This window comes from Crinia signifera, chromosome 2, assembly GCF_055691185.1.
Source record: "Crinia signifera chromosome 2, ASM5569118v1, whole genome shotgun sequence".
In the NCBI taxonomy this organism is placed as follows: Eukaryota; Metazoa; Chordata; class Amphibia; order Anura; family Myobatrachidae; genus Crinia; species Crinia signifera.
Genome location: NC_139218.1, coordinates 226734794 through 226966350, shown reverse-complemented (window position 1 = coordinate 226966350; position 231557 = coordinate 226734794). Strand labels below are relative to the sequence as shown.

The following is a 231557-nucleotide window of genomic DNA, read 5'->3' as shown; positions in this document are numbered from 1 at the left end:
GGTTTGGTTATAAGACCAACTACGTTTTGACCAGAACAACAAAGCACGGAATGTTAAAGCAACATGACCCACTCACTTCTCGTGAAAGTAACCTGTATGATCTTTGATGATTTGAAATAATTTGCTTACTGTTGGGTTTGATTCTATTCCAATGGGTATAGATAGTAAATTTTATTTTTTTAGATAGCAGCACACTAACAGTTTGGTTTACAGTTCAATTGAAACCAGACGACTATGGGGGTTATTCTGGTTGATTTGCAAGGCTGTGAATGCTGGACCACCTGCCCCCATCGCAGCGTGTGTTCACAAGCACTGGCCGTGAATGTATGGTTAACATAAACATCCATTCGCAGGCTGAGGGGGAACACCCACATCATTTGATGGTCGGCGACCATCAAATGATGGCAATGGTGCATGCATATAAAAGTAACTTTCAAGTCCCTTACATGTGCGTGGACGCTCAGGAGGACTGGGTGGGCCACTCCCCACACCATTGGGGCATTTGCATGAGAATGCCCAGCATTCTGAAGGGAATGCCCATGAAACACTGGGCAATTCCATATGTAAATGGCCAAGCCCCACGCCGCCTGCCCACACATTTGTGTGCGTATACACAGTGAACACCCTGTTCTGCAAATGTGTGGGGTTTACCCCCAAATCCATAACCAGCTCCAGACCAGTACTGGAAAATAAGGATGTCAATCCCAGGAATCGGGATTGAAAAATGCTCAATCCCTGGATTCCCGGGATTTACATCTCTAAGCAGTTTAGGCAGGTAGCCCCCCCTGGCCGCCTCACACATTCATTTACTTACATGGGAGGGTGGCCGGGAGCAGGGCAGACATGAGCGGGCGGATGGTTGCGGCAACAGCAGCAGCAGCAGAGACGCCCCGGAGGGTGGGCGGCCGCAGCTGCAACAGGACTGGTGAGGGCTGAGGGATCACTCTGGAGCGGATATGGGCGGTGCGGCCTACGCAGCGTGAGGGTCAGAGGTCACGCTGCCCTTGTTGGACTGCCTATACCCGCTTCAGACTGCAGGTCGGGAATCGGGAACTCCTGGGCAGTGTTTCAGCACTCGCTCAGACGCTGCCCGCCATCAGATATGCGCATGCGCATCTAATCCCGATTCAAATCCCAGCGTTTTTTAGGCCAAATCCCGGGATCCCGCTGATCCCGATCCCAGGATTGGCCACCCTACTGGAAAATGAGTAGGGAAAAGTGTGTTTCCTCTACTGTCCAATAATCGGCAATCATGTTGCTATTGTTTTTATTTCTTAACCACTTTCAGTCTGGTTCTTTAGCATATTAGTGGAAGCACAACACTGGTGCATATGGGGGGAAAAAACAGTTTGGTCCGGTTTTTGTGAATGGATGGCTGTTTGCGATGCATTCACAATTTTGGAACACCGGTTATTCTTTCTGTCTGGGCGCTGACTTTTTGTTCGCAGACAGTGGCTTTTTCTCTAATTAGTGATCCGTGTGGAATTAGACCCATTGTAGAGTTTTACAGCAGAAAATGTTTTATTCTGTTAGTACAATTTGTTTTTTTTTTCTCTGATATTCTCTGGGTTTGTGTTTTAAATGATGACTTTCTGATTCCTTCAGGCAATTTACTGTTTATTTCTTGTGAAAAGTTTTTCTTATGGGGCCTACAAACGGAGCAATTTCAGCCCATTTTCTAAGCGATCTGACTATCGCTTAGAAAATGACCCTACATCGCTCCGTGTGTAGAGGCCATAGCGCCATGCAACGCTATCACCAGGTGACTAATATCCAGTATGCTGGATGAATCTAGTCAGATCACCAGTCAGAGCGTTCTCAATGGAGAACATTGACAGATTGCTGGCTGTGCTGTGTGCTGAGTGATCGCTCAACACAGTCGCCCCATGGGTGGGTCCCATAAGTCTTCTCACTAGCTTCTTGGCATACAATGGCCGCTGGTCATAATAATTTGGACACAGTTTTCAATTGTCCTCACTGATTATGTGCAAACTATTTCTTTGACTTCCAATTACACTTTTACATTACTATCCTAACTATTAGGACAAGAACAAATGTAATACGTTTATAAACACGCTAATAGGTACATACCTTCCATTATTGCAGACAATATACTTTGCAGACCTGGCACTGAGAAACGCCATAATTACATTACATAAGCTAAAAATATTCATGTTGTATCATATTTTTATTTATTTTTTATAAAATTCCAATACTATATTTTATATATCACCATAAGTTACATATTCATAAATGCCCCAGAAAGACAGTGGCTTATTTCCACGGAATACATACAGATGATCAGCGGATGGGGTGCCAATGCTGGCATCCTGATAGAGGTGACTATACTTTCCTTCCCACTCACAGTTTCTCTTCCCACATCCTTCCCGCAAACCTGTCACATTGTCACATTTCCGGTGTTTGCATCTTGGATTCAAGTGTTAGTCTTGGGATGTTAACTGCATCCCATTTCCACAGTTATCATGTTACAGGTTAAGATGCATACACACTGTACAAATTTTTTGTCCAATTTCGTTGAAAAGACATTGACGACCAATTTCCCTTTTAACCCAGTGTCCTAGACGAAAGATGTTGACTAAAGACGACCGATCTAGCTACAGTTTATAGGCTCTTTTTGAAAGGTATCCAAATTGAGCTGCATGCACAGTTGACGAACAACCTTGATGAACAACTGGTGGGTATGCACATCATAATTCTTCGTGTTCACACTGAAAGATATTTTGACCAATTTCGTTCAGAATGGCCGAAATGAACGAAATTGAACGAAATTGGTCAAATAAATTGTACAGTGTGTAAGCACCTTTATGAAAGAAATGTTCTATGTGACTTCCTTCCCATTTGCCACCACCTAGATTTGCAGGAACATGTCTTCAGTAGCAGCAGCCAGAACACATCTCTATAGATTTATGGATCAATATTTTAAAGATCTTGAATTAAGTCACATGGCGATGATTGTGGACTAAGCAAGCCAGTAATTCCCTGATATTTTGGAAAACCGCCCGAACAGGAAGGCTTGCAGGGTGGAAAAAAAGACACTTTAAAAAAATAAAAATGTTTTTTTATTTATTTTATTGAAAAACCATAGAAAAAAAATAATGCAGGGTCTACTTCCCTTTTACTTAAGATAGATCAGTTTATAAATTAAGACGGACAGATCTGCTTTAACGGTTTTTGTTTTCCTTTTGGTTATATATTTTATTACTGGCAACTTAAGTATATTTTTGCAGCAGAAGGTGCTATAGTCTAATAAACGTGCAGCAGAATACACTCAATATTGTCAGTACAACCTTACTATTGTATGTGAGGTTCTTTACATTTCCAATAGGTATTTTTTCTCCTGTTCAGCTATATCTGGAGAATCAGACAGAAAAGATTCATGAGCAGTTTCAAGGTCTTGGAGTATCTGGAAAAGTTGTGTCGCACTGTCTTTCCTTTCTGGATCTAAAATGATAAGAAATACACAACTTTAAAAAAAAAAAGATCTGTACGCTGGACAACAGACTGTGGTCGTTCAGGGAAATCTGTGCGATTTATCCAAGGTATTATTTTGGTACTCTTGACCTAGCACGGCGCCCATCGCGGGCATTGAATGCACAAAAAATCGGGTGCTAAGCGATGCCCGCGATTTCCCATAGGGAACAATGTTAAATGTCTCAATTGACCCGATTTTTCAGTTCAATGCCTCAATTGACCCGATTTTTCCATAGGAAACAATGTTAAATGGCCCACAGAGGCCAAATAGGCACCCTAAAGTGTGAAATGGCCCACACAATTGTTAACGCCACCCCACGATCAACGTGAACCCGAAGCGTGGCGAGCGCAGCGGTATGCGTCCTACGACCTTTTTATACCCCCACTATCCACGTCGGCGTGGAGTTGAGAATAGAATAGTGTGGCGAGCGCAGCGAGCCACCGAGCCCGAAGCGTGGCAAGCGGACGCGGATACCTGTGAAGCCCGCGAAGGGACGCGTTTACCTGTGAAGGTATCCGCGTCCGCTCGCCACGCTTCGGGCTCGCTGCGCTCGCCACACTATTCTATTCTCAACTCCACGCCGACGTGGATAGTGGGGGTATGAAAAGGTCGTAGGACGCGTACCGCCGCCCCTCGCGGGCTCGCTGCGTTCGCCACGCTTTGGGTTCACGTTAATCGTGGGGTGGCGTTAACAATTGTGGGGGCCATTTCACACTTCAGGGTGGCTATTTGGCCTCTGTGGGCCATTTAACATTGTTTCCTATGGAAAAATCGGGTCAATTGAGGCATTGAACAGTAAAATCGGGTCAATTGAGAAATTTAACATTGATCCCTATGGGAAATCGCGGGCATCGCGTCGGTCGCGTCGCACCCGATTTTTAGTGCATTCAATGCCCGCGATTTTTTTACCTGCGATGCCCACGAACAAAATCGTGGGCGCCGTGCTAGGTAAAGAGTACCATTATTTTTAGCCATTTTTCAGCATTTGGGAGCAAATGGTTAATTGTTATTTGATTCCATACATTACTGGATTTTTGTTCCCACAGATTGTACAGGTATGTCTCTAGGTGTATGGGTACACAGCAGACAATATATCGGTCCATTGCAGATTGAATAATATATCAGGCATATCATCTAATGCAGGTATGGCCAAACTGACCCTCCACCTGTTGTAAAACTATACATCCCAGCATGCCTTGCCATAGTTTTAGCATTCCCCAATAGCAAAACTGTGGCAAGGCATGATGGGACTTGTAGTTTCACAACAGCTGGAGGGCTCATAGTTTGGCCATGCCTGCTCTATTGTGTACCTGTGATTGCGCACTCCAGTGGGTCATCAGTGATGGTATCACATCTCATATTCTGCTCATCAGATGTGATGACCTGACAAGAATGGGTGTGGATCAGTTGGTCACCAGCAAGTTGTTAGACAACCATTAGGTCGACATGCGTTAGGTCGCTATGTGTCTAGGTCAATAAAGTTGACAGGGTCATTAGGTTGAAATGGGTTAGGCCGACAGTCAAAAGGTCGACATTGGGTTTTTCACGTTTTTTTTGTCCCGAATGTCGTCACAGTCGACATGGACACACAGTTCAAGTACACCGCTGCACTTGCCATGCTTCGGGCTCGGTGCCTTGCTACGCTTGGCGCACTATTTTCTTCTCCCACCACGCCCTAGTTGATGGTAGGGCACGAAATACCGCCTGTCGGCTCAAAAAACTGTGATAAACTCAATGTCGACCTTTTGACTGTCGGCCTAACCCATGTCAACCTAATGACCCAGTCGACCTAAATGCATGTCGATCTAATGACTGTCTAATAACATGCTGGTGACCCAATGACCTTATTCCGAATTCGAAATGCGGCCGTTAAAAATGACTTTGCGCAGCCTGAATCACAGGTTTTTTATTATGTATTAACAGTTTCTTATATAGCGCACACATATTCCGCAGCTCTTACAGAGAATATTTGAACATTCACATCAGTCCCTGCCCCAGTGGAGCTTACAGTCTATATTCCCTACCACATGTACATACACACACACAGACATTCTAGGATTCATTTTGTTGGGAGCCAATTAGCCTACAAGTATATTTTTGGATTGTGGGAGGAAACCCACGCAAGTACGGGGATAATATACAAACTCTGCACAGTTAGAGCCATGGTGGGAATCGAACCCTTGTCCTCAGTTTTGTGTGGCAGTAATGCTAACCATTACACCATCCATGCTGCCCCAAATGATTAGCATTACTGATTCACAGCACTGCATACCTGCCTACCTGACCCTCTCCATGCGGAGAGCAGTGGCGTAGCTACAGGGGTCGCAGATGCGACCGGGCCCCTGAGCCAGGGGGCCCAACCCCCGCCACTGTCCGGCCGTCCTGGAAGAGGGAAGCGAACAGGACGCACCCGTTCCCAGTGCTGCTTTGCGGGCCCGCGTGCGTCGCGCTGACGTCACGCGTCACATAGAACATAGAAGTTCCCCTTCCTATTGGCTGCCTGCGGCTGGGGACGGGACACGGTGGCCGTATCTGAGCTGTGATTGGCTGCAGCGGCTCCGGATCCCCCTGATGCTGCAAATAGAGCGGTGTCCGGTGTGTTAGAGGAAGGACAGTCGCCGCAGCCGCGCTGCGTATTCGCGTGTGTGCCGCCGCCACCGCCTACACGTAAGTCTCCTGCTCTGTTGTAGTATCGGCTCCAACCTCCCCCTCCCTCTCCCTCCGCTTCCGCCCATCACACAGCACGTCGGCGCCCGACACAGCCTGGGCTGAGCCAGCTGATGCAGCATAGCGGAGTGGAGTAGGCTGCCAGGAGCAGGACCGCCCGGCGCCCTGTATCGGACTACAGTGAGTCCTGTCAGGCTTTTGAGTTTATGTGAAAAATTGCTAAAACTGCTGGGATGTGTAGTTCCACTGTTACAGTGGAACTACACGTCCCAGCATGCCCTGTCACAGTTTTAGAAATCCATTATCTAAAATCTGTGGCAGGGCATGCTGGGACGTGTAGTTCCACAACAGCACTGACTCCAGTCCTGTCAGGCTTGTCAGCTTTTATTTTCTTGGGGTGCCTGCCTGGTGTCTGGCCATGCACTGACAAAGGCTGTATGTAGGGGGGCCCCAAGCTGACCTTTCGCACCAGGGCCCATGAACCCTTAGCTACGCCCCTGGCGGAGAGGGTCACAGTGCTGCATACTTGTCCATGCAGGAGAAAATGCTCTGTTCCTGTGCTTCCCTGGTAATGTATGATTGCCATCACCTGTGGTGAAACACCTTTACCTAGCTCCCCACAGGTTTTGGCAATCATACATTACCAGGGAAGTCCAGAAACACAGCATTTTCTCCTGCATGGACAAGTATGCAGCACTGACACCATGGGTTTGATTCCCACCATGGGTCTAAAGGTGCCCATACACGTTACAATTATTGTATACAATATTGTATACAATATCGCATCTCGGTTTTGCGATTAGATCAGATCTAGTGCAAAAAGTGTGTGCTGCACATACTTTTTGTACTAGATCTCATCTCATCGCAAAGCCAAGATGCAATGAGATGCGATATTGTATACAATAATTGTAACGTGTATGGGCACCTTAACTCAGGGTTGCCTACCTGACCCTCTCTTTCAGTGAGAAACTGTTCTGTTCCTGGGCTTCCCTGGTAATGTATGATTGCCATCACCTGTGGGGAGCTAGGTCATTGATAAGAAAGGTGTTTCACCACAGGTGATGGTAATCTTAAATTCCCAGGGAAGTCCAGGAACAGAGCATTTTCTGGTACTTGTGTATTAGGACGGCGCCCACTTTACCTATGTACGCTAACTTAGTGAAATTGCATCGCATAACGTTCTATTACCATGCAATGCGATTTTACCCTTCCCGCTCCGTGATATTCCCACCCCCTGGCACATCTGGAAGAAATTCACTCTGAGGTGATTTTGTGAGGAGATAAGACGTGTATTCCAGAGCTACAGTGATTTCCAGTTGTTTCTGTGAATTTAGCTTGAATTTGATCGATTTCCACTGTTTCCTTGCGATGGCAGCATCTTCTGTGACCCTGTTCACGCTCCCGCAGATTGAGGAGGACGCTTTTCGCTTTTTACAGGAGCGTCACCTGCTGCCAGTGACTTTTTCAAGGATCCTTGAAAAAGTGCGCAGGACGCACGAAACGCGTTGGACCCACGAGGAGGACACTATACTTGCTCCCAATTCTGCCCTGAAACTCTGCTCGGCGGCCGCAGCGAACTTCCGGTAACCACTTCCGACTTCCGGCCGTCACGGACGTGCAGAGACCTAGCCGCAACAACATCAAGCGGTAGTCCTGAAACTGCTCCCTGCCACACAGAGACATGGACGCACAGCACACAGCCGCAACAACATCAGGCAGCAGCTCCGTTACTGCACTCTGACACACGGAGTCACCACCGCACCCGAACCACGTAAGGGTCAGGTATAGGGACAGTACCAGTTAATCCAACTTCTTATATGTCTTCCCCAAAAGGGTGTAAACATTGTTACTAACGATAATTCAATTATAGGTACCATTCCAAGTACATAATCATTCACTTTATTTTAAATTTTTTTGTGCTTTTTACCAATTCCCATAACATTAAATGACATTATTATATGTCCAATCAGAACCAATATCTCATCGCATCGTATACAATACAATAATGACATGCGATGCGATTTCACTACCCTGAATAGCCCACAACGCAAATACCGTAGTGGGCGCCATGATAATACACAAGTACCCATTTTCTCCCTGAAGGAGAGGGTCAGATAGGCAACCCTGCTCTAACTGCATACCTCCCAACATGACCCTCTCCAGGATGCTCATGCTCTTTTCCTCGACTTCCTTGGTAATGTATGATCACCATCACCTGTGTAGAAACACCTTTCTTCTCAATTAGCCTGTTTAAAACAGGTGATGGCAGTTATTCAATCAGAGGGAAGTCCAGAAACAGAGCATTGTGTCCCTCCTGGAGAGGGTCATGTTCGGAGGTATGTAACGGTGTGGAGTTTGTATATTCTCCCCATACTTGCATGGGTTTCCTCCAGGTACTCCAGTTTCCTCCCACAATCCAAAAATATGCGTACACCGCTTAACAGTCCAGATTGTTACATTAAAATATTTGAGGTACTAATTAAGTCACCTGTTCTGAAGTATTTCTATCCTTAAAATCTGGACTGTCAGTGAGCTTTGAGGACCATGGTTGGGAACTCCTTTTTTAAAAATTATTTACAGTTTCTTATATAGTGCAGCAAATTCCATTGGAACAGTGATAAAACAAAGTGGGTAGTAACAAACCGACAGAGGTAGGAGGGCTATATCATAGGTTCTCAAACGCTGTCCTCAGGACCCAAAACAGTGCATGTTTTCCAGGTCTACTTAAAGAACCACAAGTGAAATAATTAAATCCACCTGTGTAAAGCTTATCCAAGGTATCCCATGCAGCCTTGCATACCTCGCCAACTGCTGCCAGGGAGCCGGTGGCTGGACTGCATATGATACATTGTATGTGGTCCTATAGCATTTAATGTATCATATGCAACCCCCAACAAGTGCTGCCAGATCCGATAAATATTATGTGCAGCACTTGCGATCTCCGGATTCCATCTGATGTGCACGGGATGGCACGCACACTTTGGGCACTTTTCATCTGACTTCTCGGCTTGATTCATCGTAATTGGGTGAAAAGAGCCCAAATGGTATGAGTGTATGGGCACCTTCACAGGAGTAGCTGATAATGACAACATGCTAATGTATAATGTACAGTAATTAATATCATACCTGAACTTAAGTCACTCTTGCCGATATTATCATGTTTTGTCAGTTCCAAGTATTTTCCCCTGCAGATGTAATAATGCCATGTTGTTAGATATTATTCACATTACCATCTTTACACACTGGGCGGTATTCAATGAGGCTGATTCGCCAGGTTTTTATGGCGATTTTGTGCTGTAAGGCGAATTTCTGACTAAAACGGTGAATCACCCTCTATTCAATGACCAGATGGCGAATACATTTCAAGGTTTTTTCGCCATGATTCACCGAGTAGCAATCACTATCTTGTGGAAGGTGAACTTTTAAAATAAAGTGTTTTGTTTTTTTACAATTTGTGTCAAAAAATCAGGAATGGGCATGCTATTTTTATTCATGTGTTGTAAGCACATGAATATATATTTATTTAAAAAAAAATATTTTTTTTTTTTTACACAGACCAGCCAGCAGGGGGCCGGAGCCGAGCCGCTCATTAGATATTCATATATTCACTTCACCCGATCATTACATATTTATGATCGGGTGTAGTGAATATACGCGGTCCCCTGCTGGCACCCCCGGGGGACAGCCTGTGCTGCCTGGAACCCGGGGAGCCAACCTCCCCCCCACAAACGTTGTGGGGCAGGCAGGGAGACTTCCATCTCCCTGCCTGCCACCGTCCTCAGGCTCCCTGCGTTCGCCGCAGGAGCTCATATTCACCGGTCAGGGGCAGCGAGCCCCTGACTCGTTGAATACCGGAGCCGGCGAGGCTCCGGAACGTGGCGAATGTGCAGCGAATCCTAAACAGGATTCGCTGCACGTCGCCGGTATTCACATTGAATACCGCCCACTGTATTTTCCGAAAACCTGGCGACCATCAAATGATTTCTCCAGTGCTCGCAGTTCAGAGACACCTATATGGTGTCTCTAAACTGAGGGCACCCTGTGCGAGGACAAGGCGGGCAGCTGACATCCAGTCATGTCAGCTGCACGCCCGCCGCACCCGCGTCACGGCCTCATTAGCCTGAGAATGTACAGCATACTTATGGGAACGCCCATGAAATGCTGGGCTTTCCCATATGCTAAGAGGGCTGCCCGACACCCTCATGCCCACTGTGTAGGGTGCTTGCACCCAGCAAACAGATTGTGCATGCACCCTGCATCTGCACATGAGCAGAAATGCATTTGCGCATGCACAGATGCACACCATCGGTTCTCCGCGTGAACGCACAGAGGGCCGAATAAATCAGAATAAGGTTCTATATCATCAATGGCTGTCATATTCCTGGAAGTGGTCACTGAATGATATCGTTTGTAACATCGTTTAGTGCAGGGGTGGCCAAACCGGTCCTCGAGATCTACCAACGGTCCACGTTTTTCAGGTTACCTAGCTGGTGCACAGCTGTAGTCATTACTAACTGTCACATTTTAAAACCTGCTGCATTCATTCCTACAATAGATCCAGAGGTTGCCTGGAAAACATGCACCGTTGGTAGATCTTGAGGACAGGTTTGGCCACCCCTGGTTTAGTGTGTATGCATTATATTGTTTGTCAGGGAGATCCAGGAATTTCAAGGAAAACCATGAGGAACATCGCACCATTCGCAGTGTCGGCTAATGCAGGGTTTCTTAAACTCGGTCCTCAGGACTCCACACAGCTCACATTTTCCAGGTCACACGGCAGGTGTAGACACATTGCTCTGCTCCTGCACTTCCCTCTTAATGTATGTCACCTGTGTAGAAACACCTTTCTTCTCAATTACCCTTTTCAACACAGATGGAGGTAATCATACATTAAGAAGAAAGTCCAGAAGCAGAGCACTGTATTCCTCCTGGACATGAGGGTCATGTTGGGAGGTATGGGGTTACCACCTCATCCCTTTAATTCTGGATTAATTACACGGATTCTGTGGCTGATTAAAACCAGGTGAAATGGAGTCTTGAATTCAGCCAGCCACAGAACCTTTGTAATTAATGTGTCTAGAATTAAAGGGATAAGGTGGTAAACCTACTTACAAAGCATACTTGTCTACCTGACCCTCTCCATGAGGGAGAAAATGCCCTGTTCCTGGACTTCATTGGTAATGTATGATTGCCATCACCTGTGGTGAAACACCTTTCTTATCAATTACCTAGCTCCCCACAGGTGATGCCAATCATACATTACCAGGGAAGCCCAGGAACAGAGCATTTTCTCCCTCATGGAGAGGGTCAGTCCCGGGCCCCAATATTTCTGTGGCTGCCCTGCTTATACTTAAAGAAGAGTGGCTGTGAGCGACGCTGACATTTTTAGCGGATATCTTGAGGATCTCTCACAGAAACGTTGGCTGTGTTATTTTAGTAAATGGCAGTTGACCATGAATATTGCTGGTACTATTTGGCTATTAGTGCTTTGAATGCACAGAACCAGACTTTGGATAACAAATCCCTATGGATGGAAATAGGCACAATACACAAGTTATGGCATAAATACTACTTTTACTAAATTTCATTTTAACTCTACATGTACACAACACAGTATATGTATATCAGCATTTCGAATATTTAGTACTTACTTCATCAGTTCTCTCACTCCAATCAGATGCTTGAAAATGAGCTGAGCCTCAAGATCAGGATTCAAGAGATCATTCCAATCCTGTAATGTGACTTCATGCCGGGTTTTGTCACAACCAGCAACTGTTTCACAGACAGGGCAAATATATTATACAATGCTGTGTTTTGTAATTTTATTTAATCAATAAAAAGTAATTAAATTATTTTAATAAAAGACAACTGTAACTGGTGTGTCCTACTTCTATTATTTCTAAAGCCCCGAACACACGGGGGGAATATATCGCCGAGCAACATATCGCTCGCGATGAGCGATATATCGCTCAGTGTCCCATTTGCATCAGCGACCAGAGATGGTCCGAGATGAAAAAGAAACTGCCGGGGGAGCCCGGCACTGGAAATCAGCTGGTCGCAGGAGCATGTTCCTGCGACCAGCGATCACTACGGTGGAGAAAACAGGAGCGCGCACCTGGCGATATATCGCCGGTGCACACTCCCATCGCGGGCAATATGGTCACTCAGCGACCATATTGCCTGTGATATTACACAAAATCGTCCCCGTGTGTACACAGCCTAAGGTGCAATAAAAAGATTGTACTGGGTCATTTTAATCAGACTTGAACGGGACAAGTTCCATTGTAACAGTGTAGAGACACCTTCATTAGTCCCACAAGTTGCCTGCCCGCTCACAGCCTGATCTCACCCTTTGTGTTTGTCTAATGTAAATATTAAGGAAAGGATAAAAAAAAATAATAAAGGAAAGCTGATGCTCTGCAACATATACATAAGAGCTATGTCATGTTTCAGCAGACAGATATTGGCAGGTTTTCAATGCGGCTGGCGAGGGGGTTAAACAGCGAGGATTGCAGAAAACCAGCGATCCTCGCTGTTTAACCCCCTTACTAGCCGCTCACCCTATTCAACGATCTGGGGAAATCCCTGACGGCGAGGATTCCCCCAAACAGCGAGACCCGCAGCTAATGCAGCGAACCTGCTGTATTTAGCTGTGAGTCTCGCTGCTTCTGGAGCCGTATACGCCAATTCTCCCTCGCTCAAAAAACAGAGCGAGGGGGAATTGGCGTATGAAGGGGGGGTGTTGAATACTACAGGGTGAGTGGTGACAGCGAGCAGGAAGCCCTGCTCGCTGTCGCCGCTCGCCCACGGCATTGAATACCTGCCATTGTTTAATCTTCCAGAGTTCTGTCAAAACGATCAAATTGTGATAATCTCTTCATATTGGCATGGCCAAGTGATAGAGGAATGTGTGATCTCTTTGGGCGAAAAAAGGTCCTACATATAGATGTGGTATCATAGGAAGACCTTGTGAGTACACTAAAAGGTTTAGACCAGGCATTCCCAACCACGGTCCAACAGTGCAGGTTTTCTAGATATCCAGGCTTGAGCACAGGTGACTTAATTAGTATCTGAGGGATTCTGATTAAACCATCTGTGCTGAAGCCTGGATATCACTAAAACCTGCACTGTTGGTGTGCCTTGAGGACCGTGGTTGGGAATACCTGGTTTAGACCAGCATTATTCATTACTTTTACTTCATGAATAGCAAATGTTTCCATAGGTGTAATACCTCCTTTGTCCTTCTGGTGGCAGCAGCTCCATTTCTCCCCTTTGAACACCCCAGGATGATAAGAACACAGCATATCCGTGTTGTTCACACAGACCTTTCGCAGTGCTGACAGCCATTGGTTCAGTTCATTAACGCACTAAATGCAATTATATATTAAAAAGAACATTTATAATTTTAGGATCAGTGATATTATTGCATGCAGTACATTAACAAACGTTTCACTATTGCAGCAGGGACTGACTACCACACTGGGTAGGCAAAGTCAAATGCACGTCCAGTTAAAAGTCAGGAACGATATAAAAATTGGTAAATGTATATGCTTACCTGAATTGGCCACTCTGAAGATACAAAGGTGGTTCTCATGCTGATGTGGTGTGCAGTTACCACATCAGAGCTCAGCCAATCAGAGAACGGGCAGTCATTTGACAGGAATTTTTTAAATCTAATACCCGCCACTGCACGTCCCGTAGCGCTGCTGATATCTGTGATCACACCGCCCGGCCAGGTCAGCACTCGCCGGCGCCACCAGCTAAGCGTTCAGGTACCTGCTGCCCGCCCCACTGCTCCCCCTGATGAGGATCACCGCCTGCCCCCTACTCCCCGACATGTGATAAATCGCAAGCGATTTATCACATGTAAAATTTGGCTCATCAAGTGCCAAATTGTATGTGAGCCGCCCGGGGAGCTCCCGGGCGGCTCACAGGAGAATTGGGTCGACTTGTCCTAAGGACAAGTCGGCCTAATGTATGGGGGCCTTTAGTCTACTGTGTTTTAATAGTCGATCATTAATCGCAATATCAAGCAGTTTTTATAGCTAGAAAATACATTAAGGCTAACTGGATACCCGACTTTATTTGTTTAATCCATCTTTTGAGATATTTATGGATAATGTTGACAGTACCTTACACTGCAAATATAATGACTCCAGGCTGCCAGTTTCATCTGTGTAAATAATTTGCATTACATTGGAATTGCCAAAACATTTCTCTTCTACTTTCTCCAAGGCTCGGATCCTGGACAGAGGTATAAAGGAACTTTTCTGGAACGTAAAACGACCACATATAAATTACCATAACATACTATGTGGGTACTGCTTGCAATACTTACCCTCCATTAAAAAAGTAAACATAAGACTAATACAAATGGGGGTATTTATTAAAGCTTGGAGAACCAATCATCTTCTAGCTGTAATTTTTCAAAGACAGTCTGCAAATGTAAGGTAGAAGCTGTTTGGCTGGAACTTTACTTAATCTCTCACATGTTGTATTTCTTTAAGCTCTGCTAAATAAAGAATCAATCCAGATGAGATGGTCCAACACTGGTTGCATGACCATCTAAAAATAAAAATATAGGTTTTTTTGTCAGTTATAACCCTATACTCCAATAGCTTAAAACCACACATTTTTCTTACACTCTTTTCCTTTTAGATTTTATATTGTAGCACTGCTGGCCAGTGCGTCACTATGGCGGTGTGGCTGGTGTGGGCCACAACCCAAATGTAACAATCAGAGGGGATGACAGGAAAATGCTGGCTCCTCTGCAGTGACAGCAGCTGGGTGCTGCAGTGTCCAGAACTCGGCTCCTGTCAAATTAGTGGAGCCAATAGTGTAGGTACTAATATATGGGGGATGCCCAGAATCTCAAGGGATGCTGTGCACACCCTTGGAGTGATGCAATCAGGATTTCCCATAAGGCCATGCCATTTTATGTCATACCATGCCACCTTTCAGTCACCGATGCGCAGTAGGGTATACGGAGTGTGCACCAGGTGTCACCAGACCCAATCACATCTACTGGCACTCTTATGCCTCTATACAGAACGTATCTGCTCTTCCCAATGTCACTACTCTACTATCAAACTCACCTCTCTTTAGATTTTCTGTGTCGCCCTCCAATATGCTTTTCATTTTACGCATGTCCACTCTACCACTGATCCTCCTCTTTCTTTACCGCTCTCCCCCTCACAGCCTTCTCAGAATCTCTCCTTTCCCATACCCATCTTATTTGCACTTCCCTCTCTGGCTCAAGGCCTCTCTCCTTGCGCCCCACAATCTCACATTCTCTTTTTGCTGCCAGGCTTGGTTCTGTTGTGGATTTAGCTGAATTTGGATGTGTCTGGCTAGCGACTGCATGGAGCTGATTTCATTTTGGCTCCTAATGACAGCTGTAAGTACCAGCATGTGAGCTACACCTAAGTGCTACTCCAACACCTGGACCCAACTGCCTGGCAGGATACTTTTAAACACATCATATATACTGAGAGCTACGATTCAGTAAGTATATAACACTATTGGATTATGCCATTATCCCTCCAACACATGAATATACTATAAAGCAATGCACATCTAATATGCTAAAGTCTACTTCAGGACAGTGAAAAACTCTACCATACTTCAGCTCTTTCCAATTATTTTCCTATTACAGATATCTGGGTTGAATCCATTCATGATATGATAACAACCTCTTTTTACATTCCAGGAATTCATTCATCACAGGCTACTTCTGCAACATAAGAATAAGTGGAAGGAACAGAGCACAGCATTGTATTCTGGAATAGTTCGGATGGAATGTAGAGTATAATACTACTGGACAGTTCCTCATGATAGAATACATTCACATACTGCAGTTTGCAAAAAATAATAATAGATAACAAATGAAAAAGAATGTTACAAAATATATATATATCAGTTTTTCACACTTTGTATTACCTTGGAAAACTGAGTCTTTGCAAAACTTAATGCATCAACCGTTAACGAGAGGAAAAGCTTTTTAAAAGATGAAGACAACAAGTATCCTTTGCATTTTGTTTTGTAGACCATTAATTGTCCTTCTTTTACTGTGAGACTCTGTAGATTCAGTGCTTTCTGTAGGTCCAGTTCTGTAACAGAGTCATTTTTATAACAAATATTAATCTGAGGCTTCATCCTCAATTTCTGTTAATATGATAATTATTTAGGGATTTAACCCCTTTTGCTACAAAGAGTCTCATGCAGTTTGTCTTATCACCCACTTAATGGTCTAAGGGGTGTTCCTGTTTGAAAGAAAAGAGCCTCTTCTTTCAACTGATGTGCCCCCTTAGTAGTCATTGACAATCAGTTAGAAAGTGACTTATATCAGAACACATGGAGGGGAAAATAGAGAAACATACAAGTGACCAGGGCCAGTTTAAGGCTTCTCAGCAACATAGGCAAACCTTTAACCTACTACAACCCCCCCCCCCCCCCAACCCACACTGCCACTAATCCTTACTTGCCAGGCACTGAAGTGAAAGTGTGGAAGGAGCATCTTAAGCCCCGTACACACAGTGCTATGTTAGCCATTATCGCCGGGGATATGGTCGCTGAGTGACCATATCCCAATGTGTACGGGGCATCTGTCACCGGGAGAATGCTCCCGCGACCAGCCCTAGGGTGGTTGCTGACCAGCGGCTGCCCCCGGCAATCAGCTGTTTCCCCCGGCAGTGTCTGCTCTTCATCAGTGACCATCTCTGGTCGCTGATGAAAAAGGTACACTGAGAAATATATTGCCCAATGTGTACAGAGCTTTAGAAGTTCCACAGCCACCACCTGCATAAATTACAACAACAATGTCTTCCTTATAGACATGCTTATTTCAGTAATTGGTAGGCTCATGGCACCTCCCAGATCCCGCTGTCTAAGCAGTTGTCTAAAGCTGCCTAAAGGTAGAGCCGGCCCTGATAGGGACTGTTAATGAACTATTCCGGCATTACGCAAAAACTACTGGATGAATTTGAATGGGGTTTTCACTATTGTATAGCTTAGCGACCTACAAAGAAACAGGCATGTATTATCTCAATGGGCCTCATTTTAGTTCACTCTTTCTGACAAAATCCTTCTTAGATGGACAAAACCATGTGCACTGCAGGGGGACAGATGTAAAATGTGCAGAGAGAATTAGATTTGGGTGAGTTATTTTGTTTCTGTGCAGGGTAAATACTGGCTGCTTTATTTTTACACTGCAATATAGATCTCACTTTGAAGTAAAACCCCACCCAAATCTAATTCTCTTTGCACAAGTTACATCTGCCTCACCTGCAGTGCACATGGTTTTGTCCATCTAAGAAGAAATTTGTCAGAAAGAGTGAACCAAAATAAGGCCCATTGTGACATTAGGGAGAGGAGCAGTAGGAAAAAACAGATACTGTACATGACCCTCAGCGTGTGTGGTGTGCTTTGTAAAATTTGCTCCGCTGAGCAATAACAGACATCCATGCGAGCAAAGCTGCAGGCAACCAATACTTATAGATATAAATTGTGATGAAAATAAATATTTTTAAGTACAATTTTTTGTGAATTTTTTTTTCTTTCATTTTCTTGAAGTTCCAATTATAAAATTGAATGTTTATGAGATGTTTCCTTTTAAGGTGTAACAATGAGCAAAAAGAATAATCTAGTATTTTTGGAAAATACAAAGTGTTCTACAAAAAATCAAGGAAAAAAAATGAAACAAGATAAAAACATTTTTTTTTAACATATTAATGCTGAAATGTGACAAGTGCAAATGTCCGAAAATGGCCTCAGCACAAGGATGGTTATTTTACCCAAGCTCTGTCTGAGGATACACAAGCCTCACTTGGGATACTCATAGGGCAGTATTCAATGCGGTCAGCGAGAGGGTCAAAGGGCGGGGATCGCCGTTTAACACCTGCACCGGCAGCTCACTCTATTCTACGTTCCGGGGGAATCTTCGCTGTCAGAGGACAGCAAGGATTTCCCCAAACAGTGAGGCTCGTGGCTAATGCAGGGAGCCTCGCTGTTTTAGCGGCCGCACACGCCGTTTTCCCCTCGCTACAAAAACAGCTCACAAAAATCATTGAATACACCCCATAATGGGCTTGAGGCACGGTTGAAAAAAATTGGGCATAAAAAACTATGTAAGTTCATTATAAAAAAGGGAACCATGGTGTTTGTGAATGTGTGTTTTGTTTGTGTGTGTAGATAGATTTATCGCTAGATATAGATAGCACTCTCATCCAGGGTACATGGACCAGAATCCTGAATTGGCTACACTGCATGACAAAAGCTGGTGTGTCAGGATCAGACTCACAAAATTCAGCCGTCTGCATGATACAGAATCAACATTCATGAGCATGTCCCATTTCACAGCCCAGCAGAACCAGGTGGGAGCCATCCTGTCCCCAAATGCAGATGTAAGCAGCACTACTGGGACAGATCCAATTAACTCTGCAGTAGCGAAAGTGCCACAGAGTTCCATTGGAAAATCAGCTGTCAGAATCCGATCCCACTTTGAACCACACAGATGCTGCTGTACATGCAGGTACAACTTCAGGGCTTGCTACTGGCCACCATCTACCCTATACTAGGTGTGCCTGGAAACGGCTTTTGCCCAATTCTTTGTTTGTGCCCAATTCATAGCCCTCACTGAGCTTTGCCTCCTCAGTCATAGGTGTAGATGTGATTGAAGTTGTCACACCTTGATAAAGCCAGGCTTCTGGCGAAACGCATTGGTGAATCAAGAGTACAATTCCCACCCTTCTAATCTTCCATCCCCCGAATGTCCCCTCTTCTCCCAATATCTCCATCAGCATTGGTGAAACCGAGATCACCTCCACCGACCAAACGCGCTGCCTCGGTGTCATCATTGACTCCTCCCTCTCTTTCACCCCCCACATTCGTGCTCTCTCACAGTCTTGCCGCTTTCACCTACACAACATCTCACGCATCAGACCATTCCTCTCCACTGACGCGACCAAAATTCTCATTCACTCTCTTGTCATCTCCCGCCTTGTCTACTGCAACATCCTTCTTTCTGGGCTACCTCTCACCCGCCTCGCACCTCTCCAATCCATTCTTAACGCTGCTGCTAGGCTCATCTTCCTCTCCCGCCGCTCTACCTCCGCCTCCCCCCTCTGTCTATCTCTTCACTGGCTCCCCATACCTTTCCGAGTTCTCTTTAAACTCCTCACCACCACCTACAAGGCTCTCTCCTCCTCCACAGCTCCCTACCTCTCTTCACTGATCTCTATCCACACTCCCTCCCGTCCTCTTCGCTCCATCGCTGACCGCCGACTGACCTCTCACCTAATCACCTCCTCCCACTCCCGTGTCCAAGACTTCTCTCGCGCTGCCCCCCTGCACTGGAACAACCTCCCGCCACCCATCAGGCTTTCTGATTCCCTTACCTCCTTCAAGCGCTCCCTCAAAACCCACTTTTTTCGACTAGCCTATCCCTCCTCCTAACCTCTTTTGATCCTCCCATCCTGCCTCCGTTCCTACTTATCCTATTGTATTTCGTTCGTCCACCCACCTATTTTTAGTATGTTAACTCTTATAAGTAGGGTCCTCCTTCCTCACGTACTCACCCTACCTCATTACCTCACCTGTGCTCCTGTCCTGTTCTTCCCTTCCTCTACTTCATCTTCAGTCTCCTCGACAATTTCCACACCTACTTCTGAACTGATGCTGATTTTAGTTCTACCAGCTATACCCCTATTTATACTGTATTTTTCAACACACCCTGTACGTTACCTTGTAATTAGTTTTTTTTGTTTGCTATGTACGGCGCAGCGGACACTTTGCGGCGCCTTATAAATAAACGTACTACTACTACTACTACCCAGTTCCCAACTTGGCCACTACCCCACTATTTGGATCTGGACCAGTCTCCAGATTCAGAGTCTTTCTATGACCAGCGGCCACCATTTGGTTTTTCCCATCCAGGGCTTATTTACGCCAGACCCCAGACAGAGGTGAAACACAAAATGGGAGAGTGCTTCTCCATAAAATACCTTCCGCGGGCCTTTCTGGACATATTGGATATAAACAACCAGTTGTTAATAAGGAGACATCATAGGAATGGACTCACTAATCAATGGACTCTACAAATATGGTACCGTATAACCTGGACTAAATTTAATTACTCCTCTATTTTACTGCCCCTTTTTAATATGGTACTGTATGTCATGTTTTTTAATAAATTCTCTTTACCCAATTGGCACTAACATTATAATTATTTCTTTGTTAATTGTATTGTTTAGCAGAGTGTACCCCCCCCCCCCCCCCAATTTGGTTTGAAAAATGACAGGTAGGACCTGATTGGCTGGTTGTTTATCACTCTCCACTTTATAATTTTTTTTTTTAAGCTTGGTACATCTGGCCCTAAGATATAAAAATCAGATTGCAGTGAAATAAACTCGGGGCCACTGTACCTTCCTTCTCTTCAATGTCTATAAGTTTGATAATGAATTCCTTCAGCTGCGACACTCCCTGTTGAATGGTTGGCTGTAGTGGAGCCATCCAGGATTCCTTAGCTCTGCTAGCTGGAGCATCCATGTTACCGACATTCTGTACAGCCTAAAATGAGAATATATCAAATGGTTGTGAATTATCAGGCTGACAATACAGTCAGGTATTATTAGCACAAGGCTTTTATCAAGTAGATTGCTGATGGAGATCTGTATAGACAGCAAGGGGACTTCTAGCACATTATGGGCGGGATGTATTAATATACATCGCCACCCCTCGCCACCCAGCCGCCGCGATGCTACCGCATATGTACTAACATATGCGGCTAGCATCAGGGTGCGGTGACGGAGACCCCCGCGATACCTGTAATGTGGTGTGTGGGGGTCTCCGTCACATCCCGGCGGCTGTCAGTGTCCCCGACGTCTCCTCCTCCCCCTGCAACCGGATGTCCTCCCGGCTGGGACACCTGCTGTGGGAGGAGGAGATCGACGGAGGACGGGAGGAAGGGTCGCTCGGACGGCGGGCAGCGATAGAAGCCCATAGGCTTCTATAGGGTATCGCCGCCCAGAGGTGGCGATACCCTGTCCGTCGGAGATGGGGCGGACAAGAAATGGTACATAGGAAAATGCGGTAAACCCCCCCGTTTTACCGCATTTTCCCTTTAGTACATCCCGCCCTATGGCCATTAACTTCTGCTGACATATAGTCAGGCAATACCTGTATAATATAGGCACCCAGGTCTGGCATATAATAACTTGTGCACATATTGGGCCAAATGTAATTGGGTGTGAGAATCAGAAAGTGAGAGATTTTGGGAGAGTTTTCCCCCATTTTTTTTTTTACAGCGGCAATCATTTACATGGCAAAATCAACCTGGTTATGCAATGTGAATGATTGCCGCTGTAAAAAAAAACTGAAAAAAAATGAAGGCTGTCAGATCCAATGTTTGTTAAAGAGAGATCTGAGCCTAAACATATATGTTTAAAATGTGTTTTTTGCTGCGTCGGTCTGTGTCTGCATATCATGTTCTTCCACAAGTCCTATCTAAGTCCTCAAGGACTGAAGAGTAAATTAACTAAAGCTACTAAAATAAAAAAAAATATGTATCAACCAATCAGATTATGTCTATCATTTATCTATTGCATCTCAGAAAATGATAGACAGAAACTGATTGGTTGCTATGGGTAACATCACTCCTTTTCTTTTTCAGAAGTAAATGTACCCTTAGCAAGTGGGAGTATAGTGAGAAATAAGGTTATCTGGTAGGGCAGCTGTAATGGGACAGTGGGCCCAATGAAATATATGTATGATATATTAAGCCCTATATATATAAGCTGAGCTACCTTAGCTAAGAGGAGCAGTGTCCGGCTTGTGCGGGCATCCGCATGCTTCTCCCTGAGATGGAAGAGCTTAGGTGACATGATGGCAGGCGAGAAAAACCGAAGACACAAGAAACTGGTCACCGCAATGAACTTCACATTCTGCAAAACAAGAAGCCCAGAACAAATACAGACTGGTTAACATTACATTCAGTATCACAGAATGCTCTGGGTGCAATACTGCTTTTAATTTCTCTCATTTCTATTGTATGTGTGCCAGACCGTTTTCTTCTCTCCACATGGGGTCTGATTCAGGCCTGGACGATGGGCTGTGAATTGCTGTCCTGCGGATTATCGTACAACCGTACATGCGCAACAGGGACGTGCAGTCAGGAGAGGCAGTGCTTGTCCTGTAATTTTGTTAAAGAATACAAATAATATACCTATGACACATATTCTGTGTCATAAGTATTTTATTTATATTATTTTAGTGTGCATCCCAAACAGCTGTAAGGGGATCAAGCGCTGGGGGGGCGGGGCTAAGCTGTGGACTAAAAAAGGCCATCGACGGGGGCTGCTCCATAGTCCTCCGTCCAGACTCCCCTGTGCCCATAGTCCCTTACTCCCAGCCTCCCTGCACCTCGACTCCCCAAGTCCCCTGCTCCAGACTCCCCTTTCCCCCTTCTCCTGTGTCCCGTGGGAGTGGGTATGTCTGCGGCAACGACGATGGTGGGGGGGATGCTATTGGCTGTGGGTCAGCAGCAGACAGTGCAGGGTTAGGGTGGCATTCGCGGTGAGTGGCAGTGCCTATCTGTACACTGCCACCACCACAAGGTACACTGTGCGCATGCGCAAATCTTCTGTACAAATGGATCTAGCAATGGCTAGCCTTCACTGTCTGTCTGTGGGGTCACCCTGCAGCCGTTTGGGGGCAGTAACGCAGCATTTTCTGAAACTGCCCCAGAAAATGCAGATGTTCCCTGGCCATTGGGAGGAGGGCAGCTGGCATCATCAGTCTTGACTAACTCAGCGCTTGCGAGCATGGGGGAATCCATTCAATGGGGAGTGATTATGAATGGATTTCCCTCTGTGTGTATGGCTGCAAACACATTCGCAGCTGAGCACATGGGCAGGATTTCACTCCTACAAGGTCTGAATTGGGCCCATGGTACAACAAGAAACAGTAAAAAATATAGAAGAACCCATGCTTTAATGGGGGAAATGTAATTGGGGGTAAGGTTTAGTGAGCCAAAAAAGTCACAGACCTTGTGCCCGGTATTAGATTACCACAGGCATGCATGCTCCCAATACCCACAGTATCCAACTTAAAAAAATTGTTGCAGGGTTTTCAGCTGTGAAAACCCTTACGGTACGTTAAAAAATATTCTTAACTCCCTCAGGTCTTCATGGATCGCAGTCAGTGGCGGAACTGCCGGAGGCAATGGAGTCACCTGCCGCCGGGCGTCTGCCCGGAGGGGGCACATCTCCATTGCCTCCTGCTCCACTGTACTCACAGCCCTGCATCCCTCCCTCTCGAAGTAGAGGAGCAGGAGGGACCCATCTTCTGCCGGCGGCGATTACCTCTGCTGCTGCAGCCTTAGGGTGGTCGGGGCAGCACACAGCAATCTGCAGTGCACTACTGGGTAAAAAAATCCCAGGAGGCACTGCAGTGGGGTCAGAGGAACATGTGCTGAGCTGTGATTGAAGGAGAGCCCAGCACATGCTCCTCTGTCTTTCTAGACATATTCAACAGCAGCAGGAAATGGATCCCCCCAGCCAGCCAGCACACAGCACCCAATGCAACTTTCAACAGCCACTACCCTGCAGGCACAGGAGGAAACTCCTCACTGTGAGCAGCTACAACCAGCCACAGCCAGGAGCACCTTCCCCATCACTTCCCCTGCTATGGCTCACACAGGTCAGTGACATTACACATGTAGTGGAGCTTATACAGAGCAGGGGAGGAGCAGGGAGTGGGCTACAGCCTGTCTCCTAACCCTAGCCTCCCCTCCTGCAGCCTTATCCTAACCTCTCCCCTCCTGCAGCCTTATCCTAACCTCTCCCCTCCTGCAGCCTTACACTAACCTCCCCCCCAACCCTAGCCTCCCCTCCTGCAGCCTTATCCTAACCTCTCCCCTCCTGCAGCCTTACCCTAACCTATCCCCTAACCTCTCCCCTCCTGCAGCCTTATCCTAACCTCTCCCCTGATGCAGCCTTACCCTAACCTATCCCCTAACCTCTCCCTTGATGCAGCCTTACCCTAACCTCTCCCCTAACCTCTCCCCTCCTGCAGCCTTATCCTAACCTCTCCACTGATGTAGCCCTACCCTAACCTATCCCCTAACCTCTCCCCTGCAGCCTTATCCTAACCTCTCCCCTCCTGCAGCCTTATCCTAACCTCTCCCCTAACCCTAGCCTCCCCTCCTACAGCCTTATCCTAACCTCTCCCCTCCTGCAGCCTTACTCTAACCTCTTCCCCAACCCTAGCCTCCCCTCCTGCAGCCTTATCCTAACCTCTCCCCTGATGCAGCCTTACCCTAACCTATCCCCTAACCCAGTGGTTCCCAAACTGTGCGCCTAGGCTCCCTGGGGTGCCTTGGAGCACTTTCAGGGGTGCCTCAGGTTGGTGGTCCAGAACCAATTCAAGTTATTTATGGCCAATGAAATGGGTAAAATCAGTGCTTGTGGCTTCCAATTAAGAATATGTGGGTAAACAGAAGTGAATCATGTATCTCACCACATAAGTGGACCTAAGGAAAACATTAAAATCACAACAAATTTAATATTTTTCCTGAAATTAGTAACCAACTTTTGGCCAAGGGTTGCCGTGAAAAATATTCTGATACTTTAGGGTTCCTTGATTCAAAAAGTTTGGGAACCACTGCCCTAACCTCTCCCCTGATGCAGCCTTACCCTAACCTCTCCCCTAACCTCTCCCCTCCTGCAGCCTTATCCTAACCTCTCCCCTGATGTAGCCTTACCCTAACCTATCCCCTAACCTCTCCCCTCCTGCAGCCTTACCCTAACCACTCTCCTAACCCTAGCCTCCCCTCCTGCAGCCTTATCCTAACCTCTCCCCTCCTGCACCCTTACCCTAACCTATCCCCTCCTGCAGCCTTATCCTAACCTCTCCCCTGATGCAGCCTTACCCTAACCTATCCCCTAACCCTAGCCTCCCCTACTGCAGCCTTACCCTAACCTCTCCCCTAACCCTAGCCTCCCCTCCAGCAGCCTTACCCTAACCTATCCTCTAACCTCTCCCCTCCTGCAGCCTTACCCTAACCTCTCCCCTCCAGCAGCCTTACCCTAGCCTATCCCCTAACCTCTACTCTCACAGCCATACTTTGTGGTACTTGCGGCACTGGCATCATCAATTCACATATCTATCTATCTACCTATCGGACGGGGGGCACCAACATTTATCTTGCCTCCGGGCAACTGGGACAAACTTATGCCACTGATCGCAGTGGTCTCCCCTCCAGATCTGTATTGGTCAGGGGGCTGCTGGGAGTATCAGAGACTGCTGGGAGATGTAGTTCTCCCAGTAGCTCCCTTCGCAGGTAGGGGGTCACACACAGATCACAAAAATGCGCCAGGGAGTCACGCACTCACAGATACTTACACACACCAAGAAAAAAAGGGGGGTGTGGATCCGCACAGACTAGAACATAATTATTATATATTCATATGAAAAACATTGAGAAAACCAATATACTGGACTGCTCATATAGAATTAAGGTAGTCTTGGATTGGTGGTGCGCCCAACACATTCAGTATTTGTAACTGAGTGAAGGGGGTGTTTGCAAGAAGCAAACCAAAAGACAAATGTGCCTTTTTGGGCGCACTCTTTATACAAATTCGATATGGTTACTGCATTAAAACATAACTTTTAATAGGCTTCTTACACTAAAATATTGAGAGCATCCGTCAATTTTTGATCAGTCATTTAATATATATTCAATTGACTGTCACTCAAAAAATCACATATAACATGTTATATGTGATTTTTTGAGTGACAGTCAATTGAATATATATTAAATGACTGATCAAAAATTGACGGATGCTCTCAATATTTTAATGTAAGAAGTCTATTAAAAGTTATGTTTTAATGCAGTAACCATATCGAATTTGTATAAAGAGTGCGCCCAAAAAGGCACATTTGTCTTTTGGTTTGCTTCTTGCAAACACCCCCCTTCACTCACTTACACACACCAACAGACACTCAGACATCAGACACATTACTGCAGTCCAAGTCCCAATGCTGGAATAGGATATTCATACCGCTTTAGAAGGAGACTAATTACAAACTAATTAAGGTAATTGGTAACTTCCAATTGCTTAATTAGTCCTGTAATTGAATAGCCCACAATCAATTGTATTCCCCGCTTACTGACATGGAATGATATTCAATAGGAACATTTGAGCTCATTCTATTGAGATTTGCTTTTTGCAGACAATACTGGATGCAGAAAGTATTATTGATACATACCATGTGTTTATTTTCAGGGAAGCGCTCTTCCACCCGCCTATAGAGTTGCCGGAAAGTAGCCCGTATTGCCACTGGGCATATCTTCACTGACCTGGCTATTGCTATAAGGAGGTCGGTCAGGTACAACTGGAGATGCTGAGCACTCTGAAGAATTATTTCACTTTCAGTCTGGATCCGATGTAATCCGGAGCACCTGAGAACATTCGTGCACTATGTATTATTCTTCTTACGCATGTACAATACATAACGTTTGTCTGTCAATTTGTAGGCTTTGTATATATTAGCAAAATCCCAGCTTGCAATTTGTTTGAGATACACTATATTTAGTTCATAGCATTCCAAACAGGCAGCTAAGAAAGCCTGAACCAGCAGCTGGCAGCAGCATCAAAATGGCTGCTGGAGGAGGGATGCTGCGCAGGACCAGCTGAAGCAGATTCTCCCATGGGCATTTGCTTTGCAGAGACAGTCTCCCTTCATGCCACGCTCATTGCCGCCCACCTCCCCCACCCGACATTCACAAAAATTTTGGAAGCTGCAGGGGCGGACATATGGAAATGCAACAGGGCACGTCTGATATAATTAGACGCCTCCTGTCTGAATGTGTGATCCTCTGCTGTGTCCAAGAAAGCAGCATCGGATCTCTCTGTAACACCATTGGCCATCTGTGTAGCCCTGCGGTTGCGCAGACTGGTCGTCACAGCTCTGTTGCTGAGTCCAAGAAATCTCCATAGGAAAATGGAGACCCTGGTCTTGGCATTCCCACAAAATGGAGGAGACAGGTTGGGAAATGAAAACCTCCTCATCCCCAAATGGCTTCAGACTGTCAATCACCTGATGTCTGCAGCCTTAATGCATCTGAGAGGCAGAACCTGTACTGCATATGTGCAGTACAAGTCATGCTTATTCGCAACCCTTCCCATTTCCCTTATCTTGATGGGACCTGAACAAGGCCCTAATAGCAAAAACATTTGATCCCTTTTCAGTTACAAACATTTTGCTTGATGGGGGTCCAATATTTAACTTCTAGGTGGAGATACTTAATTGCAGTAAATAGATGACATTCCTTTTTATCTCATCTAGACCAATTTAGTCATTACATGCAAACATATATAAAAATAATGTTACAGTTGTAAGGCAGGACTGTCATCAGATAAATCAATGTTCTGCCACTGAAAATACAACACAGAACATACATTCATTCGGATGTGAAGCTCAAAAGCAATAATTTGAGGTACGTGCTCCTTTCCTCACTCTAATATACTGGAAGTGTATTTAAGTTTTTGATATGAGTCCAAAAATTTCATGTCATGTGCTTCCGTTTTTATTGTGCGTGTTTGAAAAACAGAAACACAGGAAAGTCACATATCTGACCTCTGGTCAAGCTTAACACATTAGTGACCATTACATCACTCCATGTACTTAATCCTCTCTGTTTGTGGTTCTGCAGTAGGTTGAAATCTTGCCAAGTGCCTAACTATTTTCATATACAATCTTCTCTGCGTGCAACTTTTTCCCATAAAATGCCTGTTATTTGCAAAACAGGTCGAATAGTATGCACTCAAGCAGCTTCTGCCTATTAAAATGACATGGTACATTCTGTAAGTGACTGCAGCTGTATCTGCATATTAAATGCTACTCTATAATGTTTTACTGGAACAGAAGACATTGCACATAAAGGGGGAAATTTACCAATATGAAAAACCTAGTTTTTCGTATTGGTATTTTCCCTACGGTTGCATACGACTGTTTAAGTCGTATGCAAACTCGTGTTCCGGAGGGTCAGTTACAAAGCAGTCAGATACGACTGCTTTGTAACCCTCCGATGGTGTAACCATCCATATTAGCGGCCGTATATACGGCTGCTAATACGAATTATTTCTAGCAGTCTGCACGGATCAGTCAGATCCGTGCAGGCTGCAAGGTGTAAAAAAAAATAGAAAAATAAATAAATTAAAAAAAAAAACGGCGTGGGGTCCCCCCCACAGCCATAACCAGCACCAGGCTGAAGGAGCCGGGGCCGGTAATTAAAAATCAGGGAACCCGACAAATAGGGGCTCCCCGATTTTTAACAACCAGCCCCAGGCTCCAGGTCCGGGGCTGGTTCCCAAAATACGGGGGACAAAATGACTAGGGGTCCCCCGTATTTCAAGAACCAGTCCCAGGCACAACCAGCCAGCAGGGTAATGCCACAGCCGGGGGGAGACTTTTTATGCAAGTCCCCCCGGCCAAAGCATTCATCCCTGTGACCGGTCAGCCTGGCCAGGGGCCCTGGGGGAGTGGGGACCCCCCCAATGAAGGGGTCCCCCCCTCCAGGACTTACCTGACCAGGCTGAAGCCTGGTACTGTCCCCGATGCCCCTGGGCGGTGGGCATCGGGCTGATTATCGTGTAAAAAAAAAGATGAACCTATTGTTTTTTACTGTGGCACTACAAGTGCCAGCAAGCCTCCCCAGCAAGCTGGGACTTGGAGAACCACAAGTCCCAGCCTGCTGGGCATTAAAGGGCCCGCTGGCACTTGTAGTTCCACAGTTAAAAAAATAGTGCACAAAACACACTGACACACTTTTAAAATAAAACTTTATTACATACAAAGCCCACACATACTAATAATTACCTATCTTCTTTCCGTAGGTATCCCTGGTCCTGTGTCGTCGTCTTCTGGTCCTGTGTCGTCTTCTTCCTCCATGTCGACCGTCGCTGTCGCCATCCGGATCCGACGAAATCCATTTGGGAAGCTGTGGAAGGAAACCATACTCACCTGTCCCAGCGCGACGTAGTCCAGGTAAGTGTCTTGGCAAAAAAACAAACCGAACACCCCGAAACCAGCCGGACACGGAGACGCACGGTGTTTGTTTACATCGTGCGGCTCCGCCTCCCGAATGCCGCTATTGGCCGCCTAGCGGCCAATCAGGAGCCGCTAGGCCGCAAGGCGGCCAATAGCGGCATTCGGGAGGCGGAGCCGCACGATGTACACAAACACCGTGCGGCTCCCTGCTGTCCGGCTGGATTCGGGGTGTTCGGTTTGTTTTTTTGCCAAGACACTTACCTGGACTACGTCGCGCTGGGACAGGTGAGTATGGTTTCCTTCCACAGCTTCCCAAATGGATTTCGTCGGATCCGGACGGTGACAGCGACGGTCGACATGGAGGAAGAAGACGAAACAGGACCAGAAGATGACGACACAGGACCAGGGATACCTACGGATTAGTATGTGTGAGCTTTGTATATAATAAAGTTTTATTTTAAAAGTGTGTCAGTGTGTCAGTGTGTTTTGTGCACTATTTTTTTAACTGTGGAACTACAAGTGCCAGCGGGCCCTTTAATGCCCAGCAGGCTGGGACTTGTGGTTCTCCAAGTCCCAGCTTGCTGGCACTTGTAGTGCCACAGTAAAAAAACAATAGTTTCATCTTTTTTTTTACACGATAATCAGCCCGATGCCCACCGCCCAGGGGCATCGGGGACAGTACCAGGCTTCAGCCTGGTCAGGTAAGTCCTGGAGGGGGGGGACCCCTTCATTGGGGGGGTCCCCACTCCCCCAGGGCCCCTGGCCAGGCTGACCGGTCACAGGGATGAATGCTTTGGCCGGGGGGACTTGCATAAAAAGTCTCCCCCCGGCTGTGGCATTACCCTGCTGGCTGGTTGTGCCTGGGACTGGTTCTTGAAATACGGGGGACCCCTAGTCAATTTGTCCCCCGTATTTTGGGAACCAGCCTCGGACCTGGAGCCTGGGGCTGGTTGTTAAAAATCGGGGAGCCCCTATTTGTCGGGTTCCCTGATTTTTAATTACCGGCCCCGGTTACTTCAGCCTGGTGCTGGTTTCGGCTGTGGGGGGGGACCCCACGCCGTTTTTTTTTTAAATTTATTTATTTTTCTATTTTTTTTCACTGAAGCCTGCACGGATCTGACTGATCCGTGCAGGCTAAAACGCAAATAGAACAGGAAAATGGTGTTCTATTTTCCTGTCGTATTTGCGTGGGTGTTTCACACCACTTAGCAGCCGTATTGTCAGTACGGCTGCTTAGTAAATCAGGAATGGTGATTTCTGTCGTATCCTATCGATGGTGTAGGACATTCGTATTTGTAAATACAAATACGAATGTTCCATCTTTAGGACTACGAATTGTTGTATTTTTGGGATTGTAAATCCCAAAAATACAAATTCGTAAAAAAAAGGTGTATTTCTGCCTACGAATACACCTTTTTTCTACGAATCCATTTTGGTAAATGTCCCCCAAAGATGCTTGGTGCTACTGATTCAAGCTATGGCATGGAGAGACTAGAAGGCTTCTGGCAAGGGTTTCAATTCAAAACAATCCACACCAGGGCCCCAATCACGAAAATGTATAAAGAAAATACATTGGTTTGTTTGTGTGTCTGTCTGTCTGTCTGGGTAACCAATCGTATCTGGTCTGGTGGAGTCTAGGCGGTCATGCAGTGATTTCATAATGGTAACAATTACCTATATCAGAACTTTGCTGCTGCCCTTGCCCTGTCTCATACTCCTCCAGTAACCTGGAAACACACCAGCAGTAGTCGATATTACCAGAAAAGCTACTCACAATAAGGTTAGTGACTCATACCTCCCAACTTTGTGGAGCCTGAAATCGGAACTCCCTATCTGCTCCTACCTCCAAACTCTGTCTTCACAACTACCTCTCTCCATATCCAGCAAGTTTGAAACAGATAATTTTGCTTTCACTTTCTGTTAATGAGTAATATGGTCCGTCGAGTGGCCTCTAGTGGTTACTGGCGGTACTTCACCTCCACAGTCTTTATGAAATGTAGCCAATAGGCTACAGCGGCTAGCACCAGTGGCGTAACAATAGCCCCGCAGACCCCGCCGTCGCGGGGAGGCTCTGAGTAAATGTGGGCACCGGGGGTCTGCGGATGCGCTGCACTGTTGCCGGGACCAGCCTGCCTTACCCCTCTGCTTGCTGCCACCGCCCGTACCCGCATATCTACTTGTCTGCGGTCTCGGCTCCTGTTAATGAAAAATAGCCCACAAAAAATGTCCACCCTCTTACAGCAGACACTTTTTGAGGAGGCTAGAGGAGGCTGCGTCCTCCTCTAGCCTCCTCAAAAACGGATTGCTGTTAGGAGAAGCCATTTTGTGATGGTCATTATCATTTGCAGGAGCACCGGGACTGCAGACAAGTAGATCTGCGGGTCCTAGCCACAGACCCGGCGGCGTAAGGCAGTGCTCCAGAAATGGAGGGATATCTGTTGTGGCCCCTCCATAGTACATTGTCATGATACTTAGTATTTGTGGGTATCCCCCAAAGGTGTGTTTTCAGGGGAGGGGGGAATATGGAATGATAAACAGACCAATATGTGACTACGTGTTCCTACACATACAAATAATTTGTAATAGTATTAGAAATGACATTACCCAGCTTCTTTAATCTCAACTTTACCAGGATCCAGTTCAATATACTTTTTTTCTTCAAAGATACGATTTATTGTTGGTCCGACAACGCTATGTAGATATTGTGTTCCAGCCACCTAAATAACAAACATCCTTTGGTTTAAATTAAGATAAAAGGCAGACAGCGGGGTTAATTCGGCAGCAATTGTGGAAATCGCTATTTGCCATTTTCCGCACTTCTGCGGATGTTAGTGTATGCATTTACTGATTCAGGCCCAATATGTAACTTAAATAAACTAATTCCTGATTTTTATTATGCTAAGTGGGAGACATAATTTCATATATACTGGCTCATAACTTTGTACTTCAAATCGGGACCTGCAGCCAAAAAGGGGCAGAGCCATGGGAGGGAGGGCATGGCCTTGGGTGGAGGGGAGGGGTCTAGTGCCTGCGACCACTTGTTGTAATTTTAGGGGTATGCCCAGTGCTATCTGTGCAGCCCCCAGCTCCCCTCCCTGCATTGCTATCTCCATGCAGTATGTTTACTGACAAATTTTCCGAGCAACAAAACAAAGGACAGGATATATGTCACTTTCAGCTTTTATCACACAATAAATCAGAGCATTTCCTAATTAGTTTGATGTTACGTGAAACAGGATTGCCTGGCCAGACTGATTCAGACTTCACATTTCTTTATCAAAACAGTGCTTTACTGCCAAACATAACTGTGTTCTGGAAACATCCCAAACACATGACAAAGTTTTTCAGTAACAAAACTGCCTTATATCCGTACTTACAGGCTTCTATATTGATAAACATACTGTAAATGTAATAAGGTTATATACTTATTGGGTTAGTAAAAAAGAAACAGATGCCATATAATGTAATAATTGTGGAAGTCTAGGTACACACACGCCATTTTGTGATAGTATGGCCGCCATTTTGGTTCGCAGAGTTGCGCAAATAAAGTTTCCATACCCGAGTATGCGTGACAATGTGGACCGGAAGAGTAGACATACTATCACATATAAATTCATAATAACACACTTACACGAAATGAAATATAGTTAAAAGGTTTAGAACGCCACACATAGCTTAGTTAGCCCTGCACACAAGAAAACAGGAATGTCCTGTCTGTATGGGTGCACCTATATCATTTAAAATTTGTACTTTTATTAGATATGTTTTAAAAATACTGCGAAATGTTAAAAAATAGGGAGAAATAGACAAACAACACTCAAAGTAGGAAATCACAAGTAATAAAATAAGGTGGCAGGCAGGCTGCTCTCACTAAATTCACTTCTATAATGAGGATGGATTAACATGTGTAAGTATATGGTGTTTGGTGTGTTTTCACATATAGTGTTTTCACCGTAAAGTATCCACACAAGAGGTATGATCCCTGTTCCTGTTGGATATACAGGGAACAGGTACTGAGACAATCACCCTGTTACCCAGAAATCAGCTGGGAAAATATTGGGTGTGAGGTACAAAATATATATGTTGTCATAGAATCCTTGGCGGGCCCGCACAAGGAGATTCCTGTTATAGATCTCAAGGACTCGGCTATAGATAGATGTTAATCTGCTCTGTTCTCAGGATCTATCAGGCTAATGCGGAGTGGTGTTCACCGCAGAGCTCTGAGATCACTGATATCAGGCAGGACACGTCTTTTAGCCGGTCTGCTCAGTGTTACAAATTCATTAGGCTGCCCGTATGTTAATGGTGCCTGAAATCAGAGCTCAATGGCTGAGCACTTTAACAAAAGCGGGTTCTAGCCAGTACTGGTACCTCTTATATGACACTACCCTTATAAGGGCTGTGAGATATAGTGGATAGTATACACAGGTAATCAAAATAACATCCTAACAATGAAAAATAATAAAGAGTGAGGAGAGCTGGCTCTGCCTGCACACCGCTAGCCGGCACGCGCTTCGCAGAACAGCTTTTTCAAGGCCTTGAAAAAGCTGTTCTGCGAAGCGCGTGCCGGCTAGCGGTGTGCAGGCAGAGCCAGCTCTCCTCACTCTTTATTATTTTTCATTGTTAGGATGTTATTTTGATTACCTGTGTATACTATCCACTATATCTCACAGCCCTTATAAGGGTAGTGTCATATAAGAGGTACCAGTACTGGCTAGAACCCGCTTTTGTTAAAGTGCTCAGCCATTGAGCTCTGATTTCAGGCACCATTAACATACGGGCAGCCTAATGAATTTGTAACACTGAGCAGACCGGCTAAAAGACGTGTCCTGCCTGATATCAGTGATCTCAGAGCTCTGCGGTGAACACCACTCCGCATTAGCCTGATAGATCCTGAGAACAGAGCAGATTAACATCTATCTATAGCCGAGTCCTTGAGATCTATAACAGGAATCTCCTTGTGCGGGCCCGCCAAGGATTCTATGACAACATATATATTTTGTACCTCACACCCAATATTTTCCCAGCTGATTTCTGGGTAACAGGGTGATTGTCTCAGTACCTGTTCCCTGTATATCCAACAGGAACAGGGATCATACCTCTTGTGTGGATACTTTACGGTGAAAACACTATATGTGAAAACACACCAAACACCATATACTTACACATGTTAATCCATCCTCATTATAGAAGTGAATTTAGTGAGAGCAGCCTGCCTGCCACCTTATTTTATTACTTGTGATTTCCTACTTTGAGTGTTGTTTGTCTATTTCTCCCTATTTTTTAACATTTCGCAGTATTTTTAAAACATATCTAATAAAAGTACAAATTTTAAATGATATAGGTGCACCCATACAGACAGGACATTCCTGTTTTCTTCTCGTTCTTTGATACTTCTTACTGTCCTGGGGTAGCACACCTCCTCTTCAGCCATTATTATATTAAACTGAATTTTGTATAGCATCATAGGGGGTCATCCATAACATCATATATATAGTCTTGTGCGACTAATCCCTCTCCTTTTGTTCTATTAGCCCTGCACACACCTGTCTATATCGTGTTTAGTACCGTTCCGTTCAGCTCATTATGCGAAGTATTCCGGTCATTGCGAATATTTCGCAATGTACACTGTCCGATAGTTATGGACATAATCCATATCCCAGAGACAGTTTCTGTTGTAAGTAGTTAACAAAGGAAACTAGATAAAACCGGTTCTTATCCTTGCTGACGCCGAAACCACCGAACAAAGGACTCTTAAAGTTCACTCCCCTGCACCTGGTCAGACCAGGTACAGCGTCTAACCTCCAATCACAGTGGACCGGACATATGATCTCTGACCAATGAGAATGGCCTTTGACCTCACCTTTCTGACCCTATAAGATAGGCGACCCGGAGCAGGCTCGGTCACTTCGGCACAACTAACTTCCCTGGACCTCCCTACCGGACTATCGCTCATTCCTGAACGATAGTGAGCTCTGACCGGACGGCGCTTCGCATACTAGAGTGAGACGGGTAACGGTTGCATTTCACGGTATTTATCCTTGTAGTATTGTTGGCTGATTGTGTTTTGTATTATTGCATTCTTTCCCCTTAGCAGAGTTTGTTAGTTATTCATTGTTAGTATATTGTATCACTTGTTATACCTGTTTATTCTTATTTCTGTAACCCCCTTTTGTCCATTAGGGACTTTAATACAACCTTTTATATGGAGTTCTAACCTCCTTACTTCTATTAAGTGGTCGTGTCTGGTTATTCGCATAATAGCGATAAGGTACATTGCGGACTCTGTCCTTTAAAGTATATTCGCAGAATTAGAGACAAAGTCCTGCGAAGGGATCTCTTATCAAGGTATTGGTTCTTAAGTGTATAACATACAATTAAAAGGTACGCTACGCTGCGCTACGTTTTGTTCGCACGTAGCTAGGTATAAAGGGTAAGCAGGTTACGGACACATTACGTAATCTGCGCTTTTCACATATTGTATCTCTGGTAATAATCAAATCGTCATTAACAATTGAGGGCTCGTCCGTCCGCTCCACAGTCCAGAACTCAGTACCAGGCGTGCGGATCGACCTATACCAGCAAAAGGGTGGAAGTATTTATTTGTTTCCATTGCTGGATAGGCCGAGTCCACGGCGGTGCGGGGTTCGGGAAGTGCTAGCGCTGAACCCGGAGTACAATAGGTGAAAGCCACCACGTGTTTTAAAGCATACCATACCTAAGTGTTTAGTAAACTGTACTTCTGCCTGCCACAAGTAGTTTAACGGGGTATAGTGTCTTGGGCTGCTTGTTTATTATAGTATATGTACCACGTGCGATAAGGTTCGCACACGTAGAATCTGTGTTTATTATAGTACATAGAGGATCCCCTCTGTGCAAAACTATAATTATTCATTGTTAGTTACCGCAAAAACAGGGACTACGCCACGTGGCGACAAGTCCTGGGCCTTTTGCAGTAACGTAAAGCGTCTATTGTGTATCACGCAAGGTGCGCGCGCACGTGCCCACATCGGGAAAGTTTCGCATCTTTGTACGTGGTTTACGGATTAAGTACGGGATTTATTTCGCATCTTGATACGTAACTCTCGGACAGAGTTAAGGGATTTATTCCACATTTAGGCGCAATTACTGCGTATAGCGAAACCCGAGCGCAACCTTGCAAATACACTATAGAACACGTGGGTGGCCGATTCATCGGCGGCCTGTGAACAACGCACGTACACACGTGGCTGTTCATTGGTACTGCACACGCAGCACACATAGGAACTAAAAGGTGAACAGTATTAAACCACTAGCTTTATTTAAGCAGTATAGTAATATACTGCAAATGAGGCGGTGATTAATAAAAGAAAATAAGTTTTTTTCTTTTTGTTCATTTTTTTCATAAGCAAGCAACTCAAGCATTATTTTAATAGATTCCTATAGCTTATTATAAGGGATTTATACCTGCATAAGAATCTAGTGAAAAGCTACCGGCCTGGGAAAATTTTCTGTACAGAAATATTTCAAAAATAAGCATAAGACCAAGGTGTAACTAGCGCCCAGTGTGAAACATAACTGAGGAGGACGGGTGTGTGACGACACGACTCAGCGCAGTGTAGTCCAGTGTAGGACAGTCCAGTTAGGACCGGGTTCACGTGACGACGTGCCCATAGGAACTGCCCCTTCAGTGGAATTAATTCCGCTAGGAGGGTACAAGAAGATATATCGGAACGCACTTGTTTCCGATTAGCTACTTTAGAAATCCGATTTTTGGGGGTATAGGAAAGCAAGTTTGTTATACCCTGGAAAAATTGTGCCGCATCAAGCAAGTTGGCTAGAAGTTCGCTGCTAGTTGAAAGACTTGGTGATTGAGTAACATTACCTCGCATTGTGGGCTCTTCGCTTGATTGCGTTGAAGTGTCGCTGTGTGGAGAAGTGAGTGGTTGGGGAGCTCTCAGATAAGTAATAACCCACCGATTATCTATTAAGCTGTGAACGTTTATTCCTGTAACTATGGGTAATAACGGGTCACGCTGTGATAACGTGCAGGATAGGGAGGAAGCAAGCCGGCCAAGAGGATCGGCTGCTTTTATTATGTGCAGGAAGCACGGTGAACTCGCAGTTGTTTACCAAAATAAATGGAGAAAAATGACACAAGGCAGCAAGCTAGAATTTCCCAGTGTTGGTAGCTTCGATCCAGAAATCTTATCGGCAGTAAAAGATGAAATATGCCTACTCTCCAGTCGTAAGGAGAGAGTGAAGCATATAAATATTCTTAAATTGTGGCAGAAGGAAGGACAGGAACAATGGGGAACCAGAGGTCTGGCAATACCTGATGCAATCAGCCACAATAAAAATGCAAATGCAACCGCTGCCACACTAGAATCAGCTCCCCCACCCCCATATGTGCCGAAGGGGTTAATGTCTCATAAGAAAGACCTAAGTAATCATGTACCTGTTACTAACTTGTATCCTGTTTTATCCCCTTACAAGGAAACCCGAGAGGAAAACGAGCAGCTGTTGGCACTGGCCGTCTCTCATGCAATTAATATGATTGAGGGAAAAGCTCAACCCGCTGTTGAGGCCCCAGCACAGGAGGAGGAGACGGCTGATGCCAACAGCATAGTATTGGACTCAGGTAATGATGCACCACACAGCACAGACACAAATGACTCCCAAGCAGGTCCCAGTAATGCGGATGTGGTACAAACATACCCTGTACGCACACTGGAGGTTCCCTATGGTAAGGCAGACAGAGAGGGTGTGATACCTACCAGAAAGATGACCATGCTAAACCCATGGACACGGTTAGAGCTGCGGTCCATCATTACAGATTTCCCTGATCCTAGGAAAAATCTGGCTCTGTGCCGGAAATTTGTAAGGGATCTGGGAAACTCTGATGAGCCCACCAACAAGGATTGGAGAATCATGTTGAGGGCCTGTCTCCCCACTCACATTGACATCCCGAAATTCATTCAGGATAGTGGATTGAAAGTGGACAAGGAGATAAATGATGAGATCAACCAGGAAAATATACGCCTGATTAACTTACAGTTAGGAGTGTATTTTCCTGCAGCAGTGGAATATAGCAAGATATTCACTATCAAACAACAAGATGGTGAAGTAGCTAGCGAATATTTCAACCGGGGTTTGATGGCGGTATCAAAGTACACTGGTGTCTCCGAGCCTAAGGACGACCCCCACCTGAGGGAGCTGATTGTCTCTGTGCTGGTGGAAGGGCTCAGCGAAAACCTGAGAACCAGAGTCCAAACTTCTTTCCCAAATTGGCGTGGAATGACAGTGGATGCCCTACGGGAATCTGCTGTGGACCACGACCGCAACATTAAAAAGCGCAAGGAACTGCAAACTGAAAAACTGATGATGGTTAGCATCCAAGCCCTTACTAATGCCCCAAACAAAGTTGCATACCAACAACGAAACACCAGGGACACAGGCAGAAAGCCCATTATTTGCTACAACTGCAATAAGGAGGGACATATGGCAGCACAATGTAGGTCAGGAAACCCAAGGAGTTACCAAACACATAGGCGAGAATGGGAATCTCACAAAGGTGAGACACGGAGATACCCAGCCCCTAGACAATGGGAGGAGACAGACAGGTCACGCAACATGCCTCCTCCCCATCTGATGGCTGACACTGTGCTAAGGGCAACCCAGGTCAGACCATAGGAAACAGGTCATACCTGTATCCTACAGCCAGTTAGACTAACACAACACCTTGGAGAGGAACCTCAGGTGAAGGTTGATATAGCTGGAGTAAGACAAACCTTTTTGGTTGATACAGGGGCGGCCAGATCTGTTCTCAACACTCCTCTTCACTTGGGTTTCACTAACCAATCAGTAGCGGCAATTGGGGTAACAGGAAAAATACAACATTACCCACTGACGAAACCAGCGGAGGTTACAATCGGGCCTCTGCATACCAAACACTCTTTTCTGTTGGCTGCAGCGGCCCCGACTAACCTCCTGGGTAGAGATTTACTTTGCAAAATGGGATGTGTCATCTATTGCACCCCCGATGGGGTATTTCTGGACACTCCTAGAAATCTTACACAAGAAGTGCAAGATATGCTGGATAGTCCTCAGAGGCTAATGTTGTGTTCCACTGTTGTAGAATCAAATCCATCTAGGGTAGCTGAAATTACAGCACAAATACCGAGTTCCCTTTGGACTAAAGATGGACAGGATGCTGGGCTGATGGCAAATGTAGCTCCAGTAGAAATCCGCTTAAAAGAAGGCAGGATAGCCCCAAAAATACCGCAATACCCTTTAAAACCTGAAGTTGAGCTAGGAATATTTCCAGTGATCCAACGATTGCTCCAACAGGAAATCCTAGTTAGAACTTCCAGCACGGCCAATAGTCCCATTTTTCCTGTGAAAAAGAGCGGGGGGAGGGGCTACAGACTAGTGCAGGATTTGAGAGGGGTAAACAAGGTAGTTGAGAGCCAATTCCCCGTAGTGCCAAACCCAGCTGTCATCCTCATGCAAATCCCACCTCACTGTACCCATTTCACAGTCATTGACTTGTGTTCAGCATTCTTCTCCGTCCCTTTGCATCCTGACAGCCAGTATCTGTTCGCCTTTACTTACAGAGGAGTACAGTATACCTGGACACGACTCCCCCAAGGGTTCATAGACAGCCCCAGCATCTTCTCCCAGGCCTTGCATGATTGTCTGCAATCCTTTCAACCCATGAGCGGTTCGATACTGATACAATATGTCGACGACTTATTGTTGTGTTCTGAGTCACTGGAGTCATCAGTGGATGACACTAGACAGCTACTGATGCATCTCTCAGAGACAGGACATAAAGTATCAAAGGATAAACTGCAATTATGCCAGATCAGGGTTAAGTATCTGGGTCACTGCCTTACCCAAGGGCTGAGACACCTCACCGACGACAGAATCCAAGCGATTCAGAACATGGTACTGCCACAGACCCAACATCAGATCCGTACGTTCTTAGGCATGTGTGGATACTGTCGCAATTGGATCCCAGGATTCTCTATTCTGGCATTACCACTGCAAGAGATGGTTTCCTCAACTAAGCCTGATCGGGTCTCTCATACTGAGGAATCTGAGCTGGCTTTCGAGGAACTAAAGGTGAGCCTAACAAAGGCCCCAGCACTGGGAATGCCAGATTATGGGAAACCCTTTGAACTGTACGGAACTGAATCAGGTGGGTGTGCGGCAGGAGTGCTTGTACAAAAACATGGTGATGCCAACCGACCAATAGCGTACTACAGTGGCCAGCTGGACACAGTAGCACGCTCACTCCCAACTTGCTTACGAAGTGTGGCTGCAATAGCACAACTAGTAAGTAAGAGTGAGGACGTAGTGCTGGGACACGATTTAACTGTTCATGCTCCCCATGCTGTCTCTGCTCTCCTAAATTCTGCCCAAACACGTCATGTGTCCTCGGCACGGTTCACTAAGTGGGAACTGGCGCTGATGGCCCCAGTAAATATTACCATCAAAAGATGCAACACACTAAACCCAGCCACATTTCTTCCTCATGTGCCCTCCAAGGCACAAAGGGTGGAGGGTGATGGAAATGTTGCTGAATATGGTAAAGCAGAGTTTAGTGAGAGTGAGGACAAACATGATTGCATGACCTACCTGAATCAGACCTTCACAGCACGTCCTGACATAAGCGACAGCCCATTAAGTGAGGTAGACATAACCTTATTCACAGATGGTAGCTGTCATAGACAGACGGAGACAGGAGAGCTTTGCACAGGCTACGCGGTAGTAGATGGAGAAGGTATTGTGGAAGCTGAACCCTTAGGACCACCTCACTCAGCGCAAGTAGCGGAACTGGTGGCACTGACCAGAGCATGTGAACTGGCTAAAGGGAAATCAGTGAACATATATACCGACTCCAGATATGCTTTCGGAGTAGTCCATGATTTTGGAGCCCTATGGCGCCTCCGAAATTTCATGACAGCGGCTGGCACACCAGTGGCGCATGCGACGTACATTAGGAGACTTCTGGGAGCTATCCAGCTTCCAGACAGAGTGGCTGTTATCAAGTGCAAAGCTCACACATCAGAGAAAGACCCGGTGTCACTTGGTAACAGCCGCGCTGATGAGGCAGCGAAAAGGGCCGCATGCCCTGTAAATATTTTCACCCATCCCACCAACCTTTGTACACTGAACATGGTATCCACATCCAAACTGATAGACATGCAGAATTTGTGTTCCCCACAGGAAAGAGCAGTATGGAAGTCGAAGGGATGTGGCCAAGAGTCCACCGGACTTTGGAGAGATGGACAGGGGAAACCAGTGGCCCCCAGAGCATACCTTCCTAGTCTAGCCGAGGCGGCCCATGGGCTGACACATCTTGGGAAGGAAGGTATGTGCAAGCTGGTAAAGGCCTACTGGTGTGCACCAGGGTTCGCTTCTCAAGCAGGTAGAGTGGCAATGTCATGCCTCACCTGTTTGAGGAAGAACGTTGGAAAAGCCATCCCAACAGAGCCATCCCACATCCCTCCTACAGAAGGCCCTTTCCAGGTAATACAAATCGACTTCATACAGTTACCACCCTGTAGAAATTTGAAATATGTATTGGTTTGTGTTGACATGTTTTCCAGCTGGGTGGAGGCTTTTCCCGCTGCCTCCAACACTGCTACCTTTACAGCAAAGAAAATATGTCAGGAGTTTGTCTGTAGATATGGTATCCCAAAGGTCATTGAGAGTGACAGAGGCACTCATTTCACAGGAGAGGTCTTCCAAATCATGTGTAAACTCCTGGGGATTAATAGTAAACTTCATACTCCATATCGTCCCCAAGCGAGCGCCAAAGTTGAGAGAATGAATGGTACTATTAAGAACAAATTGGGTAAAGTTATGGCTGAAACAGGGTTGTTATGGCCAGAGGCACTGCCTATTGTGTTGTATAGCATTAGGACCACTCCCAGGACTCCGCTCAACCTGTCCCCCTTCGAGATACTGTTTGGTCGGCAGCCACACATCATGATAGACCCACAGGATGATCTAAAATGTAATAATGAGCTAACTGTACAGTATATCCTAAAGCTAAACAAACAGCTAAGGGAGCAACAAAAGCAGCTGAATTTTCTGAACCCTGATATGCCTACCGAAAATTGTCATAATCTTAAACCAGGAGACTTTGTTATGATCCGAAATTTCTTACGCTCAGGTTGTTTGATAGACCGTTGGGAAGGACCGTACCAAGTTTTGTTGACCAGCACTACATCGATTAAAGTCGCAGAGAGAGAGACTTGGATACATTCGTCCCACTGCAAGAAAGCCAGTAACCCAGAATCCCAGTGTGCAGAGAGCGAGAGAGAAGAAGTGTCGCTAGAAGCATTGTTTCGGGAACACTGAGAAGCAGCCAAGGTCGAGCAACCTGAGTGAACAAAGGTCTAAGAGCAGAGCAAAATAAAAGTCTCCTGGGTAGAGATGATGGAAGGACTCCAAGCAAAAGGTTCACAGTTATGCATATATGTCTTTGTTTTCTTTCTGTGTTCTTTCTTTCATCCAAAAATACTTGGTGGCTGCCACATTCTAGAGCGATCGGAGCGGAGTCCTGACAGTGTAATAATGGACCCAGATATGGGTGAGGTAGAATCCCTAAACCAGCTTGACACTTTGCCCATGACAGGAGAAGATAAAAGGTATGAGGAAAACGTAGTTCAAGGGCTATGTGATGATTTATTGTCTGGTGAGTACTGTGTCTGTAGGTATTGTCAACCTAAAATGGAAGAAGGATGCATCCAGCGATGTCAGTCGACCAGTAAGGCAACTACCGGCCAACATCCTTTGAGTGATTACCACTCATTAGTGGGTAAGGTTTTAAACCAAACAGAATGCTGGGTGTGTTCTCAAGTATTACATAAAAGGAGTAGTGTAGGCCTAGTCCCATACCCGCTTAATATTTCAGAGATAAGCGTATTAAACAAGGGGAGGCCATTGGATAAGAGATACCTGTATACCAGGTCCCCTAGTCTTAGATTACACCCATACCAAGTGGATAAATCCCTGGTATGTATGAACTTCTCAAGTTCCAGAACAATTGGTACTTGGGAAGTGACATGGCAAAACCAGACAATAACTTACTCCCAGCGTCCAGATGGAGAGCCCATAGATAAAGAATTATTGTTAAAAATCCGAACCAGTGGAAGACACTATAAATATGTTTACACGGTGAAGAAAAGTAAAATGATGGCCGGCAGAGTATCAGCCGGCTACTGTAATATGACCCTACAGCCAGAAACATGTGAGGAACGAGTCAGGGAGCAGGGGACGGGGATGTTCTTATGGATAATGTGTGACAAGATAATGAAATACTCTGTCCCTTATTTTCTCCCTGACAATGTTTATTATATTTGTGGTAGAAGGGCGTACAAATGGCTCTCCATGAACTACGTTGGTATTTGTTATCTAGGCAGAGTGTTACCGGAAGTGATGACCCTCACACACGATGAGATGATAAACGTACACAGAGGTATTTCTCCTCCTTACACTCATACCCATTATGACCAAATCCATAAAAGGGATTTAACAATAAGAAAAGAACCCCTAGCTTCTGAAATGATACACGAGTCGTTCGGTATCCAATTCCTCATTGCATTAGATATCACCCATACCGCCAGAGGAGTTATCAATTTTAAGTATATACAAGCATTAGCAAGCTTGGTAGATAACATCACTGAGATTTATGATGACACCTTTAGATACACTGGGAAGGAGTTACAAGCGTATAAAAGAGAGCTAGTTCAACATCGAATGGTGTTGAACTATCTGACAGCGATGACAGGAGGATATTGTGTCACCCTCTCTACACAGTTTGGGGTGAAATGTTGTACTTATATCACCAACAATACTGAAGACCCAGAAGAAATCATCGATCACCGGATGGATGAGATTCTTCAGCTTAAATGGGAATTTAGAAGGGAACATAATATCAGCCTGGCAGAAATAGGTAACAAAGTTAGCGAATGGACCTCCTGGTTGAATCCAATGCACTGGTTCTCTGGTTTAGGAGAATGGGCGCAGGGGATCATAGCTAGCATAGGAAAACTCCTTCTCTGTATCGGTGGTGCCATCATAGTCTTTGTGCTATTGTTCAAATGTTTAAAGGTGGTGACCCGGGGAAAGGCAAAACGTACCGAAATCATGAGTGTAAGAACGAGAGATACAGAGGAAGACCAGGGTTTGGTATATGACCCTAAAATCGAAACCACCTCCCTTTAAAGAAACCATATTTGTGAACGTGTATATGTTGTAACCGCCCCTGTTTTTATTTTTATCCCAACATTGTACATTATCCTTCGTGACCCTGAGTAGATTGTTCGATAAATGCGGCCCATCGTTTATCCATGATCCTGGATCGGCCGAGAGCAGATGGTTTACTCCCCTTATATGTTTATTTCATGTATCCCAATTTCTCTGTTTGGATTATGAATTTCTGTATTGTCGTGTGAAATGTTTTGTAATGTAACAGTTTTATATTTACTGTTAAAGGGTGGACTGTGGAAGTCTAGGTACACACACGCCATTTTGTGATAGTATGGCCGCCATTTTGGTTCGCAGAGTTGCGCAAATAAAGTTTCCATACCCGAGTATGCGTGACAATGTGGACCGGAAGAGTAGACATACTATCACATATAAATTCATAATAACACACTTACACGAAATGAAATATAGTTAAAAGGTTTAGAACGCCACACATAGCTTAGTTAGCCCTGCACACACCTGTCTATAGGCCCTTATTCAGATTGAAGCGGTACGGCCCGCATGCGGCCGTACCGCCGATGTTTTCTCTCTGCACATGCGCAGAGGTCACTCTGCGCATGTGCAGGGGAAATCTCCGTTTAAAAAAATTAGACGCCGCAAAGGGGGCGTATAGGGGCGTGAGGGGCTTCAGTCCCTCATTTCCCTATGTATACGCCCCGCGTTTCATGGGCGTTCCCATGCAAACGCGGGGCGTACGCATGGTAATGAGGGCATGACGCCACTCATGGGGGCGGAAAGCTGACGTCGGCGGATGTCAGCTTTCAGCCCCCATACAAGCTACCACACGGACGATTGTCCGTGTGGTCTCAGCTTGCGGGAGCTGCCGCGGCGTGCGGCCCTGCCTTCGATGGTCGTCGACCATCGAATGCAGGGGGCAGCTCCCACCATGGTGGAGGCGTACGCCTCCACCATTTTCGTGCGGATCGCCAGCCGTCCGTGTACGGACGGCCGTGGCGATCCGTAGCGTGGGCGGGGATTCGTCTGGTGCGGTCGGAGCCGCATATGCGGCTCGACCGCACCAACCAGAATAAGGGCCTATATCGTGTTTAGTACCGTTCCGTTCAGCTCATTATGCGAAGTATTCCGGTCATTGCGAATATTTCGCAATGTACACTGTCCGATAGTTATGGACATAATCCATATCCCAGAGACAGTTTCTGTTGTAAGTAGTTAACAAAGGAAACTAGATAAAACCGGTTCTTATCCTTGCTGACGCCGAAACCACCGAACAAAGGACTCTTAAAGTTCACTCCCCTGCACCTGGTCAGACCAGGTACAGCGTCTAACCTCCAATCACAGTGGACCGGACATATGATCTCTGACCAATGAGAATGGCCTTTGACCTCACCTTTCTGACCCTATAAGATAGGCGACCCGGAGCAGGCTCGGTCACTTCGGCACAACTAACTTCCCTGGACCTCCCTACCGGACTATCGCTCATTCCTGAACGATAGTGAGCTCTGACCGGACGGCGCTTCGCATACTAGAGTGAGACGGGTAACGGTTGCATTTCACGGTATTTATCCTTGTAGTATTGTTGGCTGATTGTGTTTTGTATTATTGCATTCTTTCCCCTTAGCAGAGTTTGTTAGTTATTCATTGTTAGTATATTGTATCACTTGTTATACCTGTTTATTCTTATTTCTGTAACCCCCTTTTGTCCATTAGGGACTTTAATACAACCTTTTATATGGAGTTCTAACCTCCTTACTTCTATTAAGTGGTCGTGTCTGGTTATTCGCATAATAGCGATAAGGTACATTGCGGACTCTGTCCTTTAAAGTATATTCGCAGAATTAGAGACAAAGTCCTGCGAAGGGATCTCTTATCAAGGTATTGGTTCTTAAGTGTATAACATACAATTAAAAGGTACGCTACGCTGCGCTACGTTTTGTTCGCACGTAGCTAGGTATAAAGGGTAAGCAGGTTACGGACACATTACGTAATCTGCGCTTTTCACATATTGTATCTCTGGTAATAATCAAATCGTCATTAACATAATATTCACAGGGAATCTAAGTACAGAAGAACTGACCTAAAATATATTATTTACCTTAAGGAATGATTCCATTGATTTTGAAGCCAAGGAGTTGCTTCTGAATAATGTATTTGGCTCATCTGTGGTAATACAAACATTCATTTTAAAATGGAATACATTCATTTTAAAATTCAAATATCAAATATGAACAGATGAATATTATATATATATATATATATATATATAGGTCTATCTATAGATCTATCTATAGATCTATAGATAGATCTATATATATATAGGTCTATCTATAGATCTATCTATAGATCTATAGATAGATCTATATATATATATATATATATATATATATATAAAAAAAGTCCAGGAGGGAGCAGCACAACCTTAACACCTTGTAGAGCCGGTGCCATCCAATTCCCCTCAGGGACACCAAACAAACGACCAGGAGGCGGCACTCGATCAAAGGAGCAGTCAGGAGACAAATATCTCGTAATCAACGTTTCGAACTTTTAATTCAGTTCTTCATCAGGATATAAAAACATTAACACACAGTAAGCATATTTATACATACCACCATAAGTGCATACCGAATCAGCAGACTCCTTCCGTCCCGCCATAGACGTGACGTCATCAACGCCCGCCGCGCCTCAACAGCGCGTCAGTGCGTCAGCGTCATCACGTTGAGCGGGGCGTCGGAGCCGGCAACAGGTTGTTATAGCAACCATAATACAAAAGACGCGTATAAGCGAAAATACAATTAGAGATTGCCGTGCAGCTAAAAAAAGCATTGAAGTGCATCCAATTGTGGATAAGTGACATGATCATATAAAAAAACAAAAAACACATCTAGAAAATACATAAAAAAAGAAGAAGGTATATACAGTAGAGAATACATACTTCATGTAGATGTCATAGAGGCAAGTATCAAATCAGTTAATAGATCGCGTAATATAACGTTGATCATTAATCATAGCCAAGTGACACCATACATAAAACAACACTTTACATCAGCTAGAATGCCCTTTAATCACACTAATCGGATATGGCATACATTGAAATCCGGGAGCAAAACAGAAACTAAATATTATTGAATAGGTGTAGGATGCAAAGTGAAACCTCGCAAATACACGTCATTCTAAATCACAAAAAGCAATGAAGACCCCTGTGTTCATTGAGCCCGTTGGGGGCAATGGTATTTAAACGTTGGATCCATTGTGCCTCGCATTGTAATAGCTTAAGAGAGCGGTTACCTCGTCGCAAGGATGCAGGAATATGGTCAATGACCATGTATCGGAGCATGGGTATTGTATGTCTGGCTTCCAGAAAGTGTCGGGCGACCGGCTGGTCGCTCGACCCCTTTTCTAATGCCATTTTAATGGAGTGTCTATGTCCTGCCATGCGTTCCCTAAGGGTACGATCTGTTTTCCCAATATAATTAAGGGAGCATGGACAAGAAATCATATATACAATAAAGCGGGTGGTACATGTGACTCTGTGCCTCAAAAAGAAACGTTTACCACTAAAGGGATGACAAAAGGAATCACCAGTGATCAAAGCTCTGCATGTAATGCAGTTGAGACACCTGAAACAGCCAGGGCGTGTGCCCAGAAATTGTTCGCTGCCAGATGTTTGAAGTTTGGCTATGTCAATCTTGACCACCATGTCACGTACACTCCTGCCACGAGTGTAACATGGCATGATGGCTGTGTCAGACAATTTAAGTGAATTATCCATCTGTATAAGGGGCCAGAGTTTCTTGGTGGTGGCACTGACATCAGTGCTGGCCACATTAAAGTGGTTAACCCATGGCAAACGTTTCCTCTCTGAGGTTTTTTGATTGTAAATCAAAAGTGATTCCCTATCTTTAGATAGTGCTTTAAGTTTGGCCTCTTGCAGCAGATCCGCACCATAGCCCCTCTCCAAGAATTTGAGGACCATGATGTCAATCTGCTGCTCAGCCAAAGACTCCGTGCTACAAATCCGTTTGGCACGGAGGAACTGGGAATACGGTAAGCTGAATTTGCATGTGTTAGGATGGCAACTGGTGGCATGCAAGATTGTATTACGGTCCGTTGGTTTAGTAAAGACCGAGGTCACCACTTCACCCTCACATATGGTCAATGAGACATCCAAAAAATTGACTGTCTCAGTATCCATAGTATAAGTGAATTTGACAGGACTACAGGTACCATTGTGTTCATTAATAACTTTAACAAATGCATCCTTGGGACCACTCCAAATGATAAACAGATCATCGATATAGCGTGAATAAAAAAAGATATTACACGCTATATCGGGATTACAAAAGAATACATCGCGTTCTACTCCAATCATGAACGCGTTGGCGTACGAGGGGGCAAAATTGCTCCCCATCGCACAACCAACGAGTTGCAGATGGAAGGATTTGTCATACATAAAATAATTATGTGTGAGGACCAATTCCAACAATGCAAGTATAAAATCCACGTCAGGGCCCACATAGTGGGTATTACCACTCAACAAATTCCTGACAGCCGCTAGACCAGCCCCATTCGGGATAATGGTATATAGGCTGGTAATGTCTACACTGCATAAATAACTCCCTGTGGGTACCAAAGGCATACCTCTAAGTCTATTTAGGAAGGCAGTGGTGTCAAGCAAATGGCCTTCAGAGGCTCTTATGTACGGCTGCATTAAAGCATCAATGTATGTAGATACATTCTGGAAAAGGGAGCCCCGGGCGCTGATAATGGGGCGTCCGGGAGGGGTGGTAAGGCATTTATGTATCTTCGGCAGAGTGTAGAGTAGCGGAACTACTGGATCTGTGACCAGCAGTGCCGCACTCAGCTCTGCCGAGATAGTACCATCGGATACAGCATTATCAAGTACATTTTTCAATTTTTGAGCAAACTCGATAGTGGGATCGCGGGCAATGGGTCTATAAACTGTGGTATCGGACAATTGTCTGGATACCTCACGTTTATAGTCCTCCAAATTCTGGATTGCTATAACAACCTGTTGCCGGCTCCGACGCCCCGCTCAACGTGATGACGCTGACGCACTGACGCGCTGTTGAGGCGCGGCGGGCGTTGATGACGTCACGTCTATGGCGGGACGGAAGGAGTCTGCTGATTCGGTATGCACTTATGGTGGTATGTATAAATATGCTTACTGTGTGTTAATGTTTTTATATCCTGATGAAGAACTGAATTAAAAGTTCGAAACGTTGATTACGAGATATTTGTCTCCTGACTGCTCCTTTGATCGAGTGCCGCCTCCTGGTCGTTTATATATATATATATATATATACATATAAATATACATACAAAAACTGTGTGAAGTAGCACTCACGTTAAGTGTCAATCATCAGCTGGTGCTTTCTTTCATGGTCCCAGTCAGGCAGGCACATGTATATAACAGTCCACAGGTAGCACTCAGCAAATAAATGGATCAAGATGCAGTAGTTTTAAAGATCAACGTTGCAAATAGATTTCAAATTAAAATAGGATCCTGAAGATGAATAAAGTCTATTCGATACGTTGATTTTTAAAAACTACTGCATCTTGATCCATTTATTTGCTGAGTGCTACCTGTGAACTGCTACATAATATATATATATATATATATATATATATATATATATAATCTGGTTGCGATAAAGCGGCACTGGAAGTCTTGTGAAATCTTTTAATGCTGGTTCAAAAGATACACGATGTCCGACGTTTCGGGGATCAACCGTCCCCTTTTTCAAGGTGTGTGACACACCTTGAAAAAGGGGACGGTTGATCCCCGAAACGTCGGACATCGTGTATGTTTTGAACCAGCATTAAAAGATTTCACAAGACTTCCAGTGCCGCTTTATCGCAACCAGATTGTATCCACTTACTAAAGGAGGGCACGGAAGCAGCTGCAGCCATAGCAGGAGTGCCGGACCATCAACAAGTATATATATATATATATAGAAAGGATAGTGGCCCCGATAATGCGCTGAGGAGAGCAGCACCTCTATAGTACCCTGCTGTTAGTAAAGTTACGGGTAGAGAAGAGATAGATAAAAAGAATAGGAGTGCGCTAAATGTACCACTTCGTGGCTATACATACAATAAATAAACAGTAATTTTCATAAAAAACAGGTAAGCATTTATTGACGGTTTATCCAACAGTAAAAAAAATTTGCATTTGTTCGGAGTTTTTTTCAGAAAGATGCCATATAAATTGTAGATCCGCGGCCCAACGCGTTTCGTCCCTTCTCTGTATCTCTGTATCACGGGGTCTCCTGGAGACCCCGTGATACCTGGTTTAGACTTTTTAAGAAACTGCATTTATTGTGAACAGAGAGATATCCCACTATATATATGTGTGAATGCACTATTGATGTTGGAGACCACCTCTTCATCCCAATGGCTGTATAGACACACCCGCTAGAACCTGCTAGAACCTGAAGAATACCACAGTATTATTGATTCCTCAGTTGATCTATGCAAATTCTTCAGCTGATCAATGCAAATTCATCTTCCGGTCATATAAAAAAAGACCACATTCATTTTGAGACGGTAGAAACCTTTCATTGTGGACAGAGCATTTTTAGCCTGAGAAATTTATTTACCATAATAGGCAATTCCTATAAAAGCATAAAGAGATAAAATATTTATTATCCCACCTACTGACTGCGTAGGAGATTTCTCCTTATTAGATTGATTCATTTGCCCCTGATGAAGTCCTAAGGGACGAAACGCATTGGGCCGCGGATCTACAATTTATATGGCATCTTTCTGAAAAAATCTCCGAACAAATGCAAAATTTTTTTACTGTTGGATAAACCGTCAATAAATGCTTACCTGTTTTTTATGAAAATTACTGTTTATTTATTGTATGTATAGCCACGAAGTGGTACATTTAGCGCACCCCTATTCTTTATATATATATATATATATATATATATATATATATATATATATATAATCCAAGGGTTTCTCCGGGGAGAAAATAGGCACTCTCCTAAGTAAAGTCATAAACTTGTTGTAATCCAAGTATTTTGATTTATTAGTCATCCAATAAGTTGGTACAATATATTGAGCTCAATGATACTCCGACGTTTCGGTCCAATATAGGCGGACCTTTATCAAGGAGCATGAGTCAGCATCCATGGTGTCCTCCTGCAGTAGGAGGTTTTCCAACATACTTCATGTTGCCCCATCGATGATTATGTGTACTTTGCTGACTCATGCTCCTTGATAAAGGTCCGCCTATATTGGACCGAAACGTCGGAGTATCATTGAGCACAATATATTGTACCAACTTATTGGATGACTAATAAATCAAAATACTTGGATTACAACAAGTTTATGACTTTACTTAGGAGAGTGCCTATTTTCTCCCCGGAGAAACCCTTGGATTGTACTAAGGTGTTCATACTTGAAATGAACTCCCTTTAGGCACCCCGCCCGCTGCTACTATTACACACCCCGTGCGAGTGCGGTCTTCCACAGAATCTATATATATATATATATATACACACACACACACACCCTTTTTATGTATATAGATTTAAATGCAAAGAAGCATGGATCATAACTTTCCACTATACTTTTTTGGAAACACAAATTATGCTTTTATGGAACCACTGTTACTATAAGAAACACATTTGCTTTTTGTAGTCTGTAACCGCTTTGATAGAACACTCCGAAGATGTCATCTGCATTTCAAAGTTTAACTAAACTCTCAAAACAAAGGTCCTGAAAGTATGCAATATATGCTCCTATTCATACAAGATAAAAATACACACACTTAAGATAATATTATAATGATCAGAACTTCATTTTGTGTAATTTTAGATAGCAGACTGCTTTGTGAGCAATAAGTACAGGTTGAGTGTCCCGTATCCAAAATGCTCGGGACCAGGAGAATTTTGGATAACGGATTATTCCGTATTTCGGAATATTTTAATATTTCTATGATGTATTTTGAAGTATCTTGCATTTATGCTGTATAAACACATAATATACACACAAATATATTTTATTACCACATAAAATACACACAAACATATTTTAATTGTTCAAAAAACAAGGTTTCAAAATGTGAAACAAAATGTGTGTACTATCTCAGCACTGAATTTGAATGCCAAGCAATCATTGTCTTGCACATATATAGTGCCAGTTACATATCATGTCCCCAGTGATGCTGTTACATATGTCCCCAGTGAGTTTTTAGCAAAAAAAAATTTTTTTTTCACTTTCTGGAATGTCCGTATTTCGGAATAATTCGGATAACGGATATTCGGATACGGGATACTCGACCTGTACTAGAACCATAGCCCAGGTTCAGGTACTGCTGCTTTAAAATCAGTTAGCGTCTACTACATCTAGGGGTGTGCAGCATATACGGAAAAGAGAACAACGCCTTACGCTGACACTTTGGGACCACCCCTTTCATTCATTCAACCATGTCCACTAAACTCATTTCCATTTTTATTAAATTGGGAGGAAGACATCAGGAAATGTGTCTTCGTAGTAAGGTGCAAATTGCATACCGCTTAGAGAAAATGTAACATTAGTGGCATTATGGACAATTAGACATAATTTGGAACAATTTTAGTACAAGCAACTGCAAGTGCCTAGAATCCCTATACAATATGTAAATAATTGATGCTTGTGAATAAGGAGAAAACTTACTGCTTGACTATTTATAGGACTGTCAAAGCGTTTATTCAGCAAAACAGATGTGGCCACCTACACCTATAATCAAATCGCACCAACTACTGTAGCCCTGTTTAGTGCTCCATGGACAGGAAAATGCTTAATATTATATTTAAAGAACACTATAAACATACTACAATGCAAAACTGAGGAAACAATAAAGCAAAAGGAAAAAAAGGCAAGTACTATATGGGTTATTTGTTCCATGCATCATTATGTTTAATCTGTTATGGTGCCCACACACGCACCGATTTCAGTGCTATGCGATTTTGGCTGTACAATGGTTCTTTACAATTTTTCTGCCAGAATTAATCATGACCCGATGCGATGGTTATTTTGCTGTCTGCGATGCGATGCTGTGCGATTTAAGCACATTTTTTCACTTGATTTTTCTGAACTTTATTTTGTTCTAGTTCACATGTTTTAAACCTGCAATAAAGTTGTTGATAACAATTTGTATGTTGAAAAAAAGTAGTCTGAGGTACTTTATTTCCCCAAAAAAAAAGCATCGTTTAGCATTGGCTCGTATGCCTGTATAATGCTGAGCCCGATGCTATGCGATAATGTCCAAAAAAGTACCGGCTGCACATACTTTTTTGGACATCCAAAATCGGTCCCCGGGAACGCGCATAGCAAAGCATCTCGTCGCACACGCCGCCCGAAAACACCCCGATAATTGTACGCACGATGCGTTTTGTACAAAACGCATTCTATAATCGGTGCGTGTGTGGGCTGCATAACTTTATACAATTAAAAAAATATACGATTAAAAAAAACTGATCCTAATGACCTAGTACACTATAAGCCAAGTAATATGCAATATTGAGGAAAAAGGATGAGTGTATAATGATACGCCTGAATAATTTGTACACTTGGTCATATACATAATCAGCTTAACTCTTATCAAAAAGAACAAAAAAAAAAACTCTTCACAAACAAAAAAAATATCAAATGTCTTCGTCTTCTGAATAGTACAAAATGGTGGAACCTCCTGTGATTATCTTGCTCCTGAAATGGGTAAGACTAATGGTGGTATTCTATGCGGATTCCGACTGACAGAACATCCAAACAGTCGGAATCCCAGGCCATTTTAACTCAGCTAGACAGGCTGGTGAATGTCGGAAAGTGTGCGTGTCGGCGAAAACGGACATGGATTGTCAAAAAGCAGCCATGAATTTGACAATCTGTGGCCGTTTCTAAAAAAACAGATCCGACTTGTTTTAAAGTTGGAATTTGACTTCAATGCTGTCGGGAAACGGCAGTATTGAATAGGCAGCGGATGCTATTTCCCCTGTCAGAAATAGCGGACGGCATTGAATACCCCCCTAGTCCGGTCTTCAAAGTAAACCCTACTTACTTGTTTTGTCAAGCTCGAGCCTGAAGAGCAAATCCAGAAATTCCTTTGCCAGTCCTTGTCCTAAGAAGATCTTAACAAGGTTGGTGGCCACTTCCTGTCTGCATTCAGCAGATGTGGTCTCATCTATTAGAGTTATTAAATGTCCACTTTTTTCCTATAAGAATAAACAACATTTTCAAAATGTACAAGCTATTACAAGAGATAATATATATTTTCAGTTCTCATTTTTAAACCATAGTCAAAAGTTTAATGCCATTAAAGAGCAAATAAATAATGTCTCTTTAAATTGATCATTTTATGCTCATAAATGAACCAGATATTGGCCCTTATTCTGGTTGGTGCGGCCAGAGCCGCACACGGGGCTCCGGCCGCACAAACCAATCCCCGCCCACCCTACGGATCGCCACGGCCGTCCGTACACGGACGGCTGGCGATCCGCATAAAAATGGTGGAGGCTACGCCTCCACCATGGTGGGAGCTGCCCCCTGCATTCGATGGTCGTCGACCATCGAAGGCAGGTCCGCACGCCGCGGCAGCTCCCGCAAGCTGAGACCACACGGACAATCGTCCGTGTGGTAGCTTGTATGGGGGCTGAAAGCTGACATCCGGCGACGTCAGCTTTCCGCCCCCATGAGTTGCGTCATGGCCTCATTACCATGCATACGCCCCGCGTTTGCATGGGAACGCCCATGAAACGCGGGGCGTACACATAGGGAAATGAGGGCATGATGCCTCTCACGCCCCTATACGCCCCCTTTGCGGCGGACGAAATACGTCTGCGGCGAAGGGGGCTGCACATGCGCAGATTCACCTCTGCGCATGTGCAGAGTAAAAACATCGGCGGTACGGCCGCACGCGGGCCGTACCGATCCGATTACAATAAGGGCCATTGACAGGTTCAAAAGGTCAACAGGTAAAAAATAATAGTGCATAAGGTCGACGGGCACAAAAAGCAGACATGACCATGGTCAGCACACATTCTTTGTGTTAACTATTTCTATGTCGAACTTATGACCCCTTTTGTACCTGTCAAGCTTTTCTACTGACTACATTTCCATGATTGCATTAGAAAAGAGACATTTAAGGGAGACATGCCTAACATGTACAACTATATCAGAGGGCAATACTGAGTCTAAACTATCAAGCAACCTCTTTACTCTAAGGTCGGAAACTAGGACAAGGGGGCATGCATTCAGACTAGAGGAGAGAAGATTGCTTGGAAGGTAAGATTTTGTATGGTATGGGCGTTAAAGGTAGAAGAGGTGGTGATGGCAGACACATAGAACACATTTAAAAGAAGATTGATGAACATCTACTGGAACATAACATCCATGGGTACAACTAATCACTATTTAGACATAGTTGGAACAGATAGTAATTCTAAAATGGGGATATTACATCTAGTCTATCTGCATAAGGATGAACTTGATGGATGTCTTTTTTCAACCTCAACTACTATGTAACTATGACTCTCAGCACGCATATTTTTTGTGTTAAATTAATGGGGTAAAACTGATTACACTTTAGTACAGTAAAGTGTCCCCATCTGGGGGGGGGGGGGGGGGTAGAATATGGGAGAAGTGCTGATTTGGAACACCCTTTTGCTCAGTGATCTACTCTCGGCAGACAACCTCTCCATACACATTTTCTAAAATACTCTCCTTTATCCCTGGCACCTGGTACCGCATCCTTGTCACCTGCCTTCCTTAGATTTTTTTTTGTCTGGCACCCTGTCTGCGGTAACCACCTACTTGTCACTTGATACACTATCATACCATGATGCCTAGCATTGTCTCATTCTGTCTACTAAAACCATTTCATCTTTCATTGGCAACCTGTCCAATTTGATCCCCCCCTTTCCCCCCTAGAATGCAGTTCTTGGGGTCCCTCTTCTTTGTAACCACTACCTGGAATAATGCACACAGATATCCCATCCCATTCCCTTTGCTCTCTGACCCTTTCACCTGTACCAAGACTCTCTACTTTGGGACACTACACTCAGTAACTTCCTCCCACAACTTTTTCTCTGCTCTGGGAGAATATCCCATGACATATTAGTCTTGCTTCTGTTCAAACTGATTTTATTTCTGTATGGTAAATTTGTTCACTAAGACAGTGTCCAAATACAAAAAATTAAATAAAAGAAATCAGCTTTAAATTATCTAGAAACAAAAATAAAATTAAAATGATTAACATGAAAAAATTATACTTTCGAATAAAACAATGCATTTCCTGCTTGTTTTGTATTACCTTGTGAGATGCTTTAACCTCCTGACACAACAATTGCACCAGAGGTCTATAGTAATCTGATGGTAATACAGTCTCATCTCGGAGTCGCACTTGAAGTTGCAGGGAACCAAGATTTCCCCTAAATGGAGGAACACAAAGAACAGGCTGATCTGTTTATTATATGGGAGTGATCTACATTCTATTTGCATTATATAGTCATTGCTGCCCTGTCTATCTAGGTTTCGATTTGTGCTGTCACGGGAGCACGCATTGGGATCGCAAGGTAAAAAACCTGTGCGATCTGCATGCGATTTTGACTATATAGTAAATATATAGACTATATAGTATAGTAGCTTCGGGCGCGGTGGCTCGCTGCGCTCGCCACACTATATAAAATCAACTCCATGCGTAGTTGGATAGTAGGGGTATGAAAAAATGAGGTGCATTTAACATGGGAGCCCAGATAATACATAAGTACCGGGGGTTGCAATTAGGCCCACACTCCCCAAAAGGCCCCGTCACCATACTCTAGCAGCAGGGACCACTCACAGGAAGGAGATCATGTACATCTAGTGCCAAAGGTAGGCAGAATCACCAAGATCTAGGATGAAAATAGTTTCCATGACAGGAACCAGAGTCCCTAGGAAGCACTGGCCTTCAGAATGACTGTAGAAGTTGGTGATCTCTTCCCAACTGTGGGAATCGCACCATGGGCACTGCCGAGAACCGGGGTGCCACAGCCACTGAGACAAATTTAGGATTGCATCCATGAACGGGAGCTGTAATAGCGTGTGTTATGGAGTCAGAAGAGAGCAGCACTGAGTTGCTGGAGACTGGAGGATGCTTGGAAGAGTCAGAGATTGCCACCAGAGATTGCCAGTCATACATCGGACAGGTAAGAGACAGGATGCTTTACAGACTATTAAATTAATGCAGATTACAGAAGTGAATTAGATCCTTCTATTTACTCTAAATACATTTGAAAGCACGTACATGTGCTATAGCAAAAAACCTAATGTGCTCCCTCAGCAGTTTCTATACTAGCCATCAGATTCTAAAATTCTGACATGTTCTTGGTTGAACACATTTTTCAGGTGACTCATTAGTAAATGTATGTACGCTATTTCCAAAACTGGGTCACTGGAAAATAATGTGGTTTTAATCTTTAAAAATCACGTCACAATTGCGCTGGAACAAACCATTGTCACATATATACACAATTCAATATACCATTGTAAGTCATACTATAAAATAACAGCTTTTTGTGAAAATAGGCTATAAGTGTAGAACAACTGGTGTTGAACTCACTCTTCCACGTTTGCTTTGGACTTCCCAGGGCTTAGTCTGAACCATCCTTCTTCCTGTAAATCTTTTTGAAGCCCATTTAAGTTGATCACCACCTAAAAAAAAGAACAGTTATTTGTCAAAAACACAGGTGCCATTCTTGTCTTTAAAGTCAAGGTGAACTTCACTAAAGCAAGATTTGGGCAACCATGCAAGAAAGATGTAGGTTGCCTATTTCATTTATTACAACAGTGATAACAATATGTAACAAAGCGTACCTTTCACATGGTATTCCCCACCTCAGTGGTGTCCTCTGCTCAGCTGCTACCAGCCTAACACTGACAGTGGTGGACTGCTGATTAATAAGCCTGCAAGATGGCTGACTACACATGTATTGTGCTTCCACCATTGCCAGATTTTCCACCAGGCACGTGCCTAGGGAAAAGGCTCCCATTTGCATCAGAGCAGGTACTGATCAAGTCACAGGTAAGGAGTTACGCTGGGTGTCAGGGAACAGAAGGGTCGCTGGTGCAAGAGTGCTCGAATCATGCCTTGTAAATGATTGGATCTTTAATAAAACCTTTGAGTTTGGCCAGCACCCTGCACGGCCACCGCACTCTGAATCTATTACATCTGGTCATGATCTTACTTCTGGGGGGACCTCTGCATCTCTGGAGAGCAGCTTACCCTGTGCATCTACAGATGGACTAACATTATGGAGCCAATTTTTCAGCAATTATACTTTTGTCTGACAGAAATGAAGAGACAGCAGTGGGTGTCCCTCTTAGCAATCTCATGCCATCACTGTTCCATGCCTTCCACCTCATAGGTATCTAAAACCCTATCTGTCCCACGCCCACTCCATGCATCATGCACCATCATGCCCACTATAAACATCCTGTGCCTACTATCAGGGTTGCCATGAGCAACATTAGTGAGGTATCCGGACAGGCTGCAAGGCTGTATCACTGATACTTAATTATTTAAAGCTAAAATGTATAGTTCTACTGCACTGACCCAAGGAAGGAAGATAGGTGCATTGCCACCCTTTCTGGTGGTCAAGGAAGCCTGGATAATGCTCCTATTTAGTTCTTCCATTTGCCCAGCAGGCATAATAGGGGTGCAGCTTGTGTGTGGACGCTACAGTTATGGCCAATACACACGACATTCCAGTTATAGACAAAACACCTCATATTCCAGTTATAGACAACATACATCCTACTCTAGTAATGGACAGAACACAGCAGACTCCAGGTATGGCCAAAATGCTCCACACTTCATTCATGGACAGTATTCATCAGACTCCAGTTGTGGACAACACACACCATACTCCAGTTATGGACAACACAACCAACTTACCAGTTACAGACAGAATGCATCACACTCCAGTTATCTGTAGTGTAGAGTGTGTTGTCCATATCTGGAGCATGGGATGTGTTGTCCATAACTGTAGTGTAGGGTGTGTTGTCCATTTTGTGGTGCCGCATGTACACAGCATTGCCAATCCCCAGGGAAACCACCATGCACATATATGACATAAGTATGTTTATATGTGCTAAGCAGTCCATCTTTGCATAACATGGTCTGCGCAACAGCCCAGGGTGTTGCCATAAGGCTCGACCAAGCCATGGTCTGTCTCTGTTCTGCCCCTGAGGCAAGCTGGCTACAGCGCTCTGTAGTGGAGTACAGAGGCAATGCAGCCTCATTCTAAACATGTATTTTACCTCCGTGGTTCACATTTATAAACATCATATTTTGGGGTTTATTGGTGCTCTAAGTTTTGTATTTACCTCACTATTACAATTCTTTATGTATGGTCTCATAGGATCAGAAGAGTGAATACCTCTTTATACATGGAGTACTGATATAATACAGCATACAGTACATTCAGGGGAGGAAAGAAAATAGCATCATTACTGACAATAAATATGACTCCATTTTCTATAGCTATTATAGGAATATGAGAGGCCTACTCTATGCTGCTAAAGTACAAAAGCAGGAACAAAGTACTGAGACATCACTGGCTGCAGTGGCGCCGGAACGGGGGGGGCGAGGGGGCAGCTTGCCCCCCCCCAAATTACTGAGGCGCTAACAGGCCTGTAAGTGTGGCGGTACGGGGTAGTACGGCGTACCGCTAAGATATATTCTGCCGGTACCCCGTACCGCCATAAAACACTAATACGGAAATGCTACCACTGCGCATGCGCAGGATAGCGTGATAGCGGTCCCGGGAGTCTCCAAAGCCGCGGTAGTCTGACTGACTGCGGCGGCAGAAGAGGAGGAGGAGAACATGGCTGTGACGCCACGCAGCCTGACTCAGGACCGCGGAGGGGAGTCAGCCGTAGCATACTTTGGCAGCAGCCGCAACTGACTCCGGGAGGACGGCGGGACATGTGACAGGGCGCCCAGTGCTGGTAGGCTGGATGGATGCAAATTAATGTAAGTCTCCTCTTACGCTCCTCTGTCTCCTCCCAATGAAGGCTGGGGGCTGCAGCTGCTGCTCAGTCACAGAAGTCTTGTGGGGGCATATGTGTTGCACTGTGGGGTCATATATGGCACTGTGGGGGCATATCTGGCACTGGGGGCATACCTAACACTGTGGGTTCATATACTGTGGGGGCATACTTAGCACTGTGGGGGCATATGTGTGGCATGTAGGGGCATATGTGTAGCACTGTGGGGGCATATCTGGCACTGGGGGCATACCTAACACTGTGGGTTCATATACTGTGGGGGCATACTTAGCACTGTGGGGGCATATGTGTGGCATGTAGGGGCATATGTGTAGCACTGTGGGGGCATATCTGGCACTGGGGGCATACCTAACACTGTGGGTTCATATCTGGCACTGTGGGGCATACTTAGCACTGTGGGGGCATATGTGTGGCATGTAGGGGCATATGTGTAGCACTGTGGGGGCATATCTGGCACTGGGGGCATACCTAACACTGTGGGTTCATATCTGGCACTGTGGGGCATACTTAGCACTGTGGGGGCATATGTGTGGCATGTAGGGGCATATGTGTGGCACTGTGGGGGCATATCTAGCACTGGGGGCATACCTAGCACTGTGGGGGCATATCTGGCACTGTGGGGGCATACTTAGCACTGTGGGGGCATATGTGTGGCATGTAGGGGCATATGTGTGGCACTGTGGGGGCATATCTGGCACTGGGGGCGTCCACAGTGATTGGCGGGCGTGATGCGGGCCGTAGGGAGGGAGACTGGTCGCGTGGATCAGTGCATGGGCGGGAGCCGCGGGAGCATCCTACAACAGCCGCAGCAGCAGCCATCACGCTGTGCTGCCACAACTAAAACTTAAAGGTAAATGCTGCTCCTCTCACCCTCCCTTCCCCAGTGACTGACAGATCCAGGGGTTGTCATTTACCCCTGGATTCACACCCAAACAGGTTTATGTAATTATGTCTGATTATCATAATCAGACATAATCACATAAATCTGTTTGGGGGTGACACTGCCACTTTTTCCACTTTTTAGGAGTAAATGACAACCCCTGGATTAATGTCAGTCCTGGTGTCTCTGGCCACATGTATATGCCGCTGCCCGGTGTATAATGCCCACGTGTATATGCCGCTGCCCGGTGTATAATGCCCACGTGTATATGCCGCTGCCCTGTGTATAATGCCCATGCGTAAATGCCGCTGCCTTGTGTATAATGCCCACGCATATATGCCGCTGCCCTGTGTATAATGCCCATGCATATATGCCGCTGTCCTGTGTATAATGCCCACGTGTATATGCCGCTGCCAGTGTGTATAGTGCCCCGGGGTAACATATAGCAATTTAGGGGGCGCCAAAATGAGATTATATCTTGCCCCCCCCAACCTAAAAACGTTCCAGCGCCCCTGACTGGCTGCCAAATCATATTCCTATTTGTGATCATTTAAATAAATTGATGTGCCTCACTGAGCTCATTCTGTTCCACAGATAGGCACTTATATCACATGCCTCTCCCACTCTAGCTTTATAATTGCTGGGGGTGATTGCTGGTATTTATGTCGTTATAACCCAATGTAGGATGAGCACCATGCAACTACTTTACTGACAGACTATGCCACATTTCATATAGGGCAGCTTTTCCCTTCCCTTTCACTCATCCTCATGTTTCACAGACTTTCATTTCTACCATTACAGTAAATGGAACAAGGCCTGTTTGCTAATTTATTTACATAGAAATGCACACTAATAATAATTATGAGCTATCCCATGGCTAACATCCCATGGGATGTTATAAATAGTGGCAACAATCTGAATAATGTGAACAAGGGCAGTAGAAATGCCAAATAAATGTGATTAGCGGGCATAGCAGGATATAATAAACTCATAAAACATAACAAATATAAATTGTGAAAGTCAAACAATACTCAGAAAACACAATAAATGTAGCGGTAGAGGGAGGGCAGGTTGCTAAAATGTATAGCTGTACAAATGTAGAAAGATGGCTAAAGAACAGAAATGTAACAAATAATGAAAAAAAGAACAACACAAAATAAACTGTATAAAGGCTTGGAAGTCCTTGTGAAAAACAAATTGGTGAGGATGGTTTGGCAAAGCAGCAGCAATGATCCCAAAGCTTAAGGAATTGATGAGATTTGGAGATGAAATAAGAGGAATTGTCTCCTTTGCAGCCAAGTGCCAGAACTGGGTGCCACAACTGGGGAGAGAGGGAAGAGAGCAGGTGTGACATCAAAAAAACAATTCCTGCTCAGGGGCAGCCTGCATCTCCCAGGCCCCCAGACTGATGGAAACGGGGGTTTGGAGGCTCAGACTTTTTAACGGCCTCTGCATTGGGTGTCGAAAGGGTGACGCCACTGAGTCAAGTGCAACCTGATCGAGAAACAAGAATCTTCCTATGGGAGGCACCAAAAAATGTGCCTCCCACTGGGATTCACAATGAGGTACGACAAACTCAGTTAAGAGGAGGAAGTTGTGAAGAGATCATACCCATTTGTAAAGGTCTACAGTAACAGAGGGGGTCAAATTAATTCAGAGGGTGGGACTGAACCAAGCAGTTGTAAAAAAATCTCTCAGCTGGAGGTATTCAAACACATTAACTTCTAAAAATGATTGCATGTCACTGAAGGACATGCAGCTAGTGCCATCCAGCACATCAAACACAAACCGGACACCCCTAGGTACCCAGAGAGTAGAGAAAGACAAGGACAAAAGTATAATTTTTTAAAAATTTTATGTGGGTCATGCGCCGCAATTGCAGCAGCCACTGTTATTCATTTCTGTGTGGGTTTTGTGCTTCCCAGATCAGCACTCCAGGTTTTGGCTGATCCACCTTGCCTTGTTTCCATGCATACCTTAGTCTTTGGGTGTGGCTGCCTCCTAAGCCACTGGGTATATGGGTATGCTCCTAGTACTAAACTTTGCCATTTAAATTCCTGTGGTACTCTTATTATACTCCTTGTTCCTGGTGATTTTTATGTTCCCAGAGAGTCTCAGAGTTACTAGCAAACTACTGTCTGAGTTCAGTTTATTCCAGCCTGTGTATCTAGGACCTCAGAGCAGCAGCGGTGTCCTAGATTGCTCTAGCCTGTGTCTGAGTATTCCAGCAAGCACACCTGCTGGGTGTCCTGTGAGATCTAGAGATGGGCAAACCGTTTCATTAAGCTGAGCCGGGATCCGGCGGATCTCTCGACGGAGATGCACGGATCTTTTAGACGAGTCCTCGACTCACTTTAAAAAAAAAGGGGGGGGGGGAAATATACATGACCGAGTAAAAACACTGATCGATGGCTGGGTGCAGAATCGCCATCGATGGCAACCATCGATGGCGTCTGCACCGATGGCCATCCCTGGCAGCAGCAGCTAATCTTTCTATCACTTGTAGTCACAGCACTGTACTCAGTCTCCAGAGGTAGTACATCTCAGCTGCCACAGGTGGCAGCACTGAGATCAGGAAAATGCATTGTAATGGAAAACGAAACTGAAACGGATCACCTTTTTGGGAACGGCGGCTCGCTCGTTCTTGAATGGGATCCATTCAAAAGATCCGTTTTGTTCGCGAACGACCCATCTCTAGTGAGATCCTGCCTGTGTCAGAGAATCACTGCATCCAGTGTGTGAGATCTTGCCTGTGACCAGCTTCTGCCCAGAGTGTGAGTACAAGTGGCTTCCCCACACATTGTGGTGGAAGTCGGACCTTTCATTACAATCTGCCATTGGTATTCTCACAGCGTCAGCTGGAGCCATAGCTCTTGTCCTGAGACAGAGTCATGGAGGCATTTAGGGCACAGGCCTAATCACATGCTAACTTGCCTGGTTTCTTGTTTGTTTGTCTCACGGCAGATGCCAGAGATATTGGTCTAGCCTTGCGACAGTGTCGCTTATGTGGTTAGGTTGCAAACCTATCCGCAATACCTTGGTTATAGTTCTTGTTAGGTTTATTGCAATGGATTTGCATTATAGCTGTAAAGGCCGCAAATCCTGTATTTAGCTCCTGTTTGCAAGGTTGCATGCTCTAGTTTATGTTCATGTGCAGAGCCTAGTTTATCTTTGTGTTACCTAGTCAGTTTATCCTCTTACTAGTACCCTGACTCGGTTGGGACTTTGTGTCACCGCGAAAGACCAGGTGACATCCGAGTACAGGGAGGAGCTAGTCTGCCTGGAAAGGTGGCTATTAGTTGAAAATTCTAAGACCTGCGCAGGTGCCAGTAGACTCAGGGTATAGTAATGGAGTCAGGGTCCGGCTCAAGTGCTGCTGATTTGGCTCCACCACCTCAGCCAAAGAAGCACAATTCAGGCTGTAATCAACCCAGATTATCATAACAATGTGATTCAGAAATGTGCAGAAACCAATACAGTGCATGCATTAAAGAATCCTTTATGATGGTTTACTTATTCCAACTATAAGAATTATCTTACCTTTCCCAGGAAGTCATTTTTACTGACAAGATCCCAGTCCCAAACCTCAATTGTTAACTTTTCAGCAAAAGACTCATCCAAATCAAACTCAAACATTTCATTCCATCGGGGATAGCAAGACTTCTTCACTACCTGTTAAAACAGAGATCTTCTAATGACTAAACATTTATTAAAACAGATATCCTGTGTTAGGATTACATCAGTTCTCAGTAAAGGTAATTTTCAATAAATTTATCTTATCCTTATAAACACATTCATAGATACAAGGCCACATCCCATTGTTTGCACAACCCCAACAAAATCAATTTACACCTGAAATAGTTTCATTGCAAATATTTAAAAGTCTTTCCTACTTAAGGTGGGTACACACTAGATGATTTTCTTTATCAAAATGCACAACAATGATATATGGTAATGACATTTTCATGTATTTCATCCAGTGTGTACAGATGTAGCCCCTGCCATCCTTGACGGACAGGGGCCACACCGAACTGGGACACGCGTGAGTCTCACACGCACGCGCGTCCCAGTCTCTTGGTGGGGACGCTGCGTGTCCCTGCCCGGACACGCAGGCAGGGTTAGGGGGGCGCTCGGGCGGCGAGGGGTACCTGCGGCGACAGCAGGGGAGGTGGCGGGGACCGAAGGCAGGCCTCGTTAAACGTATAAATGCCAGCCCCTGCAAAGATGGGCCAAGCTTCATCTGTACGCACTATATTGTTAGCGATGTTCTCTGTCATCTGTACATGCAGCTCAATCTGAGGATATCGTCAACAACATCTATGTTCCTGAATGCTGCTACTTACTGTATCTTTTGCAAAATTGAACAATTTGTTCGCACTATGGGACTAATTCAGGTTGGATCACTATATAGAAAAAACGCAGTGAAGGAGAGAATAAACGGCCATTTGGATCACCCATTTGGATTGCACTTTTGAGCACCTCAGCACTCTTTGACCATACCAGCCCTAGATCTATAATAATTGCCTGCCTGAACACTCAGGATCTGTACCATCCATTTCCAGAATCTGGCACTTGTTTGCACATCTATCCCCACTGTGGTAATTCATGACTGCCTCCCAGGAGAGGGACAAGCCACCAGATTAAAAAGGTGCCTAGGACCACGCAAGGTCCATAAGACTATATGGAACACTTCATGACCAGGGCATTATAGGAACAGACGCTCTGCTCTTAATACAAGTGTACTACTTACACTATCCTCATATGGGTGAATGATAATTGCCATTTCTATGCTACATTTGTTTTCAACAAGTGATATTACATACACCAACATTTATCTATCTCTGGCCCCTTCTTTTATTTAAAAAGCTCCATAGATTCTATAGTGTTAAGCCCTAAACACACTAGAGGACATTGTAAAAGATATCGCTCAGGGAAAAAAAATTAAAAATAAAAATAAACGGGAGAAAAAAGCGATTAAAGATCTCATGAAAGATATATCATAATAAAAAAAAGATGGATGAAGGAGGGGGCCTGGTTATTCAGGAAAGGGTGGAATATTTGAATGAAACCTCAATACAGCTGAGTAACACAGAATTTTACTCTAAATTCCCCTTAATTCCAATTGCATGTTTCTTTTCTGATCTGAATTTCCTTCTGAAGGGGTTATATCCAAGGAGAAATTAAAATTCTAGTATATTGATCATCCCTCAGTACCTTTCTACTATCACCTTCCAAAAATTCACAAGTCCTTCACTGCAAATCAGGGTCGATCTATTATTTGAGGTATTGGGTCCCACTTTTATCCTTTTATGTTGATTCACACCTCCAACCATGTGCCTCTAGGTTAAGATCATACATCAAAGATACTACTCTCTTTCTCCAATTAATTGAGAATATAAAATGGAAAGAGTCATATGCATTTATGACTCTTGACATACAAAGTCTTTATACATATTCCTTATAAATTAGGCATAAAAGCATTTGAAGCCCAGTTAAGATCAGATGTGGGCTTTACTGAGAGACATGTCGTTCTATTGGACTCCATAACCTTCATTTTTAATAATTTCTTATTTCAAGGCACTCACAATCCCCAGGTGATGAGAGCAGCCATGGGGACAAGGTTTGTACCCAGCTATGCCAATCTGTACATAGGTCAATTCGAGGACCTACATGTGTGGGGGACCATGCTCGGTGCATTCCTGGCCTCGGCACATGCGCTCGGTGCATTCACGGCACATGCGCTCGGTGCATTCATTATTATTTTACATTGGCCATTATATATATTTTTTTTTATTTGAGATGGTAAATTTAAAACACAGCCACTTAATTTGTTTCTTTACTGTATTATAATAAATTTTATCTCACATCCATGCACACTTTTTTCACCCCATAAGAACTTTTTTGGGGGATAGAACCTTAGAAGCAAGGGGTGAGTCCATATTTACATCAAACTATACAAAAGTAGGGACCATTGCATATCTGCATTTTAATAGTGGACATCTGCCAACTTGGAAAATATACTCAAAGGCCAACTACTCCACGTATGCAGAAATTGTAACAAGACTAGATTTGAGAAACAAGCACAAAAAATGACACAATCCTTTATTGCTAGAGATTATCCTGTGTTGCTAGTAAACAATGCCTTGGCCAAAGTGACATCCACTCATATAGAGAATTTATTACAGGAAAAAAAATCAAATGAACACAGAAAAAAAAAAAGATAATGAACTCTCCTTTATATCAATAATCAATGTCAAGATATAAAATAAAACATATAGGGAGAAATTTTCTAAGCCCGGCCATAATAGGTGAGCACGAATGTTTACGAATGACATTGGCCGCATTCGGCAATATTTTCGACCTGAGAACTCAGTAAATTTATATAGCTGCGGAATCAGTTTAGCAGTGTTCTGATGATGGCATGTGCAGCAGAGGTCCTGTGATCGCATAGTAGTCTTGCAAACACCTCTGCTTATGTTCGGTGGGATGGATGGTTCAGCCACCACAGGAGAAGCTTATTATTTTACATGTGCTACTATGGAGATCTGGTGGGTTGGAGTTATGGGATAGCTTGGTGCAGATTCATAAATAAAATGTGAGTTGTTTCAAATTTAAAACAACATTTATTTGTAGAAAACATATAAAAATGATATAAAAATGATACATACAAAGTACACATGGACACTTCTATCCACCACTGGGTATAAATTCTTTACACAAATAAAATACCTCACCCTAATAGATGGCTGCGGTGGGCTTCACTTAAGCAATAAGTGGTGACCACTGCCCATGTGCTGCAGAACTGACCACAGTCAGCACATATGAACATACATGTGATTTTGTATGTAATATATGTGTTGGCTGTCTTTCCAAGGGATCAGAAGCCACCGCATTGTATATCGCTGACCTGCCAGCTGCCTATGCACAGGACACGGCACTCTGCTTGTTAATCATCTTCTGTAGGCCCGTATCCCAAAATCCCAAATAACATTTGCACATAGGAGTTGGGGTGGGTGGGGGGGGGGGGGGGACACACGGGTGGCTGCTGATCCCTGGGGATATATGTGCTGACACCCCCTAGAGTTGCAACTAGTGGAGGCTAGGGAGTCGCATGCCTTGGGTGCTTTATGTGATACCCATAGGCGCATGCGGGAAACCGTGGTCAGACGGAGTGAACCGTTACAGCTATAATCCTGGAGACAAAAATCCTAGTTGCTGTCTCGCAAACTCCCCCCCCCCCCCCCTACACACACACAGTCCTCCCTGCAATGTGTGGTCACAGCTGCATCCACCACTGCACCCTAATTTCCATGGTCCCCTCTATAACCAAATTTAGCTTAGCAATGCTCTGCCAGCAAGGAAATGACATGTCAGTATGGGCTATAGTAACTGTTCCAAGCTGTTCCAGCTCCTGGGACAAGGAAGTGTAGTGTACTGTATATATAACACTAACCTAAATTAGTTGTGGCTGTCTTCAGTACAGTATCAACATATTGAGGTGAAGTCTAACTCTTCCTCCTAGATATCGATAATATATTGACAAAAGTCTCCTGTCTTTGCACATAGCTATCATCTGATAATGGTGGAGATGCATAGGTAATAAAAATGTCTGTCTTGTGCAAACCAGACAAAACATTTACAAATGGTATTGCGTATGCACAGCAGTTAAGGAAACTCACCGAACTCTCTTGTATTTTGGCATTGTAGTGCACTCTGACGAAGGGATCTGAGGCTCCATTCCGATCTTTGCGTGCTAAGTCCCTGAAAGGCAACATTCAAAAAATAAAAATTAAATGCAATGTTTTCGCTTCTGGATATTAGATTTTAAGAAAAAATGAATAAAAAAAACACATGGTAATAAGACTGATGTATATATAATATATGTTGTGTAGGAATTGGATTTGAAGCAGAATATTGATGGCATTCACACATTTCAATATCATGTTAGTAGAAGATGTATCAACTGATGAGAATTATAGCTTGTTATCCCCATGAGAAACAAAAATCCTGTAAAATAAATAAATAAACATAATCCACAAAACCAAACCATTTTCTGTATTATAGCCAATGGTCTCAGTGGTGGCAGCCTCTTATTTTCACACCAGAGAAGCCCTCAACTTTACATTTCTCTATTGGTTCCAGCAACAGGCAGTAGTAAATGCAAATGAATGAAGCTCCAATTGTAAAAGAGATTTGGGGAGATCTGACTGCCTGTTTGAGTATGTTCATAAGCCTACCAAGCCTACACTAGGCAAATTCTCTAAGCGGAGAAGATGGCCGCTATCCTCCCCTTGAGGATCGAATGCCATATATTATATGCAGACTTTCTGCATACGGTATATCGCATGCGATGCCAGCCAAGCCTGCCTGGTGTGGGTGGTATACAACAGATCTCTCCGGCTGGCACAGGTTCCAATGCAGTGTGCACGGGACCGCGCATCGCATCGGACCTTATGTCAAATACATGAAATTTGGATGCCTTTTATGCAACTGATCCCCACAATCGCATAAAAAGTGACCAAACCATATGTATATTGCCCTAGTAGTGCTTCCGGGTTTTAAATCTACAGTGTCTAGATAGACAGACAGTAGGTCTACTCCAAACGTCGCCATGCAATAGGTCTACAGGGTCAAAAGCTCACCATGCAATAGGTCCACAGGGTCAAAAGGTCAACAGGGTAAAAATGTCGACATAATAAAGGTAGACACATGAAAAGGTAGACATGAGTTTTTCATGATCTGTTTGTTTACACCGGCTTGTTCTTACTTAACCATCCATGTCGACATGGAGGGAGAATATAAGAGTGTGCCGAGCGTAGCGAGGCACCCTGCCCGAAGCATGGCGAGCGCAGCAAGCCATGCAAGGGAAAGCATCACAGTAATTGAGGGTCTATGTCAACAGTTGTTGACATTGACACGAAAAAATAAATAAAAATTAATGTCTACATTTTCATATGTCTACCTTTTTATGTCTTTGACCCTGTCCACCTAGTGCATGTCTATCTATTGCATGTCGACCTTTTGACCCTGTAGACCTATTGCATGTCGATTTTTCTGGGTAGACCTACTGACTGTCTATCTAATAATCCGCAACCCCCTAGTGTATGGGCACATTTGCAAACATGCAAAACAAGTGTATTCACATATTGGGACTAAATTCATTACATATTGCTAAACTGATTTTGTTTAGTATGATAAAAATACAAAGGGGTGAATGTAATGACGCCTGTGTTTGGTGACCGTGCACGATCCCGGCTTAACTCAGAATTTTTAAAAGAGGCAATAACTTACACAGCAAATCCATGCCTTGTAAACGATTGCCTCTTTTAAAAAATGTCCAGTTCAGTCGGCATTCCGCACAATTACTGTTCATTACTAATCATTGGCAAAAGTACAGAATATTATGGTCACCTCCAGACACCAGTTCTGAAGGAGGCACTATTGAATCTGTGCACCAGCCACTTACATTGACCAGAGGAGCACTGCTCAGCATTAACCTCAGTGGAGGGGACGGGATAGACAGTGTGTTCGACTCCAGACATCATTGATGTTTTCCAGCTCCCTTCCAGACTGTTTATGGGCACAAATGGGCAGAAACACTAAGAGGAGTAATTGTTAAAAACTGCATTTCAAATGCAATCTGGTTGCAATTTTAGCACCAAGATCAAATCCTCGAATGCAATTTTATTGCTGCATGTAGTAAACGGCACCTGTAGGGTCAGTCACTTTGAAAGGAGCCCATCCCTGTGATGAGCTTGGAGGGCAGCTGGGGCGCATTTACTGTTCTGCTGACCACACATGTGCAGTGGCCATTGCATGGGAGTGGTTTGGGGGGAACCCTCTGCCAGCTACATCTCCAATGTGTAGCCCATAGGCTACAGCAGGCTACTGCCATCTGCAATTAGCGGTAGGTGTGGCAACCAATCTCCAGAAAGCAACGGATTCCAGAAGCTGGTAAATATGACAACGCCACATACCCCATAGAAACCTTGTGGGCAACGGCTGTCGGCTTTAATTGAGCGATGCCTCTGTAATATATTGGGACTATTTATCTGTTTCTGTAATATATTGGGACTAAATATTTAAAGCTACCACCTGAAAATGGGTGATTTTGGAGAATAAGCCACACATGTTTACTTATTTATAAATGGGCCCCTAATTCCTCAATAAATGTCCCTAATAAGTACAATTGCTCCCTGGGCCTAATCTATAATGCATGGGAAATTAAATTACATTCTGCCCGACAAATGCTCAGAGCTCAAAATTACAAAATAAAAATATTCACAGTATAATGAAATGGAAAGTTCAGGTCAATAACATTAAGAAATGTAATAGCTTTTAAGAATTATAAACATCCATGTAATTGACTTGGGAACAAAATTGAATTAAAGGTCTGATCTGACTTTTCTGCATTGTTTTCTGCGAGGTGCCAGACTATTTCCATGCCACCTATCAGCCACCTAGCATAGGATAATGCACAGTGCATTATCCTGCTGAAAGAGACCACTGCTCTCAAACAATACCACTGCCCTGAAGGGGTGTACGTGACAATGTTTAGGTAGGTGGTAAGTGTCATAGTAACCTTTACACAAATGTCAGCATCCAAGCTTACAAAGCACAACACTGCCCAGAGCATCACACTGCTTGCCTTCTTCCCACAATCCTTCTAGTGCCATTTCTTCTACAGGTAAATGGCATTCACGTGGTTCTGGACAGTGTCTAGATAGACAGTTAATAGGTCTAAAGCAAAAGGTCAACACATGTCAACAGTAGCTTTTCTGTGGGAATGGTCCAGTATGGCTAGCATTCGCTCTCCACATGGATCAATGATCATTGGAAACACATGACCTGTTTCACCAATTGTCCTTCCTTGGACCTCTTTTGGTGGGCACTAACCACTGCATTGTGGGAACACCACACAAGACTTGCCGATTTGGAAATGCTCGGACCCTGTCTAGCCATCCCAATTTGGATCTTGTCAAGGTCAGGCCGATTTTATAAAGGCCGATGAGTTATAATGTTGCTGGAACTTTATCACCAGCCAATCAGCTCCTGTAAATTTTTAAACTTAGCCTCTAACTTGACAGGAGCTTATTGACAAGAGCTGACTAGCCACTTTATCACTTCACCAAGCTTAATAAATCTGCCCCACAATACTGTGGGGCAGATTCTCTAAACTAAAAATGCGGTAAAACCCCTGTTATCTGGGTTTTTACCGCATTTTGGGATGCTCTAAGCAAAGAAAATCTGGCGATGCCCCATAGAAGCCTATGGGCTTCTAACGCGACCCCCCACCGACCCCCGCCGCCCCGCACTGACCCCCCCTCACCTGTGTCCGGGCAGCACAGAGCTGTGCTGCCCGGACCTGTGACCTCCTCCTCACTGCACTGTGATCCTCTTCCGGGTGCAGGGAGGAGGAGGAGAGACAGCCCCCCCTGCAGCAGCAGCTCCAGGCCAGGTAAGAGAGGGAGGGAGGAGCTGCAGGGACCCGCCGCTCATCGCCGGGTCACCACAAAAGACAGCTGTTAACGCAAGAGCTGTCCTTTGTCATAATTATCGCATATGTTAAATCATATGCGATAATTATGTTTGCGGTAGCCGGCGATGGGCGGCGGTAAGGGGGCGCGGATGTTAGAGCATCCCCCCCCCCCTGTATTTGGGAGATGTGCAATAAAATGCAGCCAATAGTAAAATGTGTTAAATGATCTTAGTAAAAGCATTAGGAATAAGAGGACCAAGTAGAAAAAAAACTCTATAATATCAGAAAATGTACAACAGGGGTTTCATGGTAATACAGAATGGGTACATAACTAATGGATAAATACATTCAGTAGCTAAAAGATAAAATGTCAGAGGCACTGCATATTAAATTATACATACAGTATGGGTCCCAGCAGTTTATGAATGCAATAAGAACACTTACTAAACAGCATTACAATTAGCTAGATATGACTCACTTTCTGGGAGTGCTATTTACTACATTGATGGAGTCTGACTAAAATGGTAGCACACTCTCATTTCATAGCAAATTACTTTTATCTTCTCTGCAGATAATGTGCATTGAAATGACCATAATACACTTCTGGTTGGTGACAGCCAGCATCTGTAATAAGTTGAGTCATACAAATGTATTACCCCTTGGAGATATTACTTTAGTTAATTAAGCATATAATTATCCTTTGAATATTTTCAGAACATGTCCAGAAAAATTCTGTTATGATGGAACATACATTATTTATATCATATGTGTACAGAACTGTACAATATATTGTTTATCTTTTTTATATAAAAGAGCAAAATCATAAAAAAAATTATTTTCTTAATTGTTTCAAAACTCAGAATCAATGAAGGATTGGCTGGTAAGTTACCTGGCTAGTAAAAGGCTAGTGCGTGGTAAGATTAAGGGGTAAATGTACTAGGATGGGAGCTCTATTTAAGATAGGATGTTGCCCATAGCAACCAATCAAATTCTATCTACAGTATTATCTTCTAGAAGGTGCAAAATAGAGTCCAATGTAATTGGTTTATAATTAATTATAAATAATTGTATAAGCACCGTAATAGGTACTTACAATGTTAAAAGCACCCCCACGCCACCCGTACAATGAATGCCAACCCGAAGCGTGGCGAGCGCAGCGAGCCCACGAGGAGCGGCAGTACGCGTCCTCCGACCTTTTCATACCCCCACTATCCACATCGGCGTGGAGTTGATTTTATATAGTGTGGCGAACGCAGCGAGCCACCGAGCCCAAAGCGTGGCGAGCGCAGCAAGCCACGCGAGGGGATGCGCATTACTTCACATGTATTCCGCGTCCCCTCGCTACGCTTCAGGCTCGGTGGCTAGCCACACTATATAAAATCAACTCCACGCCGACGTGGATAGTGGGGGTATGAAAAGGTCGGAGGACGCGTACCGCCGCCCCTCGCGGGCTCGCTGCGCTCGCCACGCTTCGGGTTGGCGTTGATAGTATGGGTGGCGTGGGGGTGATTTTAACATTGTAAGCATCTATTACAATGCTTATACAATTATTTATCTTATAGGGGTTGGCATTTAACATTGAAAACACCCATTAGGGTGCTTATACAATTTAAAGTCGTATACCATTGTATATGCCATACAATTCGATGGTATACAATTTAAAATTGTATAACATCGGCTAACAGCGCATCGCATCACATACCATCGTATACCTTATGGTATGCGATGCGATGGGCGCTGTGCTAGGAAACAAGTACCTAAAATTTTTTGCAAAAAAAAAATATATTCATCTCTGTCTCTCTGTTTGGGTTTTGAAAAAGTAACTACTATTATTTGACTTTCTTGCTGATGTTCATTACATTTACAATTTGCTAAATTCTATTCAATATTTATAGTCCAACATTTTGCAATAATGTGAAGTAATATAATGCATTTTACTTTCAAGTAACTTCTTAAAAAACCCCAATCATAATATTACTACATATTGGAAATGCTTGGAAACAAGAAGTATTTGAGATATGGGATATCTTCTTATTTTGGAATATTTGCATACCATAATGACATATCCTGGTGATGGGATCCAAGACTAAACACAGAATAAATGTATGTTTCATATACACCCAGTGCAGTATCCAATTGCAGGTGCTAATTTACTGCACAACACAAACAGGCTTTAAGTGATAACACGTGTGATCCGGGATAAGCTTCTGAACCCATGATTTAGTACTGAGAAATGGTTCTCTTTGGCATGCTTATAAATGTTGTTCAGGGGTAATTGGAAAGCCCCCAGGGGATCCATAAGCTGCAGTAATCATATTGCAGCTAATATGACACCCACATATCATGAAGGCAACTTTATACATTAAATGCCTTCTTTAATGGACAAAACCATGTGCACTGCAGGTGGGGCTGATGTGCAGAGAGTTATATGTGGGGGGAAGGGGGGGGGGGGTTCAAACTGATATCTAAATTGCAGTGTAATGCTGTGTACACACGGTCCGATTTCCTTTCCGATGTTGACGATGCAGATCGCAAGGGTTTTAACCCTTGCGATCCCGATCCGATCCCGATGCGCGTTCACGTATCGGAAGCCAGAAAGTCTTGGCTGCCTTGTCTATATAGTGCAGATCTGCACTATATAGTCAAGATAGGATGCAAATCGGATGTGCCTTAAGATCCTATCCACGATCCTATCTGATCAGATCGTGGATAGGATCTTAAGGCAGATCGTGGATAGGATCTTAAGGCACATCTCACGTGTGTACACACCATAAGAATAAAGCAGCCAGTATTTACTCTCTGCACATGTTACAGCGGAATGGGATCATTCGTCAGACTGCATTTAGGTCTACAGTCATTAGGTCGACCCCACTAGGTCGACTGGCAGGAAGGTCGACCTGACTTAAGGTCGACATGGACCAAGGTCGACATGACTTAAGGTCGAATTTGCATAAAGGTCGACATGAGGAAGGTCGACTGGTCATAAGGTCGACATGGGTTTTTCACTGTTTTTTGATCCGAATGTCGACACAGTCGACATGGACACAGTTGGCAATGAGAATCGGACCCTCGCATCGCTCGCTTCGCTCGCAATGCTTCGGGCACGGTTCCTCGCTGCGCTCGGCACACTATTTTATTCTCCCACCACGCCCTAGTGGATGGTAGGGCATGAAATACCGCCTGTCGGCACATGTCGGCTCAAAAAACAGTGAAAAACCCATGTCGACCTTATGACCAGTCGACCTTCCTCATGTCGACCTTTATGCAAATTCGACCTTAAGTCATGTCGACCTTGGCCCATGTCGACCTTAAGTCAGGTCGACCTTCCTGCCAGTCGACCTAGTGGGGTCGACCTAATGACTGTAGACCTAAATGCAGTCTGACGAATGACCGCATCCCGTTACAGCTACTACATCTGCAGTGCACATGGTTTTGTCCATTAAAGATGGGATTTACTTTTGCAAACCAACCAAAATGACCCCCAATTTCTTGTTATTTTGTACATGTAACAATTTTGTCTACACTGAATCATCAGATAACAAAAGGTATCTCTATCACAGTTGCAGTGAAAACGTTTTGGAATTCGGAATATTTTGGATATGGGATTTTTGGATATGGGAGGCTCAACCTGTATTAAAAGGAAATAAATCATTAACCCCTTCACGACATTTGACGTACATGTACGTCATGGTCGGGAAGTACTTCCCGACATTTGACGTACATGTACGTCATGACTTCAAACTGTCACTGCGTCTAGAGACGCAGTGACAGTTAGGTGATGTCTGCTGTCCCTGACAGCAGACATCCCCCCTCGCCGCCCAGGGGGGGCAGGGGTGCCCCCCCCGGTCGGCGATCGCTGTGATTGGCTGTTCAAATCTGAACAGTCAATCACAGCGTTTCCTGTGTTACCGGCGGCTAAGCCGCTCGGTAACACAGAAAACGGTGGTGATCGGTGCAGCACCGATCACCACCGAGCGGCAGCACCCCCCTCCCACCCGCCGGGCACTCACCCGGCAGCAGCAGCAGCTCCAGCGGCTCCACCGCTACGTCCGGAGCGCACGCTGCGCTCCCCTCCTCCCCCCTCCCCCCGCAGCAGCAGCAGCAGCAGCAGCAGCATCATGCTGCTGCTGGAAAAGTTAAAAATAAAATAAAATAAAAAAATGTGCAAATGTGTGTATATATATATATATATACACACACATATATATATATATATATATATATATATATATATATATGTGTGTGTATATATATGTATATATATGTATATATATATATATATATATACACACATATATATATATATATATATATATATATATATATGTGTGTGTGTGTGTGTGTGTGTGTGTGTGTGTGCGTATACCGCAACGATCACCAACGATCGCCAGCCCCCCCCCCCCTCCCACCCGGCAGCCCCCCTCCCTCCCACCCACCCGGCTGCCGCAGCGCCAGCACCCCTCCCACCCCCCCGCCAGCCGCAGCGCCAGCCCCCCTCCCAAAGCTGGTGACCAAAATGGGGTCACTTGTGGGGGGGTTCCACTGTATTGGTGCTTCGGGGGTCTTGCTAATGCGACATAGCACCCGCCATTCATTCCACCACCAAAAATCACTCCTTCCCTTCTGAGTCCTGCCATGCACCCAACTGGTATTTTTTGGTCACATGTGAGGCATTGCCGTACCCGGGAGAAATTGGGGCACAGATTTTGGGGTGCTTTGTCTCCTTCATTCCTTGTGAAAATTAAAAATTTTGAGCCAGAACTGCATTTTTGTGTAAAAAATTAAATTTTTTTACACAAAAATGCAGATCTGGCTCAAAATTTTTCATTTTCACAAGGAATGAAGGAGACAAAGCACCCCAAAATCTGTGCCCCAATTTCTCCCGGGTACGGCAATGCCTCACATGTGACCAAAAAATACCAGTTGGGTGCATGGCAGGACTCAGAAGGGAAGGAGTGATTTTTGGATTTTGCAGCACAGATTCTGGTTGAATGACCCCCGAAACACCCATACAGTGGAACCCCCCCACAAGTGACCCCATTTTGCAAACTACACCCCTCAGGGAATTCATCTAGGGGTATAGAGTACATTTCAAACCCCCCGGGGTTTCACCAATTTTGATACAACTGAGCTGTGAAAATGAAAAATTATTTTTTTTCATTTTCACTGCCCAGTTGTACCACAATTGGTGAAACCCCTGGGGGTTTGAAATGTACACTATACCCCTAGATGAATTCCCTGAGGGGTGTAGTTTGCAAAATGGGGTCACTTGTGGGGGGGTTCCTAACTTTTAGCATCTTATGGTGCCTAGAAACCTACATGGTGCCTAAAAAATAATCTCATAAAAAGGAGTCTCCAAAATCAAGTAGGTGCTCCTTCTATTATGAAGCCTGTGGTTTGGTCACCGTGCACACTAGGGCCACATATAGGATATTTATGAAAACCAAAGAATTGGGGGAATCAATTTTTAGTCACATTTCTCTAGTAAAATGTACTGTGTTCCTTAGAAAAATGTATTAAAATTGAAAATCCGAAAAAAAAATGAAATTTTGAAATTTCACCTACACTTTGTTTTAATTCCTGTGAAACACCTAAAGGGTTAACAAACTTCCAAAATGCTGTTTTGAATACTGTGAGGGGTGCAGTTTTTGAAATGGTATCATTTATGGGGGTGTCTCACATACAAGTCCCTCAAAGTCACATCAGAACTGAACTGGTCCCTAAAAAAATCAGTGTTTGAAATTTTCTTGAAAATTTGAGAATTTGCTAGTCATATTTGAAGCCTCCTAGTGTCCAAAAAAATTAAAAGGAAGTTGAAATAATGATTGCAACATAAAGTAGACATATGGTCTTTGTTAGTTATTAACTATTTTGAGTGGTATGATTATTTGTCTCACAAGCAGAAAATGTGACATTTTGCATATTGCTAAATTTTCCATTTTTTCACGATATTTTGGTATTTTTCACAAAAAAACACAGACTGTATCGACCCAAATTTACCACTAACTTGAAGTACAATGTGTCACGAGAAAACAATCTCAAAATCACTGGGATAAGTAAAAGCAAAAAAAAGTTATCCCCACTTAAGTGAGACATGTCAGATTTGAAAAAAAGGGCTCTGTCATGAAGGCACAAACTGGCTCTGTCATTAAGGGGTTAAACAATATTTTTTAACTCTAAATAAAAACTGTATTTCCTCTTACCTTGCCTCAAACACAGTGCACCGCATTTTACGAGACAAATCAGTGGTAAATATTTCAATTTTGAGATGGATTTCCCCTTGTACTTCTTCATCAGGGTCTATTTCTGTTAGATTTAACCAGCCATTATATCCTAGAAAAACATAAAACATCATTCATTAAAACTAAGAAAATTTCCAAAGATATTATATCTCATGCTATTGTATAACTTGTAATCAGTAAGAGGCAGAGCTCTAAATGGGCATCAAATAGAGATGAGAGCAAACCAAATTTGTACATAAAGCGACAATGCTTTTGCATGTAGCAGACACATTCTGGACAGCTATTTATTTACACTGAGATTTAGGACCTTATTCTGATTGACCATCAGACGCTGCCCCCCTCGTTTGCATGACCCCCCGCATGGCAGCGAAAGGATGATTTACATAATCATCCATTCACAGACGGGGAGAAATCATTCGATGGTCGCGACCATCAAATGGTTTCTCCTGCGCTCGCAGTTCAGAGACACCTATATAGTGACTTTAAACAGTGGGCGCCCTGTGCGAGGACAGGGTGGGCTGCTGACATCCGCTTATGTCAGCTGCCCGCCCCCCCGCATGTCCGTCACGGCCTCGTTAGCCTGAGAACGCCCAGCGTACTCATGGGAACACCCATGAAACACTGGGCATTCCCATATGCTAATGAGACTGCCCGACGCCCCGCCCTTCTCCGCCCCCCCACTCGCCGTGTAGGGTGCGTGCACCCGGTGAACCGAATGTTCGCCGTGGGTGCACGCACCCTGCATCTGCACATGCGTAGAAACGCGCCTGCGCATGCGCAGATGCAAAACATTGGTCCTCCGTGCGAATGTCCGGAGGACCGTACGGATCTGAATAAGGTCCTTAAGCCCCATACACACTAGGCAATATAGTATATATATATTTACTATATTGCCTAGTCTGTACATCGAATAACTTTAACGATGCACAACGATCATTAATGATCTCCTCCTTGTTCTGATGAGGGAGGTCCTCATTAGCTCTGGTCGCTCCTTTCCCAGCTGACAAGGATAAAATTGTATGCACTTGCCCATGTCGGCACCCCACTGGGTCCCTGCCTGCTGATGTCGGCGTTGGGTCGGGGGTGCCGTGAGTGGGGGGGGTCGGGGGTGCAGCGGGTGGGGGAGGGGTGGTCGGGGGTGCCACGGGTGGGGGAAAAACTGAAAGCAAATCAACACAGGAAAAAATCTCTGTAAACAGAAGCCTACCCTGTGTCAAATGACTGCTGCGGGTAACTGAGGTCTGAGTGTATACGCCGCCGCCGGGCGGGGACCTCGGTGTTACATCGGCAAGCTGTAAAGTCTTGGAGCAGCCAGCACAGGGCCTGAAGTCAGAGCAGGTTGAGTCACGTGGTACGGGGGCGGGGCCACATGCTGTGCTCCTTGCTGCAGTGACTCCAGCAAGCAGCAGAAGCTGGGAGAGAAGAAGCACTCCAGTTTGCGGCACAGCGGCAGAACTCCACGGTAGGGTAGGCAAAGTCTGCAGAGCTGGGCTATGACTGGGTGCAGGGGGAGCTGCGGGCCCTGGAAACAGCCCCATAGCAGCTGCACCCTCTGTAGTTCCGCCACTGAGTACAACCATGTCCACCACCATGTAACTGAACCTACAGATGGAGCAGGGCTTGTTATTGCTGGCGGAGCGCCAGGACCGTGTCCCTGGCGATCCGCCAGCAATCTGGCGCTCTGGCTGAATGAGACGCTCGTGCGTCTCCCACGCACGAGCGTCTCAATAGCCGGGCGGCGAGGCGGCGCGGCGGGTGCAGTCCTGCCCGTCTCCAGCTTCAGGGAGACGGGCAGGGCTGCGGGGGGCTGCGGGGGGGCGGTGTGGACCGGCGGGGACCCGGGGAAGCCGGCGGGGACCCGGGCAAAAGCTCCGTCGGAACGGGACGCGCGTGCACCTCGTGCACGCGCGTCCCCTTCCGACATACAGATGGCGCGGGGCGGGGGATGGCGGGTGGCGAGTCCTCCGCCATCCCCAGCAAAGACAAGCCCTATATAAGTGGCATTACCAGGGGGCATTATGAATATAAGTGTGAATATGCCCCACACACCTTGATGATTATTAATTAATGAGCATCAATGTGTGGGGCATATGTATAAAGGAGCTTCACGCTGTGGGGCATTTGTATAATGGAGCTTCACATTGTGGGGCATATGTATAATGGAGCATCACGGTGTGGCATATGTATAATGGAGCATCACGGTGTGGCATATGTATAATGGTGCATCACAGTGTGGGACATATAGATAATGGTGCATGACAGTGTGTGTGGTATATGTATAATGGAGCTTAATGTGGGGCATATGTATAGTGGGGCATGTGTGTCACCTGGCACTGTGGGGGCATGTGTGTCACCTGGCACTGTGGGGGCATGTGTGTCACCTGGCACTGTGGGGGCATATGGCACTGTGGGGGCATATGGCACTGTGGGGGCATATGTGTCATATGGCACTGTGGGGGCATATGTGTCATATGGCACTTTGGGGGCATATGTGTCATATGGCACTGTGGGGGCATATGTGTCATATGGCACTGTGGGGGCATATGTGTCACCTGGCACTGTGGGGGCATATGTGTTATTTGGCACTGTGGGGGCATATGTGTTATGTGTGTAGAATGTGTATTTCAGCTTATTTTCTGCGTCACAATGTGAATTTTGGCTTATTCTGTGTGTCACAATGTGAATTTGTACTCATTCCCTGTGTCACATTGTGAATTTCGGCTTATTCTCTGTGTCAGAAAGTGAATTTCGGCTTATTCTTTGTGTCAGAATGTGAATTTGTACTCATTACCTGTGTCACATTGTGAATTTTGGCTTATTCTCTGTGTCAGAATGTGAATTTTGGCTTATTCTCTGTGTCAGAATGTGAATTTCGGCTTATTCTCTGTGTCAGAATGTGAGAAACAATGTCAAACATCTCACTAACTTCATTTCCAATTAAGTTTAATATGTTAACTATGTTGTCTATGTTTTTTTTGGATGATCAGGTATCGTTACTGTTATTTTATTTTATGTGCGGCCCAAACCAAATTTTCATCTTCTAATGTGGCCCAGGGAAGGTGAAGGGTTGGACACCCCTGGTTTAGATATTAAGGGCAAGATGTACCAGCCAATCAGCTCCTACTTGTCATTTTTCAAACACAGCCTGTAACATGGCAGGTAGGAGCTAATTGGCTGGCGGTTTATCACTCTCCATTTTATCACTTTTCAAGCTTAGTACATCTTGCCCTAAGTGAATGTAAGTGGTAAATTTGCTAAAGCCTCTAAAAATGATAGCATTGAATCGATTGGAACCCCTTCCGATCTATTCATGACGAAAACTGCCCTCTTTTCGGCAAGACGGCAGTTTCGACATCAATTGAATATACCCCATTATCCTGTAGAAATACAGTATGTCAGGAGCTTTAGCTGTTTGTAGTGGGGTGGCTATGTAATTCTTTACATTTTTATCAGAGCTAAAGTAGAATTTTAGGTTAACATTGAAAAGGGAATTTTACTGTCATGGATAATATGTGAGAATTTCATGTAAAAATACATTAATAGAAAGCTCGTACCTTTCGGATATTCTGCCAAGATGTTACGTGTTAAACAGACCTTTCCAATGACATCATCCCGACTACAAAACAAACAAATAGCTTTTGTTATAAAGGAGGTTGACGAACACTCTTAATACTGCTGTTACCATACTGTTTCAGTTTTCTTTAGCTTCTGACTTGTGATTGTGCAAAAAACAAATCATCAATGGAATCATTTACCAGCAGTATATTTTTAATTACATGCGAGCACCTGACAAGAAAGGTGCATTCATTCGCCATTATTCAGTTTTGGTTTATGTATCATATTGTAGCTCTCTTTAAAAACAAATCAAATTAAAGCAGAAACAGTTTAATGTGTAATATTTATTTTAATTTTTTTTTCACTTATTTGTTAAATATTTTTTAACTACAAAGATATGTGAAGCAAATTCTTTTAAATAATTCTTGAAATGCTGTATGTTTAGTATATTACATATTCCAAATGTGGTATTCCTACACTGAGAGTATTTAGTTAGCCGACGGGAGGTGGATCGGCTAACTAAATGGTGTAGCGGAAACAACCTTGACCTCAACCCCCTCAAAACGGTGGAGATGGTGGTGGACTTCAGAAGGAAACAAAATGCCATGCACCCACTCATAATATCTGACAGATATCTGACAGAGTAGTGTCGAGGGTCGACTCCTTCAAATTCCTAGGAACAAAGATTTCCTGCGACCGAACAATGGGGTCCGAACATCATTACAACTGTCAAGAAGGCTCAGCAGCGGTTGTTCTTCCTGAGGCAACTCAACAAATTCAACATCCTGCAGGAGCTGCTGCTCATCTTCTACACTGCCATAGTAAAGTCTGTCCTTTGCTCCTCAGTCACAATCTGGTTCAGAGGAGCAAACAAGAATGACAGCCGAAGGTTGCAAAGAGTGTGAGGATGGCAGAAAGCATCATTGGGGCGGAGCTCCCCACTGTCCGGGAACTATACCTAGCCAGGGTCAATAAGTGTGCAGGAAAGATCTTGGTGGACAAGCTACACCCTGGCCACAACCTGTTTGAACCCCTTCCGTCAGGCAGACGTTTTAGGTCCATCCCAGCAAAGACGACAAGAACTACAAAAGGCTTCTTCCCAATAGCTGTCCACCAACTAAACAGTATTGAACATACCAAATACTAAATACTAACTCGAACTGTTCTAGATATATGTGAAATGTATGTGATGTATGTTTATGCCTCTCTTGCCACCCCCCTTGTGTTCCCTGCTTGATGCTGCACTGTTACCACAAAAAATTCCAAGCCTACGCAAGTATACCTGGCCAATAAAGATGATTCTGATTCTGATCTATGACAATGTTTGTGGGAGAGTACTTTGTCCTGCCATAAGCACTGCACTCTGTTCCTCCAGACTGTGGCAGTCTTTAAAATGTTTGTGGAATCCTACTCACCAGCATTTTAAAAATAAGGAATTTGTTGATCTCCAGGGGCAAAGGCAGGATTTTCAGAAGGGGGATTCTAGAGGGGCGGAGCAAAGCACGGAGATGGACACTTAGGTGACCCAGTATATGCCGGGTCAGTTAAAGAGACCAAATGTATATAAAAAATAATAAGAAGAATAAAAAAAAAATATATAAATACATACATATACATATATATATATATATACATACAGGGGCGTCAACAGCACTGTAGACCCCTGGGCATAGCAATGTATTGGGGCCCCTACCAATCCTCCAGCGGTAGGGGTGGTGGAAGCTTTGATGTCCCACGGGTGGTAGGGGGTATTATATCAACCGCTCAGCATGTAGGCCTGGATCAGTAATTTCCACTAATTACCTCTTTACTGCACAGATGGTGGGAGATGGGGTGGGAGATGGGGTGGGAGAAGGGGGCATTGGGCTGAATGAAGGGGTCCCAATATAATACCTTCCAGGGTGGTAGAGGATGTTTACTATGCAGAGGAGGGGTGTATAGTGGAGTGGGCTTATTATTCATAATTTTCTGGTGGGAGGACAGCTTGCTTGACTGCAGTTATCTCCAGTTCCCGGAAATAGATTTCTAAGATTTTAATGGAATTAAAAACTAGAGAATCCCACCTACCAAATGGTACTAGGGGATCAGAGTTCAGGAGGCAGAGCAATCTGCCAACGAGTATATAAAACTACATACCAGGTGTGTGGAGCTGGAGCAGTAACCAGCTGCTGGAAGGCTGATATCTCTGGTTCTGGGAACAGTAGAGACAAGCTGCTAGTGTCCATCAAAGGGGGAGAGTCCCAGCTTTTGGATTATACCCTCAGAAAAACTCTAAGTCTGACAGAACCTGAAATATCTGACTGGGAAAAGCAATTAACAGGCTTGGATGGGGACCACTGCTTTGAAGTCAGATCAGATATCTCCGGTTCCCAACAGCCGATTTTTAAAATTCTTGCACCCATGGAAAGGGCCCTTGGACTCCTGGGGCGTTTCTGGGTACTCAGAACCCCCCTCCCCCCTGCGTGTGCCACTGATCTCTGTTAAGCCCATCCAAATGAAATACATTTCATACATTTTGCCCCTGCTAAAAATGAACAAACTGAGTCACAGGGCCTGATGTACTAAGCTTGATAAGTGATAAAATAGAGAGTGATAAACAACCAATCAGCTCCGAACTTGGTACTTGTTTCCTATCTGGGCGCCCACGATTTCAATCGCGGGCATCGGGGGTAAAATCGGGGCCATCGCGGGCATCGCGGCCGATAAAAAATCGGGTGCGATGTACCAGACGCGATGCCCGCGATTTTCCCATAGAGAACAATGTTAAATGCCTCAATTTACCCGCGATGACCGCGATTTACCATAGGAAACAATGTTAAATGGATCAATTTCCCCAAATTATCATAGGGAACAATGGGAAATGGGGCAAAAACACCCCTGAACATAAAAATGTCCCCCCAAAAGTAGTTGACGCCACCCCGCCATCAACGTGAACCCGAAGCGTGGCGAGCGCAGCGAGCCCGCGAGGGGCGGCGGTACGCGTCCTCCGACCTTTTCATGCCCTACCACGCTTCGGGCTCGGTGGCTCGCTGCGCTCGCCACACTATTCTATTCTCACTCCACGCCCTAGTGGATAGTAGGGCATGAAAAGGTCGGAGGACGCGTACCGCCGCCCCTCGCGGGCTCGCTGCGCTCGCCACGCTTCGGGTTGGCGTGGATCGTGGGGTGGCGTTACAAATTTGGGGGGACATTTAAGGGTTAATAGTGCCTATTTGGGCTCTGTAGCCCATTTAACATTGATTCCTATGGCCACATCGGGTCCATTGAGGCATTTAACAGTAAAATCGCGTCGGTCGGGCCATTTAACATTGATTCCTATGGGAAATCGGGTGCATCGCGTCGTGGGCATCGCGGGTACATTTATGGCCGGCCGCGACGCGACCGACGCGATTTCCATGTTTAACATGGGTTTCAATGGGAAATCGCGGGCATCGTGTCGGTCGCGTCGCGGCCAGACATAAATGTACCCGCGATCACCACGACGGGCGCCCAGATAGGAAACAAGTACCCCGAACTTTTATGTCACAAGCTGTGTTTGAAAAATGATAGGTAGCTGATTGATTGGATGTTTATCACTTTCCATGTATCACTTTTCAAGGCTTAGTACATCTCCCCCATACTGTAGAGTGGTATTCAATTAGCCACGGAGTTCAATCCGCATCCGAGTGCATGGACTCGCATAGAGGATTCAGCACAATGTGTAAGGAGCATTATGGTGTTTTGCATGTTGTGAATGGGGCATAACGATATGTGGTATATTGTGTAAAGGGAATTACGCTGTGTGCATATTGCATAGGGGGCATTACTATGTGTGGCATTTTGTGTAAGAGAAATTACAATGTGTAGCATACTGTGTAAGAGGGATTACAATGTGTGGTATATTGTGTAAGGTGCATTATGATCTGTGGTATACTGTGTAAGGGGCCTTATGATGTGTGGCATTTTGTTTAATGGGCATTACGATGTGTGCCGAAACATACCCTTGCTCTAGGCACCATGTAACCTAGCTATTCCTCTAGTTGTTATCCTATGCATTTTCATTTATATAGCTGTATTATTTAAAAAAAATGTTTTCTTATTACAACTGTATTCATAGATTTTATCAGCGTAGAGTGATCAGTGGTCCTTCTTGACTATGTTTTGCACATGCACACTTAGAAACATTGATTTTCACTCAGGGTACACATTACAGCCAGGGGCTAACGAACAGGTTTTAGCATTTGTGTACAGTATAAGAGCTGCTCTCCTGCCATGAGTAAAATGATGCATTAACCTAAAGCTACTGTACAGTATATCCTTAATTGCCACTAATATTGGCAATAATTTAGTTAATGGGGCATATATGCAAATAGATTAATACCTATGGCCCTAAATCTTATGGAGAAAGTGTGACAGTTATACTGAACCTGTTTTAAAAAAACTTGATCAACAAACAACAGATGTAACCACTGTCTTCAATAGACAATAGAAATACATTCATTATTTATGTTAATTTAAAACGTCCATGGTGCTACAGGCAGCATCTATAGTGTTCTTTTTAAAAGACAGTCTTTTACATTACTTACCTGAGTGCATCTTCATCCATAACATAGAAAGATACTGAATGGAAATTAGGTGGAAGATGGACCTTATACTCTTCTCCCCAGAATGGTGACAAGGTTTTCCAAACAGTTGCTGTCCTAAGTACAGATTACATTATTCAGTCAACAAACAAACAAACAAAAGATTACTGTTCTTATTAGATATACTGGTACTAGTATTGTACTTAATATATTGGTACTATACTCAATTACATTGGTACTATACTCATTCATCACAATACTGTTCTTATTCAATATACTGGTACTAGTATTGTACTTAATACACTGGTACTATACTCATTCATCACAATACTGTTCTTATTCGATATACTGGTACTGGTATTGTACTTAATACATTGATACTATACTCATTCAACACAATACTGTCCTTATTCAATATACTGATACTGGCAGAGGCGTAACTCTGGGAGGCAATGGAGTTATCTGCCGCCGGGCTCCTGCTCCCAAGGAGGCACCTCTCCTCCCCTGCAAGTTGGAATCATTTCATTGAAAGCCATTGATATTACTTCTGTGGCTGTTTCCCCCTCCTAGGAGGACTATAGATGTCACAGTATCTTGTTTTTAAATAATATACATACACATACATGCAAGTATATATTTATAAAATGTGCTATGTGTTTGTGTGTGTGTGTGTGGGGGGGGGGGGGGGGCATCAATATTTATCTCGCCTCCAGGCAACTGGGACAAACTTACGCCACTGGGTACTGGTATTGTACTTAATACACTGGTACTGTACTTAGGGCCTAATTCTACTTTAGTTGTAGTTTTGCTAAACTTTCTCTAGTTTCTTAAGGTCTGTGCGTCTAAGCTCAGTGGTATATCAGGTACATCACTGTCTAGTGCGTAACCATGATATGTAGTGGATTGCTACAACATCCTCTGTCGGCCCGTGCCCCAACCCCCGGTCCCCCGTTGGACGCGGCATCAGCAAGTGTGTATGCACTTGCCACATGCCAAATCCTGCCGGCAGCGATGTTAGGCTGGGTACATATAGTCACATGGCATAGAACACACAGCTTTACCCTTATAGACAACCTACTGTACATGTTCTCCCTCCAATTCTCTCCAATACATTCAACTTCCTCCACACTTCCCAGTAATTGTTGAATCTGTGCAATGTAATCAATTATCGCACTGCTGATTGGGCCGATATTATATCACAGCACATCCTCTGAGGATGCAAATGTTGATAAATTGGCCACAAAGAGTTCACAACAATATCCTAAACCCCTGAGGATTCCTCAAAGAGCAATGATTGCTTCATTTCCTTCTCTGTACAGCTTCTGGCTACTGCTTATTCTAATGACCATACCATTGTGTGATCCAGCTCACATCAGTTTCACATTCACTAAGGTAAAAATATTAAGCACCTTTAAAATCCAAAATGTCAAATTTGCTGCTAAGAACCCCACAGGGATTTCTGTATTACCAGGCACAAGTAATATAGAGAAATTCGATGTTTTTCCTGCCTTTGAACTCTGTGAGACTGCAACATGTCTCTATATATAGCCTTCATGTTATGATCCACATGACAATCATATAAACATCTTCTGTTTCATTAATCCATAGTGGTCACAATGGAACAACATACTTTTATAGTAAAAGCCAAATGTTTGGCTTGAATGACATTAATACCGTCTAGGGCATTTGGCAAATACAAAGTCTCACTACAGTTATATATATATATATATATATATATACAGAGAGCCGTCGTCCGGGGGACAGAGCCCAAGCTGTGAACAGGAGAAGGAGATAGGGTATGTAGTACCTGATAATTGTCTCATCGTCTATCTTCACGATACAGTATGGATCGCTGCTGCCGGTGCTAAAAAACAAAGGACATAACCAGTCACAGGCTGTGCCTGCATACACATTACAGGGAATAAAGAGAGCATTAGTTCACATCTATTTATATTAACCCTTTAAGTGCCAACATCTCTGTGAGAGATGATCAAAATATCCGCTAAAAAATGCCAGAGTCGCTCACATTTGTTATATAAATTCAAATAAAACATGTTGTGTAAAAAAATATTAGATTTCCTTTAGGTAAACATTACAGGTCATTATGATGAATAACAATGTTTGCTTGGTAATTTTCACACCTATTTGGACAAGTCACTTGGCACTAAAAAGGTTAATGAATAATTTAGCAGAACATTCGGAAATAGCAGTCATCATTAATAAGCATTAATACAGTAATTGTTTTTTGGTTTTGATGGGGTAAACCAATTTCCCTTTTTTTTTTGGTGGGGTAAACCAATTTTCCCAACCAATTAAAAAAATGATAACTCAAACTCAGAGACTCATAAATATATGCTCCTGTTATAATATTTGAACATATTTTACCTAAAAGCAATCCCTAAATTACTATGAATTTTGTTTTAGAATGATATATCCCAGCAGCCCTTGTGCCCCCCAGAACCACCTCAGGACTCCCAGCAGCCCCCTCCCCAGTGTAAAGATGGTGAAGAGACCACTGGAGAGGTAAGCATCTTTTCTATGCACCATTCAGCGTTAAAAACTATGTATTCCCTTTTAATTTTATTTTTGGGGATTCTCCCAATAGTTGCAGTATCCAATAAACAAAATCCCAAACTGTGTTGGAGATATGCAAGGTTTTTACCCACGCTAAACTTTGCTCCCAATTGAATTCCCTAAAGGGTCTGTGTTATTTTCCCTGCTGGCCGCAGCAATGCTTTTTTTTAATAGCATTGCAAGAACACTGTATAACACAGAGCTCTTTGACATAACTTTTGCCAGTTGGTAAATGATACATTATGATTACACTTCCTCTTGGATGCCAGACACAGGAAACCAATTACATTGATATAGTAATTAAATTAATTCAGGTGGATTAGAAGTATAATTTATAGTAAAATAAACACTCTTAATGAAAGAATAGAACATCTGGTGAAAACAGAAAGATATGGGAGTGCAATTACAGGTCTTTGGGTTTACTGGACTATGAATAAACGAATGAAAGAAGAGAGGGCAGGTCAGAGGGGATTATGAAATGGGGTATGCACTGTCAGGGTAGGGGAGAAGAGTGACTGAAAAGGACAGCATGACTTCGGGGGAATAGGTAGAGAGGCGAGGTGAAAGGAAGTGATACATTGTATCAGTGATACAGCAGCTTCAAAAATGTAAGTAGAAAAATTATTCACCTTGGCACTCCCATTTCTCTACATACAAAAAGTGGACTGTTACCCCCTCCCCAAATACATGAAAACTGCAGTTAAATGATGTTTCATTATTATACTTTTAATAGTTTTTTTTAATTAATATAATTATAAATGTAATGACTATTTATTTGAAAAGAAAAAAAAAACTATTTTAAAGTGATAAAATAAGAAGATTGAATGTATATAAAGGAATATGACATGCCTGCTAGTATTCTAGTCTTTTTTTTCAAGATCAAAAGGCACAGTGGGGCTTTGCTTTCAGCAAAGCAATGCTCTGGGGCCCCTTCTGACCCATTCGTATATAGCAGACATGCATCACAGGCAGGTGTATGGTGCAGGTACTCATTGTATCCGGTAGCTTGCAATGGAGGGTAATGGAGGTCTCTCTTCAGTAGAAGGAGTCTGCACAGCATGCAGATCTTGAAGCTGGAGTCTGTGAGGGCTTATAGTGGGGCTAGCTCTGCGGCGCTACATAGGAACTCTCCCAGCGGTCATTGACAGGGCAAGCGCCATCCTTCTCTTCCTGTCACAGCGTCACTACATGGGATCACCTAAGCACGGGGGCACTAATGACAACTCTGTCACAGATTCTCCTCAGTGTTGGGAAAGGCGCGCTGATAAGGGACTCGCTGGGCATGCTGTCACTACTGGAGACAGCACATGGGGACAAAGGGGACACCCACACGCAGGGACGGTAAGCACAGCAGGACAAACGGCCTGGATGTGCTTACCCAATCCAGTGGGGGGGTGGGTGGAGGATCATCAACTATGAGCCCCTAGAATCCTTGGGCCCCAGGGCAACTGCCCATTAAGCCCAATGGGAAAGATGGCACTAGTGGGGGGGTTTACGCATGTACATTTGTGCAAATGGCTTTGCTCTGGACAGGGCGGTCCGGGAGCGGTAGCAGGGGAACGCCCAGCGTTTTATGGGTGTCCCCTTAAAAATGCTGGGAGTTCCCCTGGAAACACAGGTATGTTGATGCCTACATGGGGTGGGTGGCCGACCTTTATGACGTCAGCACCCGACCCCTTTACGGCCATCTCCGTCTGGGATAAAAGTAAGTATAGACTTACTTTTAGCCACGAACAGAGAAAAAATCATTTGACTATCATCGACCACTGAATGATTTTTCCCTCCAGACGACTGCATGTGAGGGGATGTGTTCACGTACAATTGGGGGGGGGGGGGGTTACCTGTTTGATAGGCTGTGAGTATATGCAGCTTAGAGATCAGATCTGAATCAGGCCTAGTGTACCTGATTAAGTTGATCGCAAGAGCCAAATCTTTCTCAAATGGGCAAAACCATGCTGCATTGTGTCACGCTGGGTGGAGGTTGAAGATCCGCCTCAGGCTGCAGTCCAGGGACGGGCGGCCCTTGTGGTGCGGGTAGAATCTAGAACCTACGCATAATCTCTGTAGCCGTCAGTATTGACTGGGCTCCTAGGCAAGGGCGCGGAGTCTAATTGTCCAGCGGTACTCGCCAGGGACCCCCACAGGTCGAGAGGTCTATCTTCAGATCATACATGCTGCACATATTATCCATCGGCTTTGCTTGCAGTTGTAAACAGATCGTATGTGCTTTTAAAGCATATGCGATCGCTCGTTCGATCGCTCTTACAATCAGGTCCTATGCAGATTGTTCTAATGTAAGCTTTAGAAGGGGAGGTTCGGCTCTGGCACCAGTGATCTAGGATATTTCTTGGTGAAAATACTTTTGTACTACTGTCATTTTTCTTTAAAGAAATATGTGTTGCAGAAGCCATGCATTACCAGTGACTCAGACGCTGAAGGACACTAACAGCATAGAGAAAATTTTCACAAAATTGAACTGGTTGTAAATGTCATAACTTGATGCTATTATATCATTAATTTGATATGAACTTCCTCACTAAACAACTCTTCTTTCTACTGAAAGGTTCCTTTGTGATATGCTGGAAACAAATAGATGTGGATTTACACAGTTTGAGATACGTGTCATTTTGATTTAGATTGTGTGCCAATGTTATCAGCTGGTGCAGATGGCCGTGTGGATAATCACGTTCTAAATTATTCCTCTAGAAGCATATGTTGTACAATTGCAGCAAATAAGGAAGATATCTGTGGCATTTGTACAGTAATTCATTTAATGTTAAACAAAAAAGACAAAACAACAACTAGTAAGTTCACATAACAAAATAAATGTTACAGACGTATATAGATAGCAATGATGTGTCAGGAATAAGAAAGTGACGTCTTATATACATACAGTATAAGTGGCGGGTGTGAATCCTCGACCGCTATTGGTCTACAGGCAAAAGGTTGACACCTCAAAAGGTTGACATGCATTAGGTTGACAAGGTCAAAGGGTTGACACAAGCAAAAGGTAGACATGGGAAAAAGTCAAAATTAGTTTTCCGTTTTTTTTTGGGGGGGGGGGGGGGTGTCCATGTCGACATAGGTGGACACCGTATTAGTGCACCACGTCCCCTTGCATGGCTCACTCTCTCTATGTCCACTGGGATGGTAAAGTATGAACAAGTCGGTTTCAAAAAAATATTTCATGAAAAACATGTCAACCTTTTTCTATGTCGATCTTTTGCTTGTAAAAAAACAAACCAGACCAGGCGCTCTTAGATATATCCAAATTATACCAGTGCTATTAACTAGCTGCAGACCTCAGGTGTGTCTCAGGTATGTCTGTGCACACACACCTTATTGAACCCACACTTTGAAAAAGCCCCCAAGTGGAGCGAAACGCATCAGAGGTTTACCACACAGATTGATCTACCGTCTTCCATTTGGATTCTTCACTCCATTGTCCAGCATTGCATATACTTTTACCCAAACAGTTGAAGACCGGGACAATAAGCTAACCAAGTGCGGTGAGCGTTTCCATTGACTGTATACCTTAACAAGAGCAGTCACATGCCAGTGTATCTGCTGCCAGTCTGATACACAGCACAGGTCCAGCTGAGAAGCCGGGGGCTGTGCACTCATGATGAGCGCTCACCTCCATACCAGGACGGAGCCTCTGACTGAGGACAGCTGCCAGCGGACCGCTGTGTACCTGTACCAGCAGAGCCAGACAGAAGAACCTTATTTGCATAAAGATATTAAATAATCCAAAGAATTTGTTTATAATCTTCTGAATTTACCACGCAGTTTTATCAGTTCACTTAGCGGAATTGTTATCCTAAACTAGCAAAGACCTTTAATACAAGGATATACTAACAACTTTTATTGTTCTGGTTTGTAAACACTTGAGGATACAATTATATACAGATTATTGCAACCTAACAACAATGGATATGTAGCTACTAAAATTTTCTTTATGTTTCTCTGTTAATTGTATACGTGATATTCTAGAACCTCTTAACCAAGGGGCGATCGCCCCGGTGCCCCCACACATCAGGGGCCACCACACTGGCACTGCTGCAGTGGTGGGTGGGTGGCAGGCAGTGCAGTGCAGGCGGGCAGGGGATCCCTGTGGCGGATGGGAAGTCAGCGGCGGGGTCTATGCGGCGGATTGGAACTAATAGCAGTATTGGTGTCGGAAGTGGCTGCTGAATGTAAAACCCATGTTTTGAAAAGACTAGCCGGCCTTTTATTGGCTGAGAGAATTCTCTCAGCCAATCCGATGGGAGGCCACTGATTGGCTGAGAGAATTCTCTCAGACAATAAACGGCCGCCCAGTATTTTCAAAATACCACTCCACCAGGAAAAATCGTGCTCAGATTCACAAACTCTTTTAAAAGGCCTAATGAACCTTACGTCCTTTTAAGGGCATATAGGATTTTCCACTGCTATTCCATCTAAGTACATTTGGATGGAAAAAGTCTCCACCCCTTTTCAATTGGATTGGGAGAACCACTATTAGTATACTAAACACTCTATAAAGTGGGGTCCTCGTATTAGAAGTTCTCCGGGTACGGTGATAACTGAACTAGTAGCGGAATTCTCTCAGCCAATCAGCGGCCTCCCATCTGATTAGCTTAGAGAATTCTCTCAGACAATAAACGGCCGGCCAGTCTTTTCAAAATATAGTTGCACATTCGGCAACAGCCACCACCCCCCCACCCCTTACGCCGATACCGCTACTAGTTCCTATACGCCACAGGGACCTGGTCGCTAACTGCCATCCGCTGCAGGGACCCCGATGCCTCGGCAGCGCTGCCTGGACCCCACACTGCCCACTTACTACCTGTCTCCATCCCGGACTTGGGGGGGGGGGGCACAATTTTGTTGTCCAGGGCCCCCACAGACTTTAATCCGGCCCTGAGACAGGTGGCCACTTGATTTTATTGTGAACATTTAATCATATATACTATCCCAATAGTGCAGGCGCCCTAAAGTCAGTTAATGGGTTATTCCTGTCTTTCCTTACTTAGAATGAACCATACATATATTTTTACACATAAAAATTTATTAAAATGCATTTTTTTTTCTTAAAACAGGATCTTCATATAATTTTCTTGACATGGAAGTACATTCTTTTGTTTACAGACAAGATCAGATACCCAACGCGTTTTGTCTTTTAACAAGACTTCATCAGGGGTAACATTTTTTTTTACAGTACTCTTCAAATAAACAGGAATGGTATTCACTTTCTTTGTAAATATGTCTTCTTTATATCACTTTAATTGTTCGGGCTTTTATATATGTAGGTGCCCTTTAAGACTAGGTCCCACTTTCTGTAATAAAATGCTTAATGTTCTACTATGTTGATATCATCTTCATTTATCACCATACCCGGAGAACTTCTAATACGAGGACCCCACTTTATAGAGTCTTTAGTATACTCATAGTGGCTCTCCCAATCCAATTGAAAAGGAGTGGAGACTTTTTCCATTCAAATGTACTTAGATGGAATAGCAGTGGAAAATCCTATATGCCCTTAAAAGAACGTAAGAGTCATTAGGCCTATTAAAAGAGTTTGTGAATCTGAGCAGGATTGTTCCTGGTGGAGTGGTGCATGTGTTCTCCTCAGTTTCCAAACCGCAAGCAATCCTTTTTCCAATTCAATTTATGAGCAATTATGCTTTGTTGTTGGAGTTTTTATTGTTACTTTGGGCCTTATTTTGGTTCATTCTTTCTGACAAAATCCTTCTTAGATGGGCAAAACCATGTGCACTGCAGGTGGGGCAGATGTAACATGTGCAGAGAGAATTAGATTTGGGTGGGGTTTTACTTCAAAGTGAGATCTATATTGCAGTGTAAAAATAAAGCAGTCAGTATTTTCCCTGCACAGAAACAAAATTACTCACCCAAATCTAATTCTCTCTGCACATGTTACATCTGCCCCCCCTGCAGTGCCCATGGTTTTGTCCATCTAAGAAGGATTTTGTCAGAAAGAATGAACCAAAATAAGGCCCTTTATGACTAAGCTATTTTTTCCCTCCTTGTATAAAGGAGCAAAACCAAATATGGCCTGCAGCAATATACAACTACAGTGATATACAAAAAACTAAGTTATACCCATTTCAGACAGAAAACAAATTTATCGGGTGAAGCAGTTCTACCCGGTAATTTTGTGAATAACATGGGTTCTTTTTCTGTGTGAAAGGGCACACCCGGGTCGTTAATCGTTAAAATGGAATTGACCAGGGTCGAGGACACATGATGTATGACCCGGGTTGACCCTTTTATACAGAAGAAATACCCGTGTTATTCAGCAAATTACTAGGTAGAAATTTTCAACAAGGTAATTTGTTCTTCTGTGTGAAGGGGGTCAGGCTGCTCTCTACAAAATGACCCAGCATTTGAAATGACGTATATTTGCCGGGATTTTCACACTTTTCTGTATGAAAGGGGTATTAATAACTAAATAAATTATGTTTACACAAATTGAAATGAATGGTAGTTTTACAAGGTAAATGGCATTCATACCGCCATGCAGTTGGTACCTTGGTCAGTATGTACATTGACCTGCTTTTGTATTGCAAATCTTTGCTCCCTTGGAAGCAGCAGTGATATCGCTGTATTATAATAATACAGTAGAGGCGTATATTGCTGCATCGAATCAAAGCACCCACCATTGGGTGACTTACAGCACCCACTGTGCCAAGCAAGCCGTCCAATGCAGAGCCTCTCACACATCGCAGAACCCCTCGCACATTTTCAAAACGGAGCACATCGCCGGCCCCTCTATGAACCTTAAAACGGCATCAGAATGTCAATCAATGACAGTCTGGTGCCAGCCTGCATTTTATGCCACGGGACTATTTTGTGTACATGCAGAAAGGGTCCAGCACATGCACAAAGTAATGAAAGTAGTGCAATTATTTTTGCCAATTACAGCGATGGGCGCAGGTGGAACCCGCACCTGAGTGACCCCCAAGGAGACTTGACAGTGAGTTGCAAGCTTAACTGTTTGGATCAAAATCTGAACAAATTACTTAAACATAATCTTTTTTTCATGTATTTCCAGACTTGCAGTAGTAAGGTTTATTGTTATTTTTATTTGTTTATTATTGAGCATTTATATTACCTTGTAGCTGGTACCCTGAACACTAGGGTATGGTTTATACAAGCATATTTAAAGTCGTTTGTGTGTGGTTTCATATGTTAATCTCCATACTTGAGCAGGTGAGTGCATTTAATTTTTACTATATCTCCCCCTAATTATTAAATCTGAGTCAAGGTGCCCATATTGCCTTACAGCAATAAGGTTATGGGTTTGATTCCCACTATGGCCCTAAAAGGTCGACATAACTGTGCAGAGTTTGTATATTCTCCCTGTGCATGCGTGGGTTTACTCTGGGTACTCCGGGTTCCTCCCACAATCCGTATTTTAAGCCTTTTTAAACATGAAGAGCTGCAGTGGTAATGTTCCAGGTTACTTTACCCATTTAACAAATACCGGTATTTGTTAAACGTGTAAAACGCAGTGTTTTACGAGCTGTTTTTTTTGGCAGTGGGAAAGGGATATTACATTGTACCCGTTTAAACCCAAAGTAAAAAAACGGCGTGCAGTCCCTCCCTCCCTACTGCCGTAACCAGCACTATGCTGAAAGAGATGGGGCTGGTATTAAAAAAATCAGGAAAGCTGGCAAATAGGGGCTCCGCTCATTTTTTAAAACCAGCCCCAGGCTCCAGAGCCGGGGCTGGTTCCCAAAATATGGGGGACAAAATGAGAAGGGGTCCCCCCGTATTTTAAGAACCAGCCCCAGGCCCAACCAGCCAGCAGGGTAATGCCACAGCTGGGGGGAGACTTTATACAAGTCCCCCCGGCCAAAGCATTGAGCTCTCTGACCGGTCAGCCTGGCCAGGGGTCCTGGGGTCCAGGGGTTCTGGGGGAGTGGGGACCCCCCAATAAAGGGGTCCCCCCATCCAGGACTTACCTGGCCAGGCTGAAGCCTGGTGCTGTCCCCGGTGGCCCTGGAGCAGTGGCCACCGGGCTGATAAAGTGTAAAAAATAGATGAAAAAACTATTGTTATACCGTGGAACTATGAGTCCCAGCAAGCCTCCCCGCATGCTGGGACTTGGAGAACCACAAGTGCGGGGCATTAAAGGGCCCGCTGGCACTTATAGTTCCACAGTAAAATAAATGGTTAAATAAACACACTGACAACCAAGAACAATAAAAGTTTAATACATACATTACACACACATACTGATACTTACCTATCTTGAGCACGTAAGTAAGTCCCTGGATTCGGGGTCTGGGGCTCCAGGGTCTGGGGCTCCATGTCCAGGCTCCTAAGAAATTCATAGGTGTACATGTGGAAGAAAATCATACTCACCAAGGTCCTGCGGCGAAGATCCCGTCCTCCTCTTTCCGACGTAGTCCAGGTCTTCTTAAAAAAAAAAAAAAAAAACACGCTACTATTCCGGCTGGTACCCACGCATGAACTAACCGGAGAGACGCTGAAGGTTCATCTTCAGCGCCTTTCCTCCGAATTATTCTATTGGCCATCTAGTGGCCAATCAGGAGCCGGATTTCTCAGCTCCTGATTGGCCGCTAGGCATCCAATAGAATCATTTGGAGGAGAGGCGCTGAAGATGAACCTTCAGCGCCTCACCGGTTAGTCCGTGAGTGGGTACCAGCCAGAATAGTTGCGTTTTTTTTTTAAATTAAAGAAGACCTGGACTACGTCGGAAAAAAGAGGACGGGATGGTGAGTAGGATTTTCTTCCACAGGTACCCCTATGGATTTCTTCGGATCCTGGACCCCGGGTCATGGAGCTCCGTACCCCCGGATCATGGAGCCCTGGACCCCGGATCCAGGGACCTACCTATGGGCTCAAGATAGGTAAGTATCAGTATGTGTGTGTATGTATTAAACTTTTATTGTTCTTGGTTGTCAGTGTGTTTAACTATTTATTTTACTGTGGAACTACAAGTGCCAGCAGGCCCTTTAATGCCCTGCATGATGGGACTTGTGGTTCTCCAAGTCCCAGCATGCGGGGGAGACTTGCTGGGAATCATAGTTCCACAGTATAAGACAATAGTTTTTAAATCTATTTTTTACACTTTATCAGCCCAGTGGCCACCGCCCCAGGGCCATGGGGGATAGCACCAGGCTTCAGCCTGGCCAGGTAAGTCCTGGAGGGGGGGGGACCCCTTTATTGGGGGGGTCCCCACTCCACCAGGACCCCTGGCCAGGCTGACCGGGCAGAGGGCTGAATGCTTTGGACGGGGGGACTTGTATAAAGTCCCCCCGGCTGTGGCTTTACCCTGCTGGCTGGTTGGGCCTGGGGCTAGTTCTTAAAATATGGGGAACCCCTAGTCATTTTGTCCCCCATATTTTGGGAACCAGCCCCGGCCCGGGTTTTAAAAAAAATCAGCGGAGCCCCTATTTTCCGGGTTTCCTGGTTTTTTAATACCAGCCCCGGCTCTTCAGCCTGGTGCCGGTCCCCCATCTTTACTATGGGACTAAATCGGTTGCTTTATGGTTTTTAAATGGGTATATGTGAATGTGACAAAAACTGTTTTTAAACGGTAATTTACCGTTTAAAAGCTGCAGTGAGAAAGGGTCTTTATGGCTCTTACCCATTTAAAGACCCGTTTACAAATAACAGGTCATTACCTATTTAGGCAGTGGGAAAGCAGCATAATTGTAGGGAATATAGATTGTAAGCTCCACTGGGGCAGGGACTGATGTGAATGATCAAATATTTTCTGTAAAGCGCTACGGAATATGTGTGCGCTGTATAAGTAACTATTAATAAATAAGACACCACTTATCACATCCTGGATATTAAACATGTCTAAAAATCCCAATCACCCATCCTGGTGGGAATCGTGGAATCGGGACATTTTAATATGCTTAATATCCCCAATGGATCACTGATCATCGCTGCCTGCTGATCAGCGCATCCGGTTGGTGGGACGGGGCTCGTGGGTCAGTGGATTCACTGGTGTCTTAGACTTCAGCTTCAAGAGGCAATGCAAGTTGCCATTTATTAGACTGTGGTGAGATTTTAAGTGAGTTCTGAGATCAAAAGGCCTTTCACTTAGAATCCTGGAAAAAAAATAGGATTTTAATATACCTACCGGTAAATCCTTTTCTTGTAGTCCATATGGAATACTGGGGTTCAATACTATGGGGATAGAGATCCTCCGCAGGAGAGACAGGCACATAAGATCTTTCAGTGTGGGTGCACTGGCTCCTCCCCTCTATCCTCCCTCCACTAGTCAGTTAATGAAAAACTGTGCCGGAGGAGAGCAAAGTATATGAGGAGTAAGCGAGTAAATGTGGTGAGATTCATACCAGCACACCGTCACAAAAATAACAAAATAGGTGAAGAAACCTATAATAATAACCTATGGTGAACACCATAACTAAATATATATCTGTGTATATTTATGCATATATGACAACAAGCCAATATTAGAATGTCACTCGTTCAAAAAGGCAACCAGCCAATACAAGAACGTTAACCGTTCAACAAGGCAACAAGCCCAAGAAAATAAGGTATTACCTGCAGCAGAAAATTCTGCACTGAGGCGGGCGCCCAGTATTCCATATGGACTACGAGAAAAGGATTTACTGGTAGGTATATTAAAATCCTATTTTCTCTAACGTCCATTATGGAATACTGGGGTTCAATACTATGGGGAGGTCCCAAAGCCATCAGAACGGGCGGGAATGTGCGGAGACTGCTGCAACGCCGCTTGCCCGAACTGGGAATCCTCCCTGGCCAGGGCATCAAATTTGTAGAACTTTACAAACGTATGCTGCCCCGACCAAGTAGCAGCTCTGCAAAGCTGTAAGGCCGAGACTCCTCGAGCAGCAGCCCAGGAAGTCCCTACAGACCTTGTCGAATGAGCCTTCAATGAGGATGGAATAGTCAATCCAGCCATGCCATAGGCTTGTTGGATCGTGGTACGTATCCAAAGGGCAATAGTCTGCTTTGATGCAGGAGCACCCTTCTTCTGTGCATCGTAAAGCACAAACAGACCATCCGTCTTCCTGGACCTAGAGGTTCGCCTCACATAGACCCTCAGGGTCTGAACAACATCCAGGGATGCTGGAATCTCTGGATGAGCCAAACTGGACGGGACCACAATCGGTTGGTTTAGATGGAAAGCCGACACAACCTTAGGCAAGAATTGCGGCCTAGTCCTCAGTTCCGCCCTGTCGCCGTGAAAAATCAAGTAAGGGCTCTTGCAAGAAAGGGCCCCAAGTCCGGACACCCTGCTGGCCGAAGCCAAGGCCAGCAGGACCACAGACTTCCATGTCAGAAACCGCAAATCTGCCTGATCTAATGGATCGAACCAGGATGACTCCAAGTCCCATGGCACAGTGGGCAGCACAAAAGGGGGTTGAATTCTTAACACCCCCTGAAGAAAAGTCTGGACCTCAGGTAAGGATGCCAGTTTTCTCTGAAAAAACACAGACAGGGCCGATACCTGGACCTTTAAGGACCCCAGCCGGAGCCCCAAGTCCAAACCTGCTTGCAGGAACCACAAGAAGGTACCCAGTTTAAAATCCGCAGGTGGTAGGGCATTTCCCTCACACCAGGCCACATATCTCCTCCAAATGTGGTGATAATGGGAGGCTGTTACCGGTTTTCTGGCTTGGGTCATGGTTGTTATGACCGAGGAATCCAAACCCTTGCGCCTTAGGATCTGCCGCTCAACCTCCAAGCCGTTAAACGAAGCCAAGGTAAGTCCTGGTAACCGAACGGCCCTTGAAGAAGAAGGTCTTCTCTGAAGGGCAGACACCAAGGGTCTTCCACCAGCATGGCCTGAAGATCCCCGAACCAGGCTCGCCGAGGCCAATCTGGTGCCACCAGGATTGCCTCTGCTCCTTGGTGTCTTATTCTTTTTAACACTTTTGCCAGTAGTGGTAACAGGGGAAAGAGATATACCAGCCGGTATTCCCAAGGCCAAGTTAGTGCATCCACTGCCTCCGCACAAGGATCCCTTGTCCGAGAGCAGTAACTGGTTACCTTGTGGTTTCTTCGAGAGGCCATGAGGTCTATCTGTGGAGTCCCCCACAGATCCGCAATGGCAGTGAGCACCTTCTGGTGTAATTCCCATTCCCCGGGATGGAGGTCGTAGCGGCTGAGAAAATCCGCCTCCCAGTTGTCCACTCCCGGTATGTATATGGCGGACAATGCCAGAACGTTTTGTTCCGCCCAAGAGATGATCCTGGCAGCTTCTCTCATGCACGGCATGCTCCTCGTTCCACCCTGCCTGTTTATGTAAGCAACCGTGGTCGCATTGTCGGACTGCACCTGCACAGCCCTGCCCTGGAGCAGAGGAGCAGCCTTCAACTGGGCGTAGTAAACCGCCTTCAATTCCAGCCTGTTGATACGGAGCTTGGCTTCCAACAGGGACCATCTGCCCTGAAGATGGACACCCTGAACCATGGCCCCCCATCCTCTCAGGCTGGCATCCGTGGTCAACAGAAGCCAATCCTGGATTTGAAAGGAACGGTGCAAGTAGATTTGTCGACTCCAACCACTATTGGAGGGACAGCCTTGTGGTTGCAGAGAGTGTTATCAGCCTGCGCATCAGGCTGGGGCACCCCGACCACTTAGTCAGGATATCCAGCTGGAATGTACTTGAGTGAAATCTGGCATACTGTATGGCCTCTAAGGAGGCCACCATCTTGCCCATTAGCCTCAAGCAGAGGTAAACCGACACCTGTGGGCCCGCCAACACCTCTACCACCAGTTGCTGGATTGCAGCCACCTTCTCCGGTGGAAGGAATACCTTCTGTTCTGTTGTGTCCAGGATCATGCCCAGGAACAGCATCCTTTGACTTGGGACCAGGGATGATTTCTTCAGGTTCAAAATCCACCCGTGGTCCAAGAGGATCCTCCTGGTCAGCTGAATAGCACTGCAACAGGCTCCTGCCGACCCTGCCTTGATCAGCAGGTCGTCAAGGTATGGGATGACATTCACCCGATGCTGCCGTAGAAGGGACATCATCTCCGCCATGATCTTCGTGAAGATGCGCGGAGTCGTGGACAGGCCGAAGGGCAACGCCCGGAACTGATAATGTTCCCTTCCCAGCGCAAACCTCAGAAACATTTGGTGTGGGGGCCAAATGGGGACGTGTAGATAGGCGTCCTTGACGTCTATGGAAGCCAGGGACTCCCCTGGCTCGAGACTGGCGATGACCGAATGGAGGGACTCCATTCTGAATTTGAACACCCGCAGGTACGGGTTCAAATCCTTCAGGTTCAGAATGGGCCTCACTGACCCATCTGGCTTGGGCACCAGGAAGAGGTTCGAGTAGTAACCCTGCCCCTGCCGACGATACTTGCTGCGGCATGGCGGGGGGGTTGCGGCCGATACTGCGGTGGGCGCCCGCACCCCCCACCCCCCGGAGCGCTGTACCTGCTGTTGGAAGCCGCGATATGCAGCTTCCGGGTGCTGCGAGTCCTCGCTGAAATCCCCCAGCAGAGAGCGGGCGGCACGCGCGGGGGACAGCTTTGCTTCACGCCAGGCTCAGTACCGCCCTCCAGTGGCCGGCGCCCTAGGCAAATGCCTAGTCCTGCCTAGTGGTGGCGCCGGCTCTGGGTTAAATCCTTCTGCACCCTCTGAGTCTGCTTTGTATTAGCAGCTAGCTGGGATGAGACTGAGTCTAACAGCGTTTTAATGCTGCTGGCCCATGCGGGCTCATTATCTCCCTGTGACACCCCCACTATATTGTGGGGGCACACCACTAGCCAGAGGGGTAGTCCCAATAGGCTGTGGACATACAGGGTTCACAGGTAACCTGTGAAAGTGAGGCAGGGATAAACATGGTGCTGCACACCATGCAGGTCAGTTTCTTCACCATTGTGAAGCTGGACACTCAGCCACGCCACACACACACACACACACACACACACACACACACACACACACACACACACACACTGATTTGTAAGTGTTCTTTGGCTATGTGTTAAAGACTAATATCTTAACTAGCCAGTGTGGGGTAAACAGAGCTACTTGGGAAACCAGAGCACCCTGTAACCTGAGCTCACATATTGGAGAGAGCTGGTTCACAGTAAAACACACAGTAATTCTTCAGAAAAACAGTGCTATGCAATATTCCTATGCTAGGCAAACACAATGTAAGTGTTAATTAGTGCTATAACTTGCTGTCTCTGCAGGCAGAAAGATCTCAGATCCACCCCACCGATGAGGAGCTGTAATGGCTACATCAGCATGCAGGAAGAAGCAGGAAGCCTTGCCCAGCAGAGCCTGGTCCCACTCTTAGCTAAGCCCCGCCCCCAAAACGGAGCTGGTGCTGTTAGCATTAAAAAGCTGGCGTTTGTAGGCTTATCTGTGTTTTATGCAAAAACCAGACATTGCCATAGCCCTGGTGGTCCAGTGGCTATCTGTACCTGCCAGCAAATATATAAAAGATGGGGGGTTCGCGCGGTACCTGCGGCATACTTGCCTACCCTCCCGCATTTAGCGGGAGTCTCCCGTTTTTCCAATCATTCTCCCGCCCCCCGCAAATCCCTGGGGTTCTCCCGCTTTTTTGTCCCCTTTCCAATAAAAACGTAATGCGCATGCGCGAACGCGTCATTGTGGGGGCGGGGCCTAAATGCGCGACGCCGTGACGTAATTAGGAAGGCCACCGCGGGGCTGTGTGGGTAGCGCTGGCCTGAGCGTGCAGGAGCGGCACTGGCAGCGGCAGTGGACTGAGGCATTGGCAGACAGTGAGTCGGGCAGCGGGAGCCGGGAGCACACAAGAGTGTCAGACTCGTCTCAGCTGTGTAAGGAGCAGCAGCCGCAGCAGCCAGTAAGTAAAAGCTTAAAGTTAACTGACTGTTTCTGACTGTAAGCTGCATTCCTCTCCCCCACTCACTAAGCCTGCTTCTTATCGATCACCTCTCCCCCCACCACTGGTCCCCGACTGGCTTCCGTCCCAAGACATGCTCCACTACTCCTGTCGTCATGCCCCATTAATTTTCTAGCTGCCTGCCTTCCTACAAGGGGCACTTAAAAGATATATATATATATATATATATATATAAAGTCCAAGACCTGCCGGCACTCCAGTATAATGTACACCTTGCCCCTGGTGCCACAAATGTAAAGTACACTGATCCAAATCCCAAAGGACAAAGCAGGCACTCAGGAGACTTGCATTTGAACTACGTCTCCTGAGTGCCTGCTTTGTCCTTTGGGATTTGGATCAGTGTACTTTACATTTGTGGCACCAGGGGCAAGGTGTACATTATACTGGAGTGCCGGCAGGTCTTGGACTTTATCTGTTGTGTTGGCTTGTTGTCAGCATCGGTTGCAAGGCACCACGCTTCTTTATATTTTCATTGCTTTATTGTTGGGAGCCCAGAATACCTATTGGAATTCTTTTATACGCACCTGCTTTAACCTGGACTGACCTGTGCAATACCCAGCTACCATGGATAATGCCAGCAGATCTGTAACAGAAGATATGGCCGGATGTCGTATTTTTTATGTTCCTGCATGTGATACGTTTACATTCAGCACTACTCAAATTGGGAATATATTGTTTGCCCATGATGACATCACAGCAAACCCTACACTATCCATGGAGGAAATCTACCATCAACTGTTCCGCATGAGACGGCGTGAGACAGACTTTTTTCTCCATGGGAGCTCCCTCTCCGATTATTACCGGAGTAGGCATATCCCAAGGGGATTTAGAGTGAGGAATACTCCAACTATTGGGAGACATAATCCCGAGTTTGTTAAAAAATGGATAGGAATCCTTAATCATTGCTCATTAGACCTCATGGTCCTGGTGATCGAGGAGGCGGGCCGGGAATTACAAGTCACTAAGGATAGAATTGGAGATCTGTTGAAAGAACACAACTCCACATTAAGTGACCCCGTTAATGCAGCATGGATTGAAAAACTTGAACTTCAGTGTGCAGCATACAAAAATGACTTACTCAAATTTAAACGGAATAAGCAACGCACCGTTGAAGCAGACTATGATGAGAACAGGGTGTATGGTTGGCTGGCTGGCACAAATCAACGCCAACCTAGAGATGAAAGAAAGAGACGACCCTGGACCAATAGAGGTCAACGTAGTCGCACTCAACGGGATGCAGTTACAGCTAATAATGACAGCGATTTCCTTATCTCGGATTCTGATGACACTACCTATACCCAGGAGGTCCCTTTAGGTCAGGCCGCTGGAACATCAGGAAACTCCAACAGAAAACGCCCACCCGTAGGGGGGGCCAGAGCAAACGAGATAAGGCGAAATCCCTCAAGAGCTGTCGACAAGAGACCTCTGTAATGAATTTGTCCAACCGTAAGTTGAGCGACACTGAAGTTACCGTGCTGAGTAAAGGGTTAACCTTTGTCCCGACCAATCTTCACGACCCTTTCACTTGGAAACGCGATCAACACAAACTAATGCGCAAATTGCGCTTGAAAGAACATTTTCAAACTATAGTGGACAGCATCTCGGATGATCCTCTGGAAAAATTCATGATGAGTTATTCTAAATCCACATTTGACCCTGTGTCAAATAATGCGGCCTTACGTACGTTTGGGAGATTATTAGACGAATCAGTCACAAAATATACCGGAGCACCAGCCAAATTTAGAAAGAATTTATCTCAAGCTGAGGCCCAGGCCTTAAGTAACCTTGGGACTTATGAGGACATTACTATTCGGCCCGCCGACAAAGGCGGGGCCATAGTAATCCAAAACCTGTCAGACTACCGACAGGAACTGTACAGTCAGCTGTCTGATGTGGCTGTGTATAAGAAGCTTCCGAGGGACCCCACCTCTCTTTACAAACAGGAATTATGTGGGATCCTTACAACTGCTATGCAAGCAGGAAAAATTTCGTCCAAATTATTTAAATCCCTGTACAATGAGTGGCCGCTGGTTCCTGTATTATACTCATTACCAAAGGTTCATAAAGATGCTCTTCACCCTCCAGGATGACCCATTATAGCTGCCCGTGACTCTTTATACCAGCCTGTGGCCAAGCTACTTGATTTTTTATTGCAACCATTGTTACCGCTGAAAGACACCTTTCTAAAAGACACCACCAGTTTCCTTAAACTATTAGATGGTGTGGGACCGATTCCTGAAGGAACACTTATGGTTTGCTTGGACGTCTGCAGCCTATATACCTCCATCCCTCATGATGGAGGTATCGAGGCTGTGAAGGCATTTTTTTCTGAACATTTAGATACATCTTTGCTGGACCATGACTTGTTCATGGAGTTAATTGTACTTACCCTTAAGCGCAATTATTTTTTATTTGATGGGCATACTATCTACAACTCAGGGGTTGTGCTATGGGGTCGGCAGTGGCCCCTTCTTTTGCCAATATTTTTATGTTTCGCCAAGAACAAAACACTTTTTTTGATAGACCAGAAATCAGGCGTCATTTGCGTCTATTCACCCGTTACATAGACGACATTTTCGTCTTATGGACGGGTGGAGAGGATCTACTAGCAGAACTCTTGCTTGAGATCAATGCAGGTGATCCTTCAATTAAATATACAGCGCAGTGGAGTGCCACCACAGCCCATTTTTTAGACGTTAATGTAATGATCTGTGACAATAAGATTCTTACAGATGTATATCTTAAAGATGTGGAACGTAACAGTTTCTTGTTGGCATCGAGTCATCACCCCCCTGCTCTTAAGATAGGGTTACCATTTTCACAAATGATTAGAGTTAAAAGAATCATCAGTAACCCTGCCATGGTTGAAGAAAGATTAGATGCCCTTATCACTAAATTTTTAGCTAGAGGCTATGACCGTACGGTGTTGCTGAAGCAAAAACAGCAAGTTCTGAATATGCCCAGATCAAAATTGCTAAAACCCAAGCAAAGAGATGTAAAAGCGGTACTTCCATGGTCTAGCTCTTTTTCTGTAGCCAGTCCCATTATTAGGCATGCAACCAATGCCTTGTGGCCAATTGTAAAAACTGACCCTGACCTCCCTTCCTTGAGAAATATTAGACCTTTGGCAGCCTTTCGTAGAGGCCCTAATCTCAGGGATAGGTTGGTTAAAACTGATGTCACGGGTATTGGTGTTCTTAGGCCACCCAACACATATGTAAAACCCCCCGGCTGCTATAGCTGTTGGTCCTGTGAGACTTGTAAACACATGGTGAGTTGTAAAGACTTCAAACATCCGCATACAGAGAAAAGATTCCTCATTAGATCTGTCTTTACATGTAAAAGTTCCCATGTTGTCTACATAATTTTTTGTCCATGTGGCCTCTATTACATTGGTCAAACCATTCGCTGTTTTCGTGACAGGATGGCGCTCCACCGGTCGGCGATCAACCTCTCTCTTAAAGGGAGGGAAATTGACCAGCCGGTGGCGCGCCACTTCAGAACCATGGGACATTCGATTGGTGATTTGAAACATTTCATCATCGATGGGGTTCCAGAGTCACTGAGAGGTGGCAATAGAGCAAAAAAATTATTGATTAAAGAATCAGAGTGGATTTTCCGCCTCAATACTATTTCCCCCAAGGGATTAAATGAGAAAATTAATTGGAATTCCCTTATGTAGAATTGCTTTATAATGCCTTAAAATGCTTTAAACAATTTTTTCATAGTATTATTATATTGTAAAGTATCCCATGCTTTATTTTTGCAGTGAGATGTACTCTTTGTCAGGGTGGATTGTGATTCTGCTTGGGAGTAATTGCGAGATGTGCTACAGGGTCACATTTCATATGTGGCCGGGAGCTCTCTCTGCATGCTCTCATCCAGCATCGTAATAAACCACTGACACTGTTATCTCATATTTGTATATATTGTAATTATGCACTTTGTTTATTTATGTTTTATGTGTTTTTTTCACAGCCCCGTGCACCCGTCGCGATGATGTCATAGAATGGCCAGGCATGCATTCCGAGCGGCAGCATTCTTCCTGGGTCCTGGTACGCAAGCTGTGCGTTGCCTAGCAACGACAGCCAGGCGCACTAGGACGGAAGTGCTGCGTGACGTCTTCTGGGCGGAGACTCCGTGAATCCAGCGGCGTGGACGGCACCGGAGGTCTGTGAGTATAAAAGTTTTTTCTGTATATGTGTTTTGTGTTGTAGGAGTGGGCTGAAGAAGGGGCTCATACCCCGAAACGTCCCCATCTCAATACACGTTTGATTTGCATTTGAACTACGTCTCCTGAGTGCCTGCTTTGTCCTTTGGGATTTCGATCAGTATATATATATATATATATTATGTATAAGTGTGTATATATATATATGTGTATATATATATATGTATATATGTATATATATATATATGTATATATATATATATATATATATATATATATATATGCAATGTAAGTGTATGTAGGTTGCAGTGTGTGCCACTGACAAGCTTTCATACAGCTTGTCACCTGTTTGTCATGTTCCCATGACTACTGTTATGTGAAATAATAATGAACATGGGATAGCTTACTATAGTCATTCTGTCATTTCTGCTTTTTGGGCGGGCACGGTCTAAGCCACTATATCGCTAAACTTCTCAAATCAGTAGGGCAGCTGTTGGCAAGAACATGTGGTTGACTACCGGAGCCGTCTATTTTGGTATGTTTAATAAGCATCACGGTGTGTGGCATGTGTATAATGGGCATCACGGTGTGTGGCATATGTATAATGGGCATCACGGTGTGTGGCATATGTATAATGGGCATCACGGTGTGCGGCATATGTAAAATGGGCATCAGGGTGTGTGACATATGTATAATGGGCATCACGGTGTGTGGCATATGTATAATGGGCAGCAGGGTGTGTGACATATGTATAATGGGCTTCACGGTCTGTGGCATATGTATAATGGGCATCACGGTGTGTGGCATATGTATAATGAGCATCACGGTGTGCGGCATATTTATAATGGGCATCACGGTGTGTGGCATATGTATAATGAGCATCACGGTGTGCGGCATATTTAGAATGGGCATCACGGTGTGCGGCATATATGCATAACGGCCATCACGGTGTGTGGCATATATATATATAATGGGCATCATGGTGTGGCATATGTATAATGGGTATCACGGTGTGTGGCATATGTATAATGGGTATCACGGTGTGTGGCATATGTAAAATAGAGCATCACGGTGTGTGGCATATGTATAATGGGCATCGAGGTGTGTGGCATATGTATAATGGGCATCACGGTCTGTGGCATATATATATATAATGGGCATCACGGTGTTCTGCATATGTATATTGGGCATCATGGTGTGCGGCATACGTGTAATGGGCATCACAGTGTTTGGCATATGAATAATGGCCATCACGGTGTGGGACATATGTGTAATGGGCATCACGGTGTGTGGCATATGTATAATGGAGCATCACGGTGTGTGGCATATTTATAATGGGCATCACAGTGTTTGGCATATGTATAATGGCCATCACGGTGTGTGGCATATGTATAATGGGCATTGGTGTGTGACATATATATAATGGGCATCAGGGTGTGTGACATATGTATAATGGGCATCACGGTGTGTGACATATGTATAATGGGCATCAGGGTGTGTGACATATGTATAATGGGCATCACGGTGTGTGGCATATGTAAAATGGCCATCACGGTGTGTGGCATATGTATAATGGGCATCAGGGTGTGTGACATATGTATAATGGGATTCACGGTCTGTGGCATATGTATAATGGGAATCTCTGTGTGTGGCATATGTATAATGGGAATCTCTGTGTGTGGCATATGTATAATGGGCATCACGGTGTGGGGCATATGTATAATGGGCATCACGGTGTGGGGCATATGTATAATGGCCATCACTGTGTGTGGCATATGTATAATGGCCATCACGGTGTGTGGTATATGTATATTGGGCATCACAGTATGCGGCATATGTATAATGAGCATCACGGTGTGCGGCATATTTATAATGGGCATCACGGTGTGTGGCGTATGTATAATGGGCATCACGGTGTGTGGCGTATGTATAATGGCCATCACGGTGTGTGGCATATGTATAATGGGCATCAGGGTGTGTGGCATATGTATAATGGGCATCAGGGTGTGTGACATATGTATAATGGGCATCACAGTGTTTGGCATATGTATAATGGCCATCACGGTGTGTGGCATATGTATAATGGGCATTGGTGTGTGACATATATATAATGGGCATCACGGTGTGTGACATATGTATAATGGGCATCAGGGTGTGTGACATATGTATAATGGGCATCACGGTGTGTGGCATATGTATAATGGCCATCACGGTGTGTGGCATATGTATAATGGGCATCAGGGTGTGTGACATATGTATAATGGGATTCACGGTCTGTGGCATATGTATAATGAGCATCACGGTGTGTGGCATATTTATAATGGGCATCACGGTGTGCGGCATATGTATAATGAGCATCATGGTGTGCGGCATATTTATAATGGGTATTGGTGTGTGGCATATGTATAATGGCCATCACGGTGTGTGGCATATATGTATAATGGAGCATCACGGTGTGTGGCATATGTATAATGAGCATATGCCACATACCATGATGCCCAATATACAGTACATATGTGGCTGTCTGTGTCCCTGCTGTTACTCTCTCTGTGTTCCCACTGTCTCTCTGATGTCACTCTCCCTGTCCCTTTGTCCTTGAATTTTGTCTCATACTGTGTGGTACAATGTGTAAGGGCACTAGTACTAGATAGTATAAGGAGTCCGACTAGTGTGGTGTATAAGTGGTATGTGGTGTGGTACATCACATAAAGACACGCCCCTTTTCCCGTGGCCACACCCCTTTTGCAGAGCGCGCGCGCCTTCTGCGCGCGCAGAACTAAGTCCTCTGGTTTGTTACATACTCCGACTTCATAATTTCCTCTCTCTCTCTCTCTATATATCTATATCTATACATATATATATACTGTATGTATGTATGTATGTATGTATGTATGTATATATATATATGTAGATTGCTGTAGAAAGCGTCACTTCAGAGCTTGTGATCAAGGGGAAATTTATTGTGTCAATGCAGTTTCGGGCCTCAGCCCGTCATCAGGAGGCCCGAAACGGCGTTGACCCAATAAATGTTAACTTGATCACAAGCCCTGGAGTGACGCTTTCTACAGCAATCTACATTGGCGCACCTGAACACATGTACACTGAAGCAGGCACCCAGGCAAGCATATTGACCCCGACAGCAGAAACAGAGTGCCGGTCCACTGATCTCTATATATGTATGTATATAATGATGCGCGACGCTGCTCTCAGTGCATTTTGCGATCATCTAAAATCTCCCTCATTTTGCTTTTCAAAAGTAGGCAAGTATGACCTGCGGGAGGTCCGCCGCTACTGCCACTGCCATCTTGCCGCACATAAAGTCGAGGTACCCCTGTGGGGGACCCCGACCAGTACTCACCACTTGAAGTCTTCAGACTCTGCCAGGGGTGTGCGGCAGCTGGGAGGTCTGCTCGCCCCAGCGCAATGCTGTGCGGTGACAGAAACCTCTCTCAGGACAAAGTCCTGCAGCAGGGCAGCTCTGCGCCTGAAGAGGCCGGTGACTGACCCTTCCCCTGGCAAGCTCGAAGCAGGACTGCTGCCTAGGTCTAAAAGCAGCGCCCCAAAATAACAAACTAAAACAAAATGTTGAAAAATCTCTCTGGAGTTCCCAGAAGTGCAGCCTCTCCTGAGGCACATTTTTCTAAACTGACTAGTGGAGGGAGGATAGAGGGGAGGAGCCAGTGCACCCACACTGAAAGATCTTATGTGCCTGTCTCTCCTGCGGAGGATCTCTATCCCCATAGTATTGAACCCCAGCATTCCATAATGGACGTTAGAGAAATATATAATAAATTATACTTTAACTTTTAAGGCTTCACTTTAAGTTAGAAACTTATACCATAAACCATGTCTGTTTACCATGTAATATCAGTAACATTAAACATTTCTAGCACTAATGGGCAACCTGGCTATGCTACTTCGGGCAATGCTGCGCCGCTGTCGCTCAGCACATGGAGCTGACAGCCCACACACAGAGCGAGCTGTCAGCTCTGTGTGCTGAGCGAGCTGACCGAGCCATTGTTCACCAATGTAGAACACTGGCAACCAGCGAGATTGACACTGCCCATCAATCTCGGCCAGTGACAACATGAAAAAAGGTTGACATGAGTTTTTCATGTTTTTTTTATTTAAAAAAAAAAAAATCGTTTTTTCCCATAACATCCAAGTGGACATAAAGTTATATTATAAGTGTGCCCGAAGCAAGGCGAGTGAAGTGAGCCGCATGAGGGGATGTGGTACATTTATACGGTGTCCATGTCTACTTATGTCGCCATAGACACAAAAAGGTGAAAAATTCATGTTGACCTTTTTAATGTCGACCTTCTGTGTGCGGTGAACTTGTGTTGACTATGACTAAGCTATTTTTGACCTTTTCATTTGTCGACCTCTGGCCTGTTGACCAATAGTCGACCTATTGATTGTCAACCTTTATTGTATTGACCCTATGACCCATACTCAAAAAGTAGAGTGTGATAACAAATAGCTTTCTGTTACGGCCGAATGCATACTGTTACTTTTTAGAAAAGGCAATTGCTTCTTTGCTTTTTAATAACATGAGAAACCACACAAGTCATGTCTCCCAGTGATTCCAGAAGATTTGATAAGGATGTCAGCCAGAATACTTTCAAGCAGTTCACGGTGCTTACTCTCAAACAATAGCATGTCCCCTACGTAAATTCTACATTTGGCAAGACACCCAATTCACATTGTTTGTCTTATGTAAACCACATAGTGCAGAATTAACAAGATTCTTGGGAAAGGGCAACAACCGCTTTAGAGCTCAAAACAGTGTTCGGCAGCTGAGTAATTGTTTGCTCTTTACAGATATCCCTCAAAAGCTGCAATAGTGTGTATCTGCCTAATGCCCACTAACCTGACATTGACATGTTTCACCATTGCATTTAATAAGGAGTTTAAAATCCCCCCCCCCCCCCAAAAAAAAGAAATGCTCATGTCCAGTTCTTAATTTTCAGAGATAGTTTAATGGGTTTCAATATAAATGACGATCAGTGAAAGAAAATACTGTGCTCTAGTATTTATTTATGACTCGCAACATCAGTACAAGACGGTGAAGACACATTTTTATAGGGTTTCATTTATACCCCCTTTTACACCAGAGCCTCGACCTGGGTTATTGCTGCTCTACTCCGGGCCGGGGGTGGTGTAAATGGGGTAAAAAGTCGGACACGGGGTATCCCCAAAATCAGGGACTTGTAAATGGGTAACACGGGTCATCGGACCTGGGGACCCATTGCCACCAATGGAGGAGCCAATACCTCCTTACCGCAGCATCCTGCGGTCAGTCTAGAGGTTGGGCAGCGGCTGTGTACAGCCTCCGCCGCTGTCTGCGTTAATATGCAGAAAGCAGCTGAGGCTGACAGGAGGTGAATGGATGCCTGTGTGTGGCATGCATTCACCTCATAGAACAAAGCTGGGGGGGGGGTCCCGGCTGGCGTCCATTGTCGAACATTATTATGTTGATCCATTGACTATAGCAAGCTAATGTATGTCAACCAATAGTGGTCAACCTAATAACTGTTGACCTAAGGTTCAAATACCCATCCTCACTACCACACACCTCAACAGTCTATAGGATATAAATGATTATTAATTATATTATCGTGCATATCATTATATATCATGTATGCACTATATCGTTAATAATGCGCGCTCCCGCAGGCAGGGCTGGTGCTAGGGTGTTTTGCACCCTTAAATACTTTACATGCAAAAAAAAAGAGCATGATCTTACAAGAAGCATGGCAACACAATAGTACCCATGTTTCATATTACAACACACAGTAGCACAATCTTATTCACAATACACCACATAGTAATCTACAGTACAGGTCGAGTATCCCTTATCCAAAATGCTCGGGACCACAAGAATTTTGAATAAGGGATATTTACGGTTTTTGGAATACTTTTGTTTTTTTATTATTTACCTGGTCCCACTGCGTCCACAATGTCCCCCGGCATCCACAGAGGCCTTCAGGATCCTTTTCAGCTGTCGCAGGAGTGAATTGTGCGATTACCGGTTATCAAGCAATGTACTCCTGGGACTGCTTAAGACGCTGAAGAAGATCCTGAAGGCCGCCATGGACATCGGGGGACTTGGTGAGTATGAAAAAAGGGGCAGGGAAAAAAATATTCAAATATATTTCGGACCTACGGATACAGGAGACTCAACCTGTACCTTATTCACATTAGAACACACAGTAGTACCCCTTTTTCATGTTAGCCTACACAGTAATACCCCTTATACACAATGCCCGCAGTAGCAGTGCCATTTACTTTAAGTTGTGTGGGCCCCTCTGGAGGGAGAGAGTGAGCAATGAGGTGGGGGGTTTGGCACTTGCACACAGGAGCATCCCAAATCAGAGCCAGGAACCAGAATACCCACTGAAGCTCCCCTGCATTTAGCGCCCTCAAAAATGGACTCACTGGCAGCGGCTGCTGCTGGCTGCACGGCAGGCGCTGAGTGCTTGCAGGAGCAGGGGAGCGGGCCAAGCTCAGCACTCTTTGGGGGGCAAGGCCAAAGCACTGGCCCATGAATGGCCCATAGATACATCCAGAGGCACACATTGATAAAAGCAGAAGCACACATGGGCAAAGTGAGTGGCAGACATGGGTAGTGGCAGATGCACACAAGAATAAGGACGAATAAAAAAGGTGCACACATTGGGCATAGAGTGGCAAAAAAGGGTTGGAGAGAGGGGGGAGTGAGAGTGACAGCTACAGGTACATGAGATGGTGTACGGGGAGCAAAAATGGACAGTTGGTTAGACCGCCAGCATGTAGGGGAAGAAAGTCAAATGTGGGCTGAGGAGGAATGGGTAAGGGCAGTTGGGACCATGTGCGGCCTTCAGGACCGGACTGGGACCAAAAATCGGCCCTGGCATTTTGAGCACACAGGCCACCTGCTGAATGTCAAAAAGGGGGTGTGGCCTAATGGAAAGGAGGTGTGGTATTATTACACATTATACTACACACCGTAATGCCCATTAGACATTATGACACACACACCATAATGCCCATTACAGAATATGACACAATCCTTATGCCCATTACATATTATTATTATTATGGCACACACCATAATGCATGGGGAAATGAATGATGCATGATGACTCACGTGTCCAGCCCTCAGCTCCCTCCTCAGAATGGATGGTGGAGCCGGTGGGTCATGTGTGGCAGCATAATGCAAATGACATTCGGGGCGGGTGCGCTTCCCACCCAGCACGTCATTTGCATGATGTTGCTGCACCATACTCGCATTGAGCCAGCCCTGGGGTGACAGGCAGAACAGGTGCCGGGAATCACACTGACCTGTGGGAAGGCTCTTTGGTTCTGCATGTTGGTGAGTCTCCTGACTGTCGCTGACAGCTGCCCTGTCGCTGCGATCCTCCTGGTGCTACAACCTCCGCCCACACTTGCGCCTTCCCTCCGGCAGCAGCTCTGTGTCTCCATGCTGGCATCGCTGGCATTTCCCAAGCAAATTGAAGCGGCAGGTTTCAGTGCCTGGGAGTGCACCAGCACATGTAGCTAAAGAGGAGCCGGGCCCCGGACACTGTAGGAAGTGGGAGGGAGAGAGGCTGCTGTCCACTGACGGTAGGCGCCGGGTGGAGAGGTAGAGCGGGTGGGGATGGCTCCGGCAGTGACAGAGAGGGAGAGCCGCTCTTCAAGCTGCCACCTGCGCTGCACTGCCATACAGGTTGACCAGTGCAGCGTGGCCAGGAGCAGCAGGGTCAGCAGAGCAGGGAGAGCGCCTCTGAACCCGGAGCCTCTCTGCTTTGCATGCTCTGCCGAGCGGCTAGCGCCGACCCTGCCCGCATGTCATTAATGACCCTACCTCTTTCATCTGAGCATGTAGTCAAATTTTGACTATATCATCACCGCCTGCAATGTCCTGAGCAAGGCCCGGGTCACTGAATAATATCATTAGCAATACAATTCAGTGTGTATGCACTATATCATTTGCCCGGCAATTCAGCTGACATTGTTAACATTATCGCTTGTTGAGTGCTTTGTATAGTGTGTATGCACCTCAAGCAAAGACGCTAAAACAGAATCAATCTAAAATACTTGTGAATTGATGCTCATGGTGCGATCTTAAAATGTGCGCAGAAATTTCCCTTGAAATCTTTTGTCCGTCCTGGACAAATGATTTCAGGCAAGAGCACGTTTTGACAAATGATTTAAAATCACATGTACATTTCTATTGATCTCTTGCTAAATCTTCTGATCCTTATGCAACATGTAAGACGAGAAAATGCAGCAAAAAATCTGTAGAGCGCGATCTGTGATTGATTCAATTCCCAGCCAGTTTGCCTTAAAATCAACTGACTGGTCTGAAATCGGCCAGGTGTTTTCTTGCCACTCCCAAAAACGGTCGGTTTCCACCCCCACACGCCCACTGCCCACTCCCTGTCAGTCACCTTGTGAATGGCCAGCGAGCAGAAATAGTTGCAGGAGTGGCAACTAACAGTGTAAAGGCCCACACACACTAGACGATATTGGTCACAATTGTGACCAATATTGTCCACAATTGTGACCAATATTGTCCAGTGTGTACACTGTGCATCATTAACGATGTGTGCTCCCATAAATCTGTAATGACCCCACTCCCTCGCCCAACTATGTTCAGATGAGAGAGGACATCATCACTGATGGCCATGCTGCAGCTTGACCGTTGCTACACGGTCAACCACCCCTAGCAAACACCCCCCCCTTGCTGTCGGCTCCGTCGTGTGCGGTATAGGCAAGTGTGTATGCACTTACCAACGCAGGCCCCACTGCTGGGTCCCGCCGCCACAAATATTGGCGTAGCAGCAATCCTTTGCAGTTTCAGGGAAATTAAACATGTAAAAAATTTACGAATGGGCAATAAGCAACCATTTTTGATCTGGATTTTTAAACATATTTAATATTCCAGATTCCCCGACCAGGTCATCAGAGGATAAGCACAGTGCCTTAATATATCTGTAATGTATGGGGGCCCTAAACAGTGCTTGCAATGGAGGGATTAATCTAGACAAGATTTTAAAAATATTCAGAGTACTGGGTTACACACATTTGCAAATATATGATAATCCGCCAGCCATGTGAAGGCATCTCCCTACCTCCCAACTTTTGCAGCTGGTGAAGCGGCACCTGCTTTACAAAAAAAGGGGGTGGGACATCTGTGTGGGCCTCAGGTGAAGAGCCCACCGTTTGAGTCCTTTTGAGGTTGTCCCTGAGCAGCTGGGAATCCCTAGGCTCCCCTGCCTGCACTGCTAGATGCCATGGGTGGGACAGCAGGGCAGTGTCCAATTTGCAGGACTGTCCCAGATGGAGGTATGCTAAGATCCTCCCTTATGGATCAGCATCTCCTACAGCAGAAGACACTCAAAACAGTAATACACAGAATAGAAGCTGTTCAACCAATCTGTTCTTTCGTCACAGGTTCTTGTTAGGGACAAGTTAATCTAGACAAGAAAAATATACCCCCAGAACACTGCAATGCGTAAGAGGATAGCTATTTACAGCCTCTTACCACACCCAGCATTGACAATTTTATAGGTCGCATGTCTATGCTGGCCATTAGTATTAGGATGCACCGGTTTCTAAGGACAAGCATAGCATGGGTGCCACCATCTTGTCTGAGGTCAGCTGACACCACTACAAAACCATTCACTGTGACTTTGCTTTCCACATGAATCTGGTATCCAATTCTGTTGTACCCTATTTAAACTATTCCCTGGCACCAGCTCAGTGTTAGCACAATTTGTCTTCAAGTTATTCCCAGGAACTGTGTCAGAAGCGTCATCTGACTTTCTGCACTTCCTGTTATTGTCCCTGTTCCTCTACAGAGTTCTGCAAAGTCTTCTCTTATCTCCACTGCTATTAGTCCTGTGGTAAGTTCTTACAATGTGCAGAAGATCCATTCCCCTGCTGTAATAAGCAATCATACATTGCACCAGTCTGCAGTCTCCTTCCTGCAATTCTACCAGCATTAACCAGTTACATACCTCCCAACATGACCCATTCCAGGGGGGACACAATGCTCTGCTCCTGGACTTTCCTCTTAATGTAGGACTACCCTCATCTGTGTTGAACAGGTTAATTGATAAGAAAGGTGTTTCAACACAGGTGATGGCAGTCATAAATGAAGAGGAAAGTGCAGGAGGAGAGTAATATGTCCCTCCTGGAGAGGGTCATGCTGGGAGGTATGCACATATAGGCCCTTATTCTGGTTGACTCGCTCGCATGTAAACTCGCACCCTAACCCCGCCTTGCGAATGGTTAGCCGGTGCCACCCATTCACAAGTTTAATTAGTTTGCAAGGCTTGCGAATGGATGTTTTACATGCACATGCATTAGCATGCCAGTGGGAACCTTTCCAATCTTTCGACCAGATGGTGAAGGCGCACGCATATATAAGGGTGGTCCAGACCACCCTTACATATGCGTGTAGAATTGCAGGGAAATGGGTGGGCAGCTGACATCCAGTTATGTCAGCTGTCCGGGCCCCGCATGTGCGTCACGGACACATCAGCATGTGTACGCCCATGAAACGCTGGGTGTTCACATATGTTAATGGCCCAGGCCGGCATCTCTCGCTCGCAAAGCTGTGTGAATGCACCCAGCGAACAGACTTTTTGCCGAGTTCGCACGCACCCAGGGTATACACATGCGCAGAAATGAACATCGGTCCCCATGCAAATTCATGGCTAAGGGAATCAACCAGAACAAGGGACATATGGGCCAGATTTATTAAGCTTGGAGAAGAGGTAAACTGGAGATAAAGTGGAGAAAAGGTAAAAGGAGATAAAGCACCAGCCAATCAGCTGTGTTTGAAAAAGACAGTTGGGAGTTGATTGGCTGGTGATTTATCTCCTTTTACCTTTTCTCCACTTTATCTCCAGTTTATCTCTTCTCCAAGCTAAATAAATCTGCCCCATAGTCTGCATTTTAGGGTCAAATGTACATTGAAATTAAGAATCAGAAAGTGATACATTTTGGGAGAGTTGTCCCATTTTTTTAAAGAGCTTATCATTTACACTGCAAAACCAGGTTGATTTTGCCATGTAATTGGGAATACTCTCACAAAATCTCTTACTTTATGATTCTCACACCTTATTACATTTGGCCTCTAGTGTGTATAGCATACATAGGTGCCGATTTATGTTTTTGCTGGTGGGTACTCAAGCCAAAAATATAGGGAAGTGGCTTCAAGGGGAAGGGGCGTGACCACAAAATAATACCAATACACAGCACAGTTGTCTACAATATTCAAATTACGGCAACAGAGTTCCCCTTTTTACACATAACTTGTGGACCTGCAGCTGTTTCTCTACGATAACCGTACGTACCCCATGCACAGGAATGGCGGGAAGATGCTTCTTCAGCTCTGTTAATGGTGCTGGGCAGCATCTTTTATACGGCAGCCGCCACGTCACTAAAGAGCGGACAGAATACACTCTTCCTGGCATACTGTTTGCCAGGCGGCAGGGCCGGCGATGCGGGTGCTGCAGCTGCAAATTAGCAAGTTAATAAGGTGGCCCAGCAGCGTGACTCGAGCCCGTGGGTACTCATCAATTTCCCACAGAATTGGCACCTATGATTGCATACTTGCCTACCTGACCCTCTCCATGCGGGAGAAAATGCTCTGTCCCTGGACTTCCCTGGTAATGTATGATGCAGTGCACATGGTTTTGTCCATTTGAGAAGGAATTTGCCTCTCTGTGTCAGGCAGTACGGCCCCATATCTCCCAACATGACCCTCTCCAGGAGGGACACAATTAGGGTTGCCACCTCACTCATCATTGTTTCCTGGAGATCCCCCATTGTAACCAATGCGTGCGCCAACGCACGCTCCCAGGAAAAGTGGGCGTGGCCCCATTTATTGCCGTGGTCTAGCCGGAAAAGTTGGAAAAGTGGGCGTGGCATCTTCCAGTCTAAAACAACCTTTTTGTCCATTACACACACACACACACACACACACACACACACACACACACATATATACTCTCACACACACACACACACACACACACATATATAAAATCATATTTTCTCCAACAAATGGGCTGGCTGAGACACCACTATGTCTACCTGAGGGCAGGCTGCCAGGCTGGGCTTGGCAAGGCAGAGAAGCTGACAGCGGTGGCAGTAGGACTGGCAGGGTGCGTGCGTCAGGAGGCAGGCAGCCGGATCCAGGCTACGGGAGTCACGCTGACTGACACCAGCGGTGGGCAAACGGAGACACCCGCGGTGGGCGGGTTGGTGGGCGGGCGGCCGGCGGCGGGCCTGCAGACAGGCTTGCGGAATGATGATGACGTCATCATCTCGCATGGGTCTCTCTCTACGGGGAGCTCCGCGGTGGCGGGCGGCAGCATGCGGGCACGGACGGCACTGGCCCTCGGGCAAGAGAGGCTGCGTGGCGGGCTGGACTGGAGGCTTTCTCAGAGACTGGAAAAGCCTCCTGGAGGGTTGCCACCAAAAACTGGAGAATCCCGGAAATCCGGGAGAGGTGGCAACCCTAGCACAATGCTCTGCTACTGGACTTTAATCTTAATGTATGATTGCCATCACCTGTGGTGAAACACCTTTTTTATTAGTAACCCTGTTGAAAACAGGTGATGGCAATCATACATTATGAGGAAAGTCCAGAAGCAGAGCATTGTGTCCAGCAGCCCATACACGTCCCGATGCGGGCGTGCGTTGTGGGCTTCAATAGCATGGATAACATTGCATTGCATGTGCATCCATTGTGCATGCAATGCGATGCAATTTGATGAAACCTAAGTACAAAAAGTATGTGCAAGCACATACTTTTTGTACTGTGCGATGAGGTGCCGCGGGAGCGCGCACCTCAAAGCACAGAACGGACAGCCCGGCATCGCAGCGTGTATGGGCTGCTCCCTCCTGGAGAGGGTCATGTTGGGAGGTATGCGGCCCTGTGGCCCCAGAACAGAGCACAGCACAAATTAGGATCGGCTAGCAAAAGTGATGTGCTTCCTATAATAATGAGGTACAAATATAATCATACATACAATTCTGCAATGTATATAACTACATGATAGGCACTGTATGGGGCTTTTATATTACACCAGTATATCCATTTAAAATGATTTTATTTTCTACAACATTATTTTGTTACTGTAAAATATTTTGATATGCTTCATAAAGTAGCTCTGAGCCACATGCTTCAGTAAACGCAGACCTTTTATTCAGCATATTGTATTTTTATAAGGGTGTTTATAAGGCTTGTACGATAGTCTCCTGCTGTGCTTGATATGAATTCAGCCATATTTAGCAGCAGCATTTGAGACTCATTTCTCGGATCTGAACTGGATTCCAAAAACACACTTGGCAATATTGCTACATGATAATTCATTTCCTCCTCGTTATTCTGTATACATGACTGCACATAACAGGTAGAAGGCTTCCTACTGTGCAGTTCATGAATGAAGAAAACCCATTACAGATTGAAAAACAAACATTTTAAGCTTCTGAAAGAAGTTTGCGAGAATTTGACACAGCTCTTTAAGTTTCGTGTTGGTGGGTGTGGCCTCGGATAAAGAGGTCTCATTCACCACCCCTGTTTTCGTCCTTTCGGAGGCTTGCCCGAGCAGCTGGGCAGCACCTGCACTACTAATTGCCGTTGGTGGGACAGCAGGACAGTGTCCATTTAGCAGGACTGTCCCTTTGTTGTCTTTATGTACAGTATACATTTCTATGCAACAGGCTTTCCAAAAGATTAAGACAAAAAAAATAGACATAGGTACAAAGGACAGTTTTGATATATAGAATTGTACTACTTTAGTCAAAGAAAAAGTTTCTACTGAATATACTGCCCATCTCAAAAAAAATTTCTAGCCTACAACTGCTGAAAGCAGAATAATGTTGATTCTGCTATATGTGACACATGTGGTGAGGCTGGGGAAGCACTGGCTAGGATCAGACACAGCTTTACACACATACAGTTTATGAACCCTAAGGTTCATGTGGGCATGATACAAAGGTGCAGCAGTATAATACATTTTTGCCAATTAATAAGAGAAAGTTGTAGGGAAAAAATAAAACTGGCCACAAAAGATTGAGCACTTAAACATTTTTAAAACCCACTATAATGTAAATGAACGAACCTTTTTGTCCTCTAGGTCCTTCCTCATAGGAACGGATTCAGCTCTGAATACAGGGCTGTGAATTATCGCGCACGGTTTGCTGTGCGCATGCGCCAGTTCTCAGTGTGGCCACAGCCAGCGAGGACTGTATGCTGGCTGATTGACAGCCAACCGGCATTTGTGGGCGGCACCCCAGCACGGGGGAATTAATTTGATGGTGAATGATGGGGGGAATGGATTTCCCCCCTTTTCGCACAGCTGCGATGGCATGGCCAGAATTTCAGTGTGGCAGGGCACTGGCTAACTGCTCACTGGGTTCACTGTGTGGGAAGAATGGTGAGCAAAGCAATCAATGTGAGGAGACATGATACACTAATTCGGGGTCTACATGCTAGACATTGTCAACCTAATGAACCACAACCCTCACATTTGGGGTTTTTGTCAGAAGTGTTTTCCCACAAAAATACTGTATGATACCATTTTCTATAGCTATTGACACAAAGCCTTGTTTCATGTATCACATGGTAACAATATTATTTTATATTAATACATCCAAACTTACTGGAGAGGAGACATTCGGCCAGATGCAAAAGTGATAATATGGAGAGTGGTAAACAACCAACCAATCAGCTCCTGTCTGACATTTTTCAAACACAGTCTGTGACATGGCAGGTAGGAGATGATTGGCTGGCTGTTTATCACTATCCATTGTATCACTTTTGAAGCTTAGTGCATCTGGCCCACTGGGTGTGTCAATGAAATCTGGCGTCATCAAGCACCGTCCCCATTCCAGCCATGATTTGTAGGTCTACAAAGAGGTTGCAGGATAAAATTATGCGATTTGGTCTGGGGATTATGCAGGAGACTTGCACACCTTTCCAGGCAACCAAGGTGGCCACCTAATTTTCTGGTGCCTCACGGCCGTTCCGCTACTGAGACATGTATGAATATATCTGATGCACAGACTAAAATAAACACAATGGGGCTGAAGCAGAGCTGAACAAGTCAATCATACTGTATGCATCTTTGTGGTTGGACTGCATCTATCCATTCACAGCTGTCTTTATTATTTACTGCACATCTGCACAAGCCCTATCTTTGGTGCAAAAGATTTGTCTTTAAACAGGCAATTTCATAAAGATTACATTTAAGCTTTCCTGAAAATGTAATATCTTTTCAGGAAGATATATTTCTAAGATTTAGTACAAAGTAACAGACATAGGGGGAGATTCTCTAAACTAAAAATGCGGTAAAAACCCCGTTATCGGGGGGTTTTACCGCATTTTGGGATGCTCTAAGCATCCCCCGCTGGGTTATCGCGATGGGGGGCATCGTCAGAAAAATCTGATGATGCCCCATAAAAGCCTATGGGCTTCTACCGTGACCCACCGCCGCCCCGCACCAACCCATCGCCGCCCCCCATTGACCCCCGCTGCCCCGCCTCGACCCCTTCCTCACCTGTGTCCAGGAGCACAGTGCTGTGCTGCCCGGACCTGTGATCTCCTCCTTCCTGCACTGTGATGATCCTCTTCCGGGTGCAGGGAGGAGGAGAGCCCATCGCCGGGTAAGGGAGGGAGGGGAGAGCCACCGGGTCCCGATGGGACCAGCTGCTCTTAATGCAAGAGCTGTCCTTTGCCATAATTATTGCATATGTTAGAGCATATGCGATAATTATGTAGGCGATGGGGGGCGATGTGCGGTGGTAAGGGGGCGCGGATGGTAAGGGAGCACACACCCCCCCCCCCATAGGCCCTTATTCAGATTTGTACAAATTTTTTCTCAAAATGGGCAAAACCATGTGCACTCCAGGTGGGGCAGATGTAACATGTGCAGAGAGAGTTAAATTAGGGTGGGGTGTGTTGAAACTGAAATCTAAATTGCAGTGTAAAAATAATGCAGCCAGTATTTACCCTGCACAGAAACAAAAAAACCTCACACAAATCTAACTCTCACTATACATGTTACATCTGCCCCGCCCAGGGGCGAATCCAGGAGAAAATGACAGGGGGGGCACCATGATAGGGGTTGGGAGTGGGAGATGTTAGTGGTGCCAGTGTGCAGGCCCAGAGAGTGAAGCGAGACAGAGAGGAGGAGAGCAGAGAGAGGGTAGGAATGGGATTAGAAATAGGCCCTGACATTTAAAGTATAAAGGGCCCACTTTGGCGTGAAAAGTGAAGGATGCGCAGTTTAAAAAAAAAGGGGGGGGGGCGTAGCCATTCAAAAGTGGCCGTGTCCTTGAGTGTAGTGTACCACACCATATACCACTTCTACAAATTATGCAACAAAATAGTGGACCTCATTATACTTGCCGCTTACACATGATGCCAAATAGAATGAGACAAAAGTCACATAATGCCACATAAATTAAACCAAAATTCAAAGAACCCTACATGGATTAAGCCAAAATGCAGACAATGCTGTACAAACAAGGAAATTGTGCGCCGTAGGCGCGCCAAAAATTTACACAGTAATGCCCATTACACGTTAAGCAACACACCATAATGTCCATTACACATTATGCCAAACCCCATACTGAGAGGCTGATGTAGGAACGCTTAATGATCTGCCAATCCTATTTCACCAACAAAAACTAACAATAACATTACAATAACAATGGGAGCATGGGAACTGCACAAGGGGAAGTCTGATACACTGTACTGCGCATGCATCACGGAGTCTCACATGGATAGTGGGGACAGGGGGGGTCACACATTGTGGATGAGAGGGGTAGGGTGGTACTAGGGAAAAGGGGTACAGGGGGTAACATACTGGGAATGAGAGGGTAGAGGGGGTCACGTACTGGGATGAGGGGCACATTGAAAGGAAAGGGGCACATGGAGTAACACTAGTGGCTAGGTGGGTACAGGTGCACTCACCAATTTGTGCAGTGTTCTGCAGGCTCCAGGGTGTCAGTGATAATCCGGTGCTGCCTGGCTGGACACACCAAGTCATCCATGTGTGGTAACAGGAGTGGCCTAGTAGCTCCTCTTCTTCATCCATGCTGAGGGAGGATGCAGGGCCTCCTGGTAGGGGGAGGGGGTGCAGGGCCTCCTGGTAGGGGGGGGGGAGAGGGTGCAGGGCTTCCTGGTAGGGAGAGAGATGGTGCAGGGCCTGCTGGTAGGGGGGAGAGGGTGCAGGGCCTGCTGGTAGGGGGGAGAGGGTGCAGGGCCTCCTGGTAGGGTGGAGAGGGTGCAGGGTCTGCTGGTAGGGGGGAGAGGGTGCAGGGCCTGCTGGTAGGGGGAGAGGGTGCAGGGCCTCCCGGTAGGGGGAGAGGGTGCAGGGCCTGCTGGTAGGGGGGAGAGGGTGCAGGGCCTGCTGGTAGGGGGGAGAGGGTGCAGGGCCTCCCGGTAGGGTGGAGAGGGTACAGGGCCTGCTGGTAGGGGGGAGAGGGTGCAGGGCCTCCCGGTAGGGGGAGAGGGTGCAGGGCCTGCTGATAGGGGGGAAAGGGTGCAGGGCCTGCTGGTAGGGGGGAGAGGGTGCAGGGCCTCCCGGTAAGGTGGAGAGGGTGCAGGGCCTGCTGGTAGGGGGGAGAGGGTGCAGGGCCTGCTGGTAGGGTGGAGAGGGTGCAGGGCCTGCTGGTAGGGGGGAGAGGGTGCAGGGCCTGCTGGTAGGGGGGAGAGGGTGCAGGGCCTGCTGGTAGGGGGGAGACAGGGCCCGGTGATTTGCACCGCCAGTTCATCCTTGCTGGCCTGGAGCAGCTGACAGCCGCCCTCATCAGAGGAGGTGAGCAGCCTGTCAGCACGGCAGGGGGGCAGGAGTTTGCTGACACGCTGCTCTGAGTTTAGCAGCGTGTCAGCCGTGTCCGCGTCCGCCGCCGTGCTCCTCAGATCAGAGGCTTCAGAGCGGCTGTAAGACAGCTCAGCTCTGAGACAGCCGCATCTCTCCCCCCGCCCCCTTCTTCTCTGCGGCGTTGTGCGGGCGGGCAGCAGCTGAACGAGTGGCTGTGCCCGTGGCCCCGCAGGCTAAAAAAAAAAAAGTCTGAAATGACAGGGGGGGGCACGTGCCCGGGTGACCCCCCCCTGAATCCGCCAGTGGCCCCGCCTGCAGTACATATGGTTTTGCCCATTTTGAGAACAAATTTGTACTGCAATCAGATCTGAATAAGGGCCATATTGCCCGTCCAATGGATATATCAGCATGTGTGCACCGGATGTGGACGATTTCGTACACAGACATATTGTTGGCCCTGCAGCACAACCAATGCTGATATATTATCTGCATGTCTGGCTGTGTTTACGGGGGACCGATCCATGGCCGTCCTTATAGCGGGACAAGCCATGCAAAAACATGAGGTGTCGCACGGCTCGTTCCGCTCTTGCTTTTCCCTGCAGAGAACTGTTCCTCCTCCAAGTCTGTCCACCCGCCTCCGTGGCAATGAGCAACAAGCATGTGATCCCCATGGCAGTGAGCATGTAATCCCTCTTGGCAACAAGCATGCAATCCCCTGTGGCAACAAGCAATTACCCCACCGTGGCAGTCAACATGAAACCCCTGACAAGGCGCATGTTAAACCTTGCATGGAGCAGGTAACCCCTGGCAATGAGCTTATAGCCAAGCAGCACAATTATATAAGGGGCATTACGTTGTGTGGTATAATTTGTAAAGGGCATTATGGTGTGTGGTATAATGTGTAATGGACACTACAGTGTATGGTATAAAGTGTAATGGGCATTACGGAGTGTAGTACAATGGCATTATGGTGTACATTTTTGAAGTGCGCCTTCAGTGCACACTTTCCCTATTTTTAGTGTGTGTTTGTGGGGGGGGGATCTATTCAAGTCTCATTATCTCACTACAAATTAAAATGTAACTTCACATGACCATCAGATGTATGCAATCACTATTTCCAAAAATTATTTATGTGCACCCTATGATAGTTTTTTTGTACTCTTCTAGCTACTTACTTAGCATGTACAGTGCTGCCTGGATTCCTTGCTCCCAGGTGAAAACCATCTGACAGCTCTGTAAATTCACTTTTCAATATGGCTCTCCTGTGTCCCTGATACACTGTATATACTATGCTTTATGGCACATTACAAGCTTACCTTCCACTATTATGTGCTAAAAAAAGAACAGAAAAGGACAAAACAGTGAGATTTTCTTTAATGTAAAACTAGTTATGGACTGAATATTCCTATGAAATTGCGAGCAGAATACACAGGTTAGCAGTCTGAATTTAGGACATTAAAAGACTGGAGAAACCGGTCTGTGTGGCAACCTCCCAGCACAGTCTGGATAACATCATTATAGAAAGGAACAGTAGAAATAAGATCAAACACTGTAGCCAATAAAGTATTTAAAAAAAATATCCTGCTTGTTATACGATCAGAGTCAGACTGGCCCACGCGGGTACTGGGGAAATCTCCAGTAGGCCCCACAGCCTGATATCCCCACCCCTCTCTCTAATGGTAGTTTCCAGACTGTATGATAATGGAAGGTTGATATGAGAGAGGAATACACTATATAACCCTTAAGATAAGTATAAATAGGGAAAATCAAATGGTTTCGTTTAGGCGCCCAGATGTGGCACCTTACTTGTTGTTTCATATTTATTATTAATATAAAAATATAAAATAAAAATTGTGTGGTACTTGTTTCCTAGCACGGCACCAGCGATTTTAATTGCATCCATCGGGACCCAAAAAATCGCGTCAATCACATCGCATGCAACCAAATCGCATGCGATGCGATCGACGCAATTCTTTACATTGGCCCCAATGTAAAATGCCCCCCAGACCCAAATTTTCATTGTATACCCACCCTCATGGGTGAAATGCCACCCCCCCACTGTTAACGCCACTCCACGATCAACGCCAACCCGAAGCGTGGCGAGCGCAGCTAGCCCGCGAGGGCTGGCGGTACGCGTCCTCCGACCTTTTCATACCCCCACTATCCACGTCGGCGTGGAGTTGAATATATATAGTGTGGCGAGCGCAGCGAGGGGACACGCATCACTTCACAGGTATTACTGCGCTGCGCTTGCCACACTATATAAAATCAACTCCACGCCGACGTAGATAGTGGGGGTATGAAAAGGTGGTAGGACGCGTACCGCCGCCCCTCGCGGGCTCGCTACACCCGCCACTACACTTAACTTAAGGTATGCAATCACCCACGACGGGCGCCGTGCTAGGAAACAAGTACCGATTGTGTTTATTTCATAATACTAAATACATCATACAGAGCCAGCCAGCACAGTTCCCGAGAGGCGCAGATTGAAATCCATGCAATTTTGATGTTTTTGGGTGGTAACATGTTGAACACATGTTAAGTACATATGTGTTACAGTTTTCTACTTAAATGGAACCTGCTTAACTCAGTAGAGTACAAGATCTTACCAGATTTTTGGAGACCTAGAGAAATTAGAACAGAATTATGTTGCTGCTTACAGTTACAATTAGAGATGAGAGGATTGTGTATAACTATTCCGTATATATCTCATTTTGCACTTGGCAGCAGAAATTCACATTCCCCCGCTGGCATCTGCCATTAGGTTTTCCCAGTCCCACCCTAACCAAACCACATATGGTTCCGAAATCAAGCACTTGGAAACTACCCTCTCTAGAAATTCCCAGGCCCTGTGTTCTGTGTATAGTAGCTATGCAATTTTGTCATTTGTGTTTACGCTAATAAGATGCACATCTTTAGCAACAAAACATTTGGGGGGTTATTCTGGTCCGTTCGCAAGGACTGTACATTCACATGGGGACCGATGTCTTGCGTATGCGCAGCCGCATTTCTGTGAATGTGCATACACAGAGTGTGTGTGGCCACTGTGAACAGACTGTTCGCTGGGTGCACGCACCCAAGGCTACGACGGGGGGGGGCATGTGGCGGCTGCAGATAGTCTCACCCATGGGAAGGCCCAGCGTTCCCATGGAAATCGCCCGGCGATGTGGGCACCGGGGGCGGGCAGCTAACATCACTGGATGTCAGCTGTCTGCCCACTTCCTTTTAAATGCCCACGCACATCTAAGGTTACCTCAGAGTAACCTTGGATGTCCGTGTGCCTTCCACATCATTCAAGGGTCGGCAACCCTCGAATGATGTGGGTGTTCCTCCACAGTCTGCGGGAGGCGTGTGTATTGGCATTCGCAGGGCGGCGTCTGGTGGACTCGCAAGGCTGCGAATACGCAGCCTTGCAAATCAACCAGAATAAGGTCCTTGGTTCACCCGAATAGCGCAGGATCTGGAGCACTGAGAAGGGCATCTGGCATGACTGATGCCTAAGTATAAGAGGACACATTTGTACAGACATGACACCTGATCACTCGCAAGTGCCATTGCTCAATTTTGGGACAGTCCCAAATTGAGCATGTTGTATATAGGGAGATGTCTAGTATACGGTATGCTTACAAGTGTATGTAGGCACAAGGATGCAACTAAGCTGGCATTTTGTCACGATCCGAGCTGTCAGACAGACTTTCTTACCGGCTAAGTGCCTCCGCAGGTTCAGCTTGCGGTCCAAGTGTCATCCCTGCCGGCGTCCTGTCTGCCGTGCGCCATCATTTCTGCCATCCTCCAGTCCTCTCAGCGCTGCTGAGTCCGCGGCTGCGCGGCGCACCGCTATCCTGACTCCCAGTGACAGTACCCAGTGCACGGCAATCCGTCTGTCCGCCACCATTGCTCCCAGCCACAAGCATGGCGTGCACAAACACACTTTCTCGCCATAGCAGACATGGGGGCTGCCATGTTCTTCCCAGTCACATGTTTGCTCTGTCCAATCCTGATGGTTCTGATCTCCCAGTCATACCTGCCCGGCCAATCCTGGCTACTCAGTGGGTATAAGTATGCTGGGAGCTCTCAGAACCATTGCTAGTGCTTCAGTTGTCTCCAGTGTGTGTTCAGCTGTCCTTGTCTCCGTGCAAGTGTATTCCCTGCTGGTGTTGTCTCTTCTATGCTGCAGTGTACTCCAGGCATTCCATCTCCTGTGAAGTTCCAGGTTATTCCATCTCCTGTGATCCTGCTTCTACAGCCCAGCACTCAAGCCTAGCTCCGGGACTCTGGTCCTTCCGATGTTCCATCATCGCTCACCATCGATGTTCCAGCATCATCAGTAAAGTCCGATATTCCGGATCTTCCACCTCCAGTTTCCATCCGTCATTCCGGACCCACAGTCTTCACTCCATATCCGATACTCCGGATCCGATGTTCCACCATCGATACCATACCATCATCTTCCAGCTGTAAAGTATCGCTATCTGCATAGACTGTATTATATCTCCTGCATACTTTACTGCCTGTCTATTTACAACCATCTGCTAATAAAACTCGGTTGTATTTTACCACTGACTATTCATTGGCTTCGGGTGCACTGTCACGCATTCTATGCGTAAGGGTCCTCTCCAACCTCCCCGGTTCAGGTACCGGTCCAGGTCCCCACCAGAGGTCTCAGTCTCGTCGACTCAGACCCTTGGTGTGACACATTTATATTAATAAATATTCATCTTATCAGCCCTACAAAGGGGGTCATTCTGTATTTGTACAGAAATACAATATTTGCGGTCTGTGCATGCGCATATTCGCAAATGCGCGTGTGCATTCGCACAGAGGGGGGGGCCATGATGGAGGCGGCAAGGGGGCCTGCGCATGGGGAAATGCTGGATATCCCCATGAAAACGCCAGGGGCAGCTGACGTCGTCAGCGCCGCCCCATCTGTGTCCCAGGAGCTTGAAAATATAAGTCGACTTATATTTGTAAACGGGTGGCACAATCATTCAAAGGTTGGCAACCATTGAATGATTTTTCGCCCCGTATACTCCCTTGCAAAACATCAATTCATGTGCCGGGAATGTATGTGCGGCAGCAGGGGGTGTGCATTCGCTTGCCCGGAGGACGGCGTTAGTTGGCTCACTAAGCAGCTGCTTAGCGAGTCAACCAGAATCAGGCCCAAAGTTCCTTCTAGGCATCAGTGCTGTTTATTTCAGCTGTTATTCTTATCTCTTTGCAAATACACTCAAACTACCAGTCATAGAGGAGCTGAGAGTGCTGTGACCACATGAGTGCCCCAGGCTCATGTTTCACTGAGCATATCCCTACCAAAAAAATATAGCACATAGCCAATTGTTAGATACTGTAGGGTAAATTTACTAAAACGGGAGTTCTATTAAAGACTACACTATAGAAGCATATGGTGTTTTTTTCCCATGATTGCTTAGAGAGATCCAATTGAATCCCTCCCGACTTCCAAAAAGATTACCAAGTCCTAAACCCAGAAGTCTCGACCTTGCTATAGATGGCACTTCCCCGAAGAGCTGTCCTGTAGATTCTTTTTTCAAGAATGTGGCGATAATAAATGCCATTATGCTTGCAAAGACTGGCAGGATGCATTGCATTCAAAATACAATTTGTCATGCCCTTAGCCCTTTAAGTGCCAACATTGCTGTGAGAGATCCTCAAAATATCCATAATGACTGTTCTTTTTTTAGGCGCAATATTTAACTAAACTTCAAGTAAATTGACTTTTCTGTATTTGTATTTATTTATACTAAAAGAACAGTCGCTGTGAGTGACGCTGGTACTTTTAGCAGATATTTTCAGGATTTCTCACAGCAACAGTGGCACTCAAAGTGGTACATTTACTAAGATAGGGGATCTATTGAAGATGGAATGTTGCCCATAGCAACCAATCAGATTCTATGTATTATCTTCATAAAGGGGCAAAATAAATAAGAAGTAGAATCTGATAGGTTGCTATGGGCCACGCCCCTTCTTCAAAAGAGCTCCCATCTCATTAAATTTCCCTCACAGGGTTAATGAGATATACTAAAACAGAGAACGGATTTGAGGCTTTAGCACGCCGTGACGCCTACATCATAGGCGTGCGCAGCACATTTTATTAGGGGGTGCACCATCAAAGGAGTGTGCATAGCTCCACCTATTGGGCATGTCTAACACCGCCATTCAGATGCATCATCATCTATTGGCACTCGCTACAATATAAAAAGTCTCTCAGCCACACCAAAATCTCCTGCATATTTTAGTTTTCAGTTCTTCTAATTACTCTGTGTAACAGTACATGCAAATACAGTCATAAACATATATGGATGACACAGGTATTTAATGATATGGCAATAGTCTAGTTCAGTGGTTCCCAAACTGTGCGCCTAGGCTCCCTGGGGTGCCTCCGAGCACTTGCAGGGGTGCCTCAGGTTGGTGGTCCAGACCCAATTCAAATTATTTATGGCCAATGAAACAGGCACAATCAGTGCTTGGGGCTTCCAATTATAAAATATGTGGGGAAACAGAAGTGAATTGTGTTCCTCACCACATAACTGTACCTAAGGATGACATTTAAGCACAACTTATTTCATAAAAAAAAAAAAATTAATTATTGGTAACAAACTTTGGCCTAGGGGTGCCCTGAAAAATATTCTGATGCTCTAGGGTGCCGTGATTCAAAAAAGTTTGGGAACCTCTGGTCTAGTTCAATTAACAATGCAAACAGACATATAATTGATTGATGGGCGCTTCCTTAAATGGAATACAGTTCTAAAAAGTAAAAGTCTTTGGTTAAGGGTATTGCTGGTATTGTTAGTGGCAGAGGTGTTCATAAGGGTGGGGCACAGCATTAGGGGGTGCCTGTGCACCTCTAACATTCAATGTGCGCACACCTATGCCCTACATCCTTATTTAACAAATGCCTTTAATAGCTCTGTGAAACAAGTATGATGCAAATTGCACACTGAGTACTGAAACGATATAACAAACTTTTCAAAATATCCTACTCTTATGTGACATATGATACATACACTTGCCCTTTTAAACCACTTGCAACTGTTAGCCTTCTGTTCCTTTTGTGTCAGGGATCAGGTCAGCCTGGCATATGGCTTAAAACAACCTGATACTGTTCTCCAAGTAGAAATAGGAAATTGTCTGACAAATACGGACATTTATTTTTATCTGACTTCTAAGCTTTTTTGAAAATTTATTTTACACCATCCATTACCATAATGTAATAATGTAACTCGTGCTGATTCTTCTTTATTTCTGACCCTTTTATTCTTTAACCCCTTTGATGCGGATGACAAGTCCCACCCCTCAACTGCTATTTAACTAAAACTGCAGATGACGATAGGAACTCAACATCCATTTTTTTTGCCTTATAAAAAAAAAATCTTACTTTCCCCACCTGTCCAAATGACTGGTGTGGAGACTACAGCAGCATCAGTACAAGATACAAAATGGAGTCATGTCCCATCAGGTCCATAATTACAAATGTAATTGCGCACATGTACAGCCACATATGAAAGATTAGAGACTACTCTTCCAAATTATGTGCCCTCTCCTTAAAAGTTATTGTATGCGATCACCAGACAATATCGACCAGTGCTACGGAAAACAAATTTTATAAATGGAAAGGCATTTTATGTCCTCTCTCCCCCATACTAGCACTATATGGGTACCAAACTTGAAAATGGAGAGTCTCCTCTTTCAAACAATCTCACTCCATAAGGTGTGTACACATTAGACAATGTAACAGTAATGACCATCATCACCAATATGTGCACATTGTCTAATGTTTACGCACTATAAGGGCCCATACACACTGGGCGACTTTGAGCTGAAAGTCACTCAAAACAGCAAGTTTGGACAGCTTTCAGCTCAAAGCCGCCCAATGTGTATACCCCGGCGATGAGCAGTGAGCGCTGCTGCTCTGCGCTCCCGCATCATCGACAGGAAAGCCGTTCATCTGCTGGTATTACCAGCAGATGAGCGGCTTTGAGGACGGCTTTGCATAGCTCTGCGCTATGCAAAGCAGTCCTAGCCCCGCTGATGGCGCCGGGCATGGGGAAAGCCGCTCAGTGTGTATGCACTGAGGGGCTTTCCCCCCCAGCGATGATAGCGATCATCGTTGTCCATACACGCTGGGCATAGTCACCCAGTGTAGAAAAAACAAGAATAGTCTCACTTGCGCTATGAGTAAAGTTCCAAATGAATTTTCATCCACGTAATAGAACACCTTCCTCTCCAATCCAGATGAAATGACATGTGGAGAAAGTAAAAATAACCAACAAATGTAATGATGCAAAAATTGTGGAGAAAAGTCTATAAATTTCTTCTTAGTGTTGGGATGGTATGGAAATGGTGCTCCCAAGATATATCAGACGTCCAAAGTATGTTAGGGGTCACCCAACTCGTGCACACGTGACAATCAGGCTTACATGTACAGTATGCTTACATGCCAATGCTCCGGAACCTCATATAAAGGTATCTTTATTTTGGAAGGAGAGTCTCACCATCCGATCCAAAGAATTATAGATTTTATTATGATAAAAAGACAGAATATATACCAGATACAACCAACAGTGTATGTACCACTCTAGATATAACCCGGGTGTGAGTATGGCTACAAACTATTGTCAGATATCTGGACACTTTTCTGCCAATTAAAATATGCTTGATAATGATTCAACGCATTTCGGCATACTGCGATGCCTTTTTCAAGAAATATCTATAATATAAAAGTGAACATACTACTATGTAGTCACATGTGTAAACAATTTAAAATTTGAAATTTGCAAAAACCTGAATAAATGGCAGCCATCTTTGTTCCTGGAGCTAGTTCAATTAAAGCCCATATTTACCTAAAGTCCACTTGTATGGCAATACATATGCGAATAGGTGATGACACCACAAAATGAATGAACCCACAAAAATGAATCCACAAAAACAAAAGACTTTGTTCATTCATTTTGTGGTGTCATCACCTATTAGCATATGTATTGCCATACAAGTGGACTTTAGGTAAATATGGGCTTTAATTGAACTAGCTCCAGGAACAAAGATGGCTGCCATTTATTCATTGTAGGTTTTTGCAAATTTCAAATTTTAAATTGTTTACACATGTGACTACATTGAAAAAGGCATCGCAGTATGCCGAAACGCGTTGAATCATTATCAAGCATATTTTAATTGGCAGAAAAGTGTCCAGATATCTGACAGTAGTTTGTAGCCATACTCACACCCGGGTTATATCTAGAGTGGTACATACACTGTTGGTTGTATCTGGTATATATTCTGTCTTTTTATCATAATAAAATCTATAATTCTTTGGATCGGATGGTGAGACTCTCCTTCCAAAATAAAGATACCTTTATATGAGGTTCCGCAGCATTGGCATGTAAGCATACATGTAAGCCTGATTGTCACGTGTGCACGAGTTGGGTGACCCCTAACATACTTTGGACGTCTGATATATCTTGGGAGCACCATTTCCATACCATCCCAACACTAAGAAGAAATTTATAGACTTTTCTCCACAATTTTTGCATCATTACATTTGTTGGTTATTTTTACTTTCTCCACATGTCATTTCATCTGGATTGGAGAGGAAGGTGTTCTATTACGTGGATGAAAATTCATTTGGAACTTTACTCGTAGCGCAAGTGAGACTATTCTTGTTTTTTCTATTTGTCTATTGGGTGGTCCGGTGACCACATTTATAGTCTCTTTGCTGCTTGAGCTATTTTGCAGCGCCTTAAGTGAAAAATATTTTCATTGCTATATAGTCACCCAGTGTGTATGGACCTCTAGACTAATTTAGCAGGGACCGCTAATCTGGTTGCAGATGTCTGCGAGGACTAAGCTGCCACCTAAAACACATTATTTGCAAAACTGCGAGATTTGCAAATAGTTCATTGCAATACACATTGAAAAAAACTTTGCCATCTGTGCAAATCTGAGTATCCCTGAGGCTTCCACTAATCTGTGACTGAGACATGCTGGAAGTGATGAGCGCTGACGCTAAACCCTATAACACCTGAGCACAGGTGTGGTATGACTGCCCGACAATTGGGATCACGACAGTCACCACGGGTTCTATTTTCCTTCTATGGGGGTCGTGGATCCTCTCAAGGGAGAATAGCCCGTCAGTAAGGATCCCCCCTGTCGGAACACCGGCAGTCGGGATTCCGATATCGGTTTACTGACTGTCGAGATCTCAATTGTAATCAATCTCCGTTGTCATCCGCCACCCCCAGGGGACTTCTGCCTTTTTTCTGACACACACAGAAAATGGCAGGTTTTCTCAGGAATTGGAGCAGTCACATCAGCTCCTGAGGAAGGTGCAGGTTTGACACACCGAAAAGCATTGAGCCTATTCACCCCATCAGTTCCGGACCAGCCACAACACCTAGGCTGTACCATCCACCATCGCCATACCTTTCCATTTCCGAGGACGGCTTGATAAATACGGACTTCCACTGACAAACTCCCATGTACACTGGGTAATTCCTAGACAACTGCTGGGCAATAGGCCGAAACTTTGTAATAACATAGTTTTCAACACCACTCACCCAATGCCAACCTTGGGACTGCGCCAATTGACTTGTTTGACAAATCAGCAGTGATTTATTGATATTTACCAGCTGACCGAACAAGAAGTCACATCTCACTTATCATATGATTGTTTTCTACATGAGGATAACTATCCTGTTTTCAGATGTTATAATAAATTTTATTGTGATGAAAATGTAGGTTTTTTTAATACTCATAGAAACTGTGAACTTTTCTATTTCCGTTTACGAAGAACTAATATTTATTTTTGTTATATCAGGTAAAAAAAATTACATTGGCTTTTGCTCCCATGTCTTCAATTTCAATAAAATAAAAAATCAACATTTTTTGCCCATTTGGTATAAAATATTAGAATGGATAAAAAAAAAACACTCATGGTATTATTTGCAAATGCAAAGTCATCCGATGTTGCAATGTAAAAAGGTCACATGTTTTATATTTACATCAATACATGGGCTAATGGGCTAAACATAATAAGAATAATATCATCTCTAATTTCATTTTGTTTTATTCTAATTACTGTGCCATGGAGGGAGAAGCAGGAGAAATGTAGTGCTGTAATATAGATCTCTTGGCTACAGTAATCACTACCATCATAATGTGATGCAATGGAAAATAGGGGAGGACAGACCACTATGTAACTGCAGTTTGTAATATAAAAAAGTTAGTTGAACATGATTATTTGATTAAATTAGCTTTGTACAGCATTGGCAAGCACAAACACACTCACCAATGCTGGCAAGAGGAAGGGGGGAGAGCAATGGTGGCGGTGGCTGTGGGGGGAGCGGGTTGCATGGTTATGGCCCTCGTTAACAATGCGCTCCCTCCTTTGTACATACACAGAGGACAAAGGGGTCGTTAACGACTTACAAAAGTGTATGTTGTTCAACAGGTACACACTGGGCGATATAATGATTGCTACACCTTTAGTAAATCTTCATTATCAAGGCCTGGCTAACATGGCACTGTATAAGTCTATTTTAAAATGTTTCCAATACAGTGGGCTAGATGTACTAAGCTTGAAAAGTGATAAAATGGAGAGTGATAAAGTGCCAGCCAATCAGCTGCTACTTGCCATGTTACAGGCTGTGTTTGAAAAATGACTCGCCCAGTATGTGCTTATACATAATCAACAATTTAAAAGCAGCATATAAAGACAAGACAATCACCACCATGTCATCATGCATTTCCTTATACATTTTACACAACACCATAGTACTCTGTGCATACATGATTAGTAAGCCTTATGTATGTTATGCAACACAGTAAAACCCCTTTCTCACTTTACACCTTACAATAGTGCTCCTTATACACATTATGACACACAGCAGAGCTCCTTATACATGTGGCGCCAAGCAGTAGAGCCGCTTATTCATCTTATGCCAAAGTAGTACTCATGCATTTTGCCAAAGTAGCACTTCTTTTAAACATGACACCACATAGTAGAGCCCCATTCTCATGTTACACCACAGTAGTACAGCCAGGATCTCAGTGTATGGCCTCATTTTCAGATCCGTGCCTTGCAGGGAGACCCGAATACTCTAAGTTCCATAAAAACTAAACCTCTTATCTCTATCTGTGGGTAAGAGACCCAGTACAGCGCCCTATAAAGTTTTCATTGCCTGGAGCTTGTGCTCTCCTGGAACCACCCTCACTACTCCCCTGAATATGATATATAAGACAGTAGTGTGTTGGTAACCATGCATGAATTGGGGAGATTTTGAACTTTGGAAAGGTTCATATCTTTCCCAAACTAGTTCTGACAACACCATTGTAAACCTTGTTTGGTTGTCAAGCACATGGCATTAATAGGTCAGTATGACGATATTTAAACATATCTCTGTTTGGAATCTGTCTATAAAAAAGATTTCCTCCAACATTTGGATTCATGCACACATATGCACTACTGTACCTCCACTAACATCAGGGATTTCTTCTACTAAGGTAAGGAAGAATCAGAGGAGATAACAAGCTTTCTATACTCTAACGTAAGTTCATCTAGTGGTCATTCAGTAATTACAATAGTTATTTTCATTCCAACCACACTTTAAAACATTTTATTAAGCACAGAATGAATGTGATTTGAAGATGTACAAATAAAACCTATTAAGTAAAGACAGCTCTCATGCCCCATTCACTCTCATGGCAGAAATTACATGATAAATGTAACCCTTTAAATAGCATTGCAAATCCTATGCATGGAGTCAATTAAAACATCAGAATGTGAGTGTGCACCATATTAAGTGTGTGCAAATGTGACAGTGTTCCACAGGAAACCGCTCACAGACATCCTTAACATTTATTTGTTGGTATATTTTGCATTGTTAGGATAATTTCCCATGGGATACATACAATATCCCAGAGGTCAGGATATCCCAGAGGTTAGGTTCCATTAGGAATCTAACCATCTCCCACTACCCACTGCCCCTCTCACCCTCTCTTGCAGCAGACTAAAACTACCACCCCCCCCCCCACGAGCCTAACCCTAGCCCTCCGCGCTAGTGCCTAAACCTAACACCCCCACCACCCCACAGCCTAACCCTAAATCCCCCCACTAGTTCCTGGACCTACACCCCCCCAAACCCTTCCCTGATCTGACCCTAATGCTGTGTACACACGGGGGCAATAGGGGCTGAAATCGCTGGGAATATGGTCGCTGAGCGACCATATTGCCAGTGATTGGAGTGTGCACCAGCGATAAATCGCCGGGTGCGCGCTCCTGTTTTCAGCCCCTGAATGGTCGCTGGTCGGAGGAGCATGCTCCTCCGACCAGCGACATCCCCTGCCTCTTCACCCAGCAGTGTTTAAATTTTCATCTGTGACCATCTCTGGTCGCAGATGAAAACGGGACATGGGGCAATATGATTGCTGAGCAATATATTGTTAGCAATATATTGCCAGTGATCATATTGCCCCGTGTGTACGCACCTTTACCTGCTCCATATACTCACCTATCGCCAGTTGCTGGTTGTCTTTATTCTGGTATCATAATGCGTTGTCCCTCCAGCACGGCCAATGCCACATAAATCTGCAGATATATCCATGCACCAGGCGGGGAAGCTCCAGGCACCGCAATCTCGGCGGCGCTAGGCTTCCCCGGCAGCTCATGGACTTCGGCGGGGCCAGGTCCGCCCCCTTGTACGACGGAGGAAGCCCGGGCACGCCCGCTTTGGTGACACGGCGGCCCGGGCACGCCTCCTTTGGTGACGCGGTGGCCCGGGCACGCCTCCTTTGATGACGCGGCGGCCCGGACACGCCTCCTTTGATGACGCGGCGGCCAAGACACGCCTCCTGTGGTGATGCGGCGGCCCGGGCACGCCTACAACGATGACGTCGGCGGGCCCGGTCCGCCCCCATCCCATACAGCGGCGCCCTGCCCCAAAAAATTCCTAGGGGGAACACTATGATATCTGCATTTTTGACAGACACTGTATTAGTGCAGCCTTCTTAAATTATATCTTGCTCTTTCACATTGACTTTCATATTTATATTGGGCACCACAGTGTGTGGCATATGTATAATGGGCATCACGGTGTGTGGCATATGTATAATGGAGCATAATGGTGTGTGGCATATGTATAATGGGCATTACGGAGTGGCATATGTATAATGGGCATCACGTTGTGTGGCATATGTATAATGGGCATCATGGTGTGTGGCATATGTATAAAGGGCATCACGGTGTGTGGCATATGTATAATGGAGCATCATGGTGTGTGGCATATGTATAATGGGCATTACAGAGTGGCATATGTATAATGGGCATCACGTTGTGTGGCATATGTATAATGGGCATCATGGTGTGTGGCATATGTATAATGGAGCATCATGGTGTGTGGCATATGTATAATGGGCATTACGGTGTGGCATATGTATAATGGGCATCACGGTGTGTGGCATATGTATAATGGGCATCACGTGTGTGGCATATGTATAATGGGCATCATGGTGTGTGGCATATGTATAATGGAGCATCATGGTGTGTGGCATATGTATAATGGGCATTACGGTGTGGCATATGTATAATGGGCATCACGGTGTGTGGCATATGTATAATGGGCATCACAGTGTGTGGCATATGTATCATGGAGAATCATGGTGTGTGGCATGTGTATAATGGACATCACGGTGTGTCGCATATGTATAATGGGCATCACGTGTGTGGCATATGTATAATGGCTGCAAATATCACCAAATTATTGATCTTTCTTGAAGTGAAACGCGATTTTACGATTTTCGACACACCAAGCTGAAAAGGTTAGCTATCACTGGTATAGGGTTTCCATCCAACCTGCGGATCTGTACAATGTGCCGTTTAAAAATGGATGCAACACTTGTTGAAAAATGTGTCAGTTAATGACTACACCTGTGCACCAGCTAGCTGCTCTGGAAAAAGTGAACTGATGGTAGATCTTGAGGACCAGTTGGTACTTGTGTATTATCACGGCGCCCAGTACTCCATTTGCGTAGAGGGCTATTCAGGGTAGTGAAATCGCATCGCATCGCATTGCATGCCATATTGTATGGCATGCGATGCGATAAAATATCGGTTCTGATGGAACCTAGAATAATGCCATTTAATGGTATAATTACATATAATGAGCGATCCGTACGGAAGGCGGGGTTTAGGACGCACGGTCCTGGACGCATATTCGGCTCCGGCCGCACAGACCAGAATAAGGCCCTATGTTTCTACTTTCCTGTCACACATCCATACGCGATTCACCAATCAGTGAGTGATTTTCCCTCACTGTGCAAATGTAAGTCTGACCCTTCCACAACTCTGTAACAGAGATATGCTGATTGAGGCTGGTGCTAATGTCATAGACCCACCATTAAAACGCCTGGGCACGTCTGTGTTTTTGCTGACACTACCAGAAAACTGTTGATTACGACCCCTAAACGCAATTTCCTGTCCATCACATTGAGAAGGGATTGCGATTAGGTATTTTTGCCATTTCTGTCGCTATTTTGCCCCCCCTGCACTGGAACAACCTCCTGACACCCGTCAGGCTTTCTGATTCCCTTACCTCCTTCAAGCGCTCCCTCAAAACCCACTTTTTTAGACTAGCCTATCCCTCCTCCTAACCTCTTTTGATCCTCCTATCTTGCCTCCGTTCCCATCCGTTCCTACAGTACTTATCCTATTGTTTTTCGTTCATCCACCCACCTCCTTTTAGTCTGTTAACTCTTATGAGTAGAGCCCTCCTTTCTCACGTACTCACCCTACCTCTTTACCTCACCAGTGCTCCTGTCCTGTTCTTCCCTTCCTCTACTTCATCTTCAGTCTCCTCGACAATTTTGACACCTACTTCAGAAGTGAAGCTGATTTTAGTTCTACCAGCTATACCCCTATTTATGCTGTATTTTATCAACACACCGTGTACGTTACCTTGTAATTTGTTTGCTATGTACGGCGCTGCGGACACTTTGTGGCGCCTTATAAATAAACGTACTACTGCTACTACTATTTTGACTTGCGCGCTTACGTGCTCTGTACGCATGGGCGCAGTTATTCGATAGTTGAACGAATTGTGAATTCGTAAAAAAACAGTTCTGAATAAATAGTATTTTCATTTAGAATTTGCATTTGTTTTAAATTTTTTCTTTTTTTTACATAAAAATACAACTTAGCATGTTAATAATGGCATCAAGACACACTAGTCTAATGCATATAATACATACAGCGCAATATTCTCTACACTACTAATGCTGTCAAGCCTCGTCTCATAAACCAGGCACTTACTGTATGCTACTTTTATCAACCTTTTAATACAAATTGCGTCTCCTATCATAAATCTCGCACATATGATACCCTTGCATAGCTCGGCTTAGCATAGATGCAAAATACATATTTTATACAGTGCAGTTTCGTACAGTATCTGCAGTTTGCAACACAAAATGCATCCACCTACGGTAGATCAGCAGCTACAGTCACTGTAGTCATCTTTATATCCTACCATAAAAAAAAATTGTTTAATCGAATTTTTTCGAATTAAATTGCTTATGTGCTATATTATTAGCAGAAATGGTATTAGAGGGTACAAAACAATCTAGAATTGAGGCTAAAATAAACGGAGAAATACAAAACTAGTAATATCATGTGTATCTTCACCAGCACTGAGACCCTAGTGACCAACAGTCCAGCTGGTGCCTGCTCTCAGTGCAGTCTGCATGACTAACAGCTTTTAGAAGTTTAAAAGGTAAACAGAGAACAGTGCTATTGCCAGTGCAGCTGATTGAATACGCTTGCCAGCCTGACAGCCGTCCAACCCACTGTCTGCAACAGCCTTACATTGCACATTTTACATGAACCTCTCCAGGCTGTTAGCTGTGTAGAATACACTGGTGACTTTCTCTGCTGAGAATGAGCACTTCTCAAATTGTGACCATCTCAGGGTAGAGATTCAATGAAATAAAGAGGAAATCTGTAGCGCTCCTTTTCATTTAAGCTAATATAGAATCATTTTACACACAAAATTAAATCAAATGTTGATCCAAACACAGTTGTTACCTTCTCAGTGAATAAACCACAAATAAGTATTAGCCTTGAAATATCCAGTTTTTTTTCTCCAAGGCTAATGGGAAATCCTAGGTCCAAACAGGCAATACAGTGGCAATAAAACTGTTATGTTTTTATTGTAAACATGGAATTTATTGTCATAATTACAGCTATAAAGCACTGTAAGATATTCAAAAATAACCACAGCAATATTTATATAATTTATGGTAGGAAACAGCGCATATGCTTGTATCCATGCTTGGCTCATTGGCACTGCAGCGATTTATTTGAACAGTATGTGCCAAGATAACAGGCAATTACAGGTAATGGTCATGGTCTTATATTATATCACATCATATCCTTGCACTGTGATTAGCACTAGTGCACCTTTCCAGCTGCTGATAGCCCTGCAGCCCCATCCTGTTTATCTGTAGGTGATTAGGGTTATGTGTATAGATTAATAATATACTGTGTACCCTTTCATGCACAACCACAAGATCCACACTCAGGTAATACTCCTTTATATTTATATTCCTAGCTGGTAGCCAGGCTGCTAACAAGTATACAGAGCAGGTGACTTCTGCTATTCCCCAGCTCATCTTATAAAAACTATGTGTAACCTACGCAGCACTTCATTGCAACAGCATAAATAGACTTGTAATCCACCTGTCATTAGTGGTATTGAGCATTGCCAGATGTTTCTTAGAGAATCCGGACCGTTCCGGTGTTCCGGGACCCGGATCGTTTCGCTTTTTATCTATTCCCTGGGTACGTTACACAGACATCGCATGACAGATGTTCACAGTACAGGGTAACAGGACACATGTCACCCACAGTACTCACATGTCCTTGGCGGATAAGTTCTTCCCTTCAACTACACGAATGAACAGGGAACTCCGTCTGGCCATGGCTGGGAGTCGGTAGCGAGCAGAGAAATCAGCAGCAGCAGCCCCCGGCAACAGTCCCCGGCTCCCTGAGCATTAATGTTCTCGCTCAGGAGGGGTATGTGCAGCAGCAGCAGCAGGTGCCAGAAGCTGTAACAAAAGAGCAGTCAGATAGCAGCAGCCAGTAGCGGTAGGAGGAGGGCTCAGAGGGCGTGCCTGACGTAGAGGAGCCAGACTGGACCCGCCGCTGTGTCCCCGTCTCCAGTCATCGGCTGCTCTGTCCTTGTCCTATGCTTTGTGACACACTAGCAGCATAGTTGCCTACCCTCTCCCTGAAATAGCAGCAATCTCCCTCTCTCCCTCATTGGACTAGCAATCTCCCTCATTTCACCTAGCCCACATTACACTGTTACATTTTAGGGGGAAAAAAGGAACGAAAGACAGATACATTTACATTGAACCACCAGCACCATTTCCCAGCACTTTAGCAAGTATACAGTAGTAGCTCTTACTGACTGCTTTGGAGCTTATTGGATATAATTAATTTAAAAAGAGTGTAGGTGCCACGTTCACAATCTCTTTTCACAATCTCTCCATAAACTGAAGTAGACACGCCCCTTTGGGTGGAGCATGTCACATCCCCTTAATGGGACACAGTGCAAAATTCGGTACTTATATGTTAGTTGGGCACGCCCAACTAACATAAGTACCCAAAATTATACTACCAACTAAAATCTCCCTGAAACTAGTTTTCAAATGTAGGCAAGTATGACTAGCAGCTGCGACGCACTAATAACCCTCCTGTGTGGCTGCTGCAAAGGCAGGAGAGTCTTGATATTCCCTAAATCATGATGCCCATGAATTCTAATTGAGTTGAGTAATGTGCCATTCGTAGGCATGTGCAGGTGCATCTTTGTTTCTATACATTTTAAAGTCTTATAGCCGTACAGTATATAATTGATTTAAATATTGATAGACTATGTAAAAACCTGACCTGGACAAGACCCCGGACCGCCGGACCGGACATCAAAATCGGCATTCTGGAGCTTGAAGTTTTTCGGTCCGGAGGGTGTCACGTCATGGGGGTATCTTGTCTGGTGGGGATACCTGCAGAGCCGGACTGGGACCAAAAATCGTCCCTGGCATTTTAAGCACACAGGCCCACCTGCCGTGCATCAAAAGGGGGTTTGGCCTAATGGAAAGAAGTTGTGGCATCACAAAGGGGTGTGGTATTACCAGTGGTGCAAGTATGGCGGTACGGGGTGGTACGGCGTACCGGTAAAAGATATACTGCCGGTACCCCGTACCGCCATAACAAATGCCCCCAAAAATGCTCAATGCGCATGCGCGCATATGGAAGTGGCGGGGGGCGTGGCCTGCGCCGCCCCGCCACAGCTGATAGCGTTCGGAGGGGAGCGTATCTCCCTTTCCCTCCCTGTGTCACTGTGACACAGGCACCTGCTCTCCAATCAGAGCTCGCGGGCTGGCAGCCAATCAGGAGCCAGCCCGCGAGAGAGACTGCAGGGCTGGAGAGTGGAGACACGGAAGATGCGCTCCCCTCCAGTCCCCAGGGAAGAAGCAGACAGCGGCCCCAGGGAAGATGCAGGCAGCGGCGGCGGAGAACTAGAGGAGGGGGAGAACACCTGACGGTGAGTTGCTGCTGAATACTGTGGGGGCATTCATGTGTGGCACTGTGGGGGCAGATCTGGCACTGGGGGCATATGTGTGGCCCTGTGGGGGCAGATCTGGCACTGGGGGCATATGTGTGGCACTGTGGGGCATATGATATCTGGCACTGGGGGCATGTGTGGCACTGTGGGGGCAGATCTGGCACTGAGGGCATATGTGTGGCACTGTGGGGGCATATCTGGCACTCGGGGCATATCTGACACTGCTGGGGCATAAGTGGCACTTTGCGGGCATATGTATGGCACTGTGGGGGTGTATGTGTGGCACTGGGGGCATACTTAGCACTGTGTGGGCATATCTAGCACTGTGGGGGCATATGTGTGGCACTGTGGGGAATATGATATTTGGCACTAGGGGCATATGTGTGACACTGTGGGGGCATTTATGTGCGGCACTGTGGGCATACCTAGCACTGTGAGGGCATATGTGTGGCACTGGGGGCATACTTGGCACTGTGGGGGCATATATGTCTGGCACTGTGGGGGCATATATGTGCACAAGCCCAAACAGAAATGTCATTGTGTTTTAAAGTTTTGTCATGTAGCCACTCCCCCTCGTGTCATATGACCACGCCCATTTTTGGCACGCGCCTACTGCGCGCAACACAGTACCACTAAGAAGTTTTTTCTACTTGCACCACTAGGTATTACACATTATACTACACTCCGGAATTTCCATTACCCATTTTAGCAAACTCTGTAATACCCATTACACATAAAGGCACATGCCGTAATGGCAATTACACATTATAACACATACCGTAATGTCCATTACATATAAGGCTACACAATTTGTTATGCCCATTACACATTATGACACACACACACACACACACACACACACACACACCATAAAGCCCATTACAGAATGTCACACAGGGGTTTATTCTAGTTCATTCTTTCTGACAAAATCCTTCTTAGATGGACAAAACCATGTGCACTGCAGGGGGGCAGATGTAACATGTGCAGATAGAATTAGATTTGGGTGAGTTATTTTGTTTCTGTGCAGGGAAAATACTGACTGCTTTATTTTACACTGCAATATAGATCTCACTTTGAAGAAAACCCCCACCCAAATCTAATTCTCTCTGCACAAGTTACATCTGCCCCACCCGCAGTGCACATGGTTTTATCCATCTAAGAAGGATTTTGTCAGAAAGAATGAACTAGAATAACCCCAACAATCCTTATGCCCATTACACATTATTATAGAAAATAAAATGGAAGCAGTGCTTGAATTTATATATTCAAACCAGGTAACGATTCACATGCACCAATATTTGATATATCAATTATAATTATTTTAAATAGTTTATATAAAATAAGAAAAGAGGCTGGAGCCAGGTGCGAGGTGAGCGGTAGGCAGGTGTGGGTGAGGATCGGTCCCCGGCCTGTAATGCCAATGTGAGGCGGGCAGACACCGGGGTCAGAGGTAAGCAGCAGCTGCTTTATGTAATACAGGGAGAACTACAAGTCCCAGCTGGCGGAGCAGGCACAACTCGCTTTCTCAGATGCCATATACTGAGCAGCAGCATCTCCAGGGCTGGTAATGAAATCAGGCTGGTGTCTGGGGAATTGCACCTACAGCTGTATTCACCCATTCCTGTCTGGCAGCAGCTGCCTCCATGTGCTGTCCCTATGCTGTCAATTGTTAGCGCTGGGTGCGGGGTATGCAGTGTCCACCATTCGCCGCATACCACTAATGGGTAGACGGGCTTGCTAACAAGCGCAACACGGCGTCTCTTACCTGCCGGTGCCTTGCGTGTGTGGATGGCTAGACCGGGGCGCAGAGTGACGGGTGGCTGCCGGCCAGGACTGAAGGCAGCGGGGCAGGTATAGGAGTGGCCGGCGTGGGTCTTGTCAGTTAGGCTGTGGGAGGTTTAGGTGCTGCCAGTGGCGGATTTAGGGGGGGGGCACCCGGGCACGTGCCCCCCTGTCATTTAATTTTGTAGCTGAGGACCAGGGCTTGCCAACGAGCCCAGCTCCGTGTCTCTAGCCCCCCGAGAACTGGAGATATCGCCTGCCAAAGCTGTAACGTTTTTCCCCATAGGATAATATGGGACCCGTCAATTCCGACCCCCACCCGGTTCCGATGGCTGTTAGTTCCCGCCCTGGCATCATAGAAGCTTGTGGTTGATCTCATTCAATTCCATCGCTGGGCCTTCAATTTGATACCAGGCTGGTTCATATCGGTCAATCGGTTCCAGAGATATTGCATGTAAAACGATTTTTTTTATTTTTGAAATGTAATTTCATGGCTGTTCATGTTCTTTGAGGGCAGATTACTCTGGAACCAAACATTCCAGTTTCACTGGACCAAAACCATTCAAAGCCCATGCAAAAGTTCTTCAATATGATACTTGTCTCATGTAAATGGGTCAGTTGGTTCTGAAGATATAGCCGGTTAAATAAGATAACTGGTTAAAGGGGGGGAGGGGTGGTTTTCTCTCTTCCTCACACCAGAAAATGCAGGGACTAGGCTGGTGTAAAAAGGGGGCCAACCTGGGAATGCATTTTCTGGTGTGAAAGGGGTAATATTTTAAATAGCCGGCTATCACTTCTGCCTGGCGGCGGCTGTCCCCCGTTTACCGCAAGCATGTATTCCCCCTTGGCAATGAGCATGTAATCCCACATGGCAACGACCATGGAACCTCTGGCAATGAGCATGGAACCCATGGCAATGAGCATGTAGATAAGCAGCACTTATGTAGCATAATTTTTAATAGGCATTATGGTGTTTGGCATAATACATAATGGACATAATGGCGTGTAACTTAACGTGTAATGGACATTATGGTGTAAATGTTTAATGCACAACTTTGGTGGATAATGTCCCTGTTTATGAAGCGTATTGTGAATTTTGGCTTAATCTGTGTGGCATTATGTGAATTCTGGCTCAATCCATGTGGCATGATGTGAATTTTGGCTCAATCCGTGTGGCATAATGTGAATTTTGGCTCAATCCATGTGGCATTATGTGAATTTTGTCTCAATCCATGTGGCATTATGTGAATTTTGTCTCAATCCGTTTGGCATTTTGTGAATTTTGTCTCAATCCGTGTGGCATTATGTGAATTTTGTCTCAATCCGTGTGGCATTATGTGAATTTTGGCTCAATCCGTATGGCATTTTATGAATTTTGCTCAATCCATGTGGCATTATGTGAATTTAATCCATTTGGCAATATGTGAATTTTGGCTTAATCCATGTGTTATTATGTAAATTTTGGCTCAATCTGTGTGGCATTATTTGAATTTTGACACAATCCATGTGGCATTATTTGAATTTTGGCTCAATTCATGTGGCATTATGTGAATTTTGGCTCATTCCATTTGGCATCATGTGTAAGGGGCAAGTATAATGGGGTCTAGTATTTTGTTGCATAATGTGTAGAAGTTGTATATGGTGTTGTACACTACACTCAAGGACACGCCCCCTGTTGAGTGGCCACAGCCCCTTTTCCAGAGCGCGCCTTCATCGCACAACTACATCCTTCACTTTTGTCGCCATGGTGGGCCTGCGTACTTTAAATGCCAGGGACTATTTTTTATAGCATTCCCACCCTCTCTCTGCCGCTCTCTTAGCATGTACACTGGCACCACTAACACCGCCCCTCCCCTCCCCCACCTAAACCCTCTTTTGTCATGGTGCCCCCCCTGTCATTTTATCCTGGATCCGCCCCTGGGTGCTGCGGGTGGGATTAGTACACAGGAGTAATCAGTTAGGCTGTGGGAGGTCAGGGTTAGGCTGTGGGAGAGAGCCAGGCTATGGGAAGTTTAGGTTTAGGCGGTAGGAGGTTAAGCCATCAGGATGCCCCTGTATGTACCACCGATAATCTGGCAAAATGGATAATCCAGTATAGTACTTGAACCAAGGGTGATGGATTCTCAGTGATGTACATGTATCATACTAAAGTGAAATCCAATTTAATTTTATTAGATACTGAGACCATTAAGGACATTTCAATGTAAAATAACCATACAGTACTCATACTTAAACCTACTGTATAAGGATAGTTATTTCTATACTGTAACCATATATTGAAATGACAGACATTACACCTTGTATCAGAATGCAATACACAATCTAGTCTAATAACCAAGCATACAAATACATTCTTACATTCTTAGTTTCCATTTTTGCTCCTTCTGACAGTAATTGATTCTAACAAACGGAAAATGTAAATGTGCTGATTATGAAAATAAAACTTGCGTCCTACTGTATTGAAATTCTCATACCATACTCATTGGAGGTGTGGGGGGGGGGTGGTGTGGACAAGAGGTCCAGGGATGGGGAAAACCGGAATCATTCCTGACCATACAGGGAGGCTCTAATATCACCCTCCCTGGTGACAGCTGTGACAGACGCCATCCCGCACAAAATACCCCCAGAAGGAAACGGATGGAGGCGTACAATGCAAGCTACACGGTTGCAGAGGTTGCTGCAGGGAGCAGGTCTAGTCCAGCATACTGGGTCAGGGATGGATTGGAATGGAAAATCAGCCCGGGAAATTTCTGGAAGCAGTCCTCATGTAAGCGGGGTCTGTTGAGAGGGTGGGGGGTCTGTTGAACGGACTGGATCCCTCCTCATAGGGTCCATTTCTCAATTGGGCACCATTGAAGTCATCCTTGTGTCTTTTCCTGCATTTGTGTCTGCAACTTTATGCTAATTTCACTACAATGCCCTTTCTTTTTTTTATTTAGTCTTTATTATGCTTTTACATATATACTTTTACAGACATAAAACATAATTCTTGCGGGTCCAGCGGTTCGCCCAGCAGCTTACTACCACGTAAATATATCATGTACGGATTACCATGTCCATAACACATACACTTATTCACTATATCCGTGCATTGCTAGCGACTCGGCAGTAGCGTTTCCCCCCGGGGCTTTTTGCTCAATACGGATAGTCTACCTTGGTCCGTAAGTGAATGCCTCATCGGGAAGCCATGGTGGATATTAACCCCTACCGATGCCGGGCCCTAGTTATAATCTGTCCTGTCGTAGAGTTCCACGCCAACCACCAGGCGGAGAAAAAGAGAAGCTTATTGATATAAGTTATGTTGCTAGCCTATAGTAACATAGTAAATAAAGTGTTGTGATTTTACGTAAATCTCCCCATTTATTTATCGTGTATATGTTGTTTAATTATTTTTGACATCGGTCGAAGGACCGAGTATTTTTATTTTATGCATTTTATATATATATTTTATTTCCTCTTCTCATACCCCTCCCCCCCTACATTCTTCCCCCCATATTCTATATTAATTACATCCCCTATGTGTGCCTAGTATTCCAATATTTTAAGGCTTTCCACCTTTCCCATATTCTCACGTTCTTACTTAACGTGTTTCTACTCAGGTGTAATTACTTCTCTTGCTCCACCGTGTAGTTGACAGTGGCTATCCAGCAGTGCACATCGGGACCCGTTTTTGCCATCCAGGTTCTAGCTATTATAACCTTGGCCAATGAGCATAATACTGTTATATACATTTTTTCACCCACATCCATTCGCCTATCACAAGATATGTTAAGCATACAACATTTCAGGGTAAGTAGTTCTCTGGATATTCCGGTTTCAATAATAATGCATATAATTTTTTAACAGAATTCCACCCCGGATGTTCCATCTTAGTATTTTAACCATCTATTACAGGTATATATAGATTTACCCACCTTTCTTCCTGCACAAGCCCCCACCTCCCAGACCATCCCGCTACTCTTGCCCGGGGGTCTCCACTGCTACCCTCATCATTGCTAAGCTTGACCGTTGGACCGGTACATAAACATAAAACATGACATACCACATACAAATTGAACAACTTCCCCATACATCTACCCTCCCCCACCCTGTATACCTCCCCCTTGTTGGCATACTTTTACCCCACCTCCAAAAAGAAGAAGAAAAAAAAGGGGAAAAAAAGAATCACAAACACACTTTGGCTGGAAAATCCATTGAGTATTTTAGGTTGCACTCACGCAACCTTTTTTTGATTTAAATAAATTTTGCTCTGTCCTGTTGGACCTCCAGCGCAAAATCAGGAAACACTGAAACTTTATTCCAACTGGCCATTAGTGCGAGTTAATCTGAGGATAGTGTCTCTGGGGGTTATTCTGTTTGGACGGTGGGACCATATACGGACGGATCGGGGTTTTTTTCATCTGCGCATGCGTATCTTTCGCAATGCGCATGTGCGGCGACCGCACACCGCTCAAGGACGGGTCTCTCCGTGCGAAAAAACCTGTCCACAAGAACACGGTCATTGTGGGCGGCATGTGGGTGTTTTTATGGGAGCGGCCGGAATAATGAGGAAAACTGGGCGTAAACATGGGCGTACACGGGGGTGTGGACACAAAATGCATGGTGCCACAACCGCCTCGATCGGTGAACGCACCGTGCATTTTGGACCAAAAACAGGTGGACCATTGTTTATTTGTATCCTCTAATGCAGAGATATGATTTTCTGTTTCTTTAATTCTCTCGTTGGTTACTTAGAGCTCTGTTTTAATTGATGTAATTTCTATTTGTAGTCCATTAATTTTTTCCGGTAGACGCTGCTCACTGCTGGCAATTGCCTCCAGATCCTGCTGAAGGGTTATTTCAGGGGTCCTCTGGCGGCTCTTACTTTTAGATGGAGTAGTATGCAGCGTGGTATTCGGAGTTTGCGAGGAATTACCTTGCGTACAGACATACAGTACCTCTCCAGCCGGGCTGCAGTGTCAGCAGTGCCGGGCAACATTACTGTCAGCCCTTGGCATTCCCCGGCAGCCGCCCAGCATTTGCCAGGCATAGGGGGACGCCGGGGATCACTCGCTCGGCCACCTGATAGCCATTAGGGCAGGTGGGCCGGGTGCTTATGCGGCGGCTGATAGGCTGGGCTATCCCTCTTAAGGGATTCAGCCCTGATCAGCTGGTGATATTGCTTGGAGCACAGTGTTTTAATGCTCTCTCCTGTCTAGTCCGTCCTGTCCTGTCTTGGTCGGTCCGTGTCCTGTCAGAGTCTTGTCCTGCTACAGTCTGGGTCCAGTCATCGTCCAGTTGCTGTCCTGGTCCACTCACAATCCTGTATTGGTCCAGTCACTACCCTGTCCTGGTCCAGTCCTGATCTGGTCCTGTCCTGGTCCCGTCCTGTTCCAGTCCTGTCCTGGTCCCGTCTTGATCCGGTCCAGTCCTGGTCCAGTCTTGTTCCGGTCCTGTCTTGGTCCAATCTTGGTCCGGTCCTGGTCCAGTCTTGTTCCGCTTCTGTCCTGGTCAGCGTGATTGTCGCCAAATCTTGGCAAGTCGCTCCTGGCGTGCGCTATTCCATCTGGTGCTGCCGGAGTGCGCAGTCTGGTCCCGTAAGTGCTCCAGTGGAGCCTGGTTTATTCCGTCTTTATTTTAGTGAGCAACCTGATCTGTATTCTTGGTTCTAGTTTTTGTCATAGTCCTGCTCTCCTTGATTCGGTGGGTTCACGCCTGTTTTGGGGTACCGTCAGTTTACGTGTATCCGCTGTTTTGCTTTGGCGTGTATTTGTTTCGTGGCACCCTGTTATTGGTTTGTCTGGTGCCTGTGACTTGGTCACACTCCCCGTCCTTGGCCTGGTGCCATTAGCCAGGGTGTCCTGTCCAGTTAGCACCTGTTAGTTAGATCCTCCTCTTGGTCCTTTCTCTGGCGGTCGCTGTAGACTTGTAACATCTTGAAACCTGGTTGCATCGGGGTCGGAGCGGGCTTAACTCGCTCCTTCGAACGTGGCGTCTACAGGAGTAGCCTAGTATTCCGCAGTCTATGGTCACCTGCCCGAGAAGTGCTATTTTTGTAGGAAAATAGGTTCAGGAACTGTGGGCGGGGGCAGAAAATGGGCGGTGATGTGGAAGGATCTACAAAAGGGGCGGGGCATTACAGTTTAAAAAAAGAAAAGAAAAGAAAAACATATAATTCCTCCCAACAGTGGCAGTAACATAACAATCCCCAGCAGCAAAGTGGAGAATATGTGCGCGCTTAAAACAGGTGTGTAGCCTCACTGCAAGGGGCACAGCATTGCAGGAAAAGACTACTTTATACCGCGGTTTTGCAACCTGCACGCAGAGAATTGGCCCATTATACATATGCCACACACCGTAACGCTTATTATACATATGCCACACACAGAGATTCCCATTATACATATGCCACACACCATAATGCTCCATTATACATATGCCACACACCATAATGCTCCATTATACATATGCCACACACCGCAATGCCCATTATACATATTCCACACACTGTGATGCCCATTATACATATGTCACACACTGTGATGGCCATTATACATATGCCACACACAGTGATGGCCATTACACATGCCATACACAGAGATGCCCATTATACATATGCCACACACCGTGATGCTCCATTATACATATGCCACACACCGTGATGCTCCCTTATACATATGCCACACACCATGATGCCCATTACACATATGCCCCACACTGTGATGGCCATTATACATATGCCACACACAGAGATGCTCATTATACATATGCCACACACCGTGATGGCCATTATACATATGCCACACACAGAGATGCCCATTATACATATGCCCCACACAGAGATGCCCATTATACATATGCCCCACACCGTGAAATAATCCCAGTGGTAGAGCTGTAATTACACGCCATCCCTGAACCCCACACCACGTTGCCCCCCACAGGAAGGCTTCTAATAAATTATAAATTACCTGCTTGTTGCCAAGGGGGTTAATGTCCGTTGCCAAGGTGGTTAATGTCTGTTGCCAAGGGGGTTAATGTCAGTTGCCAAGGGGTTTAATGTCCGTTACCAAGGGGTTAATATGCATAGTCAGGGGTTATTGCTTGTTGTCAAGAGGAGTTAATGTCCGTTGCCAGGGGTTCTTGCTCGTTGCCAAGGGGGGGGGGGGGGTTAATGTCTGTTGCCAAGGGGTTAATGTCCATTGCCAGGGATACTTGCTCATTTCCAAGGGGTTAATATGCATTGCCAGGGGTTATTGGTTGTTGCCAATTTTATATTTGTTCCCAGCGGTTATTACTCATTGCCAAGGGGGGTTCTTGTTTGTTGCCAGGGGTTCTTGCTTGTTGCCAGGGGGGGGGGGGGGTGTTAATGTCCATTGCCAGGAGTTCTTGCTCATTCATTGCCAAGGGGTTAGTATGTGTTGCCAAGGGGTTAATATTTTTTGCCGGGGGTTAATGCTCGTTGCCAAGGGGGGGGTTATTTTCCATTGCCAGGGGTTCCAGCTTGTTGCCAAGGGGTTAATACGTGCCCACCCCCGTCAGCTGCTGCTGCTGCCCCTGCCTTACCCTGCCTTCCCCTGCGCACAGAGAGACAGACGCTACAAGTAATTTTTCACATCCAGCGTCTGACAGGAAGCACAGCTCTGCAGCGCCACCAGGAAGTCGCAGAGCTGTGCTACCTGTCAGACGCTAGAGGTGAACTATGACTTCTAACGTCTGTCTCTCTGTGTGCAGGGGAAGGAAGGGGCAGCCGCAGCTGACGGGCGGGCGGCCGGATACATAGGCGGGTGGTCGGGCGGGCAGGCACTGACAGGGAGCGGGGAGCAGGGAGCGGGCAGGCGATGCCGGGCGGCCTGGAGCAGGTTCCGGAACGCCGTTCCTGATGACATCATTTTTAATTTGAGCTTCAGGAACGGCGTTCCGGCTGAAAAATAGCCCTGTATATATGTATATGCTGTCAGTGGTCATAGTGTGTACCTATACATGTTTATTTGTTTCTGTGCGGTGCTTAAAATGCATGCCTTGCAGGCCTCCTTGGTTGCCTTAAATACAGCTTTTTCAGCCTTGAAGCCTGAGCGGGTTTAGGTTTTGCAGCAGTCATTTCTGCAATTGCAAGACCTTTTAACCAAAATTTTCCTGGACGTCTCGGAGGTTTTTCGGGCTCAATCAGTTCCAAAGAAAACCCTGACTAACGAAGGGTTAGTCAGCAAAACTTTATACCAGGAGGTTCAGAAGAGGCATGGAAGTTTTCTACGGCCAAGACTCTCACCAGAGGAGTGGCTACGGTGTAGAAGCTTCAATCTATGTCTTTATTGTGGGGGTTCAGGACACTTTCTTTAACTTTGTGGTCCTAAGATTAGGGTGCCCCCTGTTAGGTTAAGGAAACAGAAACTATGTTTTACTCGTCCACTAGGTTTTCAGACAGGAAGACGTTGGATGCTGATCTCCCAGCCAGGGAGATCAATGTTCTTTCTATGTTGGAGTCGCTAGACCCAGTAGGGGAGTCTCAGGTTGTTCCCTCGGAAGGGGTCTCAAGCGGGTTAACCCCAGAGGGGGTCTTAGAAGCCGTTACCTCAAAGATGGTATCAAGTGGCTTAACCCCAGAGGGGGTCTTTGAAGCCGTTACCTCAAAGAGGGTCTTAAGGGGCACAATCCCACAGGGAGTCGTGGAAGCCATTGCTCCCAATGGGGCCCTGAGGGGCATAACTCCAAAGGGGAATTCCCAGGCAATAGTCTCAGCTGAGATTTTCAGTGACATCTTCCCCGATGTTAAGGGTCCCGAACTTGCCTCCAATGTTGTGGGTCCAGGAGTGATACCCAATGTCCCAGGCCCCATGGGCGAATCCGATGCCGTGGGCCCGCCGAGTAGGTGTAGTGCTCAGGGGCCGCCGGGCGATTGTGAGGCTAGGAGCTCGCTGGGTGACTATTACGCTCAGGGCCCGTTAGGCGATTGCATTGCTCGGGGTCAGTCGAGCGAATCGGATGCCCAGGGCCCGTCGGGTGAGTCTGATGGTACTCCGGAAACTCCTTACTTTGATGGAGATTTGGCCCAGCTACGCTCTATTGCTCACCAATTCCTCTCTAAAATGGACTCCACACCAACTATGAACATAACCCCTACTAATGCTGTTCAATATCTTCTTCCACTTTTTAGAGGTAAAGCTTTAGAATGGGCTAAACCCCTCATAAAGGCTAACAATCTCACCTCAAGGGATCTCCCTGTTTTCTTGAAAACCGTTTATAAAGTGTTCGGCTACAAGGCCGTAGTCCTGAGTGGGGGCTTCAAGGCCGTAGTCCTGAGTAGGGGCTCAAAGGCCGTAGTCCCAAGTGGGGGCTCAAAGGCCGTAGTCCCAAGTGGGGGCTCAAAGGCCACAGCCCAGAGTGGGGGCTCACAGGTCACAGCCCAGAGGTGGGGCCTTGAGGTCTGTTTCACCCTGAAAGGGGGTAACGTCTTGTCCACCCCGGAAAGGGGTAACGTCTTGTCCACCCTGGAAGGGGGAAACTTCTTGTCCACCCCAAAAGGGGGTAACATCGTGTCCACCCTGAAAGGGGGTAATGTCTTGTCCACCTCAGAAGAGGGTAACGTCTTGTCTGCCCCAGAAGGGGATAATGTCTTGTATACCCCAATGGGAGGTAATGTTTTGTCCACCCAAGAGGATAAAGCCTGTCCGGCCCCAGTAGGGGGCTCAGTCCGTCTAAACTGTGTCCCCGGAAGGGGTGGCCACATCCTTGGCTGAGGTCCCAAAGGCCACAGCCTCAGCAAGGGTCTCAAGGGCCATAAACCCAATGGGAGTTTCTGTATTGCCAGCTTCTAAGGAGGTTTCAAGAAGTGGATGTCTCCACGTCGGTGATGTTTGAAGGAGATCTAGTCCACTTTATTTCCCTGGTTAATCACTATGCTGCCCTTTTAGAATCAGGACCATCTTCAGGGGTCACTTGGGCTAATATTGTTGAACTCATTTCTGCCTTCAAAGGTAAACCTCTTAAATGGGCTTACGGGCTGATCAATTCTGGTGACCCTTGTCTTCTAGATCTTCCGTCTTTCTGTAATGCGGTTATTAGGAAATTCGGTCCTAAAAGTAAGGGTTCTCTTTCACCAGCTTCTGTTTCAATGTTTGGGGACGTGGTGTCCAACATGGGCCAGAGGCATGATGACCTGGCTTCTGAGAATTCACGGTCTCAGTTTCTTCATTGCTCATTTGCCTCACCATTTAGGCCCAAATTTAGGAGTTTTGCTGTTGGTTCTGCCGTGGTGACTGCTGACAAAAAATTGTTAGCCGAATCATTTACTCATTTAATTCTGAGTGTAAGGAATTTGATAAGAGTTCCGACTGTGGTCAATTAATTAATTCCTCCTCTTCTCGGAATCCATCCGTTAAAAAGACTCTAGTTATCCCCACAAATCAGGACTCTAACTCAGATTCTGATTTGGTACTCCACAACTACGGTTTGGTAGAAGGTACCATCAGGTCTGATAATTTGTGGGGTCTTAAACTGTTGACCAGAAATAGGAAAGAGGAGAAGGAAACATTAATCTTTCATTTTTTTGTGCCCTGTGGTTAACATCGATGGGGGGGCACTGCCACAAGCTGTCGTCACAGTTTGTGTCCATTTGTCTGGTGTTGGTTATTCTCTTTCACCTATGTTAAGGTTCATATAGTTTTTGGAGGTCTGGATTTTGGGATCCATTGACCCCTCCTCAAGGAGGGGGGGTGGTACTGTCAGTGGTGCTGACAATTGGACAAAGAAGGGCATCCTGGGCACTTCCGCCCGGCGGTACCCAGCCCCGCTGCGTCACTTCCGCCCGGCTGGTGCGTGCCATCACCCGGCCGGGCAACATTACTGTCAGCCCTTGGCGTTCCCCTGCAGCCTCCCAGTGGTTGCCAGGCATAGGGGGACGCCGGGGATTGCGCACTCTGCCACCTGATAGCCATTAGGGCAGGTGGGCCGGGTGCTTAGGCGGCGGCTGATAGTCTGGGCTATCCCTATTGCTTGGAGCAGAGTGTTTTAATGCTCTCTCCTGTCCAGTCCTGTCCTGTCTTGGTCTGTCCCAGTCCTGTCAGTCCTGGTCCTGTCAGAGTCTTGTCCGGCTACAGTCTGGGACCAGTCATCGTCCAGTTGCTGTCCTGGTCCAGTCACCACCATCATCATACGCACGTGCCCATCACATTATTCCAACGGTGGGTACACACCAGAACTGTTACATGCAGCTGAGGTGTTACCTGTTTTCCCCATTTTTATCAGAGAATTTTATACTAGCAGTTTATAACAGGCACAGATTTTCACTACTAGTATGAAAGACTTTCACTCTTTGTCTCGTGTTATTCGAATTTTTTTGCTGCCAGGACACCAATATTACCGAGGGGAGGCAGGGAGGTTAAAAGTACTGACAAGACCGTAAGTGTAACTGGTCTCCCACTCTGGCCCCTCTGGACCTATAGGCCCGTATGCAATTTTACTAGGGAGGGATTTATATCACCAAGTGCTTTATACACTCTATAGCATCCCAACTTTTCAATTGTTCTCAGTAGTTTTTTCCAGAGGTGTTATACAGGCAGTATAAGGTTAAACGTGTTTTTGCTGCCAAATTACCAATGCTGCAAGGGAGGGACAGGAGGATTTTATGCCACTACCATGGCCTTAGAGTCCAAGCACACACATTGGCCTCAAGCAATGATTTATATTACCAGATATCTTGAATACTCTTATTCTTTCCCACATTCACATAAACTCATTACTTAATTGTTTCTTTTTATGGTCAAAAAAAGAAAGCACCCCGGAAGCTGTCGCTCAATTCCGGGTTGGTGGTGCCTCGGCTGCCACTGGCGCTGGTAACACAGATATTCTGCTGGGGAGCTCAAGCTCCTACCTCCTCACACCCTTACAGCCGTGGTCATGCCCCTATAATGCCCTTTCTTGGTGTCATGGGCAGACTGGGAATTTAAAGCGACACAGGAAAAATTTCCAAAAAGTGGCCCCTTTACACACCCACATTGCTGGCCTGCAACCTTCAACTCCCAAACACACTCACAACAGCATGCCACTCTCTTCCCCCTAACACACCGACACTACCAGTCTGTCACCCTTGACCCTCTCCCAGCTGCAGCAGCCCCCCGCTAACACCGCAGCCCACCGGGGATCTTCCCTAAAGTTTGAATGATCAATCCGCCCCTGTTCTGGTGTACAGACCATTCCTGTTTTTTACCCAAACCCTGGGCCTTATTCTGATCGGTGCGGCCCGATCAGAAATATGCGGTCATGTCCGTGCAGGCGAATCCCCGCCTTCCATACGGATCGCCACCTCCGTCCGTATGCGGATATGTGGCGGTCCGCATGAAAGTGGACGGGGATACGCCTCCTCCATGTTGGGAGCAGCCCCTGCATTCGATGGTCGCCGAACATCGAATGCAGGGCCGCACGCTCCACCAGGTCCCACCACCCAAGACCACACGGACACTTGTCCGTGTGAAATCATGTATGGGGGCGGGCAGCTGACATCCGGCGATGTCAGATGCCCGCCCCCTACACACGCGTCACGGCCTCATTACCATGCATACGCCCCGCGTTTGCATGGGAACGCCCATGAAACGCGGGGCGTATGCATAGGGTAATGAGGCTAAGTAGCCCCTCACGCCCCTCTACGCCCCCTGTGCGGCGTATAAAGAATACGTGCGGCGAAATCGCCTGCACATGCGCAGAGTGACCTCTGCACATGCGCAGACGATCAACATCGGCGGGACGTCCGCAAGCGGTAAAATCCGCACCGATCAGAATAAGGCCCCCTGTGACTTACTTCCTGACACATTGGAGGAGCCTTTCCTTTTTTTGATAGACTTCTTGTCTTTTGATGTGCACAGCGTCAGTTCCCATAAAACTTTAGCAGAGGATGTCAAAAAGGGATTGTAAGATCCCTCTTCCCAAAGAATGCCACATTTTGGAGTCTAGTACACAGGTATTACTAAATTTTTTAAATTTAATTATTGACAATTGCAAATATTTTTCTATGTATATTTTACCTTTTGTTTTGTGATAGCTTTGCGTATCTGGGAGATGCGGCGGTCTGCTCCTGGAGACCACTCTGTGTGCACTGCAGGCTCCTACACTGTGACAGGAGCCAGGATTGACCCCACAGTGCACAGAAAGCACAGCTACAGTCGAGTGGCATGACCCCTTTTGTTCCTTACCCAATTTCATAGAAAATTGAAATACATGTTACTTAGGGCCTTATTTTGGTTCATTCTTTCTGACAAAATCCTTCTTAGATGGGCAAAACCATGTGCACTGCAGGTGGGGCAGGTGTTACTTGTGCAGAGAGAATTAGATTTGGGTGGGGTTTTACTTCAAAGTGAGATCTATATTGCAGTGTAAAAATAAAGCAGTCAGTATTTTCCCTGCACAGAAACAAAATTACTCACCCAAATCTAATTCTCTCTGCACATGTTACATCTGCCCCCCCCTGCAGTGCACATGGTTTTGTCCATCTAAGAAGGATTTTGTCAGAAAGAATGAACCAAAATAAGGCCCTTAGTTTGCCTAGAGAAGATATTTTTCAAGAATGGACTGGTGGGTGGAGGGTCCAGAACCCAAATCTCTCCTAAGGCCCCACTAAATATTATTCCAGATCACACCATGTATTGCTTAGCCCACTTGCAGCAATTAACTGGGTTGTTTGAGTATTCCTTTATTGAACATAAATACAATCATGACATTGTTTGACAGCCTTTTACCGGGGACTTCCTGCCGTTGCTTACACACAATGGAGACAGTTACTTTGTCCACTTAACACATCAGTCTTTCAGTTCACTAGGAACTACTGACATTAGATCACGCCTCATGCCTCAGTGAATGTGACCTTGCTGTGGAGGACAAGATGTAGAAAATGTATTTCACAGGTATTCTGGAAACACTCTGTACTGGTTAGGCCTTGTGCACCCTGTTCTTCAGCAACTGGACTTAATTGATATACGTCCCATTAACTTAAATCCCAGATCACTACCTTTTACTACAAGTGTGGACAAAGCAGTTGCTATTACATAGACTGTAACCTATTATTACATTGGCAGCAGGAACATGGGACTGAGCATGGGCGCTTCCTGCAATGTCTGTTTTGAGACCATGCTCTGTACAAAGGGCCAAATTCAGATCCATTTGCTCAGCTGCGAATTCGCAGCCCTAGCGAATGACCGTGTTTGCGCGTGTGCAAGCCGTCCGTGCCATCAAAGCCAGTGATGGATTGCCATTGTTGACTGTTCACAAGATGATTGACAGCCAGGGGGCGTTTGTAGGTGGCATCCTGGTATATTCTGAGTGTTGTCTCAGATGGGCCTAGTAAGTCTAGTCTAAACTTACTCGCCATTTGTGAACAGGGGGGGAACCATTGGATTGTGAGTGATTGCGAATGGGTTTCCCCCTGTGTGCAGCCGTGCACAGGGGCGGGGGGAGACTGTGGCGGGGTTGCGTTTACCTGAACGCTGAGCTTTAAACATTCACAGACCAGTGATGAGGTCTGAATCGGGCCGAAAGTTCCTCTAAATACAATATAATAATAATAATAATAATTTTATTTATATAGCACTCTTTCCCCAATAGGACTCAAGGCACTTAAAAGATAGCAATACCATGCATAATATGTATGTAAGGACTATGGGATTCGGTATGAAATACCGATGGTCAAAATGCCGAAGGTCATAATACCAACAACCATTGACCGATGGTCAAAATACCGACATTTAAAATACCGACACGGTCAAAATACCGTCCGAATATAACAAAATACAGGTCAAAAAGTACACACAAGTTATTCATATTTTGTTGGTCTGTATGTTGACATAGGCGACATAAAACCTGTATGAGTGTATCGCTCGCCATGCTTCGGGAACAATATTTTATTCTCCCTCCACGCCCTAGTGGATGGTAGAGCATGAAATTCCACCTGTCGGCACATGTCGGTGCGTCATGGAAAGTCAAACGTAGTACCGCGTCCCCTCAAATGGCTCGCTACTCTCGCCATGCTTCAGGCATGGTGCCTCGCTGTGCTCTCCACACTATTATATTCCCCCTCCATGTCCACTGAGATGGTAAAGTATGAACAGGTTAAATGTCAGTATTTTGACCGTGTCTGTATTTTGACCGTCGGTCAATGGTTGTAAGTATTTTGACCGTCGGGATTTTGATTGTAGGTAAATTGATTGCATCTCAGACTGTGATTTTCCATTATGGATCAACTATCTTTTTGTGCTTTGTCAACAATTAAGTGGAATATTTATGTATATTCCTGATAATTATAATTTTATTTATTTTTGCATATCGCTGCAATAAAACATTAATTATGGGTATAATCTATAAAAAAATTAACGCAGGGACAGGGGCTCATTCGTCATTTTATCAATGATGTTAACAAGAAACAGTGTTGTTACCATTTGATGGAGGATCAGCAGATTTAAGGTCCCCATACACGCTGCTATAGCAGCGTGCAATGCGATGCGTTATCAGGCAGATCGCATCACAGCGCATGCGTTTTGCATGCAATACGATGCGATCCGCGGGCAGTACAAAAAGTATGTGCAGCGTATACTTTTTGTACTGTGCGATGCGATGCCCGCGGGAGCTTTAGGAAATTAGCATATGGGGACCTTTAGTACTATGTATCTCCACTGATAAATACATATAAGCAGGGTCAGGCCATACTGTAGTCCCCATTGATATGTACTTTTTAAAGAAGCAGGGTACTTAAGCCATGTGGAAACTACTGTATCTGCAATGTTTTAGGGGAATTAAAATGAATAAATAGGCTCTTAATGTGCTACTGCATGTGAAGCAAAAACATGTCTAAAAATCTGGAGTGTCTGATCTGTATAGTGCTCAGATTAGATACTTACAGAGTTCTCACATTCTACACATCTCTTTCAGCCAACAGTGAAGAAGTACAGTACTTATTTGCTGTGCAGCTCAGCTAGCTAAGGAAGTATTAGTCTGTGGAGGAGTGGTTCAATCTATCCCAGTACATAAGTCTTTCATGACCCACTGCATTCATGCACCATTCAAATCATCTTATCTAAAATAACGACTCGGACAACTGAAATGTGGTGAATGGGGTCGTCTTTTTATTTTCTGAAAGAGGGCGGCCTATTTGATCTAATTTAATATTTAAATTTAATATTTAAATTTAACTATCTATGGTGGCGAGGTCAGAACAGCTTAAACTAAAGATTTCTTGGGCCGACTGCCCAAAAGAACAAGAACTGGCCTCCTGCCTACATCCCTGTCCTTAAAATAAAATTTAAAAATAAAGTTCGGGCCACCTGCCTGAACTATCTAAATATTCCCCATCAGGTCACAACTCAACTAAAGCGACATAAAGGGCCCACCTGGTACGGTGATGCCCCTGAAGGAAAAACTGTTGCCATGCTAAAGTCACTTTCTCCAAAGGAGTTGCCCCTCAAGGGAATGAATCTCAAAAGGTGTTAAATACACAAATTAACCTAGCCACCGTTCTGAGACCGGCCTCTCCACAAAAGACGACAACTATAACTGAAAACCAAATAAATACCTCCCTCTAGGGCGGGCGGGCGGGCAACGTTTGAAATCAAAGAGGCAGAATATTCTAGAATCTCCCATAATCCTAACCTTAAACACGCCCATAACAAATCCTAACCAATAATAGCCTGCTGTGTAACAACCAATCCGCTTTCAGAAAAAACAAAGCCACCCCATCACTTGTTGCCGAGGGCTTCTGGAATACATTTTATGCATGGGCCATAAAACTTATGTCACTTCATGCACACAAGGTGCACTCCATGATCTTAAGTCTTTCATGACCCACTGCATTCATGCACCATTCAAATCATCTTATCTAAAATAACGACTCGGACAACTGAAATGTGGTGAATGGGGTCGTCTTTTTATTTTCTGAAAGAGGGCGGCCTATTTGATCTAATTTAATATTTAAATTTAATATTTAAATTTAACTATCTATGGTGGCGAGGTCAGAACAGCTTAAACTAAAGATTTCTTGGGCCGACTGCCCAAAAGAACAAGAACTGGCCTCCTGCCTACATCCCTGTCCTTAAAATAAAATTTAAAAATAAAGTTCGGGCCACCTGCCTGAACTATCTAAATATTCCCCATCAGGTCACAACTCAACTAAAGCGACATAAAGGGCCCACCTGGTACGGTGATGCCCCTGAAGGAAAAACTGTTGCCATGCTAAAGTCACTTTCTCCAAAGGAGTTGCCCCTCAAGGGAATGAATCTCAAAAGGTGTTAAATACACAAATTAACCTAGCCACCGTTCTGAGACCGGCCACCTGCCGAGATCTCCTGATCCGGCACCGCCACCATAGACTAAACTACATACCTCTCAAACCCTCTAAAATATCCCTAAGAAACAAGGCCATACCCTCTTCCGAAAGGTGTACTCCGTCACTCCTGTACAACCTCTGATCGCGGAAGGTGATACCCGCATGCGGAATCGAGTATCCGCCGTGTTGACAGACTGCTCGACCCACTACTGAGTTCACCCTCCGTCTAACCAGATCAATTGCCCCAGGATTAAGAGCACCCCTCCAATTCTGCCTAGGGATAATATTGGACCAAAAAACTCTACAAAAGGGGAAACGCTGCAAGATATCCAATAGCTCATTCTTTATTTCAAATCTAACTTCCAGACAGGTTCTGGACGTCAAATCGTTCCCCCCTAAATGCACAATTAAAAATAATGGAAACCCAAACCTCTCAACTGCCTCTTCAAATGTCTGTCTGAATTGCGAAAAGCGCAACCCACGATGCCCTAGCCATCTGAACAAATTAAGTTCTGGATATTGAGAATAATCCAGAACATTTGGGGAAACCGATAACCAATAAACAAAGGAATGACCCAACAACCATATACATTGCGGGTCAATCCTCATGCCTGAAAAAAGAATATTTAGAAAGATTAGTATGAGTTGTGAATCAGATTAATTAGATTTAAAGTATCACCTGACATTGGGCTTTGATTGAAAACCTAACATTGGCTGAGGGGGGGGGGGGGGGGGGGTGGGGGGGATTTGGGTCGCCCCAATTTGACTTGAGGCAAAAAACACACCCACCAGCCGGCAGAAGCCGTAATTAAAACCGATGGCAATAAAAAATTCCTCAAGGCCCCCCAAACACTAAAGCGTGTTTGAGCGAGCGGCTAATCCTCAAAGGGGGCACACTGCCAGATCAAGGCCTGATGTAACGTCGAAACGCACCAGACCTCCATCTACCCAGTGCCCGAATAGATCTATCGGACCAACCCGCCGCAGCGGCAGCCGAGGCGGCGCCGATACGAAAAGAGTGTGTCCCATACATCTCCGGTGAAAGACCCAGGTGCAGTATACCCCGTTTCAAAACCGCATTGAATTGATAGCGAGTCAGGGGAGACCCATCCTGGTGAATGAGCCAACCCCCAGGCACGTCAGGACGCAAGGACGAATAAGCCCCTGCCACGGCCAACGGACAGATCCGCCGATCCGCACAGGATCCCATTCGCACCCAACGCCCCCTGCCAACTATATCGGTCTTGGACCGTTGTATCCTGCACCATAACCCGTCGGGGGCAACGACGACATGGTTTGTCAGCATAGGCGAAGCCGATGACCGAGAAGATGCCACCAGCTCACCTACCCTGAACGCCCCATGAAAGGCCATGACGAAAGCCATGGCGAACAGTTTGGCCTCATACAGAGAGGAGCAAACTGTTTTAAGGGCCCGGACCAGCCTTCCCAACAAACGGCCGTCAATTGGCCGCCGCCTGTCGGGAATGGGTGGTTGTAATCTCGACCAACCCTTAAGCATTCTGTGCAGGAAAAAGGACTTCGTAATGTCCTCTTTCCCTTTTAAACGCAGAAAGTAAGAGATGCCTGCCAAGGCCTTACCCACTGCGCCGCGAGACTTCCCGGTCACATAAAAACGCCACACAAAGGCAAGAATTAATGATTTTAAAGTCTTACCTCTGTTGCCCCTTTCCATAAGGAAATGGCTCCAAGTCTGCCAAGCCGACAAATATGCGGCAAACGTAGCCGGCGCCAGAGAGCTATGTGCTAGCCCCTCCATTCCGGGTGTATAACCTGCCATACATAAGAAGGGCAAATGTCACCCGTTAAACTTGCATTTGGTGCCAGACGTCTAAAACGCTGCCATTCAAAACGGGAAAGGGCATCGGCTATCTCATTATGTACCCCGGGGACATGCCTGGCTCTCAACGTTATGTTGTTAACCAGGCACGTCAGCACAATCTGCCCAATGACTCTGAGGACTTCTAAGGAAGTGGATTTTTGTCTGTTAATAGCGTAAACAACCCCTAGGTTGTCACACCAAAAAACCACTTCCTTATTTTTTAAGACATCATGCCACAGCTCGAGGGCGACCATTATGGGAAACACTTCTAATAGAAGCATGTTCCTTGTGAATCCTTTCTCAACCCAGCAAGCAGGCCAGGCTTCTGAACACCACCTACCGGCAAAGAAAGCACCAAAACCAGTGGCGCCCGCTGCGTCGGTATATAGTTCCAGAATAGAGTTAGCAATGGGTGATTCCTGCCATATACAAATTCCATTAAATTGGGACAAAAAGGAATCCCAAATAACCAGATCCCGCCGTATTTCGCTGTTGAGCCTAAGGAAATGATGAGGCCTCCTAATCCCCACGGTAGCCCTTTCTAATTTTCGCATGAAAATCCTACCCATGGGTATTACCCGGCAAGCGAAGTTAAACACACCCAATAATGATTGAGTCTGTTTAAGCGTCAGTTTACCCGCTGCGAGGCCAAACAAGATTTCCTCATGTAACCGGTTAATCTTGTCTCTTGGGAGCCTACATTGTCCCTGTATGGTGTCTACTTCGATCCCTAAAAAGGTTAACACTGTAGTTGGGCCCTCGGTCTTATCCTCAGCTATTGGTACCCCAAACGACTTAAAAAGCGTCTGAGTACACTCTAATAGGGCCAAACATCTATCAGAGTTTGGTGGACCAACTAACAGAAAATCATCTAGGTAATGCGTTATTCCGGACTCTCCAGAAACCTCATGCAAACACCATTGCAAAAAGGTGCTGAATCGCTCGAAATAAGCGCAGGAAATGGAACACCCCATGGGAAGGCATCTATCAAAATAATACCCGTCATCTAATTTAAAACCCATAAATTTAAAAGCTGATGGGTGCAGAGGCAATAACCTAAATGCTGACTCAACATCTATCTTGCAAAGCAAAGCCCCTTTTTCAAATGACTTCACTAATGCCATGGCTTCATCAAAAGATTGATAAACCACCCTACATAATTCCTCAGGGATGGCATCATTCACTGATGCACCCCTTGGGCTGGATAGATGCTGAATCAGCCTAAATTTACCCTCTACCTTTTTAGGAACTACTCCTACTGGGGAAAGGATCATACCCTGAATAGGAGGCTCTTTAAAAGGACCAACCATCCGGCCTAAATTCACTTCGGCATTAACCTTCTCCTTAACAATTAAAGGAAACTGATATGCCGAACGCAAATTCTTCACAGACCCTTGATTAATGTTACCCGAGATTGGCCAGGGGAACCCCTCTGAGAATCCATTTTTAACGAATTCTGCCTCCTCTCTAAAGGGGTACCTCTCCAACCACGGCAACATGGCCTGCAGCCGGACGGGGGATGGAGCTCTAAGCGTGATTTGGCTCCGCTGGACCGCGGTTTTGCCTGCTGCCTGAAGCTCCACCCTGCCCCTGCGCTGGTTTGCTACAGTCTTTAATGGGATGACCGCCTCCACACCTAATACAGGAATGCCGAAAACGGCACTTCTGGCCCAGGTTACAAACGTTGTTATTGTAGGCGAAGCATTTCCCATGACCTACTCTTTTAGCACTGCCCCCTGTCCCTTGGCCTCCTTGCTTCCTATTCCAAGGTTTTGAGGAAGCCTCACCTATAGGCACAGCTGAATTTGTGACCTCAACATAAAGCTCAATGTCTTTTCTGCCAAAGTCACAAATATCTTTCCCATGCTGTTTACGCCGGAATTCCTCATCATACGTGCGCCATCCATAGCCGCGGTATGACGTGTATAAGTTATGAATCAGATACTGATACCGTATCAAACTCATATACTCATCCGGCCTAGACTCCATATAACAGGCCGCGAAGACTAGCATTCCCCGCACCCAGCTATTATAAGTCATAAGTGCCTCCTCACTTTCAGTGCCCTTCTTTCTTGCTGCAATAAGCGCCTTCTGGCTTTTGCTAGTAAGGGCAAATATGTTAACATATTTGCCCTTCCTAATTCTATCCCGCATCCTTGGACGCAAACCCCGCATTACTGCGGTGTTTGCGCACTGGACTGAATCGGATTCAACCGTAACTATTGAATCCTCACTCGGGGATCGCCTCGTACGCCTCCTCTTCCTCCTGGATCTCCTCACCCCGTCATCCGAGGAGGAGGGTGACTCAGAGGAAGTGGAGGCCAACGAACTGTCCGAGTGCCTGCGTCCGCGCTTCCTACCTGACCGCTTACCGCGCTTGCCCTTCTTGTGCCTCCCCCCTCCTGACGAGCTAGTTCCCTCGGAGTTAGAGTTACCCGTCCCAGACCCGCCTGAGTTAACCCAATCAGGGTCGGAAGGCAGCTCACCACCAGAATGCGACGATCCTCCCGTCCTGCTGCCATCACCTCGTCGGCGTCCCCTTGCTGCTTGGTCCATGACTTCCGAAGTGCCTGCTACTGCGGGCACAGAAGGGACATTTGTCTCATCATTCAAGTCATGCCCAACATCAGGTCCTGCCGACATATTGCTGGTGACACCCAGGACAGAGGAAAGGGCCGGCACCATGGCCTGTGTCAGTGCTGCAGCGTCTACTGGACGCTGACCGCCAACACCCTGACCACCTGGACCGGTGGTTAACAGGGGCACTATGGCGGATACCACTGCTGCACAGATCTCGGATACCGAAGCTGCGTTCCCAGAGGGGGCACCCCCCCCACGCACCACCTCTGCATAAGTACGGTGGGACCCATGACGCTTACCCCTGCCTCCGGTCGGAACCAGTGCCACAACATCTTGTTCCTCCAAGGACCCAGAGGATGAACCTCCATCCCCTGAACCCTCAGCAGGCACATCAAAATGCAGTGCCCTCCTGTTCCTCCTCCTTGCTCTGGCATTGACTCCAACCTGAGCATAATCTAAAACCTCATCATACTGCTGGGGAGTTATATACATCTCCCCAGCATCCACTAAGGTACCACTAGGGGGCAGCCCTGCACGGCCTCTGCCACGCGCAGGCCTACCCCCCCTAGCTGAAGCAGGGCGCCTGGGCTGTCCCTGACGCCCTGTGCTGCCATCAGGAATACTGGGGTTAATAACCCTTGCAGCGGGTGCCCCTCGCTGCTGATGCCCAGCACCCGACACCGCCGCTGACCCCTGACCCCCGCCAGCCCGACGCGAGCGCATAGCGCCGGGCTGACGGTACAGGGATTCCTCCGCCGCCTGAGCCCGGCTTCTCCCCCTACCCGGCGCTTCAGAACTATTGCGCAGCCCGCGAGCTGCACTAGCCGCGGGCTGCCGAGCTCCTGTACGACCCCCGCGAGCTGGCTGAGCACCAGCCGCGGGCGTCACACTCCTACCACGGCGCCCGCGAGCAGGTCCCTCAACGGCGGGCGCCATTATTGTACGCCCGTCAGCAGACCTCCTGTCTGCCTCAGGGCCTGTCTCCCTCCGCCGCCCGCGCGCTGACTGGGCACCAGCCGCGGGCGACTCCAACCTCCCACGGCGCCCGCGAGTTGATCTCGCCGCAACCGTGGGCGCCATTACCAACTGCCCGTCAGCAGACAAAAAGTCTGCCTCGGGGCCCGCCTGTCGCCGCCCGCGCGCTGACTGGGCATCAGCCGCGGGTGAACGCAGCCTTCTAGCCCCTGCAAGCGGTGCAGGAGAGCCTGACAGGCCTCTCACCGCGTCTCTGCCGGGCGGACGGGTGCGCACTCGAGAAGGGACAGAAGCAGGACCAGGTCCTGCTTGTTCCCTAACCCTTGCCCGCCCTCTCGCCCCTGAGGTAGATGGCACCCCTGCTCCCTGGAGGAAGCGAGCAGGGACCCCAGCATCCCTCCTTGGTCTGGCAGACATATCCACAAAGGCAATGAAAACAAGGGAAAAGATAGAAAGCTATGAAGGAGATGACAGAAAGATAGAGTAAGAGAGGTAAATTACACAGATGTAAATAAGAATAAAAGAAATGGAGTATAGATATAGATAAAGATGGTGAAAAACAGTGATATATAGCCTCTGAATTCAACACAGTACTTATCAGTCCAACGTTTGAAATCAAAGAGGCAGAATATTCTAGAATCTCCCATAATCCTAACCTTAAACACGCCCATAACAAATCCTAACCAATAATAGCCTGCTGTGTAACAACCAATCCGCTTTCAGAAAAAACAAAGCCACCCCATCACTTGTTGCCGAGGGCTTCTGGAATACATTTTATGCATGGGCCATAAAACTTATGTCACTTCATGCACACAAGGTGCACTCCATGATCTTTCCTGGAAACTTTAAAGTCACAGGGTTGCTCAGATTTTCCTTATTCGTACCTTCTCCTGCTACTTTCCTGTCATAAATATTACTGGCTTTAGAAAACAAAAGTTCCTGTATGCATAGTCCTTTATTTCTTCATAGCACACAACACTATTAAAGCTTTCGTGGAACTACTGTATAAATGAAATACGTGCAACTGTTCTTTGTGATCATCTACTAAATCCTAATTTTAGGTTTTGGCATATTTTATGCCTACAAAACAAAATATATTATATTTGAATTCTATCCTTGCTTAGGCCCTTATTCTGATCGGTGCGGATATTCCCGAATTCTTACAGTGCGGTCCGCCCGCCACGCTGTTCGGCGGCGTGCGGCCGTCGTCCGTAGAAACGCCCACGTGTCCTCCGCATTCGGACGGACTCACTCTTTAAGAACAGGGCGTGTGTACAGACGACATACAAACCGTGCGTGTGCGGTGGAAACGTACAGATTCTTGCACGGTCTTCCCGCACAAGCACGGTCTTACCGCGTCAGAACGTACGGGAAGCTGTCCGTACGCCCCGATGCGGAGTATTTACGCTCAATCCAACACTTTTGTACTGAGTACACACAGCGATCACATGACCCACTTAGGCAATTAGGCAACCTCCTGAAAAAGGGATTGTTATCAATTTCAATCAATTAAATGCTCATCTATACTGACCCACATTCCTACTACATTCATGACACACATTAACCCTTATAGCATGTGACCCTAACATAATCTATATACACTATGTACATTTTGCTTATTTTAAAGATTTTAAACAACTTACACATATACTTTAGCATGTTAGAAAAAAACACTGACAACTTTGAACTTTAAATAAAGATTTATTATAACAGAACTGTCCACAACAAAAAAAATCACATTTCCCCATCAATGATTTGGTCCATTAACTCCAACATTTGCCTCATCAGGCCTCTGAGTCTAAGGAGGGCCCCACGGCGACCCTCCTCTGCTTGGGCAGGCTCATCTGTGGAGGAAATTCAAAATGAAAAATGACTAATGATATTCATGCATACATTTAACATAGTCAAACCTACATTTTAAACATGCATTCTGAGAGGTGTGTGTGTATATATATATATATATATATATCTATATATATATATATATATAGATATATATATATATATATATATATATATATCTCTATATATAACTATATATATATATACACACACATATCTACCTATATATATGAGACATACACCTATACATACATGCATACCTACTACATGGAAAGGCTGATTTTGGCCCTCTACCCTTTACTCTGTAGAACACCTCACAGTCATACTGCTCCTTCTCAATCCAAACCCACCTATGACTAAGCTCTGAGAAGCATGCCACGCGCTGCACCAATCACAATTCTGCAAACAAAGTTCAGTGTCTGTTATATGATGGAGCCTGGCAGGGGAGTTAAGGCCCCCATACACTAGGGCGACTTGTCCTTAGGACAAGTCGCCCCCGACTTCCCCCTGAGCTTCCCCGGCTGCTCCCCGGGGGAGCTTGATTAGATTGGCACTTGATGTGCCATTTTTTACATGTGATAAATCGTCTCGATTTATCACATGTAAAAAACCCGGGGAGCAGGGGGGGCTACAGAGGTGGGAGCAGGGGGGCTGGGGAAGCTGCGGGGGACACGTCTGTGTCCCCCGCTACTGGGGACGCTGCGGGGGACAGCATCTGTGCGAGGCGGTAGAGGGAGCAGGGGGGGCTGGGGACGCTGCTGGTGACACGTCTGTGTCCCCCGCTGCTGGGGACACGTCTGTGTCCCCCGCTGCTAGGGACGCTGCGGGGGACAGCGTTGAGGCGGTAGAGGGAGCAGGGGGGGCTGGGGACGCTGCGGGGGACACAGGCGGCATAGAGCCGGGCAGGGGGAGCCGGCCGGGAGCTGTCAGTAATGAATAAAAAAAAAAGCCCATACAATGAATGGGCAGCCTGTGATTGGCTGCTGAGCGCTCTCTCAGCCAATTGCTGACTGGCTGAGAGAGCGCTCAGCCAATCACAGGCCGCCCATTCATTGTATGGGCTTTTTTTTTTTATTCATTACTGACAGCTCCCGGCCGGCTCTATGCCGCCTGTGTCCCCCGCAGCGTCCCCAGCCCCCCCTGCTCCCTCCACCGCCGCACCGCCCCACTAGGTCCCAAGTCGGGTGGTCGGACGTGCAGCAGGTCCGACCACCCGACGCAGATCCGATGCGCACGGGACCGCGCATCGGATCTGAGGGGACATCAAAACTAGCAGATTTTGGTCCGATTTCGGCCAGATCCGACTGATCTGGCTGAAATCTGACCAAAATCTGCTAGTGTATGGGGGCCTTTACACAACTCTCAGGAATGCTCAGTACATTTGTGCAATCAAGCATGGCTTGCCTGCTGATGGTCTGCTCCAGAAATCATTGTCATAATGCCAGTTAGAGGAAGCTGTAGCACTAACCCACTCCCATGCTCAAAAGCATTACTAAGACCAAATACACACACAATTATGGTGCAAAACATACATGCAGACCGCAGGGGGTGGTTAGCTAGAGGAGGGCCCAGGAGCACTGACCACTTGTTACTCCAGTCTAAGCCACGCCTGGCCATACTCCATTTATGCCATACTGAATCTAGTTTACACAGATCAATCACCAGTAAACTCTACTCACCTATATGAGGCTACAGATTGTATGCAAGCAGCAGGGACATGTAACCCTTACATGAGCAAGTCATCACTTTCTTCCAGGATACAGATTAACTACACAGGTTCAGTGGCACTTAAAATCGACCTGACAGCCATCCGCACAACCTGTGTCATTAATATGTGTCCAGGATGAAAGGGATGGTTTGGCCACCCTATCTAACCCCAAAGTGTGTCTGTTGCTATCCAGTTTGTTTTATCACTTTATAGTATTGCAAAAAACAATTTAATCACCAGTGCTACAAAGCAAATAGAAGATGACTAAAGGAATAATTAAACTTTATGTATACATACCACTTTCCTCCGCCTGCGCCACCTCACAGGCCTCCTCATCCTCCTCTTCAGCTGGTGCCACCTCTTCCACCACCAGCTCCTCCTCCTGCGCCACCATCTCTTCCTCCACAATCTGCACCTCCTCTGCCACCACCTTGTCACACCAGGGGGCTGAGTCGACGAGACTGAGACCTCTGGTGGGGACCTGGACCGGTTCCTGAACCGGGGAGGTTGGAGAGGACCCTTGCGCATGGACTGCGCGACAGTGCACCCGGAGCCAATAAGTAGTCAGAGGTAAAATACAACCGAGTTTATTTAGCAGATGGTTGTAATATGACAGGCAGTAAAGTATGCAGGGATAATGACACAGTTCATGCAGATTGCAATACTTTACAGATATGATGAGAAATGGTATCGATGGTGGAACATCGGATCCGGATATCGGATGTGGAAACTGTGGGTCCGGAATAACGGACGGAAGGCTTGGAAGCTTGACTGTGGGTCCGGAATGACGGACGGAAGCTTGAGCTGGAGATCCGGAATATCGGACTACAGGTGATGTGGGAACATCGATGGTTGGTGGTGATGCCGGAGCATCGAAGGACCAGAGTCCCGGAGCTAGGCTTGGTCGCTGGGCTGAAGAGGCAGGATCACAGGCGATGGAATAACCTGGACTTCACAGGAGATGGAATAACCTGGAATACACTGCAGCATGGAAGACAACACCAGCAGAGAATACACTTGCACGGAGACAAGGACAGCTGACCATACACTGGAGACAACTGAAGCACTAGCAATGGTTCTGAGAGCTCCCAGCATACTTATCCCCACTGGGTGGCCAGGATTGGCCGAGGAAGTATGACAGGGAGATCAGAACCAACAGGATTGGACAGCACAGACATGTGACTGGGAAGAACATGGCAGCCCCCATGTCTGCTATGGCGGGAAAGTGTGTTTGTGCACACCATGCTGGATACTGGAAGCAATGGCGGCGGACAGGTGAATTGCCGTGCACTGGGGACTGTCACTGGGAGATAGGAGAGCGGTGCGCCGCGCAGCCGCGGACTCAGCAGCGCTGAGAGGACTAGAGGATGGCAGCGGTGATGGCGCACGGCAGACAGGACGCCGGCAGGGATGACGTCTGGACCGCAAGCTGAACCTGCGGAGGCACTTAGCCGGTAGGAAAGTCTGTCTGACAGCTCGGATCGTGACAGCACCCCCCCCTTTAAGGGTGGCCCCAGGACACCTTTTAGGCTTGCGGGGAAACTTGGAGTGGAACGCCCGGATGAGTCTGGGAGCATGGACATCGATGGCATTGGTCCATGATCGTTCTTCGGGGCCGTAGCCCTTCCAATCGATCAAATACTGCAGACGACCATATCGGATGCGAGAGTCCAAGATTTTACTGACCTCATATTCTGTTCCACGCTGGGTGCAAACCTTAGGAGCCTTGGGGAGCTTGGAATGAAAGCGATTCAGAACCAGCGGCTTGAGCAGCGAAATGTGGAATGTAGCTGGCACTTTCAAATAGGGCGGCAACTTGAGTTTGTAAGCTACAGGATTGACGACTCGCTCAACTGGAAAAGGACCAATATATCGGGGAGCGAACTTCATCGATGGCACTCTCAATCGGAGATTCTTGGTTGACAACCAGACACGATCTCCTGGACGGAGGGCTGGCACAGCTCTGCGTTTTCTGTCGGCAAATTTTTTGTACCTGCTTGAAGCCTTCAGGAGTGAAGAACGAATGAGCTTCCAGGATTTGACGAATTGCCGGATGGTCGTGTCGACCGCTGGAACAGAGGACACAGGTTGCAGAGTGAAGTCAGGAACTCGAGGATGAAACCCATAGTTGGCAAGAAATGGAGTGACATTTGATGAAGAATGATATTGGTTATTATGGCAGAACTCTGCCCATGGAAGGAGTTGAGCCCAGTCATCTTGGGAAGAAGAGACATATGTGCGGAGAAATGCTTCAAGGTCCTGATTCGCCCTCTCCGTTTGGCCATTTGTTTGAGGGTGATAGGCTGTGGAAAACTTTAGCTTGATTTGAAGCAGGGAGCACAGGCTTCGCCAGAATTTGGCTACGAATTGGACTCCTCTATCGGAGATGATTTCAAGAGGCAGTCCATGAAGCTTGAATATCTCTTTGATGAAGAGCTGGGACAGCTTGGAAGCTGACGGAAGACCGGTGAGGGGAACGAAGTGAGCCATCTTGGTGAACCGGTCAACAATCACCCAGATGGTGGTGAACTTGTCAGACTCTGGAAGATCAGTTACAAAGTCCATAGAAATATGCGTCCAAGGACGATGTGGCACTGACAGTGGCATCAATTGCCCAGGAGGAGACTGACGACTGGTCTTGTGCTGAGCACATTTAGCACAAGAGGATACAAAGTCCTGTACATCCTGTTTGAGGGACGGCCACCAGTAGGACCTGGTGATAAACTCGTAAGTTTTCTGAATGCCTGCATGGCCAGCGAATTTTGAAGAATGCGCCCAACAAAGCAACTTCTTTCTTAGAGCTGGCTTTACAAATCTTTTCCCTGTAGGGGGCGTGAGATTAGAAACTCCCGTTGTGGAGAAGGCCACTGGATCAATAATGAAGTGTTGATGTGTGGACTTAGACTCACTATCTTGCTCCCATGAGCGGGAAAGGGCATCAGCTTTTCGGTTTTGTGTCCCTGGACAGAATGACAGCTTGAAACGAAACCTGGAAAAGAAAAGTGTCCATCTGGCTTGACGGGGGTTTAAACATTGAGCAGACTTGAGATACAGAAGATTCTTGTGGTCTGTGATAATTGTGATCTCATGGACAGCGCCCTCTAGAAGATATCTCCATTCTTCTAATGCCGACTTGATGGCGAGAAGCTCTTGGTCACCGATGGCATAATTACGCTCTGCAGGCAGGAACTTACGGGAGTAGAACCCACAGGGATGAAGACGTCCATCGGGCGCTTTCTGCGAGAGGACTGCCCCAACACCCACGGAGGAGGCATCAACCTCGAGAATAAAGGGCAAGGTGGTATCAGGTTGTCTTAAAACAGGAGCTGAAGTGAACCTCTGCTTCAACAGATGGAAGGCTTCGATGGCTTCCGCCGGCCACTTCGCTGGATTAGACCCCTTTTTCGTTAAGGCAGTGATGGGAGCCACAATAGAAGAGAAGTTACGAATGAATTTTCTGTAATAATTGGCAAAACCCAGGAAACGTTGAATACCTTTCAGCGAAGAGGGAATTGGCCAATCTTGGATGGCCTGCAGTTTTCCTGGGTCCATTTGAAGACCACAACCGGAGACAATGTATCACTTGGCTCTGCGCAGCCTCTTGCTGATCCAAGCGAACAGCCAGTTGCTGTACAGGGCTGGGTGGAGATGCTTGGTTTGCGGCTGGATCCATTTGGCTAGTGCTTACTGTCACACCAGGGGGCTGAGTCGACGAGACTGAGACCTCTGGTGGGGACCTGGACCGGTACCTGAACCGGGGAGGTTGGAGAGGACCCTTGCGCATGGACTGCGCGACAGTGCACCCGGAGCCAATAAGTAGTCAGAGGTAAAATACAACCGAGTTTATTTAGCAGATGGTTGTAATATGACAGGCAGTAAAGTATGCAGGGATAATGACACAGTTCATGCAGATTGCAATACTTTACAGATATGATGAGAAATGGTATCGATGGTGGAACATCGGATCCGGATATCGGATGTGGAAACTGTGGGTCCGGAATGACGGACGGAAGGCTTGGAAGCTTGAGCTGGAGATCCGGAATATCGGACTACAGGTGATGTGGGAACATCGATGGTTGGTGGTGATGCCGGAGCATCGAAGGACCAGAGTCCCAGAGCTAGGCTTGGTCGCTGGGCTGAAGAGGCAGGATCACAGGCGATGGAATAACCTGGACTTCACAGGAGATGGAATAACCTGGAATACACTGCAGCATGGAAGACAACACCAGCAGAGAATACACTTGCACGGAGACAAGGACAGCTGACCATACACTGGAGACAACTGAAGCACTAGCAATGGTTCTGAGAGCTCCCAGCATACTTATCCCCACTGGGTGGCCAGGATTGGCCGAGGAAGTATGACAGGGAGATCAGAACCAACAGGATTGTACAGCACAGACATGTGACTGGGAAGAACATGGCAGCCCCCATGTCTGCTATGGCGGGAAAGTGTGTTTGTGCACACCATGCTGGATACTGGGAGCAATGGCGGCGGACAGGTGGATTGCCGTGCACTGGGGACTGTCACTGGGAGATAGGAGAGCGGTGCGCCGCGCAGCCGCGGACTCAGCAGTGCTGAGAGGACTGGAGGATGGCAGCGGTGATGGCGCACGGCAGACAGGACGCCGGCAGGGATGACGTCTGGACCGCAAGCTGAACCTGCGGAGGCACTTAGCCGGTAGGAAAGTCTGTCTGACAGCTCGGATCGTGACACACCTCCTCCTCCACAATCTCCTCCTCCTCTGCCACCACCTCCTCCTCCACAATCTCCTCCTCCTCTGCCACCACCTCCTCGGCCATCTCGGCAGTGCCCTCCTCCTGGGCCTGGGACGCCTCTGCCTGCTCCCGTGCCTGTCTTGCTCGATCACGGGCTGTGTTTGTGAAAAGTAAAAAAAGTGCCAATTAGTGGTAATTTGTATTAAGCCTTATCAACCTAGAAATGCAAAGGTTATCAGTACAGATAATTGTACAGGCAAACAGCTCCTCAGTGGCCTTTACAAAACACAGCCTGTAACATGGCAGGTATGCTGTGACATTTGGGCCATTATAAGCATCACAAGCATTAATCCTCCCCAATCACATATTTTATGACCATTACAGGGTGTCAAACAGGAAGTAGCACTCATATATTGTATGCCATGTTTAACTCATGATCAGGCTGGTGACCTTAGTGGATTAAATAATGTCAGGTAATCAATCATGTCCAAATCCACATTTACTGTTTAAATACTCACATCTAGCAATGCTGGCCCTTATGGATTGAAGCCTCTCTGGCTCCCTGCGCCGGAGGTCGGACCACCGCCGCTCCAGCTGCGCGATGGTCCGCCGCACCTGGGTGCGTGCGTAGATCCGCCGGCGGGCCACTGCATAGGCAGAGCGTTTCTGCCTATTCGTTATGAAGGGGCCCGCCCGCCCCAGCCTGGTCTCCATAACGGAGACCAGTGTCCTCAGCTCTGCAGGCGAAAACGGTGCTGCTCTGCCATAAGCCGCCATCTTAGCAATGGCACAAATCAAACAATCATGTGCTGTCATTGGTTGATCAGAGTGATATTTGGTATTAACTTTATTGTTAATTTTTACACTAACAGCGTGTATGCGCCCGAACAGACGGCTAACCCATTGCATCGCACACCCATCCTAAACAGTGTAAAATAAGATGGAAACACATTCTATCTAATCACCAAACATGGGTATAAGCAACAGGTAAAATAGTGTGCATCATTAGACACTTACACCTAACTCAACAAGGTACTAAACAGCTATTTTATAATGAAAGCTATGCAGCAGAAACATAGCAAATAGTGGCAGACCTTTTCCCAAAATTAGGCCATGCTGCCATGTGTACACTTACCTTCTACTGGGCCATACTACAGAGGTGGAATGAAAAGTAGCTAGCATCTAACCTGAATTTGGAGTGCTTTCACATGTGATTTGGATGCTAGCACTGATTACTTGTGGCTAAGTGGTGGACTGGATTGACATATGGAATGGGTAGTGTCAGTTGTACTACATAGCAAACAAGTGCACAGTACAGAAGTACATTGAAATATACATTTCATGTCTGACCTCAGTTTTATTTGCTCATTGGTGTAGGAATCTGCATGTAGCTAATAAATCAGACTTACTGAGTTTGCCAGGTTTTTTGGAAATATTTTTCAACACCAAGGGGCGGGCCGTATGCGCCGCACGGTTGACGCTGGCGTACGGGACGCGGCCGTACGGAACGCAGGTTGCAGCTGATTAACGCCAATTACAGAAATAGTATTTAAAGTTGTCCTAGAGAGGCAAACACTTGTTGCAAACATGGCAGGCTCAGACTCAGAGGAAGACCAGGTGGTGCAGAATCTGTTGTCCCGCATGGAGGCCAACACCACCTATGTCCCCCTCAACCCAGAGCACCCAGATGGCCCATCAACATCAGGCCAATCAGCAGCTGGGCCATCCTCAGCATCAGCAGAATCATTGGGAACACAGCAGGTGGCTTCCTAACAGAGTAGCCAGCCCAGCACTTCAGGTACAGCAACCGGTGGACGTGCCCGTGGCCGTGGCAGTGGCAGTGCCCGTGCCCGTGGCCGCAGTGGGGCAACAGAGGAACCAACCACAAGAAACATGGCATATGAACCGCGGGAGCTTGACATCCTGGTGACCCGGGCACGTGATTTAATTGAGTGCCCAGCGGTGAAGTTGACACACACAAGGAGATGGAAGATCTGGGAGGAGATAACGGCGGAGATTAATGCAGATCCACAAGTTCGTCAGACGGAGCATGTTAAGAAGAGGCAAGTACATGTGTGTTACATTTGAGTAGTACAAGTCCAGTAATGTTAACATTCAATATTAGATGGAGTTGGTCAATGGGTGTTCACGTTGCTTGGAGGCACAGACATGTTGGCCATGACATAGAATTGATAGTTATTGGAGGGTGACTGTTTTTGTATCTTCTAAGGGTTGGTTTGAAAAATGAATATAATGTAAGTTTGTTGTCAGTAGGCACATGTTGTATTATGTTTCAGATTGCAATGGGTGCTACAGCAAACATGAGGAGTTACATGTATTAATATGTACACTTTGATTTCAGGTGGCACGACTTCAAAGGCAACCTCAAGAAGAAATTGACCCAGCGGTGGGAACACAGCCACACCTCTGGGGCTGGCCCCATGCCATCCAAGCTGGAGCTCACCCCCCTGGAAGAGATGGCCCAGTGCTGTATTGCAGTGGAGGAGATCCGGGGGGGTGAGCACTATAGACAGCGAGTCCCCAGCGGAAGTGATGGCTTCTACGCTTGAAGGTTATTATTTGCCAGCCCATAAGTAGATGTTTAAAATTTGGTATGGAATGTGTGGTAATTGGTAATTTCTCGTTCAACAGCATCCCCACCGCTTGGTCAAGATTCTCTTGAGGAGGTTGTGGAGTCTGTGCCACCTGGCCCCAGTAGCAGGCCCGTGCAGCAGCAGCCGGGATTGTCCGCGGCTGAATTGTCCATGTGGGGCCGTGTGCTGGATAGTATTGTGCAGCAGGGAGAGTCTGCATTCGAGCGGGTGCGTAGGGCCGAGGAGGTGCTGCAGGGTTTGACTACCAGCCAGCAGAGTATTGCTGCGAGCCTGCAGGCTATGAGTGCCAGCCAGCCAGCAAGCTATGAGTGCCAGCCAGCAAGCTATTGCTGCTAGCCTGCAGGTGCTGGCTGATCAAGCCCTGCGGCAAAATGACCTCCTCCTCCGCCATAATGAACTTATGGTGGAGCTAGTTACCAGCAATAGGGCCCTAATGTCACCCGCTTCGGGTGCATTACCAACATCATCACTCCCTGCTGCCAGAGGGGGAAGATCATCCACCCCCTCACCAGCATGTGCTCCACATGAGCCACCATCTGACTCTGGCCGTGGACGAGGCCGAAGATCTGCTGCACGTGGCAAGGAGCCTGCCAGGGGCAAACGTGCTCGCAAATGAACTTGTGTCCCCATTAATCTCCACCGTTACGTCTTCCCAAATCTTCCATTGAGCTGTGTGTGTCAGCATCCTGTGTCCAAATCCGTGCCCAGGGTCACCACTTTTGCCCGCGGTTCAAATGTCATGTTTGGTTCCCCTGTTGCCCTGTTTCGGCTACCATTACTGTGTGCTGTACTTGAAGTGTTGGTGCTGTACTTTTGTTGTGAAGCCACCTGATGTGTTCCTAATGATTCTGCTGTGGCTTTTTATTCTGTATTATTTCTTTTTAGTCCTGTTATGGTACCTTTTTTTTTTTTGATGTTTTTTCAATTTGTACCAAAGTTTCTGTAATAAATGTTATTTTGGCCCCCCAAATGTCTGTATTAATTGGTACATGCAGAAGTGCCATGTGTATTAGTATTATTAATATTAAGTTGTGTGCATTATTTGCAGTGTAAAAGTGTGTGACAAGTGCAGCATGTAATGTTCCCTTTAAGCTGCAATGCTTCCAATTGTAGCAGTGAGAAGCGTGTAATTAACAAGTAATGGGTAAAGTATGTGATTGTATTGGGTTCAGGTGACATTGGTTGAGGTGCGTCCGTCCTGATTAGACGTTCCGATTGCCTAGCGCATGACCGAGTGGTGTCCGCAAAGCAAGAGTAACCTTTTGGACACCGCACATTTCTACCCTTTTTGTTCGCGTGCATTCGGCGTGCTGTCCGAATGCACGCCTACCCAAATATGTGTACTCCCCCGTGTCCGCCCATGTTTCCGCCCAGTTTAGCCCACTTTGAAACTACGACCCTGTGTCATTCCGCATGACGCCCATAACACACCCATATTGGCCGAGTGATTGCGGTGCACATTTCTGTACGGTATTCATGAGAACAAGTACGGAGACCATGCGTGGCACATGCGCGTCGCGTTCTCCACGCATGCGCAGACGGCTAAAAAACGCCATCCGAAAGAATTCGGAAAAGTACGCACCGATCAGAATAAGGGCCTTAGTGACAATGCAGTTTTAAGCACACATTAGCGGAGTGTTTTTAAAATTCGGACGTGCCGCGTCAAAGTTGCGGCTGGCTTGGGAAGGGCGAAGCTACATGTCAGGTGGGCATGACCTCGGCAGAGGGGGCATGGCCTAGTGCTACAACCCCCATTTTCATAATTTTCGTAGCCATGCCGAGCACTCCCCAAGCAGCTGTGCACAGCGCCGGTGCAAGGTTTCTTGACACCCTCGGCAAAAATTCTGCCTACTTCCCCCGCTCCATCCCCCTCCCCCATGCAAATCTGAGAATTAATTGTGTATGCATCGTATTCGCAGTTCCTGGGTGTGAGTAAGTCTGAGGCTGCCACTAATCTGTGACTAAGACAGACTGGAAGTGGTCAGTGCTGATGTCACAGACCCACTCTAAAAACACCGGCCGATGTGGGTGGAGAGAGAGAGAGGGCGGTGATGGCGCTGGCCGTGACAGACTAGGAGCTGCTCTGGGGATGCGGTCAATATGTCGGCGGTTGGAATCCTGGCAGTCGAAATACCGGCGGCACCCAAAGAGGGAGAATGAAATAGTGTGCCGAGTGTAGCGAGGCATTGGGCCCGCTGCGAGCCCGCTGCGAGAGACGCCCCCCCCCCCCTTGTCGGCATTGCAGCGGTCGGGATTCCAGTGTCGCATACCCTCCATCATGACCCATTCCATTAGGTACACCTACTACCACCCCAAACATCACTGTCCTGGACTCACTGACAGTTGACCCACCCTCTTTGAATTTTGGACTGTGCTGGAGTCCCATCTCTGTAACTGCCACTGGCAGGGAAGTCCAGGGACAAAGCATTTTGTACCTAATGGAATGGGTCATGTTGGAGGGTATGGTATCGGTATTCCGGCATATCATACCGGGCCCCTGCTCTGTGCGTTGCTGCCTGCGAAGTGCAGTCATACAGCATGACAGGCGCAGCAGCAGCAGGGTCAGCAGGGGGAGCGCAAATGTAGGCTCTGCTAAGTGGCCAGTGTCGCTGGTTCTTGCTGGCGAGCCTGCTCCCTATCCTTGCCCACTATGGAGCCCATGCAGTCATCAGCAGTGTGCTGTGCCGCCCTTCAGTTGCCTGGCTGGATGTGCAGCATTTCTTCAGCGATCACAGAGCATTGGTGACCTATGGGAAAGGCAAACCCAGCCCTCCTGTCTCACCAGAGAGCTCAGCGACATCTTAGCACAGAGGGACAGCTGCGAGAGCTGTCAGCTGCTGTCAGGAGAGACCTCAGTGGCATGTAGCATAAAGGGGGGCAGCTGGAAGAGCTGACAGCCACTGTCAGCAGAGACCACAGTGATTGTGCGCTCAGGGCCAAATTAACAATAGGCCTATTGGAGCTACAGCTCCAGGCCCACTCTCCAAATATGCCCATTATGTATCTGAGGGCCAGGGCTTTCCAACGAACCTGGATCCGTGTTGCTAGCCCTCCGAGAACCAGAGATACCTCAAGGCAAAGCTGGAACGTTTTCCCCATAGGATAACATGGGACCCGCTAATTTCGACCCCCACCCAGTTCCAATGGCTGTCAGTTCCCCTTCCGGCTTCACAGAAGGTCGAGGTTGATCTCATTCAAACCCAAATCGCTGGGCCTTCAATCTGATACCATATGATACCATACCATACCAATCTGATACCATATGGGTACATTGTTTCTAGAGATATTGGAGATATTGTGGGTAAACCTATTTTTTTTTTTTTTATTTCTGAAATGTAATTTTATGGCTGTTCATGTTGTTTGAGGACAGATTTCTCTTGAACCAAATGGCCCAGTTTCTCGGGACCAAAATCATTCAAAGCCCACATGTAAATGGGTCAGTTGGTTTTACGAAGCTATAGCTAGCTGTTTAAAGGGGGGTGGTTTTCTCTCCCCCTCACACCAGAAAATGCATAATCCTGGGACCATATTCCCGGGTAAATTCCTGCATTTTCTGGTGTGAAAGGGGTATTATTTCAAATAGCCGGCACCTGCAGTGTTCTGAATACAGCTGGGCAGCCCCCTGCTCTCTGCCCGGCTGTCAATGGCTGTCATTTCTGCCTGGTGGCGGCTGTCCCCAGTTACTGCGAGCATGTATTCCTCCATGGCAATGAGCATGTAATCCTACATGGCAACGAGCATGGAACCCCTGGCAATGAGCATGGAACCCCTGGCAATGAGCATGTAGGTAAGCAGCACTTATGTAGCATAATTTTTAATAGGCATTATGGTGTTTGGCATAATACGTAATGGACATTATGGTGTGTGGCTTAACATGTAATGGGCATTATGGTGTAAATTTTTAATGTGTGCCTTTGGCGCGCAATGCCCCTGTTTATGAAACATATTGTGCATTATTTCTCAATCTGTTTGGTATAGTGTGTATTTTGGCTGGGTGCCAGGCAGTTAACCGACAGTCGGGATCCTGACAGTCATTACCCCGACATCGGGATCCCGACTGTCAAAACACCGACACTCGAGGTCCCGACGGCCACTGGCTATTCTCCCTAATGGGGGTCCAGTGCAGTGAGCCTTCAAGGGGCTTTGTTGCACTTGTCCCGCTGTCTGAGTCAGGCCAGTCGGGATCCCGACGTCCATGTGGCAAAATGTGCCCACCTTTGGAGAGCACCCGCCAATATACCTCCCTGCATTTTTCCTATGCCAGCCCCCTGCCTTTTCCAGGCATATATAATTAGTTGAAAGTATTTACACAAATAGAGACACACCCATGAGCAGACCACCCAACCAGAACACTGGTCACGCCCCCCACATTATTAGGTGCTGGCCACAAACCCTATTATTGCGCATAATAGGCCCCTGATAATTTTCAGCTCCAGGCCCATTTAGACCTAAATCTGGCACTTTGTGCGCTACTCCACTATCCACCAGTGTGCCGGCTCCCGCAGCACTGCCGCTTGCCTCCTCTGACTGTGCCACACTCAGAGGAGGCAAGCAGCAGTACTATGAGTGCAGGAGCCACATCTCATTAATAAAAGAGCCACATGCAGCTTAAGAGCCACAGGTTGGCCACCCCTGATGTAGGAGATATTCCTTTATCTTAAAGAAAAAAAAAAAAATTCTCTTTCTGGCTGATGCATTCCTCTGCCTCCACTCACACTATATAAGCATACACAAAACAATTTTTTTTTTCACACAGAAGACGTCCTACACTTTGCTATGAAAGCAATCATGTAGGCTGTGTATGGATGGTTATTTAAGAAAACTATTTTCTCTGCACATTCATTCCCCTGGTGATTTAATGGCTTGAAGAGAATGTCATTTCCCAGGAGCCTGCTCATACAATGAATGGTAATTGCAGCCAGCTACCTATTGTTCTGGCTTTTGCTAAACCATATTTGCTTCAAACAGTTTGATATGCTATTAATGTTATTTGTTTGCTAGCATATGTGTTTATTTTAACTGCAGCATATTGTTAAATATTGTTAAATACCGTGCTCCCCTGGCTCTTCGGAGACAGCAGCAGGCAATTAACTCTGTTTTGTAGTGTACACATAACACTGATTTGAAAGCTTAGACTTTTAGGCATGTTCATGTTTAATGTCATTTGTAAGCTATAGTTTATGAAATTGCTTTTTTTTTACACTTTATGCAACAAATTGCCATTTTAATAGTTGATGCTATATATTTGATATGCATTTCAATGGGTGCCGGACGGGGTCCCGACAGTTGGGATCCCGACAGTCATTTACCCGATGTCGGGATCCCGACTGTTAAAATACAGACGCACATGTGTTCCCGACGGCCACCTGCTATTCTCCCTCGTGGGGGTCCACGACCCCCATAGAGGGAGAATAGAATAGGTGGCGAGCGTAGTGAGCCACCGTGCCCGCAGCGTGGCGAGCGCAGAGAGCCCGCAAGGGGCTTTTTTTTGCGCTCGCCACCCTGTCTGAGTCCAGCCAGTCGGGATCCCGACGTCGAGCTAATGACTGTCTGAACCCTGTACCACTCCCATTTCAATTTAATGCACTGCAGTTGTACTGTTTAAAATGATAATATACAGTAGGTCAAGGATGTGCAGTGAGGTAAATGGCTGAGGAGTCCCTGGCAAGTACCAGAGCCAGATTTGCACACAATATATGAGCCCAGGGGTACATGCTGGCATTATGCACATCTGCAGCAGTATATTCTGCTGGCGATTTGCTGAGTTTTGATAAGAGATGTGCAGAAAAGGTAGCCAGGTGAGGCACTGCCTCACCTGCCATATACATTTTACTCCAAAGTTTTGATATACATTTTACTCCAGAGTTTTGACTATAACAATTATTAGAATAATACATTTTTTTTTTTTTTTATATATTCTTTGTATTTTCGACACCCTTTAAAATTGCTAATGGTCAAGTTTGCATTTTTCTCTACTCTCATTTGCATTGTTACTTGAACCCCTTGCAGCCAAGTTTTAATTTCCCTGTCACAATCTCTAGTTGCAAAATCAACCCCCCATTGAAATGAATGTCTTAATTTCTATGTTACAATACCTATGCCATGAAACTTGAACTGGCTCTTAGTTTCTCTATTTTCCCTAGGTATGCGGACAGCTGCACACCCATTAGACAGCCCCTCCTAACATCTCAGCGCTAATAGTTCCCATCCGCCGAGGGGCACCGCCGCTGACTTCCCATTTGCCGAACGGACCCCACCGCACAATGCCCATTCGCCGGACAGACCCTGCTGCCTCCCCAGCATGGACATTGCTGCCCAGATCCCCGTGCACAGGCAAGTACCAGCAGAGGGGGGAGCGGGGGTACACTGCCAAGTACCGGGGGGGGGGGGGGGCAAGCCAGGTACCAGGGAACAGGTGGTATATTACTGGATTACCGTCTTTGTACCTTTCACAACGGGTTCAATGTGAAAGGTACAAAAACAGTAATTAACCAGTAATATATCGTTTAGAACATGCAGTGTGGGGATGCAGTCAATTTGCCGGCGGTCGGGATCCCATAGAGGGAGAATAAAATAGCGTGCCGAGCGTAGCGAGGCACCGGGCCCGCAAGGGGGGGCGCTCCACGTCCCCCCCATGTCGGGATTTCGGCGGTCGGGATTCCAGTGTCGGGATTCCGACTGCCGGGATTCCGACCGCCGGCATTACATATCGGATCCGCAGTGTGAAAGGGGTAAACCCTGCTCTGACCCGGTTAAAGAAAAAAAAAAAAACGGGTCAAAGCAGGTTTTGCAGTGTGAAAGCAGTATAAGTGATAGCTGAAGAGCTACTTAAGGAACACTTAGGTGTATATGTAAAGAACAATATAGTCCAGCTGTGGTAACTGCTGCTGGCATGTTCTGCATGCCATTGTATGCTTCTGAAACGCCCGATCACAGCAGTCACAGGTACGCAATTAGCTTGCTATTATGTTTTTCTTTTACTTGAGCAATCAAGAAGAAAGTAATTTTTTCCTCATTATAGATTTACAAGATTACTGCATTTAATGTTTTGTCTTACCGCAAATATTCTCAGAGAAGTAAGGATTCTGTATATTGCAAATGTACCAATTATTAACGTATGTCACTATACACATTAAGAAAATAACACATTTTCAAAATCTAAAATTAATCTTTAATTGTGTTTAGGCACAATATTTAATGATTGTGCCTAAACACACAATCATGGTACATAAGCTGTAACTAGACATGTTAGTGACCTGTACTAGAAAGACACTGGTTTTATCATTTAAATATGTATTATTTATTAACAGTTTCTTATATAGCGCACACCAGTGGCGTAGCTTGTAACAGTGCATACCCTCCTGGAATGGTCGGAGGGTCCCGGAAATCAGGTCTCTCTCCCACCCCCCTGGAAAGGGGGGCAACCCTCCTGCAGAGCCCTCCATTTCCTACAAAAGGCCCCTTGGCTGGGGGGGGGCTGTGGTTCAAATGACGCGATCGACCAGTGCAATGCCTGAAATACTGGCTTTACAGCGGGGGGCATGGCTAAAATGATGCAATCACTCTAGCCCCGCCCCCTGCCTCACTGAGCTGGCAGCGCCCACTCTCAGAGAGGGCAGCCAAAAGTCGGCAAGTATGCATTAGGGGCCTGATTCTGGTTCACTTGCAAAATCAAATTTTCTCTCTAATAGACAAAACCATGTGCACTGCAGGTGGGGCAGATGTAACATGTGCAGAGAGAGTTAGATTTGGGAGCTATTTTGTTTCTGTGCAGAGTAAATACGGTCTGCTTTTTTTCTACACTGAAATATAGATATCAGCTTGAAGTACAAACACCACCCAAATCTAACTCTCTGCACATGTTACATCTGCCCCACCTGCAGGTCACTTGGTTTTTTTCCATTAGCAAGAGAATTAGCTTTTGCAAGTGAACCCGAATCAGGCCCTTGGTCTCTTCAAGTCTTGATCCATCTCCCCTTATGTGTGCCCCTCCTCCTCCTGTCCTGAGCCCCCATTGGGTCCTCCAGACAACCTTGGGGCCAAATAATTCTCCCTGCCCATACTTCACCCACTGAAATCCCTGTCACCATACCTCACTCACTTAAATACCCTTTGCTGAATTGAAAAAAAAGAAAAAGGAAATATGTATAACATTCAAACATGCCCCTCCAGCACAGTAGATTAGTCCCCACATCATAGTTTTTCCTTAGCTTACTATGCAGCTATACTGTCAGGTTCATTTATTAATGTACAATATCATAGGCTGATATCATAAGCACAATTTCTGCCATTGTGACTATTGATCTGTATATTAAATACAGATATGCAGAAAATACCAGTGATCGTCACTATATGTTTCTAATCCGGATCCTGCTGCAATGCATAGGACCCCTAAGACACTATGGGTGACATTTAATGAGATGCGAAATGTGATTTGTGCGATTTTTAGGCAAAAAACGTCCGAAATCGCACTTTTTCCCGATGTGAAAAAATTAAATCGCACATTCGCACATTCTGAAGGTGCGATTTTTAGTAACGCCGGAACTCGCATCCAGATCTTTTTCCATTGAAAAGTATACAAATCGCATATTTAATGAGATGCGAATTTGGGAAAATGTGTCTAAAAATCGCCACACATGCAGACCAGGTTCTGGCAGACGAATTGGCCGGAACCCTGCACAGATCATTGAGATCTGTGCATAGTCCTGTCTTAAAAAATGTGTAAATGTTTTTGTTTTGTCTTTTAAAAATGGCGTGGGGTCCCCCCTCCTGAGCATAACCGGCCCGAGCACATTGAGCCAGACCTGGCTCCAAAAATACGGGGGACAAAAATCTGGGGGTCCCCCGTATTTTGAAACTAGCACTGGGCTCCAACATCCCGCAGTGTCATACCACAGCCGGGGGACACTTTTTACATAAGGCCCCCCGGCTGAACCATGAGCACCATGGCTGGTCAGCCTTGGACGGGGTACCTGGGGGAGTGGGGACCCCCCCAATAAAGGCCCCCCCTGGGCTGTCACCGGCGTCCCAGGGCTTTGGACGCCGGCCTGATAGGATTAAACACTCATTCATAACATTGCTTTATACAGGTGAACTACAAGTGCCAGCAGGCCTCCTCCGCATGCTGGGACTTGGTGAACCACAAATCCAAGCATGCGGGGCATTAATCGGCCCACTGGAACTTGTAGTCCACCTGTAAAAAGAATGTTAAAATAAAAGACACACACACACACAGAAAAGTAGAACTTTATTACACACACAAACACACACCTTACTTTTACACCAATATACTTACCGCACCAGGGTCCAGCGCTGCTCTCCCTCCTCCAGAGCCAGCTTACCCCGCACTGACAGCGGGGTGAGCTGGCTTTCTCCGGCGCTGCTAACAGCTTCTCTAGCGCTGTCCCAGCGCTACGGAGACTGCTAGCGTGGTTGGCTTATGCCTCTCCATGGAGACACATAGCTCAGCCCTGATTGGCTGTTAGCAGTGCCGGAGAAAGCCGGTGTGCCAGCCACAATCAACTTGTGAACAGCCAGCAATGGTTAGACCTCTCTAACATGCTGTCAAGACTAGAGTTTGTGGACTCAGTCGTGACCTTGGTGGTCTGGTGGCAGGTGCTGGATGATCAAGATAACTGGAGCTGATGGTACAGAGTGACAGGAATGGACAGTACGGGTGGCACAGAAACTTAAACGCACTTACTTGGCTAAACAGAAACTGGAAATAAATGGATAACTTAGGGATCATTTAGAATTATTGGTGAATTAAGAGAGCTTGAATACAAGAATAACTGTAACAGGCCAGTTTGGCAATGAAAAACAGGATCCGGAGCATGGACCAGAGGTGTGGACTGAAGAGACATCAAACTTGAAAAGGTAAATTCACCAGGCTGACTGTCCTGAAATGGAGAAGACCGGAGCTGAAGAATTGTAGAATAATGTATACCGGAGAATAACCTGCAACTGGATTGGAGCTGGAGAACTGAGTCAGGGAAGCTGATAGCATCTGGTTAACAGTTTGGAAACTGCACACAACACGATAGCGGATAGTCATACTTGCCTACCTGACCCTCTCCATGGGAGAAATGCTCTGTTCCTGGACTTTCCTGGTAATGTATGATTGCCATCACCTGTGGTGAAACGTCTTTTCTTGTCAATTACCTAGGGATCCCGGGATTTGGCGACAAAATCACCGGGATTTCAATCCCGGGATTGGAGGTTCCAATCCCGGGATTCCGTGATTAGACGGCGCATGCGCCATCTAATGCCAGGCAGCGTCTGAGCTCCTACTAAGATGCTGCCTTGCTTCTTCCGACGTGGCTCTGCGTAGCGTGATGTCAGCATAGGCGAATCTAGAATTATGGTAATGGGTGGTCCCAGATCGAGACATAACAGTAGGGGGACCTTTGCGCGGCGTAGCCGCGCGGCAAAAAGGGGGCGTGGACTCATGGGAAAGAGGCGTGGTATCATAAAAAGGGGTGTGGTATTACACTTTAGACCATACACAGTAATGCCCATTACACATTTTAGCAAACTCCGTAAAGCCACACATAAAGCCACACGCCGTAATGCCAATTACACATAAGGCCACACACCATAATGCCCATTACACATTGTGCCACACATCATGATGCCCATTACATACTATATAACAAACTGTAATGCCAATTACATATTTGCCACATAAGTGCTGCTTACCTACGTGCTCATTGCTAGGGGGTTCTTGCTTGATGGCACCATAGTACCCATTACACATGATGCCGCACACCATAGTACCCATTACACATGATACCGCACACCATAGTACCCTTTACACATGATGCCGCCCACCATAGTACCCATTACACATGATGCCACGCACCATAGTACCCATTACACATGATGCTGCACACATAATGTCCCTTACACAGGATGCTGCACACATAATGTCCCTTACACAGCCCCTTACACATTAAGCCACACATTATGCATAATGCCCCCACATACCACCACTTGTAGCATCCCTTAAGCAATGCCCCCAAGAGTGCCACTTACTGTAAATTTTTATATGACCTTTCGCTGCTGCTGCAGGGAGAGATGGAGAGTGGTGCAGCTGCTTCTGTGGGGAGAGGAAAAGAGCGCAGTGCAGAGCACGCTCCCACTCCCCTCCTGGTGTCCCCTCTAGCCGAGTGGACATTTGAAATATTGTGCGTGCTGTTGTTGTGCGTGACGTCGGGGGAGCACGCCGGGCGCCGGCACCACATGATTAAAGGGGGGGCGGGCTGAGGTGAAAACGGGGAGAAGAATTGGAGCGGAAGCTGCAGGGGTGACAGTCATTGACAGCTGGGCAGAGAGCAGGGGACTGCCCAGCTGTATTCAGAGCACTGCAGGTCACGGCTGTTTGAAATAATACCCCTTTCACAACAGAAAATGCAGGGATTTACCCGGGAATATGGTCCCTGGATCATGCAGGGGGAGAGACAACCACTCCCCTCTCCCTACCCCCCTTTAACTAACCAGCTATATCTTCAGAACCAACTGACCCATTTACATGAGACCAGTATCATATTGAAGAACTTTTGAGGTGGCTTCGAATGATTTTGGTCCTGTGAAACTGGGCTGTTTGGTTCCAGAGAAATCTGCCCTCAAAGAACATAAACAGTCATGAAATTACATTTAAGAAAAAAAAAAAAAAATGGTTTAACCTCAATATCCCTGGAACCATATGGATCCAGCCTGGTATCAGATTGAAGGCCCAGTGGGTTTGACTGAGATCAACCTCAAGCTTCAGTGATGCCGAAGGGGGAACTGGCAGCCGTTGAACTGGGTGGGGGTCAGAATTAGTGGGTCCCATGTTATCCTATAGGGAAAACGTTCCAGCTTTGCCTGGCAGTATCTCCGGTTCCCAGGGGGCTAGAGACACGCGACTGGGCTCGTTGGAAAGCCCCATCCCTCAGCTACAAAATGGGCTAATGGGTGGTCCTGTGCACCCCCGGACCACCCCCTAGATTCGCCTATGGATGTCAGTAGTCACGCTGCGCAGGCTAGAAAGCTTCACCGCCGCTCCCGGACACGGACGGATTTACTTCAGTCGCACCGCTCAGCTTGTTCCACACTGTTACAGCCTCATAAGTCCTGTTACACCTCCCGGATCCTGGCCGCACCCGCCCAGGTATGTAAATATGCGGGCAGCCGGGGCATTTTTTTAAATAGGGAAGCCAATCCCAGGATTGAAAAAATGCCCCGGGATTGGCATCCCTACTTCCCACAGGTGTTAGCAAACATACATTACCAGGGAAGTCGAGAAACAGAGAATTTTCTCCCTCATGGAAAGGGTCAGGTAGGCAAGTATGCAGATAGTGTCCGGTTAGTGCAGGCATGTCCAAACTGCGGCCCACCAGCTGTTGGGAAACTACACATCGCAGCATGCCTTGCCATAGTTTTAGTATTCCCTAATAGCAAAACTGTGGCAAGGCATGATGGGGCGACCATGCAGTTGGCTGGTGATGACAGGTGGGACACGCAAGGATGTGAAATTCGCAGCCTTGCGAGTCAATCAGAATAAGGACCACTGTTTGAGTACATATGCTGGCTCTCCCTTAAGCATAAGAAGTAAGAAGTATTAAGCACATAGTGGTTTGCACAAATTGAGCTTACGCCAAACTCTACATCAGCTTCAATGTTTTGAGCAGCATTAGAAAGAGCTCTATTGAAGTCATGTGACAGCCACACCAGTTCTCAAAGTCAGACTCAGAAAATAAACAAGAGAAGAGACTTACAAGTATATATGTGGTTTGTTGAAAAAAAAAAAAGTCAGCTTTTCCAAATGATGTGCCTTTTTCCATATTTTATGATGCATATTATACAGTGAATAAATAGTAACTGCTTGATCTCCTACTTTTCCATCTCTAGTAATAATATATTCAGAACAATTCAATCCTTCATATTCTTATACCGTGGAAGCAAAGCTGCCAAAATCTTTGGCAAACTTTTCAAATGTCATGGCAAAACTCCCAAGCAAACATTGCTTTATAGGCCTGATTCTGAGTTGGAAATAAAGTAAAAAAACAGCAACTACAGATGGGTCTGTTCCCATCCTTGCAGGGGATGGCGCTGGCGTCGCCAGCCGCCATCCCCCGCCAGCGCCATGGCGATCGTGAGAAGGGGACGCGCGCGCACGAGAGGCGCGCGCGCCCCCTTCCGACGGCGCTTCCAAACGTTTCCCCGGGTCCCCGCCGGCTTGCCGGCGGTAACCCGGGGTCCCCGCCGCCTGCCCGCATCCCCCCTAACCCCCCCCTAACCCCGTCCGTCTCCCTGAGGCGGAGACGGACAGGGTTTCCGCCACGCTAGCGACGGAGACTGAGACGCGCGTGCGCGTGAGACGCACGCGCGTCTCAGTCTCCTCGCTGGCGAGGCTGCTGGCGGGTCGCCAGCGCGTACGTTCTGGCGACCCGCCAGCAAGGATGTGCATAGGCACATACTGTAACTTTGGATGTTGCAATGTTGCAATGCAGGGGGGGGGGGGATACATACATATTTTTTGTATGCAGTGTAAATACTGGCTGCTCCGCATGTAGCCCACAAATGCTGGACAGCTTTATTTTAAATCAGCAGTGTAACATGGTTTTACCCAGGTGAAAAGTTACTTGCTTTTTCATGAACTTGATGCAGATAAATAATTTAGATCAAAAGTTTATGCTTTCTAGATTTTAGTAAAAATTTTAATGTGCTTATATATGGTTCCACCAGGGATCTGCAGCACCCAATTACAGGGTACATATATGAATATGCAAATAAGAAACAGTGGGGGAAATTTACAAAAATATAAAGGGCTACGAATAAGCCTATTCATAGCCATTCGTACCCGTATACGGCCATAAATTCGTATTTACGGGCCTTTGTATAGGTATTCCAGGTGTATTCGTATTTCTGAGTACGAATACAAATCACTGTTCGTCCTAATGGTGATTCCAAATTTACTACCTGGCCGTATGTAAAATACATCCGGTATAGGCTATAGCATCCAAAAATATGCGTGGAAAATCAAAATACTAGTCATTTTCCAGGTGTATTTGGCTGAAGCATGCACGGATCAGACACATAAAATAAAATGTAAATAAAAAATAACGGAGTGGGGCCCCCCATGGCTATAAGCAGTAACAGGCTCAGTCGGTCCTGACTTTAGAAATTCAGGGTCAAAACCAGATAGGGGTTCCCCGCAATTTCAAAAAACAGTGCCAGGCTCAAGGGCCAGTCCTGGCTCCCAAATACAGGGGACAAAATGAGTAAGGGGTCCCTCATATTTTGAAACCAAACAGCCAGCAGGGTAATGTCACAGTGGGGGAAACGATTTATACTAGTTCCCCAGGGAAGTATTATTTTACATACGGCCGGTTAGTAAATTTGGAATCACCACCTTAATGAACTGTGATTCGTATTCTATCAATGGCGTATGCATTTGTATTTGGAAATACGAATAGCCTGGAAGACGAATTACCCATAAAACGGCAAAAATATGAATGTACAGCCATATACGGGTACGAAAGGCTACAAATAGGAGTCTGGTGCCATGTTTTCTTCATACAGGATTGCAGATATAGGGCCTGATTCAGACTGTTCACTAGGCTGTGTATATTCGCAGCCTAGTAAACGTGAACAGGTCATTGCTGCCCACCGCCCCACCAAACATCTGCCCCACATCGCCTGCACCGCTCGCATCCACTCCCTAACATGTACGAGAACACCTCCCCTTGCATGCGAAGGGGAGAAAATTAATTTGATGGTCACCGAATGATTTCTCTCCCCACCGGAAATAAAAGGCTTTTATTTCCGCCACAGATTGCCAAAGACAGGGAGGGTGCTGATGTCATGTGACTGCGTTCTCAGGAGAATGCCCAGCATTTTCATGGGGATGTCCATAAAACGCTGGGCATTCTCCTGGTACCGGCCCCTGCCTGACCCCCTCCCTCCCTTGCCCGTGCAAACGCCTCGGCGAGTGTGACACTCGCCGAAGGCATTTGAACAGGGGTCTACACATGTGCATATACCTGCAGCCGCAGGCCCTCCATCCGTATGAATGGGTCTGACATATCCCCCAAACCATTGCAACACACCTGCCTTCTTTACTCCATTATTTTAGCTGCCGCCAAATGGCCCCTGTCAATCACTTTGCAAATAAATCTTCGCTGCAAGCAACATCACAAAGGTACCCTGGCATGTGCAGGGCCATATTAACAATGGGACGGATGGAGCTTCAGCTCCAGGCCCCCCATTGAAAATAGACCTACGGGACACCAAAGTGGCCGGCTGAAGTTAGATCACCACACAGCTTGTTTGAAAAGCTGTCTTTTCCATCTGTGGCTCCACACCATCTGAAGCTTCACCTCCTATGTCTGAGACTCCCCCTCCTTTGCTGTCCAAAGTAGGGATGGGACATCGAAAGTAAACATCAGTTAAATAATGTTTTTCAACATTGGTTACAAAACATCATATATACCTAAACATTGGTACTCTAAAGCCGATGTTAACCAATGTTAACCGATGTTTCCATATTTTATTAATATACTGTCTACTTAAGCATATAATACACTAACAAGCTTCTGAAATGATAAATAATCCTACTATTAAGTTTATCTTGTTGGAGGCTTAGAGTTTACACACACATCGGATAAATTATTCATGTTATGTGGTAACTAAAATTTGTTATGGAGGGGAAAAAATTAAGCATTAACTAGCAAAACTTTATTGCAACAACGCACAGCAGCTCACAGTCTGCTATTTTTAAATATTTTTAAGATACTTACTCATCTTTACGGCCACTGCTTACGCCAGTTATGTTAGCCGCTACGTGAATCGCGATTGTCCCCTCACGATTGCTCCACCATGTTTCGCGCTAGGTCGCTCACTGTGCTTCGCTTGCCACAACATTACTAAAGGTAATAGATGGTGGCGTGTACCCCGAAAATAACCCTCGCGGCTCGCCGTATTCTATGTAAAGATGAGGAAGTAACCTTTTTAACTTGATTTTTAACAGTAGCAACAGGCTAATAACTTAAGTTGAACATAGAAAATAACAAAAAACTGTCCATACAGTGCAAAATAGAACATACTGTACCTTGAATAAACTGGGCTTTTTTTGTTGCAATATTAGGAGTATACTATACAGTACCTTTAATGTTCTCACTTCCTCTTTAGTTAATCTTCTCTCCATTGGAAATGGAAATTCATCCAAAACCATTGGAAAATTGAGAAAAACATTGGGGGGGGGGGGGAATTTAGTGATGTTGAGGAAACATTGGATCCTCAACATTGCAGGGTTAAACATCGAACATTGAAACATAAATCCGATGTTACCGATGAAACATCATATGATTACCCATCCCTAGTCCAAAGATATTTGGTAACTCCCGAGAGGGCTTGCTGCTGTGTTTCTCTGCTGCTGACTGGCACAAGGCAGGATGTATACACTATAGCACTATAGCTGCTGTGTTGCACCCAATGGACTGCCCTGCAGGAACGCTGAGGAGATTTCTCAAAAAGTGCATGAACTCCTCTGCAGAATCTGCTGTGCTCTGATTGGCTGAGTGACACATCACATAGTCACTTGACTCAGCTAATCGGAGCAAAGATACCACCACACCACTTACTAGAGATGGCCAAAACGGATCATTAAGCTGAGCCGGGAACCGACGGATCTCTCAGGGAACATATACAGATCTTTTAGACGGATCCTCGGCTCACTTTAAAAAAAAAAAAAAAAGGGGGAATATACATACCGAGTAAAAACACTGATCGATGACTGGGTGCAGAATCACCATCGATGGTAACCATCGATGGCGTCTGCACCGATGACCATCCCTGGCAGCAGCAGCTAATCTTTCTATCACTTGTAGTCACAGCACTGTACTCAGTCAACAGAGGTAGTACATCTCAGCTGCTACAGGTGGCAGCACTGAGATCAGGAAAATGCATTGTAAACTGAAACGGATCACCTTTTTGGGATCGCGGCTCATTCGCTCCCGAATGGGATCCGTCAAAAGAACCGGTTCGAGAGCGAACGACCCACCTCTACCACTTACTGACTCACCATACAGGAGGATCAAAGATGAAACTGCAGCAGCAGCAGTTCAACAGGAGAACAGGAAGAATGGTCAGTAAGTGCCAGTGTGGCACACTACTGTATGTGTACTGTACACAGGGCCAGATTAACAATGGGATGGAAGGAGCTGCAACTCGAGGTCTCCCATTGAAAATAGGCCCACAGCATCCCCTGCAGTTATGTAGTCCAGTGTTGACAGGAAAAAAATTCTCCTGTCAGACTCCGCACACACAAGCATTACCGACATTCCAGAAAATCAGCGCCTACCACCTGTGGCCCGTCCGCCTGCCCCCGCCGGCAGCCCCTAGCTTTGTGTCACTTGAAGCACAGAACACGTGCAGCACTAAACTCCTGCCCCGGATATATGCTCTGCTCCCTTCTCCCCTACTTCAGCACTGACACACCCATCTACACACACGGAGCTCAGTTGAAGCGCCGTCCCCAGATGAGGGCTCGAGTAGTCTCTCGACCCCGGCCTTATTCGTCTACTCAGTAACACACACTGAGTCAACCCCCTTCCCTGAAGCTCCGCCCCCTGGATCATGATAAGCTCCGCCCCTGGCCATTCACCAGCTGTGTCATCTCTGACCTTATCTGAAGTCAGTCCCGCATGTGCACAATGCAACTGCAACGCATTCAAAGATGGATGATAATAGCTCATGTGTGTGGTACTTGTGTATTTTGGCGGTGCCCATCGCATACCATAAGGCATACGATGGTATGCGATGCGACGCGATATCGCGCCATACTGTACAATGTCATACAATTTTAAAATTGTATGACATTGTACATGGCATACAATGCCATACAATGCGATGCGATTAAACATTGTATAAGCACCCTAATGGGTGCTTACAATGTGAAATACCCCCCCACTATAAACGTGAACCCGAAGCGTGGCGAGCGCAGCAAGCCCACGAGGGGAGGCGGTACGCGTCCTCCAACCTTTTCATACCCCCACTATCCACGTCGGCGTGGAGTTGAGAATAGAAATTGTGGCGAGCGCAGTGAGCCCCCGAGCCCGAAGCGTGGCGATCGCAGCGAGCCCCGCGAGGGGACGCGGATACCTGTGAAGCCCGCGAGGGGACTCCGATACCTGTGAAGGTATTCGCGTGCGCTCGCCACGCTTCGGGCGCGGTGGCTTGCTGCGCTCACCACACTTTCTATTCTCAACTCCACGCCGACGTGGATAGTGGGGGTATGAAAAGGTCGGAGGCCGCGTACCGCCGCCGCTCGCCATGCTTCGGGTTCACGTTTATAGTGGGGGGGGGGTGGCGTGGGGGTGCATTTCACATTGTAAGCACCCATTAGGGTGCTTAAAAGCACCCTTTATGGTGCTTATACGATCTTTCATCGCATAGGGGGCAAACATCGCGTCGCATCGTATGCCATGCGATGCGACGCGATGAAAACATCGCGCGATGCACATCGGGGGCGCCGCTATAATACACAAGTACCATGTGTGTAAACATCAGCATTGCAAACCTCATCCCTTTCTCTGTCTTGTGTGCACATTGGGCTCTTTTCAGCAACAGTGTTGATGTTGCCCCAAACATTTTATCACATGCAAACGACCTGCATTTCCTGGGTGTACCCACTAAAACTCTGCGTGTGTTCAGGAAAATACCGGGCGTCCCCATTGGAAACGGGGGTGGCCACCTGCCTTCCGGGGTGGCCGGCTGATGTCACCTGCCCTGTTCTTGGAGCAGGTAACCACTAATCTAAGTCACCAGAGACTGATTTAGATTAGTGAGCACTACAGAAATAATTCGATGGTCGCCTGCCTGCAAATGGATGTTTATGCAAAACATCCATTCGCAGTGCTGCAGGGACATTTGGCATGTAGCAGGGGGTGGGCATTCACACACCCAGCGGGCGGTGTTACATGGCTCGCAAAGCAGCAAAATACCACTGCTTTGCGAGTCAACCAGAATCAGGCCCTTTATGTGTGAGTGTGTGTATAGTCTTTCCAGGCAGTCTTCTGGCTTGAATACATACTGCCCACTTCCCCACATGCTCCTCCATCTCCAAGTTTCCATGGCGGAGTGTGTGTGTTTACATATAGGGCCTGATTCAGACCTGATCGCACAGCTGCAAATTTGCAGAGCCCTGCGATCAGGTATACAAATCAAATCAAATTGTATTTGTCACATACAAAAATCATACATAGTACAATATGTAGTGAAATGCCTATTATACAAGAGTCCTACATTACGATAAGTAGATCGGCTGTGGAAGAGTGTGCCAGGTAGGTCTAGAGAGAATGTGTCAGGTACAGCGCCCCGCCAGAGTGAAATCCTGTCCTGTACAAGCCTGTGATTGGCTTATCATGGTTGTGTGTGGCACTCTGTAAGAAGTAATGTACTTGTGTGTGCCTTACCGTTTCTTCACTAGTCCTTTCTGAGATCTTGTCTTCACAGAGAGGTGAGGAACACCAGCGCTGGTAAAACTTGATTGATAAACGACAACAAATTCTTCACGTTTAAAGATTGATTTATGACATTAAAGTGGTATGCAATATAACCTCTGATAACCAAAGTAGATTTTCTGCTGTTTTGCACCAGAGATTCAGAGTTTGTCAATTATTCTCAAACATCACCATGCCAGTTTACATGCAATGAAGGTCACACTCTTGGCCGTAAACAGTGGCATAACTACTGAGGGTGCAGCTGCTACGGGGCCCGAGCTGTTGGTAGGGCCTGCTGCTCCCCCTGCACCCAATAACACTGCCCTGTATGAATATGTCCAGCGGAACTCACAGCATTATCCCCCCAGATGCTGGAGATGTGTGAGCCGCAGCCTCCCTCTTCCCCCCAGACGCCGGGTCAGTGATCATGTGAGCCACCCTCTTCTCCCCACATGTGGGGATGTGTGCCTGTGCCCTGCACCGCTCTGTTCGTTCCCCCAGATGCCGCGGCCGGATGGAGATGTTACGCCACCCCCTCCCCCACCTAGCAGACCCAGCACCTAGTCCCTCCTCTAGAAGCTGCACCATGAGGGGATTGAAGCAGCGCTGCCCTGCCTCCTTCTTCTCCTGCACAGTGATAATACTGTGTGTAGCCACACCATGAGGGGATTGAAGCAGCGCTGGCTTGCCTCCTTGTCCCGCACAGTGATAATGTCCCTCCAGCGGTGCCATCATCATCAAGTGCAGCACTTTAGCATATGTTAGTCCAGCCTCCCCTTCACCCTGTGCCTGGGTCCACAGGTCTCCCTTCCTGCAGCTCACCTCCCCTGATTGGTAAGTGCCCATGCACCCTGTATCCTCATACCTGTACCCCATGTGTTATTCCTTGAGTGTGTGAAACCTTATGACCCACCTACCCTCTATGGTGTGTGTTTGAACCCCCTCGACCCCCAAATATCCCCCGGTGTATTGCCTCCTGCACCCCCTATTCCCATGTCTGACACTTTGTCTCCTCTTCCATCCTCATCCCTGGTTTGTGACCCCCCCTGTACCACACATCCCACATCACAGATGCGTGACATCTTCTCCACCCTTTACATCCTTCCTTTGTGTGTGACCCCCCTACCCCCCTCATACCTGTTGTGTGACCCCCTGAACCCACTATCCCAGTGTATGACACCTGCGTGCCTCATATCATCAGTGTGAACCCCTGTATCACCTCCCTGTGTGTGTGTGTGACCCCCCCCTGTAATCTTGTACCCCTACATCCTTCTGTGTGTGACCCCTGCCTCTGTGTAGGCATTTTGACACCATGTACGTTCCAACCATTCCCCTCCCGTATATGACATTTTGTACCCTCCTACCCCTGTGTAAATGTTTTTGTGACCCCTTTTATCCTCCACTATCTGTGTGTGTGTGTGTCACCCTGTACAAAAGGGGGGCCCCTTTTCAAATTTTGCTATGGGGCCCAGAGAGTTTTAGTTACGCCTTTGGACGTAAATAAATGATTAAACTATGTAACAATTATAAAGACTACTAAGAAAAAGGTGCACCAACTTGGGTACCATAATACAGCGGGCTGTGTGATTGGTCCACACATTATAAAGACTATCTAAGAATAACTTCATGCACTACTCCGTGACTTTATATCAAGTAAGCTGATATTGGCTACAGCTGTATCACACTGTGACTTCAAGAAGAATACAGTATAAGAAAAAGAGCGGCTCAAGATAAGATACCATCCCAGGCTCATCAACACTTAGTAATGAGGAAAGATATAATCCTTGCAAACACTGATCTCAATCTAATATTAACAGACACAATACTTGTCACAATACAATGCTTTCAGAGTGGGTCCTGTGATGCCGTTTAACCAGGCTTGTCTTCCCTCCCGGAATGGCCGTGAGCCTCCCTAAAACCGTGTCCACCCCTGAAGGTGGGCAAGTCTCCCGCTTGCTGGTTGTAGCCCCCGCTCTCCCCTTGGCCGCTGGTTTAATTACTGCAAATCTCCCGGAGAGGTGAAATTCAAGTATGCGTTTAACAAATAATCACACAGTGCATTAAGACACTGCAGTTTTCTGTAATGATACTTAGATTACACTTCACAGTTACTTGCATAACAATTTGCAATGTCCTTTACTTAGTTGCTACCTACTTGAGTACTCAAGTGCTACTGTCCTAACCTGTGCATAGGGTTTTATGTGTTAACTCCAGAGGTCCTGACTCTCAATATGGCGCTGGCAATTCAATATGCACGTGGATGAGGTCACTGAGTGCTAATAAGGCAGGCTGTCCTATAAGGCTTGTAACTATATTGCTGTCCTCTTTGCAGAGGGGGGTTAACATTAAACAGGCTGTCCAGTGTTCTCTCTTGTCTAATAAATGTGTAATCACCCAGGCTGTAACAGTAACCCATACCTCCCAACTGTCCCATTTATCGAAGGCACGTCCTGGTTTTCAGGGATGTTTCCGCGGCCCGCCCGGGGCCGGCAGTATCACACGGCGAGAGAGGGGGGCCTACATCAGCCAATCCTAGCCCTTTCTGGTCCCCCCACTCAACAGACCGCAGCAGCATTGCTGGGTCTCAGAGTCCTCCAGCTTGAATCCAGCCTGGTTGCTTAGTAACTAGGTCAAAAGTGCAGCAGCTCAGTCTGCACTGGTTTACAATGTTCAAAAGTGGCACCAAGGATAGTTCCTACTCTGGGGTGCCACATGTGCAGTGTGTGCATAGCCCAGGACTTACTCAGTGGCTGCGATAGAAGCTGTCAGATCGGGTCCACATCCTCCCTTAAAATACCTAGACACACCTGCGTTTTCACTAATTCCTGTCAATCACCTTGCAAATGGTCAGAGATCAAAAAATGTAGCATGCTTTCATCGCAGGATGGCCTTGTGTATGCGTACTATTGCCATATTATTATTGCGTACTATTGCCGTATTCATGCACAGTCTATTGATATATGTCCGTTCTGTGAATTTGCAGCTGCTCGACAAGGTCTGAATAGCAGAAAATGTGAAAGTACTGTAAAGAACAACGGCTCTCCATAGTGAAATATTGTAGGAGATATTCACAGAGAAGATAATTGCGTGTCCACATTATTTGAGTAGACATTTGAGTGCTGAGTAGATCCCACCCTAATCCATTTCATGAGGAGAACTCTGTCTGGTTCAGTATTTCCCATTTCCCCATTGCAATCTCTTATGTATCATTTCACTCAAATCAGCCTGTATCTATTCTTGGATAAATATTTAGCATCTAACTTTGCGGAAATTATCTTTTTTGTTTTTTTTTGTGCATTAACGTAATTGCCTGTCCTGTGTTCATCACCACATCACTACTGCAACTACAGGTCAGTTCGGTTTGCTGTCATGTATAAACATTTATCAGGCATTGGAAGAATAATAAATACTCAAAGCACATGAATCTGTGGATCGTGACTATCTCATACTCCGTTATGGGAATTGCTATATATTTCTCTGGAGATTAATATGACTAACATCACGCCTCACTTCACTGATGGTTTACACTTATAGGCTCTCAAAAGTCAGGGAATTATTTGCCAGGGTAACCTATTGTTTGGTTTAAATCCTATGTATGAAACAAGTGCCCTTCTTCCCACGCCACTGTGGAATAGGTCATACAGAAGGTAACATGAAGGTAACGCGCTCATCACCTTATCCTGCAGCATATTCTCAGCACAACACACTCCTCAAATAGGAACAGCCTTAGCATCATTTTTTTTTACATTAACTTAAATTAACTTGTAATATTTAATTTGCCTGCAACATAAAAGCAAAAGGTAACCCTAAACTGCACAGTAGTGCATCAGAAAAAAAATTGGCAATGGGCCTAATTCAGACCTGATCGCTGCTGTGTGAATGTGCAGCAGCCAGCAAACAGGTAGATGCCTAGGGTTACCACCCATCCGGGATTACTCCGGACAGTCCGGTAATCAAGCCCGGTGTCCGGACGGGTGGTGTTCCCAGACACTGTACAATGTCCGGGAACGGATGACAGGAGGGAGATGCGCTGCACACCTTGCGCTGCTGCCAGGAGGGAGAGGCGGTGCTTGCGTAACATGCTGCTGCTGTGGGCGCCGGCAGCAGGGAGGAGAAAGGACTTGCATTAGATGTTGAACTTGTGGCAGTAGTAGAGAGCAGAGCAGCAGCAGGGGAAGTCTCTCTACCTCCTTCACCGCGGTGCCGTGCCCCTCCCCCATGCTCTCAGCATCAGGGTTCAGGACAGCATGTGCCGAGCTGTGATTGAAGGAGCTCGGCACATGCTGATTAGAAGAGCCCCGATTGGAGGAAACTATAACACTCTCCTTTGATCTAAAATATAACAGAGGATTTCATAGCATGGCATTCTCTGGCCAGTATTCAATAATGACGAGTTTGTATGGCGAGTTTGTGCTGTTTTTGTGTTGGAAGGAGCATTTTGCTCTCCAAAAGTGAACCACCCTATTCAATATGATATTTTCGCCGTCTTTTTAAGTGATTTTCGCCGTATCTCTCCGTGTAGCAATTCTCCATCTTTTCATGGAGAACTGGAATGTGAAGTTTTAAACTAAAAGGTTTTTTTTAAATTTTGGTGTAAAAAAATCAGGATTTTTTTTCTGTGAAGGGGCATGTTATTTTTATTCATGTGCTTATAGCACATGAATATATATTTAATTTGAAAAAAAATATTTAAAAATTTTTTTTTTTTTTACACAGAGCAGCCAGCAGGGGGCCGGAGCTCTCGAGCCGATCATTAGATATTCATATCTTCACTGCATCCGATCATTACATATGCACGATCGGGTGCAGTGAATACACGGTCCCCCGCTGGCTATAGGGGGGGGCAGCTTGTGCTGCCTGGGTCCCGGGGAGCCCTCCTCCCCTCCACATATGTTCTGGGGCAGCCAGGGAGACTTTAATCTCCCTGGCTGCCACCGTCCCCTGGTGCTCTTCCGCTGCAGAGGTTAAGACTCGCCGCGAGTGCCGGCGAGTCTTAACTACATTGAATAGTGGGAGCAGGAGTGGCAGCGAGCCCTCCGGAACAGGGCGAGTGCATGGCGAGAGAAAAAATCTCTCGCCATGCAAGGAGAATTATTCTCATTGAATACTGCCCTCTGTCTCTGGCTCCTGCCTCTCCCTGCAGCTTCTCTATATTTCTATGTCTCTGCCTATCATCTGTCCCACTCCCTCCCTGCCCAGTATCTGCCTTCCTCTCCCTGCCCAGCCTCTGTCCTGTCCCCCCCCCCTCTTGCCTACCATCTGTCCCCCTTTTCCTGCCTAGTATTTGCCCCATCCAGCTGACCCTCATCTGTGCTACCCCCTCTCTGTCCAGTATCTGCCTTCCTCTTCCTGCCCAGCATCTGTGCCCCCTCTCACTCCTCATCATTTGTCCCCCCTCTCCATGCCCACCATTGCTCCCCTTCTCGCTGCCCAGCACCTCTCCCCCTCTCTCTACCCAGCACCTTAACCCCCTCCCTGCCCAAAGGCTGTCCCCCTCTCTCTACCCATCATCTGTCCCCCCACTCTGCCCGGCATCTGTCCCCCCCTTTTGGTGTCTATCATCTCACCCCCCCTAATCCTCTTTGCCCAGCATCTATCCCTGTCTCCCCACCATCTGTCTCCTCTGCCCAACAACTATCTCCCTCTCCCCACATCTGTCCCTCCTCGCTCTACCCAGCATCTGACCCCTCCCCTACTCTCTCCCCAGCATCTCCCCCCCCCTCTCCCCCAACATCTGTCCCCATAGGCATGCACACTGGGTGTGTCAGGTGTCAAGGGCGGGATGTTATAACATCCGCGGCCCCCCTTCGCCGGACATCGCATTTTTAATAACGGCATATGCTATAACATATGCCGTTATTCATGCAAGGGACAGCTCTTGCGGTAAGAGCTGTCCCTTGCGATGCGGTGCCGGCACTGGACTTCCGGGTCTGTGACCCGGGAGTCCATCTGCGCATGCGCAGACCCCGGCGCCGGCCGCAGGGCACGCTGGGAGGGATCCGTGACGGATCCCTCAAACAGCGCTGCGGTAAGAAGCCCATAGGCTTCTGCAGGGATTCGCCAGCTTTAGCTGGCGATTCCCTCCGCAGCGCTGACACTGCGGAGGCGCCATATAGCATATAGAAATGCGGTAGAAACCCCGAAAACAGGGTTTTTACCGCATTTCTGCTATATAGCATCCCGCCCTGAATGTGTTACTTAAGTGCTGGCCACCACGGGTCATAGGTAGTGTTGTGATGGTGGCTGCTGGAGGACAGGGAGGTGGGCAGCAACAGAGGCAAAAAAGTGGAGGCCTCTTTTCCCACAACAAAAAGGTGATATGGGTGAATTTGACCATGCTGCCTTTAGTTTGGGGTGTCTCGCACTGATTGACCCTTAGTAGTAAATGAAATGTGGCTTGCATTAAATGGTGCAACAGGTGAGACGGGAGAGAGTGAAAAAAATGTAAATGGTTTATTAATTTATCATCATGTTGCCAGTAATTATTATTATTAAAAATTATTATTGATTTCTAAAATCCGAACCCGGTTATATATATATTTAGAGTGAGAGAGATAAAGAGAGAGAGAGAGAGAGAAGCTGGCCCATGTACTGTATCTGGTAATCTGATGTAGAAAATAACTTAAAGTGAAACTATTGCATGACATTTTGTTTATCACAATAAATGTGTACATAAAAAAAAATTCCTTGCAGAGCAATTTACATTTTATAAATCTTTTCATTAAAACAGGCTGCCGTGCTGTTAGAGATCTTGGGCTATAGATATGCCACTGTGAAACTTAAATCAAGTTGTTCTTTTATTTACTTGTTTATTTCAGGCATGCAGTATAAGGATCACGCAGTACAAATGTGCCTGCTATACACTTTGCTGCAAGATCAGACTTCTATGACTCACAAAGTCTGCCATAAAGTTTGTTTGGAAACAGAAAGACTGAGTCACAGTTATATTTACAGACTTTCATCACACTAAAATATCTGCTTCTCTTTTGAAACAGACTAAATTTAATGAAAAGCCATCTGTCAAAAATAACAAAAAATAAATAAAAAAATCAAGTGTCAGAAGAAAAATAAATACACAATCATATGTCCTACACAAAGGCATTATATAGGGCTTCAAGTCTCCAATTTATTAATAGGCCAAATATCCCAACAGGGTCAAAGGATAGACAGTGTCGACAGTTAATAGATCGACACCAAGGGCCAAATGTAATAGGGTGTGAGAATCAGGAAGTGAGAGATTTTGGGAGAGTTTTCCTATTTTTTTTAAAGCGGCAATCAGTTACATGGCAAAAATCAACCGCTTTAAAAAATGGGAAAACTCTCCCAAAGTATCTCACTTCCTCATTCTCACACCCTACTACATTTGGCACCAAAAGGTCAACATGCACAAAGTTGACACATGAAAAAATCAACATGAGTTTTCCACTTTTTTGGTGTCAATGTCGACACTTGAGCACGTGGTATCCGGACAATGGGTAGACAACAAAAAGGTCGGCAACCATTAGGTTGACACCATTAGGTCGACAAACAAGAAGGTCAACATGCAAAAAGGCCAACATGCGAAAAGGTTGACATGCAAAACGGTCAACATGCAAAAAGGTCGACACAAGCATTAGGTCGCAATGGGGAGGGTCGACATGGGGTTTTTCACTTCTTTTTTTGAGCCGACATGTGCCGACAGGCGGCATTTCATGCCCTACCATCAACTAGGGCATGGTGGGAGAATAAAATAGTGTGCCAAGCGCAGTGGTGTAGCTAGGTGCCATGGCGCCTGGAGCAAGGGCATGTTTTGCGCCCCACCCCCCCAATTTGTAGTAGGTGAGACTCCTGCCCACTCCCGGCTCCCCGCTGTGTCTGGGAGACGTGCTGCTATTTCAAATTCACATCTCCCATTGGACCACTACCCAATAGGCGCTTGCGGTCTAGCAGCCACCAGTTGATTGGCTGCTGGACCACAAGCGCCTATTGACTAGCCGTCCAGTGGGAGATGTGAATTGAAAATAGCAGCACATCTCATGGACACAGTGGGGAGCCGGAAGCGGGCAGGGGTGCGGGCAGAGGAGCGGGCGAGCTGGCAGTGCAGGCACGCTCCGGCGCCCTGTTATCTTCCGGTTCCCAGAGCTTGTGCTACGCCCTCACCACAGGAGCAGCCTGTGGTTCCTGTATAATAAAAGGGCACCACAGGCTGCTCCCCCTCTAGAATAATAACAACAGTACCCCACAGGCTGCTCCCCCTGTAAAATAACAACAGGACCCCACAGGCTGCTCCCCCTGTATAATAACAACAGGACCCCACAGGCTGCTCCCCCTGTATAATAACAACAGGACCCCACAGTCTGCTCCCCCTGTATAATAATAATAACAGTACCCCACAGGCTGCTCCACCTGTATAATAAAACGACCCCACAGGCTGCTTCCCCTGTACAATGATAGTAACAGGACCCCACAGGCTGCTCCTCCTATATAATAACAACAGGACCCCACAGTCTGCTCCCCCTGTATATTAACAACAGGATATCACAGATTGCTCCCCCTGTATAATAATAATCAATGGACGGTCCCCCACAGCTGCTCCCCGCTGTACCCGGGCATCAGTACCCTGTACCGCCATAAAAACCTGGCGAGCACTTTCACTGCGGATGCGCCGGCTAGGGATGCTGGTGCCAGGGATGCAGCGCCATGAGGTTGTGATGTCATGGCACCGCATCCCTGGCACTGGCATCCCAAACCGGCGCATGCGCAGTGAGAGCGCTCGCCAGCTTTTTAAGGCGGTACAGGGTATTGATGCCGGGCACAGCAGGGAGCGGGCGAGCAGGGCAGGGCGTGTGCTCCACTGCCTCTGCCCTAGCTACGCCACTGGCCAAGCGTAGCGAGGCACCGTGCCCAAAGCATGGCAAGCACAGTGAGCCATACGAGGGAAAGTGGTGCATTTTAACCTGTGTCCATGTCGACATTTGGGTAAAAAAACTGAAAAAAAACCATGTCGACCTTTTGATTGTGGACCTTCCCCATGTTGACCAAATGATTGTGTCGACCTTTTTGAATGTCCTACCTGTCAGTCACAGATACAAAAGGCAGTCCCATTTGATGTTATCCCTCACTCTGGAACAGCCAATCCCAACTGCGATAAGTAGAGAGCTGGCTTCCTATAGAAGCCAGGTAGAAACATATGTAGAAGCCAGGGTTTGCACATTCCCAGTTGTAATGCGGAAACTATGCAAGTGCTGGTTGTGGCTCCTGCCAGATCAGTTGCACAGGTGCAAGGACCCGGGGCAGTATACTCTATGGCATGGGGGCTGTGGCAGTCCCTCAGCCAAACATAAGTTTGTATCATATATTTTGTGTGGTTATTGTGTCTAATTAGGGAAACCTACAGTATACTCTGATTTCTCCTGAGCCTGGTTGTTACAATAGCATTGGTTGCAGAAGGCAACTTTGACAACTTTGAGAGAGCGAGGGCTGCCTAGGCATGAGGGAATATAAGAGTCTGTGCAGTTTGAGATGGTATGACAAAGATAGAAATCAGAGTGTCACTTACCCATAGAAGTGCAGTGTAGATGGGGTAGCCAATCAGGTGTAGAAGGGGTGGTAGCTTAGGTGGAGATATATAAGAGGTAGTCAGATGATCCATCTTCCTCTTGAGTCTGGATTCCCACCCTCCCTCCCTTGTGCTAACCTACCACATGGCCTTTCGGCCGTCACCCAAATTTGGCTCTCATCCATTTTAATATTAATTGGCGGGAGGGCGCTCTCGATCAGCAGTCCAGTTTGAAGTACAGGTGGTCACTGTGAGGTATTGCCACCCTCTGCCAGGAAGGCTGGTGAGTTCTGCCCCGAGGGGGGACGCAGGACACTTTTAGAACTGTCCTCATTAGGCCCTAGGAGGGGCGGCAAGACAGTCACAGCGCAGGCTGGCTTTGAATTCAATGGGGGCGGTTCCTCGCCCTAGTTACAAGTTGGGGCGTTGTAGTCGCCGCCATTGCTAACGTTTATGACTGGCTGGTCGTCAAGCGCTCTCTAGGCCATCCCTTTCAATAGGGTCATACCACAATAAATACCCTTTACCTTTTTAAACTTATGCAGTGGTTGTCCGTGTCGTTATTTCAGGTCACGTGTCCGTGTGAGTTATTTCAGGTCATGTGTCCGTGTGATTTACTGCTAGGGGTAATCAAGGTTTAAGTTGAAAGAAAAGGTTCATCTCAATAATGCATTAGACGCCTTACAGTTGTTGGAGTTTGTTGAATACTAGATGGCCCCATCAGGACCCTAATAATGAATGGGTCTGTTACTTGACATTTCAAATGTTATTATACTTTGAGAAATGCTGTACAGAAGCTGATAGCTATTTTTTTTATTTCAAAATAAGATAGAGCAAAGGACAGTTAATAATACTTCATGGGAATGATGCTATGATGAAATTGGAGTAATTAGGAATAAACAAACAGAAAATAAAACAAATAAATAAACAAACATCTTTACCAACTTTGGTTGAACAACTTCTTTGTGACCTCTGTTGCCCTTTAAGTTTGTGATTGTAAAGAAGCACAGTGCATACTGTAACTATACATTATGTTTATCCTTGTCCTTTTTAGTGAGCCACATGTAAATACGGGTGAACTTTACAGTTCTTTATGAGCTTAGTAACCTTGGGATTGGTGCAGGAAGAGAACATCTTCTACACTCATGTATACTCAGGGCAGGGGAAACTGCTTCCCTGTATTTCAGTAAACATAGATCATAAGGACAGGTAATATAAGACCCGTGCTTCTGACCATAGGCGAATCTAGGGGGTGGTCCGGGGGTGCACAGGACCACCCATTCTCTAGCCCCCTGGGAACCAGAGATACAGCCAGGCAAAGCTGGAACATTTTCCCTATAGGATAACATGGGACCCGCTAATTCCGACCCCCACACAGTCCCAACGGCTGCCAGTTCCCCCTTCGGCATCACTGAAGCTTGAGGTTGATCTCAGTCAAACCCAAATTGCTGGGCCTTCAATCTGATACCAGGCTGGATCCATATGGGTTAATTGGTTCCAGGCATATTGAGGTTAAACCGTTTATTTATTTTTTTCATTTCTTAAATGTAATTTCATGACTGTTTATGTTCTTTGAGGGCAGATTTCTCTGGAACCAAACAGCCCAGTTTCACGGGACCAAAATCATTTGAAGCCAACTCAAAAGTTCTTCAATATGATACTGGTGTCATGTAAATGGGTCAGTTGGTTCCAAAGATATAGCTGGTTGGTTAAAGGGGGGCAGGGAGAGGGGATTGGTTGTCTCTCCCTCTCACACCAGAAAATGCAGGGACTAGGCTGGTGTATAAGGGGTCAGCCTGGGAATGTCCCTGCATGATCCTGGGACCATATTCCCGGGTAAATCCCTGCATTTTCTGTTGTGAAAGGGGTATTATTTCAAATAGCCGTGACCTGCAGTGCTCTGAATACAGCCGGGCAGCCCCCCTGCTCTCTGCCCAGCTGTCAATGACTGTCACCCCTGCAGCTTCTGCTCCAATTCTTCTCCCCGCTTTCACCTCAGTCCGCCCCCCCTTTAATCATGTGGTGCCGGCGCCCGGCGTGCTCCCCCGACGTCACGCACAACAACAGCGCGCACAATATTTCAAATGTCCACTCGGCTAGAGGAGACACCAGTGGGAGCGTGCTTTGCGCTGCGCTCTGCTCCTCTCCCCATAGAAGCAGCTGCACCGCTCTCCATCTCTCCCTGCAGCAGCAGCAAAGGCTCATATAAAATTTACAGTAAGTGCCACTTTTGGGATGCTACAAGTAGCGGTATGTGGGGGCATTACGCATAATGTGTGGCTTAATGTGTAAGGGGCATTACGGTGTGCAGCGTCATGTGTAAGGGGCATTATGTGTGCAGCATCATGTTTAAGGGGCATTATGTGTGCAGCATCATGTGTAATGGGTACTATGGTGTGCGGCATCATGTGTAATGGGTACTATGGTGTGCGGCATCATGTGTAATCGGTACTATGGTGTGCGGCATCATGTGTAATGGGTACTATGGTGCCATCAAGCAAGAACCCCCTAGCAATGAGAACGAAGGTAATCTGCACTTATGTGGCAAATATGTAATGGGCATTACGGTTTGTTATATAGTATGTAATGGGCATCATGATGTGTGGCACAATGTGTAATGGGCATTATGGTGTGTGGCCTTATGTGTAATTGGCATTTCGGCGTGTGGCTTTATGTGTAATGGGTATTACGGAATTTGCTAAAATGTGTAATGGGCATTACTGTGTATGGTGTAAAGTGTAATACCACACCCCTTTTTGTGATGCCACGCCTCCTTCCCATGAGGCCAGGTCCCCCTGCTATTATATCTAGATCTGGGACCACCCATTACCATAATTCTAGATTCGCCTATGCTTCTGACCAGTCATCTGTTGGGGTGTTGGAAAATGGGTTGACACAAGCATTAGGTTGACATGGGGAAAGTCGACAGTCAAAAGGTCTACAAGGAGTTTAAAAAAAAATTTTGTTCACAATGTCAACACAGTCAACATGGACACTGAAACGTAGCACCGCATCACCTCGCATGGCTCACTATGCTCGCCATGCTTTGGACACTATGTTATTCTCCCACCACGCCCTAGTGGATGGTAGGGCATGACATACCGCCTGTTGGCACATGCTGGCTCCAAAAAAAAAGTGAAAAGACCCATCTCGACCTTTTGACTGTCGTTCTTCCCCATGTTGACCTAATGCTTGTGTCGACTTTTCTGTATGTCGACCTTTTTCCATGATTTGAGGTACGAGCTGGCACCTGTTTGTGAACCCCCTCCAACTTCAATTGATTGATCTGGAGGCACCACTTCTTTTTTCACATTTTTCTCTTGGAAGAAACATGCCCCTGATGAAGTCTTGACTAATAAGACGAAACGCGTTGGAAACTTCCAGTTTTTCTATATGAAATAACCTCTATCAAATAAAGAATCCGGACAAGCCGACTTGCACGCCTTCGTTATTATGAAATATCAATAACCATATAATTATTGGACTACCAATAACCTTTTTAGGTTACTGTCTGCCAAAGAGATATTTGGCGCTTTTCCACTTTTGTTGCGTGTGACCGGAAGTACGTCAGCACGATGCGGAAGCCGGGAACCCAGCACTGCACGTGCAGCTGACTCATTATAGGGGTATATAAGCCGGGCTCGGGCAGCTCTGTTTGCATGCTGACCCCATCGACCATAAGGTTTTCTCTTTACATCGCTGACTGCTGATACCTGCACAAGTAATGTACACTTTGGAATTTTTTCACAGATTGTATTTTGTTTTTAAATGCATCGGATAAGTAGAACTTTTTTGTATGTATCTTAGGCTCCTTGATAAAGGTCCATATATGTGGGACCAAAACGTCGGGGCATTATGGATTATAACAGTTGTCTCTTGAAAAAATGAACTTTGGCTGAAATAATGAAACTTCAGATGATTCATAACAGCTATGGATTGTTATATTGACGAGTGCTCAGTATTCCACACCTGATGGTTTTGGAATACATGGACTATGTGTGTGTGTGTGTATATATATATTTTATCCTGATGACAAATACACGTTATTTGAAACGTTGATCACTATTCCCGTTGTACGGAGTATTTATTGCTAATAATTATTAAGCTACGAGTGCCGCACCACAAAGCCTCTATCCATTCCCTTGTGAAGGCACCGGCTGAAGTTTCTTCAAGATTACATAGGAGTGCCAGACCCACAGAATCTCTATATATATATAAATATATATACACACACACACACACATAATATATATGCTCCGTCACTCCTGTATTAGCTGCTCTTCAATTTCCTTACCCTGGTGCCTTCCTTAGGCCGGTGCAGGCCTGTGTATACAAAACTGGCTAATAAGGAGTCACTCAGGGTTTTAATGAAGATGCATAGCAGACTTTATTTCACCGTACGTTTCCTGAGGACGGGCCTGAGTACTCGAAACATGTTGGAATAAAGTCTGATATGCACCTTCATTAAATCCCTGAGTGACGCCTTATTTGCCAGCTTCATATATATATATATATATATATATATATATATATATATATATATATATATATATATATATATGTCCAACGATGGTGCGGCACTCATGGCTTTCAATAAAGAACACTGCACACGACTTCCGGTTCCGGCGAGCACATGAGCGGCGGCTAGGAGGATTAGCTCCGCTGCAGGTTCGCCCATCTAACCCTTTTAAAAGGCATTGCGCCTCTAACAAACGGCCTACCATACGCCCGCAGCACTGCAGATTACCAGCGGTGCATGGAAAAATACCTGACTGCGATGCCAGGCAACAGCAAGCGGAGAGGAAAGGAGGGGGACCGGAGGAGAAGGGAAAGTAAGATGGCGCCGCACACCGCATCCAGCGTGTCGCTACCCGCCTCACCCCAGCACAGCACTTACGCTTCAGAGGAGGAGGACGATGGGAACATCGGTGACCTGCAGGTAAAACAGGCTGACCCTGACACACAACAAGAGCCCCACAGAGACTGCCCAGCCCCAGACCCCCAAGCACCAGTTACATATGGGGACCTCATAGCGGCGATGCGCGCTGCAATGCTGCCCCTCATGAAGGAGCAAACTGCCAATATCAACAGGCAGATAGCTCAACTACAACACCGGGTACTGGAAACAGAACATAAAGTGGGAGAAACATTCGCAGCTGTGACGGAGATCCAGCTGGTTACTGAGGATCACACTAAGGTGATACACCAATTACAGAATAAAATCCAGGACCTGGAAAACAGGTCCAGGAGAAATAATTTAAGAGTGATTGGACTACCAGAAAGTGTAAAGGGTCAGGCACTGTATGACTTTATCAGACTGACTTTGCCAGGTTTACTAAATGTGCAGGACAGATGCAATGACTTAGTCATTGAACGCGCACACAGGCTAGGTCCACAAAGGACACAAGAGGGCGCCAGACCCCGTGCAATAATATTCAAGACTCTGAATTATCTCCATAAGGAATTACTGTGGGTGGCGTCTCGCAAAATTAAATCTTTGTCCTGGGAAGGTCATAAGATCCTCATCTTTCAGGACTATTCAGCGGAACTTACAAAGGCAAGGAAGGACTTTTCTCCTATTTGCGCTGGTCTTATCCGTGATGGAAGAAAGTTCGCTCTCCTATACCCTGCCAGACTGCGAATATTTGATGGATCATCTTTCAAAGACTTCCTCTCCCCGCGAGATGCAGAAGCCTACCTACAAGAAACCCAAGCAGCTGGCACCGCCCACACCCACATGTCAGACTGCGATTGAACATAAATACCCCCAACACTTGCACAAACCTATTGCAGAGTGAAAATTGCTCACACTGGATCCTACTGAGGGAACCACTACATCTATTCTACAGAGATTGTTGATGACGACTCTATCCCTCCTCCCACACCCCCCCCCCCGATAGCGTCCACATCTCCAAGCATGCTCTCGCAGCTACTTTGCTTTATTCCCCCCCCTGCCCCCCCCCCCCCCCTATACCTCAGACCAACAAGCAAGATGTTATCCCAGCAATAGATGATGTCCCCAATGGCTCACAGATCAAGACTCTCGTACCGGGGTCACCCTAATCAAGCTGAGGACATCAGGTGACAAATATCGTATACAGAGACTACTACACCTCTCACTTTCTCACCAATTCCCCCCCCATTCCAACCCCCCCCCCCCCCCCTGATCAATTCTTGTTTTCCCCCTCTGCCTGTTGACACGGACAGGGGAAAACATAAAGTTTAAAGAAAAGCTAAAACTAAATATTGATCAAAATTGAAGTTATTAGATGAGCCGTTTAAAAATTGTAAATATAGATTTCTAGTTAGAAGATGGGCGACCGGCCATTGGAGCCTATAGCCTCATCTGGTTGGTAGGCAATGTATTGCCTTTTCTTTCATTTAATACGGAAGTTATATTCATATTTCTGCTGTATGTATGTTATGTCTCCCCCTCTCCTTGACCCCTTTTCCTTCTGCCCTACCTCACCCCTTTATCCTACCCCCATCACACGTCCCCTTGGTACATATAAAATACCTGCCAGCGAGCAAGGGAAAAGGTATCTTTCAAAACCAATACCATGTGGAATTACTTGATATGTTTGAAAAATCCCGATGTCTCTTAGAATAGGTACATGGAATATTGGGGGTATAAACTCCCCCAAGAAGCGAAAAAATGTGTTAATATATGTAAAGAAGTTACGACTGGATGTGGTTATGCTGCAGGAGACACATCTCACAACATCGGAGACCATGAAATTGGGTACCATGGGTTGGAAAATGGTGGCATCTGCCCCATACACCTCTAAGGCTAGAGGTCTGGCCATATTGACCAGATCACACTTGCCCATTGTGATCTCCGATGTTGTCACAGATGCAGAGGGTCGCTACTTGATGTGCCAGATGAGTTATGAGAATCAAACGTATACTGCAATGACTGTGTATGCACCAAATAAGTATTCTAAGCCATTTTTCCTGAAAATTATATCTCTGCTCACCCCACACATGTCCAATCATATTATACTGGGCGGTGACCTTAATCTTATCAGTTCCCCAACGTTAGACAGGCAGATACCAAATGCGAATAGGAAAAATCTCCCCAAGTTTGGCATACAGGCCCTAACATCACAGCTACAACTATTAGACACTTGGAGAGTACTACATCCAATTGAAAAGGATTACACATGCTTGGCAGCAGCAACTAACCAACTATCAAGAATAGACTATATGTTTGCATCTATCCCCATGCTTCCTAAGATAGAGGATGTGCACATCGAACCTATCACAATATCGGACCATGCAGTAGTATGGATCCAAATTAAACTCCAGAAAGAGCCATCTTCTTACATTTCATGGCGATGCCCATCTTCTATCACCACATCACACAAACTTAGAAAAAGAATATTAGAATCATGGGAAAACTACCATTCTAATAACAGCCCTACACTAACCACAAATCCAGTACTATACTGGCAGGCCTCAAAAGCCACGATCCGCGGAGAAATTATCTCCTTTTCATCCTCCCAAAAACGAAACACCACTAGGGAATACATTAAGGCACAGCAAACGCTTACAGAATCTTTCCAAGACTTTAAAACCCATCCCTCCCCCCAAACGAGATCTTCCTATACCACAGCTAAAACACACTACGAAGCTATTATATCAAAAATGGAGGCATGGTACTCATTTAATAAGGACTTTAAATTCCACAAGTTCGGAAACAAGGCCGGGAAACTACTTTCAAACCTACTACAGGGTCAGAGAACCCCCGCTACAATACATCCACTCCAAAAACCAGACGGCTCCCTCACAAAATCTAATGCAGAAATAGCCAATGTCCTAAATAAATTTTACAGCTCATTATATTCACTCCCACCCTCTGATAAAGCGCAGGAGGCTACCTTCTGGGACAATCTCCCTCTCCCCCAATTGACATTAGAGCAAACCGAACACTTAATCAAAGATATATCCCTTCAGGAAGTAAACAACGCTATATCCAGTCTAAAACCAAATAAAGCCCCAGGCCCCGACGGGCTCACGACTGAATATTACAAGGTACTCCAGAACAAGATAGCCCCCTGTTTAGTACAAGTTTTCAATAAATTACTGCAGAGCCCCAAGGTTCCCCCTGAATTTAACCTGGCTAACATAAGAGTTCTGCCAAAACCCGGCAGAAACCTTTCAGACCCTGCGTCATATCGCCCCATATCCCTGCTTAATCTTGACTACAAGATACTGACGAAGATCCTAGCGGAAAGGCTGAAGCCACTAGTCCCATCACTGGTCCACGAAAACCAGACAGGTTTTGTGGCAGGCAGACAACCAGTTACAAACATTAGGAGGGTATTGTCGGTGATTTGCAGTTCCCAGTGCGCCATGTCAAATGTGCCCAGGGCCATACTTTCATTAGATGCTGAAAAGGCCTTTGACATGGTGCACTGGGACCACCTGTTTCATACACTTGGCAGATTTGGCTTCCCGCCCATTTTTGCCGAATGGCTTAGGACCCTTTATACAGGCTCATCCTCACGTATACTCTGCAACGGGAACGTATCTGACCCATTCCAGATTCTACGAGGAACAAGGCAGGGTTGCCCCATGTCTCCGCTCCTATTTGCGTTAGCATTGGAGCCTTTGGCGGTTGCCCTGCGTGAATCCCCACTATATCAGGGGATTGCTGTGGGGGGCGTAGACATGAGGGTATCCCTGTTTGCTGACGACATGTTACTGTTCTTCTCCCAACCAGAACACTCTATACCTATAGCTCTCCAAATCATTGACCAATTTAGTAGCTTTTCGGGATATAAGATAAATGTCAACAAATCGGAGCTGCTCCCTATAAGTGGAGAAAAGCCGACTTTTGACGCCACCCCAGAACTCAGATCAATACAAATTAGACCTACACACCTTAAATACTTAGGGATACAAGTACCAAACAAACCAGATCTTCTCTACGCACTTAACTTTACCCCTGCAATCACCAAACTCAAACACTCAGTAGAGGCTTGGCAGGATTTACCTCTCTCATTGTTGGGCCGAATAGAAATTGTTAAATCTATCTTATTTCCTAGAATTACATATCTAATGCAACTACTCCCAATCAAACTCACTTCAAAAGATATAAATACCATAATGGCAATATGCACAAAATTCATATGGCAGGGTAGAAAACCTAGGATCTCTAGGCCCAAACTTCAGATGCCCAAGACAGAGGGGGGCATGGGTTTCCCCAACTTAAATCTCTACAGCCGAGCTTTAATGACTAGATATGCCATGGATTGGCTACTGGAGTCAAGCAACTTCACACTTTATGATCTAGATTGTGCCCTATTTTACCCCTACTCACCGGGAGCATTGTTACATACCCCAAAGAACAAGATCCCAAAACATATTATGTCGCATCTTCTATTCAGAGACACTTATGAAGCATGGGGATATACTTGCAAAATCTTCCAATGTTCCCCCATACATACGGACTGGCTACCAATATGGGGAAACCCACTATTCAAACCAGGCATAGATAACCCAGGATTTAAACCCATTTTCAAGAAAGGTTTAAGACTTACGGCTCAGGTATTTGACCCGGGAGGAAAAGTGATGCCCTTTAATCAGCTACAATCCAAGTATGGTCTGACCCCTAGTAACATATTCCCAGTGATGCAGCTTCTGCACTATGTCTCCTCCCTTCCCCCAAAAGACAGCACCTTCCCAAAAGGCTCCCGACTTGGTTCTATTGTAGGCAAATTTGGGAACCAGACATTTAAGACCAAATTACTGTACAAAGAATACTTAAAAAACACCTCACCTAAATTAAAAAAGGAGACTCAGGAACAGTGGCTTAGAGATATACCAACTCTGACAGATGATAATATTTTATTTAAATATTTTGACAGAACAATGCGTATTGTCAAATCAGCAGCATTGCAGGAAACACATCTAAAAACAATATATCGGGCATATATATCACAGGCTCAGAGACGGCATTTTGATGTGGAGGAATCAGGGAGATGCCTGAAATGCGGAGCTTCTTCCGCTACTCTCATGCACAATTTGTGGACCTGTGGATATATAAAGAAATATTGGAATAAGATACTGAACTACATATATGAAACTATAGGCCTGAGAGTTCCGGTCCACCCTTTCCCGCTTTTGTTTGCCAACTTTGATATATGGAATTTAGATGCTCGGGCTTCCGGGCATATCCCCTTCCTCACCATATTGGTAACAATGGCAAAAAAGCAGATAATGAGGAGCTGGGTGTCCAAAAACGCACCATCCCTCACTGAATTGATTAACGCACTACAACGTACTATGAGTTATGATAAATTTGATGTACAGGTACACTCGGCCAGATACACCAGCTTTGAAGCACGTTGGGGCCCCCTGATACCAGAAGAAGAGGATGCCCATTCCTAAAACTAAAGATCTTCAGTTATAGCTATTAGCTACATATATGTACACATAAAGCTGAGACAAATAAAGTTGCTAGGTAGACTCCCAAAATGACCTCTGACACCCTTGCTCACATTGGCTCTGGTGCAGGCACCAGAGAACAAAGGATGAACGACTCAAGGACGGACTCCCCCCCCCCCCCCCCCCCCTCCTCCCCTACCTACTCTTTCCTGATCTTTCCACCCCCCCACCTCTAAATTGGTTTACATTTGTTTATGTTTTATGGTTACCACCGGATTGTTCAACATTCCAAACGTACATATGCTTAGCAATATTAAAGCCAGATCCACCCTGACACCCTCAGGGAAAGATACGAAGAAACATCAGACCGGGATAATATATCTACCTAGATTACAAGAGATCTGAAGATAATATGGCATTATACACCCCGAACGTACGTTCTTTTTACGTGTTGGTTTTTCTATTTCTTGTTAAAACCTTTGAATATGTGAAATGTAACCACTGACACTTTGGAACATATGACAAATCGGATGTTTAACCATCTCACTATGTAATTTATGGAAAAATCTAATAAATATATTGAAAAAAAAAAAAAAAAAAAAAGAACACTGCACACTGTGGTAGTGATCAACGTTTCAAATTTATATCAAATTTTTCATCAGGATACAAGTGATACATTACATGACTGTTTAAATAGTGAACACAGCAAATCAAAGTGGGTCAGGTAGAGGCAGGTAAGAAACACCCACTTCCGCTAATGGGGTGAGCTGTCATAGCGGGGAGACGTCGCATTACAATTATTTACAGTGTAACCATGGTGATAAGGAAAAAGGGAACAAGAGAAAAATACGTACTAAATATATAAAAAATAGTGCATATATACATTAGTGGTACAATACTGTATATGTAGACAATTTGAAATACAGTTTAAAGAAAAATACAGTAACACTTGGAGAGACGGCAAGACCGCAAGTAGATGGCATTGTGTTAACGGGGCAGGTCACAAGCATTACGTATATAGTAACAAGTGTCTTATTAACAACCATAATCTCACCGATAGCCCTACCAAATTCACGTTTGACATTAGTATGGACAGGGTGCATTTTGTAGATGAAGATATTACTTGCAGCAACAACCAACTGACCACCAGTGTGTTTATCAAAAAGACTGACAGGAACACTATGTTACAACCCCAAAGCTGTCATCCTACAGCATTAGTGAGAGGTCTACCGTTCTCCCAAATGCTGCGTTACAGACGTATAAACAGTGACACAGCCCAATGCATTAAGCAAATTGATGAACTGATTGACAAACTCATTTTAAGAGGGTATGGGAGGGATGAGCTACTCCATTGTAAAGCCAAAATCCTTAAAATTAATAGAGAAACACTTTTGTCACCCAAAAATAGACAACCTCCGACAGATACCACTCTACCATGGGTTAATCGCTTTAATACCAGCTCGGAAGCTATTAATAAATCCATCAAAGCCAAATGGCCAATTATTCAATCAGACAACAAGTTGCCATTTAACAACAAAAGTATCATGCCCTGTTACTCAAGGGGGAGTAATCTAAAAGATCTCATATTGAAAACTTAAATCTCCTACCACCCCGACCCCACAGAACCCTCGTGGTTGGGACCTTCACGTAAGGGCTGTTTTAAATGCACGTGTGTATCCTGCCAATTCATGCTAACGGGTGACTCCTTTTTTCATCCCCACACAGGCCATAAATACAAAATCTAACACCACTTTACTTGTAATTCATCATTCGTGGTATATCAACTAATTTGCCCCTGTAGCTTGCAGTACATCGGTAAAACCGAATGCAAATTCAAAGACAGAATGGCGATGCATAGAAGCACCATCCGCCAAGCCATAGCAACGGGCAAAAGCGATCATGTTGTAGCCAAGCACGTTGTTGCTCCTCGGGGCCTTAATGAACAAGTGGCATATTCTATTTTTAAATAGATTGTTATACCATGTTCTCATTGCCGCCCCTGCAAAATCCCGGGTTTTTCTTGCCGGGTTTTTGGCGGGGCACAGAGAATGGATACTTTTCTACCCCGTTATACAGCACCTTAAACCCGGGAAATTCCCGTGTATGACGCGTTCACACTGCTTCCCCTGGTCTGCCCTGCCAACAAGTGTGTGAATATAAAAGCAGCTTTGATTGGCTGTTGAAAAAGTAGCTGTGATTGGCTGTTTTAGAAAGCAGCTGTTATTGGCTGGCTGAGGATGATGTCATATAAAGTGGCCTGTTTTTTCCAAGCACACTGCATTGCTGGAATCATGGCTGATGAGATGCTTTTGTTTTGCACCATTTTGCTGTTTCATGCAGCAAATGAGAGCTTGCTGCAGCTGCTTACATTGTGCTACCTTGCACAATGCACTTTGAAGAGGAGGAGAGCGCAATTTCTTGCTGAGAGAGACAGTGCTCGCCTTCATTATGTGCGAAGGAGAAGAGCTTTCATCACCTCCAGCGTTACCTCCATATTGAGGTTCAGCACATCCAGTACCCGGCGAATGTGGACCAGAGACTGCTCTCATGGCGAGGTATTTTGGTCTACAGTGGAGGGTTATGAGGATGACCAGTGGATGGAGCATTTTCGCATGTCACGTGGGACCTTTCAGTATGTGCTGGACCTTCTAACCCCTGCACTTTCCAGACAGACCACAAACTGCAGAATACCCATCTCACCTAGAAAGAGACTAGCGATAGCGCTATGGTGGTATGCTACACCGGGAGAATACCGCACAGTCGCCTGCTTGTTTGGAGTGGGGAGATCCACTGTATGCACTATAGTCCATGAGGTGACGCAGGCTTTGCTGGAAGGACTTTACCGTCGTTTCATCACCTTACCTCAAGGACAAAGGTTGGACGACATCATCGCTGGTTTCCTGCATCGTGGATATCCACAGTGTGCTGGAGCTATAGACGGTACACACATTCCTATTATTGCCCCCACAGAAAACCATGCAGATTACTTTAATCGCAAAGGCTGGCACTCCATAATTCTACAGGCTGTAGTGGACCACAAATATTGGTAAGTACATTTTTTTATGATAATATTAAACTGTACTTTGCGTATTGCTAGGGTAACTAAACAGAAATCTTAACACTTTATATTTTCAGCTTCACCGATGTCTTCATTGGCTGGCCTGGCCGTTCCCATGATGCAAGGGTTCTAGCAAATTCGGACCTATACCTTATTGCTGAGGAGAAGCAGGATGGCTGGTTGTTCCCTAGAGAGGTAAAGATATGTTTTTGCATGTTGCAGTTGGGATATTTTTAGTGTTATGTATGCATGTATGTATAACCAACGTACCACATGTATTGTTGTTTTTCAATGTCTCTCTTTACACCGGTAGAGAAAAGTGGCAATCTGAATAGCATACTTGTACTCCAAGAATTCCATATTTAACTCTTATTTTACTTTGCAGAAATCGAAGATCATCGATGGGGTGGAGATCCCAGTACATATAATCGGGGATGCAGCATACCCATTACGACGATGGTTAATGAAGGGGTTCACCCAGCGCCATCAACTTACCCCGGAACAAATTGATTTCACCCACACCCTCAGTTCTGCACGAATGGTGGTAGAAAATGCCTTTGGCCGTCTAAAAGGCCGTTGGCGTTGTTTAATGAAGCGCAATGACATTGATACCAGCTTCATGCCTCATGTAGTTGCTGCCTGCTGTGTGTTGCACAACATATGTGAGTTTAAGAAAGAACAGTTTCTACCAGAATGGACCGTACTGGAGCCTGAGGAATCAGATCACTCTGCAGATTCTGAGATGTATGAGGGGACAAACACATGTGCAGAAGACATTCGCAACACCATTACCAATAACATATTTGCTTTAACCCACTAGTGTACTATAGTTTTTAATTTTCAATAAACTTCAAAAACATTTCTGTTTGTTTGTACATATTTTATTCATATGTACAACATATATTTTTTTAGTTAAATAGCATAAAGTGTACCAAAAATGCACATAGAAAAATATAATAAAACTGTAATGACAATACCCAAATGCCTTACATAACTTCTGTACAGGCCGGGTGGGCAGACAAATAAACAAAAAGTCAATAAACACCTCTACAGCACATGGTAGCGGGGGTTTTCCTTTCTTGGAGCCGTTCGATTCTCCGCATGACTATGTGGACCAGCCGCATAATCAAGGCAGTGTGGTGGAACTGTGGGAGGCTGAGTTGCACCCGGTGTACGCTCAGGGAAATGGCAGTGATTTGCTGGAGGCTGAGGTGTCCCAGCAGCATACTCGGGGCACTGCGGAGGAACTGGTGGAGGCTGAGGTGCACCAGCTGTACGCTCTTGGAAATGTCGAGGATTTGCTGGAGGCTGTGGTGTCCCAGACGCATACTCTGAGGAGTGCGGTGGAACTGGGGGAGGCTGAGGTGGACCTGCTGTACGCTCAGGGAAATGGAGGTCATTTGCTTGAGGCTGAGGAGTCCCAGCAGCATACTCAGGGAAAAGGTGTGACATTGGTGGTGGGTGAGGTGTGCTGTATGGCACCATGTTCCCCTGGTTTGGGCCTACAAAATTTGGTTGGCCTGCGCTATACATTGGATAACCATACTGAAAATTATTGTGTGGTGGCTGGGGCAGTGCATGGCCTTGTGCCCTAAATAGACTATTAAGGAACTCCATCTGCGTATCTCGGTTCTCTCGATTGATACGCTCATGCATACCAACAATGGCAGTAATGAACGTGTTCTGTAGGTCACGCTCATTGTCCATAAATCGCTGCAGACGAGCATCTTCATGAACTTGCATCGAATTATCCATTTCCTTCAGGTGTTCAAGCATTACGGTGGTCATTGCTTTTGTGGCTTGTTCCATCTTAGTGGACCTCTTTCTTCTCAGTGGCACATTATAAACTATGGGAAAAACAAACAACACATTACTATACAAGACTATAATAATGTTACTTCTCCTTCTACCCAAAAGACATTTTTGGTGCCCATGCACTTGGAAAACCATCTGTGCTGAAGGCTAGATATCAGTAAAACCTTAACTTCTCATTCAGACGTGTTAGCAATGTTGCTGACAGGCCTGAATCAGATCCCCTCTGCACAGATGCATGTGGATGTTAAATTTCAAAAATACTTAAATAAAAAAGCAGTGTTGGCACATGCATGCTTGAGGCCTTTTCCCTCCTGCACTCTTGCTACATGCTGCGACATATTTCTTTAATAAACAAAAATATAGTACTGTGTAATAATGGTGTGTGTAAAAGTTATAAACTTACTGTTGGTCCGCAACTTTGGACGTGCACTCTGTGGCAATGCTTCAAAGGCTGGACTTCCTTCAGCAGGTAGTGATGATGCAGGCGTTGATGGTGGTCGCTGCAAAGGTGATGGCGGATGCTGCACAGGTGAAGAGAATGCCGTGGGACCTACAGCGGAATTCTGGGAGTTAAATGATGAATCCAGAACTTCACATTGGGCTTCACCATGAACAGAGCGGGAATCCATTTCACTGTCTGTGGCCTCAAGGTCAATGGGTGACGCTGCTGCTGCTACTGCGTTTTCTTCACAGACACTTGCTGCACTGCCAGCAAAACTGCTGGAGGAGGACAGTGATATGGGATTAGCCAGTGCAGAGTTCCCAAAGATGACATTACACTGGTCATAAAATGGCCAGTCCATACGGGCACCACCACTCTTCCTCCTGTTTAGGTCATGGACCTTAGCATACTGCTTCCGCAGGGCTTTGAGTTTATTCACTACCTGTTGCTGCGTTTTGACGATGCCACGGGCAGACAGGATTTTGGCGATGTTGTAGTAAACAACGGAGTCCTTCACTGTGCCGGTCACTTGCTTTTTTATCTCCTCCTCTCCTCTCACTGCTAGCAGCTCGAGCACTTCCTCATCCCTCCAGTGCGACATGTCTGCTCTCCTCGACGCAGCATATGGACGTCAGACGCAGCATGAAATGGACGTCACGTCACCTGATCACATCCGCCAATGAGCTTCTTTTTTTCCATCATGTTTGAAAAACCCGTGTCTGCGCTGTTCAGACTGAAGTACACCCGTGTATTACCCAGGAAAAACCCTGCAAAAAACCCGTGTGTAATTCCCGGGGCATAACACCCGGGAATTTCAAAAGGACGCGTTCACACTGAGACACGACACGGGAAATTACCGCTCGCCCTGCCAAATACCCGGGTTTTTTAGGCAATGAGAACGGGGTATTACTAGACACTTGTTACTATATACGTAATGCTTGTGACCTGCCCGTTAACACAATGCCATCTACTTGCGATCTTGCCGTCTCTCCAAGTGTAACTGTATTTTTCTTTAAACTGTATTTCACATTGTCTACATATACAGTATTGTACCACTAATGTATATATGCACTATTTTTTATATATTTAGTACATATTTTTCTCTTGTTCCCTTTCGCCATGGTTACACTGTAAATAATTGTAATGCGATGTCTCCCCGCTATGACAGCTCATCCTATTAGCGGAAGTGGGTGTTTCTTACCTGCCTCTACCTGACCCACTTTGATTTGCTGTGTTCACTATTTAAACAGTCATGTAATGTATCACTTGTATCCTGATGAAAAATTTTATATAAATTTGAACCGTTGATCACTACCACAGTGTAAAGTGTTCTTTATTGAAAGCCATGAGTGCCGCACCATCGTTGGACATACAATTTACTATATTGTGAAGGCACCGGCACAGTTTCCATTGGTTTCAAGGAGTGCCGATCCCGCCAACTCTCTCTCTCTCTCTCTCTCTCTCTCTCTCTCTCTCTCTCTCTCTCTCTCTCTCTCTATATATATATATATAGTACTTATGTATTAGCAGGGTGCCCATTACATAGTTTGTGTAGTGGTGTATTGAGAATACCAATACACCACTATGCTGGCTACGTCAACTACTTAATTTACGTAACTTATGTAACTGGAGCTGTGCTAATACATAATGGATCATATCCCCACTATCTACTTCATACCCCCATTATCCATGTGGGCGTGGAGTTAAGCCCGCGAGGGGACGCAGATATGCGTGAGCTCGCCACGCTTCGGGCTCGGTGGCTCGCCACACTTTATAAAATTAACTCCACACCCACGTTGATAAAGGGGGTACGACGTGGATAGTTGGGATATGATTGGTGATACCCTTTGAGAAAGGCGCAAAGGTGCCGAAACGGCCCGTCAGGGTACTGAACTGCTCCACGGCTCATGATTATGCTGCTTTGATCCATGTGTTGTTCCATGTTGATCCGCTGCTGCCTGTGGATAAGTATTGGCCTATTATCCTTATTTCAATAAATGTGCTGATTTATCTTTTTGTGGATGTGCTGGTCCTATCATTTGCACTGAGTGGTGCTTGTGGTATAAGCCTATATTGATTTATTGATCTGGCACTCATCATCCTATTGGAAAGTGTGTATCTCCCTCAAGCGACACACATATATATATATGTGTGTGTGCATACACATAGGCGAATCTAGGGGGTGGTCCGGGGGTGAACATTTTCCCTATAGGATAACATGGGACCCGCTAATTCCGACCCGCACACAGTTCAACAGCTGCCAGTTCCCCCTTCTGCATCACTGAAGCTCAAGGTTGATGTCAGTCAAACCCAAATCGCCGGGCCTTCAATCTGATACTAGGCTGGATCCATATGGGTTAATTGGTTCCAGGGATATTGAGGTTAAACAAGTTTTTTTTTTTTCCATTTCTTAAATGTCATTTCATGACTGTTTATGTTCTTTGAGGGCAGATTTCTCTGGAACCAAACAGCCCAGTTTCACGGGACCAAAAATCATTCGAAGCCAACTCAAAAGTTCTTCAATATGATACTGGTCTCATGTAAATGGGTCAGTTGGTTCCGAAGATATAGCTGGTTGGTTAAAGGGGGGTAGGGAGAGGGGAGTATTTGTCTCTCCCCCTCACACCAGAAAATGCAGGGACTAGGCTGGTGTATAAGGGGTCAGCCTGGGAATGTCCCTGCATGATCCTGGTACCACATTCCCGGGAAAATCCCTGCATTTTCTGTTGTGAAAGGGGTATTATTTCAAACAGCCGTGACCTGCAGTGCTCTGAATGCAGCCGGGCAGCCCCCTGCTCTCTGCCCAGCTGTCAATGACTGTCACCCCTGCAGCTTCCGCTCCAATTCTTTTCCCCGATTTTACCTTAGCCCGCCCCCCTTTAATCATGTGGTGCCGGCGCCCGGTGTGCTCCCCCGACGTCACGCACAACAGCGCGCACAATATTTCAAATGTCCACTTGGCTAGAGGGGACACCAGGAGGGGAGTGGGAACGTGCTCTGCGCTGCGCTCTGCTCCTCTCCCCATAGAAGCAGCTGCACCGCTCTCCATCTCTCCCTGCAGCAGCAGCGAAGGCTCATATAAAAATTTACAGTAAGTGGCACTTTTGGGGGCATTGCTTAAGGGACGCTACAAGTGGCAGTATGTGGGGGCATTACGCATAATGTGTGGCTTAATGTGTAAGGGGCATTACGGTGTGCATCATCATGTGTAAGCGGCATTATGTGTGCAGCATCATGTGTAATGGGTACTATGGTGCGCGGCATCATGTGTAATGGGTTCTATGGTGTGTGGCATCATGTGTAATGGGTACTATGGTGTGCGGCATCATGTGTACTGGGTACTATGGTGTGCGGCATCATGTGTAATGGGTAACTATGGTGCCATCAAGCAAGAACCCTCTAGCAATGAGCACGTAGGTAAGCAGCACTTATGTGGCAAATATGGCATTTGTTATATAGTATGTAATGGGCATCATGATGTGTGGCACAATGTGTAATGGGCATTATGGTGTGTGGCCTAATGTGTAATTGGCATTACGGCGTGTGGCATTATGTGTAATGGGTATTACGGAGTTTGCTAAAATGTGTAATAGGCATTACCGTGTATGGTCTAAAGTGTAATACCACACCCCTTTTTGTGATGCCACGCCTCCTTTCCATGAGGCCATGCCCCCTTTTTGCTGCGCGGCTACACCGCGCAAAGGTCTCCCTGCTATTATGTCTAGTTCTGGGACCACCCATTACCATAATTCTAGATTCGCCTATGCACAGATGCTCATCATTGCCACACCAATTGCCACGTGTGACTTCTGTGGAAATTGGCGCAATCCCATCTCCATGCATGTGTATCTTATTCGCTCAAATGGCTCATAGAAACTCAGGGGCAGATTTATTAACTGGCGATCAGGGGAATCTGCACTATCCCCATGCACTAAAGCAGGGGATAGCGCTTCCCCTTGTTTTAAGACACCCGCCGAGCGGGTGTCTATCGCGCGGCGGTGTGAGGCAGGAGACATAGCGCAGCTACGATATTTCGTAGTGCGCGCCTGCCTCCTGCCTTAATTTATGAACGGTCAGCATCGCTGACCGTTCCGCCGCCTGCAGCTATCGACTTCGACAGCTGCAGACGGCGATGCCCTATGCCCACAGCAGGGACAGCGCTGTCCCTGCTGCTGGCTCTGAGCTGTGCTGGGATCTCGCGTGAGTAGCGAGATCCCGCGCATGCGCAGTCCAGCCGGCCGGGGGGAAGGAGACAGCGCGTCAGTGTTAACTGACGCGCTGTCAGCTGGAGGGGACATCGCCGGAGGGCGGAGTTAGCGCTCCCCCGCTTCGGCGGCAAGATCTTAGTAGATCTTGTTGGTGTCCCCTCCTGATTCGCCTCGCTACTGAGGCGAAGCAGGGAGTGTTATAGCGGCGCTAAAATAAATCTACCCCTCAGTGAGTGGTGATGTTGCAGCATTGTGATTCTACGTCGCAGATGCGATTTTGGCACAACAAATAAATCCGAGTGTCCAGATTGCAGCAAATATGAGCATGGCTACATTTTTATATATGTATATATGTATATATGTGTATATGTAGATTTAATTTTATAGACACTGTTGTTCGATCTAGACCTAGACATTGTTGATTCATTGATCCACTCCCTTATTTGCTTATGTTCACTATTGTACATGTTTTGTTGTTACAATTTGTTACCCCTTTTATTGGAATATGAACAAAACCAACTTGAAATGTAGAAAATAATGAATATATAAGGAATATTTGAATGGATTCGGCATGAAAAGCCGGCGGTCGGGATCCCGGCGTTCAAAATCCCGACGCCGGAATCCCGAATGCTGAAATCCCGACAAGGGGGGGGCGTGGATCGCCCCCCCTTGCGGGCTCGCTGCGCTCGGCACACTAATTTATTCTCCCTCCGAGGGTGTCGTGGACACCCACGGGGGAGAAAGTGTCGGGATTTCGGCGTTCGGGATTCCGACGTCGGGATTTTGAACGCCGGGATCCCGACCGCCAGGATTTAAACTGCATCCCATTTGAATGACTGGTAATTGTATTCTTTAATTAGAAACATACATCATCAATAATCTACTCCACTGATTTAATCATCAAAAATGGCTAAATATCATCACACATACCCATTTATATATACCTTATTTTCCTGTGTAAGATATTTAATAAATTAAGTTTGGGGAAAA

The 231557-nt window shown here is 45.9% G+C and overlaps 2 protein-coding genes across 3 annotated transcripts; both read right to left on the bottom strand.

Moving 5' to 3' along the window:
• Positions 1-3063: 3063 nt before the first annotated feature.
• LOC146060574 (ras GTPase-activating protein 4-like) lies at positions 3064-144885 on the bottom strand. 2 transcript variants are annotated; one of them, XM_083173938.1, is made up of 21 exons: positions 144587-144885; positions 89013-89069; positions 87209-87322; positions 82643-82704; positions 79050-79179; positions 69047-69128; positions 64908-65039; positions 58038-58129; positions 56751-56868; positions 54501-54654; positions 46527-46591; positions 31814-31926; positions 26426-26618; positions 21961-22098; positions 20581-20725; positions 16100-16269; positions 14293-14430; positions 13392-13527; positions 11812-11932; positions 9287-9345; positions 3064-3462 (listed from the first exon to the last, which is right to left on the bottom strand). In XM_083173938.1, exons 1-21 carry the CDS (start codon positions 144649-144651, stop codon positions 3332-3334), a joined length of 2415 nt encoding a protein of 804 aa, XP_083030064.1. In that variant the 5' UTR covers positions 144652-144885; the 3' UTR covers positions 3064-3331. The 2 variants fall into 2 exon arrangements, with proteins under 2 accessions (XP_083030064.1, XP_083030065.1); XM_083173939.1 differs by having other exon boundaries at positions 87209-87317.
• Positions 144886-223096: 78211 nt separating this feature from the next.
• On the bottom strand, positions 223097-227256 carry LOC146060573 (uncharacterized). The gene is made up of 2 exons (XM_083173937.1): positions 226321-227256; positions 223097-225949 (listed from the first exon to the last, which is right to left on the bottom strand). Exons 1-2 carry the CDS (start codon positions 226958-226960, stop codon positions 225150-225152), a joined length of 1440 nt encoding a protein of 479 aa, XP_083030063.1. The 5' UTR covers positions 226961-227256; the 3' UTR covers positions 223097-225149.
• Positions 227257-231557: the final 4301 nt, after the last annotated feature.

Coding starts and splice junctions, on each gene's coding strand:
- LOC146060573 (XM_083173937.1), bottom strand. CDS start 226,960: ATGTCGCACTGGAGGGATGAGGAAGTGCTCGAGCTGCTAGCAGTGAGA. Junction 225,950..226,320: donor TCCAAAGTTGCGGACCAACA/GTAAGTTTATAA, acceptor TTTTTCCCATAG/TTTATAATGTGCCACTGAGA.
- LOC146060574 (XM_083173938.1), bottom strand. CDS start 144,651: ATGGCCAGACGGAGTTCCCTGTTCATTCGTGTAGTTGAAGGGAAGAAC. Junction 69,129..79,049: donor TGCACTGTGTTTGAGGCAAG/GTAAGAGGAAAT, acceptor GTTGCCTTTCAG/GGACTTAGCACGCAAAGATC. Junction 65,040..69,046: donor CCAAAATACAAGAGAGTTCG/GTGAGTTTCCTT, acceptor CTGTTTTAACAG/GTAGTGAAGAAGTCTTGCTA.